Here is a 288,358-nt window from a genome sequence, read left to right as displayed (position 1 = left end):
TTACTCGTTCTGTCCATAAATGCAAGATTAATGTTGATTGTAATGATATTGTAATATTAGTGTTTGTGTTGATCAGTGTTGTGTGTGATTATGTTTATGAGCAGCTGCAGTATCTCTCAGCTGTATCAGTGCAGTCACTGTGACTCTGACTGATGGAGGTCTGGACTCCACTGATGGTCAGAGTGAAATCACTGTTAGATCCACTGCCACTGAATCTAGATGGAGTTCCAGTGTAACGGGTTGTTGCATAATATATGAGGAGTTTAGGAGCTTCTCCAGGTTTCTGCTGATACCAGGCCATACAAGTATATGAACCTGAACAAGCATCTTTGACTGCTGAGTTTGTTTAACAATGACTGATTCACTGATCTGAACTGTTTTTAAAGCGTCTGATTCACAGTCACCTGCCAACTGAAACCTAGAAACAGAGTTAGAAAGAACAGGATATATGTGTGATATTCTTTGCTGATAATATCATAATATTTTACTTTAACATTTTCATGAAAACCTTACCTTGTACAAAGGGATGTAGTGAAGCCTAAAAGCACGTAAACGCCGTTTACACACCTCCCAAAATTCGGAAATAGCGTTTACCCACCTTCAAAGTGCATTTATCCACCTCTAAATTAAGTTTATCCACCTCTAAATAGCCTACAGTTCCTAAGCCATTTTAAATTAAGCTTATGTGGTTTTAGTTTCATATTGTTCATTATTAGTTTGATGGGTTGTTTGTTGTTAAACCTAATATGAAGTCTTTCATATTGCGCTGCAACTGTCAGTGTTGACCAATTGCTTGCGGTGTTGCCAGTAGTAGTGGGAAGTTCAGATCATTTTACTGACTCAGATCTTTGAGTCTCATTCAGCAAAATGAACTAGGCCCAGTTCCCCGATAACGCTCACTCTTAGCCCGCTAAGAAGACCTCGAAAGATATATCTTACCAAAGTTGTTTATGTTCCTAAGTGTGTTCCCCGAAGTGTCCCTTGGGAAGCTTCTTAACACGCTGCCTCTTACGTCCGATGTTACAAGAGCGCAGTCCCGAGGGAAGGTGCTGAATTAGTTGGCATCGATTGCTCAGGAATCGATTTTCCACCTCACGCGAAGGTGCAATACAGCGTTAGGAAAAACAACAAGTTCTATGCAAATGAAAAATTCCTCAAATTATTCCAGTAACATTTATTTTAACCTAGTTTAAGTTATCAGTAAAATATAGACTATAAATTAAATTATCAAATGGTAAGTAATATGTTCACATGATATGTTGTGACGGTTAGACGAAACGGGGATCCCTCACTGATCATCCACCCTCCTTATCCCGTTGTGCCACTTGTGCCGCTTCTTGACATGGGTTTAACGACTTCTAAAAATTATGTAATACACTTTTATATTAATGGTAAAGTACTTTACAATCAGAATTGAATGGCAAGCAGCTGCAGTTACTTCTGTTTAATGCTGGTATTGATTGTCATTGGTTAATGTTTTCAATAAAAAGCAACCTATCTACAATGAGCAGAGAGAGAGCGTTAGAGACAGAATATGCTGGGGAAGCAACATAAAAAAGGGCACCAAGCTTCTGGTCAAAGGAACTTGAAGTTTTGCTGGACCTTGCCACCAGGTCGGAGATCACACCCCTATGGTCCACTATAACCTGCACGTTTATGGCCGCGTATCCCTTTCGCGATATGTACACCTGATCAATCACTGATGGATTGGTGATAGAGATGAGTGTGCCATCCACCAGGATGTAATCCCTGGCATGGCGCAGAAGGGCGTTGGTAACAGTGTGGAGGCACCTCCGCAACTCGCCCTCTCCCACGAACTCGATGAAGTTCTCTGTAGAAAAAAAAAAAAAAAAATCCTAGCGCTGCAAGCAGCTTGACTTCAGGGCTTGAAGCAAAATTCCGCAGCGTTAGCCTGGCAAGCGCAGGTCTGAGAAGGTACAGCAGCTCCATATGAGTTGTCTTGGGAGGCAAAATTTTTTTATATAGCCACGTCAGGCAAAATGTCAAAAGGGCTTAAGTTTTGCCGAATAAAAAAACTGACATGGACTAAACGGCTCCGTCTTTGATTCAATACAAGGACACGTTGGATCACTGCCGTAGTTGGTCGCTTACTGGACACCGCCATGCTTACCCATTTATGGATTTTAGCCATTTAGAGCCATTTTGTTGCGACTAGAGTCTTGAGCTCAAACAACGCTAAGAGAGAGCTTACGAATGGTCCAGACCAACCTTACAAAACTGTGACTTACAGAAGATATACTTAGCGTACGAACGTGTTGGGAATCATGCCATAAGGTTAAGAAAGAGGTTAAGGAATAGGTTAAGAACTACTTAGCAATAAGAACGTTTTGGGGAACCGGGCCCTGATCTTTTCTCTTTCCATCTCTATGGGAATGACAGGAAGAATAAAAGACTCGGACCTCATCTGTCGATTCAGAGCCCATATGTTGCGTAATGCTCGTGTGCGGTCAACACACAATGAACGAATCACTCTCTGAGACAACTCGGTAGTCCTGAGTCATATTAAAGGTTCGTTCAAAATGAACGAACCGTTCATGAAAGACACGCAACAGATTGCATCAAGATTCAAAAATTGATATCTGGCCATTTTTTTAAGCACCATCAAGACAGCAGCCCTCCTCCTGATGCCAGCAAACGGCCTCGGCAACAAGCCAAAAGTGAATGAGCTCGGTACTCAGTACTAAACTTCATGTTTTTAAGGTTAATTTGGTTCACGGTAGATTCATGCCACTGACTCGAGTCACCTCTACCTAGCTAGTTAAAGTTATCACTAGCCGTTCACGGTTTCGTGGGTACGGTAAACGTCCGTTAATAATAATAATAATAATAACGTTCGTTATTTTGAATAGAAATCATCACTCATACAGCAGCCATTCATCTTATCTCAAGAAACTAGAAAGCTAATTTAATATTACCATGGTTAATTTATGTTCGTATACATACAATATCCACGATCCACCAGGGCTATATATTCCAATGGTGCGCACATTTGGAATGATTAATAATAATTTTATGAAATTTTTGTAAAATATTTTGTCATGCAGAATAACATTCCTATTAATTTTGCACTGATTTATGCAATCTGAAGAGCTCAAACAGCTAACAGAGCTACTCTCCTCTTATTAATTTGCGTCAGCTATGACATCAGTGCGATATCATTAGTTTGTAAAGCTGTCAATCATCTCACGTGAACCACGTGACCAAAAGGATTTCCTTCTGCAATGACGCTGTCTGTGTCATTGCAGTCTTTGTCATTGATAATATATATGAAAGCATCTTATCAGTCTTTTCTAAATCTTCTCCAAAGCCTCCCATGATATGGTCGAGACATTTGAGGACCATTCCTGGGCTTTTGGGGAAACAATGATCCACATTTTTCTGACGTATTATAGACCAAACAACTAACCGATTAATTGAGAAAATATTCAACTGATTAATCGACTATGAAAATAATCCCAAATCCCTCATCATTATGTACAAGTGCATTGCATTGAAACCCCTGGATATAAGCCTCCCTCTTTATCTCTCTTAAAATATTTTGTTCTCCCTGTTTTGTCATTTAGTAAACTTTATATATTTCAACCATATTATTCCTTCTTGATTCTCTTTAACAAGAACTTACTGTAGATTAATGTATGAATTGAATAGTGATTGTGTGACCTATATGAGGGAACAACCAGTGATACCCTTGGTAGTAATATCAAATGACAGCCTATAGTGATGTCATCAGGATACACATACACCGGTAGGCAGTGGCCCACTTTACCATGACTATGATGTGGTCACCCAAAATTTATAGTGTACCCACCTCTTTTTTTTTTTTTACCACTACACCTCTGCTTGTACACATATAGACAGTGTGATGATGAAGATTGTGTTCTGTGCTGCTCTCAATCATGAAGTGTTAAACTCACAGCACTATAAACTCTCTCATGCAAAGTGTCTCTATGTAAATGCTCTTCACACACAGAACAGACAGCTGTCAGTCTCAGACCTCAGATGAATTTTTTCATGCATGTTAGTGTTTTGTAAAACATTCAAAGCTTTAATACCTAGTGATAAGTACCTTACTTACACTATTGACAGTGTGTGTTGGATTATTTTACTGGGTTGATATTAAACTAAATGATATTAAAGAGCATCTGCTTTCTAAAACTATATAGATTCATACCTGTGAACCATTTTGACACAGGACTGAAAACTGAGGTGATATTCCTATTTGTGGCTTATAATAAATTATTTTGTGTGCAATTCCATCTTTTAAATTTATTGCAATCTTTCAGTATTCCGTATTCAGTGTTTAATGGTGGTTTAGTGGTCTGGTGGCTTTGTTTGTCCGATCTTTATTATTAATATTAATCTGTTCAGTATTTACAGAAGTCAAAATAAAAGCACAGATGGGTGTAATATTATTTAAATATATGGATTAAAATATACAATATGTTACAATATTTTACTGGGTTTAATTTCCCGGTAATGAAGTCTGGAATAAATTGAGTCTCGGCCTTGAGTGGTCTGCAACAGCGCCCCCCTCTCGTTCCCGGCTGGATGGTATTTTCCTTTCGGATGAGCGTACTTCTCAAAGCCCGCCTCATTTCTTCCTGAGCTTCACGAAGAGGTGGCAAAGGCTTGGAACGCACCATATTCAGCGCGAACTCGTTCGTCTGTTTCACTAGCATTCTCCACACTGGATGATGCTAAAAACAGGAGCTACCAGTCACTTCCGCCGGTGGAACAGGCGTTAGCGACGCACCTTTGTCCGCCCTCTGCTGGACGGCGGACGAAAGCGGTGTTGCCATCTAAAGCCTGCTGCATGACGCTGCGTCTGCACTACTCACGATGGCTGCTTCATCGAAGCGCAGGTGTACGAGTTCCGCTGTGGTCGAGCTCTCACCCAAGCGCGCCGCTGTTTCAGTTCCAGGAATTGTGACTGTCTCAGCGTTTTCTGCAACGCGCAAGCCTGCACAGTTGCCCGCTTGCCTGCACACAAAAGCCGTTATCGCAACAGCTTCAGCAACGCAGCTCGAGACCCCTGTTCCCGCTCTACCGGCCGTTGCCCCCCGCAGAGGATTACGGTGAGGCCGGGAGCCCCGAAGCCATCCTAGGAAAGCGCCGGTGTACGAGTCGCCGCGGCCGAACTCTCACCTAAGTGCGCCGCTGTTTCAGTTCCAGGGATTGTGACTGTTTCAGCGTCTTTTGCAATGCGCAAGCCTGTACAGTTGCCCGCTTGCCTGCACACAGAAACCGTTATCACGGCTACCCAGATATTTCCCGAAAAGGTGTAATTTCTGGTGTCCCGGCCACGGCCGATGGTGCTATAAATGTAGTGACGATGCCCACTGCTCAGTGCCCATCTCCACATGTAAGCACAGCCCTTCACACAGCGCTCGCGCCCATAAAAGCGACTCAAGTCGATCGCGCGCACTACATAGTAAACGTGCCCACTCCTCAGTGCCCACGATCACTATGTTACACGCGTCATGTGGTTTCTGTAAAAACGAAACCCGTGCGCGTTCGTCCGGCCACGGCCGATGGTGCTATAAATGTAGTGACGATGCCCACTGCTCAGTGCCCATCTCCACATGTAAGCACAGCCCTTCACACAGGGTTCGCGCTCATAAAAGCGACTCAAGTCGATCGCGCGCACTACATAGTAAACGTGCCCACTCCTCAGTGCCCACAATCACTATGTCACAAGCGTCATGTGGTTTCTGTAAAAACGAAACCCGTGCACGTTCGTCCAGCCATGGCCGATGGTGCTATAAATCTAGTGACGATGCCCACTCCTCAGTGCCCATCTCCCCATGTGAGCACAGCCCTGCACACAGGGCTCGCGCACATAAGATCGACTCAGATCGGTCACGCGCGCCACATAGCAAACGTGCCCACTCCTCAGTGCCCACATACACTATGTCACACACGGCGCGTGGTTTCTGTAAAAACGAAACCCATGCACGTACGCTCTGCCCAGGCAGACAGCGAGTCGAAAGTGGTAAATGTGCATTGCAGCCCACAGTTACTCGCAGACATCACGAGTCCCACGGGACCCGCTCAGCCCTCCCCCATTCGGTTAAGCACGGGGATGGGGTCGAGGACGAGCGAACTGCCAGCTGCGATCAGCGCGCTCCCCGCCTCAAATGCCACAGGCGTAACGCGCATGGTGCAGCGCACCCAAGCGCCGCCGTTGCCCAGTCAACAGAGCCACTTCGCATCCAGCCCTTAGCCATTCATGCAGATGCATGGTCAGCGCTTCCAGGGGTTTCGGATTGGGTGCTAGGCATTATAAAGGCCCATACTGGATCTAAGACAGCTGAACAAGGCATTGATGAAACGCAGTTTCAGAATGCTTACGACCAGGAAGCTCCTCGCACAGATTCGCAGAGGGGGCTGGTTCATGTCAATAGATCTGAAGGACGCGTATTTTCAAATACAGATAGCGTCAAATCACAGGCGATATTTGAGATTCGCCTTCGAGGGCCAGGCATACCAGTTTACAGTCCTGCCGTTCGGCTTGTCCGTGGCTCCTCGTACGTTTACGAGGTGCATGGATTGCAGCGCTCACTCCTCTCAGAGGCATGCGAGTGCTGAATTATTTGGACGACTGGCTGATTATGGCTCGATCACGAGCAGAGCTCGTGGAGCACAGGGCCGTTTTACTCGATCACCTCGAGAAGCTCGGTCTCAGTGTCAATTGGGCAAAGAGTTCGCTGAACCCCAGTCAGACGATTCTGTTTTTGGGTATAGTTCTGAACTCGTGGTCCATGACGGAGCGGCTGTCACCACAGCGCGCGTTGGGCATTCAGCGCGCAGCGAGTTCTCTCCGCTGTGGCGCGACCGTTTCGCTCAAGCACTGTCAGAAGGTGCTGGGTCTCATGGCCTCAGCATCTCCGGTTCTGCAGCTGGGCCTGCTCCGCATGTGCCCCCTGCAGCTCTGGCTGAAGGCGCGGGTGCCGCGCAGAGCGTGGGTGTCTGGCCGACTGCGTCTCAAGGTCAATCAGGGCTGTGTCACAACCCTGAAACCCTGGACAGCAAACGGCTGGTACCAATCAGGTGTAAGCCTGGGGACTTCCTCGAATGTGAAGATGGTGTCGACGGACGCCTCCACTTCGGGATAGGGAGCGCTGTTCGAGGGCAGACCGTCCTTTGGCCTGTGGTCAGAACGGGAAAAGCTCCATCATATCAACTGTCTGGAAATGCTGGCAGTGGAGAACGCGCTGATGCGCTTTTGTCCCCAAATCAAGGGCCACCACGTCTTAGTCCGTTCGGACAACATGTCTGTGGTGTCCTACATAAATCGCCAGGGCGGTCTCGGGTCCCGAAACCTTTACAGGCTGGCGGAACACCTTCTGGTTTGGGCTCAGCGCAACGTGCGTTCGCTGAGGGCAGTGCATGTGCCTGGGCTACAGAATCTGGGTCCAGACAGGCTGTCCAGAGGAAATGTTCCCACGGGCGAATGGTCTCTACACCCGCAAACAGTCCAGCTGTTGTGGGAGAGATTTGGCAGGGCGGAGGTGGACCTCTTCGCGTCCCACGAAAACGCTCACTGCCCCGCGTTCTTTTCCAAGAACGAAAGCGCGCTGTCACGGAAATGGCCGTGCTGCCCGCTTTATGCTTTCCCTCTCATCTCCCTCCTTCCTCAGGTGATAGAACGGGTGGGAGAAACGAGATGTTCAATACTGCTTGTAGCAACTCTTTGGAAGAACCAACCATGGTTCCCAGATTTGATGCAGTTAGCAGATGTAGCCCTGTGGCCAGTGCCGTTGAGGAGGGTCCTCCTCTCGCAGGCCAGGGGTTCGATTTGGCACCCTCAACCGGAGTTGTGGTCCCTCCATGTGTGGGCGCTCAACGGTTATCCGCTGATCTCGCAGTGGGAGTGCTAAATACCATCACTCAGGCTAGAGCTCCGTCGACACGACATCTGTATGCCTCGAAGTGGTCGGTGTTCTCCAGCTGGTGCACAGCTCAAGGATGTTCATCCCTTAGTTGTGAGGTGACGGAGGTTCTCTTCTTCCTACAGGAGCTGTTGGATAAGGGCAGAGCCCCATCCACACTCAAAGTTTATGTGGCGGCCAACGCAGCGTTTTCTGAAACAGCCCTTGGTCAGTCAATAGGAAGAAACAATTTGGTCATCCGCTTCCTTAGAGGAGCTAGGAGGCTGAATCCTCCCAGACCTCCGTCAGTCCCTATATGGGACCTCGTGACAGTTTTGGAGGCCATGAAGGGTCCCCCTTTTGAGCCTATCCAATCAATTAGCCTTCAGCATCTGTCGTTCAAGACAGTATTCTTGTTGGCTCTCGCTTCAGTGAAGCGTGTGGGTGATCTGCACGCGCTCTCGGTGAGCCAGTCGTGCTTGGAGTTTGGGCCTAATGACTCAAAGGTCATACTCAAACCTAGGCACGGTTATGTGCCGAAATCCCTCAACACGCCGTTTCGGGCTCAGGTTATTGCCCTTTCTGCCCTGCCGGTGTCAGGAGAGGATAGGGACTCGAGTCTTCTTTGCCCTGTAAGGGTTTTAAGAGCTTTTGTGTCTCGCTCTGCTGCTTTTCGACAGCCTGAGCAGCTGTTTGTCTCGTTCAGTGGACGTTCCAAGGGAATGGCTGTTTCGAGACAGACTCTATCCAGATGGATAGTTGACGCCATAGCGTTAGCTTATGCTTCCAGGGGCCTTCAGTGCCCGCTGGGCATCAGAGCACACTCCACAAGGGGCGTCGCCTCGTCGTGGGCGTGGTCTACTGGGATCTCCTTGCAGGATATATGTATGGCGGCAGGTTGGGCCTCGCTGTCTACATTTATCAGGTTCTATAACCTGGAGGTTCCCGCCTTGCAAGCAAGGCTGCTGTCGGTATAGCCGAATCAGGGCCCTGAAGGGAACTATGAGTTTGTGAGCGTTATTCGCTGCCGACTGTTATATGGGCAGTATTGCGTAAGACCCGCATTGCCACATTGGTCAGGCCTTGCCTCGGGAAGTGGCGTGAAGGGCGCAAAGTGCCCTTATTGGTCTGATATGGCATCAGCCTGCGCTCGATAGGCTGTGCACTTGCCGCAGAGCAGCCAATGAGCGAGCGAGCCATCTCGCCTATGGCTGTGTACTGCTGCAAATGCGCTTTACAAAAATTCAAAATTAAGGATAATTTTTTGCTTCAGTATTTCGTGAAAAGAGACTTTTCCTGTAGCGTCTTAGCTAAGACGCAGTACTCGTTCCCTCTTCTAGAGAGAACCGAGGTTACGTTAGTAACCGAGTACGTTCTCAACACAGGACATACAGTAAAAGGAGTAGGCAGGTAGTGTTAGTTCAACCATGCAGTTTTCCTCTACTAAACAAACTGACTTGCTCGTTGGTGACCAGGCTTATATCCGGTTACCACTATGCACTAGTGCCCTCAAGTGGCTCCTAGTGGTATTATGCTTGAACCAGATACCTCTTTTTAGGCAATAGCCAGTGAAAAATACAATAATAAAAACCTGGTAAAACCAGATCATTATAGTATCTCTGAATCCGATTCAAGCATTGCCACTGTTGCTATTGGAGCAAAGGAAACAACATTTATTACACAGTTGTTGTATAATTTCTTTGGTGATTTCTAATATGAAATTTTAATCGAGAATTTGGTGTTTCCCCATTCAAAGAGATACAGTAGGTGGCATTTGTAACTTTTGACGGCTGATTTGGCGCTTTGCTCACAAGTTATCAAACTAACGCTTCAAAGCACATTTTCGCAAATAGAAGTCAGATTTACCTTGGTGATGTGTTTCATTTGACGATGGGAAAATGAAAGAAAAACACTGTAGTTAAACTATTTAATATACACAGAAGAAAATTAAGTAGGCCTATTTAAAAAGTGAAGGTGACATAACATACAGCCAAGTATGGTGACCCATACTCAGAATTTGTGCTCTGCATTTAACCCATCCAAAGTGCACACACACAGCAGTGAACACAAACACAAGGAGCAGTGGGCAGCCATTTATGCTGCGGCGCCCAGGGAGCAGTTGGGGGTTTGGTGCCTTGCTCAAGGGCACCTCAGTTGTGGTATTGCAGGCCCAAGACTCAAACTAAAAACCTTAGGATTTAGGAGTCAAACTCTCTAACCATTAGGCCACAACTTCCCCACATGACTTCCCCTTAAGAAGTTATGCGTGTTTCTTAGAACGAATTCAAGCAGGATAAATGTCAAGCCAAATTAATCTGTGCTTGTATTTTCTCTAAGCTGCCCAGTATTACACCATATTTTAGATTTGAAACATACATGCTACATACATGGATCTATATGCAAAATGTCAATATTCTCACATATTAGGCCTATATTTGTCACAAGTAAAAAAAAAGAAAATAAATAAATAAATAAATAAATAAATAAATAAATAGAAACTGAAAAGAATGGACAAATTAATAAAACGTCCTCACATTTAAACTCAAGTTCTCTCATTATAATCAACAAAGTCCATACATTGTAAAAAGAGCTTCATTAATTGACAACTTCAGTTATTTTAAAGGGAGTCATCTTTACTTTTTTTTTGTACATTTATACATTTATGTAAAAAAAAAAAAAAACAACAACAAACAAAAAAAACTGCAGCCGCGTTTAAATGCAGGGATGTATACTGTTTCTTAAAATATCAGAGTGCAAGATTTGCGTGGTGTGACGCAACATTTATTGTTATTTGTATAGATATTTTATCTTCATTAAAAATCTTATGCAAAACCATGATTTACAGTGTATATACATTATATGAGCATGTGCGATCTCTGGAATCTAACCAATGATCATGTGATTGCATATAATGCCATGCTCTACCAAATGAGCTATACGAAAAGTATACGCTCTGATGTGTCGTATTGCAGGGATTTGGACAAACAAACTATCTTGGCGTATTGGTTGGAGAACATTTATTCTATATAATGTTGGGTAACACTTTATAATAACTTTCATTCATAAATCATTAACAAACATTACATAATTATTAATGGATCATTAGTTAATATATACCTGTATTTAAATAGCTAGAAATATGAGTCGTTCTTGTAAATTTTTACTAATACACTTACGAATCTGCTTGAGTCTGGGTCACACATCAGCAGCTACCACTGTTGACAACATCTAACATTGGATGGAAGAACGACTTCCTGGTTCACCCTGTGTTGGAACGCAGGGTTGGCGCAGTTTTGTTTTCTCCTCTGTCGTTATTAATAGGGGTGTAAATCGGATGGCTCATCATGATATGATACAATATTGATTCTCAATACAAGCGATACGATATTTGCCGATGCCTCAAACAATTCTACGATACAAATACGATTTGATTTGTTACAGGAGTATATTGATAGATATCGATATTTTTATATATTTATTTTAAACAACCATCTACATTTTTATTAAATCACAAATGCAACCAAAATATATAACATGAACATTTATCTGAAATTTTATGAAATTTTATTTACACATAATGTAAATAAACAATTGGAAAAAAAAATCTGCTACTATGGGCTCAGTGCTAAAAATCGTTTTTACAGATAACCAAATTAAAAGCAATAGCAGAAAATAAATACAGTACAACAAAGACACAAGTTCAATAAACAGTACTTTTTAGGTTTTTCGGCTCAATCTAAAATAAATTTTAAGGTACTCTACAGAAATGTAATAAATGTAAAAAAAAACTGCATAGGCTTCATTGTATAAATTAAATAGATTAATAATCGTTGATGTTACAAAGGCTATTTAGTCAGGAGCAGTGTTCACTTGTATTTTTCTTTGACAACATTGATTTATTATTAGTTTGCTTTCACTTTAAGAACAAAGCACAGATTTAATATACTGATACACATGCCTTTTCTTTCTCAGCTGTTTACGTTAAGATATGTCTAACCGACTGTGTTTACTAGGATATTCAACAAAACTTGCATTTCGATGTAATTTTGTCTGTATTTCTTCATCCATGCACAAAAAAGCGTAAGAGAGCTCAATTTAGTATTTGCGCGGTGCAACTGTCTGTTTGCGTGTTCTTGCGTGTTTGCTATTTCTAAGTTGCCTTTTTGTTGAAAGTTCTGGAAAAAATGGTATTACTCCAGCTTACACCATACTTAACTTCTAACAACATCTTAGCTCCTTTTCAGTCTGCTTTTAAGTACAATTCTGAGTCTGCTCTACTAAGAGTAACTAATGATATTTTGTTATCAGTTGAATCAGGAAATTGTGCAGTCCTTGTTCTGTTGGACTTAAGCGCAGCCTTTGACACTGAGAACCATAGCATTTTGTTACAAATATTAAATTATGAGGCATGCATTTGTGATGCCGCTTTAGATTGGTTTGAGTCTTATCTATCAAATAGAAGCATATCTGTAGAAATTGGAGAGTTTTCATCATCCCCTATGCCAATCACCTGTGGCGTGCCTGGGTACAGTTTTATTTTCTCTTTATATGCTTCCATTGCGCTTAATTTTTGAGCACCATAACATCTTCTATCACATCTATGCAGATGATACCCAGCTCTACCATTAGATTCTGGTAGTATTTTTCCAGCTGAAGCGACTATGAAAGTTAAAGCCCCTCCTCACCTTTCAGGATTTGGAGACTGTAATTTAGGCTTTTATTTCCTCAAGGATTGATTATTTCAATGCCTTGTATGCTGGAATTAGTCAGTCATCACTCTCACGATTACAGATAGTCCAAAATGCTGCAGCTCGTTTCTTGACTGGGACAAAAAAGAGAGAACATATTTCACCTATACAGGCTTCTCTCCATTGGCTTCCCGTGAAACATAGAATTGACTTCAAGGTTTTAACATACGTGTTTAAAGCTCAAAATGGACTTGCACCTTACTATATATCTGAACTTTTAAGTTTATTTTCTCCTCAGAGATCCCTCAGATCTTCAGTCCAGCTGTTTTTAAATGTCCTGAAATCTCGATTGAAAACAAAAGGCGACAGGTATTTTTCAGTCCAGTCCAAAACTTTGGAACACACTACCCTTAACTATGAGAGCTTCTCCTACATTAAGTCTATTTAATGTATCATTTAAAACCTCCCTCTTTTCTCAGGCTTATTCCTTATCTGGGTTTATCTTATGTATCTCTTAAATGCTAGGGATTTAAATTTTGTTTTATTATAATTTATTTAATTTTTTTTTTTTTTGGGGGGGGGTATAGTAGCTTTTGATCTTTTGTTTTTAATATATCTAAAAATAAATTATTATAATATAATATTATAATAATTAAATTAAACTAAATTATCTTGTTATGATTTGACTGAATACCTTACAGCCCTGTTTTATTTGTATGTACTTGCTCTGGTTGTGAAGCACTTTGGTCAACATTCTTGTTGTTTTAATGTGCTACATAAATACATTTTTACATTGACCTTGACAGTCTTGTTTCAGTTCCTTGTTTTCATAGTTTTCAGTCGCTCATCGAAGACCCACGCTTGCCCTCTTTGTCTTGCCTTCTATATATCTGTTTGCCAATGTTTGACCCATGCCTGTTATGACAATATCTCTGTGTAATAAAAGCTTGCACATGGATCCGCATGTCTCACGACTCTTCAGCCCCATTACAATTATAAGGGAACATGGTTCAGTCTGTTTATATTATATTGTTTTGATGAATGAACAAGCATTTTCTTAAAAAGTAGATGTTTTCTCCTGCTGATGTATGATTCAAGGATATCAATCCAAGATGGCGCCGCACATGGCTGCTTCAGTGCTTGGCTCTCCAGTGTTTGTACTGTTTTTGTTCGTTTTTCCTGTTTTTTTGTTTAACAAACACGATCAGTTTCACCAGGGATGAACTGCTGAACATTCGGCAGAACACACCACATGATATTTTTCCGGATTTCTATTATACAGACGTTTTACTGAACATTGTTATCGGAGGAGCAGCGGCGCTGATCAAGCGCTTCAGGACGCGCAGACGGGGAAAGCGAGCGGGAGCGCTCGTCAGACTCAGGAAGCGCGGATTTCGAACGCCGTTGCCTAGCATCCATCTCGCAAATCTCCGCTCTCTACCCAACAAAATGGACAAACTCCTTCTGCTCTCTCGGACAAATAAGGATTTCACACACTCTGCTGCTCTGTGTTTCACGGAAACCTGGCTGAATGACGCCATACCGGACAGCGCGCTCCATCTGCCGGGCTTTCAGCTGTTTAGAGCGGATCGCGACGCAGAATCAACGGGGAAATCGCGCGGCGGCGGGACATGCTTTTACATCAATGAACGGTGGTGTACAGATGTAACTGTGTTAAAGAAGATGTGCTGTCCTGATCTAGAAACGCAGTTTATCAACTGCAAGCCGTTCTATTCGCCGCGGGAGTTTCACTCGCTCATTCTGGTTAGTGTTTACATTCCACCTCAAACGCATGTGAGCTCAGCTTTACAGAAACTCGCTGATCAGATCACAGACACAGAACAACAACACCCGGACTCTGTTTTAATCATTCTTGGGGACTTTAATAATGCCAATCTCTCCCGTGAACTGCCAAAATACAGACAGTATGTTACCTGTCCCACCAGAGACAGTAATATACTGGATCACTGTTACACCACAATAAAGGATGCATATCACTCTGTTCCACGAGCAGCTTTGGGACGTTCTGATCACTGTCTGGTTCATCTTATACCGACCTACAAGCAGAAACTTAAATCTGCTAAACCTGTAGTAAAGACTGTGAAGAGATGGACCAGCGAAACCGAGCAGGATTTACAATCTTGTTTTGACATCACAGACTGGAGCGTTTTTGAAGCTGCTACCACCGATCTGGACGAACTCACAGAGACTGTAACATCCTATATTAGTTTCTGTGAGGATATATGCATTCCTACCAGGACTTATTTAACATTCAACAATGATAAGCCATGGTTTACAGTAAAACTCAGACACCTTCGTCAGGCCAAAGAGGATGCCTACAGAAATGGGGACAGGGTCTTGTACAATCAGGCCAGGAACACACTGAACAAAGAGATTAGAGCGGCTAAAAAGACCTATGCTAAAAAGTTGGAAGACCAGTTTACTTCCAACGACTCTACTTCAGTTTGGAGAGGACTGAGAGCCATCACAAACTACAAGACACCATCCCCTTGCACTGAGGCTAATCAACGACTTGCTAACGACCTGAATGAGTTTTATTGTAGATTTGAAACCCCCAACACCCACTCTGACCATCTCCCTACACAACCATAAACACCTCCTGCAATCCCCCTCTCCATACCTCCTGCTCTTCAAATCTGTGAAGATGATGTGCGCCAGGTCTTCAAGAAAAACAAAAGAAGAAAAGCACCAGGCCCAGATGGCGTTACACCAGCCTGTCTGAAAATCTGTGCTGACCAGCTGGCCCCCATCTTTTCACAGATCTTCAACAGATCTCTGGAGTTGTGTGAAGTGCCTTCCTGCTTCAAACGCTCCACCATAATCCCCATTCCAAAGAAACCCAAGATAACAGGACTTAACGACTACAGACCTGTGGCTCTAACGTCTGTCGTCATGAAGTCGTTTGAAAAACTGGTTCTGGCTTATCTGAAGGACATCACTGGACCCTTACTGGACCCCCTGCAGTATGCGTACCGAGCAAACAGGTCCATGGATGATGCAATCAACATGGCATTGCACTTCATCCTGCAACATCTGGACAAAACAGGGACTTATGTGAGGATCCTGTTTGTGGACTTTAGTTCGGCTTTCAACACCATCATCCCAACAACCCTCCAGACCAAACTGACCCAGCTCTCTGTTCCTAGCTCTATCTGTCAGTGGATCACCAGCTTTCTGACAGATAGGCAACAGTTAGTGAGACTGGGGAAATTCATGTCAAACAGCTGCTCCACCAACACTGGTGCCCCTCAGGGATGTGTTCTCTCCCCTCTGCTCTTCTCCCTGTACACCAACGACTGCACCTCTAAAGACCCCTCTGTCAAGCTCCTGAAGTTTGCAGACGACACTACAGTCATCGGCCTCATCCAGGACGGTGACGAGTCTGCTTACAGACAGGAGGTTGAGCAGCTGGCTGTCTGGTGCAGTCTTAACAACCTGGAGCTGAACATGCTCAAAACAGTGGAGATGACTGTGGACTTTAGGAGAAACCCCCCTGCACTTTCCCCACTCACCATCATGAACAGCACTGTGGCTGTAGTGGAGTCATTCAGATTCCTGGGAACCACCATCTCTCAGGACCTGAAGTGGGACAATCACATTGGCTCCATTGTGAAAAAGCCCAACAAAGGTTGTACTTCCTTCGCCAGCTGAGGAAGTTTAACCTGCCACAGGAGCTGCTGAAACAGTTCTACTCAGCCGTCATTGAGTCAGTCCTGTGTACTTCAATTACTGTCTGGTTTGGTTCATCTACAAAATCAGATATCAGAAGACTACAGAGAACTGTTCGGACTGCTGAAAGGATTATTGGTGCTCCCCTGCCCACCCTCCAAGAACTGTACACATCCAGAGTGAGGAAAAGGACTCAGAAAATCACTCTGGATCCCTCACATCCAAGTCACCCCATCTTTGAACTTTTGCCATCTGGCCGGCGCCTCAGAGCCGCAAATACAAGAACAGCAAGGCACAAGAATAGTTTCTTCCCCCAGGCATTAACAGTTAAATGTTTCCCACTTAAACGTATGCTTATGCAAAAATGTGCAATATCCTTATATTTATTTGTTACCCCTCCATCCTAGAACATTCCTGCATCTCACTCAATCCTATTCCATTATCATTTATAGCACAATTGTTTATACACTTATTTATTTGCCAATTTGTAATTCTCCTGTAATTTTTTTTTTTTTTTTTGTTTTGTCTGTGTGTTGTTGTCTCTGTTTACTGGAAGCTTCAACCTGGTCTCACAGAATTCCGTGAAATGTCCACGGGCCCTTAACTCAAAATCCGTGAAATCATCACGGAATTGCCCCAAATTCCGTGACGCGGCCACGGATATATCTCCAACGCAAGTCAATGACACTGACCTTCCGTGGTCCACACACGGATACCCGTTTCAATGACGGAGTACAGAACTCGCTCAACGGACGTGCTTTCTCATTTGGAAACGCAACATTTGAAGTATTTGTTTCTTTTCCAATGCCATAATGACGTTAACCAGACAGTTATTGTAGTTATTGCATTGTCCTGCCATCATAAAAATTCACTTTGATTCTGTTAGCCTAACTAAAATCTGTGATACGAGCACGGAGTCTGTGCTGAGATCACGGATAACTCTAACGCAAGTCAATGACACTCATCTTCCGTGGCCCACACACAGATGCAGTCTCACGGCAGTTCGTGATTTGGGCACGTAATTTAATCTATTTATTCGTGGCATGGACACGTTTATTTCGTTATTTTCGTGATTGCAGCACGTTTTTTTTAAACTAATGCATTTCAATTGGAGGCATCTTTCGTGCATCAGCACGATACTTTCTGATTAATTAATTTTTTTCCCCCACAGGACAACAGAAGAAACTTACTGAAACTTTTTTTTTTAAAAATCGGAGCTTAACTTGTAACAAAAACTGAGCAACATACTGTATTGCTGGTGACAAAAACACACATTAAAACTTTTTTTGCTGTAAAATGCACAATGGTTCTTTTTTTACTTTTTTTTATTGATTTTTATTTTTTTCATAGGCCTAGATTTTTTTTTAATTACAGATATCAATATCAAGTCCTTGACACATAACTGTAACACATTTTCACATTTAGAAACAATATAGTTTAAATAAAAAGAAAAAATAAATAAATAAATAATCTAGCAGAGATCTTTTTTTTTTTTTTTTTTTTTACTTTAGACTCTAAAGTTTAAAGTTTTTATTAAGGTTATTGTAAAGGCTGCTTAAAAATGCTGTTGCTGATGAGCCGCTGATCGCTGTCAGATTCTGCGATATGAATGTCCGCGTTGGATTGTGGCTAATGGGCTTAGAATGAGCCCCGCTCGGCCCGTGTTCTGGCTTACTGTAATATTTCACCGGTAATAAGACCGAAATAATATAATTAAAATAAAGAAATGAATGAATACAATGATAACATCTAAATAAATGTTGATAGATGTAGCCTTATAGTTTTAAAAATATCAATAAACAGCAAATCAACACAGCTTCGAAATAATAACCGAAAGAGACCTAAATAATAATAATACATAATTAATATACTACAGCGCCGCCACTCCCACCACGCGCATCACGCGCTTTGCGTCAACCCATTCACTCCCAAAGCGTCAAAAACTGAAGGCTGGTCAAGCGCCTCTAGCGTCACTGACATGAGATGTTTATCGCTATGAAATCACGTTCAAGAAGTCTCATTCAGCACACATCGCGATACTTGCCATCAGTTTACAAGAGCCGCAGGTGGGGTGAGTAGTAGTAAATATGCTCTTTTAATGCCTGTTATAAAATGTATTCTGTCTTCTTTATTAATCAGATTAATGATTATTAATCAGCCTTATGTTTACTCTCTGTATTATATCGGTCATCCGAGGCTGTCTTTGAGTTTCATTGTGTTTAACTAAATGAACACAGCTGCTAACTGGGGTGATTAAACTCTGTCACGTGACGTGCCATAGACCTGGGATCCGTTTTATATTCATTTCAGGTTAAAAGATGGAAGTTGTATTTGTAGTAAAATCATGGTAACCATGACACCTACAATAGTAGGTCAAACCCAGTAAACAAGACATTTACCATGTTTTTTTACCACAGTAACTGTAGTTTTACTATGGTTTCGTGATAGCACAATAATCACCAAAATAACTATAGTTGTACCACTGTAATGATAGTGTTTAAATGTGCTTTTATATGACATATTTCACAGTAATCACATTTACTGTACCATGCTTGTAATACCTTTCTAATGTAAATAAAAAAAAACACATTTTTCCCATCTTGCAGTTCATTCATATTAGTTTATATCTTAAATATTTTGCTCACAGATCACTATTAACATTCTGTATATAATTATTTTTTATTTTCTCTCCCCTTGTATTTATTTTTTAGCTGAAAAGATGTAAAGGAAGCAGTCAGCCCAGTCGTGTTTGTGGAGAGGTATTCCTTCAGAAATGGAGAAGACAGAAAGCTGCAGAGGCAGGTTGGTCTGTGACTGTGATAGTTTGTTCCTTTTATCAAACATTCCTGCTGTTATCATTTGCACAGCATTTGTTGTTTCTTAAACTGTTGTACGGTCCAAATACCCACACTTGCCATCTTTGCACATTTCCTTTATTTGGCCCAAGTGAGCATGAAGATCCCAAGTGTGTGTCGATCTTAACATGACAAAGTTCGTTTCAACTTTGCATTTTAAAATAAACTTCTAAATGTTTTTCCAATAGTCCCTATTAAAGATGACAATTTAATTTGTGGTGCTTCTAATTAAGTGATAAAAAGAAGTTACAAATGATGTACAAAATAAATATACTTTTCTGTGCACCAAGAAAACGTGCAACACTTTGTTTTACTACTAAATTATTCTCAATATCTAATTATTATTATTAATATTTCACATACATTGGAAAGGTTTGCGTGACCTCCTGTGAGATCTCTGCAAAAAGTCTCACGATTAATTCCAAAACATGATGCATGATGGGATACACTAAGCGTTGTAAAGCGCTCCGGAGCAGTATTGGAGAGGTTTAGTTTGTGTTAAGGATGCTGCGCTTTGGCATTATTAAGACCGGGGACAGTATTGTGCATGCACTGTCACGTACACACACTCTCAAGGGACCTCAAGTGTGGGTATTTGGAAAGGGGAAAAGTCTTTAAAATGATCCCTAAATACAGTCGCACATCAAAGTCTTAATAATTCACTAATTCAATTTAACACTTGTATGATATTGTACAAGCCCCTGGACAATCTCATCTGACACTGTCACAATATTGGAAAATCACACAGTCAGAAAGTTTATATTGTTCATTGGCTTCTCATTAAATTACTTCAAATAAGCCCCATCAGTTCATGTTCCCACTATACGTGATCTCCACGAGTAGAAATGCTAGTTTAATGTGTCACGTGATATATATTAAATCTTTGATTAATTTGTCAGAACCAGATCAATTACACTACTGATAACAGCCCTATTAGCATGTATTAATTTTTAAACCAACTCATATGAATATAGCTTGCTATTAATGACTTATACAGCAATTAATTATACAGCATCTTTGCAGAGGATGCTTTCATGGTCTAAAAAATAATGTATAAGTAATGAATAAGTTGCATGTAATGAAATAATATTTCTGTCTTACAGGATTGTTTGCAGATAATGCTGCTCTTCTTTTTCAGAAGTTTTTGGTGAGCCAACCCTCACACACCTTCCTAAAAACTAAAAGAGCTATTACTGAGTCTCAGTGAATCTTGCCATGATCAGCTCTTGCCAGGTACCTTTTTTTTTTTATATTTTTGAATTAACATTTACTCATCAAATGCTCTGGTCTGAATCTTACTTTAAATTAACTTAATTATATGTTTAATGAGCAATATTAATTACACACAGAGTAAGTAGAGATTATCTTGTTTTACAGAAGAGAAGGAAGACCAAGGAAATGATTTGCTCAGGATGAGGAATGAAGACGGCCATCTTGTGCTCAAACAAACAGAAGTCCACTGGTATGTGTGTGTTGAAGCAATGCTGTGTTATGTGTTACAGCACTTTATGATGATCTCTCACAGGACTGGTCATGTCAGCCGTGATTATTCTTTCCAATGTTTTTATTGTTATGTTATTTTATTTGATACAGCTATTATAATTATAGCATGTTAGCAAAGTGTGACTGAAACATTTTTAATCTTAAGTTTTTAAAAAACACTACCTGGTTTTCTTAAAAGCATACAAGTGCCATAAAAGTGGTTTAATTGATATAAACACCAATTGACATTATCTCATTGTTTTGTAAATGTTGTGTTATAAATTGTGGATTGATATTTGATTGGTTTGAAGCAAGGCCTTACACTCCACAGACTAAAACACATTTGTGAGAGAAGTCAGGAACTTTGGAGAAAGATTCTAGAGGAAGAAAACACATTTACTGCAACATTAGATCTATTCTAGAGTCTCTGAGAACTACACATGCTAATGGAGTCTCATGAGCAAGACCTTTGCCTCTGTAATTTTTTCTTAATTCTTGCAGAATTAAATTGTTTATTGCAATACTTTAACAATTTCACTTTGCACAGATGATCTCATCAGCCAAATGAGGGGTTTTGATCAAGTGATGCTCTTGAAAGGAGTGAAAGAAGAGGATGTGGTAAATTGTCTTCAGAGAAAAGGCTTCTCAAAAGGTCTTAAAACAGCTTGAAGAATGGTAAGTGTACAGTAGTACAAGGGTCATAGTTGCTCACCCTGCTAAAATCACACAGAACATAAGCTGAGCTCTCTGTCCATTAAACAACTTCATCTGGATTGTTTGTTACACTTTGACCAGGTCTGGGATCTTAGGACTGAGAGATCCTCTGGCTGAGAACATGCTACACCACATCGGTGCTGGATATCAACCACAAACTGTTTCCAGACACGAGAGAAGAAGATCACGATGGGGAGATGAAACCAGTTTAGATGTGATGATAAGGAATCATTATTTTCTGGAACAGTATCACATGTCTTATATGTACTGTATCGCATGATCTGAATCACAGTTGACTGGATGGGATTGTGTGACTTTTAAGGACATTTCATCACTCATCTGTGTGAACTGATTAATATATGAGGTTAATGTATTTTTGATGATAAATAATTATTTTCCTTGAATCTTATTTGTCTTGATGCTACTTTTATCATCTTTATATTCTATGCTTCAATAAAATGAAAATGGTGAATATTGTGTTCTGAAGATTCTTGGTAAATACATCATTTTACTAGGTAGGCTCATATGTGTTTATTTTAGACTTGGAAAAACTACTTATTATTAATTATCGGGATTATTTTTTACTTAAGACATAAAAATATTTGATCAGATTAATGACATCTGGGACATCAATACACCAGAAAGTTATTATTGTTTATATTTAGTAACAAATGCCAATTGTTTTGTGAAAGAAAAGGGAGTTACGAGATTAATTATTTTGCATTACAAGATGTTGCCATGGGCTTTATTGTTACAAACACTTGAGGGATAACTGAGAATGTAGCAGGAATGATCAATGTTTATCTTGAACTGCATTAAAACCAAGAGCATGCACATTACTGATGTCCAGTACCTGAGGAGCAAGATAAGGGGGTGAGGAGGACATTTTTACACAGATTTTTTCTAATTAGTTTTTCCATGTTTCATCAGATGGCCTCACCATGTCCTGTCAAAAGCTTTACTAGCCATGATGTTAAGATTAGAAAAGTGTGGACTGTGAAAACTGTCAGATATAAATGTGACTCAGCTCAGTTTGTTGTCCATGATGAGGAGAATACATATATGTAGGATTTACTGCCCTTCTACCCCCAGGGGCCCAGTAGCACCTCCTGGAAGAGCCCAAAACTGTACATTTCAAATGGCTGTAAATCAGAGTCAAATTAACATATCAAAGAGAAAATCAGCAGGATTACTACTTATGCTATGCTGATAAAATAATTTTGGGCACAGTTTTCAGAAATAAATGGAAAGGTGGCATAAAGGCATTTTAAATATTGCTCACTCTAAAATACTAAATTTCATCATGCCTCTCAAATATATCATAGATGTTTACACAGTGAACATATTTATATGTCCAGTTTACCATTAAATATATTATTTATTTCATTTCGTTAATAAAACGTTTTAAACTACATTACCCATAAGCCTCCGTCATTCTATCTATGGAAAGGCAAAACTAGGCGCTGTTTTTTGTAGTTCATTGAAGTTATTCTTAGGGATAGGGTTAGGATCTCACTAAAAAGGTGATTTTTCTCAACATAGAAACACTTCATTGTTGACTTAATATATTTACTAATGTGATAATAGCAGCAAAACATACTTTTGTAACATGATGCGCTGTTTAATATGGGTTAAAAGATAGTCCAACCACAGACAGTCCTGCGGTGACAAGGAACATTCACAGCCAATGGCATCAAAGCTGAGCAGCGTCATCACACTTCCTTAACCATTTATGGTCATTCATGAGCGCTGTCTTCCGTTTTTCGGCTAAAGGGATAGATTGGTTAACAATAAATTAAATTTGCCACCTATTAGATAGTGTTTTATTAACGTCTACACCTTCTTCCAACAATAATGCAAATACAGAAATTATTGTTATTCAGCTTGACAAAAATTAGGCAATATTGATGTGCACATGTGTATTTACAACTACACATGTGATGAGAACTGCACAGTCACAGTTGTATCTTATCTAACCAATAGATTCATTTCATTCAATTTAAAAGATACATTTTTTTCCTGACCAAAGACAAGTGCATTTACTAATAAAAAGTAAAGAGTGAAATTATTAAGTTATTAAATTATTCACATTTGTTTCTGTGATTTGCCTTGCTTTACCAATTGATCTCTAGGAATAAAAACTGAAATAAAGCATAATGAACATACATAATTTTGTAAGAATTTTCCAGTATTTATTACAGTATTATTATTATGTCAAACTCATTTAAAGACAAAGAGCGCATATTACTGCACTGTCACCAAGCTCGTTTTTGAAGAATAAAATTATGAAGAATAAAAAGGCAGTTATGTTGTAAACGTTAACAATTTTCAGTATGCAAATACTTTTATTAAAAAACAAAACAGTATAAATACGGTATATGTCTTTCAGAGAACACCGGAAAAAGATACATTCTCTTTAAAAATTCTATTGACCAAAAAGTGATACAACACAATGTAAATGTTTCAAACTCACAAAATAACATCATGAAGTCATGCATGTCAAGTGTGCAATATCATCTATAAAACTCTATCAGCACATCATCAAATAAACACTGATTGTCCGAACAATGGAAGAAAGATAAAGTGTTCAGGAAAACAAACACCTGCTACATAAAAATGCAGAAATATAACTTTAACAATAACATCATTCACTTCATGACTGGAACTAGGGGATGGCTGTGTATGAATATGTCCTTTACTAAAACTCCCGATGAGAACTGATGCTTTTTTTATGATAAAAGCACCAGAAGTAAAGTTTACTGTATGACGCTTGAAAAAGAGAACACAATGCTTTATCAATATGATAAATACTATTTTTAACTATTGTTATCATCACTGGTTCTGTATACAGTACAGTATATGGGTTGCTGGAAGGTCACAATGTATTCATTATAAGCTTAATTAAAACAAAGTTACATCTTCTGCAAAAATCAAACCACTGCAAAGTCTTAAGTCACTGATCCAGGAACCATTTCTGTGTGTGGGGGGGGGGGATAAAGAGTTGAAGAGGTGAGTCCTTGTGCATGATGGAGAACTACAGTGTTATCTGCAAACAACCCTGGAAGACAGAAAGGAAGGAAATATTATTTCTTTACATGCAACTTTACTGTGTTTTTTTAGACCATGAAAGCATCCTCTGCAAAGATGCTGTATAATTAATTGTTAAATGCATCCATTTTATAAAAGCAAGTCATTAATAGCAATTTCTAATCATGGAGATCACGTATAGTGGGAACATGAACTGATGGGGCTTATTTGAAGTAATTTAATGAGAAGTTAATGAACAATATAAACTTTCTGACTGTGTGATTTTCCAATATTGTGACAGTGTCAGATAAGATTGTCCAGGGGCTTGTACAATATCATACAAGTGTTAAATTGAATTAGTGAATTATTAAGACTTTGATGTGCGACTGTATTTAGGGATCATTTTAAAGACTTTTCCCCTTTCCAAATACCCACACTTGAGGTCCCTTGAGAGTGTGTGTACGTGACAGTGCATGCACAATACTGTCCCCGGTCTTAATAATGCCAAAGCGCAGCATCCTTAACACAAACTAAACCTCTCCAATACTGCTCCGGAGCGCTTTACAACGCTTAGTGTATCCCATCATGCATCATGTTTTGGAATTAATCGTGAGACTTTTTGCAGAGATCTCACAGGAGGTCACGCAAACCTTTCCAATGTATGTGAAATATTAATAATAATAATTAGATATTGAGAATAATTTAGTAGTAAAACAAAGTGTTGCACGTTTTCTTGGTGCACAGAAAAGTATATTTATTTTGTACATCATTTGTAACTTCTTTTTATCACTTAATTAGAAGCACCACAAATTAAATTGTCATCTTTAATAGGGACTATTGGAAAAACATTTAGAAGTTTATTTTAAAATGCAAAGTTGAAACGAACTTTGTCATGTTAAGATCGACACACACTTGTGGTCTTCATGCTCACTTGGGCCAAATAAAGGAAATGTGCAAAGATGGCAAGTGTGGGTATTTGGACCGTACAACAGTTTAAGAAACAACAAATGCTGTGCAAATGATAACAGCAGGAATGTTTGATAAAAGGAACAAACTATCACAGTCACAGACCAACCTGCCTCTGCAGCTTTCTGTCTTCTCCATTTCTGAAGGAATACCTCTCCACAAACACGACTGGGCTGACTGCTTCCTTTACGTCTTTTCAGCTAAAAAATAAATACAAGGGGAGAGAAAATAAAAAATAATTATATACAGAATGTTAATAGTGATCTGTGAGCAAAATATTTAAGATATAAACTAATATGAATGAACTGCAAGATGGGAAAAATGTGTTTTTTTTTTATTTACATTAGAAAGGTATTACAAGCATGGTACAGTAAATGTGATTACTGTGAAATTTCATATAAAAGCACATTTAAACACTATCATTACAGTGGTACAACTATAATTATTTTGGTGATTATTGTGCTATCACGAAACCATAGTAAAACTACAGTTACTGTGGTAAAAAACATGGTAAATGTCTTGTTTACTGGGTTTGAGCTACTATTGTAGGTGTCATGGTTACCATGATTTTACTACAAATACAACTTCCATCTTTTAACCTGAAATGAATATAAAACGGATCCCAGGTCTATGGCACGTCACGTGACAGAGTTTAATCACCCCAGTTAGCAGCTGTGTTCATTTAGTTAAACACAATGAAACTCAAAGACAGCCTCGGATGACCGATATAATACAGAGAGTAAACATAAGGCTGATTAATAATCATTAATCTGATTAATAAAGAAGACAGAATACATTTTATAACAGGCATTAAAAGAGCATATTTACTACTACTCACCCCACCTGCGGCTCTTGTAAACTGATGGCAAGTATCGCGATGTGTGCTGAATGAGACTTCTTGAACGTGATTTCATAGCGATAAACATCTCATGTCAGTGACGCTAGAGGCGCTTGACCAGCCTTCAGTTTTTGACGCTTTGGGAGTGAATGGGTTGACGCAAAGCGCGTGATGCGCGTGGTGGGAGTGGCGGCGCTGTAGTATATTAATTATGTATTATTATTATTTAGGTCTCTTTCGGTTATTATTTCGAAGCTGTGTTGATTTGCTGTTTATTGATATTTTTAAAACTATAAGGCTACATCTATCAACATTTATTTAGATGTTATCATTGTATTCATTCATTTCTTTATTTTAATTATATTATTTCGGTCTTATTACCGGTGAAATATTACAGTAAGCCAGAACACGGGCCGAGCGGGGCTCATTCTAAGCCCATTAGCCACAATCCAACGCGGACATTCATATCGCAGAATCTGACAGCGATCAGCGGCTCATCAGCAACAGCATTTTTAAGCAGCCTTTACAATAACCTTAATAAAAACTTTAAACTTTAGAGTCTAAAGTAAAAAAAAAAAAAAAAAAAAAGATCTCTGCTAGTTTATTTATTTATTCTTTTTATTTAAACTATATTGTTTCTAAATGTGAAAATGTGTTACAGTTATGTGTCAAGGACTTGATATTGAATTCTGTAATTTAAAAAAACCTAGGCCTATGAAAAAAATAAAAATCAATAAAAAAAAGTAAAAAAGAACCATTGCGCATTTTACAGCCAAAAAAGTTTTAATGTGTGTTTTTGTCACCAGCAATACAGTATGTTGCTCAGTTTTGTTACAGTAAGTTAAGCTCCGATTTAAAAAAAAAAAAGTTTCAGTGAGTTTCTTCTGTTGTCCTGTGGGGGGAAAAAATGAATTAATCAGAAAGTATCGTGCTGATGCACGAAAGATGCCTCCAATTGAAATGCATTAGTTTAAAAAAACGTGCTGCAATCACGAAAATAACGAAATAAACGTGTCCATGCCACGAATAAATAGATTAAATTACGTGCCCAAATCACGAACTGCCGTGAGACTGCATCCGTGTGTGGACCACGGAAGATGAGTGTCATTGACTTGCGTTAGAGTTATCCGTGATCTCAGCACAGACTCCGTGCTCGTATCACAGATTTTAGTTAGGCTAACAGAATCAAAGTGAATTTTTATGATGGCAGGACAATGCAATAACTACAATAACTGTCTGGTTAACGTCATTATGGCATTGGAAAAGAAACAAATACTTCAAATGTTGCGTTTCCAAATGAGAAAGCACGTCCGTTGAGCGAGTTCTGTAGGCCTACTCCGTCATTGAAACGGGTATCCGTGTGTGGACCACGGAAGGTCAGTGTCATTGACTTGCGTTGGAGATATATCCGTGGCCGCGTCACGGAATTTGGGGCAATTCCGTGATGATTTCACGGATTTTGAGTTAAGGGCCCGTGGACATTTCACGGAATTCTGTGAGACCAGGTTGGGAAGCTTATGTCACTAATACGAATTCCTTGTATGCGCAAGCATACTTGGCAATAAAGCTCTTTCTGATTCTGATTCTGATTCTGAATATCCTGCTTAATTATATACAGTAGTATACTAATATTTGTCTTGAGGCAATACAAATATGTTTTGCACCCAAAATACAATGTGTTTTATGTCTTTAGCAAGCAGTTAGCTAAACCTAACTAACCACCTTTTATATAAATGTTGTCACAGCAGCTAAAAATCCAATGCCCATAAAGATATAAAATGATTCTGACATATTTATAAGCATTTACAAATGATGAATAGTTTCAACTTTAGATTAGATACTGCAAAGACATAATTAATAAATTATTTGTTAAGATGTGTAAATAATAGAAGTCTACACAACAAACAAAGAACAAATATATGACCTTTACAAACTGTGATTATGATTTAATGTAGGGCTGTACAGTAGCTATCAAATATTTTAGTAATTGAGTATTCTACCAAAAATTCCATCGATTAATCGAGTAATCGTATAAAATGTGTTTTTGCTTAATTAAAGTGCAATATTAATTATGCAAGAGAAAATAAGATTCCTGGGTCTCTTAAAATGAACAACTAAGTTTCCTTTTTTAGAAAATTTTTTTTTTTACTTTTTAAATGCATAAAATAAAATGCATACATCAAAAATAAACATTTAATTATTACCCATTGTTTCTCTGTCTGTACTTGTACTGTGAACAATGACAATAAAGTTGACAGATTAATTAAGTGCATTTAAGTGCCATTCAGTTGGGGTTTAAAATAAAGCATTTTCTGAGATGCACATTAAACATCAAACACATAAAACATTAATTTAATTTATCTTTTAATTATGAAAAATTAAGCAAACTTAACTTTTTGGTAAACAAAGGGGATTTACTATTAAAAATAAAACATGGAAGAATTATTGTGTGATTAAACCTTAAAAAAAACTGACTTTTATTTTGACGGGTTGACGTACCTTTACAGTTCTGTGTATGTGATAACAGTCAAATGCTCATGAAGTGACTGTCAGAGTAGTTCTGGAGATGTTGTTCATGTGTTCTTGTCCATATTTAGTGAGACAGCAGACGCTGAAATCACCGCGAGTGTCACGCGCGCTTCAGTATGTTAATAAAGGAAGTCACGCTTCTGCTCCATTCATTAACACAGACACGCAGAACATGCAGGATTCATATTTAAATAGACTGTTCCGGCTTAATATTTACAGATATTAGTCCATATGGTGATTTGATGTAAGTGGAATGACCTATTTTTGATTAATTCATTCAAAATTTGGCAAATTTCATGCCATTCCACGTTAAACTGTAAAATCAGTTTTTATGACTGGATTCTGCGATTCCCTCCTTGTTTGCATCACGGAAATCATAGGGCCCTAGTTGTATGGAATTACATTTGTTTCAATATTAATGAACGAAACTTTATAAAACTGAACCTGACTTTTTCAGAAACTATCAAAAATATGCCATTACAAAAGAAGAAAAACACAATGAAAATGAAAAAATGAACTCAGTTGCACAAATTTAACAGGCTCTTCAAATATGCTTCATTGTTTGTTAATGTTTTTCAAAGATTCGTTTTTTCTTATCGTGGATTCTAAATTCATTGCCACAGATTTCGCCTACCTTTTCACAGTTTTTCGTTTGGTGTTTTGACACAAACCTCTCGTGGGGGTGGGGTAAACAGTGATCTACTCTGATTGGATAGTGAGCTTTTGATGGACAGGTGCTCTCTGACTGGGAAGTACACCACTCAGTGATTTACAGTTATAAAACTAATGGAATGCATAGTCGATATAAAAAACTGGATGACGAGTAATTTCTTACTGCTAAATTCTGATAAAACAGAGGTGTTAATTATAGAACCTAAAAACTCTGCTTGTAATAACCTAGAACACTGTCTTAGACTTGATGGTTGCTCTGTCAATTCTTCATCATCAGTTAGGAACCTAGGTGTGCTATTTCCTTAGAAAGCCACGTTTCTAGCATTTGTAAAACTGCATTTTTCCATCTCAAAAATATATCTAAATTACGGCCTATGCTCTCAATGTCAAATGCAGAAATGTTAATCCATGCATTTATGACCTCAAGGTTAGATTATTGTAATGCTTTATTTGGGTGGTTGTTCTGCACACTTAGTAAACAAACTACAGCTAGTCCAAAATGCAGCAGCAAGAGTTCTTACTAGAACCAGGAAGTATGACCATATTAGTGAAAGTGACGTGACATTCAGCCAAGTATGGTGACCCATACTCAGAATTTGTGCTCTGCATTTAACCCATCCGAAATGCACACTGTGAGCATACACCCGGAGCAGTGGGCAGCCATTTATGCTGCGGCGCCCGGGAGGGGAGTTGGGGGTTCGATGCCTTGCTCAAGGGCACCTAAGTCGTGGTATTGAAGGTGGAGAGAGAACTGTACATGCACTCCCCCCACCCACAATTCCTGCCGGCCCGGGACTCGAACTCACAACCTTTCGATTGGGAGTCCGACTCTCTAACCATTAGGCCACGACTTCCCCTAAATTTCCCTAATATTAGCCCGGTCCTGTCAACACTGCACTGGCTCCCTATCAAACATCGAATAGATTTTAAAATATTGCTTATTACTTATAAAGCCCTGAATGGTTTAGCACCTCAGTATTTGAATGAGCTCCTTTCACATTATAATCCTCTACGTCCGCTACGTTCTCAAAACTCAGGCAATTTGATAATACCTAGAATATCAAAAGCAACTGCGGGCGGCAGATCCTTTTCCCATTTGGCGCCTAAACTCTGGAATAACCTACCAAATATTGTTCGGGAGGCAGACACACTCTTGCAGTTTAAATCTAGATTAAAGACCCATCTCTTTAACCTGGCTTACACATAACATACTAATATGCTTTTAATATCCAAATCCGTTAAAGGATTTTTAGGCTGCATTAATTAGGTAAACCGGAACGGGGAACACTTCCCATAACACCCGATGTACTTGCTACATCATTAGAAGAATGGCATCTACACTAATATTTGTCTGTTTCTCTCTTATTCCGAGGTCACTGTAGCCACCAGATCCAGTCTGTATCCAGATCAGAGGGTCACTGCAGTCACCCGGATCCAGTACGTATCCAGACCAGATGGTGGATCAGCACCTAGAAAGGACCTCTACTGCCCTGAAAGACAGCGGAGACCAGGACAACTAGAGCCCCAGATACAGATCCCCTGTAAAGACCTTGTCTCAGAGGAGCACCAGGACAAGACCACAGGAAACAGATGATTCTTCTGCACAATCTGACTTTGCTGCAGCCTGGAATTGAACTACTGGTTTCGTCTGGTCAGAGGAGAACTGGCCCCCCAACTGAGCCTGGTTTCTCCCAAGGTTTTTTTCTCCATTCTGTCACCGATGGAGTTTCGCTTCCTTGCCGCTGTCACCTCTGGCTTGCTTAGTTGGAGTCACTTCATCTACAGCGATATCGTTGACTTGATTGCAAATAAATGCACAGACACTATTTAAACTGAACAGAGATGACATCACTGAATTCAATGATGAACTGCCTTTAACTATCATTTTGCATTATTGACACACTGTTTTCCTAATGAATGTTGTTCAGTTGCTTTGACGCAATGCATTTTGTTTAAAGCGCTATATAAATAAAGGTGACTTGACTTGACAATGCCTATCACAGTGCTACTGTTTAGGTAACCATTTCAGCTGCTTTAATTGTGTTTTTCAGGAGCTAATTACCCTCCTTCACTCACAGCTCCTCCTCTCATCCACAGACAGGACTTGGCCTTCAGATGTCCCCTCTTCAAATTCAGACTGTCATTTATCTGGATTTAAATAATTACTTTTAATTTGAGAATGCTTGGTACAGTGGAGGAATGCAGTGGTGTTCTTCTGCATTATTCACTGTTCATGGAGATGCAGCCAAATCAAATTACCACAGAATGTTCGAAAATTGCTGTCATTATATTTCTTCTGTCTGACAGTGCTCTTCATTGAGACACAGACTCACAAACTTCCCTAAACACTTCCATTGGGAGAAACTCCACCCCAAAAGAAGCAGCCCAAGCATACCTATAAACATATAGAAATGCTGCAACAACATATGTTGCATGCAAAAAATGTGAATAATTAATCAACTCCATGGCAGATTCAAAGCGATCAAGGGTTTAGGATGTTCCAATTCAGCCCATTGCAAAGATTCCACCAGCAGTGGGCACTCATGCAGTGTAATCAATGAAATGCATTCAAGTAAACAAGATGGAGGGAAGATAGTGAGTGAAGGACATAACAAAATGAAGTGGAACACAGCCAATGTTCCAGATAAAAAAACAATGCCTGGGTGCCGTCCCCAATTCATTTTGAAGGTATATATTCTTTAAAATATATTTTTAAGGTGTTGTGTTTCTATTTATAGGACATATTTATATAGTTATAACTTTTTGCTATATTGCTGTACCTGATTTTTGCTAATTTTGATTTTTGAGGAAGGCAGCCGCCAACCAACCACAATGACGACTGTCCGTATAAAACTATGAACCGAACACAAACTGGTTACATCAGGCCACACATCTTGATGTTATCTAGTTAGCCAAACAACCACACCTGCAGAACAGAAGGGGCAAAACCAGCACAGGTGGACCTCAGGTAATGACACACTAGTGGTGGCCAAAAATTTCTTTATAGACTGACTGAAATTATGTGATTGGACAACTCATGCATTTCCAAAAAAACAACATATTTCAGTCAACCACACCTCCATCCTGGACAGTCTGGAACCTTGGAGTTGTGGTTGATGATCAGTTAAGCTTCACAGACCATATTGTTACAATGGCCCGGTCCTGCAGATTTGCCTTGTCCAAGCTCTTGTTCTCTCCAGACTGGAATATTGTAATGATCACTTGGCGAGGATGCTGTCATGTACAACCAAGCCTCTGCAACTGATCCAGAATGCAGTAGTGAGAGAGGTCTTTAACGAGATGAAGAAAGCCCACGTCACACCTCTCTTCAACAGTTTGCACTGGCTGCCAAAAACCGCTCATATCAAATTCAAGCTACTGATATTTGTCAAAAAGACAACCACTGGCTCTTCTCCAATATAGCTAAACTCACTAGTTCAGACCCATGCACCCTGCTAGTGAACGACACCTCATAGTGTCATCCCAGAGAGGCACAACTCTGTTTTCTGTTGTTTTTATTTATTATAAAGAATAATAAAAAAATTATATTTTTTTTCTTGCACCTAAGATGAAAAAGAAAATGTCTCTGCCTTCTGTTACACATGATGTCTCTATGTTCTTTACATGAGAACGTATCTGTCATTACTTTTAGACACCTACATGTTCATATCTGTCTGATGTTTTCATTGTGTGTAACAACAGATTAGCAGCAGATGTTGAACTGAAAAAAAATCTCTTCTTCCTCTTCTTTTTTTCTTCGCTTTTCTTTTCTGTTTTATTATTTATTCATTCATTTATTTTCAATAGTAATAACACGGGTGATGTTACCACGGTACCAATTTAGTCACCCTCTGGTGGTTTAATTCAGGGCTTTCTAAGCTTTCTAAGTCACATAACACAGATATAAACACAGTATCATCATCATACTATAAGATGTATGAATTAGGTCTGTCTGTCTACAAGGTAAAAATGTCAGAATTGACACAGCCCTGGGGTGCTCCAACATTTTCTCACTCGTTTTAACTACCAATGACAAGATCTGCTTCACTTTAATGATTTAATTTGTGAGAAAATAAGCACATCTGAATCAGATCAGGCATTAACACCCAGTTTTACAAGTTTTGACACAAAGATATCAGCTTGAAATCTATTGAATGCAGAAGAAAAATCCAAAAGTAGTTTGGATTTAGCTTGGAAGTCCAAAAATCAATAAAATTAGTTTGTCTAAATGTTTAGAAACAATACAATACAATCCCACACAATACAATAAAATGATGTATTATTTTTGTTGTTTATCTAGTTTTTTTTTTATTATTATAAAAAATTGTATTGTGTATTGTGTACTGCATTAGACAAACCTACTATTTATACTTAGTGCTAATTAAATACTGTATTAGGTATTTACACAAACAATAAATAACATCTAATGATAATGCTATTTGTACAAACAGAATTTGCTGTAATTTTTATTACAGTTACACATCCATGATGACGTTATCTTTAAAAGTTTGAAGGTGTTTCACTGTTTTCTTTCATCCTGCCTCATTTAAGCAATATCACATGATCAAGAGTGCAGTTGTACTAAATATCAGCATGGCTTTGATTTTACCATAGACAAGATTTTGTTATTTTTCTCTTTTTTTTCCTCCATGAACTCTGGTAAAAAAAAAAAACACACTCTGAAAACACATCAAAAACCTCTGCACCAGTACCGACAGTTTTTTTTAAAGAAAATGTATTTAAATAATTAAAGTTTTTTAAAGTGTTGTCAGTGCAGTCACTGTGACTCTGATTATGTGGAAACCTTCTTAAATTCTTCTTAGACATGTTAACACTTTTTGAGCCCAATAACCTACCAGAGGAACCCTGTGCTGGAGCTCATCCTCTCCTTCACTCAGTTGAGTTAATTTGAGCTTCTTTCAATTTCATTATAGATATTCCACTCTTATCTTTTCTTTTGTTTACACTTCTAAAAATGTAACTCAATTTCAAAGTGAAATTTTGTGACTGGAGCTCAGATCAAGTGAAAATTATATTGCTGTCTGATTAGATTAGAAAACAACTAAATCAATGTTTTAAATGAGTTGATGAACTGTTTATGAGTTTTTAATGATGTGTGATTTTTTTTTTGCTGTCTGTGTGAAACCTAAACAAGACTTTGTCAAGTCAACATCAAAACATGTTACAATAAACTTCTCCATCTGTTTGTATTGTGTTATTAGTGTTTGTGTTGATCAGTGTTGTGTGTGATTGTGTTCATCAGCAGCTGCAGTATCTCTCAGCTGTATCAGTGCAGTCACTGTGACTCTGACTGACGGAGGTTTTTGTACGACTCTTTATCACTGTGTGAACACAGCTTTACTGTTGATCCAGTGGAAACTCTGACAGTAATAATCTCCTGTATCTTCAGTCTGGACTCCACTGATGGTCATAGTGAAATCACTGTTAGATCCACTGCCACTGAATCTAGATGGAGTTCCAGTGAAACGGGTTGATATATAATATATGAGGAGTTTAGGAGCTTCTCCAGGTTTCTGTAAATACCAGGCCATCCTTGACCCATAACTATCACTGTACACATTACTGCTGGTTTTACAGTTTATTCTGACTTCTTGTCCTGGTTGAGCTGCTGTTATTGATGGATTCTGAGTTACAGTGATCTGTCCTCTACTCTCTGAAAGAAAGAACGAGAATGACATTTTGAAAAATCTGTTAAGGATGTACATTTCAAAGAATAAATGTTAATTATCAGATTTTATCACACAAACCTTGAGCAAACAGTGTGAGGGTCCAGATGAGGATGATGATGTTGTTCATTGTTGTTGTTGTGTCTTGTGTGATGATGAAGATTGTGTTCTGTTCTGCTCTCAGTCATGAAGTGTTAAACTCACAGCACTATAAACTCTCTCAGAGCACTGAAGCATGAGCTGATGATGCAAAGAAGAGGGCAGGATTCACAACAGATCGAGCTGCTAACAAACTCATAAACACTGATATAGAATAATTAATTTTACATTTTTACAATTATATTTGTTCAGCAACAATTTTTGAACCACTGTGTGAAACTTAAATTTTTTAAATGGGTAATTTTTAAAGAATTACTAAGTCAATTGTAGTGGGTATTTCACTGGTTCTCATTATAGTTCAAGTTCAAATACTTTATTGTCATTCTAACCTTACAACAAGCGTCCGGCAGAAAAAAAGTTCTCCTAGACCATTGATAAATGTACAACAAATAACAAAACAATATTAAAAACAAAATATACATCACAATATTCTAAAACAATACAATTTCTTTACATAATGACTAATGAGGGTAGTGCACAAATGGGTGTATTGCTCATATTTACACTGTTAATAATGACACTGTACTAGCTGCAGGATTTGTGTTAGCCATTCACAATGTTAGGTGTTAAACATGGTTAACTCTAAACTGTCTCACTTTATCTTTTCATTTATTTAGATATAAATAAATAAAATCTGTTTTTTCTTTTATTTTCTTGATTGATTCTTTCTTTGTATTGTTTCTACACGTTAATGCTTTGACAACATTGTTTTACACAGTAATGCTAATAAAGCATAATTCAAATTAATTGATTTTATGGTAATACTGCTCATAAATATCAGAATAGAAGAAACCACATAAATGATTCAGCCGGACTGTAAATATATATCATCAGTTCATCAGGTAGCAGCCTAGAAAAAAAAATCACAAATAGTTCAATCAGTCTATACATATGTTTCATCAGTCCAGCAACCTATATCAGTGTATGTCAAAGTGAACTGAGTAGTCTAATAGCTTGTGGAAAGATGCTATTTCTGAATCTGGCAGTCTTGCATTGCATACTTCGATAGCGTTTGAAGAAATGGTGAGCAATATTCAGGTCTCCCCACTGAGACACGCGAGATGCTGCATAAGATTTATCTGCTCCAGTTACTGGATGTCAACAGAGCCGCCATCTTGGAGCACCCAATCACTTCAACAGTTTCCAATAAAGATTAATGAGCTTTGTCAGCTCGCTGATGGTGTGTAGATGGAGATCCACACGTGTCAAGATGCTGACTTTGTGCCGCCCAAAAAAACACTGCAGACCAACAGGTCATTGTTAGCTGGGCTGGATTTAAAAAAGAAAAAGAAAAATGACATTGTTTTTGACAAGTGTTTCATTAGATTGTATCACTGTGGTACACATTAGATAGAGGAACTTAAGTCTGGCTCTTTTAAATCTCCAATAAAACATACAATTTAGATTGAATAAAAATTTTATTAAAATTATAAATATAATTTACAATAGTTTAAAATGTTAACTGTTTAAATATACATTTAGATATTCAGAAGAACTAAATTATTGTTAACACTACTTTAGGGACCAATTCTCACTATAAACTAGTTGCTTATTATCATGCATATTATTTGCAAATTGGCTGTTCTTCAGTACTTATAAATAAATTATTAAGTTTATGTATTGCGTAAGGTTACTGATGCAGAATAAGACATTAACAACTACCATACTAACTTTTAATAAGCAGCAAATTAGGAGTTTATTGAGGTCGAATTAATAAATAATTGTTTGTTAATAGTGAGAATTGGACTTTAAAATAAAGTGTGACTGTGATTTGACATTAAAATGTAAATGTAGCTTTACTTTCTCTGGTTCAGTCAATGATTTTGAATCTCTTTTTTTAGTTAGAATAAGTAAATCAATTATTTAAGGATAATAAGCGATATAATTTTCTCTTGATCTGAGCTGCAGTCACAGGATTTCAGTCTGAAATTGAGTTTTTAAACAAGTGTAAATACAAGACCAAACAAGAGTGGAATAGCAAACACAAAATTGTTAGAACTTCATATTGGGTATAAAAACTACTGAAACCGAACAACATTCCAATCAACCAATCAGAATTGAGATATAACTTTTCAGGGAATATCTAATTTTAGAAATACATTATGGGTATTGTTAGCTTTAGGGGATTGGGTTAAGTCTTTATTTTGGGACAATAATGTTGATCCAGGAACATGTCTTACTTGGCAAAATCATGGCGACCATATATATATATATATATATATATATATATATATATATATATATATATATATATATATATATATATATATATATATATATATATATATATATATATATATATATATATATATATATATTAGCTACAGTGATGATGAATAAACTAAATGATGAGATTGTTGTGATTTGTACTGCATTCTACACATCTGCTGCTGAAAGTCATGTTGAAACGATGTGAATGCTGCAGGGCAGAAGAGTGCTGGAGCTGCAGTGTGTTTTCTTTGAGGGAGTTGTGACCAGCGCAGACAGCAGAGAGATGTTTCTCCAGTGAGCGCTGCTTTCTCCTGAAGATGAACGTATCTGAGTGTCCTGTGTGAGTCAGGATTCACATGAGTCTAGTGCTGCAGCTGTAGTCATTTACAACTCAATACTGAAAGAGAGCTCTAGTGTCAAAGCACTGGCTGATCTTTCAATCTGCTGTGTTTGCTGCAACATTCAATAAAGCTTCTCAACAAACTCCATTTGTGTCTGACAACATCATTCAACTAACAGATGAAGATGCATGTAGTATTTGTCCAGGTGTTTTTCAGAAGCTTGATCAGTAGCAGTAAATCTAGTCAAATAAAGCTCTTGGGGTTTGAACATGGTCTCTGGAGACAGAGCTGCTCTATTCTGAGAGGATCACAATCACTCCACACTCACAATGTAAATGAGATTTTCAGTCCACACTCCCAGTGTCTCTGTTTGATTGGTTACATGATCTGAACTGAAACAGACCAGTTTCACTTCTGCTGTAGTCAAGCAGCACACAGACAAACTCACCATTACAGGAGATAGTGAAAAAATATATGAAAATGTCATAAAAATCCATAATCAAACATCAAGAACAAGGGATTCTGACACTAATTGTGTAAGATTGTAAATCTTTCTGTGGGTCATCACGTATAGACAGCAGAAGTGACTGAATGCAGTCTGCTCAGTTTGATTGACAGGATTCATATATTCTAATTAAAACATGATGATTATATTAAAACACTGACTCATTCTCTCCAGAAATACAAGATTAATGTTGATTGTGATGATATTGTGTTAGAAGTGTTTATTCTCTGATCAGTCCCACATAGCAAATGTTTTCTGTCCCAGATCCGGGCCAAACAATCACTTTTCCCTTTATTTTAATAAAGAACAAATCAATCAATAAAGAGTGAGTGTATAAAGTATACACTCTATAAGAGAAACGTAACAGATAGACACATGTAACTTAATCATAATCATTTATTACAGATGTGCCAAAGAGCATTACCACAGTAACTTTAATCCCAATGACGATGCATTTCAGTTGCAGTCCTCTCTGGAAGAATATAAAAGTACCAAAACCACACAAAGCATCACATGGATGCAGAGGTTTTAAATAAAAATGAGCTACTTTCATGATCATTTTATTTAATGCTTGTGCATGACAGCAAACTAATAAAGATGATGTGTGCCCCCCACTCTGTATTATTGATCAGTGTGTGTCCCATAGTATACCAAATAAATATTACATGATAATGGGTAAATGATCTCTCTCTCTCTCTCTCTCTCTCTCTCTCTCTCTCTCTCTCTCTCTCTCTCTCTCTCTCTCTCTCTCTCTCTCTCTCTCTCTCTTTCTCTCTCTCTCTCTCTCCCTCTCTCTCTCTTCATGTAGGGATTCTAAGATTATTTGTACCAAGAATAATAATATAACATTGAATAAAATTATAATTAAGTACAGTTTAATGCACTTGACTGATTTGCTTAATTTAGAAATGATAAAGTTTATTCTGTTTTGACTTGCCATTTCAAAGACTACATTTTAACAATACTACACTTCATTAGAATGTATGTGATCATTTTGACCTCAGATGAATTTCTTCATGCATGTTAGTGTTTTGATAAGTATGGCACTATTAGCAGTGTGTGTTGAATTATTTTACTGGGTTGATATTAAACAGAATAATATTAAAGAGCATCTGCTTTCTAAAACTATATAGAATCATACTTGTGAACCAGTTTGACACAAGACTGAAAACTGAGGTGATATTCCTATTTGTGGCTTATAATAAATAATTTTGTTTGCAATTCCATCTTGTGAATTTATTGAACTCTGTTTGTCAATCTGTCAGTATTCTGTTTTGATGATGTTCAGATTCTGAAGTGTTTACTGGTTGTTTGGTGGTTTTGTTTGTGCAAGATTTATTATTAATACTAATTTGATCAATATTTACAGAAGTCAAAATAAAAGCACAGATGGGTGAAATGCTATTTAAATATATGGATTAAAACGTACAATGTGTGAAAACTATACTGGGTTTAATTTAATTAAAAAACACTTAGTAAATTTGTCTGTTTAAATTTGAAAAGGTCACGAGCCTCATTTATTAAACACATCCTAAATTCCATGGATTTTTTTCTGTCAAAAGTGAGAACAAATAGGGATTTAGTTGCTATGGAAATTAATAATCAGTAATTCAGCATTGTTTATAAAAACAAATAGACATTTACAATATGCATTAATATTATCATATGCTTTGTGAAGAGTATGTCACTTGAATTATCTGAATATACGTGTAAATTTTTTTTTCACATTGTGATTAAATTTAAAAATGGCTTTTTTTTTTGCATACAGATGGTTTTATAAATTGTTTGTAGAGACATTTAGGAAATTCTGCGCACATCTTTATAAATGAGGCCACAAAACTAAAGCTATTTTTTTTATCAGATGTCACTCAATGAACCATAAAAACACCTGCAGATGAAGGAAATAATGAAACAAGACTGTGAGTTGTGAACCTCACTAAAACATTTCCTGAGATCACTGTTGGTTCTCTGTTTGTTGACTCTGTGTAGTTTTACTGTATCATGAAGCTCCTGTGAGGACGCTGAACATCTGCTGATGGAGCTGCTCTGTTCTGAGAGGAACACAATCACTCAGATATGAGTTTGACTGTTTGACTCTTTATTCTCTGAAATGAGTCAGTAGAGTTGAACTCATGGAGAGATGAGGTTTGTTCATATTCATCAGTTCACACTGAGACTCTCAGCAGTCAAACTGAGCTCTGAATGTTTGAATCAACTGTTGACTCTGTGATGAGACGCAGTGAATGATTCATTCTGAGTTGTGTCCTTCAGTGTCTCTGTCACTCAGCTGCTCCTGAACCTGTTCTCTGCACAAGATTACAATTAGAACACTTTCTTTTCAGCCTGGTGCCACAGTTGTTTTAAATCTTTTATTGTTGTTCTAAGGAGCCACTGTGAAGTTTCTAAGAGTGTTGCCATAGGAGAGAGCTATTCAGCTCTAGTCATGGAGGACCGGTGCAGTTTGATTCCATCTCTGTTAAAGGAAAACCCTTTCCAGTCCCACTTTGTGTATCTCCAGACCTGGGGTCAGAGTAACAGTCCCCAGCATGCACTGCAGATCAAACTGATAATCAAAATGATTGTTTTACTGTTTAAATATGTTGTTGAACCAGATACAAACACATTTTATGCCTCGTTGAGTTGTGTTATATAGACATAATGTGAAGCATTTGTCTCCATGTGGTTTGAGTGCTGGAGGTCAAGAATACCACACTGATGTAATTTAATATCAAATTACTAAATATATGATGTATTGATTGAATTGTAATCTTATTACTGCATGTTTGGACATAATGGCAAATATCAAATCATATCATAAAAAAGAGAATCAATGTCATATCGTATCATGATGAAACTGCTGTTTATTACATACTGTACTCCTCAAGTGTACCACACCATGGTCCATATTTCCAGTCTCCACTGAACCAATGCACTGATTTGAAGAACCTGTAATAACAAATGAAGAACTTTCTGAATCTCCAAAGAACCAAAAGTAAATAATAATTACAGTAAACATATTTAATCATATCCTCTGATCAGCAGCTGCAGTATCTCTCAGCTGTATCAGTGCAGTCACTGTGACTCTGACTGACGGAGGTTTTTGTACGACTCTTTATCACTGTGTGAACACATATTTACTGTTTGGATAGTGGAAACTCTGACAGTAATAATCTCCTGTATCTTCAGTCTGGACTCCACTGATGGTCATAGTGAAATCACTGTTAGATCCACTGCCACTGAATCTAGATGGAGTTCCAGTGAAACGGGTTGATGCAAGATATATGAGGAGTTTAGGAGCTTCTCCAGGTTTCTGTAAATACCAGCTCATCCATATCCCATTACTATCACTGTACACATTACTGCTGGTTTTACAGTTTATTCTGACTTCTTGTCCTGGTTGAGCTGCTGTTATTGATGGACTCTGAGTTACAGTGTACTGTCCTCTACACTCTGAAAGAAAGAACAAGAATAACATTAAGAAACAACTGTAAATGATTAATATTTTACACTTCAGAGAACGAATAATCATAATTAAAACTGTATTACACAAACCTTGAGCAAACAGTGTGAGAGTCCAGATGAGGATGATGATGTTGTTCATTGTTGTTGTTGTGTCTTGTGTGATGATGAAGATTGTGTTCTGTTCTGCTCTCAGTCATGAAGTGTTAAACTCACAGCACTATAAACTCTCTCAGAGCACTGAAGCATGTGCTGATGATGCAAAGAAGAGGGCAGGATTTACAACAGATCGAGCTGCTACAAGACTGATATACTAGACTAGAGTTACAGAATATATTACTCTATAAATTCTATTAGATGAATCAACATCACTATAAGAAGAGAGTGAATTGTGAGTTTGTTCATAAAGTATCAGGACTGACTGTAAATCTCTAATCAGAGTTCATGGTGTCACTCTGTCTGTCATCAATCCTCGAGTGAGACTGAAATTGTAAAATGGACAGAAAACATTCTGTTAAAAATGGTGACAGATGGAAACTTTAGTTTTAGCTAGAGACTCACTACAAGCCCAGATACCTTTTTCGTTTCTTTTCTTTTCTTTTCTTTTCTTTTCTTTTCTTTTCTTTTCTTTTCTTTCTTATAAAAACGTAACATGAACAAATGTGTCTTGATTATTTTGTCTGAAGCTGCAGGTTTTTCTGTGAATCATGACTGAGCTTCATATGAACAACAGAAGAATCATTCTGAGAAACTCCATGACATCATCCATGATGAAAGAGGTCAAAGGTCATCTCAGAGGTCATCAAATATATTTATTAAAAAAAAATGCAAGCAGATGACAGGATAATGAGTGAGAAATGTAGGATTATGAATTCAAACTGAATCATGTAAATTGCATTACTGTAATAAAAACTTCCACTGATTATGAAAAGAATGTCATTGTTTATCAAGCAATAACAAATATTTAGAAAATATTGTGTCTTTGTTCTTACTTCATGACAAGCATTTTGTCAAACTAAATGTCTGAGTGTTGTCAGCAGCTGAGGTGTTTCTGCTCTCAGTGTGTTGAAGTGTTGTTTCTCTCTCTACTGGAGTTTGTGTTCACTCGAGTGGAATAGAGGTTTTTGTACGAGTGTTTCATTCGATTGTATCACTGTGGTGGACTTTCGGTGGAGGAACTAAACTGGTGCTCGGTAAGTCTGGCTCTTTTAACTGTCTTGTACAAAATTGTTGAAATGTTTTTTAAATGATTTTAATATTTAATATAAATTATTTTATTGTCACCTTAAGAGCTTCAAAATAACTTAATTATATATACTCAGCAAACAATTATTGTCCAAACACATTACTATAATGTGTCACTTTGAGTTTCATCAGTTTTATCATTTAGTTTGACAAAATGCTGATTTATTTTCATGCATTTTTACACTGATCATATAAAGCTAATTTGTTTGTAGATATTATACATGAAAAAAGAGATTTGTCATCAGAATGTAAATATATTTTTTGTAGTTCAAAGATTTTGAATCTCTTTTGCTAATATTGTGCATTAAAAAAACATACAAAATACAAAATATATAAATGTTTAGAAATGTTTTTGAAATATTATGAAATAATTTGCGTTTGCATTGTAATAGTTGGAAAAGTGTAAAAAAAAAAAAAAAAAGTAAAATCTAAAGTCCGTAAGAACATTTTAAGTTCAAGTGAGATATAATGTAAGAACTTTATGACGATATATTAAATTATACTGAAATTATACCAGTCAGTGTCGTTGTACATTTGGTTTCATTTTATGATGTTTCATTTATATAGTATAATATGTATATAGTGTTTGTGTAGTTTGTATATTGTGTATATATCAGCTGCAGTGATGATGAACAAGATGAATGATGAGATTGTTGTGATTTTTACTGCATCTCACACGTCTGCTGCTGAAAGTGATGTTGAAATGATGTGAATGCTGCAGGGCAGAAGAGTGCTGGAGCTGCAGTGTGTTTTCTTTGTGTTTGTGAATGTGTTGTGTTTGTCTCCTGCAGCTGGTCCCACAGTGAAGCCCTCAGTGTCTCTCCTGCCGCCCTCTTCTCTGCAGATCTCTGGAGACTCAGCCGCACTGCTCTGTCTGCTCAGCTCTTACTCTCCACAGGGGGCGCTGGTGAGCTGGACACTGGACGGCTCAGAGGTCACCGAGGGGGTTGTGACCAGCGCCGAGAGCGAGCAGGACGGCCGCTACAGCCGCAGTAGTGTCCTGACCCTCAGCAAAGCACGCTGGGAAGAGGGAGAGCTGTACGTCTGCAGAGTAACACATGATGGAGCTCCTCATGAGGCCTCGTTCCACAAGAGTCGCTGTTAGTCACTCGCAGTGCTGATGTTTCTCCAGTGAGCGCTGCTCTCTCCTGAAGATGAACGTATCTGAGTGTCCTGTGTCAGGCAGGATTCACATGAGTCTAGTGCTGCAGCTGTAGTCATTTACAACTCAATACTGAAAGAGAGCTCTAGTGTCAAAGCACTGGCTGATCTTTCAATTTGCTGTGTTTGCTGCAACATTCAATAAAGCTTCTCAACAAACTCCATTTGTGTCTGACAACATCATTCAACTAACAGATGAAGACGCATGTAGTGTTTGTCCAGGTGTTTTTCAGAAGCTCGATCAGTAGCAGTAAATCTAGTCAACTAAAGCTCTTGGGGTTTTAACATGGTCTCTGGAGACAGAGCTGCTCTATTCTGAGAGGATCACAATCACTCCACACTCACAATGTAAATGAGATTTTCAGTCCACACTCCCAGTGTCTCTGTTTGATTGGTTACATGATCTGAACTGAAACAGACCAGTTTCACTTCTGCTCTAGTCAAGCAGCACACAGACAAACTCACCATTACATTTATAGGAGAGGGTGAAAATATATAGACACATTTATACAAGTGATAATAACCATACATCAAGAATTAATCATTCTGACTGCAAGTATGTAAGATTGTAAATCTTTCTGTGCGTCAAATAGAAAGCATCACGTCCAGACAACAGAAGTGACTGAATGCAGTCTGTTCAGTTTGATCGACAGGATTCATATATTACACATAAAACATGATGATTATATTACAACACTGACTCATTCTCTTCAGAAATACAAGATTAATGTTGATTGTGATGATATTGTGTTATTAGTGTTTGTGTTGATCAGTGTTGTGTGTGATTGTGTTCATCAGCAGCTGCAGTATCTCTCAGCTGTATCAGTGCAGTCACTGTGACTCTGACTGACAGAGGTTTTTGTACGACTCTTTATCACTGTGTGAACACATATTTACTGTTGATGTAGTGTTCACTGTGACAGTAATAATCTCCTGTATCTTCAGTCTGGACTCCACTGATGGTCAGAGTGAAATCACTGTTAGATCCACTGCCACTGAATCTAGATGGAGTTCCAGTGAAACGGGTTGATATATAATATATGAGGAGTTTAGGAGCTTCTCCAGGTTTCTGCTGATACCAGGCCATCCGTGACCCATAACTATCACTGTACACATTACTGCTGGTTTTACAGTTTATTCTGACTTCTTGTCCTGGTTGAGCTGCTGTTATTGATGGACTCTGAGTTACAGTGATCTGTCCTCTACTCTCTGAAAGAAAGGAATGAAGTATAAGAATAAAAAATTATGTATATTTTCACATTTTAAAATAATGAATCGTTTTTATGAAAGTTTTACTACAAACCTTGAGCAAACAGTGTGAGAGTCCAGATGAGGATGATGATGTTGTTCATTGTTGTTGTTGTGTCTTGTGTGATGATGAAGATTGTGTTCTGTTCTGCTCTCAGTCATGAAGTGTTAAACTCACAGCTCTATAAACTCTCTCATGCAAAGTGTCTCTATGTAAATGCTCTTCACACACAGAACAGACAGCTGTCAGTCTCAGAGCACAGATTAATTTCTTCATGCATATTCATGTTCTACAAAACATTAGAAACTTTAATACTTAGTGATTAATTAATACTTTCTACAATGAATGATCATTTTACTGGGACAATAATAAGCCTAATGATATTAAATATCACTAACATGAACATTAACGGCCCTAAGCGCATGTCACATGACCATTTTTGCAGGTACAACGATGTGCAAGATGTTATTGTTTACACGGTTTTCTGGGATACGCAGAAAGAATATTAGATTTATTTCGTGTTGACCGTGCATGCGCAACATACAATAAGATCTGTACAGGAAATATAAATTACTAGTTCATCTCTCGAGTTTTTGGGTCCGGGTTGTACGATCTTTTGTCACGTGACATAAGAGCAGCAATGGATACAGAAATTAGGGAAGCTGATTCGCTGATTCGGGAAGCTGTCACATGACAAAAGAGCGAACGACTTTAACCCGAAGACTTGAGAGGTGAACTAATCAATTCTCTTTCTGTGAAGACTGCATATCCTCTGGTCTATGGAGCTGTCGTGATGAATGAACGACTCAAGCCTGAAGACTCAAGAGGTGTTTCTTATAATTTTGCCTTGGTTGCATTATAGTTTATATAACACGATCAATGTTTGAGTAAAAAGATGTGTTGGGGAATTTGGATATTAACATGAAATGAATGAAATGACTTGAAAAAGGATTTGTTTATTTTGCTGAACGAGTTTCAAAGATGTAAGTCAGTAAAATGATCTGAACTTCTCATCACTAGTACATTTATACTGAAACTCAACCCCGTCTGCAGCATTTTTTGAAGTCTCCGTTTTCGAGGGTCGAAAACGCCAGAGTAGTATGAACAACAGGCGTAACCATGAAAAAAGTTATGTGTTTTAAAAAGAAAACGCTCTAGTGTAAATGTATCAGTCTGAAGTTCAGGATGGAGAGGAGTCTGTCGTCACACAGAGTAGCGATCCTTTAAAAAATAGCTTATGTGGAAATAGTTTTATGAATTGTCACCACTTTTTCTACTGTAAAAAAATATATATTTATATATATTAGAATTTCTGCATTCCAGTCATTTGGTATCGACAGTGACTAAATTAGTAAAAAGATATGTTTAAAAGTAATAATAAAATTATTACTAACAAAAGAAAAAAAAACCTACTTTCTCTCTTTTCTAAGTGCATTCATAATTGTATCACTTTATAGGCCTAAGTATCATATTTGGCAGTTGGCATTAGAAGTTATATTATAATAGCAGCAGTGGCTTATGGGAAGTTTAATACCACAGATTATTATTATTATTTTATTTTTAATATATGCCTTTTTCAAAGCTCATATAAAATATATAAAATATTTTCAAAATATATAAATCTATCTATATGTGTGTGTGTGTGAAATGATATGAAATGTACTTAGGTGTTTTGCATGCATATATAATAAAAATAATCTAACATTGTTTATAAAAATGTAAAGAGTAAAGGTAAAAATAGATAATCACAATGTTCATCAATATATGCTTTGTGAAAAGTATGTCACTGGAATTAATGAATTCCTGAGTTTAAACATGATGAGTACTTTACTTCAGAAACATAAAGGGATATTTGTGGCTGTTCTGTAGTTTGATGCATTTGTTCATATTGTGCTTGAATTTATAATGAACTGAGAATTATAAAGATTGATGCATTTAGGGAAATGTTTGTATGGATAGTTTTATAAATCGTTTATAGGGGCATTTCAGAAACCTACACACTTTTTTATAAATGAGGCCCCAGAACTCAAGCTCATATTTTATAATGAAATGTCACTCAGTGAACCATGAAAACACCTGCAGATGAAGGAAATAATTAAACTAGACTGTGTAGTCAAATTATGAACCTCACATGACTCTGTGTAGTTTTACTGTATCATGAAGCTCCTGTGAGGACGCTGAACATCTGCTGATGGAGCTGCTCTGTTCTGAGAGGAACTGATGATTTAACTGCTGAACAAAAACTCAAATATAGACAAATATAGTCAAGTCAAATATAGACAACAAAATATTATAAAGACCAGGCAATTTTTTTTTTTTAATTGTTAACATTGTGGAGGCAAGTTTTGATGAACAAGTAACACACATTTAATTTTTCTTCTCAAAAATGTAAGTGATATACATTATGATTATATTAGGTATATTGTCACATCCTCTGCCACTTAACTCCTCCACCAGAGTCTAATTACTTGTTTGTCTAATTAGTCTGACCCATTTAACCCCTGACTGCGTGTTCACTCAGTGAGAACTATTGTTTGTTTCACACTGTACATGCTTGGATTTATGATTATTTTACACACCCCATGCATGTTGTTTGCTTCTCTGCCTGTTTGCCTTGTGTTTGACCCTTGTTTCGACTGCTTTCCCCTTGTTTTAATACATTTCTGCACATAGATTCAGACCCTCACTCTGCTTCACAATTTGTGATTTTGTTTTTGTCCTCCTCCCATCAGCAGCTGCAGGATCTCTCAGCTGTATCAGTGCAGTCACTGTGACTCTGACTGACGGAGGTTTTTGTACGACTCTTTATCACTGTGTGAACACATATTTACTGTTTGGATAGTGGAAACTCTGACAGTAATAATCTCCTGTATCTTCAGTCTGGACTCCACTGATGGTCAGAGTGAAATCAGTTCCATGATCAGCTCCTTCATCAGAATAAAGCCAGAGAATTGACACTGACTGAGAGATTGACACATTGACTGAGAGATGGCAGCAGGATGTTGGGTTCACCGACTGTAAATATGTGATAGTTTCTTTGAACGATGAATTTGAATAAAGCTTGTTGTTCACTTGTAAAGTATTTAGTTATTGTGATGGTTAATTTTATTCATTCAAATTGTACACAAGTGTTGAGGTGGGCTAGCAATCCAGTTCATTCTGGGGTAATCGTTTTTTTTTTTGTTGTTGTTGTTGTTGTTGTTGTTGTTGTTGTTGTAATACATACATTTTTTGAGTATAAAATCTTCTCCAAAGGCGAGATCTTCGAGGAGCTGCCTGACGTCTTCATTGTGAAGACATTGCAAACACTGAAAATGCTGTACTAGGTAGGAAAACCGTACTAATGTACTACTACAACTACTAGACAGTTACTGTTACTGATGATATGAGATGTTAGTGCACATCGCTTTTTTTATTTCATTCTTTTTTTTTTTTTATTGCATACAAGATCAGGAAAAAAAACACACAAACAAGATTACAAGCACATACATATCAAGGGTTTGGATCATAGCATGAGATTATATACACAGAAGCACAATGACAAGGTGAAATATTTTGAATAATTCATATAATAATTCATAATCATAACATTAGTAGGGTTAAAAATATAAGAACTTAAATTGACCCAAAATGCATTGGTTATACCACAACAACAAAATAAATGGAGAGCTTTTTCATCGACAAGACCACCAAAAGAACAAATGTCATCAATATCAAGAAATTTTGAGATAGATGAAATGAACCAGTCACTCACATCTTCTGCTCTTAAGTTGTTGCGATTGTTATTACGTCGTAGGTCACACATGATAACGTCACCATGGCGGATGATATCTGGACTGTATTCATACTTCGTGCATTCAGACTACAGAGTATGTACTCTTTTAGCACTTGCTAAGTAAACACTTTTTAAGTACCTATTCAGTGAGTTTGCAGTTTAGAACGCAGCCTCTGTGATGCACGACTGACAGTTTTTGCAAAAACAAATCAATATTTAATTATATTTTAGAATAAGCACACATTGCTAGACAGGTAGTGAACATAATCTAGCTAACATTCATAATTAACGGAGCCTCATTACTGGTTTTGCCTGTCAGGTCTTGATGTATTTCTCCACAGATTCACTGAAGGAAGGTAAATCATGACCTGCACACACTTCTTAGATACATTCTTCTGAGTTTCTGAAATTCAACCGTTTTAAACCCTCATGTGAAGACATTTTCAGTGACTTCTTTCTCATTATGTGAAAACTTTCTGTGATGGAGGGACTTTTAAATTGTCTACCATCACTGGTTTCACTGGTAATGTTGGTACAAATGTTTTGGTTTATTCATTCTTTTTAATTGTATTATCAATTGTATTTATTTAAACGCTTGTTTCTAGATCATGTGTATATAATAAGATTCTAAGGCAAGAGTTTTTAATAAAAAATGGTATGTCCCAATTTGGGGAGAGTGGGAAAAATGTATTTTTAACATGGCCACCACTAGAAGTTGGGGTATGGATGGATAGAGAGCTGGGACACGATTGTTGTGTAGCAAGGGAAACTTCAGCCTCGATGCTGTAGTTGGTACTGTTTCTAGTACTTGCACTTCTAGTTTTAGACTGTTTTTATTACAATATTTGTTTTAAGCTCTTATATCTATTTATTTGCACATTTTGCACACCTGCTTAAATAAACAACCCTTTGGACCCCTACATTGCTATTGATCCTCCTTGTGATTGCTTGGGTCATTATCACACTTTCTTAAGCTGTTTTTAGACAAAGTTTACACTTTTTGAGCCCAGTTACCTACAATTTATCACATAATACATTTCTATATATGGGAAACTAGTGCTTATATTTTTCAATATGCTGCAATATATGCATTAACCGTGTCTGGCGATGTATTGATGCAAATAAAAACATTTAGAAATGCAGACAAAAATAGCATTACATATAATATTCATTAATATGATCTGTCCCATATCAGTAGAACAGACCAAAAATAAAGATCTCAAATGTGGGGAATATTCTGTTCTGCTCATGTGAGTCGAGCCTCTGATAAGATCTTCGACAGATGTTGTTTTTCTACCCCAGGGTAAATATGGCTTTCAGGTTACCTCAAGTCCCAGTAAAAGTTCTGTGAAGTTTTTATTATCTTGAATTTATGATTTAATTTGTTTTGTTCTGATTTGAGTATTTAAAGAGAATCGTCGAAACAACTGCAAACAAAACTTCCCGCACACGTGCCATGTGTCTCTCTATTTGCCAGGTATGATTACTCTTTGAAATTATTTGGTGCTATTTTTTTATTCTATGTTTTGTGTTACAGACTGAAGGGTCATGACTGAGCAAAACAGATCTTTTTAATTCTGTCCATCACTGATTCAGCAAGTTGTATTGAAGTGACTTAACAAACTACACTTTTTGTTCTGAGCGAGCAGTAGGCGGCTGGACTTAAAGGTAAAAGTTAATCTTGCACTCTCTGATTAAGTTCGGACTGGTGAGTTTGTGATTGTGAGATCCGTACGGCTGATGTGAGACTCAAATGCGACATCGTGTCCCTGATGAACGAATAACTGAATGTATGGGATATTCAAAATAATCAAATATCTGAATGAATACGTAATTGATATTTGTGAATAGTTCTTAATTAGAAATAGTCTAAAATTAATGATAACTTGAAAATTGGAGTCAGATTAATCAGAGCTAGACTAAAATTGAAACTAAATCCTGATAAATTTTAAGTGAACTTGCAGGAGCACGAGTAAAGATCTGCACACATTATTCTTTGACCCTCGCCATTGGGTTCCCTCGTTGGGCCAACGGTTGATCCTAACATACCTATACATTATAATAGATTGTCACATATTTTTCAATATCTGAAAAGCGACAGTTCCTTATGTATTATTCAATATATTGTAATATATTAAAGGGGTCATATGATGCTGCCATGCCGTATAGATGCTGTGTGATTCACTGTGAAAGCAAACTACTATGTTTGGCCTTCCAAAAGAGGACGATATCTGCTTCATCATGCCTGGAGCTGATCCGTGCTTGTCGCTGAGGAAATACATCAACATTGCACTGTGGATCGACAAATCAGCTTTCACCATGGATGAAGTGGAGTCCAGCCCGAGGATGCCACATATGGTTGCTGCAAGACCAAGGTACACACCTTCGTAGAACTTACCAGCTGCACTGTTCTCAAGCCACCAGCCTCTGCTCACTCAAGGCGACCGCAGCTCACTCTAGACCGCCTCCGGTCTCTGCTCAATCTAGGTCGCAGTGTGTTATGCTGATTCATTGAGAAAGCGAAACTAATTTGTTTGGCCTTCCAAAAGAAGACATGACTACAGTATAAATCATGTTTATATCACGTTTATAATGGGTTTTATGTATATGTCTTGTCGCTCTGGCTGGACAAGGCATCACAATATGTTAAGAGGCGTAACATTTCCGTCACACGCTTGCATTTGGCCAATCACAGTGCACTGGATAGCTGGCCAATCAAAGCACACCTCACTTTTCAGAGTGATGAGCTTTGTGCTTCTTTTGAGCTTCATACAGTCTCATGTTAGATATTCCACTCTTATGTTTTCTTTTGTTTACACTTCAGTTTATACTCAGTTTTAAAGTGAAATTTTGAAACTGCAGCTCAGATCAAGTGAAAAGTATATTGAATGAGCTGATATACAAACTACACAATCACTAAATACACTTCAATGTAATTACCAAAAGCAAATATGAGATTAAAAATAAACTTTTGCTGAAGCAACAATCACATTTTACCTTACTTCTGTATCTAATGCCATTGTCCAATGTGGTTTAATCGGCCATAACAGGGTCTAATATGATTTCATGCTGGTCTGTTGAGGTTTGATGGGTTCTGAAGTGGTCTAATATGTTCAGAGTTGAGTTATGTTGAGTTTTTAAAGACCTGTTTGATTTTCTGCTGTCTGTGTGACAGGAAAACCTTTAAACTTAAAGATGTTACTCATTCAAACGGGGCTTCGTAAAAGTCAACGTCAAAGTATATCACAATAAACTTCACCATCTGTTTGTATTGTGTTATTAGTGTTTGTGTTGATCAGTGTTGTGTGTGATTGTGTTCATCAGCAGCTGCAGTATCTCTCAGCTGTATCAGTGCAGTCACTGTGACTCTGACTGACGGAGGTTTTTGTACGACTCTTTATCACTGTGTGAACACATATTTACTGTTTGGATAGTGGAAACTCTGACAGTAATAATCTCCTGTATCTTCAGTCTGGACTCCACTGATGCTCAGAGTGAAATCACTGTTAGATCCACTGCCACTGAATCTAGATGAAGTTCCAGTGTAACGGGTTGATGCAAGATATATGAGGAGTTTAGGAGCTTCTCCAGGTTTCTGTAAATACCAGGCCATCCTTGACCCATTACTATCACTGTACACATTACTGCTGGTTTTACAGTTTATTCTGACTTCTTGTCCTGGTTGAGCTGCTGTTATTGATGGACTCTGAGTTACAGTGATCTGTCCTCTACACTCTGAAAGTAAAATTATGAAATTGTATATTGATTAATTTTTTACACTTCAAAGAATAAAAGAATAAATAACAAAATGAAACAATACACATTGTATCACACAAACCTTGAGCAAACAGTGTGAGAGTCCAGATGAGGATGATGATGTTGTTCATTGTTGTTGTTGTGTCTTGTGTGATGATGAAGATTGTGTTCTGTTCTGCTCTCAGTCATGAAGTGTTAAACTCACAGCTCTATAAACTCTCTCAGAGCACTGAAGCATGAGCTGATGATGCAAAGAAGAGGGCAGGATTTACAACAGCTTGAGCTGCTACAACTAATACTGTAATATTTTTCTTTCACAATAATATTTTTTAATAATTTACTCATAATTGCATTGATTAATGAAAATGTAATATAAAATATTAGTTTTGTTCATTTGTTGTTGCACTGGCTGGTGTGACACTAGTCTTAGTCTTTATATTGTCATGCAACATTTTGAGCACTAGTCATTCATGATTCATTTATTTATTAAGTGAAAGTATCTGATAATGAAAGCTTTAGCCTAATTTCTGCCAGGAAGACTCAATTACTTCGTCACTAATTACCTTCATCATTATCCAATCACGTCTTTATACTTCGGTATAAAAGATCGTACTTAAACATGTTTGAGTTCGCAGATGCCAACGTGATAACAACCTCCACCCTCCCCACCACCACCAGGATGGTCCTGTCCTGACCTTCCAGGGGGGTCGGCTGCGCCCCTGCCTTGTTCTTCAGGCAGGAAATGCAGGTCCGCTACCCTCGGATTACGAACCATGGACGGGGCCTTCCGCCAAAGAAATTTATAATTATGCTTGCTGAGTTGTCAATAAATGTATGCTTCGTACATCATTTTATCTCCCGAGTCTTTCTGGTAGAAATAGATGTGTTATCAAGAATAAGTGAATAGTATTCAGCTGCGTTTAGATTAAAAGAGTAAAAGTCCATTGTGGTCTTTTTAATGTTGAATAAGTGTTGATGTCGCTATATGGGATATCTTTCATGAGACCTATTGTGTAAAATGAGTCTAGACTGAAAAACTGAAGATACAGTTTTTTTTTTTTTTTGTGAATCATAATTATCGAGCTTCATATGAAGATCAAAAGCATCATTATGAGAAACTCCATGACATCATCCATGATAAAAAAGGTCAAAGGTCATCAACTTAATTTCCTTAAAAAGTGTTATTGGCACACAAGGAAACAATAAATGATAAATATAGGACATGAAGTCAAACTGAATCAGGACTACAGTGATTGAGATGAATAAACTCTTCAACTGATAATGAAAAGAAAGACATTGTCAGCAGCTGAGGTGTTTCTGCTCTCAGTGTGTTGAAGTGTTGTTTCTCTCTCTGCTGGAGTTTGTGTTCACTCGAGTGGAATAGAGGTTTTTGTACGAGTGTTTCATTCGATTGTATCACTGTGGTACACATTCGGTGGAGGAACAAAACTGGCAACCCATTCTCACTCCAAAGGCGTCAAAAACCGAAGCATGGTCAAGCGCCCCTAGCGTCACTTTTATGACGCCAAATGTGCCTCTCGGCGTCGAATATCGACGCACTACGACCTTCATTGCTTTCAGTTGGAAACTTTTGTCGTCAGAATTTCGACGCGAGGACATGAGATGTTTATTGCTATGAAATCACGTTCAAGAAGTCTCATTCAGCACACATCGTGATACTTGCCATCAGTTCCACAATTTGGGTGAGTAGTCGTATATACGCTCTTTTAATGCCTTTTATCAAATGTATTCTGTCTTCTTTATTAATCAGATTAGCGCCATATGTTAAATCGCTGTATTATATCGGTCATCCGCGGCTGTCTTTGAGTTTCATTGCGTTTAAATAAATGAACACAGCTGTTAATTAGTGTGATTAAACTCTATCTGTCACGTGACGTGCCATAGACCTTCGATCCGTTTTATATTAATTTCAGGTTCAACGATGTAAGTTGTATTTGTAGTAAAATCATGTTAATCACGACACTTACAATAGTAATAAATGAAATGTGAAGTTAAAACACAGTAAATGGGACATTAGTAACTGTAACTGTAGTTTTACTATGGTATATTAATAATCAATACAACAATACAATAATCACCAAACCAGCTATGTTTGTATCACTGTTTTTATGTGCTTTTATATGACAGATATCACAGTAATCATATGTTCAATACCATGCTTTTAATACCTTTTAATGTAAATCCCAAAAAAATAAAACAAATTAAAAATAAATAAATAATACAAAAATATTTTTTCATCTTGCAGTTCATTCATATCAGTTTATATCTAAATATTATGCTCACAGATCATTATTAACATTCTGTATATAATTAAATTTTATTTTCTCTCCCCTTTTTTATTATTATTTTTATTTTTAGCTGAAAAGACGTAAAAGAAAGCAGTCACCCCAGTGGTGTTTCTGGAGAGGCATTCCTTCAGAAATAGAGAAGACAAAAAGCTGCAGAGGCAGGTTGGTCTGTGATAGTTTGTCCCTTTTATCAAACATTCCTGCTGTTATCATTTGTACAGCATTTGTTGTTTCTTAAACTGTTGCACTGTCCAAATACCCACACTTGCCATTTTTACACTTGACCACTTGATTACTTATTTGACGTCTTTCCTGTATTTGGCCTAGTGTTCGAGTGAGCATGATGACCACAAGTGTGTGTCAAACTTTTCATGACCCAACACTGCACGGTTTTGGTGTCTCTCTTATCTGACAAACACACTTTTGAGATCTTGGAGTCTTCACTGATGAGCTGATGAGCTGAATCAGGTGTGTTTGATCAGGGAGACATCTCAAATGTGCCGTGTTGGGGTTCTCCAGGACCAGGATTGGGAGCCACTGCCTTATGGGACACACTTATGTGTTTACAGAGATTTTTTATATCTAATTATCAATATTTCACATACTGTACATTGGACAGCTTTCCATGACCTCTTGTGAGATCTCGGCAAAAAGTCTGACGATTTAATCCAAAACACGATGCATGATGGGATACACTAAGCGTTGTATAGTGCTCCGGAGCAGTATTGGAGAGGTTTAGTGTGTGTTAAGGATACTGTGCTTTGGCATTATTAAGACCGGGGACAGTCTTGTGCACAAACTGTCACGTACACACACTCTCAAGTGGCCAAGACTGCAAGTGTGGGTATCTGGACAGGGTCAAAGTCTTAAAAATGAACCCTAAACACAGTCGCACATCACAGTCTTAATAATCCAGTTTAACACTTGTATGATATTGTCTCATCTGACACTATCAAAAGAATTCATATGACTATAGCTTGCTATTAATTACTTGCTTTTAATAATGGATGCATTTAACATTTAACTATACAGCATCTTTACAGAGGCTGCTTTTATGGTCTAAACAAAACCCAGTGTAATGTATAAGTTGCACACAATTAATAATATTTCTTTCCTTTCTGTCTTACAGGATTGTTTGCAGATAATGCTGTTCTTCTTTTTTAGAAGTTTTTGGTGAGCCAACTCTCACAAACCTTCCTAAAAACTAAAAGAGCTATTTCTGAGTCTCAGTGAATCTTGCCATGATCAGCTCTTCCCAGGTACATTTGGTTAAAATATTTTTGAATCAACATTTACTCATCAAATGCTCTGATCTGAATCTTACTTTAAATTAACTTAATTATATGTTTAATGAGCAATATTAATTGCACACAGAGTAAGTAGAGATTATCTTGTTTCACAGAAGAGAAGGAAGACCAAGGAAATGATTTGCTCAGGATGAGGAATGAAGACGGCAATCTTGTGCTCAAACAAACAGAAGTCCTCTGGTATGTGTCTGTTGAAACAATGCTGTTATGTGTTACAGCACTTTATGATGATCTCTCACGGGACTGGTCATGTCAGCCTTGATTTTTTTTTTAAATAATATTACAATTACAGCATGTTAGCAAAGTGTGACTGGACATTATTAATCTTATGTTTTTAAAAACACACCACCTGTTTAAAAGCAGACAAGTGTCATGAAATTGGTTTAGTTGATATAAACACCAATTGACATTATTTCATTGTTTTGTTAATGTTATGTTATAAATTGTGGATTTATAGTTGATTGGTTAGAAGCAAGAACATACACTGCACAGACTAAAACACATTTGTGAGAGAAGTCAGGAACTTTGGAGAAAGATTCTAGAGGAAGAAAGACACATTTACTGCAACAATAGATGAATTTTAGAGGCAAAAACTCCAGTCTCTGAGAACTAGACATGCTAAGTCAGTCTCATGAGCAAGGCCTTTGCCTCTGTAACTTTTTCTTAATTCTTGCAGAATGAAATTTTTATTGCAGTATTTTAATTTGTACAGATGATCTCATCAGCCAAATGAGGGGTTTTGACCAAGTGATGCTCTTGAAAGGAGTGAAAGAAGAGGATGTGGTAAATTGTCTTCAGAGAAAAAGCTTCTCAAAAGGTCTTAAAGCAGCTTGAAGAATGGTAAGTGTACAGTACTACAAGGGTCATAGTTGCTCACACTGCTAAAATCACACAGAACATAAGCTGAGCTCTCTGTCCATTAAACAACTTCATCTGGATTGTTTGTTTCACTTTGACCAGGTCTGGGATCTTAGGACTGGGAGATCCTCTGGCTGAGAACAAGCTACACCACATCAGTGCTGGATATCAACCACAAACTGTTTCGAGATTAATTATTTTGCATTACAAGATGGTGCCATGGGCTTTATTGTTACAAACACTTGAGGGATAACTGAGAATGTAGCAGGAATGATCAATGTGGATCTTGTACTGTATTCAAACCAAGAGCATGCACATTACTGATGACAAGCACGTGAGGAGCAAGATACGGGGGTGAGGAGGACATTTTTACACTGATTTTTGCTAATTAGTTTATATATATATATATATATATATATATATATATATATATATATATATATATATATATATATATATATTCTTTGCACTGCATGAATTTGTCCTTGTGTAATAGTGAAGTATGACTTATGATGCAGAAATATTATTTGTTTTAAGATCCAGATTTACTATTTAGGGACTAGAGGACAATGGCATCCTGGACCATGATGAGTCCATGACTGCCCAGGACAACTTATTTCTTTTATGAAGTGTTTTTTACCATTACAATTTGATTAACACAAGCTTTTGAAAGTTTAATAACAGGTTTAAAGGCATTCCATGTTCCATATTTTACATCTTTTCAAAAAATGTTTATTAGTTTGCTATCTTCATTTTTTTTTCTTTATTACATGGTTATTATTATTGTTGTAAATAAAAACATAATAAAATAATAAAATTGTTTTAAATAATATAAGATTTATGCTATAAAATTGTATTTAACATTCCATAAATGAACATTTAGGTTACTATTTTTTTTAGACTTACGAAGACAACAAACACACTGTAGGCCTATTAGTCAATGTGCATTAGGGCTGCCCTTGACTAAATTTTTTTTCTGGTCGACTAGAAGTCATTCATTTTAAACATTAGTCAAGTATTAGTTGCTTTTTTATTAATAAACCATATAAATCATAATAATGAGCCTTTAATTGCCTACATAGCCTAATAAGCGCTCAAGCGCTTGAAAAAAGGCTTGCCACAGTGCAATTATGAATTTGTTAGGGAAAAACAGCATGTACTGTACACTACATTAACGTTTTTATTTATTGTAACATCATAATTTATTTTTACACTAGTGCTTTATGTTTTCCGTTTAAGAGATGAAGTCTGACAGTGACTCATCTCCACAGCACCTATATGCATGTTTCATACGGATTACATAATGTGAGAATCTTTGTTTTCTATTTGAATTGGTTCATTTAAACCTTTCACTCTCTATAGATATATTTTTTATGTCTGTAATAAGGCAAGCATACACAGAGTTTCGAAGTTCCACGCTCAAGTTCACAGAGTCCAAGACGACAGAAAGCACATCGTTTGCTTTAATTATTTTATAATAATTGCATAATTTTGTTGCTTTTCTGAGTGCACACGAATAAACGTATGGTCTTAACAGATACAAAAGATGCATTACTCTAATCTGTATGACCCAAAATGCCGAAGTATTTTAAGAGCAAATGATTGCAATGTAGTAGCACAAGCACGCTACTGTTCAGCTTCCATACTCCATAAAAAACATGCACACTTTTTTCGAGGCTAATATTAGATTGAGCTGCCATGTACTAAATACATATCTCAGATTGTAAGCCATATTCAATGTCGATGAATGTTATGTGAGCATATTGATGTAGATTACTGGCAACAGCCATTTTGATTTGGTCTTAGTGACTTAGGAGTCCTCTTCACTACTCCTAACATTTCACAGATTTAGGAGCTAGTTTTAGCACTAAAACGCTTTGTGGAATACTCTTAGAGCAAAAATTTAGGAGTTCTAAATTTAGGACTGACAAGCCAACTATTTTTAAGATTTTCTCCTAAATCGAGTAGCATCTGCCTGCAAAACCAGAGGCTGCATTTTCAGGACTGCAATTCTAGGAACGAATTTCTAGGACCCTAGGTTTTTAGTGACAATGCCACCTACTGAATTAGAGGACCAGCGAAGATGGATGACAATCAGAGTGTGAGTATCTAATGTGAATCAATTATTATTTGGTTAACATTAAAAACTATTGTGATGCATTTCAATGGAAAGTTAATTTAGGCTAGCTAAAGTGATGGTAATTTGTAAATAGTCTTGTATGCATATAGTCATCATATATTAGACTCTGATTCGTTTTACGAATCTGTTGCATGACTTGTAAGCTTGTGTTAATTACATTGTTTTACCATTTTATTAAAGGGGGGCTACAATGGTGTTTCGTGTATTCAGAGTTGTTCACAGTGTTAAAGAGATGGATTCTCATGCTAAAAATGGCCAAAGTTAAAAAAATATAATTTGGATGAATGACAGAATTTCTGTGCCGAAAATCTTACTTCCGGGTTGGTACAAGTTTCGGCTATTTTTTTTCAATCGTGGATCTAATGACATAGATGATGGTGGAACTCCTTATATGGACATTTCTGTCGGAAAAGCGCACCCGTGCACCCGTCAGCAGCGCTGCATAGGATTTGTTCGAGAATGCCTCCAAACAAATGTGTTTTTGGATGTGAGGGAAAGTTTACCAAGTTCAGCTTCTCAAAGAACCCAGCGTTACATGAACAGTGGATGCAGTTTGTTTTTCCAGGGCAGGAATGGAGTGTAGCAAGTACGTTTGTGTGTTCTGGTCAGTGACGGCAAGCCTCCAGGAGCTCGTTTTTTTTTCCAGAGAGAATCAGAAAGCTGTATTTTTCTTTTATAAATATGATAAAACTAAATACTTTTTGGAGATTTGAAGGATGCAGTACTACTCTATAGGTACTCAAGATTAACATAATATTAGGTGAAACTGTATGTTATGTACCCTTTAAGTTCAAATAATCTTAATATTTTAACTGTCACGTGCTCACAGTCAGCCTGTTTAACATTACCCCACAATACATGTTATGAGTATGTCTCTTCTTTTTGACATGGTTTTATAATGTTGATTGAGACATATGAAATTTTAATAGTCAAACATTACAGAGAGGCCATCATAATAATTGACTGTTAAAATACCACGTGTTTGATTGTGTCATGTTTTGGCTACATTCCTATCAGTGATGCTATCAGTTTTGGCTACATTCCTATCAGTGATGCGCGGGTCAATGTATAAACCACCTGCACACGACTGACGTTTTCAACTAACCCGCCCGCAACTCGGACCACAAAAAAAGAAAAAGAGTATTGTACCCGACCCACTTCCTGACCTGCATTTTTTTTAAATAGTAAATGCGTCGCCCCTTCATATTAATTTAATTACTTAAATACGCTATAGCCTACAGGATAATAAGCGTTATGACCGCACACATAAGGCTTGCCACAAAGACTGAACACTCCAAAAACAGCACCTGAATCTCTGATTCACCACACCAGAGCCAGTAAATTGACACGGTGTCGGTCTAAGGACCCCAGGTGTCTATATAGAAGCCTGCTCCCTTTGCATTAAGTGGTTCACTAAATGCCTTCTCCACCCCCCAATTAGTGACATGATCAAACATGAAACTAAAGAGTCAGAGAAAGAGAGTGAACTGAAGGATTCTAATCCTAACCCGGCCCACATGCTACATAGACATTTCAAGCTTTCTGTAATATATTGCCTATATTTCTTTTTAAACCCACCGACTAAAAGATTTACCCTGCCCCAACTACCTGACCCAAAATATCACCCAATGTTTCTACAGCTTTTTTCTTAGCTATTTCAGAATCTGGAAAATTACTGGGGCTAACTTGTTATTGTAGTCCGTAGAGCGATATGAATGTGTTTGATGTATGTAAATGCTCATCACTTCTGCTGCCGAAACGTTGTCAGCTTGTGGGTCATTTGGTTTATTGAAAAATGATTGCACTGATTTGCATGTTTCTAGATGATGTGCTTTTTTTCTGTGGTACTGACATGCACCATGTCGCTTCATGTCGTATTCTCCACCATGTCCCACTGAAAAACTGCTTTTGCATAAAATGCAAAAAGCTCTTTCTGCTTCGCCATCTACAGGTCTTAACCAAGAGTATGTTGCAGTCCATTCTTTATCAAAAGTGCATTTTCTTTTATTCCTGGACACGGCTGCTTAACCTGAATGAACAGCGTGCGCGCTCTCCAATTTGAGATTGTTGACAACGTTGAGGAGGCGTTCGTGCACCAGTCAACAGTTTGATTGACGTACGACTCAGCCTATCGACTTACGCGTTTATTGCTCTCCTCTGAAATATTGGACATAAGTTAACAGTACGCCTATGTACGTATCTGTGTATTTATTAGGCAGGGTCGAATGAAAAAGCAGGACAGATGCTCAATTTGCGTGAGGCGGGACAAAGGGTAAAATTGCTGTACAGTACAACATAAAGCGGGACAGGTGGTCACTCTATTCACGCCAGTTATTAGGCCAATAAAGTGTAGGCCTATGTATTTCAAAAGTGTGTCTAGTACTTTATAAATTACAAAGGTTTAAATGGCATCTTTATGTCAAACGACCCGACCGACCATGACCCGAATATCATTAAAAGTATTTTTGGATGACTCGTAACCGCGGGTGACCGCAGGCACCCGCTCATTTTGGATCAACCCACGCATCACTGATTCCTATAGCCTGTACAGCCTAATGTCTTGCTGGTTGTCTATCTGTTTTAAATTATTTGTATTTTTTTATTTTATTTTTTTTATTGTGTAGAGATCTTGGTCAGAAAATTTCTCCTGGTAGCTGGACTGAGAAGATTGGGCATGATATTGTGATGAATAATATATGAATATATTAAACTATACTGGATTTTATTTATTTCAAATCCAGTTAATAAAAAAAAATACTATTACTATCTATCTGTCTTGGTGTTTTGCATGCATATATAATCAAAATAATCCAACATTGTTTATAAAAATGTAAAGAGTAATGGTAAAAATAGATAATCACAATATTCATCAATATATGCTTTGTGAAAAGTATGTCACTGGAATTAATGAATTCCTGAGTTTAAACATGATGAGTACTTTACTTCAGAAACATAAAGGGATATTTGTGGCTGTTCTGTAGTTTGATGCTTTTGTTCACAGTGTGCTTGAATTTATAATGAACTGAGAATTATAAAGTTTAATGCATTTAGGGAAATGTTTGTATGGATAGTTTTAGAAATCGTTTATAGGGGCATTTCAGAAACCTACACACTTTTTTATAAATGAGGCCCCAGAACTCAAGCTCATATTTTATAATGAAATGTCACTCAGTGAACCATGAAAACACCTGCAGATGAAGGAAATAATGAAACTAGACTGTGTAGTCAAATTATGAACCTCACATGACTCTGTGTAGTTTTACTGTATCATGAAGCTCCTGTGAGGACGCTGAACATCTGCTGATGGAGCTGCTCTGTTCTGAGAGGAACACAATCACTCAAATATGAGTTTGACCTTTTGACTCTTTATTCTCTGAAATGAGTCAGTAGAGTTGGACTCATGGAGAGATGAGGTTTGTTCATATTCATCCGTTCACACTGAGACTCTCAGCAGTCAAACTGAGCTCTGAATGTTTGAATCAACTGTTGACTCTGTGATGAGACGCAGTGAATGATTCATTCTGAGTTGTGTCCTTCAGTGTTTCTGTCACACACAGCTGATGAACTAAACCCATCCATGCTGAAGATGTGTGAAAATCAGATGAGAGAATCCGATTAGCCAGACAATAAGTTACTGGAGAGACTTGTTCATGAGTCAGTGCATCTGTTATAATAATGTACTTGTTTAGGACTGATGATTTACCTGCTGAACAAAAACTTACAGACTCTGAATCCCTCAGAGCTCCAGTCAAATCTAGATACCAAAATATTGTAAAGACAAGGAAACATTTTTTTAATTGTTAACATTGTGGAGGCAAGTTTTGATGAACAAGCAACATACATTTATTTTTCTTCTAGACAATGTAAGTGATATACATTATGATTATATTAGGTATATTGTCACACCCTCTGCCACGTCTTAACTCCACCACCAGAGTCTAATTACTTGTTTGTCTACAAACCCGATTCCAAAAAAGTTGGGACACTGAACAAATTGTGAATAAAAATAGAATGCAATGATGTGGAAGATTCAAATTTCAATATTTTATTCAGAATACAACATAGATGACATATCAAATGTTTATACTGAGATAATGTATAATTTTAAGGGAAAAATATGTTGATTTTAAATTTCATGGCATCAACACATCTCAAAAAAGTTGGGACAAGGCCATGTTTACCACTGTGTGGCATCCCCTCTTCTTTTTATAACAGTCTGCAAACGTCTGAGGACTGAGGAGACAGGTTGCTCAAGTTTAGGAATAAGAATGTTGTCCCATTCTTGTCTAATACATGCTTCTAGTTGCTCAACAGTCTTAGGTCTTCTTTGTCGCATTGTCCTCTTTATGATGCTCCAGATGTTTTCTATCATAACAGCCATTATGTTGTAATTGATGCAGTATGTGGTCTGGCATTGTCATGTTGGAAAATGCAAGGTATTCCCTGAAAGAGAAGACGTCTGGAAGCAGCATATGTTGTTCTAGAACTTGGATATACCTTTCAGCATTGATGGTACAGCATTGATGTGTAAGCTGCCCATGCCACACGCACTCATGCAACCCCATACCATCAGAGATGCATGCTTCTGAACTGAGCGCTGATAACAAATTGGGTTGTCCTTGTCCTCTTTAGTCCGGATGACATGGAGTCCCAGTTTTCCGAAAAGAATTTCAAATTTTGATTCGTCAAAACAGAACAGTTTTTCACTTTATCACAGTCCATTTTAAATGACCCTTGGCCCAGAGAAAATGCATGCACTTCTGGATCATGTTTAGATATTGTCACGATCACGGTGGGGTCTGAGGCTTTTGCTGTCCTGGAGCACATGGTTTTTGTTTTGGTGGCTCGCCAGGTGTTCCGCGATCACCGCTATGTTTTCTCTGCCCCTCTTGATATCCCTGTATTCTCCCTCACCTGCACCCTGTTTTATGCTGATTATCTTCCCTTTATCATGCCCTTGTTTTTGCTGTCTTATGTCAGTCCGTAAGCATTGTAAGAAGCACAGTTCTTCTCCTTACTAGTCGAAGCTTTGTTTATTTTATTTTTCCCTGTCTAGTTTGTCTGGTGTTCCAGGTTTTTGTCCTTTTTTCCTAGCCTTGCCTCTCGTTACTCAGAAGCTCACATCTACCAGTCGGCATACTCTACTCACCTCTCGGCTTTCCAGTGCTGACTCCCCACCTTTCCCCCGCTGCTGTCCAGTTGATGCCGGTGAAATCACAATGCCGGCCTTTCTTACGGAGTACTGGTGGTTTTGTGATTCAGCCGATTAAGTCCTCTTTTTTCCTGAGTCCTGAGTTTTTTTGTCAATACACTTTTATTATTCATTCAACCGCAGTTGGGTCCTGGTCTTGCTTCTGACAGATATGGCTTCTTTTTTGAACTATAGAGTTTTAGCCGGCAACGGTGAATGGCACGGTTGATTGTGCTCACGACAATGTTTTCTGGAAGTATTCCTGAGCCCATATTGTGATTTCCATTACAGTAGCAGTCCTGTATGTGTTGCAGTGCTGTCTAAGGGCCCAAAGATCACGGGCATCTAGTATGGTTTTCCGGCTTTGACCCGTACGCACAGAGATTGTTCCAGATTCTCTGAATCTTTGGATGATATTATGCACTGTAGAGGATGATAACTTCAATCTCTTTGCAATTTTTCTCTGAGAAACGAATACATTTTTTGAGTATAAAATCTTCTCCAAAGGCGAGATCTTCAAGGTGCTGCCTGACGTCTTCATTGTGAAGACATTGCAAACATTGAAAATGCTGCACTAGGTAGGAAAACCGTACTAATGTACTACTACAACTACTAGACGGTTGAGTTACTGATGCTATGAGATGTAAGTGCACATTTCGCTCTTTTTTTTTTTTTTTGCAGAACTTATAATTATATGTAATTATATATGTAACTTATAATTATATATAATGGGTTTGCATAATAGCACGAGATTATATAGGAGCACAATGACCAGGTTAAATATTTTGAATAATTCATCATAATGGATCAAAGAAAATTGCCTTAAATATGGCTCTCATCTCCCAGCAAAAGTTCTGTGAAGTTTTTATTATCTTGAATTTATGAGGAATCTGTTTTGTTCTGATTTGAGTATTTAAAGAGAATCGACGAAACATCTCCAAACAAAACTTCCCGCACACTTGCCATGTGTCTCTCTATTTACCAGGTATGATAACTCTTTGAAATTATTTGGTGCTATTTTTTCTATTTCTGTGTTTCGTATTTCATGCTGATCCTTTGTGTAACCAAATTTTAATTTATTGTTTTTTTAATTTATGTATTCTCTTTCTTGATTAATTTATTCTTTATGATTTATTTTTTATTTTTCCAGGCAAAATAGACATTAATTCTTGATTTATTTTAGTCTCTGCTGAAATCATGTGGAGGCTGATGTTTCCTCAAATCTGTGTCAGGAGAGAACAGACTAAAGGCTCATGACTGAGCAAAACAGATCTTTTTAATTCTGTCTATCACTGATTCAGCAAGTTGTATTGAAGTGACTTAACAAACTACACTTTTTGTTCTGAGCGAGCAGTAGGCGGCTGGACTTAAAGGTAAAAGTTAATCTTGCACTCTCTGATTAAGATCGGACTGGTGAGTTTGTGATCATGAGATCTGTGTACAGACGACGTGAGACTCAAATGCGACATCGTGTCCCTGATGAACGAATAACTGAAAGTATGGGATCTTCAAAATAATCAAATATCTAAATGAATACAAAATCAATATTTGTGATAAGTTCTGAATTAGAAATACAGTCTACATTTTATGATAGCTTGAAAATTGGAGTCAGATTAAACAGAGCTAGACTAAAATTGAAACTAAATCCTGATAAATTTTGCAGGAGCATGAGTAAAGATCTGCACACATTATTCTTTCACCCTCGCCATTGGATTTCTTCATCGGGGTGTTCCTTACATACTGAATAATTAATTATATATATTATAATATATTGTCACAAATTTTTAAATATATGAAAAGCAGCAGTTCCTTATGTATTATTCAATATATTGTAATATATTAACACAATATATTATTCTCAATATTTTCAATATACCATTAAAACACAATATATTGATCATTCATATATAAGGAAATAGTCTTTGCATATGGGAATATATTGATCATAAATATATGGAAATATATATATTTTTTTTCATAAGGGCTTTGCTGGAGCTCATTCTTTCCTTATTCAATGAAGTGAATTTGAGCTTCTTACAGTTTCATGATAGATATTCCACTCTTGTTTTCTTTGGTTTACACTCAGTTTTAAAGTGAAATTGAGTGACTGTTGCTCAGATCAAGTGATAATAGCCGTAATAGGGTCTAATATGATTTCGTTCTTGTCTGTTGAGGTTTGATGGGTTCTGAAGTGGTCTAATGTTCAGAGTAATGTTGAGTTTTTGAAGACCTGTTTGATTTTTTGCTGTCTGTGTGACAAGAAAACCTTTAAACTTAAAGATGTTACTCATTCAAACGAGGCTTCGTCAAGTAAACTTCAAAGTATATCACAATAAACTTCTCCATCTGTTTGTATTGTGTTATTAGTGTTTGTGTTGATCAGTGTTGTGTGTGATTGTGTTCATCAGCAGCTGCAGTATCTCTCAGCTGTATCAGTGCAGTCACTGTGACTCTGACTGACGGAGGTTTTTGTACGACTCTTTATCACTGTGTGAACACACGTTTACTGTTTGGATAGTGGAAACTCTAACAGTAATAATCTCCTGTATCTTCAGTCTGTACTCCACTGATGGTCAGAGTGAAATCACTGTTAGATCCACTGCCACTGAATCTAGATGGAGTTCCAGTGAAACGGGTTGATGCAGCATATATGAGGAGTTTAGGAGCTTCTCCAAGTTTCTGTAAATACCAGCTCATCCATATCCCATTACTATCACTGTACACATTACTGCTGGTTTTACAGTTTATTCTGACTTCTTGTCCTGGTTGAGCTGCTGTTATTGATGGACTCTGAGTTACAGTGTACTGTCCTCTACACTCTGAAAGAAAGAAAAAAATATATAATTATGAAATTGTTTATGATTAATATTTTACACTTCAAAGAATGAAAGAATAAATAAAAATAAATTAAATTATACACATTTTATCACACAAACCTTGAGCAAACAGTGTGAGGGTCCAGATGAGGATGATGATGTTGTTCATTGTTGTTGTTGTGTCTTGTGTGATGATGAAGATTGTGTTCTGTTCTGCTCTCAGTCATGAAGTGTTAAACTCACAGCACTTTAAACTCTCTCAGAGCACTGAAGCATGAGCTGACGATGCAAAGAAGTGGGCAGGATTCACAACAGCTCAAGCTGCTACAACTAATACTATAATATTTTTCTCTCACAGTAATGGTTTTTAAACCATTTACTGATTATTGTGTTGCTTAATTGTAAAATATTAGTTTTGTTGATTTGTTGTTGCACTGGCTGATGTGACACTAATCTTAGTCTTTATATTGTCATCTATCTGTGTGGATGCAACATTTTCAGTTTCTAGTGTCACTGTAATAACATATTTAACTGTTTAGTCATATATGATTGATTTATTTATTAAGTGAAAGTATCTGATAATAGATGTGTTATCAAGAATAATTGAATAGTATTCAGCTGCGTTTAGATTAAAAGAGTAAAAGTCCATTGTGGTCTTTTTAATGTTGGATCAGTGTTGATGTCGCTATTTGGGATATCTTTCATGAGACCTTTTTTTTCTACTCGTATAAATATCATCAGGACTCAACACTGTGTAAAATAAGAGTTTTTTCTTTCTTTCTGTGAATCATAATGATCAAGCTTCATTTGACGATCAAAGCATCATTATGAGAAACTCCATGACATCATCCATGATAAAAAAGGTCAAAGGTCATCAACTTAATTTCCTTAAAAAGTGTTATTGGCACACAAGGAAACAATAAATGATAAATATAGGACATGAAGTCAAACTGAATCAGGACTACAGTGATTGAGATGAATAAACTCTTCAACTGATAATGAAAAGAAAGACATTGTCAGCAGCTGAGGTGTTTCTGCTCTCAGTGTGTTGAAGTGTTGTTTCTCTCTCTGCTGGAGTTTGTGTTCACTCGAGTGGAATAGAGGTTTTTGTACGAGTGTTTCATTCGATTGTATCACTGTGGTACACATTCGGTGGAGGAACTAAACTTGTGCTCAGTAACAAAATCAAAACAGTTACAAAATCAGTATTTTTTTAAATAATAATAAAAAAATGGTTTCACAATAAATATTTCAAATATTCTCATGTAACATACTTAGAAGAACTGAATGATTCACTTTTTCATAATGTGGCTCTTTGTGACTTTTATCAGTTTATCAAGTTTTTTCTTTCATTAATTTCTATACTGAGTTCACATATACATAATTTTTTTATTGTAAATATCACGGACAAAAGAGATCTGGCATTAAAATATAAATGGAGCTACTTTCTGTAGATCAATCAATGATTTTGAATCTCTTTTGCTTATAATTTAGTGCATATTTATTCATTTATTTATTTATTATCACACAATCTCTGTTTGAAATTGAGTTACACTTTGAGTTAAATATCTCACCTAACTAAAATGTAAAGAATTTTTAGGGATATAAAAAGTACTGGAATTAAAGCTGGTAAATATCTTATTATGTTTAGTTATATTTGTAAGGTTTCATGGGAATGTATTTAGCAATTGTGTAGTTTGTATATCAGCTCATTTAATATGTTGATTTGGTTGTTTTCTAATCTAATCAGCAATATACTTTACACTTGATCTGAGCTGCAGTCATAAAATGTAAGTCTGAAATTGAGTAAAACTTAGATGTATAAACAAAATAAAATATAAGAGGGGAACATCTAACATGAAATGTAATTGGGTACAAAAACTACAGAAATTAAAACAGTCAGTGTCTTTGTAAGTTTGTTTCATTTTTGAGGTTTGATTTAAATGTATATAGTGATTGTGTAGTTTGTATATTGTGTATATATCAGCTGCAGTGATGATGAATAACATGAATGATGAGATTGTTGTGATTTTTACTGCATCCCTTATGAAAATTAACCATGGTTTTACTACAAATAAAACCAAAAAACCATGTTTACTATAGTTAAACCATGGTAACCACAAATCAACCATGGTTTTGCTAAATTAACCATAGTTTAACCATGGTATTTGTAGTAAATCTGTGGTTATACAAATGGTAGTCAACACGCCAAAAAAACATGGGTTACTACAGTTTTACTATACTAAAACCATGGTTATTTTTCGTAAGGGATCTCACACGTCTGCTGCTCAAAGTGATCTTGAAATGATGTGAATGCTGCAGGGCAGAAGAGTGCTGGAGCTGCATTGTGTTTTCTCTGTGTTTGTGAATGTGTTGTGTTTGTCTCCTGCAGCTGGTCCCACAGTGAAGCCCTCAGTGTCTCTGCTGCCGCCCTCTTCTCTGCAGATCTCTGGAGACTCAGCCGCACTGCTCTGTCTGCTCAGCTCTTACTCTCCACAGGGGGCGCTGGTGAGCTGGACACTGGACGGCTCAGAGGTCACCGAGGGGGTTGTGACCAGCGCAGAGAGCGAGCAGGACGGCCGCTACAGCCGCAGTAGTGTCCTGACCCTCAGCAAAGCACGCTGGGAAGAGGGAGAGCTGTACGTCTGCAGAGTAACACATGATGGAGCTCCTCATGAAGCCTCGTTCCACAAGAGTCGCTGTTAGTCGCTCGCAGTGCTGATGTTTCTCCAGTGAGCGCTGCTCTCTCCTGAAGATGAACGTATCTGAGTGTCCTGTGTCAGGCAGGATTCACATGAGTCTAGTGCTGCAGCTGTAGTCATTTACAACTCAATACTGAAAGAGAGCTCTAGTGTCAAAGCACTGGCTGATCTTTCAATCTGCTGTGTTTGCTGCAACATTCAATAAAGCTTCTCAAAAAAAATCAGTAGCAGTAAATCTAGTCAAATAAAGCTCTTGGGGTTTGAACATGGTCTCTGGAGACAGAGCTTCTCTATTCTGAGAGGATCACAATCACTCCACACTCACAATGTAAATGAGATTTTCAGTCCACACTCCCAGTGTCTCCACTTACTCGTTCTGTCCATAAATGCAAGATTAATGTTGATTGTAATGATATTGTAATATTAGTGTTTGTGTTGATCAGTGTTGTGTGTGATTATGTTTATGAGCAGCTGCAGTATCTCTCAGCTGTATCAGTGCAGTCACTGTGACTCTGACTGATGGAGGTCTGGACTCCACTGATGGTCAGAGTGAAATCACTGTTAGATCCACTGCCACTGAATCTAGATGGAGTTCCAGTGTAACGGGTTGTTGCATAATATATGAGGAGTTTAGGAGCTTCTCCAGGTTTCTGCTGATACCAGGCCATACAAGTATATGAACCTGAACAAGCATCTTTGACTGCTGAGTTTTTTTAACAATGACTGATTCACTGATCTGAACTGTTTTTAAAGCGTCTGATTCACAGTCACCTGCCAACTGAAACCTAGAAACAGAGTTAGAAAGAACAGGATATATGTGTGATATTCTTTGCTGATAATATCATAATATTTTACTTTAACATTTTCATGAAAACCTTACCTTGTACAAAGGGATGTAGTGAAGCCTAAAAGCACGTAAACGCCGTTTACACACCTCCCAAAATTCGGAAATAGCGTTTAACCACCTTCAAATTGCATTTATCCACCTCTAAATTAAGTTTATCCACCTCTAAATAGCCTACAGTTCCTAAGCCATTTTAAATTAAGCTTATGTGGTTTTAGTTTCATATTGTTCATTATTAGTTTGATGGGTTGTTTGTTGTTAAACCTAATATGAAGTCTTTCATATTGCGCTGCAACTGTCAGTGTTGACCAATTGCTTGCGGTGTTGCCAGTAGTAGTGGGAAGTTCAGATCATTTTACTGACTCAGATCTTTGAGTCTCATTCAGCAAAATGAACTAGGCCCAGTTCCCCGATAATGCTCACTCTTAGCCCGCTAAGAAGACCTCGAAAGATATATCTTACCAAAGTTGTTTATGTTCCTAAGTGTGTTCCCCGAAGTGTCCCTTGGGAAGCTTCTTAACACGCTGCCTCTTACGTCCGATGTTACAAGAGCGCAGTCCCGAGGGAAGGTGCTGAATTAGTTGGCATCGATTGCTCAGGAATCGATTTTCCACCTCACGCGAAGGTGCAATACAGCGTTAGGAAAAACAACAAGTTCTATGCAAATGAAAAATTCCTCAAATTATTCCAGTAACATTTATTTTAACCTAGTTTAAGTTATCAGTAAAATATAGACTATAAATTAAATTATCAAATGGTAAGTAATATGTTCACATGATATGTTGTGACGGTTAGACGAAACGGGGATCCCTCACTGATCATCCACCCTCCTTATCCCGTTGTGCCACTTGTGCCGCTTCTTGACATGGGTTTAACGACTTCTAAAAATTATGTAATACACTTTTATATTAATGGTAAAGTACTTTACAATCAGAATTAAATGGCAAGCAGCTGCAGTTACTTCTGTTTAATGCTGGTATTGATTGTCATTGGTTAATGTTTTCAATAAAAAGCAACCTATCTACAATGAGCAGAGAGAGAGCGTTAGAGACAGAATATGCTGGGGAAGCAACATAAAAAAGGGCACCAAGCTTCTGGTCAAAGGAACTTGAAGTTTTGCTGGACCTTGCCACCAGGTCGGAGATCACACCCCTATGGTCCACTATAACCTGCACGTTTATGGCCGCGTATCCCTTTCGCGATATGTACACCTGATCAATCACTGATGGATTGGTGATAGAGATGAGTGTGCCATCCACCAGGATGTAATCCCTGGCATGGTGCAGAAGGGCGTTGGTAACAGTGTGGAGGCACCTCCGCAACTCGCCCTCTCCCACGAACTCGATGAAGCTCTCTGTAGAAAAAAAAAAAAAAAAAAAAACCTAGCGCTGCAAGCAGCTTGACTTCAGGGCTTGAAGCAAAATTCCGCAGCGTTAGCCTGGCAAGCGCAGGTCTGAGAAGGTACAGCAGCTCCATATGAGTTGTCTTGGGAGGCTAAATTTTTTTATATAGCCACGTCAGGCAAAATGTCAAAAGGGCTTAAGTTTTGCCGAATAAAAAAACTGACATGGACTAAACGGCTCCGTCTTTGATTCAATACAAGGACACGTTGGATCACTGCCGTAGTTGGTCGCTTACTGGACACCGCCATGCTTACCCATTTATGGATTTTAGCCATTTAGAGCCATTTTGTTGCGACTAGAGTCTTGAGCTCAAACAACGCTAAGAGAGAGCTTACGAATGGTCCAGACCAACCTTACAAAACTGTGACTTACAGAAGATATACTTAGCGTACGAACGTGTTGGGAATCGTGCCATAAGGTTAAGAAAGAGGTTAAGGAATAGGTTAAGAACTACTTAGCAATAAGAACGTTTTGGGGAACCGGGCCCTGATCTGTTCTCTTTCCATCTCTATGGGAATGACAGGAAGAATAAAAGACTCGGACCTCATCTGTCGATTCAGAGCCCATATGTTGCGTAATGCTCGTGTGCGGTCAACACACAATGAACGAATCACTCTCTGAGACAACTCGGTAGTCCTGAGTCATATTAAAGGTTCGTTCAAAATGAACGAACCGTTCATGAAAGACACGCAACAGATTGCATCAAGATTCAAAAATTGATATCTGGCCATTTTTTAAGCACCATCAAGACAGCAACCCTCCTCCTGATGCCAGCAAACGGCCTCGGCAACAAGCCAAAAGTGAATGAGCTCGGTACTCAGTACTAAACTTCATGTTTTTGAGGTTAATTTGGTTCACGGTAGATTCATGCCACTGACTCGAGTCACCTCTACCTAGCTAGTTAAAGTTATCACTAGCCGTTCACGGTTTCGTGGGTACGGTAAACGTCCGTTAATAATAATAATAATAATAACGTTCGTTATTTTGAATAGAAATCATCACTCATACAGCAGCCATTCATCTTATCTCAAGAAACTAGAAAGCTAATTTAATATTACCATGGTTAATTTATGTTCGTATACATACAATATCCATGATCCACCAGGGCTATATATTCCAATGGTGCGCACATTTGGAATGATTAATAATAATTTTATGAAATTTTTGTAAAATATTTTGTCATGCAGAATAACATTCCTATTAATTTTGCACTGATTTATGCAATCTGAAGAGCTCAAACAGCTAACAGAGCTACTCTCCTCTTATTAATTTGCGTCAGCTATGACATCAGTGCGATATCATTAGTTTGTAAAGCTGTCAATCATCTCACGTGAACCAAGTGACCAAAAGGATTTCCTTCTGCAATGATGCTGTCTGTGTCATTGCAGTCTTTGTCATTGATAATATATATGAAAGCATCTTATCAGTCTTTTCTAAATCTTCTCCAAAGCCTCCCATGATATGGTCGAGACATTTGAGGACCATTCCTGGGCTTTTGGGGAAACAATGATCCACATTTTTCTGACGTATTATAGACCAAACAACTAACCGATTAATTGAGAAAATATTCAACTGATTAATCGACTATGAAAATAATCCCAAATCCCTCATCATTATGTACAAGTGCATTGCATTGAAACCCCTGGATATAAGCCTCCCTCTTTATCTCTCTTAAAATATTTTGTTCTCTCTGTTTTGTCATTTAGTAAACTTTATATATTTCAACCATATTATTCCTTCTTGAGTCTCTTTAACAAGAACTTACTGTAGATTAATGTATGAATTGAATAGTGATTGTGTGACCTATATGAGGGAACAACCAGTGATACCCTTGGTAGTAATATCAAATGACAGCCTATAGTGATGTCATCAGGATACACATACACCGGTAGACAGTGGCCCACTTTACCATGACTATGATGTGGTCACCCAAAATTTATAGTGTACCCACCTCTTTTTTTTTTTTTACCACTACACCTCTGCTTGTACACATATAGACAGTGTGATGATGAAGATTGTGTTCTGTGCTGCTCTCAATCATGAAGTGTTAAACTCACAGCACTATAAACTCTCTCATGCAAAGTGTCTCTATGTAAATGCTCTTCACACACAGAACAGACAGCTGTCAGTCTCAGACCTCAGATGAATTTTTTCATGCATGTTAGTGTTTTGTAAAACATTCAAAGCTTTAATACCTAGTGATAAGTACCTTACTTACACTATTGACAGTGTGTGTTGGATTATTTTACTGGGTTGATATTAAACTAAATGATATTAAAGAGCATCTGCTTTCTAAAACTATATAGATTCATACCTGTGAACCATTTTGACACAGGACTGAAAACTGAGGTGATATTCCTATTTGTGGCTTATAATAAATTATTTTGTGTGCAATTCCATCTTTTAAATTTATTGCAATCTTTCAGTATTCCGTATTCAGTGTTTAATGGTGGTTTAGTGGTCTGGTGGCTTTGTTTGTCCGATCTTTATTATTAATATTAATCTGTTCAGTATTTACAGAAGTCAAAATAAAAGCACAGATGGGTGTAATATTATTTAAATATATGGATTAAAATATACAATATGTTACAATATTTTACTGGGTTTAATTTAATTTAAATCCAGTTAGCAAAATTTATCTGTTTAAATTTGAAAAGGTCACAAGCCTAATTTATAACACAAGTACGATTGGATAATAAATTCCTTGTATTTTATTCTGTCAAAAGTGAGAACAAAATGGGATTTAGTTGCTATGGAAATTAATAATCAATAATCATCAGTAATTAAAATAATTCAGCACTGTTTATAAAAACAAATAGACATTCACAATAGGCATAAATATTATCAAAAACTTTGTGAAAAGTATGTCACTTGAATTATCTGTATATACACATTTAAATTTCCATGCCGACTGTTATGAGTTTTTTCACATTGTGATTGAATTTAAAGATCAACTCAGATTTAGAAAGCGGAATGTATTTAGGAACCCTTTTTTGCATATGGATGGTTTCATAAATTGTTTGTAAAGACATTCAAGAAATTCTGCGCACGTCTTTATAAATCAGGCCCCAGAACTCAAGGTAATTTTTTAAATCAGATTTCACTCAATGAACCATGAAAACACCTGCAGATGGAGGAAAGTATGAAACAAGACTGAAAGTATGAAACAAGTGAAATTGCCACAGTTTTTTAAAATATTTTATTGTTGCTCTAGGGAGCCAATGTGAAGTAGAGGGAGCAGGTGGTTTAACCTTTGCTGCGGGCGGGAGTGGGCGGTAAGAACATTTAGCGGGAGACCCGCAGGGAACAGTGGTGTGTAGTAATGGAGTCAACACAAGAAGTTGAGAAAAAATTTAAGCTGCTGTTTACCTGACAGAAGCAAACCAAGGCAAGTCAGACATCTGAAAACAATTGTCATTTGTCACTGAAAAAAATGGGAAAGAGCAATATCCTGTCCTCTCAAAATTCACACGTTTTATTTTGAACATTCCTGCATCTAGTGCGCTGTCAGAGAGGGCATTCAGTGTGTATGGGCGGATCTTGGAAGAAAGACGCACAAGTCTGGGACCGCAGTCAGTCAGCAATATACTTTTCCTTCATAGTAATATGGAGTAATCAAAGCAATAAGGCCCAGTGATCAAATTAATTTGTTTGTTAAGTGGTCTATGACCAGACTACGATATATTGCAATAACCTGTTAAGCAAGCTATTGTGAATGTGAAATCAGTTTTTTTAAAGCATTTGTTTTATTTATTTCGTTTTGTATGTATTTTGTTAAAATTATATCTAGAATATTTTCTAAGTATTTTTATTTATTTTTTTCATAATTTTTTAATGCATTTTTAACATTACAAGCCTCATTTCACAATTTAATACTCATATCAGTAAAAGAACACACTCATAAAGCTCAAAATAATTCATGGTTTTAAACTCACTGTTCTTCATCACACTGGCACATGCACATAGTGTTGGGGAGTAACTAGTTACATGTAACGGCGTTATGTAATTTAATTACAAAATAAATGTAACTGTAATCAGTTACAGTTACTAAGAAAAAATGTGTAATTAAATTACAGTTACTTACAGAGTTTTTAACGATTATAAAGGGGTTTACATTTTATTATTTACACACATCCGCATACAGATTTAACAGATTTATTTCCCAAATTAGACTGAGACATACAGCCCAATAATTTCCGCAATGTGGAAAACACTGTCTGGTTTGTAGAATCCAATCATAAAAACGGAATTCTTATAGCCTAACGTGGACGCAATATGCCACATTTTGGATGAATAAATAAAAAGTAGGTCAGTACACTTGAATAAAAACATGATATGGACTAGTGTATGTGAATATTAAGCACAAAAAGACGATATATGAATACAGCATGTTCTGCGTGTCTGTGGAAATCGGCCATCGGGAGAACCGGGGTGGACGATTTGGCCCGCTATTTTAATATTATTATTGTATAATTGCATTCTGAATGTACTAAAGCGATTATTTCCGAGTCCGCCATTCAATAATTAAATCTCAAATAAATCATGAATCATATTATTTATGCTGTGTTCCAGTGCGTCCATGCCAAATGTGAACAACTGGCAGTGAGAAGTCTCTGGAGAGGCAAACAGGTCAAGTCAAGTCAAGTCACCTTTATTTATATAGCGCTTTTAACAAAACAGAGTGTGGCAAAGCAACTGAACAACATTAATTAGGAAAACAGTGTGTCAATTATGCAAAATGACAGTTCATCATTGAATTCAGTGACAGTGATTTCAACATCCAGCTCTGTTCAGTTAAATAGTATCTTTGCAATCATTTGCAATCAAGTCAGAATGACAAAATGGAGAAAAAACCTTGGAAGAAACCAGGCTCAGTCAGAGGGGCCAGTTCCCCTCTGACCAGATGAAACCAGCAGTTCAATTCCAGGCTGCAGCAAAGTCACATTGTGCAGAGGACTCAACTGATTCCTGTGGTCTTGTCCTGATGGTCATCTGAGACAAGGTCTTTACAGGGGATCTGTATCTGGGGCTCATATAGTTGTCCCTAGTTGTCCTGGTCTCCACTGTCTTTCAGGGCTGTAGAGGTCATTTCTAGGTGCTGATCCACCATCTGATCTGGAAACATACTGGATCCGGGTGACTGGTGACAGCTTATTGATATGCCAGTACAGATGGGGGCCCGTCCATACCCCAGACACTGCGTGCCCATTGTACACCAAGTCATTAGTAGCAAATGGTCAGCAAATACTCACTTTTGAGTGTAAACTCTATTAGTTCTCTTACGAGAGTTCTCTCGTACTGCGTCTTAGCTAAGACGCTACGGGAAAAGTCTCTTTTCATGAAATACTGAAGCAAAAAATTATCCTTAATTTAGAATTTTTGTAAAGCGCATTTGCAGCAGTACACAGCCATAGGCGAGACGGCTCGCTCGCTCATTGGCTGCTCTGCGGCAAGTGCACAGCCTATCGAGCGCAGGTTGATGCCATATCAGACCAATCACACCACTTCCCGCCGAAACGGGTGTTGCCCAACCTTATAAAAGGAGCTCGAAAAGGCTGACTCACCTGATTTTTCATCTCTTCAGCGAAGCTCACGCATCGCTGGATCACGGAGGAAGCAAGCGCCGTCTGAGAGGCATATCAGCGGGACGAGCCATTCTGAAGCTGCTGGCCTTCGCCGCCTTCCACTGCCGTTCCTGCTGCGCTGTCCGGCGCCTATATCCTTTCAATTCTGTTATATCGAGCTGTTCTTTATGCGTGTGTGTGTGTTCGCCCTGCGACACACACTCGTAAAAGAGCTTGCGTCTTTTTTAAGATGCCTTCCTGCGGCTCGTCAGAGCCCAACTCAGCGAGGGAGACAGGTACGTCATCTGTGTCTCCTGCCTGGGTGAAGTTCATGCAGCGCTCGCGCTCGCTGACGGCGGATGCCCTCACTGCGAGCTGTTGCCATGGTGACTCTGAGGACTCGCCTGGCCTTTTTCTCTGAGCCTGCATTCTCTGCTGAGGCGCCGTAAAAGCGCCGCTTCCAGCGGATTCCGGAACCGTCTTCAGCTCAACCGAGCTCACCGGTTCGCCCTGCTTCACTGGCCTCCCCTGCATCGCTTCCCGATGGGCAGTGCCCGCTGTTTGCCGCCGCGTCGTCCGAGGAAGTCAATCTCAGGGCCGTGTCGGGGAAGAGGACACGCGCTCTCTGCTAGCTTCGGACAGTGAGGGCTGGACGAGCTCCGAGGATCTCGCGCCTTCTGCTCAGAAGCCCAGCAGACGAGCTGACATCGAGAAGGAGCCGGGGCGAGTGCTCACGCTGGCCGCGATGAGTCTCGGCCTTGAGTGGTCTGCAACAGCGCCCCCCTCTCGTTCCCGGCTGGATGGTATTTTCCTTTCGGATGAGCGTACTTCTCAAAGCCCGCCTCATTTCTTCCTGAGCTTCACGAAGAGGTGGCAAAGGCTTGGAACGCACCATATTCAGCGCGAACTCATTCGTCTGTTTCACTAGCATTCTCCACACTGGATGATGCTAAAAACAGGAGCTACCAGTCACTTCCGCCGGTGGAACAGGCGTTAGCGACGCACCTTTGTCCGCCCTCTGCTGGACGGCGGACGAAAGCGGTGTTGCCATCTAAAGCCTGCTGCATGACGCTGCGTCTGCACTACTCACGATGGCTGCTTCATCGAAGGGCAGGTGTACGAGTTCCGCTGTGGTCGAGCTCTCACCCAAGCGCGCCGCTGTTTCAGTTCCAGGAATTGTGACTGTCTCAGCGTTTTCTGCAACGCGCAAGCCTGCACAGTTGCCCACTTGCCTGCACACAAAAGCCGTTATCGCAACAGCTTCAGCAACGCAGCTCGAGACCCCTGTTCCCGCTCTACCGGCCGTTGCCCCCCGCAGAGGATTACGGTGAGGCCGGGAGCCCCGAAGCCATCCTAGGAAAGCGCCGGTGTACGAGTCGCCGCGGCCGAACTCTCACCTAAGTGCGCCGCTGTTTCAGTTCCAGGGATTGTGACTGTTTCAGCGTCTTTTGCAATGCGCAAGCCTGTACAGTTGCCCGCTTGCCTGCACACAGAAACCGTTATCACGGCTACCCAGATATTTCCCGAAAAGGTGTAATTTCTGGTGTCCCGGCCACGGCCGATGGTGCTATAAATGTAGTGACGATGCCCACTGCTCAGTGCCCATCTCCACATGTAAGCACAGCCCTTCACACAGGGCTCGCGCCCATAAAAGCGACTCAAGTCGATCGCGCGCACTACATAGTAAACGTGCCCACTCCTCAGTGCCCACGATCACTATGTTACACGCGTCATGTGGTTTCTGTAAAAACGAAACCCGTGCGCGTTCGTCCGGCCACGGCCGATGGTGCTATAAATGTAGTGACGATGCCCACTGCTCAGTGCCCATCTCCACATGTAAGCACAGCCCTTCACACAGGGTTCGCGCTCATAAAGCGACTCAAGTCGATCGCGCGCACTACATAGTAAACGTGCCCACTCCTCAGTGCCCACAATCACTATGTCACACGCGTCATGTGGTTTCTGTAAAAACGAAACCCGTGCACGTTCGTCCAGCCATGGCCGATGGTGCTATAAATCTAGTGACGATGCCCACTCCTCAGTGCCCATCTTCACATGTGAGCACAGCCCTGCACACAGGGCTCGCGCACATAAGATCGACTCAGATCGGTCACGCGCGCCACATAGCAAACGTGCCCACTCCTCAGTGCCCACATACACTATGTCACACACGGCGCGTGGTTTCTGTAAAAACGAAACCCATGCACGTACGCTCTGCCCAGGCAGACAGCGAGTCGAAAGTGGTAAATGTGCATTGCAGCCCACAGTTACTCGCAGACATCACGAGTCCCACGGGACCCGCTCAGCCCTCCCCCATTCGGTTAAGCACGGGGATGGGGTCGAGGACAAGCGAACTGCCAGCTGCGATCAGCGTGCTCCCCGCCTCAAATGCCACAGGCGTAACGCGCATGGTGCAGCGCACCCAAGCGCCGCCGTTGCCCAGTCAACAGAGCCACTTCGCATCCAGCCCTTAGCCATTCATGCAGATGCATGGTCAGCGCTTCCAGGGGTTTCGGATTGGGTGCTAGGCATTATAAAGGCCCATACTGGATCTAAGACAGCTGAACAAGGCATTGATGAAACGCAGTTTCAGAATGCTTACGACCAGGAAGCTCCTCGCACAGATTCGCAGAGGGGGCTGGTTCATGTCAATAGATCTGAAGGACGCGTATTTTCAAATACAGATAGCGTCAAATCACAGGCGATATTTGAGATTCGCCTTCGAGGGCCAGGCATACCAGTTTACAGTCCTGCCGTTCGGCTTGTCCGTGGCTCCTCGTACGTTTACGAGGTGCATGGATGCAGCGCTCACTCCTCTCAGAGGCATGCGAGTGCTGAATTATTTGGACGACTGGCTGATTATGGCTCGATCACGAGCAGAGCTCGTGGAGCACAGGGCCGTTTTACTCGATCACCTCGAGAAGCTCGGTCTCAGTGTCAATTGGGCGAAGAGTTCGCTGAACCCCAGTCAGACGATTCTGTTTTTGGGTATAGTTCTGAACTCGTGTTCCATGACGGAGCGGCTGTCACCACAGCGCGCGTTGGGCATTCAGCGCGCAGCGAGTTCTCTCCGCTGTGGCGCGACCGTTTCGCTCAAGCACTGTCAGAAGGTGCTGGGTCTCATGGCCTCAGCATCTCCGGTTCTGCAGCTGGGCCTGCTCCGCATGTGCCCCCTGCAGCTCTGGCTGAAGGCGCGGGTGCCGCGCAGAGCGTGGGTGTCTGGCCGACTGCGTCTCAAGGTCAATCAGGGCTGTGTCACAACCCTGAAACCCTGGACAGCAAACGGCTGGTACCAATCAGGTGTAAGCCTGGGGACTTCCTCGAATGTGAAGATGGTGTCGACGGACGCCTCCACTTCGGGATAGGGAGCGCTGTTCGAGGGCAGACCGTCCTTTGGCCTGTGGTCAGAACGGGAAAAGCTCCATCATATCAACTGTCTGGAAATGCTGGCAGTGGAGAACGCGCTGATGCGCTTTTGTCCCCAAATCAAGGGCCACCACGTCTTAGTCCGTTCGGACAACATGTCTGTGGTGTCCTACATAAATCGCCAGGGCGGTCTCGGGTCCCGAAACCTTTACAGGCTGGCGGAACACCTTCTGGTTTGGGCTCAGCGCAACGTGCGTTCGCTGAGGGCAGTGCATGTGCCTGGGCTACAGAATCTGGGTCCAGACAGGCTGTCCAGAGGAAATGTTCCCACAGGCGAATGGTCTCTACACCCGCAAACAGTCCAGCTGTTGTGGGAGAGATTTGGCAGGGCGGAGGTGGACCTCTTCGCGTCCCACGAAAACGCTCACTGCCCCGCGTTCTTTTCCAAGAACGAAAGCGCGCTGTCACGGAAATGGCCGTGCTGCCCCCTTTATGCTTTCCCTCTCGTCTCCCTCCTTCCGCAGGTGATAGAACGGGTGGGAGAAACGAGATGTTCAATACTGCTTGTAGCAACTCTTTGGAAGAACCAACCATGGTTCCCAGATTTGATGCAGTTAGCAGATGTAGCCCTGTGGCCAGTGCCGTTGAGGAGGGTCCTCCTCTCGCAGGCCAGGGGTTCGATTTGGCACCCTCAACCGGAGTTGTGGTCCCTCCATGTGTGGGCGCTCAACGGTTATCCGCTGATCTCGCAGTGGGAGTGCTAAATACCATCACTCAGGCTAGAGCTCCGTCGACATGACATCTGTATGCCTCGAAGTGGTCGGTGTTCTCCAGCTGGTGCACAGCTCAAGGATGTTCATCCCTTAGTTGTGAGGTGACGGAGGTTCTCTTCTTCCTACAGGAGCTGTTGGATAAGGGCAGAGCCCCATCCACACTCAAAGTTTATGTGGCGGCCAACGCAGCGTTTTCTGAAACAGCCCTTGGTCAGTCAATAGGAAGAAACAATTTGGTCATCCGCTTCCTTAGAGGAGCTAGGAGGCTGAATCCTCCCAGACCTCCGTCAGTCCCTATATGGGACCTCGTGACAGTTTTGGAGGCCATGAAGGGTCCCCCTTTTGAGCCTATCCAATCAATTAGCCTTCAGCATCTGTCGTTCAAGACAGTATTCTTGTTGGCTCTTGCTTCAGTGAAGCGTGTGGGTGATCTGCACGCGCTCTCGGTGAGCCAGTCGTGCTTGGAGTTTGGGCCTAATGACTCAAAGGTCATACTCAAACCTAGGCACGGTTATGTGCCGAAATCCCTCAACACGCCGTTTCGGGCTCAGGTTATTGCCCTTTCTGCCCTGCCGGTGTCAGGAGAGGATAGGGACTCGAGTCTTCTTTGCCCTGTCAGGGTTTTAAGAGCTTTTGTGTCTCGCTCTGCTGCTTTTCGACAGCCTGAGCAGCTGTTTGTCTCGTTCAGTGGACGTTCCAAGGGAATGGCTGTTTCGAGACAGACTCTATCCAGATGGATAGTGGACGCCATAGCGTTAGCTTACGCTTCCAGGGGCCTTCAGTGCCCGCTGGGCATCAGAGCACACTCCACAAGGGGCGTCGCCTCGTCGTGGGCGTGGTCTACTGGGATCTCCTTGCAGGATATATGCATGGCGGCAGGTTGGGCCTCGCTGTCTACATTTATCAGGTTCTATAACCTGGAGGTTCCCGCCTTGCAAGCAAGGCTGCTGTCGGTATAGCCGAATCAGGGCCCTGAAGGGAACTCTGAGTTTGTGAGCGTTATTCGCTGCCGACTGTTATATGGGCAGTATTGCGTAAGACCCGCATTGCCACATTGGTCAGGCCTTGCCTCGGGAAGTGGCGTGAAGGGCGCAAAGTGCCCTTATTGGTCTGATATGGCATCAGCCTGCGCTCGATAGGCTGTGCACTTGCCGCAGAGCAGCCAATGAGCGAGCGAGCCATCTCGCCTATGGCTGTGTACTGCTGCAAATGCGCTTTACAAAAATTCAAAATTAAGGATAATTTTTTGCTTCAGTATTTCGTGAAAAGAGACTTTTCCCGTAGCGTCTTAGCTAAGACGCAGTACTCGTTCCCTCTTCTAGAGAGAACCGAGGTTACGTTAGTAACCGAGTACGTTCTCAACACAGGACATACAGTAAAAGGAGTAGGCAGGTAGTGTTAGTTCAACCATGCAGTTTTCCTCTACCAAACAAACTGACTTGCTCGTTGGTGACCAGGCTTATATCCGGTTACCACTATGCACTAGTGCCCTCAAGTGGCTCCTAGTGGTATTATGCTTGAACCAGATACCTCTTTTTAGGCAATAGCCAGTGAAAAATACAATAATAAAAACCTGGTAAAACCAGATCATTATAGTATCTCTAAATCCGATTCAAGCATTGCCACTGTTGCTATTGGAGCAAAGGAAACAACATTTATTACACAGTTGTTGTATAATTTCTTTGGTGATTTCTAATATGAAATTTTAATCGAGAATTTGGTGTTTCCCCATTCAAAGAGATACAGTAGGTGGCATTTGTAGCTTTTGATGGCTGATTTGGCGCTTTGCTCACAAGTTATCAAACTAACGCTTCAAAGCACATTTTCGCAAATAGAAGTCAGATTTACCTTGGTGATGTGTTACATTTGATGACGGGAAAATGAAAGAAAAACACTGTAGTTAAACTATTTAATATACACAGATGAAAATTAAGTAGGCCTATTTAAAAAGTGAAGGTGACATGACATACAGCCAAGTATGGTGACCCATACTCAGAATTTGTGCTCTGCATTTAACCCATCCAAAGTGCACACACACAGCAGTGAACACAAACACAAGGAGCAGTGGGCAGCCATTTATGCTGCGGCGCCCAGGGAGCAGTTGGGGGTTTGGTGCCTTGCTCAAGGGCACCTCAGTTGTGGTATTGCAGGCCCAAGACTCAAACTAAAAACCTTAGGATTTAGGAGTCAAACTCTCTAACCATTAGGCCACAACTTCCCCACATGACTTCCCCTTAAGAAGTTATGCGTGTTTCTTAGAACGAATTCAAGCAGGATAAATGTCAAGCCAAATTAATCTGTGCTTGTATTTTCTCTAAGCTGCCCAGTATTACACCATATTTTAGATTTGAAACATACATGCTACATACATGGATTTATATGCAAAATGTCAATATTCTCACATATTAGGCCTATATTTGTCACAAGTAAAAAAAAAGAAAATAAATAAATAAATAAATAAATAAATAAATAAATAAATAGAAACTGAAAAGAATGGACAAATTAATAAAACGTCCTCACATTTAAACTCAAGTTCTCTCATTATAATCAACAAAGTCCATACATTGTAAAAAGAGCTTCATTAATTGACAACTTCAGTTATTTTAAAGGGAGTCATCTTTACTTTCTTTTGTACATTTATACATTTATGTAAAAAAAAACAACAACAACAACAAACAAAAAAAACTGCAGCCGCGTTTAAATGCAGGGATGTATACTGTTTCTTAAAATATCAGAGTGCAAGATTTGCGTGGTGTGACACGCAACATTTATTGTTATTTGTATAGATATTTTATCTTCATTAAAAATCTTATGCAAAACCATGATTTACAGTGTATATACATTATATGAGCATGTGCGATCTCTGGAATCTAACCAATGATCATGTGATTGCATATAATGCCATGCTCTACCAAATGAGCTATACGAAAAGTATACGCTCTGATGTGTCGTATTGCAGGGATTTGGACAAACAAACTATCTTGGCGTATTGGTTGGAGAACATTTATTCTATATAATGTTGGGTAACACTTTATAATAACTTTCATTCATAAATCATTAACAAACATTACATAATTATTAATGGATCATTAGTTAATATATACCTGTATTTAAATAGCTAGAAATATGAGTCGTTCTTGTAAATTTTTACTAATACACTTAGGAATCTGCTTGAGTCTGGGTCACACATCAGCAGCTACCACTGTTGACAACATCTAACATTGGATGGAAGAACGACTTCCTGGTTCACCCTGTGTTGGAACGCAGGGTTGGCGCAGTTTTGTTTTCTCCTCTGTCGTTATTAATAGGGGTGTCAATCGGATGGCTCATCATGATATGATACAATATTGATTCTCAATACAAGCGATACGATATTTGCCGATGCCTCAAACAATTCTACGATACAAATACGATTTGATTTGTTACAGGAGTATATTGATAGATATCGATATTTTTATATATTTATTTTAAACAACCATCTACATTTTTATTAAATCACAAATGCAACCAAAATATATAACATGAACATTTATCTGAAATTTTATGAAATTTTATTTACACATAATGTAAATAAACAATTGGAAAAAAAAATCTGCTACTATGGGCTCAGTGCTAAAAATCGTTTTTACAGATAACCAAATTAAAAGCAATAGCAGAAAATAAATACAGTACAACAAAGACACAAGTTCAATAAACAGTACTTTTTAGGTTTTTCGGCTCAGTCTAAAATAAATTTTAAGGTACTCTACAGAAATATAATAAATGTAAAAAAAACTGCATAGGCTTCATTGTATAAATTAAATAGATTAATAATCGTTGATGTTACAAAGGTTATTTAGTCAGGAGCAGTGTTCACTTGTATTTTTCTTTGACAACATTGATTTATTATTAGTTTGCTTTCACTTTAAGAACAAAGCACAGATTTAATATACTGATACACATGCCTTTTCTTTCTCAGCTGTTTACGTTAAGATATGTCTAACCGACTGTGTTTACTAGGATATTCACCAAAACTTGCATTTCGATGTAATTTTGTCTGTATTTCTTCATCCATGCACAAAAAAACGTAAGAGAGCTCAATTTAGTATTTGCGCGGTGCAACTGTCTGTTTGCGTGTTCTTGCGTGTTTGCTATTTCTAAGTTGCCTTTTTGTTGAAAGTTCGGGAAAAAATGGTATTACTCCAGCTTACACCATACTTAACTTCTAACAACATCTTAGATCCTTTTCAGTCTGCTTTTAAGTACAATTCTGAGTCTGCTCTACTAAGAGTAACTAATGATATTTTGTTATCAGTTGAATCAGGAAATTGTGCAGTCCTTGTTCTGTTGGACTTAAGCGCAGCCTTTGACACTGAGAACCATAGCATTTTGTTACAAATATTAAATTATGAGGCATGCATTTGTGATGCCGCTTTAGATTGGTTTGAGTCTTATCTATCAAATAGAAGCATATCTGTAGAAATTGGAGAGTTTTCATCATCCCCTATGCCAATCACCTGTGGCGTGCCTGGGTACAGTTTTATTTTCTCTTTATATGCTTCCATTGCGCTTAATTTTTGAGCACCATAACATCTTCTATCACATCTATGCAGATGATACCCAGCTCTACCATTAGATTCTGGTAGTATTTTTCCAGCTGAAGCGACTATGAAAGTTAAAGCCCCTCCTCACCTTTCAGGATTTGGAGACTGTAATTTAGGCTTTTATTTCCTCAAGGATTGATTATTTCAATGCCTTGTATGCTGGAATTAGTCAGTCATCACTCTCACGATTACAGATAGTCCAAAATGCTGCAGCTCGTTTCTTGACTGGGACAAAAAAGAGAGAACATATTTCACCTATACAGGCTTCTCTCCATTGGCTTCCCGTGAAACATAGAATTGACTTCAAGGTTTTAACATACGTGTTTAAAGCTCAAAATGGACTTGCACCTTACTATATATCTGAACTTTTAAGTTTATTTTCTCCTCAGAGATCCCTCAGATCTTCAGTCCAGCTGTTTTTAAATGTCCTGAAATCTCGATTGAAAACAAAAGGCGACAGGTATTTTTCAGTCCAGTCCAAAACTTTGGAACACACTACCCTTAACTATGAGAGCTTCTCCTACATTAAGTCTATTTAATGTATCATTTAAAACCTCCCTCTTTTCTCAGGCTTATTCCTTATCTGGGTTTATCTTATGTATCTCTTAAATGCTAGGGATTTAAATTTTGTTTTATTATAATTTATTTAAATTTTTTTTTTTGGGGGGGGGTATAGTAGCTTTTGATCTTTTGTTTTTAATATATCTAAAAATAAATTATTATAATATAATATTATAATAATTAAATTAAACTAAATTATCTTGTTATGATTTGACTGAATACCTTACAGCCCTGTTTTATTTGTATGTACTTGATCTGGTTGTGAAGCACTTTGGTCAACATTCTTGTTGTTTTAATGTGCTACATAAATACATTTTTACATTGACCTTGACAGTCTTGTTTCAGTTCCTTGTTTTCATAGTTTTCAGTCGCTCATCGAAGACCCACGCTTGCCCTCTTTGTCTTGCCTTCTATATATCTGTTTGCCAATGTTTGACCCATGCCTGTTATGGCAATATCTCTGTGTAATAAAAGCTTGCACATGGATCCGCATGTCTCACGACTCTTCAGCCCCATTACAATTATAAGGGAACATGGTTCAGTCTGTTTATATTATATTGTTTTGATGAATGAACAAGCATTTTCTTAAAAAGTAGATGTTTTCTCCTGCTGATGTATGATTCAAGGATATCAATCCAAGATGGCGCCGCACATGGCTGCTTCAGTGCTTGGCTCTCCAGTGTTTGTACTGTTTTTGTTCGTTTTTCCTGTTTTTTTGTTTAACAAACACGATCAGTTTCACCAGGGATGAACTGCTGAACATTCGGCAGAACACACCACATGATATTTTTCCGGATTTCTATTATACAGACGTTTTACTGAACATTGTTATCGGAGGAGCAGCGGCGCTGATCAAGCGCTTCAGGACGCGCAGACGGGGAAAGCGAGCGGGAGCGCTCGTCAGACTCAGGAAGCGCGGATTTCGAACGCCGTTGCCTAGCATCCATCTCGCAAATCTCCGCTCTCTACCCAACAAAACGGACGAACTCCTTCTGCTCTCTCGGACAAATAAGGATTTCACACACTCTGCTGCTCTGTGTTTCACGGAAACCTGGCTGAATGACGCCATACCGGACAGCGCGCTCCATCTGCCGGGCTTTCAGCTGTTTAGAGCGGATCGCGACGCAGAATCAACGGGGAAATCGCGCGGCGGCGGGACATGCTTTTACATCAATGAACGGTGGTGTACAGATGTAACTGTGTTAAAGAAGATTTGCTGTCCTGATCTAGAAACGCAGTTTATCAACTGCAAGCCGTTCTATTCGCCGCGGGAGTTTCACTCGCTCATTCTGGTTAGTGTTTACATTCCACCTCAAGCGCATGTGAGCTCAGCTTTACAGAAACTCGCTGATCAGATCACAGACACAGAACAACAACACCCGGACTCTGTTTTAATCATTCTTGGGGACTTTAATAATGCCAATCTCTCCCGTGAACTGCCAAAATACAGACATCATGTTACCTGTCCCACCAGAGACAGTAATATACTGGATCACTGTTACACCACAATAAATGATGCATATCACTCTGTTCCACGAGCAGCTTTGGGACGTTCTGATCACTGTCTGGTTCATCTTATACCGACCTACAAGCAGAAACTTAAATCTGCTAAACCTGTAGTAAAGACTGTGAAGAGATGGACCAGCGAAACAGAGCAGGATTTACAATCTTGTTTTGACATCACAGACTGGAGCGTTTTTGAAGCTGCTACCACCGATCTGGACGAACTCACAGAGACTGTAACATCCTATATTAGTTTCTGTGAGGATATATGCATTCCTACCAGGACTTATTTAACATTCAACAATGATAAGCCATGGTTTACAGTAAAACTCAGACACCTTCGTCAGGCCAAAGAGGATGCCTACAGAAATGGGGACAGGGTCTTGTACAATCAGGCCAGGAACACACTGAACAAAGAGATTAGAGCGGCTAAAAAGACCTATGCTAAAAAGTTGGAAGACCAGTTTACTTCCAACGACTCTACTTCAGTTTGGAGAGGACTGAGAGCCATCACAAACTACAAGACACCATCCCCTTGCACTGAGGCTAATCAACGACTTGCTAACGACCTGAATGAGTTTTATTGTAGATTTGAAACCCCCAACACCCACTCTGACCATCTCCCTACATAACCATTAACACCTCCTGCAATCCCCCTCTCCATACCTCCTGCTCTTCAAATCTGTGAAGATGATGTGCGCCAGGTCTTCAAGAAAAACAAAAGAAGAAAAGCACCAGGCCCAGATGGCGTTACACCAGCCTGTCTGAAAATCTGTGCTGACCAGCTGGCCCCATTCCAAAGAAACCCAAGATAACAGGACTTAACGACTACAGACCTGTGGCTCTAACGTCTGTCGTCATGAAGTCGTTTGAAAAACTGGTTCTGGCTTATCTGAAGGACATCACTGGACCCTTACTGGACCCCCTGCAGTATGCGTACCGAGCAAACAGGTCCGTGGATGATGCAATCAACATGGCATTGCACTTCATCCTGCAACATCTGGACAAAACAGGGACTTATGTGAGGATCCTGTTTGTGGACTTTAGTTCGGCTTTCAACACCATCATCCCAACAACCCTCCAGACCAAACTGACCCAGCTCTCTGTTTTTAGCTCTATCTGTCAGTGGATCACCAGCCTTCTGACAGATAGGCAACAGTTAGTGAGTTAGTGAACAGTTAGTGAAATTCATGTCAAACAGCTGCTCCACCAACACTGGTGCCCCTCAGGGATGTGTTCTCTCCCCTCTGCTCTTCTCCCTGTACACCAACGACTGCACCTCTAAAGACCCCTCTGTCAAGCTCCTGAAGTTTGCAGACGACACTACAGTCATCGGCCTCATCCAGGACGGTGACGAGTCTGCTTACAGACAGGAGGTTGAGCAGCTGGCTGTCTGGTGCAGTCTTAACAACCTGGAGCTGAACATGCTCAAAACAGTGGAGATGACTGTGGACTTTAGGAGAAACCCCCCTGCACTTTCCCCACTCACCATCATGAACAGCACTGTGGCTGTAGTGGAGTCATTCAGATTCCTGGGAACCACCATCTCTCAGGACCTGAAGTGGGACAATCACATTGGCTCCATTGTGAAAAAAGCCCAACAAAGGTTGTACTTCCTTCGCCAGCTGAGGAAGTTTAACCTGCCACAGGAGCTGCTGAAACAGTTCTACTCAGCCGTCATTGAGTCAGTCCTGTGTACTTCAATTACTGTCTGGTTTGGTTCAGCTACAAAATCAGATATCAGAAGACTACAGAGAACTGTTCGGACTGCTGAAAGGATTATTGGTGCTCCCCTGCCCACCCTCCAAGAACTGTACACATCCAGAGTGAGGAAAAGGACTCAGAAAATCACTCTGGATCCCTCACATCCAAGTCACCCCATCTTTGAACTTTTGCCATCTGGCCGGCGCCTCAGAGCCGCAAATACAAGAACAGCAAGGCACAAGAATAGTTTCTTCCCCCAGGCATGAACAGCTAAATGTTTCCCACTTAAACGTATGCTTATGCAAAAATGTGCAATATCCTTATATTTATTTGTTACCCCTCCATCCTAGAACATTCCTGCATCTCACTCAATCCTATTCCATTATCATTTATAGCACAATTGTTTATACACTTATTTATTTGCCAATTTGTAATTCTCCTGTAATTTTTTTTTTTTTTTTTTTTTTGTCTGTGTGTTGTTGTCTCTGTTTACTGGAAGCTTATGTCACTAATACGAATTCCTTGTATGCGCAAGCATACTTGGCAATAAAGCTCTTTCTGATTCTGATTCTGATTCTGATATATCCTGCTTAATTATATACAGTAGTATACTAATATTTGTCTTGAGGCAATACAAATATGTTTTGCACCCAAAATACAATGTGTTTTATGTCTTTAGCAAGCAGTTAGCTAAACTTAACTAACCACCTTTTATATAAATGTTGTTACAGCAGCTAAAAATCCAATGCCCATAAAGATATAAAATGATTCTGACATATTTATAAGCATTTACAAATGATGAATAGTTTCAACTTTAGATTAGATACTGCAAAGACATAATTAATAAATTATTTGTTAAGATGTGTAAATAATAGAAGTCTACACAACAAACAAAGAACAAATATATGACCTTTACAAACTGTGATTATGATTTAATGTAGGGCTGTACAGTAGCTATCAAATATTTTAGTAATTGAGTATTCTACCAAAAATTCGATTAATCGAGTAATCGTATAAAATGTGTTTTTGCTTAATTAAAGTGCAATATTAATTATGCAAGAGAAAATAAGATTCCTGGGTCTCTTAAAATGAACAACTAAGTTTCCTTTTTTAGAAAAAATTTTTTTTTTACTTTTTAAATGCATAAAATAAAATGCATACATCAAAAATAAACATTTAATTATTACCCATTGTTTCTCTGTCTGTACTTGTACTGTGAACAATGACAATAAAGTTGACAGATTAATTAAGTGCATTTAAGTGCCATTCAGTTGGGGTTTAAAATAAAGCATTTTCTGAGATGCACATTAAACATCAAACACATAAAACATTAATTTAATTTATCTTTTAATTATGAAAAATTAAGCAAACTTAACTTTTTGGTAAACAAAGGGGATTTACTATTAAAAATAAAACATGGAAGAATTATTGTGTGATTAAACCTTAAAAAAAACTGACTTTTATTTTGACGGGTTGACGTACCTTTACAGTTCTGTGTATGTGATAACAGTCAAATGCTCATGAAGTGACTGTCAGAGTAGTTCTGGAGATGTTGTTCATGTGTTCTTGTCCATATTTAGTGAGACAGCAGACGCTGAAATCACCGCGAGTGTCATGCGCGCTTCAGTGTGTTAATAAAGGAAGTCACGCTTCTGCTCCATTCATTAACACAGACACGCAGAACATGCAGGATTCATATTTAAATAGACTGTTCCGGCTTAATATTTACAGATATTAGTCCATATGGTGATTTGATGTAAGTGGAATGACCTATTTTTGATTAATTCATTCAAAATTTGGCAAATTCCATGCCATTCCACGTTAAACTGTAAAATCAGTTTTTATGACTGGATTCTGCGATTCCCTCCTTGTTTGCATCACGGAAATCATAGGGCCCTAGTTGTATGGAATTACATTTGTTTCAATAATAATGAACGAAACTTTATAAAACTGAACCTGACTTTTTCAGAAACTATCAAAAATATGCCATTACAAAAGAAGAAAAACACAATGAAAATGAAAAAATGAACTCAGTCGCACAAATTTAACAGGCTCTTCAAATATGCTTCATTGTTTGTTAATGTTTTTCAAAGATTCGTTTTTGCTTATCGTGGATTCTAAATTCATTGCCACAGATTTCGCCTACCTTTTCACAGTTTTTCGTTTGGTGTTTTGACACAAACCTCTCGTGGGGGCTGGGTAAACAGTGATCTACTCTGATTGGATAGTGAGCTTTTGATGGACAGGTGCTCTCTGACTGGGAAGTACACCACTCAGTGATTTACAGTTATAAAACTAATGGAATGCATAGTCGATATAAAAAACTGGATGACGAGTAATTTCTTACTGCTAAATTCTGATAAAACAGAGGTGTTAATTATAGAACCTAAAAACTCTGCTTGTAATAACCTAGAACACTGTCTTAGACTTGATGGTTAATCTGTCAATTCTTCATCATCAGTTAGGAACCTAGGTGTGCTATTTCTTTAGAAAGCCACGTTTCTAGCATTTGTAAAACTGCATTTTTCCATCTCAAAAATATATCTAAATTACGGCCTATGCTCTCAATGTCAAATGCAGAAATGTTAATCCATGCATTTATGACCTCAAGGTTAGATTATTGTAATGCTTTATTTGGGTGGTTGTTCTGCACACTTAGTAAACAAACTACAGCTAGTCCAAAATGCAGCAGCAAGAGTTCTTACTAGAACCAGGAAGTATGACCATATTAGTGAAAGTGACGTGACATTCAGCCAAGTATGGTGACCCATACTCAGAATTTGTGCTCTGCATTTAACCCATCCGAAATGCACACACACACAGAGCAGTGAACACACACACACACACACTGTGAGCATACACCCGGAGCAGTGGGCAGCCATTTATGCTGCGGCGCCCAGGGTTCGATGCCTTGCTCAAGGGCACCTAAGTCGTGGTATTGAAGGTGGAGAGAGAACTGTACATGCACTCCCCCCACCCACAATTCCTGCCGGCCCGGGACTCGAACTCACAACCTTTTGATTGGGAGTCCGACTCTCTAACCATTAGGCCACGACTTCCCCTAAATGTCCCTAATATTACCCCGGTCCTGTCAACACTGCACTGGCTCCCTATCAAACATCGAATAGATTTTAAAATATTGCTTATTACTTATAAAGCCCTGAATGGTTTAGCACCTCAGTATTTGAATGAGCTCCTTTCACATTATAATCCTCTACGTCCGCTACGTTCTCAAAACTCAGGCAATTTGATAATACCTAGAATATCAAAAGCAACTGCGGGCGGCAGATCCTTTTCCCATTTGGCGCCTAAACTCTGGAATAACCTACCAAATATTGTTCGGGAGGCAGACACACTCTTGCAGTTTAAATCTAGATTAAAGACCCATCTCTTTAACCTGGCTTACACATAACATACTAATATGCGTTTAATATCCAAATCCGTTAAAGGATTTTTAGGCTGCATTAAATAGGTAAACCGGAACGGGTAACACTTCCCATAACACCCGATGTACTTGCTACATCATTAGAAGAATGGCATCTACACTAATATTTGTCTGTTTCTCTCTTATTCCGAGGTCACTGTAGCCACCAGATCCAGTCTGTATCCAGATCAGAGGGTCACTGCAGTCACCCGGATCCAGTACGTATCCAGACCAGATGGTGGATCAGCACCTAGAAAGGACCTCTACTGCCCTGAAAGACAGCGGAGACCAGGACAACTAGAGCCCCAGATACAGATCCCCTGTAAAGACTTTGTCTCAGAGGACCACCAGGACAAGACCACAGGAAACAGATGATTCTTCTGCACAATCTGACTTTGCTGCAGCCTGGAATTGAACTACTGGTTTCGTCTGGTCAGAGGAGAACTGGCCCCCCAACTGAGCCTGGTTTCTCCCAAGGTTTTTTTCTCCATTCTGTCACCGATGGAGTTTCGCTTCCTTGCCGCTGTCACCTCTGGCTTGCTTAGTTGGAGTCACTTCATCTACAGCGATATCGTTGACTTGATTGCAAATAAATGCACAGACACTATTTAAACTGAACAGAGATGACATCACTGAATTCAATGATGAACTGCTTTTAACTATCATTTTGCATTATTGACACACTGTTTTCCTAATGAATGTTGTTCAGTTGCTTTGACGCAATGTATTTTGTTTAAAGCGCTATATAAATAAAGGTGACTTGACTTGACAATGCCTATCACAGTGCTACTGTTTAGGTAACCATTTCAGCTGCTTTAATTGTGTTTTTCAGGAGCTAATTACCCTCCTTCACTCACAGCTCCTCCTCTCATCCACAGACAGGACTTGGCCTTCAGATGTCCCCTCTTCAATTTCAGACTGTCATTTATCTGGATTTAAATAATTACTTTTAATTTGAGAATGCTTGGTACAGTGGAGGAATGCAGTGGTGTTCTTCTGCATTATTCACTGTTCATGGAGATGCAGCCAAATCAAATTACCACAGAATGTTCGGAAATTGCTGTGATTATATTTCTTCTGTCTGACAGTGCTCTTCATTGAGACACAGACTCACAAACTTCCCTAAACACTTCCATTGGGAGAAACTCCACCCCAAAAGAAGCAGCCCAAGCATACCTATAAACATATAGAAATGCTGCAACAACATATGTTGCATGCAAAAAATGTGAATAATTAATCAACTCCATGGCAGATTCAAAGCGATCAAGGGTTTAGGATGTTCCAATTCAGCCCATTGCAAAGATTCCACCAGCAGTGGGCACTCATGCAGTGTAATCAATGAAATGCATTCAAGTAAACAAGATGGAGGGAAGATAGTGAGTGAAGGACATAACAAAATGAAGTGGAACACAGCCAATGTTCCAGATAAAAAAACAATGCCTGGGTGCCGTCCCCAATTCATTTTGAAGGTATATATTCTTTAAAATATATTTTTAAGGTGTTGTGTTTCTATTTATAGGACATATTTATATAGTTATAACTTTTTGCTATATTGCTGTACCTGATTTTTGCTAATTTTGATTTTTGAGGAAGGCAGCCGCCAACCAACCACAATGACGACTATCCGTATAAAACTATGAACCGAACACAAACTGGTTACATCAGGCCACACATCTTGATGTTATCTAGTTAGCCAAACAACCACACCTGCAGAACAGAAGGGGCAAAACCAGCACAGGTGGACCTCAGGTAATGACACACTAGTGGTGGCCAAAAATTTCTTTATAGACTGACTGAAATTATGTGATTGGACAACTCATGCATTTCCAAAAAAACAACATATTTCAGTCAACCACACCTCCATCCTGGACAGTCTGGAACCTTGGAGTTGTGGTTGATGATCAGTTAAGCTTCACAGACCATATTGTTACAATGGCCCGGTCCTGCAGATTTGCCTTGTCCAAGCTCTTGTTCTCTCCAGACTGGAATATTGTAATGATCACTTGGCGAGGATGCTGTCATGGACAACCAAGCCTCTGCAACTGATCCAGAATGCAGTAGTGAGAGAGGTCTTTAACAAGATGAAGAAAGCCCACGTCACACCTCTCTTCAACAGTTTGCACTGGCTGCCAAAAACCGCTCATATCAAATTCAAGCTACTGATATTTGTCAAAAAGACAACCACTGGCTCTTCTCCAATATACCTAAACTCACTAGTTCAGACCCATGCACCCTGCTAGTGAACGACACCTCATAGTGTCATCCCAGAGAGGCACAACTCTGTTTTCTGTTGTTCTCCTCATTTAAAAGTCGCTTTGGATAAAAGCATATGCTTGATGATTAAATGTAAATAATATTTCTGTTGATTGTGATGATATTGCGTTATTAGTGTTTTTTTTTTTTTTTTATCTGCTCAGCGTTGTGTTTATGAGCAGCTGCAGTATCTCTCAGCTGTATCAGTGCAGTCACTGTGACTCTGACTGATGGAGGTTTTTGTATGACTCTTTATCACTGTGTGAACACAGCTTTACTGTTGATCCAGTGGTAACTCAGACAGTAATAATGTCCTGTATCTTCAGTCTGGACTCCACTGATGGTCAGACAGAAATCAGTTCCATAATCAGCTCCATTTCCACTGAATCTAGATGGAGTTCCAGTATGAAGGGTTTTGATGCTGTGAACTAAAAGTTTAGGAGCTTCTCCAGGTTTCTGTAAGTACCAGGAGACACAAGACTTACAGTCTCCATCTGACTGGCGTCCAATGGAGCTGCTGGTTTTACAGGTCAGAGTGACCGTTTGTCCGTTCTGAACATGTTTCTCTGTTGGAGTCTGAATTACAGTCACCTGTCCTGCAGAACCTACAGAACAATTAAAAGACATTACACCCTTTTTCATTAATGTTGATATTTTAACTGCAAATAATCTATGCATTAAATAACTTGGTCTTACCTTCAAAATGCATTCCTAAAATCAAGAAGAAGATGAATGTTATTGTAGTCATTGTGTGTGCTATTATGATTAGTGTTAAACTCACAGCATTATAAACACTCTCAGAGCGCTGAAGCATGAGCTGACAATGCAAAGTGACTTTCACTATTTAAATCTTCTAACTGAAAACTGTAGATCTCTCACAAACACATTTCAAAAACATTTACCAATATGACATGAACATTTAAACTCCTATGTACCATAATGAACTATTGTCTAGACAAAACACCTGTCTTAACCTTGGACAAATTTACAATTTGATTTTCTGACAAATAAACAGTACATGTCATTCATCAATATGTGTTAAGGAGTTTCTATTTATGCTTTGGCTATAAATCCTATGCAGCACTGTCTGGTTAGGCCAAACACAATTATAAAAGACACAAGGTTCACAGCAGGTAATGGGTTCTGAGAGTAAAGACAGTGGATAAAGCTTTTGATTAGACCGACCCAAGTTCAAATCCACCTTTCAGCTCAGAGAAGTGTTTACTTTACATAAAAAAATAAAAGTGAACATATTTACTACAGGCTGATATGGTCTGAAGTAGATGTAGGGGTGATATGATATGATATATGATATTTGATACGATATGATATGTTATGATATGATATTGGGATTTGGGTCATTATGAATATTACTGATCAGCCTTAAGGGGCTCTTATGATAATGTAATTCATGTACCTTTTCAATAGACCCTTTTAGCTTTTGTAGAAACTTTTATTTGGTTCAACAGCTTTGTCAGAAACTGATGTACCAACTGGAATTACAGTTCTGTAAAGCACTCATGATCAGATATAAAGAATAATAAAAAAATTATATTTTTTTCTTGCACCTAAGATGAAAAAGAAAATGTCTCTGCCTTCTGTTACACATGATGTCTCTATGTTCTTTACATGAGAACGTATCTGTCATTACTTTTAGACACCTACATGTTCATATCTGTCTGATGTTTTCATTGTGTGTAACAACAGATTAGCAGCAGATGTTGAACTGAAAAAAAATCTCTTCTTCCTCTTCTTTTTTTCTTCGCTTTTCTTTTCTGTTTTATTATTTATTCATTCATTTATTTTCAATAGTAATAACACGGGTGATGTTACCACGGTACCAATTTAGTCACCCTCTGGTGGTTTAATTCAGGGCTTTCTAAGCTTTCTAAGTCACATAACACAGATATAAACACAGTATCATCATCATACTATAAGATGTATGAATTAGGTCTGTCTGTCTACAAGGTAAAAATGTCAGAATTGACACAGCCCTGGGGTGCTCCAACATTTTCTCACTCGTTTTAACTACCAATGACAAGATCTGCTTCACTTTAATGATTTAATTTGTGAGAAAATAAGCACATCTGAATCAGATCAGGCATTAACACCCAGTTTTACAAGTTTTGACACCACGATATCAGCTTGAAATCTATTGAATGCAGAAGAAAAATCCAAAAGTAGTTTGGATTTAGCTTGGAAGTCCAAAAATCAATAAAATTAGTTTGTCTAAATGTTTAGAAACAATACAATACAATACCACACAATACAATAAAATGATGTATTATTTTTGTTGTTTATCTAGTTTTTTTTTTATTATAATAAAAAATTGTATTGTGTATTGTGTACTGCATTAGACAAACCTACTATTTATACTTAGTGCTAATTAAATACTGTATTAGGTATTTACACAAACAATAAATGACATCTAATGATAATGCTATTTGTACAAACAGAATTTGCTGTAATTTTTATTACAGTTACACATCCATGATGACGTTATCTTTAAAAGTTTGAAGGTGTTTCACTGTTTTCTTTCATCCTGCCTCATTTAAGCAATATCACATGATCAAGAGTGCAGTTGTACTAAATATCAGCATGGCTTTGATTTTACCATAGACAAGATTTTGTTATTTTTTTCTTTTTTTTCCTCCATGAACTCTGGTAAAAAAAAAAAACACACTCTGAAAACACATCAAAAACCTCTGCACCAGTACCGACAGTTTTTTTTAAAGAAAATGTATTTAAATAATTAAAGTTTTTTAAAGTGTTGTCAGTGCAGTCACTGTGACTCTGATTATGTGGAAACCTTCTTAAATTCTTCTTAGACATGTTAACACTTTTTGAGCCCAATAACCTACCAGAGGAACCCTGTGCTGGAGCTCATCCTCTCCTTCACTCAGTTGAGTTAATTTGAGCTTCTTTCAATTTCATTATAGATATTCCACTCTTATCTTTTCTTTTGTTTACACTTCTAAAAATGTAACTCAATTTCAAAGTGAAATTTTGTGACTGGAGCTCAGATCAAGTGAAAATTATATTGCTGTCTGATTAGATTAGAAAACAACTAAATCAATGTTTTAAATGAGTTGATGAACTGTTTATGAGTTTTTAATGATGTGTGATTTTTTTTTTGCTGTCTGTGTGAAACCTAAACAAGACTTTGTCAAGTCAACATCAAAACATGTTACAATAAACTTCTCCATCTGTTTGTATTGTGTTATTAGTGTTTGTGTTGATCAGTGTTGTGTGTGATTGTGTTCATCAGCAGCTGCAGTATCTCTCAGCTGTATCAGTGCAGTCACTGTGACTCTGACTGACGGAGGTTTTTGTACGACTCTTTATCACTGTGTGAACACATATTTACTGTTTGGATAGTGGAAACTCTGACAGTAATAATCTCCTGTATCTTCAGTCTGGACTCCACTGATGGTCAGAGTGAAATCACTGTTAGATCCACTGCCACTGAATCTAGATGAAGTTCCAGTGAAACGGGTTGATATATAATATATGAGGAGTTTAGGAGCTTCTCCAGGTTTCTGTAAATACCAGGCCATCCTTGACCCATAACTATCACTGTACACATTACTGCTGGTTTTACAGTTTATTCTGACTTCTTGTCCTGGTTGAGCTGCTGTTATTGATGGATTCTGAGTTACAGTGATCTGTCCTCTACTCTCTGAAAGAAAGAACGAGAATGACATTTTGAAAAATCTGTTAAGGATGTACATTTCAAAGAATAAATGTTAATTATCAGATTTTATCACACAAACCTTGAGCAAACAGTGTGAGGGTCCAGATGAGGATGATGATGTTGTTCATTGTTGTTGTTGTGTCTTGTGTGATGATGAAGATTGTGTTCTGTTCTGCTCTCAGTCATGAAGTGTTAAACTCACAGCTCTATAAACTCTCTCAGAGCACTGAAGCATGAGCTGATGATGCAAAGAAGAGGGCAGGATTCACAACAGATCGAGCTGCTAACAAACTCATAAACACTGATATAGAATAATTAATTTTACATTTTTACAATTATATTTGTTCAGCAACAATTTTTGAACCACTGTGTGAAACTTAAATTTTTTAAATGGGTAATTTTTAAAGAATTACTAAGTCAATTGTAGTGGGTATTTCACTGGTTCTCATTATAGTTCAAGTTCAAATACTTTATTGTCATTCTAACCTTACAACAAGCGTCCGGCAGAAAAAAAGTTCTCCTAGACCATTGATAAATGTACAACAAATAACAAAACAATATTAAAAACAAAATATACATCACAATATTCTAAAACAATACAATTTCTTTACATAATGACTAATGAGGGTAGTGCACAAATGGGTGTATTGCACATATTTACACTGTTAATAATGACACTGTACTAGCTGCAGGATTTGTGTTAGCCATTCACAATGTTAGGTGTTAAACATGGTTAACTCTAAACTGTCTCACTTTATCTTTTCATTTATTTAGATATAAATAAATAAAATCTGTTTTTTCTTTTATTTTCTTGATTGATTCTTTCTTTGTATTGTTTCTACACGTTAATGCTTTGACAACATTGTTTTACACAGTAATGCTAATAAAGCATAATTCAAATTAATTGATTTTATGGTAATACTGCTCATAAATATCAGAATAGAAGAAACCACATAAATGATTCAGCCGGACTGTAAATATATATCATCAGTTCATCAGGTAGCAGCCTAGAAAAAAAAATCACAAATAGTTCAATCAGTCTATACATATGTTTCATCAGTCCAGCAACCTAATATCAGTGTATGTCAAAGTGAACTGAGTAGTCTAATAGCTTGTGGAAAGATGCTATTTCTGAATCTGGCAGTCTTGCATTGCATACTTCGATAGCGTTTGAAGAAATGGTGAGCAATATTCAGGTCTCCCCACTGAGACACGCGAGATGCTGCATAAGATTTATCTGCTCCAGTTACTGGATGTCAACAGAGCCGCCATCTTGGAGCACCCAATCACTTCAACAGTTTCCAATAAAGATTAATGAGCTTTGTCAGCTCGCTGATGGTGTGTAGATGGAGATCCACACGTGTCAAGATGCTGACTTTGTGCCGCCCAAAAAAACACTGCAGACCAACAGGTCATTGTTAGCTGGGCTGGATTTAAAAAAGAAAAAGAAAAATGACATTGTTTTTGACAAGTGTTTCATTAGATTGTATCACTGTGGTACACATTAGATAGAGGAACTTAAGTCTGGCTCTTTTAAATCTCCAATAAAACATACAATTTAGATTGAATAAAAATTTTATTAAAATTATAAATATAATTTACAATAGTTTAAAATGTTAACTGTTTAAATATACATTTAGATATTCAGAAGAACTAAATTATTGTTAACACTACTTTAGGGACCAATTCTCACTATAAACTAGTTGCTTATTATCATGCATATTATTTGCAAATTGGCTGTTCTTCAGTACTTATAAATAAATTATTAAGTTTATGTATTGCGTAAGGTTACTGATGCAGAATAAGACATTAACAACTACCATACTAACTTTTAATAAGCAGCAAATTAGGAGTTTATTGAGGTCGAATTAATAAATAATTGTTTGTTAATAGTGAGAATTGGACTTTAAAATAAAGTGTGACTGTGATTTGACATTAAAATGTAAATGTAGCTTTACTTTCTCTGGTTCAGTCAATGATTTTGAATCTCTTTTTTTAGTTAGAATAAGTAAATCAATTATTTAAGGATAATAAGCAATATAATTTTCTCTTGATCTGAGCTGCAGTCACAGGATTTCAGTCTGAAATTGAGTTTTTAAACAAGTGTAAATACAAGACCAAACAAGAGTGGAATAGCAAACACAAAATTGTTAGAACTTCATATTGGGTATAAAAACTACTGAAACTGAACAACATTCCAATCAACCAATCAGAATTGAGATATAACTTTTCAGGGAATATCTAATTTTAGAAATACATTATGGGTATTGTTAGCTTTAGGGGATTGGGTTAAGTCTTTATTTTGGGACAATAATGTTGATCTAAGAACATGTCTTACTTCATAAAATCATGGCGACCATATATATATATATATATATATATATATATATATATATATATATATATATATATATATATATATATATATTAGCTACAGTGATGATGAATAAACTAAATGATGAGATTGTTGTGATTTGTACTGCATTCTACACATCTGCTGCTGAAAGTCATGTTTAAACGATGTGAATGCTGCAGGGCAGAAGAGTGCTGGAGCTGCAGTGTGTTTTCTTTGAGGGAGTTGTGACCAGCGCAGACAGCAGAGAGATGTTTCTCCAGTGAGCGCTGCTTTCTCCTGAAGATGAACGTATCTGAGTGTCCTGTGTGAGTCAGGATTCACATGAGTCTAGTGCTGCAGCTGTGGTCATTTACAACTCAATACTGAAAGAGAGCTCTAGTGTCAAAGCACTGGCTGATCTTTCAATCTGCTGTGTTTGCTGCAACATTCAATAAAGCTTCTCAACAAACTCCATTTGTGTCTGACAACATCATTCAACTAACAGATGAAGATGCATGCAGTGTTTGTCCAGGTGTTTTTCAGAAGCTCGATCAGTAGCAGTAAATCTAGTCAAATAAAGCTCTTGAGGTTTGAACATGGTCTCTGGAGACAGAGTTGCTCTATTCTGAGAGGATCACAATCACTCCACACTCACAATGTAAATGAGATTTTCAGTCCACACTCCCAGTGTCTCTGTTTGATTGGTTACATGATCTGAACTGAAACAGACCAGTTTCACTTCTGCTGTAGTCAAGCAGCACACAGACAAACTCACCATTACAGGAGATAGTGAAAAAATATATGAAAATGTCATAAAAATCCATAATCAAACATCAAGAACAAGGGATTCTGACACTAATTGTGTAAGATTGTAAATCTTTCTGTGGGTCATCACGTATAGACAGCAGAAGTGACTGAATGCAGTCTGCTCAGTTTGATTGACAGGATTCATATATTCTAATTAAAACATGATGATTATATTAAAACACTGACTCATTCTCTCCAGAAATACAAGATTTATGTTGATTGTGATGATATTGTGTTATAAGTGTTTATTCTCTGATCAGTCCCACATAGCAAATGTTTTCTGTCCCAGATCCGGGCCAAACAATCACTTTTCCCTTTATTTTAATAAAGAACAAATCAATCAATAAAGAGTGAGTGTATAAAGTATACACTCTATAAGAGAAACGTAACAGATAGACACATGTAACTTAATCATAATCATTTATTACAGATGTGCCAAAGAGCATTACCACAGTAACTTTAATCCCAATGAAGATGCATTTCAGTTGCAGTCCTCTCTGGAAGAATATAAAAGTACCAAAACCACACCGAACATCACATGGATACAGAGGTTTTAAATAAAAATGAGCTACTTTCATGATCATTTTATTTAATGCTTGTGCATGACAGCAAACTAATAAAGATGATGTGTGCCCACTCTGTATTATTGATCAGTGTGTGTCCCATAGTAAACCAAATAAATATTACATGATAATGGGTAAATGATCTCTCTCTCTCTCTCTCTCTCTCTCTCTCTCTCTCTCTCTCTCTCTCTCTCTCTCTCTCTCTCTCTTCTCTCTCTCTCTCTCTCTCTCTCTCTCTCTCTCTCTCTCTCTCTCTCTTCATGTAGGGATTCTAAGATTATTTGTACCAAGAATAATAATATAACATTGAATAAAATTATAATTAAGTACAGTTTAATGCACTTGACTGATTTGCTTAATTTAGAAATGATAAAGTTTATTCTGTTTTGACTTGCCATTTCAAAGACTACATTTTAACAATACTACACTTCATTAGAATGTATGTGATCATTTTGACCTCAGATGAATTTCTTCATGCATGTTAGTGTTTTGATAAGTATGGCACTATTAGCAGTGTGTGTTGAATTATTTTACTGGGTTGATATTAAACAGAATAATATTAAAGAGCATCTGCTTTCTAAAACTATATAGAATCATACTTGTGAACCAGTTTGACACAAGACTGAAAACTGAGGTGATATTCCTATTTGTGGCTTATAATAAATAATTTTGTTTGCAATTCCATCTTGTGAATTTATTGAACTCTGTTTGTCAATCTGTCAGTATTCTGTTTTGATGATGTTCAGATTCTGAAGTGTTTACTGGTTGTTTGGTGATTGTGTTTGTGCAAGATTTATTATTAATACTAATTTGATCAATATTTACAGAAGTCAAAATAAAAGCACAGATGGGTGAAATGCTATTTAAATATATGGATTAAAACGTACAATGTGTGAAAACTATACTGGGTTTAATTTAATTAAAAGACACTTAGTAAATTTGTCTGTTTAAATTTGAAAAGGTCACGAGCCTCATTTATTAAACACATCCTAAATTCCATGGATTTTTTTCTGTCAAAAGTGAGAACAAATAGGGATTTAGTTGCTATGGAAATTAATAATCAGTAATTCAGCATTGTTTATAAAAACAAATAGACATTTACAATATGCATTAATATTATCATATGCTTTGTGAAGAGTATGTCACTTGAATTATCTGAATATACGTGTAAATTTTTTTTTCACATTGTGATTAAATTTAAAAATGGCTTTTTTTTTTTGCATACAGATGGTTTTATAAATTGTTTGTAGAGACATTTAGGAAATTCTGCGCACATCTTTATAAATGAGGCCACAAAACTAAAGCTATTTTTTATCAGATGTCACTCTATGAACCATAAAAACACCTGCAGATGAAGGAAATAATGAAACAAGACTGTGAAGTTGTGAACCTCACTAAAACATTTCCTGAGATCACTGTTGGTTCTCTGTTTGTTGACTCTGTGTAGTTTTACTGTATCATGAAGCTCCTGTGAGGACGCTGAACATCTGCTGATTGAGCTGCTCTATTCTGAGAGGAACACAATCACTCAAATATGAGTTTGACTGTTTGACTCTTTATTCTCTGAAATGAGTCAGTAGAGTTGGACTCATGGAGAGATGAGGTTTGTTCATATTCATCCGTTCACACTGAGACTCTCAGCAGTCAAACTGAGCTCTGAATGTTTGAATCAACTGTTGACTCTGTGATGAGACGCAGTGAATGATTCATTCTGAGTTGTGTCCTTCAGTGTCTCTGTCACTCAGCTGCTACTGAACCTGTTCTCTGCACAAGATTCCAATTAGAACACTTTCTTTTCAGCCTGGTGCCACAGTTGTTTTAAATCTTTTATTGTTGTTCTAAGGAGCCACTGTGAAGTTTCTAAGAGTGTTGCCATAGGAGAGAGCTATTCAGCTCTAGTCATGGAGGGCCAGTGCAGTTTGATTCCATCTCTGTTAAAGGAAAACCCTTTCCAGTCCCACTTTGTGTATCTCCAGACCTGGGGTCAGAGTAACAGTCCCCAGCATGCACTGCAGATCAAACTGATAATCAAAATGATTGTTTTACTGTTTAAATATGTTGTTGAACGAGATACAAACACATTTTATGCCTCGTTGAGTTGTGTTATATAGACATAATGTGAAGCATTTGTCTCCATGTGGTTTGAGTGCTGGAGGTCAAGAATACCACACTGATGTAATTTAATAGCAAATTACTAAATATATGATGTATTGATTGAATTGTAATCTTATTACTGCATGTTTGGACATAATGGCAAATATCAAATCATATCATAAAAAAGAGAATCAATGTCATATCGTATCATGATGAAACTGCTGTTTATTACATACTGTACTCCTCAAGTGTACCACACCATGGTCCATATTTCCAGTCTCCACTGAACCAATACACTGATTTGAAGAACCTGTAATAACAAATGAAGAACTTTCTGAATCTCCAAAGAACCAAAAGTAAATAATAATTACAGTAAACATATTTAATCATATCCTCTGATCAGCAGCTGCAGTATCTCTCAGCTGTATCAGTGCAGTCACTGTGACTCTGACTGACGGAGGTTTTTGTACGACTCTTTATCACTGTGTGAACACATATTTATTGTTTGGATAGTGGAAACTCTGACAGTAATAATCTCCTGTATCTTCAGTCTGGACTCCACTGATGCTCAGAGTGAAATCACTGTTAGATCCACTGCCACTGAATCTAGATGAAGTTCCAGTGTAACGGCTTGTTGCAGTATATATGAGGAGTTTAGGAGCTTCTCCAGGTTTCTGTAAATACCAGGCTAAATGATTACCATTATACACTGAACTGCTGGTTTTACAGTTTATTCTGACTTCTTGTCCTGGTTGAGCTGCTGTTATTGATGGACTCTGAGTTACAGTGTACTGTCCTCTACACTCTGAAAGAAAGAACGAGAATGACATTAAGAAACAACTGTAAATGATTAATATTTTACACTTCAGAGAACGAATAATCATAATTAAAACTGTATTACACAAACCTTGAGCAAACAGTGTGAGAGTCCAGATGAGGATGATGATGTTGTTCATTGTTGTTGTTGTGTCTTGTGTGATGATGAAGATTGTGTTCTGTTCTGCTCTCAGTCATGAAGTGTTAAACTCACAGCACTATAAACTCTCTCAGAGCACTGAAGCATGTGCTGATGATGCAAAGAAGAGGGCAGGATTTACAACAGATCGAGCTGCTACAAGACTGATATACTAGACTAGAGTTACAGAATATATTACTCTATAAATTCTATTAGATGAATCAACACCACTATAAGAAGAGAGTGAATTGTGAGTCTGTTCATAAAGTATCAGGACTGACTGTAAATCTCTAATCAGAGTTCATGGTGTCACTCTGTCTGTCATCAATCCTCGAGTGAGACTGAAATTGTAAAATGGACAGAAAACATTCTGTTAAAAATGGTGACAGATGGAAACTTTAGTTTTAGCTGGAGACTCACTACAAGCCCAGATACCTTTTTCGTTTCTTTTCTTTTCTTTTCTTTTCTTTTCTTTCTTATAAAAACGTAACATGAACAAATGTCTCTTGATTATTTTGTCTGAAGCTGCAGGTTTTTCTGTGAATCATGACTGAGCTTCATATGAACAACAGAAGAATCATTCTGAGAAACTCCATGACATCATCCATGATGAAAGAGGTCAAAGGTCATCTCAGAGGTCATCAAATATATTTATTAAAAAAAAATGCAAGCAGATGACAGGATAATGAGTGAGAAATGTAGGATTATGAATTCAAACTGAATCATGTAAATTGCATTACTGTAATAAAAACTTCCACTGATTATGAAAAGAATGTCATTGTTTATCAAGCAATAACAAATATTTAGAAAATATTGTGTCTTTGTTCTTACTTCATGACAAGCATTTTGTCAAACTAAATGTCTGAGTGTTGTCAGCAGCTGAGGTGTTTCTGCTCTCAGTGTGTTGAAGTGTTGTTTCTCTCTCTGCTGGAGTTTGTGTTCACTCGAGTGGAATAGAGGTTTTTGTACGAGTGTTTCATTCGATTGTATCACTGTGGTGGACTTTCGGTGGAGGAACTAAACTGGTGCTCGGTAAGTCTGGCTCTTTTAACTGTCTTGTACAAAATTGTTGAAATGTTTTTTAAATGATTTTAATATTTAATATAAATTATTTTATTGTCACCTTAAGAGCTTCAAAATAACTTAATTATATAAACTCAGCAAACAATTATTGTCCAAACACATTACTATAATGTGTCACTTTGAGTTTCATCAGTTTTATCATTTAGTTTGACAAAATGCTGATTTATTTTCATGCATTTTTACACTGATCATATAAAGCTAATTTGTTTGTAGATATTATACATGAAAAAAGAGATTTGTCATCAGAATGTAAATATATTTTTTGTAGTTCAAAGATTTTGAATCTCTTTTGCTAATATTGTGCATTAAAAAAAACATACAAAATACAAAATATATAAATGTTTAGAAATGTTTTTGAAATATTATGAAATAATTTGCGTTTGCATTGTAATAGTTTGAAAAGTGTAAAAAAAAAAAAAAAGTAAAATCTAAAGTCCGTAAGAACATTTTAAGTTCAAGTGAGATATAATGTAAGAACTTTATGACGATATATTAAATTATACTGAAATTATACCAGTCAGTGTCGTTGTACATTTGGTTTCATTTTATGATGTTTCATTTATATAGTATAATATGTATATAGTGTTTGTGTAGTTTGTATATTGTGTATATATCAGCTGCAGTGATGATGAATTAGATGAATGATGAGATTGTTGTGATTTTTACTGCAATCCACACGTCTGCTGCTGAAAGTGATGTTGAAATGATGTGAATGCTGCAGGGCAGAAGAGTGCTGGAGCTGTAGTGTGTTTTCTTTGTGTTTGTGACTGTGTTGTGTTTGTCTCCTGCAGCTGGTCCCACAGTGAAGCCCTCAGTGTCTCTCCTGCCGCCCTCTTCTCTGCAGATCTCTGGAGACTCAGCCGCACTGCTCTGTCTGCTCAGCTCTTACTCTCCACAGGGGGCGCTGGTGAGCTGGACACTGGACGGCTCAGAGGTCACCGAGGGGGTTGTGACCAGCGCAGAGAGCGAGCAGGACGGCCGCTACAGCCGCAGTAGTGTCCTGACCCTCAGCAAAGCACGCTGGGAAGAGGGAGAGCTGTACGTCTGCAGAGTAACACATGATGGAGCTCCTCATGAAGCCTCGTTCCACAAGAGTCGCTGTTAGTCGCTCGCAGTGCTGATGTTTCTCCAGTGAGCGCTGCTCTCTCCTGAAGATGAACGTATCTGAGTGTCCTGTGTGAGTCAGGATTCACATGAGTCTAGTGCTGCAGCTGTAGTCATTTACAACTCAATACTGAAAGAGAGCTCTAGTGTCAAAGCACTGGCTGATCTTTCAATCTGCTGTGTTTGCTGCAACATTCAATAAAGCTTCTCAACAAACTCCATTTGTGTCTGACAACATCATTCAACTAACAGATGAAGATGCATGTAGTGTTTGTCCAGGTGTTTTTCAGAAGCTCGATCAGTAAATCTAGTCAAATAAAGCTCTTGGGGTTTGAACATGGTCTCTGGAGACAGAGCTGCTCTATTCTGAGAGGATCACAATCACTCCACACTCACAATGTAAATGAGATTTTCAGTCCACACTCCCAGTGTCTCTGTTTGATTGGTTACATGATCTGAACTGGAACAGACCAGTTTCACTTCTGCTGTAGTCAAGCAGCCCAGATGAAAAGGAAATGTATTTAAATTGTGCTTTTTTGGATGTACTTATATTTAAATCATAAAATATTAAATGCATATTAAATGTATTATTTTGAAAGAATAATATATCAAGCATATTTCAAGATGTGCTTAAGATCAACTAAGATCAGCCTATTTGCAATATATTTTAATATATTAAATTGTGTTAAATTGAAAGCACAGTTACATTAAGTGCAATTTAAGTGTATTTCTTTACAATTAATTTAAAATATTCAAAAAGATACTGTAGGTGGATCCTTTTGCACAAAAATTAAACAAAATAAATCAATGTCCAGGCACTCACATTTTTTATTCTTAGACAGGGCTAAATTTTAAAGAAGACACCAACGTGTATCAGCCCAAACAGGACAACGTCGGGGTGTGAGAAAATAGAGAATAAGAAATAGGTAAATAGACACACCTGTGACAATAAAAACAAGTGAACAATACAATATACTCACAAAAAATCCCAAAATGATAAGGTTAAAAAATTATGCATATATCACAATTGAGCAAATAAAAATAAATTAAAAACCACCGACAGATAAATCTGACAATTACAGGAATGGAGAAAAATCAATTTCTTAATTAAGACCAGGATATAATGTTAATGAAAATTAACTAGTCAAAGTCTACTTGCACTGAATGTGCTGGTTTCGGCCTCATCAGCACCTGCAGTCATGACCTCATCTCCAAAATCAAACACCTGAGATTCAGAAAACAAGCACAAAAACTAAGGGTACTCAAAGTGATATGCCACAACAACAGGTTTATTATAAATGAATGTCTGCAGTAATAAAATATTTGTGAATATAGGGAGTGTATGTGCATAATGTGTGTGTTTGTGCACGCACACGTGCGCATTTGTGTCTGTGCATGCACATTCATATGGTTGTGTGTCATACAATAGCCTATAGTGCCCAGTTTAATGCTTTCTACCAATTTTAATATACCACCACAGCCACATTTTATTGCTTTGTTTGGATGTGAGTGACAGATCAGCTTATGTATTGTCACTGCAATTGATTCTCAACTGGGGTGGGGGGCAGTGAGATCATTTTAGGGTAGCATGGGATGCAGATTCTTTGAGAGAGAAAAAAAAATCCATCACTTTTGGTTTAATTTCCATTAAATTCATTTAATTAAATAAATGACATGACATTCATTTAATGTGAATGACATTCATTTCCATTTAATTCATTTTCTTGAACAATGTGATATGCTTTTTTTGGTTCTTGTCAGGTTCCCCTTCAATGACAAACACAGGTTGCAGCAGTGGATGCACAATGTCAAGAGAAAGAGCTGGACACCAAACAAGCGTTCTCGCCTCTGCTCCCTTCACTTCACACAGGACTGTTTCCTCCCTGTCTGGGGAGGAAACACCCTTAAACCAGACAACCATCGTGTACATATCTGTCTATATTTTTCATATTGCATACCCATGTGTTCTGCTCTTATAATGCTACTGTTAATACACTGCACATTTCCTTACTGAAAACCATTCCACTAGGTTAACTGTATACTACTGTATACACTGCACTATGACATTTACTGTTTATACTACACTACCTGTCTATATTGTACTTTTTTGCACTTCCGGTTAGACACTAACTGCATTGAATTGTTTCTGCACTTGTACTCTACATATTGACCATAAAGATAAACCTAATCTAAAGGTGTCTTGAGGTATCACCTCCCTTATCAATATTCAGTAGACCACTGACTTTGAATATGTATCATTACGAAGATCTAAACCATAAGTAATAAAACAACATGACATTTCTGTCAAAGTATATCTAGACCCACCATTCACTGTCTGTCATTCAGCTGTTATTTGTCGGAGATTTTTCTGTCAGTGTATTCAAGGTAAGAACCAAATAATTTCATACAATATATACAAAAGTGAACATTTTAATTAAAATACATTGTTTTCAAATCATAATGTTTAACAAAACATATGTTCTTGTCAAGTTAGAATTTCAGTTAGACATCCAGTTCCCTAAGATCGCGCCAGTTTCCCCCTTATTTATGACCAAAGTGATAAGAATTACTGTATGCTATCATTTAAAAAAATTTATTTATTGTGTCCAAATTGATTGGATTTGAGAATCTAGCTTTAATATTTTACCACTGTTTTACGATATCCGACAAATGCAGTCATTTCTTAATTTGTGTCAGGTGTACATACCAAACACCCAAAATGAAAGCAGGAATTTTTGAATTTAATTACGAGACAAGACTGTTTAATCTTGTCTGCTTCGGTTTATTTTGTGATCACAGAACAGTGCATACAGCGACCACTTTAGCTTTAATTCTAAAAGTGTTCACATTTAGGGAAATATTTGCATTCTCAAATGTTTAAATTGACATTGTAAATTTTTATAAATGTCTATTTCATTACAGAACAACAAGTTTCCATTGAATCATGAGACCCTTTCCTGTGCTCTTTTCCCCCTTCATCCCATCCCCCACCCCTCCCTCCTGAATCCAGCCGGCGCCATCACTCTCCATCATTCAGCTGTAATTTTCCAGGGATTTTTACTGTCAGTGTTTTCAAGGTAAGAACCTAATAATTTTATACAATATAATAAAAAATTAGAATTGTAATTAAAAACATTGTTTTCAAAGCATAATGTTTAACAAACATCTTCTCAGTTCAGGCGGCCAGTCAGAAATTTGTGAGCCCTCTCTCATGTCATGATTGAGTTTATCCGAAAATCATACGAAGGCAGTCACACACAAAAATGCACAGAAACCATTTGTGTATGACAGAATATTATATTCGATACCGTTATTGTATTTCCTGAAAAATGTCAAAGTGGAGCTAACTCCTTCTTTGTTGCAAGAGCTCAAATATGGAATTTGATTTAATCTCACTTTAAAGCTCTTTATTTATTTTACAGGAATCTTGAAAAAAAATGCCCTTACAAACCCAATTACCAGAAGAGAGGCAGAAAAAACAGTGTCAAAATGGCTAATCAGTGCCAGGGATGGGAGGAAATCATACTGCAAGGGGACATGTTGGAGAGCAAGATGGGTAAAAGTCTTAAGATTTAAGTTTTAAAAGGGAATACAAACTTTAAAAAGACATCATAGCCAACCGATATTGAATCATGGGCTTTCAAACTTTTCCTGGGTGACACTCAGCCTACATTTTAAAACCAAATAAAGGTTTTAAAATGTAGGCTGAGTGTCACTAATTAAACTAGTAAATGCAAATTGTACGACATGATATTTTATAAACAAAGTTTGGGAGGAAAACATTCAAATGGTCTTTCTAATTGTAATGATTATCAAGGAGGTGAGAAAGCAAGTGCGAGTTTATAACATTTATTAAATAACACCACAAACAATGAACACGAAGACAGGAGATACATGGAATCTTGAAAGTCAGGGAGATATCCGGGAAGAGGCAAAGCTCACGGGTGATCCAAGGTGTGATGGTGAGTTGGCAGCAGGAGAGTGTGACACAGGAACTGCGGGGGAAGAGCTGTGAAGGTGAGTGGTGAGATCCGGGGATGAGGAGGAGTGGACGGGGTTCCGGATGTAGAGGTGTATAGACAGATTGACTGACACCTTTTGTAAAGCCGAGGTCTCGCTTTATTCACCATACAATCGTTCTCTTATTTCCGTCTTCCGCTCATCATCCCCCAGACCTCCTACGTCATCTCTTGAAGACAGCCACAAGATAGATAACAAATAAACATCGATATAATCTACACCGGAGACAGGACAATCCAACGACGAGAAGCACATAAACGAGAGACACATCAAGTAACACTTAGATCGACAAACAACGCTGTGACAAACACAAGACGAAAGACAGGGCAATATGTAGGGAAAGGGTAACAAGTAGCAGCTGGTGATCATGAACAATTAGCGGAGCCGCCCACACGAAACAATCAGTGCTGACGCAAGACACAGACTTACTCCACCCACATGCAAAACCTGAGACCATGCTTTACCTTTAAGATGGCTTTAAAAGCTTTAAAAGAAGATGGCTGTTGACAGAACTCTGTGTCCCTCTGGAGTCTAAGGGCCTGGAGAACTTTTGTCATGCCCTGACATTTGTGCTTTTTTCAGTTTCTTATACACATCTAAATGGCTAAAGTCTAGTCTCACTGTAATCAGCACAAACTGAGCTATAATAATATGTGAGCAGCATGTATGTACATGATTGGCAATAAAACACATACAGAACATTGGTTCCCGGGACTTTTGAGAACTGGAGCTTGTAGCCTAAAATTTCTATTTCTAAATCATGTGAAAATCATCTTGTTTACTCACTTACAGAAAACAATATATTGATTTCAATTTTCTAAGACACTTTTTGTTGGTAAAAGTCATATGCGAGTAGGCGTCAACTATCATGAATATCATTGTGATTTACACATGAGAAGACAAAGGCCTGCATAATGAGCTGCATAATGAGCCTTTCAGTCAGGTTTGTCACTGAGAGAGAAGAGTTACAAGAAAGAATGTGAGGACAAAATAATGGGTTTTATGGGTTTCAGCTGTCGCATTCCTTGTGTCAAGCCACTCTTGAACAACAGACAGTGTCAGAAGCGTCTCGCTTCAAAAAGGACTGGACTGCTGCTGAGTAGTCCTAAGTTATGTGCATTGATAAAAGTAAATTTAGCATTTCCTTTGGATATCAGGAAGAGAGGAGAGGCACACAATCCACGTTGCTTGAGGTCCAGTGTAAAGTTTCCACAGTCAGTGATGGTTTGAGGTGCCATGTCATCTGCTGGTGTTGGTCCACTGTGTTTTCTGAGGTCCAAGGTCAACACAACCGTATACCAGGAAGTTTTAGAACACTTCATGCTTCCTGCTGCTGACCAACTTTATGGAGATGCAGATTTCATTTTCCCACAGTACTTGGTCCCACCACACAGTGCCAAAGCATCCAGTACCTGGTTTAAGGACCATGGTATCCCTGTTCTTAAGAAAATCTATGGGGTATTGTGAAGAGGAAGATGCGATATGCCAGACCCAACAATGCAGAAGAGCTGAAGGCCACTATCAGAGCAACCTGGGCTCTCATAACACCTGAGCAGTGCCACAGACTGATCGACTCCATGCCACACCACATTGCTGCAGTAATTCAGACAAAAGGAACCCCAACTAAGTATTGAATGCTGTACATGCTCATACTTTTCATTTTTATACTTTTTAGTTGGCCAAGATTTCTAAAAATCCATTCTTTGTATTGGTCTTAATTTATATTCTAATTTTCTGAGATACTGAATTTGGGTTTTTCCTTAGTTGTCAGTTATAATCATCAAAATTTAAAGAAATAAAAATTTGAAATATATCAGTCTGTGTGTAATGAATTAATATAATATAAAAGTTTCATTTTTTGAATGGAATTAATGAAATAAATCAACTTTTTGGTAATATTCTAATTATATGACCAGAACCTATATATACCCGGGCTAGAGCCGACTTGCCACAACCCTGCTCCTCACTCTCGGCTGGGGATACAGGGAGAACTTTGGGTTTGGGCTAAATTCCAAGCTCTGAGCCCTCGATCCCCTTGGACAGCACACCAAATACGATTATTATATTTTTTACTCTATTCAATCATTTGTAACTGTGAACTCATGAAAGCCACTGCTACAGGTAATTGGACAATATCAATTTATTAAAATGCTTTGTGAAATTCTCTTAAATATTAATAGTCAAAAATGTAGGACTCATAAAATTAGGACTGACATGCCCATTATTTAAGTGAAAGTGAAAGTGACATACAGCCAAGTATGTTGACCCATACTAGGAATTCGTGCTCTGCTTTTAACCCATCCAAAGTGCACACACACAGAGCAGTGAACACACACACTGTGAACACACACCCGGAGCAGTGGGCAGCCATTCATGCTGCGGCGCCCGGGGAGCAGTTGGGGGTTCAGTGCCTTGCTCAAGGGCACCTCAGTCGTGGTATTGAGGATGGAGAGAGCGCTGTACATTCACTCACTTTTTAAGAGTTTCTCCTAAATCTGCAATTTAGGAACTATTAAGATGTTAATATGTTTTGTGAATACGGCCCCAGAATATCAGTATATTAATAGAGCTATTTACAATTATATCAAATGTTAACAAAGCAGAAGCATTTGCTTGACCAGCCGCAATAGCAGCACATTGCAAAATTATTTATTTACCTCCAACACTTGCAAGAACACAATGCTTTGCTCTTGCTCTCCGCATCTCCCCAATCAATTCCTCCTGGGAAATTGCTCTAAAGGAAGTATAAACACTCAAAAATACAGAGACTATCACTTAATTTTCATAATGTTTCTTTCTTTTTATACTTTTCACAAATCAGTGCACAGGCTATTTGGTCTCATGTGAGAACTCCGGTCACACAGTCGTGATCTTATTATTTCCTTGTCACTTCTCATGTGTTTTGTTGTGAAACATAGTTTGCAGGCAGGACTGAGTTGTCGGCGATTGTTCCTCTTGAAAAGTCATGCAATATGTAACCCCGTCCACATGCAGACTGAACAGTGTCTGAGCGATACCCCAGATACTCATGCAGTCTGAAAGGAGCTGTGATCTGACTACTTTGAAAATCGTGCAGTGTGAACTCGGCATAAGGTACCTCACAAAACTGATTTTGGACAGACTAATGATGTAATAGTTTAATGATCTACAACAAAAGAGAGAGATCTTTGGTGACAAAGTGAATATTTAATTAGTACAATACTAATTTCTCACTGGAAATGACTTCAAAAGTGTTAAAAGTTTGTCAAAATGTACATTTTGTACAGCCTGTATGTGCAGTGCTATGAGTGTTCCAGGAAACCCCTGATCTATAACTTGATGTGGGGCACCAAAGGGTAACCTGAAACTCTGTTTGAACTGTGAAAAAGGGAATAAAAAAAAAGTGGCACAATGATTGTCCATTATTTTTTTTCTTTTCAAAGGGCCGTTGGGAGAGCGAGGAGTGAGGAGCTGCGCTAATGTTGTTTTTTGTTTGTGAAAACCTTTATTTTAGAGATTTCAGATATGCATATAAAAACAATACAAGTTTTACCAAATAAAGTTTTTCAGGAGTTTTAAATGGCGACTTCACCCAAAAATTAAAATTCTGTCATTAATCTCTCACCCTTACGTTGTTCCAAACCGGCAGGAACTTTGTTCACCTTTAGAATACAAATTAAGATATTTTTGATGAAATCCGGGAGCTCTCTTTTTTAAAACCTAGAATGTTAGTAAAAGCATCCTTAACCCTTAGGGTACTAAGCCCTTTTTGGTCCGTTTTCTCTATTTTTACATTTCGGCTTATAAACCATATGTAATGATGATGGACCACCATGTATTTGGTATCGATGGATTCAGAAGACCCTAAGCTACCATAAGCATGCATGCAATATGTTTATAAAGGAAGTATGAGTGAAAAATTGTACAATAAACTAGAGAATTTCAAAACAAAAATGAGATTTTTGTCATTTATTACTGAAAATCCTACCTCACACAACAAAAGTGAAAAGTTTTTGACCCAAAAATATATTTTTCAAACCCTTTGCTTGACAGAAATGGGTTAATGTTCAATCAAATGTGTAAAGAACAATTCAATAATTAACTTTATTTACAAACAGTCCTAGGCGTTTTTTCATTTTTGGGACTAAGCCCTTTTTGGTCTGTTTTCTCTATTTTTACATTTCGGCTTATAAACCATATGTAATGATGATGGACCACCATGTATTTGGTATCGATGGATTCAGAAGACCCTAAGCTACCATAAGCATGCATGCAATGTGTTTATAAAGGAAGTATGAGTGAAAAATTGTACAATAAACTAGAGAATTTCAAAAACGAAAATTAGATTTTTTTTTGTCATTTATTACTGAAAAACACACAATATAGAACAGTTTTTGAAAAAAAAAATTTTTTTCAAACTCTTTGCTTGACAGAAATGTGTTATTGTTTAATCAAATGTGTAAAGAACAATTAAATAATTAACTTTTTTTACAAACAGTCCTAGGCATGCCAGTGAGCAAAGCAAGGCCAGGAGGTCTTGTTGTACACTTTGCTTGCCTTGCAGTGCTCACAGTACTTTCTGACATCTGCAGGCTTGTGTGCAGGGTTTGCTGGGTCCAAGGGACAATGAGTAGGGGTGTGCGGCGAGTTGTCCTGTCTGCATCCTGCATCAGAGCAAATACACAATCAAACTGGAAGCTTTTTTTGTGTCAAAATTCAATGTAGAAAAAATAACTCCTGTAACCCTATGAAACTCCACTGTACACTAAAAACACATTTCACCTCTCTTGACCTGAGCAGTTTACTTAGTTGAGTAAGTCAGTCTATTGAAACAAATTGCACACCACTCTTGAACTGAGTTTACAGGGAAAGAGTAGTATGGTACACTAAAACAAATATTTCATGCCTCAATCGCTATCTGACTAAAAATCCAAAACATATACATACTCAAGATGTATGATATAATAAATTATAATGATAAAGAGGTTATTTGAAGTTACATACCAGTCCTCAAATGGATCTTCCCCATCCTGGTAAAATACTTCGTCATCTGTGTAAAAGCTGTCTGCCTTCCTCTGATTGGGTTAGAAAAATATTCCTCCCAGCGGTTTTTACATTGGTTGTTGCGTGTTGAATCTGCCTAACATAATAGTTTTCATTGGCCTGTTTACGCAGTGGTATTGCGCAATAAGGGAAGCGTGTTTAATATACAAACTGGATACCGCTGTTTTCAGTGGAATCTGAGGAAGACGGCAAAAAAACCGCATCTCTCTAGCATTAATAGTTTTTGAGATAACTACACATTTGTAAAAGTATGCCATTTTGGGCGGTACCGCCCAATCCGTCCCCAGAGGGTTAAAATAGTCCATGTTACTACACAGTGGTCAGAGAGCTCTCTGATTTCATCAAAACTATCTTAATTTGTGTTCTGAAGATGAACGAAGGTCTTACGGGTTTGAAACAACATGAGGGTGAGTACTTAATGAAAGAAATTCTATTTTGGGGTGAACTAACCCTTTAAAAGTTGAACTTTTTTTCTTTCTTTAGATTAGTTGTTTTCTAAATTTATAAATGTACAAGTCCTAATAGTCATGTTCAAATTATTATTAAACATTGCTTAATAAAGTAAAGCATGAACTACTGATTTCTGTTCATTGAATACATTTAACATTTTATTGTAGTTTAGTGGATGGAATGGAATGTTTGTATTCAGGGGTTTACTGTACAATAAGGTAACCCAAGCCAAAAAATATGGTAGCCCATATATATACCCGTTGTGACCCATTAGAGCCCTAGATAAGTACGATCTGGGCCCCATCATTAACCCATGTGGGAGGACCCATGTGAGTCCTAAATGGGATCTACCTGGGCTACCCATATGGGCTTGATATGGAGCCCACCAAGAGCCCATCATCAACCCATGTTACATCTGTGATCATGAAGTCAGTTGAGACACTGGTCTTGGCCTATCCGAAAGACATCACTGAACACTTGCTGGATCATCTTCAGTTTGCCTACAGAGCAAACAGGTCTGCTGACTATGCAGGCAACATGGGACTGCATTATGTTCTGAAATATCTTGATAGACCTGGGAATTACACAAGGATTTTATTTGTGGACTCCAGTTTGGACTTCAATACCAACATGCCTGAGCTTCTCTCAGCCAAACTAACCCAGTTCTCTGGGCCCACCCCAATCTGTCAGTTCACTTTGCTTATAAAACACAGGGCAGCAGCACACAAACATTTTTAATTATGAAAAAATAAAATATTAAAATGTAAAGGATTATTATTGTGTAGGCTACATAAATATAAAAATACCTACATGCCATAATATACTGCCATTGCATGCATCGGAATTAGGCTACCTATTGCTTGCACATGAGCAGCTCCATTTCATCTCCTAGCAAAAGTGGATTCGGACATGCCCTGAGTGCACCTGCGCTGTGCGCTTTAGACCATGCTCTTAGATTGTTAAAATAGAGCAAAATAGGAAATAATTTCTCTTCTGTCATGATATTGTGTTATTAGTGTTTGTGATCTGATCGGTTTTGTGTGTGATTATGTTTATATGAGCAGCTGCAGTATCTCTCAGCTGTATCAGTGCAGTCACTGTGACTCTGACTGACGGAGGTTTTTGTACGACTCTTTATCACTGTGTGAACACATATTTACTGTTTGGATAGTGGAAACTCTGACAGTAATAATCTCCTGTATCTTCAGTCTGGACTCCACTGATGGTCAGAGTGAAATCAGTTCTGGATCCACTGCCACTGAATCTAGATGGAGTGTTTGAATCTCTTTGGTTTGCTGAATGAATCAAGCGTTTAGGAGCTTGTCCAGGTTTCTGCTGATACCAGGCCATACAAGTATATGAACCTGTACAGGCATCTCTCACTTCTAAATTTGTTTTGCAGTTTATAGTGACTGATTCACCAATCTGAACTGTTTTAACAGAGGGAGTCTGAGTCACAGTCACCTGCCCACTGAAACCTAGAAACAGACTTTGAGTTAGAAAATACAGGTTCCGTGTGATTGTGTATCATTCACTATTGATAACATTATTATTATTTTTTTTAAATACAATTTAAATTAATTTTATTTTACCTTGTATACATATACACAGTGTCCAGATGAGGATGATGATGTTGTTCATTGTTGTTGTTGTGTCTTGTGTGATGATGAAGATTGTGTTCTGTTCTGCTCTCAGTCATGAAGTGTTAAACTCACAGCACTATAAACTCTCTCAGAGCACTGAAGCATGTGTGACAATGTAAAGAAGGGGGCAGGATTTGCAGCTTGAGCTGCTAACAAATGTAGAATTTGGACTAATCAGGCACACAACTATTTGTTATATTTAACAAACAATATCTAATGCCCCCTTATCTAACCATAGGGTCTATGGACCTTTCCACAAAAGTGCAACTATCACCTCAAAAAAGGCAGAACAGGCCTCTGGTTCCATAGCAACCAAAGCCACACTATCTGATAATAACACTAGGTTTATGGTGCCCAGCAACTCTTAACTCAAGTCTCTCAAAAAAACACACATAATGCACATATAAAGGGACTCTTCTCTAATTAATTCATAGAAAAACCTTTCTTTTAATTAATTCATATTTACTTTAGTGCATTGTGTATGCTGTTACTGTTCTTGTATATTGTCTTTTGTGTACTGTATATGTTTTATACATGCTTATGATGAGTCACTAGTTCATATAACATAATCTTTATGAGGTTTGGTATCTATGAGTTTGTATTTTCATGATCTAAATGAGAGTTTATATTATATTTTGATACCTATGCAACACATTAGTTTTATAAGAATCTTAAAGATTCTTCTCCTGAACCCCACAATCTAATTTCATATGCAAGACACCATACTAGAAACAAAGATGTAAAACTTCCCTCCAAAAGGTACCGTTCCTCATTGGCTCACTCAAATCCTGTTATATTTACATGATAACTAAGTCTGCTGAAAATAAACCCTTTTAGGTAGAAACTAACATGCACACCCTAGCAAAATACTAGAACATGGTAGAAATATCTAGCAACATGCAAGCAACATAATATAAATGCCTATATGCTATAATGCTCTATGCTGGCATGGTTATCAAGTTAAGTTTATTCAAGTGCAGTGTGAATATAATATCAGGATTTGATTGTACTTAATTGTACACTTGATTACTTGTTTTTTTATTTATTTTTATATATAAATGAAATCATTAAATAGAAATACACATGTAAATTAAATGACTGAACAACAACAAACACAAAATTGTAGTAATGTAGAAAATATGCTTCAAAGACTGAAAAAAAAAAAGAAAATCTATCATTGACTTGCTGACGTGCACGAAAACCAGCCATGTACTGGACCCGGTAATAACGACTCTCTCTTTCTCGCTCCAAGTATATTATGTAAAGTGTATTATTATACACTATAATAATTGTTATTATATAGTTGTCTGGAACGTAGCATTAGGTTAACATTTTAATAAATCAGCGTGTACTACTATTATAAACCATTCTTTTAAGTGACATTTCAGCATGGGACAAACAGGTATTGACTCCCAAGAAGCACTTAAAGCACGGCTACGTGCGATTGTGTTAAGTGCAAAATGCAAAATGACTCTAAGATCAATAGTAATTGAGAAACACAGCCCAAGTCATCAGAAGTTAGTCCTACATCCATACTACACTCGATTGTAGCTGATTGAGCCAGTGACTCCTCCGAGAAGAAAATAAAAGAAAACCAATGTGTCAGGTTAGTACTCGGAGGCAGAGGTAAGTGGATTCAACACAGTCTTTATTTACAATATGGGAATAGTGAGAGGGAAGGAAGTGCAAACTTGCTGCAGTGTCTCTGGAGTTCGTGTCCGTGGCAGTCGGGTGAGTTTGTTTCTCTGAAAGCCAGGCGAGTATGCTAATAGATCGAGACGTCAAAGCCACACAATACGAGATTCCAATCCTTGTCTCTTCTCTTGCAGTGGGAGTTCGATAGTCGAAGGATCACTTATGCACCCAGGAGATATCAAGGAACGTAGGGGAGTTCAGATCACGGATTATGCCTAGAGCGTTCTGGAGACAGGAGAACAAAGACACACAGGTTACTTTCTCAAATGTGAGTATACTTTACAGCAGGAGTCTTCGTGAAGATGAGGTGAGTCAGAGACAAGTTCACGAGGTCGATCACTGTTGGAGGCTTGACAATGCACTGGGGTTTCCGGAGGTGTTTTATAGTGCAGGGGTAATGGAGATCAGGTGCTGGTGATTAGAATTCGGGAGAGATTGAGCGCTGGTGATTGGTTGGAACCGGGTCTGCCCGATCCCTGACACAATGAATGTGTAACTCGTTCATAGCACAATATTGGTAAATAAACAATATTGCTATAAAACAACAACATAATATTATTGTCAACATTATTATTCCACCTTGAATAAATACTCCTACAACCGCAATAATAATAATAAGCGCAGAAATTGTAAGAAAATTTAGCGGCATAATTTATTCACACCACAATGTATGCTGGGAACCATGGTTGGTTTCTGAGCTATGGTGGCACCCATCATGCACTGTGACATGAAGCGTTTTATTGATTGAAAGTGTCAGAGCTTTAGCTTATATTTTACAGATAAATACCTGCAGAAACAGTACGTATTACAGAACATAACATATTATGAACATGTGGTGACCTGGGGAAATTTTCCATTTTATTAATAGTTTTTGAAGTTCAAACTGTCATGTGAGTCACATCAGGCCTCGGTGTGTGATCTGTCTGATAGTTCTTCTATTCGTTGATTTAGATGAATAAGACAAATAAATACTGGCTACACTTTACAATGATCACACAATTAATGATTATATAATGTACTGTATACACCTATTAAATAAGTGTGGTAAGTTAATAAATAAATAAATATTGTATTAAATCTCTCTAACTTTTGCTATAATATTTGTGTTGTCATCCATCAGCAGCTGCAGTATCTCTCAGCTGTATCAGTGCAGTCACTGTGACTCTGACTGATGGAGGTTTTTGTACGACTCTTTATCACTGTGTGAACACTGCTTTACTGTTTGGATAGTGGAAACTCTGACAGTAATAATCTCCTGTATCTTCAGTCTGGACTCCACTGATGGTCAGAGTGAAATCACTGTTAGATCCACTGCCACTGAATCTAGATGGAGTTCCAGTGAAACGGGTTGTTGCAGTATATATGAGGAGTTTAGGAGCTTCTCCAGGTTTCTGTAAATACCAGTGTAACCAATTACCACTATACACTGAACTGCTGGTTTTACAGTTTATTCTGACTTCTTGTCCTGGTTGAGCTGCTGTTATTGATGGACTCTGAGTTACAGTGTACTGCCCTCTACTCTCTGAAAGAAAGAACGAGAATGACATTAAGAAACAACTGTAAATGATTAATATTTTACACTTCAGAGAACGAATAATCACAATTAAAACTGTATTACACAAACCTTGAGCAAACAGTGTGAGAGTCCAGATGAGGATGATGATGTTGTTCATTGTTGTTGTTGTGTCTTGTGTGATGATGAAGATTGTGTTCTGATCTGATCTCAGTCATGAAGTGTTAAACTCACAGCACTATAAACTCTCTCAGAGCACTGAAGCATGTGCTGATGATGCAAAGAAGAGGGCAGGATTCACAACAGCTCAAGCTGCTACAAGACTGATATACTAGACTAGAGTTACAGAATATATTACTCTATAAATTCTATTAGATGAATCAACACCACTATAAGAAGAGAGTGAATTGTGAGTCTGTTCATAAAGTATCAGGACTGACTGTAAATCTCTAATCAGAGTTCATGGTGTCACTCTGTCTGTCATCAATCCTCGAGTGAGACTGAAATTGTAAAATGGACAGAAAACATTCTGTTAAAAATGGTGACAGACGGAAACTTTAATTTTAGCTGGAGACTCACTACAAGCCCAGATACAGTACCTTTTTCTTTTCTTTTCTTTTCTTTTCTTTTCTTTTCTTTTCTTTTCTTTTCTTTTCTTTTCTTTTCTTCCTTTTTTATAAAAATGTAACATGAACAAATGTCTCTTGATTATTTTGTCTGAAGCTGCAGGTTTCTCTGTGAATCATGACTGAGCTTCATATGAACAACAGAAGAATCATTATGAGAAACTTCATGCCATCATCCATGATGAAAGAGGTCAAAGGTCATCTCAGAGGTCATCAAATATATTTATAAAAAAAAAATGCAAGCAGATGACAGGATAATGAATGAGAAATGTAGGATTATGAATTCAAACTTAATCATTTAAATTGCATTACTGTAATAAAAACTTCCACTGAATATGAAAAGAATGTCATTGTTTATCAAGCAATAACAAATATTTAGAAAATATTTTGTCTTTGTTCTTACTTCATGACAAGCATTTTGTCAAACTAAATGTTTCTGCTCTCAGTGTGTTGAAGTGTTGTTTCTCTCTCTGCTGGAGTTTGTGTTCACTCGAGTGGAAAAGAGGTTTTTGTACGAGTGTTTCATTCGATTGTATCACTGTGGTACACATTCGGTGGAGGAACTAAACTGGTGCTCGGTAAGTCTGGCTCTTTTAACTGTCTTGTACAAAATTGTTGAAATGTTTTTTAAATGATTTTAATGTTTAATAGAAATTATTTTATTGTCACCTTAAGAGCTTCAAAATAACTTAATTATATAAACTCAGCAAACAATTATTGTCCAAACACATTAGTATATTGTCTCACTTTGAGTTTTATTAGTTTTATCATTTAGTTTGACAAAATGCTGATTTATTTTCATGCATTTTTACACTGATCATATAAAGTTCATTTTTTGTAGATATTATACATGAACAAAGAGATTTGTCATCAGAATGTAAATATAATTTTTGTAGTTCAAAGATTTTTAATCTCTTTTGCTAATATTGTGCATTAAAAAACATACAAAATACAAAATATATAAATGTTTAGAAATGTTTTTGAACTCTTATGAAATAATTTGCATTTGCAGTGTAATAGTTTGAAAAGTGTAAAAAAAAAGTAAAAACTAAAGTCCGTAAGAACATTTTAAGTTCAAGTAAGATATAATGTAAGAACTTTATGACGATATATTAAATTATACTGAAATTATACCAGTCAGTGTCGTTGTGCATTTGGTTTCATTTTATGATGTTTCATTTATATAGTATAATATGTATATAGTGTTTGTGTAGTTTGTATATTGTGTATATATCAGCTGCAGTGATGATGAATAAGATGAATGATGAGATTGTTGTGATTTTTACTGCAATCCACACGTCTGCTGCTGAAAGTCATGTTGAAATGATGTGAATGCTGCAGGGCAGAAGAGTGCTGGAGCTGCAGTGTGTTTTCTTTGTGTTTGTGACTGTGTTGTGTTTGTCTCCTGCAGCTGGTCCCACAGTGAAGCCCTCAGTGTCTCTCCTGCCGCCCTCTTCTCTGCAGATCTCTGGAGACTCAGCCGCACTGCTCTGTCTGCTCAGCTCTTACTCTCCACAGGGGGCGCTGGTGAGCTGGACACTGGACGGCTCAGAGGTCACCGAGGGGGTTGTGACCAGCGCAGAGAGCGAGCAGGACGGCCGCTACAGCCGCAGTAGTGTCCTGACCCTCAGCAAAGCACGCTGGGAAGAGGGAGAGCTGTACGTCTGCAGAGTAACACATGATGGAGCTCCTCATGAGGCCTCGTTCCACAAGAGTCGCTGTTAGTCGCTCGCAGTGCTGATGTTTCTCCAGTGAGCGCTGCTCTCTCCTGAAGATGAACGTATCTGAGTGTCCTGTGTGAGGCAGGATTCACATGAGTCTAGTGCTGCAGCTGTAGTCATTTACAACTCAATACTGAAAGAGAGCTCTAGTGTCAAAGCACTGGCTGATCTTTCAATCTGCTGTGTTTGCTGCAACATTCAATAAAGCTTCTCAACAAACTCCATTTGTGTCTGACAACATCATTCAACTAACAGATGAAGATGCATGTAGTGTTGGTCCAGGTGTTTTTCAGAAGCTCGATCAGTAGCAGTAAATCTAGTCAAATAAAGCTCTTGGGGTTTGAACATGGTCTCTGGAGACAGAGCTGCTCTATTCTGAGAGGATCACAATCACTCCACCCTCACAATGTAAATAATATTTTCAGTCCACACTCCCAGTGTCTCTGTTTGATTGGTTACATGATCTGAACTGAAACAGACCAGTTTCACTTCTGCTGTAGTCAAGCAGCACACAGACAAACTCACCATTACATTTATAGGAGAGGGTGAAAATATATAGACACATTTATACAAGTAATAATAACCATACATCAAGAATGAATCATTTTGACTACAAGTATGTAAGATTTTAAATCTTTCTGTGGGTCAAATGGAAAGCATCACGTCCAGAAGCGACTAAATGCAGTCTGTTCAGTTTGATCGACAGGATTCATATATTACACATAAAACATGATGATTATATTAAAACAATGACTCATTCTCTCCAGAAATACAAGATTAATGTTGATTGTGATGATATTGTGTTATTAGTGTTTGTGTTTATCAGTGTTGTGTGTGATTGTGTTCATCAGCAGCTGCAGTATCTCTCAGCTGTATCAGTGCAGTCACTGTGACTCTGACTGACGGAGGTTTTTGTTCGACTCTTTATCACTGCTTTCCATTTGCATCCATCTCGCAAATCTCCGCTCTCTACCCAACAAAACGGATGAACTCCTTCTGCTTTCTCGGACAAATAAGGATTTCTCTCACTCTGCTGCTCTGTGTTTCACGGAAACCTGGCTGAATGACGCCATACCGGACAGCGCGCTCCATCTGCCGGGCTTTCAGCTGTTCAGAGCGGATCGCGACGCAGAATCAACGGGGAAATCGCGCGGCGGCGGGACATGCTTTTACATCAATGAACGGTGGTGTACAGATGTAACTGTGTTAAAGAAGATGTGCTGTCCTGATCTAGAAATGCAGTTTGTCAACTGCAAGCCGTTCTATTCGCCGCGGGAGTTTCACTCGTTCATTCTGGTTAGTGTTTACATACCTCCTCAAGCGCATGTGAGCTCAGCTTTACAGAAACTCGCTGATCAGATCACAGACACAGAACAACAACACCCGGACTCTGTTTTAATCATTCTTGGGGACTTTAATAAAGCCAATCTCTCCCGTGAACTGCCAAAATACAGACAGCATGTTACCTGTCCCACCAGAGACAGTAATATACTGGATCACTGTTACACCACAATAAAGGATGCATATCACTCTGTTCCACGAGCAGCTTTGGGACGTTCTGATCACTGCCTGGTTCATCTCATACCGACCTACAAGCAGAAACTTAAATCTGCTAAACCTGTAGTAAAGACTGTGAAGAGATGGACCAGCGAAACAGAGCAGGATTTACAATCTTGTTTTGACATCACAGACTGGAGCGTTTTTGAAGCTGCTACCACCGATCTGGACGAACTCACAGAGACTGTAACATCCTATATTAGTTTCTGTGAGGATATATGCATTCCTACCAGGACTTATTTAACATTCAACAATGATAAGCCATGGTTTACAGTAAAACTCAGACACCTTCGTCAGGCCAAAGAGGATGCCTACAGAAATGGGGACAGGGTCTTGTACAATCAGGCCAGGAACACACTGAACAAAGAGATTAGAGCGGCTAAAAAGACCTACGCTAAAAAGTTGGAAGACCAGTTTACTTCCAACGACTCTACTTAAGTTTGGAGAGGACTGAGAGCCATCACAAACTACAAGACACCATCCCCTTGCACTGAGGCTAATCAACGACTTGCTAACGACCTGAATGAGTTTTATTGTAGATTTGAAACCCCCAACACCCACTCTGACCATCTCCCTACACAACCATTAACACCTCCTGCAATCCCCCTCTCCATACCTCCTGCTCTTCAAATCTGTGAAGATGATGTGCGCCAGGTCTTCAAGAAAAACAAAAGAAGAAAAGCACCAGGCCCAGATGGCGTTACACCAGCCTGTCTGAAAATCTGTGCTGACCAGCTGGCCCCCATCTTTTCACAGATCTTCAACAGATCTCTGGAGTTGTGTGAAGTGCCTTCCTGCTTCAAACGCTCCACCATAATCCCCATTCCAAAGAAACCCAAGATAACAGGACTTAACGACTACAGACCTGTGGCTCTAACGTCTGTCGTCATGAAGTCGTTTGAAAAACTGGTTCTGGCTTATCTGAAGGACATCACTGGACCCTTACTGGACCCCCTGCAGTTTGCGTACCGAGCAAACAGGTCCGTGGATGATGCAATCAACATTTCATTGCACTTCATCCTGCAACATCTGGACAAAACAGGGACTTGTGTGAGGATCCTGTTTGTGGACTTTAGTTCGGCTTTCAACACCATCATCCCAACAACCCTCCAGACCAAACTGACCCAGCTCTCTGTTCCTAGCTCTATCTGTCAGTGGATCACCAGCTTTCTGACAGATAGGCAACAGTTAGTGAGACTGGGGAAATTCATGTCAAACAGCTGCTCCACCAACACTGGTGCCCCTCAGGGATGTGTTCTCTCCCCTCTGCTCTTCTCCCTGTACACCAACGACTGCACCTCTAAAGACCCCTCTGTCAAGCTCCTGAAGTTTGCAGACGACACTACAGTCATCGGCCTCATCCAGGACGGTGACGAGTCTGCTTACAGACAGGAGGTTGAGCAGCTGGCTGTCTGGTGCAGTCTTAACAACCTGGAGCTGAACACGCTCAAAACAGTGGAGATGACTGTGGACTTTAGGAGAAACCCCCTTGCACTTTCCCCACTCACCATCATGAACAGCACTGTGGCTGCAGTGGAGTCATTCAGATTCCTGGGAACCACCATCTCTCAGGACCTGAAGTGGGACAATCACATTGGCTCCATTGTGAAAAAAGCCCAACAAAGGTTGTACTTCCTTCGCCAGCTGAGGAAGTTTAACCTGCCACAGGAGCTGCTGAAACAGTTCTACTCAGCCGTCATTGAGTCAGTTCTGTGTACTTCAATTACTGTCTGGTTTGGTTCAGCTACAAAATCAGATATCAGAAGACTACAGAGAACTGTTCGGACTGCTGAAAGGATTATTGGTGCTCCCCTGCCCACCCTCCAAGAACTGTACACATCCAGAGTGAGGAAAAGGACTCAGAAAATCACTCTGGATCCCTCACATCCAAGTCACCCCATCTTTGAACTTTTGCCATCTGGCCGGCGCCTCAGAGCCACAAATACAAGAACAGCAAGGCACAAGAATAGTTTCTTCCCCCAGGCAATCTACCTCATGAACAGTTAAATGTTTCCCACTTAAACTTATGCTTATGCAAAAATGTGCAATATCCTTATATTTATTTGTTACCCCTCCATCCTAGAACATTTCTGCATCTCACTCAATCCTATTCCATTATCATCTATAGCACAATTGTTTATACACTTATTTATTTGCCAATTTGTAATTCTCCTGTAAATTATCTTTTTTTTTTTTTTTTTTTTTTTTTTTTTTTTGTCTGTGTGTTGTTGTCTCTGTTTACTGGAAGCTTATGTCACTAAAACAAATTCCTTGTATGCGCAAGCATACTTGGCAATAAAGCTCTTTCTGATTCTGATTCTGATTCTGTGTTAACACATCTTTACTGTTTGGATAGTGGAAACTCTGACAGTAATAATCTCCTGTATCTTCAGTCTGGACTCCACTTATGGTCAGAGTGAAATCACGGTTAGATCCACTGCCACTGAATCTAGATGGAGTTCCAGTGTAACGGGTTGTTGCAGTATATATGAGGAGTTTAGGAGGTTCTCCAGGTTTCTGTAAATACCAGTGTAACCAATTACCACTATACACTGAACTGCTGGTTTTACAGTTTATTCTGACTTCTTGTCCTGGTTGAGCTGCTGTTATTGATGGACTCTGAGTCACAGTGTACTGTCCTCTACACTCTGAAAGTAAATAAATTGTATATTGATTAATATTTTACACTTCAAAGAATGAAAGAATAAATAACAACATTTAATAATACAAATTGTATCACACAAACCTTGAACAAACAGTGTGAGAGTCCAGATGAGGATGATGTTGTTGTTCATTGTTGTTGTTGTGTCTTGTGTGATGATGAAGATTGTGTTCTGTTCTGCTCTCAGTCATGAAGTGTTAAACTCACAGCACTATAAACTCTCTCAGAGCACTGACGCATGTGCTGATGATGCAAAGAAGAGGGCAGGATTTACAACAGATTGAGCTGCTACAACTAATACTGTTATATTTTTCTTTCACAATAATATTTTTAAATCATTTACTCATAATTGCATTGATTAATGTAAATGTAACATAAAATATTAGTTTTGTTCATTTGTTGTTGCACTGGCTGGTGTGACACTAGTCTTAGTCTTTATTTTGTCATGCAACATTTTCAGTTCTCTTACGAGAGTTCTCTCGTACTGCGTCTTAGCTAAGACGCTACGGGAAAAGTCTCTTTTCACGATACGCTGAAGCAAAAAATTATCCTTAATTTTGAATTATTGTAAAGCGCATTTGCAGCAGCACACAGCCATAGGCGAGACAGCTCGCTCGCTCATTGGCTGCTCTGCGGCAACTGCATAAGCCTATCGAGCCCAGGCTGATGCAACATCAGACAAAGGGCTTCGCGCCCTCCATGCCACTTCCCGCCGAAACGGGTGTGGCCTAGCCCTATAAAGGGAGCTCAAAAAGGCTGACTCACCTGATTTTTCATCTCTTCAGCGAAGCTCACGCATCGTTGATCACGAGAAGAAGCAACGCGTCGTCTGATAAGCATCTCAGCGGGACGAGCCATTCCTGAAGCTGCTGGCCAACGCCGCCTTCCACTGCCGTCCCTGCTGCGCTCTCCGGCGCCCATATCCTTTTCAATTCCTTTTATCCTGTGTGTGTTCGCCCTGCGACACACATTTGTAAAAGAGCTGCGTCTTTTTAAAGATGCCTTCTTGCGGCTCGTGCAGAGCCCCACTCAGCGAGGGAGACCGTCACGTCATCTGTGTCTCCTGCCTGGGTGAAGATCATGCAGCGCTCGCGCTCGCTGACGGCGGATGCCCTCACTGCGAGCTGTTGCCAATGGTGACTCTGAGGACTTGCTTGGCATTTTTCTCTGAGCCTGCATTCTCCGCTGCAGCGTACAAAGCGCTGCTTCCAGCAGATTCCGGAACCGTCTCCAGCTTAACCGAGCTCGCCGGTTCGCCCTGCTTCACCGGCCTCCCCTGCATCGCTTCCCGATGGTCAGCGCCCGCTGTCTGCCGCCGCGTCTTCCGAGGAAGTCGATCTCAGGGCCGCGTCTTGGGAAGAGGACACGTGCTCTCTGCTAGCTTCGGGCAGTGAGGGCTGGGCGAGCTCCGGGGATCTCGCGCCTTCTGCTCAGAAGCCCAGCAGACAAGCTGACATCGAGAAGGAGCTGATGCGAGTGCTCACGCTGGCCGCGACGAGCCTCGGCCTCGAGTGGTCTGCACCAGTGCCCCCCTCTCATTCCCGGCTGGATGGTAGTTTCCTTTCGTCTCACTAGCATTCTCCACACTGGATGATGCTAAAAACAGGAACTACCAGTCACTTCCGCCGGTGGAACAGGCGATAGCGATGCACCTTTGCCCGCCCTCTGCTGGACGGCGGACGAAAGCGGTGTTGCCATCTAAAGCCTGCTTCATGACGTCATCTCTGCTCACGCGGATCTTTTCTGCTGCTGGGCAGGCTGCGTCTGCACTACACACCATGGCCATGCTGCAGATATTCCAAGGTGATCTCCTCCGTAAGCTGGACGAGATGGGACCTGAGGCTATCTGTCTCGCGGATTTGAGGAGTGCTTCGGATCTCTCTCTTCGCGCTACGAAATCCGCTGCACAGGCCATGGGACGAGTTATGGCTTCAGCTACGGTGGCTGAGAGGCATCTATGGCTGGCCTCTTCGGATCTTCTGTCAACGAGTTCGTTGAGAGATTCGTCGAGGACCAGAAAGCGTCGCAAGCATTCAAGCACTTCCTCCCGAAGCGCTCCGGTTCTGCAGCGAGTCGTGCTAGACCGGCCCCGCAAAGCTCTCAGCCACACCCCCGCCTCCTGCTGCTTCATCGCAACAGTGTCAGCAACGCAGCTCGAGACCCCGTTCTCGCTCTACCGGCTCTACAAGCCTGTACAGTTGCCCGCTTGCCTGCACACAAAAACCATTATCACGGCTACCCAGATATTTCCTGAAAAAGGTGTAATTTCTGGTGCCACGGCCGATGGTGCTATAAATGTAGTGACGATGCCCACTGCTCAGTGCCCATCTCCACATATAAGCACAGCCCTTCACACAGGGCTCGCGCCCATAAAAGCGACTCAGGTTGATCGCGCGCACTACATAGTAAACGTGCCCACTCCTCAGTGCCCACAAACACTATGTCACACACGTCATGTGGTTTCTGTAAAAACGAAACCCGTGCACGTTCGTTCTGCCCAGGCAGACAGCGAGTCAAAAGTAGTAAATGTGCATGCTTACAGCCCACAATTACTCACAGACAGCACGAGTCCCACGGGACCCGCTCAGCCCTCCCTCGCTCGGTTAAGCACCGTGGAGGGGTCGAGGACGAGCGATCTGCCCGCTGTGATCAGAGCGCTCCCCGCCTCAAATGTCACAGGCTTAACGCCCATGTTGCAGCACATCGAAGCGCTGCCGTTGCCCAGCCAACAGAGCGCACTTCGCATCCAACCCTTAGCCATTCATGCAGACGCATGGTCAGCGCTTCCAGGGGTTTCGGATTGGGTGCTAGACATTATAAAGAGAGGCTACTCGCTACAGCTTTTTCGACGCCCTCCGCGCTTTTTAGCGCACGTCGAAACTACGGTCAAAACAGAAGTAGCACACCTACTTCGAGCCGAAATATCAAAACTATTGAGCAAAGGGGCTGTGGAGCCTGTATCTTAAGCTCAAAGCGAAGGGGGGCTGTACAGCAGATACTTTCAAGTGCCCAAGAAAGACGGAAGTTTCAGACCCATACTGGATCTAAGACGGCTGAACAAAGCATTGGCGAAACGCAGTTTCAAAATGCTTACAACCAGGAGACTCCTCGTGCATATTCGCAGAGGAGACTGGTTCATGTCGATAGATCTGAAGGACGCGTATTTTCAAATACAGATAGCGTCACGTCACAGGCGATATTTGAGATTCGCCTTCGAGGGCCAGACATACCAGTATACAGTCCTGCCGTTCGGCTTGTCCATGGCTCCTCGTACGTTTACGAAGTGCATGGACGCAGCGCTCGCTCCTCTCAGACTGAACTATTTGGACGACTGGCTGATTCTGGCTCAATCACTATCAGAGCTCGTGGAACACAGGGCCATTTTACTCGATCACCTCGAGAAACTTGGTCTCAGTGTCAACTGGACGAAGAGTTCGCTGAACCCCAGTCAGACGATACTGTTTTTGGGTATAGCTCTCGACTCACACTCCATGATGGCGCGGCTGTCGCCACAGCGCACGTTGGGCATTCAGCGCGCAGCGAGCTCTCTCCGCTGCGGCGCGACCTTCTCGCTCAGAGAATTTCAGAAGATGCTAGGTCTCATGGCCTCAGCATCACCAGTTCTTCAGTTGGGCCTGCTCCGCATGCCCCCCTTGCAGTTCTGGCTGAAAGCGCGAGTACCGCGCAGAGCGTGGATATCCGGTCAGTTGCGTCTCAAGGTCAATCAGAGCTGTGTTACAGCCTTGAAACCCTGGACAGCGAACGACTGGTACCAATCAGGTGTAAGCCTGGGGACTTCCTCGAAAGTAAAAATGGTGTCGGCGGACGCCTCCACTTCGGGATGGGGAGCGCTGCTCGATGGCAGACCGTTCTTTGGCCTGTGGTCAGAACGGGAAAAGCTCCAACATATCAACTGTCTGTAAATGCTGGCAGTAGAGAACGGGCTGACATGCTTTTGTCCCCGAATCAAGGGCCACCACGTCTTAGTCCGTTCGGACAACATGTCTGTGGTGTCCTACATAAATCGCCAGGGCGGTCTCAGGTTCCGAAACCTGTACAGGTTGGTGGAACGCCTCCTGGTTTGGGCTCAGCGCAACTTGCGCTCGCTAAGAGCAGTTCATGTGCCTGGGCTACAGAATCTGGGTCCAGACAGACTGTCCAGAAACAACATTCCCACGGGCGAATGGTCTCTACACCCACAGACAGTCCAGCTGCTGTGGGAGAGATTTGGCAGGGCGGAATTGGACCTCTTCGCGTCCCACGAAAACGCTCACTGCCCCGCGTTCTTTTCCAAGAACGAAAGCGCGCTGTCACAAAGGTGGCCGCGCTGCCCGCTCTATGCTTTTCCCCCCATCTCCCTCCTTCCGCAGGTGATAGAACGGGTGAGGGAAACAAGATGCTCAGTACTGCTTGTAGCACCACTTTGGAAGAACCAACCATGGTTTCCAGATTTGATCCAGTTAGCAGACACTGCCCCGTGGCCAGTGCCGTTGAGGAGGGACCTCCTCTCGCAGGCCAGGGGCTCGATTTGGCAACCTCAACCGGAGTTGTGGTCCCTCTATGTGTGGGCGCTCAACGGTTACCCGCTGATCTCTCAGTGGGAGTGCTAAATACTATCACTCAGGCTAGAGCTCTGTCGACTCGACGGCTATATGCCTCGAAGTGGTCAGTATTCTCCAGCTGGTGCACAGCTCGGGGACGTTCACCCCTTAGTTGTTAGGTGATGGAGGTTCTCTCCTTCCTACAGGAGCTGTTGGATAAGGGCAGAGCCCCCTCCACGCTCAAAGTTTACGTGGCGGCTATCGCAGCGTTTTCTGAGACAACGCTCGGTCAGTCAATAGGAAGGAACGATTTGGTCATCCGCTTCCTTAGAGGAGCTAGGAGGCTGAATCCTCCCAGACCTCCGTCAGTCCCTGTATGGGACCTCTCGACGGTTTTGGAGGCCATGAAAGGTTCCCCTTTCGAGCCTATCCAAACGATTAGCCTCAAATATCTGTCATTCAAGACAGTGTTCTTGTTGGCTCTCGCTTCAGTGAAGCGTGTGGGTGACCTGCACGCGCTCTCGGTGAGCCCGACGTGCTTGGAGTTTGGGCCTAATGACTCAAGGGTCATACTCAAACCTAGGCACGGTTATGTGCCGAAATCCCTCAACACACCGTTCCGGGCTCAGGTTATTTCCCTGTCTGCCCTGTCGGTGTCAGAAGAGGATGGAGACTCGAGTCTTCTTTGCCCCGTTAGGATTTTAAGAACTTATGTGTCTCGCTCTGCTGTCTTTAGACAGACTGAGCAGCTGTTTGCCTCGTTCAGTGGACGTTCCAAGGGAATGGCTGTTTTGAGACAGACTCTATCCAAATGGATTGTTGACGCTATAGCGTTAGCTTACGCTTCCAGGGGCCTTCAGTGCCCACTGGGCGTCAGAGCACACTCCACAAGAGGCGTCGCCTCGTCGTGGGCGTGGTCTATTGGGATCTCCTTACAGGATATATGTATGGCGGCAGGATGGGCCTCGCCGTCTACATTTATCAGGTTCTATAACCTAGAGTTTCCCGCCCTGCAAGCAAAGCTTTTGTCGGTATAGTTGAATCAGGGTCCTGATTGGAACTCTGAGATCGCAAGCGTTATGCGCTGCCGACTGTTATATGGGCAGTATTGCGTAAGACCCACATTACCACATTGGTCAGGCCTTGCCTTGATTATGTGATGTCATATTGCCGCGTCTACGGACGCTGCTAGATATGGGACGGAGGGTCTCCCCCCTCCTGTTCTAGGACTCTCTGTGAGTCCCTCGGGTGATTGTGCACTGTAAATCCTGGGCGTCGCTTCCAGGTTTATTGGTGTGTGATCTCTGCACGCACGGCGCTTTACATTGGGTTCCCGTAGCGTCTTAGCTAAGACGCAGTACGAGAGAACTCTCGTAAGAGAATGTACTCGGTTACTAACGTAACCTGGGTTCTCTCTAGAAGAGGGAACGAGTACCGCGTTCTCTGCCGTGTGTACGATTCACTCTGGTTCGCTTCGGCGATGAAATAAATCAGGTGAGTCAGCCTTTTCGAGCTCCCTTTATAGGGCTAGGCCACACCCGTTTCGGCGGGAAGTGGCATGGAGGGCGCGAAGCCGTCTCGCCTATGGCTGTGTGCTGCTTCAAATGCGCTTTACAGTAATTCAAAATTAAGGATAATTTTTTGCTTCAGTGTATCATGAAAAGAGACTTTTCCCGTAGCGTCTTAGCTAAGACGCAGTACTCGTTCCCTATTCTAGAGAGAACCAAGGTTACGTTAGTAACCGAGTACGTTTTCAGTGTCACTGTAATAACATATTAATCTTTTCTAGTCATTCATGATTCATTTATTTATTAAGGGAAAGTATCTGATAATAGATGTGTTATCAAGAATAAGTCAATAGTATTCAGCTGTATTTAGATAAAAAGAGTAAAAGTCCATTGTGGTCTTTTTTTCAATGTTGAATCAGTGTTGATGTCGCTATATGGGATATCTTTTATGAGAGCTTTTGTGTAAAATGAGTCTAGACTGAAAAATGTGAATCTGAAAAATTTTATAGTCTGAAGATTTTTTTTTTTTTGTGAATCATAATTATCGAGGTTCATATGAAGATCAAAAGCATCATTATGAGAAACTCCATGACATCATCCATGATAAAAGAGGTCAAATTTCATCAAATTTATTTTCTTAAAAAGTGTTATTGGCACACAAGGAAACAATGAATGAGAAATGTATAATGTAGTTCCTAAATTGCATTCAACACTTTGCCATCTCATTCCAGTAACCTCGTGTATTCATGACCATAGCACTAGAAGGAGAACGCTATTACGGGGGGAAAAGCGCAAGATGAAGTCTACTAGCTTTAGTATAGTATGTAAGGGTCCTAGGATCTGGAATGAGATTGACAATTCTATAAAGGAACTATCTTCTCTTGATATGTTTAAAAAGCATTGTAAACACAAATTGTTACAACATTATGCTTGATAGACACCATAAGGCTGAAGGTTTCATATTTTATTGACTTATCTGATTTTCTTTTTTGTGATGTTTGAATACCCCTATTATTGACTTTGTTTGAGGGATGGTTGAGATGTGTGATGTATGTTGACTGGTGGGAGGATATTTTGTGGTGAATGGTGTTGTTGTTGTGGTGGATGGGTATTGGGTGGGTGGATTATTATTTGTTGTTATTAGTGCTATTATGTGTCTTGAAGGGCCCTATTTATAAGCCGGTATGGCTTCTGGGTAGTCCATTTTTACAGAACTTGTTGTGTACTGTGAATAAACTGTGAATAAAATAAAATAGTAAAGCTCTTGGGGTTTGAACATGGTCTCTGGAGACAGAGCTGCTCTATTCTGAGAGGATCACAATCACTCCACACTCACAATGTAAATGAGATTTTCAGTCCACACTCCCAGTGTCTCTGTGTGATTAATTACATGATCTGAACTGAAACAGACCAGTTTCACTTCTGCTGTAGTCAAGCAGCCCAGGTGAAAAGGAAATGTATTTAAATTGTGCTTTTTTGGATGTACTTATATTTAAATCATAAAATATTAAATGCATATTAAATGTATTATTTTGAAACAATAATATATCAAGCATATTTCAAAATGTGCTTAAGATCAACTAAGATCAGCCTATTTTTTATATATATATTAAATTGTGTTAAATTGAAAGCACAGTTACATTAAGTGCAATTTAAGTGTATGTCTTTACAATTAATTTAAAATATTCAAAAAGATACTGTAGGTGGATCCTGTTGCAAAAAAATAAAAAATAATAAATCCATGTCCAGGCACTCACATAGTCAGCAAAGTAAAAAAAAAAAATTCTTAGAAAGGGCTAAATTTTAAAAAAGACACCAACGTGTATCAGCCCAAACAGGCTTACGTCGGGGTGTGAGAAAGTAGAGAATAAGAAATAAGTAAATAGACACACCTGTGACAATACATTTTCAGGACCTGACCACTAGATGTCTCTTGGGAGTTTACTAATTTCTCAAACAATCCAAAAAACGTTTATATCAACCCATTCTCACTCCAAAGGCGTCAAAAACCGAATCATGGTCAAGCACCCCTAGCGTCACTTTTATGACGCCAAATGTGCCTCTAGGCATCGCAATATCGACGCACTACGACCTTCACTGCTTTCAGTTGGAAACTTTTGGAGTCAGGATTTCGGAGAAGGGTATTCCTGCAAAACCGGAGGCTGCAGTTTCAGGACCGCTGTTCTGGTACCGCAACTTTAGGACCCTAGTTTATTTGTGACAGCGCCACCTACCGTACTTGATCAACACTAATTAAAGATGGACGACGTGGACAGCAATCAGACAGTAAGTACCGGTATTTAATTAAGTTTCATTTTATAACGTTTCAACGGTGCGAAGTTTACATAGTTAGAACTGCTAACTATGAATTAATAATTAATTCCCCCCAAATTAAGAATTTGTGAGCTAGTTTTATTTATTACTACGACGTTAATTCGTGGCCATGATTTCATAAATCCTTGTTGAGTTTTAATGATGAAGTATTATAAGTGAACCTAGCCTGCACATTAATTAAACTTATCAGATGACAAGAGTATGGTTGATGTAAGGTTTGTAAGATTTACCTGCAGCTTAATGTATTAGTGTGAATACTGGCTTAATAGTCGTTGTTTTACCATATTTATGTATAAAATATCTTTCATAATTAAACTACACTGACTGCCTAGTTGCAGTATGTGTTAGCCTGTTGTTTTGGCATTGTTTTGCAATGATGAATGAGGTGTTTGGCAATTTTAATAGCTTGTTACGATTTGGCCTAATCTGCAGGTCTACTCCACATACAGTCCATTGATATCATGTTTTAGTTTCTGTCATGTTCTGCATGGCTAATATGAAGTAATTTTATGGATTTGGTTAGGCTCATTGTAGGACAGATGATTAAAAAAGGCACTAGGGATATTTTCATGATCTCAAAATATTCTAACAAGTAGGCTCTCTCTTTTTCAAGATACATATAACAATCCAAAAAGGGAGATCCCTGCCCGAATTGAAGAGATGCACCACATGCTGCAAGGACTTTCACTTTTCATATATATATATATATATATATATATATATATATAATATTCCAGTTGAATATGTTAAACAAATGTTTCTTATTTATCTCTCTCTGTCTCTCGCTCTCTCTTTCTCTAGAGTTGAAGCAAACAGCCATTCTATCCATGCAGCAACTGATGGAAAAGGGGTTCACTTTGGTGCTGTTGTGATGTTGTCGCAAAAATGACATATATACAGTACAGACCAAAAGTTTGGAAACATTACTATTTTTAATGCATTTATTTGATCAAAAATACAGAAACAGTAATATTGTGAAATATTATTACAACTTAAAATAATAGTTTTCTATTTGAATATACTTAAAAAAATAATTAATTCCTGTGATGCAAAGCTGAATTTTCAGCATCATTATTCCAGCCTTCAGTGTCACATGTAACATCCAGTCTATCACATGATCATTTAGAAATCATTCTAATATTCTGATTTATTATGAGTGTTGGATACAGTTCTGCTGTCTAATATATTTGATGAATAAAAGGTCAAAAAGAACTGCATTTATTAAAAAAAAAAAAAAATTCTAATAATATATTCTAATAATATATTTTCTTTACTATCACTTTTTATCAATTTAACACATCCTTGCTGAATAAAAGTGTTGATTTTATTTAAAAAGAAGAAAAAAAAATACTGAACCTAAATTACTGACCAGTAGTGTATATTGTTATTACTAAATATTTATATTTTAAAAACATAGCTTCTTTTTTTTTTTTTACTTTTTATTCATCAAAGTATCCTAAAAAAGTATCACATGTTCTGAAAAAATATTAAGCAGCAAAAGTTTCCAACTTTGATAATGAATCATTATATTAGAATGATTTCTAAAGGATCATGTGATAATGATCCTAAAAATTCAGCTTTGCATCACAGAAATAAATGATAATTTAAAGTATAATAAATTTAAAAGCAATTAATTTAATAATTTAATAATATATCACAATATTACATTTTTTCTGTATTTTTGATCAAATAAATGCAGGCTTGATGAGCAGAAGAAACTTCTTTCAAAAACATTAAAAATAGTAATGTTTCCAAACTTTTGGTCTGTACTGTATATATATATATATATATATATATATATATATATATATATATATATATATATATATATAAATAAACATTCTTGAATCATTCTTGTGTCTTGTCTTGCCTCTCAACAACTTTTAAAATATTGGCTGTAATTTAGTGACTCCATACGCTGATTCCAACTTTAACTTACCTGATAATGAGCTAATTCACCTTAAGCAGGTTAATCAATATACTGTATAATTCAAGAGACTAAGACTTTTAAGGTTCTTCATTTTTTACAATTGTTTTACATTAATTTTACAAAATTTATATTTCATTTATATTTTGTGTAAATTCATGTTTAAATTTAAAATTGTGACTCAAAGCACACTTAGTAATTAACCTCTGCTGCATTTTGAATCAAAAATCACATTTAAAAACAAATACTACTGAGATTAATATATTGATGCTTTATACAAAGTAACGTGACTGCAAACTAAACCAACAGGGTACTAGAACTGCGGTCCTGAAACTGCAGCCATCGCTATATCGTCCAGTATGGTAGGTGGCGCTGTCACGAAAAACTAGGGTCCAAGAATTGCAGTCCTAGATCTGCGGTCCTGATTCTGAATCTGCAGCCTCTGGTTGTGCAGGAACATACTATTGGGATTTCGACGCGAGGGCATGAGATGTTTATCGCTATGAAATCACGTTCAAGAAGTCTCATTCAGCACACATCGCGATACTTGCCACCAGTTTAAAAGTGGCACGGGTTGGGTGAGTAATCGTAAATACTCTCTTTTAATGCATTTAATAAAATGTATTCTGTCTTCTTTATTAATCAGATTAGTGCCATATGTTTAATCGCTGTATTATATCGGTCATCCGCGGCTGTCTTTGAGTTTCATTGCGTTTAAATAAATGAACACAGCTGCTAACTGGGGTGATTAAAATCTATCGGTCACGTGACGTGCCATAGACCTTCGATCCGTTTTATATTAATTTCAGGTTCAATGATGTAAGTTGTATTTGTAGTAAAATCATGGTAATCACGACACTTACAATAGTAATAAATGAAATGAATAAAACACAGTAAACGGGACATTTACCATGTTTTTACCACAGTAACTGTAGTTTTACTATGGTATATTAATAATCAACACAACAATACAATAATCACTAAACCAGCTATGTTTGTATCACTGTAATGTTAGTGTTTTTATGTGCTTTTATATGACAGATGTCACAGTATTCATATGTTCTGTACCATGCTTTTAATACCTTTTAAAGGCAAGGCAAGGCAAGGCAAGTTTATTTATATAACACATTTCGTACACAATGGTAATTCAAAGTGCTTTACATAAAAGAAAGTAAAATAGTAATGAAGAAAAATAATAACAAGAATAAAACAAGCAATTTTAAAACTGTACTTATTTAAAATAAATTTAAAACAGTTAGAAAATGATTTTACATAAAATAAAATAAAAAAACAGTGAAAATATATATTGCAGTCAGTTCGGGCATTGCACAGTGCTCATTCAATAAATGCACAGCTAAAAAGATGAGTTTTGAGTTTAGATTTAAATGTGACTAGTGTTTTAGCACATCTGATCTCTTCTGGAAGCTGATTCCAACTGCGGGCGGCATAGTAACTAAAGGAGGACTCCCCTTGTTTTGTGTGAACCCTTGGTATTTCTAACTGACTCGATCCTAATGATCTGAGTGCTCTGTTTATATTCAGTGAGCATATCTGCAATATATTTCGGTCCTAGGTCATTTAGTGACTTATATACGAGTAAAAGTACTTTAAAATCAATCCTAAATGTAACTGGAAGCCAGTGTAAGGACCTGAGGACTGGTGTGATATGCTCAGATTTTCTGGTTCTAGTCAGAATCCACGCAGCAGCGTTCTGGATGAGCTGCAGCTGTCTAATGGTCTTTTTGGGAAGGCCGGTGAGGAGCCCATTACAATAGTCCACCCTGCTGGTGATGAAGGCATGAACAAGTTTCTCCAAGTCTTGGCTGGAAACAAAATATCTAATTCTTGCAATGTTTTTTAAATGATAGTATGCTGATTTAGTTACTGCTTTGACATGACTACTGAAACTAAGGTCTGTCTCCAGAATCACAAGAATCTCAAGATTCCTGACTTGATTTTTAGTTGTTTGACCCCTAGAGTTAAGGTATGCATTCACCTTGAACACTTAATCTTTGTTTCCAAATGCAATGACTTCAGTTTTTTCCTTGTTTAACTGAAGAAAGTTCTGGCACATCCAACTATTAATTTCATCAATGCATTGGCAGAGGGAGTCAATTGGGCTGTAGTCATTTGGAGATAAGGCTAGGTAAATCTGGGTATCATCAGCATAGCCGTGATAGGCAATTTGGTTCTTTCTCATTATTTGACTTAGGGGAAGCATATACAGGCTAAACAAGAGTGGTGCAAGAATTGACCCTTGTGGGACTCCGCATGTCATGGACGTCCACTTAGACTTATGCTCTCCTATACTCACATAATAACCTCTCCCTTCTAAGTATGACCTGAACCATTTGAGTACCATCCCAGAAAGCCCGACCCAGTTTTCCAGCTCTCTAGTAGTATGTTATGATCGACAGTGTCAAATGCAGCACTGAGATCTAGCAATACCAGCACCGATATTTTGCCAGAGTCACAATTTAAGCGAATATCATTTATTATCTTAATGAGTGCTGTCTCTGTGCTGTGATGCGGTCGAAAACCAGATTGAAAATTGTCCAGGTATCCATTTGAGTTTACGTATTTGTTCAGCTGATTAAAAACGACCTTTTCTATAATTTTACCTATAAAAGGAAGATTAGATATTGGTCTAAAATTGCTCAAAATGGTGTCATCAAGATTGCTCTTTTTCAGGAGGGGCTTAACAACTGCATTTTTTAAGGAGTTTGGAAATGTCCCAGAAAGAAGTGAGGCGTTCACCACTTCTAAAAGATCTGCTTCTAAGCAGTTAAGCACATTTTTGAAAAAAGATGTGGGAAGTGTGTCAAGATAGCAGGTTGACGATTTTAGGTGCTGCACTATGTCTTCCAGAATTTTGCTATCAATTGCTTCAAAAATCGACATAGTATCTTTTTTATATTGTGGCCTAATCTGTCTGACCTCTGCATTACTTGAGGATGTGCTAATCACCTTTCTGATATTGATGATCTTCTCAGAAAAGAAGGATGCAAACTCATTGCATTTGCTGTCTGATAGCATTTCACTGGGAATCTGACTTGGGGGGTTTGTCAGTCTCTCAACAGTGGCAAAAAGAGTATGAGTGTTATTTAAGTTACTGTTTATAAGGTTTGAGAAGAAATTCTGTCTAGCTGTGGCTAGTTTCACATTAAAAGCATGAAGGCTGTCTTTGTAGATGCTATAGTGAATTTCAAGTTTTGTCTTCCTCCACATCCGCTCTGCTTTTCTGCATTGTCTTTTCATAGTCTGAACTGCTGTTGATCTTCTCCAAACTGATTTCTGTCTGTTTGTTTTCTTACTGATTATTATTGGAGCAATATCATCAATAACATTCTTAACTTTTGAGTTGAATGAATCAAGGAGAGTATCAACAGAGTCTGCAGAAATGCTTGGTGTTAAAGATATAGCCTCCATAAATAGTACACTTGTGTTCTTGTTAATGCATCTCCTTCTGACAGAGACCGATCTAGATTCAGTTTTAGCAGACATCAAAATATCAAAGAAAATACAGAAGTGATCAGATAGTGCTATGTCCTTAATAACAATGGATGAAATGTTTAGACCCCTACTGATGATTAAGTCTAGAGTGTGTCCACATTTGTGTGTGGGTCCATACACATGCTGAGTCAAGTCAAAAGTGTTTAGAACCGTTATCATTTCTTTTGTAGTTTTGTTTTCTGAATTATCTATGTGAATATTAAAATCCCCTGCAATAGCAAAACAGTCAAACTCTGAGGAAATCATTGATAACATTTCTGTGACCTCTTCAACAAAGGCTGGAGAGTATTTTGGAGGCCTGTAAATAATAATAAACAGAATGCGTGGAGCACCTTTCAGCACAATCCCTAGATATTCAAAAGACAAGTACTGGCCAAATGACACTTGCTTGCATTGATAGACATCTTTAAATATAGCAGCTTCACCCCCACCTCTCCTAACAGTCCTGCAGACACTCATGTAAGTGAAGTTAGGAGGGGCTGCTTCATTAAGGACTGTTGCATTGCAGCTGTCTTCAAGCCATGTTTTGTTTAGAAACATAAAATCCAGATTGTTTGTGGTTATAAAGTCATTGATTAGAAATGATTTATTTTTTAGTGAGCGAATGTTTAAAGATGCTAACTTGATGGCTGTGCTTTGTGTCTTTACATCAAATTTTAGTTTGATGCATAATAGGCCGCAGATTAGATGAGTTTGCCCTTCGGCTTGAGATGGCCTTAGACTTTCTATCACGTGATAAAATTGAAATAGAGAAAGCTACAGGCACACTGGGTTCCCGCTTGTTCAGTAGGTATTTGTGAATGTTGCTGTTATTATAGCGGGGACCCGACACATATCACTGAGAGCTGCTATCAGTTGTTTTTGGTTCACCTTCAGCAGATAGAGGTTTGGGCCCTGGCGTTGTGGCATTGGTCGAAGAGCTCTTGCATGAGCAGGGACCACAGGCTTTGGTGGTTTTGGGGCCTGCCATTTTTTTTTTGTGATATCTGCGGGCTTGCAGCAAATGAGTGAGAGAGTTTAGTCCCAGCATACACCAATTCCTCCATTTTCTGTGAGAAGCACAGAAGTGGAGATGCTGGAGAAAGTGATAATGTGTCTGGTGAGATGGGCTGTGTCTCTGGTGTTTCCGGTGGCTGTGATATGTTGTCCTGGCTTCCCTGGCTGTTTTCCAGAAAGTAATCCCTGGGTGCTGAATCTTGTAGCTGTTTTGATACATCATAGTCAGTCTGTGAGGAGGTCTGTGGGCAGGGCTCAGTCGGGATAGTGTCCATGAGCAGTGCTTGTTTTGGCTGCGTGGTGTTATCAGGGTCCTTGTGGGATATGTCAACCACATGATGACTCGGTCCCGGTGTGTGTGTGCTGAATGGATTGACACACTCTGCTGAAGGATGACGGAGGGAAAAGTAGATATTGTTCTTAAGGAGTTCTGACTGCTCTTTCCGAAAATCATTCTTCCCCACATGGATGATGATTCGATTTGCAGTCTTGTGCTTCATCAGAATGTTCTGAAGTTCCTTGTTCACATCAGAGACCGTTGCTTGAGGAAGGCAGCATGTTGTTGTAGTCCTGCTACGGATGTTTCTGATAACAGAGTCACCCACTATCAGAGTCCTTGGCTCGGCTGCACTCTGAGCTGAAAGCCGCTGTCTGCTCGTCCTTGAGCGCCTGTTAGTAGCGATGTTAGCTGCTGGCTGATCAGATCCATGTTTAAATACATTTGGGGATTCCTCACCCACATTCATTAATGCTTCAAATCTGTTCTCAAGATGTATAGGGGGTGGTTGAATGCCAGTATTCACAAGCCTTGTCATAGTCGATTCTGGGGTAGAGGAAGCTACGGCAGCAATACGAGAAACTCGTGACAATCTGATATTTCGTGTTCCTTTGGGTCTCGCTCCCTGTTTGTGCCATCGATTAGTGTGGCGATCAGTTTCGGCTTGTTCCTCTACACTTGGTATAAACTGTTGAGATTCATAAGATTCATGGGACTCACCGGCTGTATGCTGAGAAGGTCCATGACGACGATCTGCTAAGTGTTCCGTCTGTTTTGGAATTCCAGCAAGTAACTTTGTTTCAAGAATCACAATCCTTTGTAGAAGTTTGCAGCAGTTCATGCAACAAGTAGATCCAACAGGAGGCAATTTTCTCTCTTCTGTTTGAATGTAGGCAGTTGTTTTCCCTTCTCTGGAATGTAAGCTGCTGGCAGTGGGAGGCAAAGTTTTCTTTTTGTAGTATTATTCCAGTCCCAAAGAGTTTTTAGTTTTAGCGTTTGTGCCAAAAAATCTGTTTTTTGAGCACTGTGCTGATCTGCTGATGTAGAAATCTTAGAAAAATCAGAGAAAAGTACAGAAATAAGAAGCAAAGCGCAGAGCAGTAAGCTAGAACGTCCGAACAGTAGCAAAGCCGGAAGCCGGAAAAAAGTATACTGCTATATTGCTAGGGCACGTTTAAAAAGTAAAACTAGGGATTCTTTAAAAAATTCCCTTAGAGTCTCATCAACTTGTAAAATATTCCAATTCCTTTGAATAATCAGTTTAATTTGTGTCACTTCAATATCTTGTGACAAAAATGTAATTTGTTTTTAGCACCCTGCATTCAGTTTCTGTTTTTTGTTCATCAATTCATCCCTCTTCAGTGACTGTGTTTTACCATGAGCTTCTTTTAATATTGACAAACTATATCCTCTTTGTTGAAACCACTGTGTCAAAATAGTAGATTGCACCTAAAATCCTCATCCGAGAATGGAATATTCTTAATAAACCATGGACAGTGAAAACAATTTCTCCATGTAGAATAGTATTTCGATCAGTAGGTTTTCTATACAGAGAATTATAAAGATTACCTTCTACATCCTTTCTGATGGTTAAAGTAAAAGAAAAAAAAAATATTGACATATTTGAAGTTCAATCTCAAATTTTCATTACTTTAATTAGGCATGGAAGTCCAGCAACATTGTTTTTTAAAAGTCCATTCTGTCAAGCGCACAATAAAATCTCTGGGAGGCAGAGCATCTTTTGATGGGGATTTTAAATACCTCATTGATTACAAACCTTCATCGAAGAGATTCCACATCCATTCTCACCATAAAACACTCAAACTTGTGTGGTGTCTTGAATATAAGATATAAAAAAATCTATATATTTAGATTTCAGTTAAGCAATAAAACTATTCCCACTGATAATTGGTCTTCCTAATGGGTTGAACAAATCTTTGTGAATCTTAAGTAACATACAGAATACCAGTAACTGGGTTGCGAACTAACAGATCCAGATCCAAATTTATTTTCTTGCATCAATCATTATCTTATTACAAATTCTCTTCATATCATTCAATGGATTTAAGACAACAACAAAAAATATTTAGGATTTTTTTGTGAGTATATTGTATTTTTCACTTAATTATTCTTGGGTTGTACAGTATATTTTTTTGGATTATTTGAGAATTTAGTGAACTTCGAAGAGAGTGGTCAGATCCTGAAAATGTATGGACACAGGTGTATCTATTTAGCTACGTCTTATTCTGAAAGTGAAAGAAAGTGATGTGACATGTGGTCAAATATCTAAGTGCACACACAGCAGTGAGCACACCCCCAGAGCAGTGGGCATTCAATTAATTGTTTGCTCTACTGACTTCTCTGTTGTCTCACACCCTGATGAATGTCTGCTTGGTGCCTTTTTAATATGTAGCCCTGTCTTAGAATAAAAGCTTTTTACTTTGCTGACTATGTGAGTGCCTGGAATTTTTATTTTTTTTTTTGCAACAGGATCTAGCTATCATTTTTAATATTTTTTTCAATTTCTGGAGCACCCATATTTTTGCCTGCAAGTACATGATGCGCCCATGGTCAAGATTTTTTCTTTGATCATCATTTAAAATATTCTTTTAATATTTAAATGTTAAGATGTGCTGCCTAAATTTAGAGCCACTCTTCATAAACTGTAAACCTTTCTACTCGCTGCAGGAGTTTTCCTCTTTCAGCTGACTGAACAAATAACTGAAATGGAGCATAGACCCAGACTGTCGTTTATAAATTTTTGGAGATTTTGACAAAGCAAATCTTTCCCATGAATTGCCAAAATACAGACAGCACATTTCACGCCCCGCCAGAGATATCCATATATTGGATCACTGTTACACCACAATAAATGATGAATATCACTCTGTCCCATGGGCAGCTTTAGGGCTCTCTGATCACTGTCTGGTTCATCTAATACAGACCTAAAGGCAGAAGCAGAAATCAGCTAAACCTGTGATAAGGACACATAATTACAATAAGCAAAATCACCCAAGCCACCCATACTGATCGTCCTCCTATTACATATGTCCCAGTAAATTTTTGACAGTCCATCCTCAACTCTATAGACTATTCTATGGGATCAAGTGACTCTGACATGTCACAGACCCTATTGTTCCTTCCCTATTGCTACTGATGGTAACACATTTCCAGAGATGTTCAATTCTTTGTGCAAACCTGTCCTGACTGAGCTACATACAGGACTCACAGCCATCCCCAGCTCCTCTGCCCATTCTCTGTCACCGGTCATCCCTGGGAGTAGACTTTGTCACAAACACGCCACAATATGAAAGCTTCCCCTACAGTCACCATCAGGATCATAGCCAGGGTTTTAAATTTATAGAAGTCCTAAATCCTGCCCCCATAGAAGCATCTGCTGACGATGCAAAGTGAGTCCCGTTAGTTAAATCTTCTACCTAAACCGTAGATGGTCGACGTGATTTTGCCAAGTAAGACATGTTCCTGGATCAACATTATTATCCAAAAACATAGACTTAACCCAATCCCCATCCCTAAACCTAACCCTACCCATAATGTATTCCTAAATTCAGTGGCAAATTATAGCAGATTACTGTAAGCCTAAAACAGATATTTCGTGGAATGTTATATCTCTGTTCTGATTGGTTGATTGGAATGTTGTTCCAGGGAAATATTGTGCTTGGTGAAATCACACTAACCAATGTACTATTGTTGTCTTACAGTCAAACATTCCTAGTGACAGTTATTACATAATATTGTATGTTATACATTTACACTGGTAAAGTACCTACATTGATGTCTTAATGAACTGACACACAAATGACACATTTCATGGGATATACTTGTATTCTATATTCTCTATCTTTGAACCCACTGATTCTTTAACACTTCCAGAGAACACAAGACACCAGTGTATTTTTTGAATAAATGAAACCATATGTAATATGCAACAACATATGTTTCAAATAACAGCATACTACATTGCTGAAAATTGAATTGAGTAAATAAGCACAGTCCATATAATCTCACAAATAAATACAGTTATTTTGAATTTATATCAAAGTTTGTGTTTCTTGACAAATGTTTAAAAAGCATGGTTGAAATTACTGCCAGTGCATTTGTTATACTGGAACTAGAAAGTCAAGAACATTGCATTGTGGGATGCAGTTGTTATTTCTATTTATGTCTTAGCTATTAACACTAAGCACCACTGTCTGGTTGGGCCAAACACAATTATAAAAGACACAAGGTTCACAGCAGTAATGGGTTCTGAGAGTAAAGACAGTGGATAAAGCTTTTGACAAGACCGACCCAAGTTCACATCCACCTTTCAGCTCAGAGAATGTTTACTTTACATAAAAATGAAAAGTGAACATCTTTACTTCAGGCTGATATGGTTTGAAGTAGATGTAGGGGTCAGAATAAGGCAGCATCCATGAATGATTTTAATAAATATGATATGATATGATACATGATATGATACATGATATATAACTGAATTCTAGTTCAGCTTAATGCGAAAAATTATGTTTTAATCTCAATGGAATATTGGGCCCTTGTTTCACTGATTAAATGGTAAAAGTACAAATTCATTATAAATATTACTGGTCAGCCTTAAGGGGTTCTTATGGTTACTTACAATGACTTTTGAACATATTTTTATTATTAATCTACCAAATGGAATTACACTGTTGTAAAGCACTCATAATTATAGACATAAATAATAATAAAACAATATTTTTCTTCCACCTAAGATGAAAAAGAAACTAAAGTCTTTGCCTTGTTATGTTACACATGCTGTCTCTATGTTCTTTCCATGACAACTTATTATCTGTCATTACTTTTAGACACCTTCATGTTCATATCTGTCTGATGTTTTCATTATGTGTAACAACAGATTAGCATCAGATGTTGAACTGAATAAAATCTCTTCTTCTTCCTCTTCTTTTTTCTTCACTTTTCTTTTCTGTTTTATTATTTATTAATTCATTTATTTTTAATAGTAATAACTCTGTACAAATTCAGTCACCCTTGTTTGGTGCAATTCAGGGCTTTCTAAGTCACATAGCACAGATATTAACACAGTATTATCATCATACTGTACTATAAGATATATCGATTAGGCATGTCTGTCTACAAGGTAAAAAGTATGGGGTGCTCCCCATGAATAAATAAACACAATTATTATTTTTACTTTGTTAAACATTGTCATTGTGTTGTTTGTTATGCTTTCATCAGCAGCTGCAGTATCTCTCAGCTGTATCAGTGCAGTCACTGTGACTCTCACTGACGGAGGTTTTTGTTTGACTCTTTATCACTGTGTGAACACAGCTTTACTGTTTGGATAGTGGAAACTCTGACAGTAATAATCTCCTGTATCTTCAGTCTGGACTCCACTGATGGTCAGAGTGAAATCACTGTTAGATCCACTGCCACTGAATCTAGATGGAGTTCCAGTGTAACGGGTTGTTGCAGTATATATGAGGAGTTTAGGAGGTTCTCCAGGTTTCTGTAAATACCAGCTCATCCATGACCCATTACTATCACTGTAGACATTACTGCTGCTTTTACAATTTATTCTGACTTCTTGTCCTGGTGGAGCTGCTGTTATTGATGGACTCTGAGTTACAGTGTACTGTCCTCTACACTCTGAAAGAAAGAACAAGAATAACATTAAGAAACAACTGTAAATTATTATTTTATACTTCAGAGAATAAAAAAAACATTTTAAAAATGTTACTACAGAAACCTTGAGCAAACAGTGTGAGAGTCCAGATGAAGATGATGATGTTGGTCATTGTTGTTGTTTTGTCTTGTGTGATGATGAAGATTGTGTTCTGTTCTGTGTGATATGAAGATTTTTTTTATGGTGGATGATAAAAATGTCTCCATGATCTGCTTTTGAAGAAATATTGTTGTATCGTGCAGTGCACTTTCTATCAGCGGCAGACTGCAGGTCTTGTCCCGCGGAATCAATCTAGCCTACCGTTCAACGTGACACATATTAGTTACTCTCACGGGACACTGCACTTACTCACAATAGTATATATTTTTTCCTCTGCTTTCAAGCTCTACTGGTTAAACGTTTCATTCATGTGCTGTTCTGATGAGCGCTTTTTCTGAGCACACCCAAAAAAGCCCATCAAACAGTGCGTGATTACAGAACAGAACAGTTATGTAATGTGCTAATACTGTCAAAACACACAAGGTTTATGTATAGACTCAGTTGGTTATTTGCAAAATGAAACTCATTTCATGTTTAAAACGACTTTTGAGTAAATTAATGTATTAAAAAAATTAGTTTGGCTGTAATGCTCAGACAACTTGCAAAAAAAAAAAAAAAAAAAACCTTAAAAAAATTCGTCACAAAATTGTGATATAAAAAATATCACAAAATTTTTTTGCCATATATCGCCCACCCCTAGCCGAGGAGGAACAAACACAAACCCATGTTCGATGTTGATTTCATGTCGTTCAAAAGAGAGATGATAAAAGTGATGTTGGGTGATAGTGTACTACGACGGCGTTTTAGTGCCACGTTGAAAAAAAAAACTCTAAGATTACAAGATTAAAGTCATAATATTTTGAGAATAAAGTCGAAATTACAAGAATAAAGTCGAAATATTATGAGAAAAAAGTTGAATTGTTTCGACAAATAAAGTTGAAATGTTTCGAGAATAAAGTCGAAATATTACGAGAATAAAGTCAAAATATTACGAGAATACATTTTTTCTTTTTTTTTGAATTCTCAGAAACAAAAAAGTTTAATTTAATTATTTCACATAAATACAGTGATCTGATCATTAAAGAGCTTGAAAAACACGTTGTAAGACACATAATTTGTGTTTCACTATATAAATTATTTTGAAAGCTGAGACATTGATCAATTAGCATTGATCAAAAGCTGGGTTTGATCCTTTTACATAATCATGGCAGAGCAGCCTTCACACTCAACTTTTGTTGAGATGGACGTTCTGGATGTGGCCACTCCTAATTGGCCACCTGTGCATAATCAAGCCCCGCAGGAATCCTATATTCCTACGTTTTGTCATACGCCCACCCAGTTTAGTAGTATGGTGCAGCCAGGAGCCCGTGTGCAGTTTGCATCTCCACCATTAGGTGGTAGTACTTCAGCTCAAAGCTTCCCACAGGAACAGAAAAATCCAGTGCCCATGCAATTATGCACTCCACCACATGGAAAATCAACCTCAGCCATTGCTTCATCACCTTCTCCTTCATCTTCAGGAGTACAGTATGACCTGCCTGGTACTCTCCCAACACCTGGAAGAGAGATTGGTCATCTCACCACACAAGCACAAGGTAACTGGGATCAGTTGCATGATTTCATGACCAAACAAGAAAAAGCTGTAATTGCACTCACCAAGGAATTAAAATCCAATTCGTCCAGTCATGAATGTCAGATCACCTAACTTGCTGGGAAGATTGAGGAAATCAAGCAACAACTTTCCACAACTTTATCTACAAACAAGCAGCAAGCTGAAACCGAGTCAGACCAGACAATTAAAGCTATGAAATTTATGATGACTAAGGAACTCCAAAAGATGGAGAATACCTTAATGTCAGAAGTGCGCTTCATGGTGCAACATTTGCAGTCTGAGATGCAGCAGGACATTAAAGCAGTTCATCAGTAATTTCAGAGGGATTATGGTCAACTGCTGAAAGAAAGTAGTCAATTGACTTTACTCACCGACAAATTGTCCACCAACATGAAAGAACTGCAAACTAAAATGGAAGCTAAGTTGGAAAGTCAAGGAAAAAGAATCGCTGACCTGAGGGGAACAGATATTTCTCTTCATAACCCCTTACCTCAATCAACAGTAATTTCTCCAGCAGCCTCAACTACTTTTGTTAAAAGTGACCACATCAAGCTAACATTTCCTACCTTTGGAAGGTCAGCTGATGACCCAGATTCTTTGTTATACATTACACGTTGTCAAGACTTCCTTGCTGTACATCCTCTAGTGGACACTGACATCTTGGCCACCTTCAGGACAGTTTTATATGGTACTGCCCGTGACTGGTGGGAAGTAGCAAGATCATCTATTATAACATGGAGTGAGTTTCAGTCTGCTTTTCTTGCTGCTTTTCTAGCTGAGGACTATGAAGATGAGTTGGCTGAACGTGTCTGCCACAGGATTCAAGGAGAAAAAGAGTCCATTAGGGATTTTGCCTTCACGTACAGAGCTCTCTGTAAAAGGTGGAAACCAAGTTTAACTGAAGCAGACATAGTTAAGATGATCTTTAAAAACATAAAACCTTACCTCGCTAGTCACCTTCGTAGCCGTGTAACCACCGTGGAAGAGTTGGTTCGACTGGGTCACCAGTTGGAGAAAGACCATGAACAACAGAAGCAATTTGATAGTAAAGCTGGTTCCAAATCTGTTGTAGCACAACCTAGAGGGTTTACTTCTCCCCAACCTACCATACAATGTTGGCGGTGTAAAGGATTTCATGCACCAGGTACTTGTCCTTATTTTACTTCTCCAGCTCAACAACTACTAGTTTCAGGTCATCAGCCACATAGCAACAAACAGAATTTCAACTCACCCAAGCAGCCTGGCCAACCAACCAACAATTCAATTAATTCTATATCCAGTGAGAATTCTCAAGTACTCCTAGATAAACCCATTTCGACTATCACATCTGGAAGTACATCTTCCATTCCTAAAAATCCTGTCAGTGTACAACAACAGTTAATTGTTCCTGTCAGTGTTGGCTCATGGAGGGGGAAAGCTATTGTGGACACTGGTGCAAGCTATACCCTCATCCATGAGACACTTTGGAAGAACCTTGCTCCAAAACTTTTTTGACAATGTTGTGAATGGAGCCCACTTACCAGCTGATGGAAAATACCAGCTACGGAAAGTTCTGGAAGCCAATCCACAAGTGTGTGCACTCAAACCAGGTCGTACTGATGTCCTCCAACATCATATTTTCCTCACTCAGCAAGTACCAATAAAGCAACGACCATATCGTATGTCTCCGACCAAACAAGCTGTTGTGGAACAACAATTGGAAGAGATGTTAAGTGCTGGCATTGTGGAACCTTCCCATTCAGGTTGGGCCTCGCCTGTTGTTCTTGTCCCTAAAAAAGATGGGAGTCTCCGGTGTAGACTACCGTAAGGTAAATGCTATTACAGAAAGTGACGCATACCCACTACCAAACATCACAGAGATCTTGGAATCTCTCTCTGGAGCTGCTATTTTCTCCACTATTGATTTGAATAGCGGATACTGGCAGGTGACCATGAACCCTGAAAGTACCGCAAAAACAGTGTTTATTACACCATTTGGATTATTTCAGTTTAATGTTATGCCCTTTGGTTTGAAAAATGCTCCAGCCACCTTCCAAAGATTAATGGAAACTATCTATTCTCCTACTATTGAACAGCACTTCCTTGACATCCAGAGCGTTCTCAATAAGCTGCAAAAGGCTGGTCTGACTATTAACCTTAAAAAAAGCAAATTCTGTCTGCAGGAATTAACATTCCTGGGCCATGTCGTGGGTATTCAAGGTATCTCTGCTGATCCCAACAAAGTTGAGGCTATTAATATACTTTTATCCAGTCCCAAGAAACCTTAAGGAGGTCCAGCGATTCCTTGGTTTAGCTAGATGGTACCATCGGTTTGTTCCACACTTCTCCCAGATCGTTGAATTTTTCTTTTGTGTGTGTTTCATTACATTCATATCTATGTGTGTGTAAATGGTGCCTGGCACCCGAATTAGTGAAGATTATTTTTGAGAAATTAATTTTTAATTAATTTCCAATAGTTAGTGTAACCACCGTTACAAATTGACACACAAAAGACACATTTCATGGGATATACTTGTATTCTATATTCTCTATCCTTGAACCCACTGAGTGTTTAACACTTCCGGAGCACACAAGACACCGGTGTATTTTTTTAATAAAAGAAACCATATGTAATAGGCAACAACATATGTTTCAAATAACAGCATACTACATTGCTGAAAACTGAATTCAGTAAATAAGCACAGTCCATATAATCTCACAAATAAATACAGTTATTTAAAATTTATATCAAAGTTTGTGTTTCTTGACAAATTTTTAAAAAGCATGGTTGAAATTACTGATAGTGCATTTGTTATACTGGAACTAGAAAGTCAAGCACATTGCATTGTGGGATGCAGTTTTCCACATAGTGTGATCTGTTATACGCTGGATATTTGGGCAAATAGTGATGTTCTATGGAAGCACATGGGTAGCGATATTCAATTTGGAATGTAATATGCAAAATGACAATGCAATATGTAAAATGACAATGCATTTCTGTATTTACATTTTCATTTTCCAATACATTTGTGCAACGTTTGGTGCAAAATGAAAATGAAAATTAAATTACATAATTTTCATTTGCCATTTCATACACCAGTTTTAATATGTAAAATGAAAACTAATTTTAACGCTTTATAAGTTGCAAAATTAAAATGGAAATGTATTACAGAAATTATTAGATATGTATAACATGTTCAAGCAAAAACTGTGGCAAAATGATCATTTAAATGCTATTTTTCTTAAATGCATTAACACTCACAGTCAAGACACTTACGATTGCATCTTCATTCAGTGTCCCGCAATGAATGTAGCAAAATTCAATGTGCACATTGAAAATGCATTCTGAGCCGATCACGTGTCCGCCCCCTCCCGACATGTCAAAATCACTGCGTGAACAAGGCGGGGCTTGCAGAAGGTCTGAGACTCAAATCTCAAGAAGAGGATTCAAGTGAGAGAACATGGACAAGACAGTTGGTCCGTGTATGTTTTGATCATTTCGGTTTATGGCTTCAATATTTCATTCGCACTTGTGGGCGGGGCTGAAACGCTGCTTTCATCTGATTGATCGAATCGCTCCACCTTCAACTCGGTCTTTTCATTTTTTCAGACAGAATAAGAGTCAGTGCGAGTGTGACACTGTAATAATGTCTGAAATCACCGCTCACTGTTAATTAGCATAATATTTTAATCAGATGTAGCTGGGCACATAATCCGTGCTGCTGAGACCTGCAAATTATTTCTAGGTTGCAGTATTGTATGAATATTGTCCCACTGATAAATACAGTGCAAATAGTTCTGTCTCTTTGGAAAAAAGTGAAGTGGAAATAAAAATCAATAATAGACTGAACAGTTCCATGTCTGTAACATTTACCACTCTCATCTTTTAAGTCATAAGGCACTATTTGTGTGTGTGACATTAATAAATAATTGTAAAAATTTATATTGTTACATTTCTGAAATAAAAATAGTAAAATTAGCTCTGTGCTGCTCAGTGCTCCTGTATTCTACCCCAGAGCGCCCTCTCGCGGCTGTAGACGGTAATGTTTTCTCTTGGTTCTGAATAAATGCTATATATGTTTTTTTCCTCGTCATGACGTATTTTTGGACTGATGCAACTTATACCGAAAAATACGGGTAACATTATTATTATTACTTATTATGAAAGTAACTGACACAGACTAGAACTTTAATGTTTCACCAAATTCAGCTCAGATCTTCAGACTCGTCTGACTCGTGTTGCTGTATAACTGGCCAGACTCACCTTCCCAAGAAATCCTATTTAATTTTATTTAATAAATTTAACTATATTTATTTCCACTTCACTGTTATCCAAGGAGACATAACTATTTGCACTGTATTTATCAGTGGGACAATATTTATACAATACTATAACCTAGAAATAATTTAACGGGGTCTCTTGCAAGTCGGAGCAGCACGAATTATGTGGCCAGCATCATCTGATTCAAATATTATGCTAATTAAAAATGAGCGGTGGTTTCAGACATTACAGTGCTTCACTCGCACTGACTCTTATTCTGCCTGAAAGAATGAAAAGACCGGGCTGGAACTGGAGCGATTCGACCAATCAGATGAAAGGAGCGCTTCAGTGCCACCCACAAGTGTGAATGTAATATTGAAGCCATAAACCGAAACTATCAAAAGGTACATGGACCAACTGTCTTGTCCATGTTCTCTCACTTGAATCCTCTTCTTGAGAATTGAGTCTCTTGACCTTCTGCAAGCCCCGCCTTGTTCACGCAGTGATTTTGACATGTCGGGACGGGGCGGACACGTGATCGGCTCAGAATGCATTTTCAATGTGCACATTGAATTTTGCTACATTCATTGCGGGACACTGAATGAAAATGCAATCTTAAGTGTCTTGACTGTGTGTGTTAATGCATTTAAGAAAAATAGCATTTAAATTATAATTTTGCCACAGTTTTTGCTTGAACATGTTATACATATCTAATCATTTCTTTAATACATTTTCATTTTAATTTTGCAACTTATAAAGCGTTAAAATTAGTATTCATTTTACATATTAAAACTGGTGTATGAAATGGCAAATGAAAATTATGTAATTTAATTTTCATTTTCATTTTGCACCAAACGTTGCACAAATGTATTGGAAAATGTAAATGTAAATACAGAAATGCATTGCCATTTTACATATTGCATTGTTATTTTGCATATTACATTGCAAATTGAATATCGCTACCCATGTGCTTCCATAATGTTCATTCAGTCATCTTTATGTTTGATTCCTTTTTGTCAAAATGAACCATGAAAACACCAGCAGATGTAATAAATTACATGAGAGTGTCTAGACAAAACACCTCAAACCTCTATTTCTAAATTTAAAATTTGTTAAGATTTTCTGACAAATAAATATAACATATCATTCATCAATATTTGTTATTTCTATTTATGTCTTGGCTATTAACACTAAGCACCACTGTCTGGTTGGGCCAAACACAATTATAAAAGACACAAGGTTGACAGTAGGTACAGTTGTGTTCAAAATTATTCAACCCCCCTAGAGACTGCAGTACTTTACAAATACAAGCTTTTCTGAAGATCCAGGATATAATAAAACTTGCATCTATAACAGTTAACTGGCATATTAAAAGTGATATTGTCAATATATAATGTAATATATTTGAGTTATAAGATTTTTTAATAATACAGCTACGTCATAATTATTCAACCCCTATTCAACATTGCTGTTTTTAAATCACTTATTTCCATGGTGGGGAATAAAACAGTCTCAAAACACAATTAAGCCTTTAGAAACTCTATTAAAAACAGAATTAGCTTGAGCTGTTACACATACAGTTTGGCCCATGCATGTATTGAACTTGAGTAGCAAAATGTCAACAGAGATCTCACAAAAGCAAAAGAGAAGAAATATTGTATTACTTTAGAAAGGCCAAGGCTATATGAGGATTTCCAAGACATTGAAAGTTCCTAGAGACACAGCTCTCAGCCTTATTCCTTAGCTTAAAGTGTGTTTTACCAGAAAATCTTTGAGGGTGTGGAAGAAAAAGCACAATATCATAAAATGTTTAATCAGAGTGTCACAGGTCGGGGTGGGCCAAGCCAGACTGCACCCACCCCTGAAACCCGGGAACCACCTCGAGGAATGTGTCAAGGACCAGACAGACAAGGAAGTAAGGGAATAACAGTTTTCTTTATTAAGTTAAAAACAGTAAATTGGAAAAGCCCTAATTAAAATCTTCTTTCTTGCCGCCAGAGGGAGTTCGGTAGTCTTCTGGACCTGTGGCTCGTTGAAGGGGTATCGGGGGGGTACTCGCACCGCCTAGGTAGTTCACTGGGTAAATACTCTTTACAGGACTCAAGAGGAGGTCGTGGTTATACGGACCCCATTCGGGCTGGAACCAGGTAGGTATTCAGGTGCGGGGGTGAAGCGAGTCACTGATGCTGCTCCGGAGGTAGGTACTCAGGGGACGGTTGCCTCAGACTCGGACGGGACGCAGGTGAACAGGTGACGAGCGGCCTGGGTCAGGAGAGGAAACAGGTAAGTATACCCCGGTAGGTGTCTTCTACGCCGGGCAGGAGTAGAACGGGGGTTTTTAGCCTGGGCGAGAGGAGACCTTTAGACAGCAGGAGGACACTTCGATCGAGGCACGTGCTTCGGCTATTCCCTAGAACGACACAGTCAGCTGACACCAACAGGTGAGGATACTCAGGTGGGGTTACCCTTTCCTCAAGGGGGAGGCGGAACTTGAGTGAGGCCCGTAGGAACCACCAGACGGAAGTAGCCCTTTTGGACGGGGGCTCCCCTTTGGCTGTGCACTGCGACGATACAGCTCTAACTCTAACTGTTAACAGTACATGAGGCGCTCAGAGATAATACCTTCCTCTCCGAACAGGGGCAGGACGCTCCACTTCGGCTGTACACTGTAACAATGTAGCAGGGTTTAACTGTTCCACAGTATATGAAACATTCAGCTGAAATACCTTCTCTCTTTCTGAACAGGGCAGAGGCTTCCAATTAGGGCGTGTGGAGACCACCAGGCGGGGAGGACACTTTGAGCGAGACGCTCCACTTCGGCTGTACACTGTAACAATGTAGCAGGGTTTAACTGTTCCACAGTATATGAAACATTCAGCTGAAATACCTTCTCGCTTTCTGAACAGGGCAGAGGCTTCCAATTAGGGCGTGTGGAGACCACCAGGCGGGGAGGACACTTTGAGCGAGACGCTCCACTTCGGCTGTGCACTGTAAGAATGTAGCAGGGTTTAACTGTTCAACAGTATTTGAAACATTCAGCTGAAATACCTTCTCTCTTTCTGAACAGGGCAGAGGCTTCCAATCAGGGCGTGTGGAGACCACTAGGCGGGGAGGACACTTTGAGCGAGACGCTCCACTTCGGCTGTACACTGTAACAATGTAGCAGGGTTTAACTGTTCCACCGTATATGAAACATTCAGCTGAAATACCTTATCTCTTTCTGAACAGGGCAGAGACTTTCAATAGGGCGATTGGAGACCACCAGGCGGGGAGAACACTTTGAGCGAGATGCTCCACTTGGGCTGTGCACTGTAACGAAGCACCACGGTTTATCTGTTCAACAGTACATGAAACATTCAGCATTGGAATACCTTCTCTCTTTCTGAACAGGGCAGAGGCTTTTAATAGGGGCGTGTAGAGACCACCAGGCGGGGAAGACACTTTGAGCGAAACGCTCCACTCTGGCTGTGCACTGTAACGAAGCACCAGGGTTATCTGTTCAACAGTACATGAAACATTCAGCATTGACAGAGCCGGGTTTTCTCGAAGTAATAAGTTGGGCCCTTGTTGTATCAGAAGCCCTTCCTTGGAGAAAGCGGATGAAAGACTGTAGGGGGAGAGTGCACAGCAGACTACTATTACTTCTCCACACAATAAACTTCACTCCATAACACAAACCGTGTGAATCGTCACTTCAGGCACTGCATCTCCACTCGCACACCGTGCATTCGGGCCAGCACTCACCCACCGGTCTTTCTCCCACCAAATCAAGTCTCGTCTTTTGCAAGGGCTCAACTTTTCTCCAGAGAAAGCAGAAGACGGGTGCAGCTATTGTAGCATTCGGCAAAGGGGAGGACAGACGTTGGAGACAGATCAACAATTCACTCGGTGTACTAGTTCACTCGTGCCACACACTTTCCAAACTCTCAACACCACTTCAGTGTTAGTGCATATAAACAACGGATCCAATACTCATCACTTTGCGTCTTTCCCACTGCTGACGATGCTCCTTGGGTTTTCGCTGACAAATCCTTCACTCTCTTCTTTCTACTTCTCAGCTTCGATCTTCACCCGCTCCACAGCCCAGCCTTAATAAAAAGAACAACCCGTCGACAAACACAGTATCAAACGGAAGGAGAACCCACCTCACAGTCTGCTTCCTCTCCGTTTTAAAGCCCCATCAAGATACGTGTCCCTCTCACAGCGCTCCCTGTAATTACTCAACACCTGCTGTCAATCGGGCAATTGGCCTTGCTGCCATGGCAACAGATTCGCAGTGCATAGAGACAGGTGTTCACTGGAGATCTCTAAATAACACTGCATTCACAAGGAACTTAGTCCCGTTCCGATTTTTGTCACACCGTGACATACCCCCCTGCCAAAACGTTCTAGTCCCTAGAACGGGATCCGGACACCCAGTCTCCATACCTGGCTGGGGGTTGCCCCCAGTTCTCCCATTGGGATCGTCTCGGCGGGGAGTTAGGTTCCTCGGGCCTTGGCCCTATACCCAGTCTCCGAGGGACCACAGCCCATCCCACCAAGGGAGGCATCCACGATGGTTCAGTCGGACTTCTCTCTACAGCTGGTTTGGGGTAATTTGGACAAGGGCGCATCAGGTTTCGGTGGAGCACCTGCTCTGGACCTTCTCTCCCTTCAGGACGGATGGCATACACAGGCTGATCGAGATGCGGCTGTCGTTGGACCACATACGGCTGGGGCTCCTACCGATCAATGAGTTTACCCTTTCCTTGTCGCCGTTATCTCGCACCAGAACTCTTTCGCCAGGCAGTAGCGGTGCACTTCGAGCTGTACAGTCATACAACCTTTTGTTCTTGGCTGCGGCTTGATTAATTCGGTCCGAGACCCGTTCATAGGCCAGTTGAAGGCGTTGATGGTGTGGTCTGGTCGCCCACTCCGTTACGCTGCCTCCCTCTTCAGCTGCCGCTGTCCCCAGCAGTAGGTCAACTGGTAGTCTCACATGCCTTCCGAACATCAGGTAGGTTGGTGCGTAAACGGTCGTGCTGTGAATGCTATTGTTGTATGTCTGGACCATCGCCGGGACGTTGTCAGCCCAATGCTCCTGTTGTTCGTCTTCCAAGGTCCCCAAGAGACCGAGCAGCGTCTGGTTAAACCTCTCGCACCCTCCGTTCCCCTGAGGATGATAGGGCGTCGTATGGGTCTTCTTACATCCATACAATTGGCACAACTCATGCACTACCCTGGATTCAAAATTTGGCCCTTGATCAGAGTGGAACACTTCGGGACACCCGAAGGGCTGGATGACCTACCTCCACAGGGCATTAGCGGTGGTGATGGCGGTTTGGTCCAGAGTTGGGATGGCCCAGGCATATTTAGTGAACAGGTCAGTGATCACTAGGATGTTTTGAATGTGATCGACCGGCCGACCCAGCGTCAGATAATCCATGGCGATGATATGCATCGGTGCTTTGGCTCGAATTGGGACCAATGGAGCTCGTGTCTCTTTCCTGGCTTTAAACAAGGTGCAGTGCGGGCAGCCCTGCAGGTAAGCCCTCGTAGTCCCCTCCATCCCAGGCCAGTAGAAGTGGCGTCGCAAGAGTGCCGTTGTCCTCTCCTGCCCTTGATGACCAAGCCTGGTGTGATAAGCCTCCAGCAGAGCGTGACACCTTCCCTCGGGGACCACCACTTGACAGACCGGGTCACCCGAGTGTGAGTCCTGGAGGGACCGACAGATCACCCCCTCCTTCAGGTGGAGCCTCTCCTTCTGGCCCAGCAGGCCTCTCACAATTCGGGTTTGAGCCCGGTGTTCCGCACCCTCCGGCCAATTGCCCTGTCCCAACCAGACCCGGACCAGTGACAGGTCCTCATCCTCGCCCTGCAACATCCTCCAGCGCTGTGGGTCCCATCCCCAACTTGCGTGCGGCTCCTCCGGTGGTTGTCCCGGTGCCTCCATAATGCCCACCATCATTCCCTCGTCGCGGTCTGCCTCAAGCATGGGTCTCGGATCCTCCGGCCCTTCTTCGGGCCACCTAGACAGCACGTCAGCGTTGGTATGTTCCCTTCCTGGCCGGTACTGAAGCTGATAATCGAAGTTGGCCAATTGTGCCACCCACCTCTGTTCCACCGCCCCCAGCTTGGCGGTTTGCAGGTGCAGCAGTGGATTGTTGTCAGTCACCACAGTTACCTTTGCTCCCCATAGGTAGACTTTGAACTTCTCGCTCAGCGCCCACTTCATGGCCAGTAACTCGAGCTTGAAGGAACTATAGTTGGCATCGTTCCTCTCCGTGGGATGTAGACTCCGACTAGCATAGGCAATAACACTCTCTTCCTCCTGTTGTTTCTGAGCTAAGACAGCCCCCAAGCCCAGATGGCTAGCGTCAGTGTAAAGAATGAAGGGCTGTGTGAAGTCAGCGTATGCCAGAATGGGTGCTTGTAACAACTCCCGCTTGAGCCTCTGGAAGGCGGTCTCGCATGCCGGATCCCACTGAATCACTTGGGACCCTCGGCCCCTGGCGTGTCCCGTTCCACCCAGCAGCTGGTTCATGGGTTTGGCGATCTTAGAGAAATCTTTAATGAATCGCCTGTAGTACCCTACAAAGCCGAGGAAGGATCGAACCTGGCGCACGGTCTTTGGGGCAGCCCACCCCTGCACAGCCGACACCTTCTCTGGGTCCACAGCGATTCCTGCAGCGCTCACGATATGGCCCAGGAACTTTACCTGCTTCCGGAAAAGTTGGCATTTATCCGGTTGGAGCTTCAGCCCGTATTTCTCGAGAGAGCGGAACACCTGCTCAAGGTGATGAAGGTGAGACTCAAAGTCGGGGGAATAGATAATCACGTCATCCAGGTACACAAGAGTGGTATCCATCAGCTGGCCCCCTAGACAGCGCTGCATTAGCCGTTGGAACGTGGCAGGGGCGTTGCAGAGGCCGAACGGCATCCAGTCCCACTCATTTAACCCAAAGGGAGTCGTGAAGGCCGTCTTCTCCCGGTCCCACTCGTCCACCTGTACCTGCCAGTATCCGCTCGCCAAGTCTAGTGTGGAATACCAAGCCGCCCGTGTGAGACTTGTAAGGGAATCCTCAACTCGAGGCAATGGAAAAGCATCCCGCTTCATCACTCGGTTCAACCTCTGATAATCCACACAGAATCTCCATGCGCCTGTCTTCTTCCTCACCAGAACAATCGGGGCCGCCCAAGGGTGATCCCTCTATCCAGCATCCCTCGCAGAAGAGCACGAACCTCAGAGTATAATGTCGGGGGTACCGGTCGGTAGCGCTCTCTACTAGGCGTGGCTTCTCCAGTGGGAATTTGATGTTTAGCGATGTTAGTACACCCGTAGTCCTCGTCATGAGTGGAGAACAACTGTGGCCATTTTGATAGAAAAGCCTTGAGCCGTCTTGTCTGATCCTCCTCCAGCCCTTCTCCCCGTAGGGACTCACCTCCGAGGTGGGCCGGCAGTCCTTCTCCAGCCTCTCTTCTGTGCATCCCCGACTGCGCCAAAGCAACCTCCACTACGGTTGGGCCTACTTGGCTGAACTTGACTCCTCCTGGCTCTTGCACTTGCTGGGGTTTCACCGAGGTAACTCTGGCTAGACACTGATGACGATGCAGTTGGATCGGGAAAGGGTTCGTGTTCCGGACTCTCACCCGGATTCAGCCTCCTTGGGCGGATGCCAGTCCTCTGGCCACCTCCACCTTAGGACCATTGTTGTACGGTTCCACCAGCACCCACTCTTCCGGGTGGTAAAGTCTAGGGGGCACCCTGACCCAGACCATCGCCTCGCTTCGAGCCGGGATGGACAAAGCATAGCGGAGAGCCACTCTTCCAGTGCTCTCCCGGTCCCCCTGCTGTTCAGTCAGGCAAACTCGGCGACAGTCAGCTCTAATGCGATCCCATTCTCTGCCCTCGGGTGTCGCAGTCGCTCGGGCCGGCCTGCTCTGGAACAGCCCCTCCCAGCATTCGGAAATGACATTCATGCCCAGCAGGGCGCGATGAGACCCCAGGCACGCGTCGCAAACCACCACCACTCCCTTCTGGGGTACAACCATGCCATGAATTTCTAGGTCTGTCACCACGTATCCCACGTACGGGATGTCGAGACCATTGGCCCCTCGCAGAGTTAACCAGGGGGCTTCGGTCGTCTGCCGGCCCTGGATGCCGAATAGCTCCTGGACTAGGCTCTCCACGAACAGAGTGACTTGCGACCCCGTGTCCAACAGGCACTGCACCTTCTGGCCATTGACTTGAACCATGATGAACGGACAACGGCCCACCAGGCGTTCCTTAGACAGTTTGGAAGACGAGGGGTCTGAAAAGGGGGTCCCGATCACTTGACCCACAGTGGCCGGAGACTCTAAAAACCCCCCTGCGAAGTGCGTCTGGAGGGGCACTGACGAATGTAATGTCCGGCTTCTCCACAACCGTTACAGATAGGACGCCCCTGTCCATCCCACTGGAATCAGGGACCCATGGATCGGGTGAAATGACGTTCTGGAGGGCGACTCCCGTCAGAGTAGGCTCGCTCCCTCGGTGAGGGTAATGAATGGAGGCGTTCTCGGCGGAGTTCTTCGACGACAGACTTAGACAGATCAGACATTTGCTCACGGATATCCCTTTTCAATTCTTCCCGGAGGGCATGCTTCCAATCGGAAGTAACAGGGCCCGAAGGCCCACTAACAGCGTTCGCAGCCAGACAGCTGGGGGGATCCACGCTCTCGAGGGCTAGAGCCTCTCGCCGCAGCTCTTCGAACGTGAGGTCAGGATTCCGTCTCAGTTGCACCCGCAGACTCTGACGCACGGGACCCTCCCGTAATCCTAACAGAAACTGATCTCGCAATAGGGTTTCGTCGTCCCCCAGGCCGTGATCCTGTCTTCCCTTTAGCCTGGCAAACTGTTCCCTCAGTTGCAACGCGAATGGCCGAACAGTTTGTCGAGGCCCTTGCCTACATTAAAGAATTGTGTTCTCAGGACAGCTACCGGGGTGGTGTCTCCGTATTGCCCTGTGACAAAATCAAAGATGGCTTGGACTGTGGTTCAGGTTGCTTCCGGCGCTGCCTGTACTTCTCTTCTTGCTTCTCCCTCCAACGAATTTAACACAAACTGTACCTTCTGAGGGGCGCTTAGCCCTTGGAGCCCTGCCAGGTAATCAACCTGGGTCTTCCATGCTGACAGGCTCAATTCTGATCCCGGACCTCCGTACTTCTGGGCCCACGGGGCCCCCATAAAGAAAGGCATGACTGGCTGTCGGGCCACTGGCTCTTCTTCTTCTGCCATCTACGTCCTTGATCGCTCAACTCGAGGTGGTCACCCTGCCGACTACGCCAAGTTCTGTCACAGGTCGGGGTGGGCCAAGCCAGACTGCACCCACCCCTGAAACTGGGGACCCACCTCGAGGAACGTGTCAAGGACCAGACAGACAAGGAAGTAAGGGAATAACAGTTTTCTTTATTAAGTTAAAAACAGTAAATTGGAAAAGCCCTAATTAAAATCTTCTTTCTTGCCGCCAGAGGGAGTTCGGTAGTCTTCTGGACCTTAGAGGGGGGAACAGTCGTGGCGGGCCTGTGGTTTGTTGAAGGGGGATCAGGGGGGGTACTCGCACCGCCTAGGTAGGTCACTGGGTAAATACTCTTTACAGGACTCAAGAGGAGGTCGTGGTTATACGGACCCCATTCGGGCTGGAACCAGGTAGGTATTCAGGTGCGGGGGTGAAGCGAGTCACTGATACTGCTCCGGAGGTAGGTACTCAGGGGACGGTTGTCTCAGACTCGGACGGGACGCAGGTGAACAGGTGACGAGCGGCCCGGGTCAGGAGAGGAAACAGGAAAGTATACCCCGGTAGGTGTCTTCTACGCCGGGCAGGAGTAGAACGGGGGTTTTTAGCCTGGGCGAGAGGAGACCTTTAGACAGCAGGAGGACACTTCGATCGAGGCACGTGCTTCGGCTATTCCCTAGAACGACACAGTTAGCTGACACCAACAGGTGAGGATACTCAGGTGGGGTTACCCTTTCCTCAAGGGGGAGGCGGAACTTGAGTGAGGCCCGTAGGAACCACCAGACGGGAGTAGCCCTTTTGGACGGGGGCTCCCCTTCGGCTGTGCACTGCGACGATACAGCTCTAACTCTAACTGTTAACAGTACATGAGGCGCTCAGATATAATACCTTCCTCTCCGAACAGGGGCAGAGGCTTGCAGCGAGGGCGTGTGGAGACCACCAGGCAGGAAGAACACTTTGAGCGAGACGCTCCACTTCGGCTGTACACTGTAACAATGTAGCAGGGTTTAACTGTTCCACAGTATATGAAACATTCAGCTGAAATACCTTCTCTCTTTCTGAACAGAGCAGAGGCTTTTGATTAGGGCGTGTGGAGACCACCAGGCGGGGAGGACACTTTGAGTGAGACGCTCCACTTCGGCTGTACATTGTAACAATGTAGCAGGGTTTAACTGTTCCACAGTATATGAAACATTCAGCTGAAATACCTTCTCTCTTTCTGAACAGGGCAGAGGCTTCCAATTAGGGCGTGTGGAGACCACCAGGCAGGGAGGACACTTTGAGCGAGACGCTCCACTTCGGCTGTGCACTGTAACAATGTAGCAGGGTTTAACTGTTCAACAGTATATGAAACATTCAGCTGAAATACCTTCTCTCTTTCTGAACAGGGCAGAGGCTTCCAATTAGGGCGTGTGGAGACCACCAGGCGGGGAGGACACTTTGAGCGAGACGCTCCACTTCGGCTCTACACTATAACAATGTAGCAGGGTTTAACTGTTCAACCGTATATGAAACATTCAGCTGAAATACCTTCTATCTTTCTGAACAGGGCTGAGACTTTCAATAGGGCGATTGGAGACCACCAGGCGGGGAGAATACTTTGAGCGAGACGCTCCACTTGGGCTGTGCACTGTAACGAAGCGCCAGGGTTTATCTCTTCAACAGTACATGAAACATTCAGCATTGGAATACCTTCTCTCTTTCTGAACAGGGCAGAGGCTTTCAATAGGGGCGTGTAGAGACCACCAGGCGGGGAAGACACTTTGAGTGAAACGCTCCACTTTGGCTGTGCACTGTAACAGAGCACCAGGGTTTATCTGTTCAACAGTACATGAAACATTCAGCATTGACAGAGCCGGGTTGTCTCGAAGTAGTAAGTTGGGCACTTGTTGTATTAGAAGCCCTTCCTTGGAGACAGCGGGTGAAAGACTGTAGGGGGAGAGTGCACAGCAGACTACTATTACTTCTCCACACAATAAACTTCACTCCATAACACAAACCGTGTGAATCGTCACTTCAGGCACTGCATCTCCACTCGCACACCGTGCATTCGGGCCAGCACTCACCCACCGGTCTTTCTCCCACCAAATCAAGTCTCGTCTTTTGCAAGGGCTCAACTTCTCTCCAGAGAAAGCAGAAGACGGGTGCAGCTATTGTCGCATTCGGCAAAGGGGAGGACAGACGTTGGAGACAGATCAACAATTCACTCGGTGTACTAGTTCACTCGTGCCACACACTTTACAAACTCTCAACACCACTTCAGTGTTAGTGCATATAAACAACGGATCCAATACTCATCACTTTGCGTCTTTCCCACTGCTGACGATGCTCCTTGGGTTTTCGCTGACAAATCCTTCACTATCTTCTTTCTACTTCTCAGCTTCGATCTTCGCCCGCTCCACAGCCCAGCCTCAATAAAAAGAACAACCCGTCGACAAACACCGTATCTCACGGAAGGAGAACCCACCTCACAGTCTGCTTCCTCTCCGTTTTAAAGCCCCATCAAGACACGTGTCCCTCTCACAGCGCTCCCTGTAATTACTCCACACCTGCTGTCAATCGGGCAATTGGCCTTGCTGCCATGGCAACAGATTCGCAGTGCATAGAGACAGGTGTTCACTGGAGATCTCTAAATAACACTGCATTCACAAGGAACTTAGTCCCGTTCCGATTTTTGTCACACCGTGACAAGAGCAACTGAGAAAAAACCTGCAATGTACAGCCAAAGACTTGCAAGATGACCCGATGAAAGGAGGAAAACCATTTCAATGCAGTGTGTAAGAAGAACACTAGACAAGTATGGCCTTCATGTTGAGACATCTTGATAAATACCACTCTTGATCAAGAAGAACAAAAAGCCAACTTGAACTTGATAAAAATTCATTTGTGTGGACCTGTGGAGCTCTGGAGGAATGTTTTATGGAGTGATGTGACCAAACTGGTCACAATGGGAATGAGAACCTTAGTCTTTTCTGTTTGGGGACAATAGAGCCATGTTCATTCCTCGTCCCCAACAGGACTGATGTTCTTTGTGTTTTTGCTCTTCAGCTGTAAAACAAAAAGATGTCTATTAACCCCATATTTAATTAGTATTGCTGGTTAAACATATGCATTAAGACAGATATAATTAAGTTAATGCACCAAAAGGTTAGAGGATTAAATGAATATTGATTACAATTTTCTACAAACCTTTCTTGGAGAGGGCTGATCATGACAAGAACTTGCTGAGCCTAGTAGACGTTCAGTTGACAAAACTGAAAAAGGCCATCATGCAACCATCCGGTCTGTTCTACCTTAAAACAGAGCAAAAGAGAATGTGTGAGTGAGTGGAGAGAGTAAAGGACTAAGATGAAGAGAAACAGGCAGAATCTTGTGTTTAAGTTTAACTAAATGAGAGGAAAGAAAGCTGTATCTTCATGCTACATTATTCTCAATTATTTTCTACATGATAACATGCGAGCAGGAGTGTTCTAAGCAGTTTAAAGACCTCTTCACACCAAGGATAAGTCCATACTGCAACTATTTAACATTTAATGACACAGAGGAACAACATCATTGGTAACAATTTTCATGTAACATTTAATGACACAGAGGAACAACATCATTGGAATATATTTTCCAGCTGATGAACAATAAAAACAGTCAATCAGAATGCACCTGCGTTTAACAAGCTTGAGCATGACAAAAACATCACTGCAGAGTGTATAATAATAAACATAACTTTATCGTCTGTTGGTGTGGATGCTAAAATAGTTATCGTAGTTACTATTCTGGGTGCGAACAGCCTTAAATGATCTATTTTGCCCAAATTAACTGAAGATCTGATGTGTCACATCACAAGTTAAACAGCATTTCCAAACTTGCTTTTAGACAGATGTGTTCAATTAAAATCAACATGGAAATAAAGGCAGACTGTGAGGTGTGGACAGATATCATGTACTGTTAGAACGGGTTAAGACGGCGCTAATAAATAATACAGTGGACTCAATATAAACTTTATGATATAAATGCTCTGACTACTTACAATGGGCACAGTCTCCATGAGAGCTGAGGCAATGGTCAATGACAGCAGGAGGAAAAGCTGGAGAGTAAGCTTGTACAATATCATATGAATTTGCTGAAATTGTTTGAATTATTAATTAATACTTTGACGTAGCACAGGGCTTGTACTGATGGGGTCGTGGGGTATGTAAAAAAGTAAAAAAAAAAAAAAAAAAACATCAAAGTAAAGTTCTGTCAAGGTTCAGACCGACAGAGACGTACCACTGGAAATGTTTGCCTTTGCAGCTTTTGGTCTTGTCCGCAAACACACAAGATGGTCAAATTCATCCCTCTCCACAAACAAGACGGGGTTGACAAGAGTTTGACAGGTCCATGGTCTTCCTATTCAGCTGAAATAAAGAAAAAGTAAAACGTTGTTGTTGTTTTAATACATACATGTTGAGACAGTGTGTTAGAAATGATCTGTGAACTAAATATTTGAAAGGAAGGACTATAAGGAAGGTTATTAACACATAAGGTAAGGATACATTAATTAAAGTAAATCAGTTATAACTAAATGTGTTCAATATTACCTGTCAAGTGCTGAACCTTTGAAGGACTTCAGCTTCCCTGACAACTTCTTCAAGTTCAGCATTGAGCTACGAGTTCAAGTTCCCTGTTAATACAAGAACTGATCCAAATCTGATTCTGAGCTGAAAAATATATCATGACGAACAAGAAAAAGAAATGGAGATGTATGCGATATGAAGAAATCATTCACTTGTCCGAGTAAAAAAGTTACTTGTCCGAGGGGAATTTGTATTTTTTTTTGTAACAAATGTAATTTATTCTGAAGCAGTCTCATCAGTGCTTTATCATTTATTACTTTAATCAGCATATTATTATATTTTTTTATATTTGCCTTAAATTGATAACTTTTTACACTTTTTAACTTTATGAAGCACAATATTTTACTAAACTGATTCAATTTACGTCTACATTTATGTTTAATTATTACATTTGATCTATACATTAAGTAATGAATAATAGATGACGGGCCATTCAATTATTAGAAAAATAATGCACAATTATCGGGTGTGCATTATTTTTCTAATAATTTAACAGTCCGGAGTCAATTATTCAGCTTATACTACGGTTACCACACCTCAAGACATCAATCCGATTATTTATTTAAAGGGATTCATCTGTTTTTTGTACTTGAATCGCTATTGTGAGTAGGACTATTTCTTCCGCTTCTCATCCAATGCCTCTTCTACTAGTACCAAAACGTCATTTTAAAGCTGGTAACGGAGACTTGACCCGTTGATAACATCAAACCATTATCACACAACCATTTAACACACCAAAAAGCTAAAAATTAAATCTCCCTTAAACACAGTACAAAAAAACTCATTAAAACACCACTGCAATATAAAGGTATCCAAATCTTGCATCTCTTTGTAATATTTAAACTCAACCAAGATGTAAATCCCGTGGCAAAACATAGAAACAAAATAGAGACATCATTAGCATAGCTGCTGATCCAACAAAGTAAAATTAGTTTAACCCAGGCTAATGAATAAAAATGCACATTTGATCAGATGCAACTACACTCACAATTTAAAGAGATACATTATTCGAATGCTTGGCGAAAGAGATGCGTTTTTAATCTAGATTTAAACAGACAGAGTGTGTCTGAACCCCGAACATTATCAGGAAGGCTATTTCAGAGTTTGGGATCCAAATGTGAGAAAGCTCTACCTCCTTTAGTGGACTGTGCTATCCTAGGAACTACCAAAAGTCCAGCGTTTTGTGACCTTAGGGAGCGTGATGGGTTGTAGCGTGGTAGAAGGCTAGTTAGGTACGCAGGAGCTAAACCATTTAGGGCCTTATATGTAAGTAATGATAATTTGTAACTGATACGGAACTTAATAGGTAGCCAGTGTAGAGACTGTAAAATTGGGGTAATATGATCATATTTTCTTGACCTCGTAAGGACTCTAGCTGCTGCATTTTGGACTACCTGTAGCTTGTTTATTGACAAAGCAGGACAACCACCTAGAAGTGCATTACAATAGTCCAGTCTAGAGGTCATGAATGCATGAACTAGCTTTTCTGCATCAGAAACAGATAACGTGTTTCGTAGCTTGGCAATGTTTCTAAGATGGAAGAATGCAGTTTTTGTAATATTGGAAATATGATTTTCAAAAGACAAATTGCTGTCTAATATAACACCCAGATTTCTGACTGTAGAGGAAGTAACAGTACATCCGTCTAGTTGCAGATTGTAATCTACAAGATTCTGTGTAGTGTTTTTTGGTCCAATAATTAATATCTCTGTCTTATACGAATTTAATTGGAGAAATGTATTTGTCATCCAATCTTTTACATTTTTAACACACTCTGTCAGCTTAGATAATTGAGAAGTTTAATCTGGTCTCGTTGAGATATATAGCTGAGTATCATCAGCATACCAGTGGAAGCTAATTCCGTATTTTCTAATAATATTACCAAGGGGCAACATGTATATTGAAAATAGAAGGGGACCTAGGACGGATCCTTGTGGCACTCCATATTTTACTGATGATAAATGAGATGACACCCCATTTAAGTAAACAAAATGGTAGCGATCGGACAGGTAGGATCTAAACCATCTTAGAGCCTGCCCTTGAATACCTGTATAGTTTTGTAATCGATCTATGAGTATGTCATGATCTATGGTGTCGAACGCAGCACTAAGATCAAGTAAGACTAGAAATGAGATGCAGCCTTGATCTGACGCAAGAAGCAGGTCATTTGTAATTTTAACAAGTGCAGTTTCTGTGCTATGGTGGGGCCTAAAACCTGACTGAAATTCTTCATACAGATCATTTTTATGCAGGAAGGTGCTCAATTGAGCAGACACAACTTTTTCTAAAATTTTAGAAATAAATGGAAGATTTGAAATAGGCCTATAATTTGCCAATACACTAGGATCTAGTTTTGGTTTCTTAATAAGAGGCTTGATAACCGCCAGCTTAAATGGTTTTGGGACGTGACCTAAAGATAACGACGAGTTAATGATATTGAGAAGTGGTTCTTCGGCTACAGGTAACAACTCTTTCGGTAATTTAGTGGGTACAGGATCTAATAAACATGTTGTTGGTTTAGATACAGTGATACGTTTATTTAGCTCTTCCTGTCCTATAGTTGTAAAGCACTGCAGTTTATCTTTGGGTGCGATGGATGAAACTGAAGTGTTAGACACTGTAGAATCTACATTCGCTATTGTATTTCTAATGTTATCTATTTTATCAGTGAAGAAATTCATAAAGTCATTACTATTTAACGTTGGTGGAATATTTGAATAAGGTGGCTTCTTGTAATTTGTTAATTTAGCCACTGTGATAAATAAAAACCTTGGATTGTTTTGGTTATTTTCAATGAGTTTGTGGATATGCTCTGCCCTAGCAGTTTTTAGAGCCTGTCGATAGCTGGACATACTCTTTTTCCATGCAATTCTAAAAACTTCCAAGTTAGTTTTTCTCCATTTGCGTTCAAGACTACGAGTTTCTTTCTTGAGAGAGTGAGTATTACTGTTATACCATGGCACAATACGTTTTTCTCTAACCTTTTTCAATTTGATGGAGGCAACAGCTTCTAATGTATTAGAGAAAATAGTGCCCATGTTGTCAGTAATTTCATCTAATTCATGTGTATTTTTGGGTACAAATAGCAGTTGAGATAGATCAGGCAGGTTATTTGCGAATCTTTCTTTGGTGGCTGGAACAATAGTTCTGCCCAGACGGTAAAGCTGAGACATATCAGTTATACGCAGCATGCACGATACAAGGAAATGGTCTGTAATATCATCACATTGGGGTACAATATCTATAGCAGTAAGATCGATTCCATGAGATATAATTAAATCTAGTATATGATTAAAACGATGAGTGGGCCCGGTGACATTTTGCTTGACTCCAAAGGAGTTTATTAGGTCAGTAAACGCAAGTCCTAATGTATCATTTGTATTATCAACGTGAATATTAAAATCTCCCATGATTAGCGCCTTATCAACTGTAACTAGAAGGTCTGAGAGGAAATCTGCAAGTTCTTTTAGGAATTCTGTATACGGCCCTGGTGGTCTATACACAGTAGCCAGAGCAAGAGATACATTAGATTTCTTTTGCATGTCTGACAGTGTAACATTTAGCAGAAGTATTTCAAAAGAGTTAAACCTGTATCCTGTTTTCTGGGTAACATTGAGAATATCAGCTCCCTCCACACATCACACAAACTGTGGGTTTCAATCAATTCACGCATTACACGACTTGAAACAGTATGAGGTTCCAAATGGTTCCTATCAAGAGCATCATTTTCATCATTTACAGTTAACCCCCCCCCCCCCCCCCTCAAAAAAAGATAATCATCTTTATTACAATTTTGTAATAAAAAAAACACTGACATCTTTAAAGAATGCAATTCTTTCAGCACTATTTTTAGGAGCATATAGATTTAGAAAATCTAAATTACATTTTTCTAATTTTGCTTGTAAAACTAATAACCTAACAGATACCATTATCTTTATCTCACATGAAATTGGCAAAAACTTCTTTGTAAAAAGAATGGTCAATCCGCCTTTTATGGAGCTCAAATGTGAGAGGTACACTTCCCCTTCCCATTTTCTTCCAGTCAGTTTAATTCAAGCGATCACTGTGTGTTACCTGTATAAAAGTTATATCAATATACTTCTGGGTAATTAACTCAAATAATAGTGCTCTTTTTTAATATCTCTGGCACCATTCAAATTAAGGGCACTTACTTTTATTGCACTCATTTGATTACATAGTTTTAAACAACATATTAAAGGACACAGTAACTTAAGAAAAAGAAACCTATGTAGTTTCAAATCCATCTTCATTATTTAATATCAAAACTACACCAGCAGAAGGAGACGAAGCCCACTGTTAACATCAACACTACACCAGCAGAGGGAGACGAACCCTGATGTTGACATCAACACTTCACCAGCAGAGGGAGACAAACCCCGCCGTTAACATCGACACTACACCAGCAGAGGAAGACAAACCCCGCTGTTGACATCAACACTTCACCAGCAGAGGGAAACAAACCCCGCTGTTAACAACGACACTACACCAGCAGAGGGAGACAAACCCCGCTGTTAACATCAACACTACACCAGCAGAGGGAGACAAACCCCGGTGTTAACATCAACACTACACCAGCAGAGGGAGACAAACCCCGGTGTTAACATCAACACTACACCAGCAGAGGGAGACAAACCCCGCCGTTAACATCGACACTACATCAGCAGAGGGAGACAAACCCCGCTGTTGACATCAACACTTCACCAGCAGAGGGAGACAATCCCCGCCGTTAACATCGACACTACACCAGCAGAGGGAGACAAACCCCGCCGTTAACATCGACACTACATCAGCAGAGAGAGACAAACCCCGCTGTTAACATCAACCCTACACCAGCAGAGGGAGATGAACCCCGCTGTTGACATCAACACTACATCAGTAGAGGGAGACGAACCCAGCTGTTAACATCGACACTACACCAGCAGAGGGAGACAAACCCTTCGATTAACATCGACACTACTCCAGCAGAGGGAGACAAACCCCGCTGTTAACATCAACACTACACCAGCAGAGGGAGACAAACCCCTGCTGTTAACATTGACACTACACCAGCAGAGGGAGACAAACCCCACTGTTAACATCGACACTACACCAGCAGAGGGAGACAAACCCCGCTGTTAACATCGACACTACACCAGCAGAGGGTGACAAACCCTGCTGTTAACATCAACACTAAACCTGTCTCTTACTTCAGCCCTACACAAGTATTTCCTGCACTTTTATGTCCCAAGAGTAAATTTAAATGAAAATTTTCTTTGGTTATTTGAATCTCATATTAAAACTGAATTCTTCATGAATGTGTTTTTGCTTTTCAAATGCTTCTTTGTTATGACTTTCAATTGTAAAATATAAAATTCATTATAATAAATTACAATACAATATGATATTTATTATTCTGACTATGACTGTGGTTTCATTTCCACTGAACAATTTTCCCCAATAAAGAACTGATCAAAGTGGAAAACCTAGGTAAATATCACTTGTGAGCAGAATATTTTTGGGTTAATTCCAATCAAGCTATAATTTTACTGAATTATGAGAAATGTGTGAATGTTATTTGGTTGTGTGAACTCCAAAACATACTTTTCACCACTGCCTTTCAATCACAGAATGATTCTTAACACAACACATCATTTGAGATTCTCACTGTGGAAGGAGAAGAAAAAATGAAAAATTAATTTTTAATGTTTCATGACACATAAAAGGAAATCATGAAGAACTAATTTTGTGTAATTCTGGATTGAAAGGACATGAGGACTCTGGCTGTTGTTTCCCTGCATGAGTATCATGAGATTTCAATGGATTGTTAAATGGTGGATCATTCTGAATGATAAATTAAATACATCCATGGTGAAGTTGTGTGTAAAATAGACCAAATATCCAAAAAAAAGACACAAATCAGTACAAGACTTCAACATTTTTGAGTGAACGAGACTGTTATAAGAAATAACATCCATCAGCAGCTGCAGTATCTCTCAGCTGTATCAGTGCAGTCACTGTGACTCTGACTGATGGAGATTTTTGTACGACTCTTTATCACTGTGTGAACACCCAGCTACCACTAATAGAGTGCTCACTCTGACAGTAATAGTCTCCTGTATCTTCAGTCTGGACTCCACTGATGGTCAGAGTGAAATCACTGTTAGATCCACTGCCACTGAATCTAGATGAAGTTCCAGTGTAACGGGTTGATATATAATATATGAGGAGTTTAGGAGCTTCTCCAGGTTTCTGTAAATACCAGGCTAAATAATTACCATTATACACTGAACTACTGGTTTTACAGTTTATTCTGACATCTTGTCCTGGTTGAGCTGCTGTTATTGATGGACTCTGAGTTATAGTGATCTGTCCTCTACAGTCTGAAAGAAAGGAACAAAGGATAAGAATTAAAAATAATGTCTATATCACATTTTAAAATAATAATTGTCTCTATGAAAGTTTTGCTACAAACCTTGAGCAAACAGTGTGAGAGTCCAGATGAGGATGATGATGTTGTTCATTGTTGTTGTTGTGTCTTGTGTGATGATGAAGATTGTGTTCTGTTCTGCTCTCAGTCATGAAGTGTTAAACTCACAGCACTATAAACACTCTCATGCAAAGTGTCTCTATGTAAATGCTCTTCACACACAGAACAGACAGCTGTCAGTCTCAGACCTCAGATTGATTTCTTCATGCATGTCCATGTTCTACAAAACATACTTTGTGATGAATATAAACTAAAAATACACTCTCTACAATGAATGTTTGATTATTTTACTGAGTTGATAAAATAACTAATAAAATTAAAGATTGTTTGCTCTCAAAAGCATATAGATTCATACATGTGAACCAGTCTGATGTGAGAATGAAAACTGAGGTGATATTTCTTTTTATCTTTTATAATAAATAATTTTCTGTGCAATTCCATCTTAAAAATGTATTGCACTCTTAATGTTTTCGCTATCAATCCTTCAGTAAACTGATTAATATTACCGAAGTCAAAAAAAAAAAAAAAAAAAAAAAAAAGCACAGATTGGTGAAATTGTATTTAAATATATAAATAAATAAATTAAAAAACAGTCAAACCTATACTGGTTTTCTTTGCTCATGAGTGCAGTATGGAATGCCAGAGCTGCCAATTTTAAAAATAAATAAATACATAAATAAATATACAAATAAATGTAAATAAGAATAAATAAATAAATAAATATATAAATAAATATACATAGAAAAGAAGCAAAAAAATGAAAATAAATAATTATTTATACATTTATTTCCATATTTATGTATATATTTATTTTTTCCATATTTATTTATTTATTCTTTTATTTATTTATACATTTATTAATTTCTACATTTATTTATTTTTACATGTATTTATTTATACCTTTATTTATTTATACATTTATTTATTTATTCATTTATTTATTCCTACATTTCTTCCTGCGTAGGGTAATGAGGAGGGTGTGGTTTACCTCAGACATAGCAATCGAGCTCAGAGTAAGTGAAGGCAAAGGGTTGAGGCCACAGTGATGCCTATTGTGTGGCGAAATACAATTAGTATAGCTCACTGACGTTGATACGGTCTGTGACTGCGAGGTATATGGTCAAAATCCTAAATCTTACTGTGTGACATGGATAGGCTACTCTTTATTCCGGACATGGCCGTAGAACATCGTTTGCTCTGGATTTGTAAAATGTCCTGGGCTAACAAACATGAAACTGGGACTCTACAGTGCTTAATTTGTAAATTGCGAGGTCCTTGAACAAAGCGGGGTAACGGATGCCGGATGCATGTGATTACAGGAGGGAGAGGTGACGGAGCACTCGCGCAATCACATTGGTCAGCATTTTAAGTGATTGACTGCATGCATCAGTTGCTTTTAGGGTCTGTATGTTCATGAATAACATGGAAATGCCATGCAATTTTAAAACAACAATTTCCAGGCCTAAAAACGTTTTGAAAAAGTTGTGGAATTTTATTTTACAAATCTCTGTATAATAGAGTCCTAAATTTCGGTGGGGGACTGTGTAGCTATGCCGCATGGTTTTAATAATTCTCGCAGCTTTCAAGTTTATAATGAGGAAAATTCCTGCATTTATTCAACATAGCTTGTAGGTTTGAATAATAAAATTAATCCACGCAAAATGTAAGATTAAATAATTCATTCGAAACCAGTCTTCAAATCCATGAACTCTCTCGCGCGCTTCTCATCAGCGCATCTCGTCTGCACAGTGACCTGCAGCACGCGCCGACACAAGACTTCACTCGCATCTCGGGACAGCTGACAGAACAGTCACTTGACTAATCGGGTCATTGTTGCATTGTCACAAAAATGTATAATTTGCACATATTTTTCAGTATTTTAAGCCATATGGTACTCGCGCGCTCCGAAGGCTGTATTATGTGCCCTCACAGTCACATCCAAAGTTCACGCGTATAAAGCCGCCTCGCGAGTAGCCTATTATATGAGTTGTTTTTCGTAGTTTGTTGAGCTTAAGCAATCAAATACACACAATATGATGTCTGTTGTGGGTGTTGACAAATAAAACAATTTCATGACACACTCTATAGCAGGGGTCTCCAACCTTTTTGTGAGTGAGGGCTCCCTGAAGGGATAAAATAGTTTTGCGGGCTACTTGTTTGATATAGGCACACACATGCGCGCGCACACACACACACACACACACACACACACACACACACACACAGTTTCAAGTTTTGAAAAATACAACAACAAACAGTAATATTGTTAAATATTATGACTATTGAATATATAATTACCATATATACCCGAATATAAGACAAGTTTTTTTGTCCTAAAAATAGGCGTTTTTGTCCTAAAAAATGTGGGGTCATCGCGATATAGACAAAATCACGGGGGCAAAGGGAGAAAGAACAACGGCATAAATATGAAATAGTGACTGAATGATATACTTTACATTAGGGCTGCACGATATTGGGAAAAAATGACATTGCGATATTTTATTTTTCTGCGATATATATTGCGATATTTTTTCTTACAAACAAAAATGGGGTGAGCACACTTACATTCTTACATTCACATTTACATTCATAAGAAAAAAAAATTACATGCAAAGTAAATCCATATACAGTTCTATAAACATTGATGGTACTTCTAATGTACTCTCTGTCTGTCTGTCTCTCTCTCGCGCGCGCGCGCTCTCTCTCTGGCTCTCTCTCTGTCTCTCTCGCGCGCGCTCTCTCTCTCTCTGTCTCTCGCGCGCGCGCTCTCTCTCCCTGTCTCTCGCGCGCGCGCTCTCTCTCTCTCTCTCGTGCGCGCGCTCTCTCTCTCTCTCTGTCTGTCTCTCTCGCGCGCTCTCTCTCTCTCTCTCTGTCTCACTCGCGCGCTCTCTCTGTCTCTCTCGCCGCGCTCTCGCTGTCTCTCTCGCGCTCCCTCTCTCTCTGCCCTGTTAAACTTGCATGTGGTTTTCAGTCATGTCAATTATAAACTTTCACTCTATGATGGTTAAGCTGTGCAATTAATCCGCGAATCACACTGTCAAGGGCAGGGGAGCAGCTGGCCCGTACAGTTATTGAATAACGTATCAACTACGACAGCCTACATCGCACATCCTGCGATGTGACTATCGTGGATACATACATCGCGATATCGATGCTTAAACGACACATCGTGCAGCCCTACTTTACATACTTGCATGTAAAATTAGAAAAGCAACATAATATCTGTGTTTAACTAAATTAAAACGCTGCTCTTCTGCCGCGCGTTACGCAGAGAGAACAAGAGAGGTGCGTGCACGAGACGCAGAGCGAGCGAGAGAGAGAGAGAGACAACAGAGAGACAACAGAGAGACAGAGAGGTGCGCGCGCGCGAGACGTAGAGCGAGCGAGAGAGAGAGAGAGAGAGACGTGCAGATTCTAAATATTTTAAATTATTGAATTATTTTATTATGTTTTAATGGTATATGAAATGTCACCAATAGTTATTTTCTCATTTTATAACGTTATCATAAAAAAAAAAATGAAAGATTACAATTCAGGCTATTTATAGAACGTGCTCGGCGGGCGACTCAGAGACTCCACGCGGGCTACCAGGTGCCCGCGGGCACCACGTTGGAGACCACTGCTCTATAGGCTACTTAAACACATGGGGAAAAAATAAAGAAAAGGGGAAAAAATCAATAATTAAACAACACTGTGTCGTCAGTGTTGGTATTGTATCGGACACTTGCACTTAACATGAGGCTATATGAAAAACAAGCTCAAATGGAGTAAACAGGTTTTTGCTGGCGAATGAGGAGATCGCCAGTGTAACCTGATGAGGAGAGGAGTAACGTGAGCTTTTTTTTGGCTCATTGAAGACAACCCTCATTGTTGCAGTCTGGATCAATTGCAGAGGCTTGAAAGTACATGCAGGAAGGCCCGCCAGGTGAGCATTACAACAGTCCAGTCTGGAGAGAACAAGAGCTTGGACAAGAAGTTGGGTGGCTTGCTCTGACAGGAAGGGTCTAATCTTCCTAATGTTGTATAAGGCAAATCTGCAGTATGTGGTCTGTGAAGCTTAAGAGTTGATAATATGAGTAAGCGAAGGTATGACTGAAGAAGAGATCGCTTGAAGGAGGTGAGTGGGGATCGGATCAAGTGGACAAGTAGTAGGATGATTGGACAGGATAAGCTTTGAAACATCCATCTCTTAGAGTGGGGAGAAGGAGGAGAAAGAGTGTGCATCGGTCGTTGTGAAGTTGTCCTCAGTCTGCTGTGTGGAGAATTGGTCACTGATGGTTCTTGTCTTATTTGTGAAGAAAACTGCAAAGTCGTCCGCTGTAAGAGTTGATGGAGGAGGTGGTGGAGGTGGATTAAGAAGAGAAGAGAAAGTTTTGAAGAGTGTCCGAGCATCACAAAAGCTGTTAATTTTGTGGTAGTAGGATGTTTTAGCAGTGAAGACATCTGCAGAGAAGGAAAAGAGGAGAGACTGATACACACTGAGGTCGGCAGAGTTTCTTGATTTATGCTATTTCCTCTCTGCAGCCCTGAGTTTAGAGCGATGTTCGCGGAGAACAACTATTTGTGGCTGTGTTTGTTCACATTGTGCTTGAATTTAAGATGAAGTAAGATACTAAGATTCATAATGTGGGATGCGTTTAGGGATATTGTAGTGCAAATGGTTTTATAAATCGTTTGTAGGGACATTTTGGAAATTCTAACTCATATTTTATAATGAAATTTTACTCACTAAATCGTGAAAACACCTGCAGATGTAAGTGTAAGTCGTGGCCTAGTAGTTAGAGAATTGGACTCACAATCGAAGGGTTGTGAGTTCGAGTCTCGGGCCGGCAGGAATTGTGGGTGGGGGGAGTGCATGTACAGTGCTCTCTCCACCCTCAGTACCACGACTTAGGTGCCCTTGAGCAAGGCATTGAACCCCCAACTGCTCCCTGGGCGCCGCAGCATAAATGGCTGCCCACTGCTCCGGGTGTGTGTTCACAGTGTGTGTGTGTGTTCACTGCTCTGTGTGTGTGCACTTCGGATGGGTTAAATGCAGAGCACAAATTCTGAGTATGGGTCACCATACTTGGCTGAATGTCACTTCACTTCACTTTCAGATGAAGCAAATAATGAAACAGGAATTTAGTCAAATTATGAACCTCAAACACTGAAACATTTCCTAAGATCACTGTTGGTTGTCTGTTTGTTGACTCTGTGTAGTTTTACTGTATCATGAAGCTCCTGTGAGGATGCTGAACATCTGCTGATGGAGCTGCTCTGTTCTAAGAGGAACACAATCACTCAGATTTGAGTTTGACTGTTTGACTCTTTGACTCTTTATTCTCTGAAATGAGTCAGTAGAGTTGGACTCATGGAGAGATGAGGTTTGTTCATATTCATCAGTTCACACTGAGACTCTCAGCAGTCAAACTGTGCTCTTAATGTTTGAATCGACTGTTGACTGTTGTGATGAGACGCAGTCAATTCAAGTCAAGTCAAGTCACCTTTATTTATATAGCGCTTTAAACAAAATACATTGCGTCAAAGCAACTGAACAACATTCATTAAGAAAACAGTGTCAATAATGCAAAATGATAGTTAAAGGCAGTTCATCATTGAATTCAGTGATGTCATCTCTGTTCAGTTTAAATAGTGTCTGTGCATTTATTTGCAATCAAGTCAACGATATCGCTGAAGATGAAGTGACCCCAACTAAGCAAGCCAGAGACGACGGCGGCAAGGAACCGAAACTCCATCGGTGAAAGAATGGAGAAAAAAAAACCTTGGGAGAAACCAGGCTCAGTCGTAGCCAGTTCTCCTCTGACCAGAAAAAACCAGTAGTTCAATTCCAGGCTGCAGCAAAGTCAGATTGTCAGAAGAATCCTCTGTTTCCTGTGGTCTTGTCCTGGTGGTCATCTGAGACAAGGTCTTTACAGGGGATCTGTATCTGGGGCTCTAGTTGTCCTGGTCTCCGCTGTCTTTCAGGGATGTAGAGGTCCTTTCTAGGTGATGATCCACCATCTTGTCTGGATACGTACTGGATCCGGGTGAATGCAGTGACCCTCTGATCTGGATACAGACTGGATCTGGTGGCAACGGTGACCTCGGAATAAGAGAGAAACAGACTATAGTTGATGCTATAATATTAGCGTAGATGCCATACATCTAATGATGTAGCAAGTACATCGGGTGTTATGGGAAGTGTTCCCGGTTCCGGTTGAACTAAACACATCCATGCTGAAGTTGTGTGTGAAAATCAGATGAGAGAATCAGATTAGCCAGATTACCATGACCCAACCACCAAGTGATGAACCCCCAAAGTACCATCTAAGACTCCATTTAATTATTGTCTTTGTATCTATTTTTTGTTTAGATATTGCATCATATATTAAAAAAGGCAGCAGTAAGAGGATATATATATATATATATATATATATATATATATATATATATATATATATATATATCAGCTAAATAGGACCTCAGAAATACTTTTAGTCAGGCCTAGTCCACACGGACACGGGTATTTTTATAACCGGAGTTTTTCCTCCTGCGTTTAAAAAAAAAATCCCGTCCACATGAAAACGCAAAAACATGCTATCAAGCACTGTCAAGAGCATGCCACACCAGCAGGTGGCGATATAACCCAAATTGTAAAGTCACCTTGGCCAATCAGAAGCAGTCAGCGGCGCACAATCTGACGTCAAACACAGCAGATAACGGCGCACACTCTGACGTCGCAAGGCAAACACCCCGGTTATACTGTCCACACGGCAACACTGCAACCGGCGTTTCTGAAAATGCTCACCCTGGCCGTAGTTTTAAAAAATGTTTGGGTTCGGTGCCCTGAAACTGCGTTTTCGTGTGGACGAAAGGCCGAACCGCGTAAAAAAAGTCACGGTTATAAAAATACCCGTGTTTGTGTGGACAGGGCCTCAGATTTTAACAATATTTTTCTGCGATACCAATGGACGTTATGCACCAAAGGGTATATTAAGCCTATTGGGTCTATATAAACACTCACCTAAAGAATTATTAGGAACACCTGTTTCAATTTCTCATTAAAGCAATTATCTAATCTACCAATCACATGGCAGTTGCTTCAATGTATTTAGGGGTGTGGTCCTGGTCAAGACAATCTCCTGAACTCCAAATGAAGCCACAACACGAAACTCTGAGGCGGATGGGCTACAACAGCAGAAGACCCCACCGGGTACCACTCATCTCCACTACAAATAGGAAAAAGAGGCTACAATTTGTATGTATGTTGTTCATAATAATCCTTTAGGTGAGTGTAGATTCTGCCTTATTTAGTGTTTTATCAAAATTAAGAAATAATTTACACTAGAATAATATTTTTAAACGGCGATATTAAATAGCCTTCAGACTTTATCATTTGTTTTAACGCTTACAGTCTATATTTATTTATTAGGTCATAGATCATAGATCCCACAGGACCCGCTCAGCCCTCCCTCACTCGGTTAAGCACCGTGGAGGGGTCGAGGACGAGCGATCTGCCCGCTGTGATCAGCGCAATCCCCACCTCAAATGTCACAGGCATAACGCCCATGTTACAGCACATCCAACCCTTAGCCATTCATGCAGACGCATGGTCCGCGCTTCCAGGGTCGGATTGGGTGCTAGACATTATAAAGAGAGGCTACTCGCTACAGTTTTTTCGACGCCCTCCGCGCTTCTTAGCGCGCGTTGAAACTACGGTCAAAACAGAAGTAGCACACCTACTTCGAGCCGAAATATCAAAACTGTTGAGCAAAGGGGCTGTGGAGCCTGTATCTCAAGCTCAAAGCGAAGGGGGGCTGTACAGCATATACTTTCTAGTGCCCAAGAAAGACAGGGGTTTCAGACCCATACTGGATCTAAGACAGCTGAACAAAGCATTGGCGAAACGCAGTTTCAAAATGCTTACAACCAGGAGACTCCTCGCGCATATTCGCAGAGGAGACTGGTTCATGTCGATAGATCTGAAGGACGTGTATTTTCAAATACAGATAGCGTCACGTCACAGGCGATACTTGAGATTCGCCTTCGAGGGCCAGACATACCAGTATACAGTCCTGCCGTTCGGCTTGTCCATGGCTCCTCGTACGTTTACGAAGTGCATGGACGCAGCGCTCGCTCCTCTCAGACTCAGAGGCATGCGAGTGCTGAACTATTTGGACGACTGGCTGATTCTGGCTCAATCACGATCAGAGCTCGTGGAACACAGGGCCATTTTACTCGATCACCTCGAGAAACTTGGTCTCAGTGTCAACTGGACGAAGAGTTTGCTGAACCCCAGTCAGACGATACTGTTCTTGGGTATAGCTCTGGACTCACGCTCCATGACGGCGCGGCTGTCGCCACAGCGCGCGTTGGGCATTCAGCGCGCAGCGAGCTCTCTCCGCTGCGGCGCGACCTTCTCGCTCAGAGAATTTCAGAAGATGCTAGGTCTCATGGCCTCAGCATCACCAGTTCTTCAGTTGGGCCTGCTCCGCATGCGCCCCTTGCAGTTCTGGCTGAAAGCGCGAGTACCGCGCAGAGCGTGGATATCCGGTCAGTTGCGTCTCAAGGTCAATCAGAGCTGTGTTACAACCTTGAAACCTTGGACAGCGACCGACTGGTACCAATCAGGTGTAAGCCTGGGGACTTCCTCGAAAGTGAAAATGGTGTCGACGGACGCCTCCACTTCGGGATGGGGAGCGCTGCTCGAGGGCAGACCGTTCTTTGGCCTGTGGTCAGAATGGGAAAAGCTCCAACATATCAACTGTCTGGAAATGCTGGCAGTAGAGAACGCGCTGACGCGCTTTTGTCCCCGAATCAAGGGCCACCACGTCTTATTCCGTTCAGACAATATGTCTGTGGTGTTCTACATAAATCGCCAGGGCAGTCTCAGGTCCCGAAACCTGTACAGTTTGGCAGAACGTTCTCACTGCCCCGCGTTCTTTTCCAAGATCGAAAGCGCGCTGTCACAAAGGTGGCCACGCTGCCCGCTCTTTGCTTTTCCCCCCGTCTCCCTCCTTCCGCAGGTGATAGAACGGGGGAGGGAAACAAGATCCTCAGTACTGCTTGTAGCACCACTTTGGAAGAACCAACCAGTGCCGTTGAGGAGGGACCTCCTCTCGCAGGCCAGGGGCTCGATTTGGCACCCTCAACCGGTGTTGTGGTCCCTCCATGTGTGGGCGCTCAACGGTTACCCGCTGATCTCTCAGTGGGAGTGCTAAAAACTATCACTCAGGCTAGAGCTCCGTCGACTCGATGGCTATATGCCTCGAAGTGGTCAGTATTCTCCAGCTGGTGCACAGCTCGGGGAAGTTCACCCCTTAGTTGTGAGGTGACGGAGGTTCTCTCCTTCCTACAGGAGCTGTTGGAAAAGGGCAGAGCCCCCTCCACGCTCAAAGTTTACGTGGCGGCTATGGCAGCGTTTTCTGAGACAACGCTCGGTCAGTCAATAGGAAGGAACGATTTGGTCATCCGCTTCCTTAGAGGAGCTAGGAGGCTGAATCCTCCCAGACCTCCGTCAGTCCCTGTATGGGACCTCTCGATGGTTTTGGAGGCCATGAAAGGTTCCCCTTTCGAGCCTATCCAAACGATTAGCCTCAAATATCTGTCATTCAAGACAGTGTTCTTGTTGGCTCTTGCTTCAGTGAAGCATGTGGGTGACCTGCACGCGCTCTCGGTGAGCCCGACGTGCTTGGAGTTTGGGCCTAATGACTCAAGGGTCATACTCAAACCTAGGCACGGTTATGTGCCGAAATCCCTCAACACGCCGTTTCGGGCTCAGGTTATTTCCCTGTCTGCCCTGTCGGTGTCAGGAGAGGATGGAGACTCGAGCCTTCTTTGCCCTGTTAGGGCTTTAAGAGCTCATGTGTCTCGCTCCGCTGTCTTCAGACAGACTGAGCAGCTGTTTGTCTCGTTCAGTGGACGTTCCAAGGGAATGGCTGTTTCAAGACAGAGCCTATCCAGATGGATAGTTGATGCTATAGCGTTAGCTTACGCTTCCAGGTGCCTTCAGTGCCCACTGGGCGTCAGAGCACACTCCACAAGAGGCGTCGCCTCGTCGTGGGCGTGGTCTAGTGGGATCTCCTTACAGGATATATGTATGGCGGCAGGATGGGCCTCGCTGTCTACATTTATCAGGTTCTATAACCTGGAGGTTCCCGCCCTGCAAGCAAAGCTGCTGTCGGTATAGTTGAATCAGGGTCCTGATTGGAACTCTGAGATCACAAGCGCTATGCGCTGCCAACTGTTATATGGGCAGTATTACGCAAGACCCACATTGCCACATTGGTCAGGCCTTGCCTTGATTATGTGATGTCATATTGCCGCGTCTATGGACGCTGCTAGATATGGGATGGAGCCCCCCCCCCTCCTGTTCTAGGACTCTCTGTGAGTCCCTCTGGTGATTGTGCACTGTAAATCCTGGGCGTCGCTTCCAGGTTTATTGGTGTGTGATCCCTGCACGCACTGCGCTTTACATTGGGTTCCCGTAGCGTCTTAGCTAAGACGCAGTACGAGAGAACTCTCGTAAGAGAACGTACTCTGCTACTAACGTAACCTCGGTTCTCTCTAGAAGAGGGAACGAGTACTGCATTCTCTGCCGTGCGTACGATTCACTCTGGTTCGCTTCGGCGATGAAATAAATCAGGTGAGTCAGCCTTTTCGAGTTCCCTTTATAGGTCTAGGCCACACCCGTTTCGGCGGGAAGTGGCATGGAGGGTGCGAAGCCCTCTTCTAGAGAGAACCGAGGTTACGTTAGTAACCGAGTACGTTTTGTTATTTTATTTATTTTTCTTACTGAAAAAGTATTTAGCAAATCAAGCAAATTTTTTATTTTTATCATGTGACATAGCTATGCACATGAATATACATTAGTTAGAACACAGATTCATTCTCTTCAGAAATACACGATTCTGACTGGAATGCTATCATGTTATTAGTGTTTGTTCACTGATCAGTGTTGTGTGTTGTGTTAATCAGCAGCTGCAGTATCTCTCAGCTGTATCAGTGCAGTCACTGTGACTCTGACTGACGGAGGTTTTTGTACGACTCTTTATCACTGTGTGAACACACGTTTACTGTTTGGGTAGTGAAAACTCTGACAGTAATAATCTCCTGTATCTTCAGCCTGGACTCCACTGATGGTCAGAGTGGAATCACTGCCAGATCCACTGCCACTGAATCTAGATGGAGTTCCTGACTGGAGGGTGTTAATCAAATATATCAAGAGTTTAGGAGCTTCTTCAGGTTTCTGTTAGTACCAGGACATACATGGTGGGCTGCAGCCTGTTAAAGGAGTGCTGGCGGTGCATCTCATCACTACTGTCTGTCCTGCTTTAGTTGTTTGAACTGCAGGAGTTTGAGTAACTGTGATCTGTCCGATGGAGCCTGAAAGATAAATTTATCGGATTCATATACAGTATGTACACCAGGGCAAATACAAACATTTGGTTCCATGTCATAATATACAGTATATATTAGCTAACTTTATTAATTATACTGCTTCATCAACTATCATTATGTACCTTGTACACAACAAAGAAGAGTGCAGATGAGGATGATGATGTTGTTCATTGTTGTTGTTGTGTCTTGTGTGATGATGAAGATTGTGTTCTGTTCTCAGTCATGAAGTGTTAAACTCACAGCACTATAAACTCTCTCAGAGCACTGAAGCATGTGCTGATAATGCAAAGAAGAGGGCAGGACTCGCAACAACTTGAGCTGCTATCATGTATCTCAAGCATAATGGAAGACGAACCCTGCATGAACAGCCAGTGTGCATTTTCTGCTAAACTGTAGCATATATAGAGATGAGTTTAGTAGGATGGATTAGTGTAGTGTGCTTATCTCGTCTTTTACAACATTCAAGAAGGGGTGTCAAGTTATTGAAATTACTTGACTTTCTGGAAATTATGTCAGAAATGTGGTCAAGAAAATCAACAAACAGGAAAGTACCTCTTGTAAAGTTCACTGAAATGACATTGACATAGGATTTAGACTAAATTAATGTTAAGGATACAAATCTGTTATCAAATAAAACAATGTTCTAAATTGTTATCAAATTATATTTGTGATGAATTTATACATCAATTTTTGCAATTATATTCTTAAAATGTGTTAAGGATATTTTCTATTTAAAGAAATCTTTGTTGTCCTACTTTAGAAAAGGATGTTTCAAAAGTGGGACAGCATGTTTTGACTAATGTGGGACAGTCAAATATAATATGTTATTCAACTGATAAAATGTGCATTAAGAAGGTTAAATGCAGTACATGTTATTTTGTCAATTTTGGGGCTTATGATGCAGAAATATTATTTGTTTTAAGATCCAGATTTACTATTTAGGGACTAGAGGACAATGGCATCCTGGACCATGATGAGTCCATGACGGTCCAGGACAACTTATTTCTTTTATGAAGTGTTTTTACCATTATAATTTGATTAACACAAGCTTTTGAAAGTTTAATAACAGTTTTAAAGGCATTCCATGTTCCATATTTTACATCTTTTCAAAAAATGTTTATTAAATTAGTTTGCTATCTTAATTTTTTTTCTTCATTACATGGTTATTATTATTGTTGTAAATAATAAAATAATAACGTTGTTTTAAATAATATAAGATTTATGCTATAAAATTGTATTTAACATTCCATAAATGAACATTTAGGTTAGTTTTTTTTTAGACTTATGAAGACAACAAACACACTGTAGGCCTATTAGTCAATATGCATTAGGGCTGCCCTTGACTAAATTTTTTTTCTGGTCGACTAGAAATCGTTCATTTTAAACATTAGTCAAGTATTAGTTGCTTTTTTATTAATAAACCATATAAATCATAATAATGAGCCTTTAATTGCCTATATAGCCTAATAAGCGCTCAAGCGCCTGAAAAAAAGGCTTGCCACAGTGCAATTATGAATTTGTTAGGGAAAAACATCATGTACTGTACAGTCGTGGCCAAAAGTTTTGAGAATTACATAAATATTGGAAATTGGAAACGTTGCTGCTTAAGTTTTTATAATAGCAATTTGCATATACTCCAGAATGTTATGAAGAGTGATCAGATGAATTGCATAGTCCTTCTTTGCCATGAAAATTAACTTAATCCCAGAAAAACCTTTCCACTGCATTTCATTGCTGTCATTAAAGGACCTGCTGAGATCATTTCAGTAATCGTCTTGTTAACTCAGGTGAGAATGTTGACGAGCACAAGGCTGGAGATCATTATGTCAGGCTGATTGGGTTAGAATGGCAGACTTGACATGTTAAAAGAAGGGTGATGCTTGAAATCATTGTTCTTCCATTGTTAACCATGGTGACCTGCGAAGAAACGCGTGCAGCCATCATTGCGTTGCATAAAAATGACTTCACAGGCAAGGATATTGTGGCTACTAAGATTGCACCTAAATCAACAATTTATAGGATCATCAAGAACTTCAAGGAAAGAGGTTAAATTCTTGTAAAGAATGCTTCAGGGCATCCAAGAAAGTCCAGCAAGCGCCAGGATCGTCTCCTAAAGAGGATTCAGCTGCGGGATCGGAGTGCCACCAGTGCAGAGCTTGCTCAGGAATGACAGCAGGCAGGTGTGAGCGCATCTCCACGCACAGTGAGGCCAAGACTTCTGGAAGATGGGCTGGTGTCAAGAAGGGCAGCAAAGAAGCCACTTCTCTCCAAAAAAAACATCAGGGACAGATTGATCTTCTGCAGAAAGTATAGTGAATGGACTGCTGAGGACTGGGGCAACGTCATATTCTCCGATGAAGCCCCTTTTCGATTGTTTGGGGCTTCTGGAAAAAGGCTTGTCCGGAGAAGAAAAGGTGAGCGCTACGATCAGTCCTGTGTCATGCCAACAGTAAAGCATCCTGACACCATTCATGTGTTGGGTTGCTTCTCATCCAAGGGAGTGGGCTCACTCACAATTCTGCCCAAAAACACAGCCATGAATAAAGAATGGTACCAAAACACCCTCCAACAGCAACTTCTTCCAACAATCCAACAACAGTTTGGTGAAGAACAATGCATTTTCCAGCACGATGGAGCACTGGAAACTCCCCAGATCTTAATCCCATTGAGAACTTGTGGTCAATCCTCAAGAGGCGGGTGGACAAACAAAAACCCACTAATTCTGACAAAGACCAAGAAGTGATTATGAAAGAATGGGTTGCTATCAGTCAGGATTTGGCCCAGAAGTTGATTGAGAGCATGCCCAGTCGAATTGCAGAGGTCCTGAAAAAGAAGGGCCAACACGGCAAATACTGACTCTTTACATAAATGTCATGTAATTGTTGATAAAAGCCTTTGAAACGTATGAAGTGCTTGTAATTATATTTCAGTACATCACAGAAACAACTGAAAAAAAGATCTAAAAGCAGTTTAGCAGGAAACCTTTTGAAAACTAATATTGATGTAATTCTCAAAACTTTTGGCCACGACTGTACACTGCATTAACGTTTTTATTTATTGTAACATCATAATTTATTTTTACACTAGTGCTTTATGTTTTGGGTTTAAGAGATGAAGTCTGACAGTGACTCATCTCCACAGCACCTATATGCATGTTTCATACGGATTACATAATGTGAGAATATTTGTTTTCTATTTGAATTGGTTCATTTAAAACTTTCACTCTCTATAGATATAGAAGTTCACAGAGTCCAAGACGACAGAAAGCACATCGTTTGCTTTAATTATTTTATAATAATTGCATCATTTTGTTGCTTTTCTGAGTGCACACGAATAAACGTATGGTCTTTACAGATAAAAAAGATGCATTACTCTTATCTGTATGACCAAAAATGCCGAAGTATTTTAAGAGCAAATGATTGCAATGTAGTAGCACAAGCACGCTACTGTTCAGCTTCCATACTCCATAAAAAACATGCACACTTTTTTCAAGGCTAATATTAGATTGAGCTGCCATGTACTAAATACATATCTCAGATTGTAAGCCATATTCAATGTCGATGAATGTTATGTGAGCATATTGATGTAGATTGCTGGCAACAGCCATTTTGATTTGGTCTTAGTGACTTAGGAGTCCTCTTCACTACTCCTAACATTTCACAGATTTAGGAGCTAGTTTTAGCACTAAAACGCTTTGTGGAATACTCTTAGAGCAAAAATGTATTAGTCCTAAATTTAGGACTGACATGCCAACTATTTTTAAGATTTTCTCCTAAATCGAGTAGCATCTGCCTGCAAAACCAGAGGCTGCATTTTCAGGACTGCAATTCTAGGAACGAATTTCCTATTTTTTTTACGAATCTGTTGCATGACTTGTAAGCTTGTGTTAATTACATTGTTTTACCATTTTATTAAAGGGGGGCTACAATGGTGTTTCGTGTTGTTCACAGTGTTAAAGAGATGGATTCTCATGCTAAACATGGCCAATGTTTAAAAAAAATAATTTGGATGAATGACAGAATTTCTGTGCCGAAAATCTTACTTCCGGGTTGGTACAAGTTTCGGCTGTTTTTTTTCAATCGTGGATCTAATGACATAGATGATGGTGGAACTCCTTATATGAGCATTTCTGTCGGAATGCGCACCCGTGCACCCGTCAGCAGCACTGCATAGGATTTGTTTGAGAATGCCTCCAAACAAATGTGTTTTTGGATGTGAGGGATAAGTTTACCGTGTTCGGCTTCTCAAAGAACCCAGCGTTACATGAACAGTGGATGCATTTTTTTTTACCAGGGCAGGAATTGAGTGTAGCAAGTACGTTTGTGTGTTCTGGTCAGTGACGGCAAGCCTCCAGGAGCTCGTTTTTTTTTCCAGAGGGAATCAGAAAGCTGTATTTTTCTTTTATAAATATGATAAAACTAAATACTTTTTGGAGATTTGAAGGATGCAGTACTACTCTATAGGTACTCAAGATTAACATGATATTAGGTGAAACTATATGTTATGTACCCTTTAAGTTCAAAAAACTTAATATTTTAACTGTCACGTGCTCACAGTCAGCCTGTTTAACATTACCCCACAATACATGTTATGAGTATGTCTCTTCTTTTTGACATGGTTTTATAATGTTGATTGAGACATATGACATTTTAATAGTCAAACATTACAGAGAGGCCATCATAATAATTGACTGTTAAAATACCACGTGTTTGATTGTGTTTTTGCTACATTCCTATCAGTGATGCTATCAGTTTTGGCTACATTCCTATCAGTGATGCGCGGGTCAATGTATAAACAACCCGCACACGACTGACATTTTCAACTAACCCGCCCGCAACTCGGACCACAAAAAAAGAAAAAGAGTATTGTACCCGACCCACTTCCTGACCCGCATTTTTTTTAAATAGTAAATGCGTCACCCCTTCATATTAATTTAATTACTTAAATAGGCTATAGCCTACAGGATAATAAGCGTTATGACCGCACACATAAGGCTTGCCTCAAAGACTGAACACTCCAAAAACAGCACCTGAATCTCTGATTCACCACACCAGAGCCAGTAAATTGGCACTGTGTCGGTCTAAGGACCCCAGGTGTCTATATAGAAGCCTGCTCCCTTTGCATTAAGTGGTTCACTAAATGCCTTCTCCACCCCCCAATTAGTGACATGATCAAACATGAAACTAAAGAGTCAGAGAAAGAGAGTGAACTGAAGGATTCTAATCCTAACCCGGCCCACATGCTACATAGACATTTCAAGCTTTCTGTAATATATTGCCTATATTTCTTTTTAAACCCACCGACTAAAAGATTTACCCTGCCCCAACTACCTGACCCAAAATATCACCCAATGTTTCTACAGCTTTTTTCTTAGCTATTTCAGAATCTGGAAAATTACTGGGGCTAACTTGTTATTGTAGTCCGTAGAGCGATATGAATGTGTTTGATGTATGTAAATGCTCGTCACTTCTGCTGCCGAAACGTTGTCAGCTTGTGGGTCATTTGGTTTATTGAAAAACGATTGCACTGATTTGCATGTTTCTAGATGATGTGCTTTTTTTCTGTGGTACTGACATGCACCATGTCGCTTCATGTCGTATTCTCCACCATGTCCCACTGAAAAACTGCTTTTGCATAAAATGCAAAAAGCTTTTTCTGCTTGCAGTCCATTCTTTATTAAAAGTGCATTTTCTTTTATTCCTGGACACGGCTGCTTAACCTGAATAAACAGCGTGCGCGCTCGCCAATTTGAGATTGTTGACAACATTGAGGAGGCGTTCGTGCACCAGGCAACAGTTTGATTGACGTACGACTCAGCCTATCGACTTACACTTTTATTGCTCTCCTCTGAAATATTGGACATAAGTTAACAGTACGCCTATGTACGTATCTGTGTATTTATTAGGCAGGGTCGAATGAAAAAGCAGGACAGATGCTCAACTTGCGTGAGGCGGGACAAAGGGTAAAATTGCTGTACAGTACAACATAAAGCGGGACAGGTGGTCACTCTATTCACGCCAGTTATTAGGCCAATAAAGTGTAGGCCTATGTATTTCAAAATTGTGTCTAGTACTTTATAAATTACAAAGGTTTAATTGGCATCTTTATGTCAAACGACCCGACCGACCATGACCCGAATATCATTAAAAGTATTTTTGGATGACTCGTAACCGCGGGTGAGCGCGGGTGACCGCAGGCACTCGCTCATTTTGGATCAACCCACGCATCACTGATTCCTATAACCTGTACAGCCTAATGTCTTGCTGGTTGTCTATCTGTTTTAAATTATTTGTATTTTTTTATTTTATTTTTTTTATTGTGTAGAGATCTTGGTCAGAAAATTTCTCCTGGTAGCTGGACTGAGAAGATTGGGCATGATATTGTGATGAATAATATATGAATATATTAAACTATACTGGATTTTATTTATTTCAAATCCAGTTAATAAAATAAAATACTATTACTATATATCTGTCTTGGTGTTTTGCATGCATATATAATCAAAATAATCCAACATTGTTTATAAAAATGTAAAGAGTAATGGTAAAAATAGATAATCACAATATTCATCAATATATGCTTTGTGAAAAGTATGTCACTGGAATTAATGAATTCCTGAGTTTAAACATGATGAGTACTTTACTTCAGAAACATAAAGGGATATTTGTGGCTGTTCTGTATTTTGATGCTTTTGTTCACAGTGTGCTTGAATTTATAATGAACTGAGAATTATAAAGTTTAATGCATTTAGGGAAATGTTTGTATGGATAGTTTTAGAAATCGTTTATAGGGTAATTTCAGAAACCTACACACTTTTTTATAAATGAGGCCCCAGAACTCAAGCTCATATTTTATAATGAAATGTCACTCAGTGGACCATGAAAACACCTGCAGATGAAGGAAATAATGAAACAAGACTGTGTAGTCAAATTATGACCCTCAAACACTGAAACATTTCCTGAGATCACTGTTGGTTGTCTGTTTGTTGACTCTGTGTAGTTTTACTGTATCATGAAGCTCCTGTGAGGACGCTGAACATCTGCTGATGGAGCTGCTCTGTTCTGAGAGGAACACAATCACTCAAATACGAGTTTGACCTTTTGACTCTTTATTCTCTGAAATGAGTCAGTAGAGTTGGACTCATGGAGAGATGAGGTTTGTTCATATTCATCAGTTCACACTGAGACTCTCAGCAGTCAAACTGAGCTCTGAATGTTTGAATCAACTGTTGACTCTGTGATGAGATGCAGTGAATGATTCATTCTGATGTGTGTCCTTCAGTGTCTCTGTCACTCACAGCTGATGAACTAAACCCATCCATGCTGAAGATGTGTGAAAATCAGATGAGAGAATCCGATTAGCCAGACAATAAGTTGCTGGAGAGACTCCTTCATGAGTCAGTGCATCTGTTATAATAATGTACTTGTTTAGGACTGATGATTTACCTGCTGAACAAAAACTTACAGACTCTGAATCCCTCAGAGCTCCAGTCAAATCTAGACACCAAAATATTGTAAAGACAAGGCAACATTTTTTAAATTGTTAACATTGTGGAGGCAAGTTTTGATGAACAAGCAACATACATTTATTTTTCTTCTAGACAATGTAAGTGATATACATTATGATTATATTAGGTATATTGTCACACCCTCTGCCACTTCTTAACTCCACCACCAGAGTCTAATTACTTGTTTGTCTACAAACCCGATTCCAAGTTGGGACACTGAACAAATTGTGAATAAAAACAGAATGCAATGATGTGGAAGTTTCAAATTTCAATATTTTATTCAGAATACAACATAGATGACATATCAAATGTTTATACTGAGATAATGTATAATTTTAAGGGAAAAATATGTTGATTTTAAATTTCATGGCATCAACACATCTCAAAAAAGTTGGGACAAGGCCATGTTTACCACTGTGTGGCATCCCCTCTTCTTTTTATAACAGTCTGCAAACGTCTGAGGACTGAGGAGACAAGTTGCTCAAGTTTAGGAATAGGAATGTTGTCCCATTCTTGTCTAATACAGGCTTCTAGTTGCTCAACTGTCTTAGGACTTCTTTGTCGCATCGTCCTCTTTATGATGCTCCAGATGTTTTCTATCATAACAGCCATTATGTTGTAATTGATGCAGTATGTGGTCTGGCATTGTCATGTTGGAAAATGCAAGGTCTTCCCTGAAAGAGACGACGTCTGGAAGGAGCATATGTTGTTCTAGAACTTGCATATACCTTTCAGCATTGATGGTACCTTTCCAGATGTGTAAGCTGCCCATGCCACACGCACTCATGCAACCCCATACCATCAGAGATGCATGCTTCTGAACTGAGCGCTGATAACAAATTGGGTTGTCCTTGTCCTCTTTAGTCCGGATGACATGGAGTCCCAGTTTTCCGAAAAGAATTTCAAATTTTGATTCGTCTGACCACAGAACAGTTTTCCACTTAGTCACAGTCCATTTTAAATGACCCTTGGCCCAGAGAAAACGCATGCGCTTCTGGATCATGTTTAGATATTGTCACGATCACGGTGGGGTCTGAGGCTTTTGCTGTCCTGGAGCACATGGTTTTTGTTTTGGTGGCTTGCCAGGTGTTCCGCGACCACCGCTATGTTTTCTCTGCCCCTCTTGTTATCCCTGTATTCTCCCTCACCTGCACCCTGTTTTACGCTGATTATCTTCCCTTTATCATGCCCTTGTTTTTGCTGTCTTATGTCAGTCCGTAAGCATTGTAAGAAGCTCAGTTCTTCTCCTTACTAGTTGAAGCTTTGTTTATTTGAAGCTCCTGCCTGCGGGTGTCGCTGTTGGACAGTGTTTTCTCTACTTCCTGTTGGCCTTCTGTAGCAAATTGTAGCTCCGTGTAGCTGTTTTTATTTTATTTTTTTCTCTAGAATCTTTATCTTACTATCACTCTCTGTTTTTTAAAGTGGTAAAATATAACTTAATTCACACCATATTTCCGATATTATCGATCAATCTTATCAGATTAACTTTGATCGTTCATGTGACGAGTGGGGATCGTTCACTTTTATTTTATATCCGTGAGTGCAGTAAACCTGCAAAGCGTTAGCACTCGTTAGCTTGTCATTAGCGTTTTCATTCGAACCTATCGCTGTTTTCTTTTCTCCTCTCCCTCGCTCCAGTTTTTCACAAGTTCATCAAACAACCGCAGTAAGAATTTTCATCAAGCACGGTGAGTAATGGCTTCTCCTATCATTGTTTCTTGCACCTCTTGCCACATGTACAGTTTATCTATCTCTGTCGCTGATGAGGGATTCACATGTGATAAATGTATGGAAATAGTTAGGCTGACAGAGAAGATTTCAGAATTAGAGACACGCATCCAAACTTTAATTGAGGACAGTAAGAATGTTAGGGCTCTAGATATGGCTTTGGATGCGTCTAGCTCAGGGATTCCTGTACATTGTTCGGTTCCGGAAACAGAGCCCCAGCAGCAGGGCAACTGGGTGACGGTGAGGCAGCGTAGTCGTGGGTCAAAACACCGCTCTTCTGTTCCGATCAAAACATTAAACAGGTTCTCCCCACTCAGTGATGCACCCACTGAGAAACCTGATGAAAGTGCTCTAGTTATTGGTGATTCTATTGTACGGAACGTGAATATAGAGACACCAGCCACCATAGTCAAATGTTTACCGGGAGCCAGAGCGCCTGACATCTTGGCAAATTTAAAAGTGCTGGCTAATCCTAAACGTAAATACAGTAAGATTGTTATTCATGCCGGCGCTAATGATGTTCGACTTCGCCAGTCGGAGATCACTAAAAATAACATTAAAGAGGTGTGTAAATTTGCAAGCACGATGTCAGACACTGTAATATGCTCTGGTCCCCTCCCTGCTTACCGTGGTGATGAGATTCATAGCAGATTGTCATCACTCAATGGCTGGATGTCTAAGTGGTGCCCACAGAATAACATAGGTTTCATAGACAATTGGACGAGCTTTTGGGGCAGACCTGACCTGTTTAAAAGAGATGGTCTTCATCCCTCCTGGGGTGGCGCCACTCTTCTCTCTAGAAATATGGCAAATAGTCTTAGTGTTTATACTTGACTAACTGGGGCCCAGGTCAGGAAGCAGACAGACTGGCTAAACCGACCATCTGCTAGCAGACTCCCGTCACAGAGGTCAGTTAATTCTCAGCACATAGAGACTCTTTCACCTAGATATCACACTATAGAGACTGTGTCTGTTCCCCGAACTAGAAAATACAAAAAACGTCCAAACCAAGTTAAGATTAACAATTTAATTGAGGTTCAACAAATAAAAACAGAAGCAATATGGATAAACAAATGATAAAGCTTGGCTTATTGAATATCAGATCCCTTTCTACGAAAACACTTTTTGTAAATAATATGATCACTGATCATAATATAGATGTACTCTGTTTGACAGAAACCTGGCTAAAACCTGATGATTACATTATTTTAAATGAGTCCACCCCCCAAGATTACTGTTATAAACATGAGCCACGTCTAAAAGGCAAAGGTGGAGGTGTTGCTTCAATTTATAACAACGTTTTCAGGATTTCTCAGAGGGCAGGCTTCAAGTATAACTCGTTTGAAGTAATGGTACTTCATATAACATTATCCAAAGAAACAAATGTTAATGATAAATCCCCTGTTATATTTGTACTGGCTACTGTATACAGGCCACCAGGGCACCATACAGACTTTATTAAAGAGTTTGGTGATTTTACATCCAAGTTAGTTCTGGCTGCAGATAAAGTTTTAATAGTTGGTGATTTTAATATCCATGTTGATAATGAAAACGATGCATTGGGATCAGCATTTATAGACATTCTGAACTCTATTGGTGTTAGACAACACGTTTCAGGACCTACTCATTGTCGAAATCATACTCTAGATTTAATACTGTCACATGGAATTGATGTTGATGGTGTTGAAATTATTCAGCCAAGTGATGATATCTCAGATCATTATTTAGTTCTTTGCAAAATTCATATAGCCAAAATTGTAAATTCTACTTCTTGTTACAAGTATGGAAGAACTATCACTTCTAACACAAAAGACTGCTTTTTAAGTTATCTTCCTGATGTAACCAAATTCCTTAGCATATCCAAAATCTCAGAACAACTTGATGATGTAACAGAAACTATGGACTCTCTCTTTTCTAGCACTTTAAATAAAGTTGCTCCTTTACGCTTAAGGAAGGTTAAGGAAAACAGTTTGACACCATGGTATAATGAGCATACTCGCACCCTAAAGAGAGCAGCCCGAAAAATGGAGCGCAGCTGGAGGAAAACAAAACTAGAGGTATTTCGTATTGCTTGGCGGGAAAGTAAAATATCCTACAGAAAAGCATTAAAAACTGCTAGATCCGATTACTTTTCTTCTCTTTTAGAAGAAAACAAACATAACCCCAGGTATTTATTCAATACAGTGGCTAAATTAACGAAAAATAAAGCCTCAACAAGTGTTGACATTTCCCAACACCACAGCAGTAATGACTTTATGAACTACTTTACTTCTAAAATCGATACTATTAGAGATAAAATTAATTATAGGACCTAAAAACTCTGCTTGTAATAACCTAGAACACTGTCTAAGACTTGATGGTTGCTCTGTCAATTCTTCGTCATCAGTTAGGAACCTAGGTGTGCTACTTGATTGCAATCTTTCCTTAGAAAGCCACATTTCTAGCATTTGTAAAACTGCATTTTTCCATCTCAAAAATATATCTAAATTACGGCCTATGCTCTCAATGTCAAATGCAGAAATGTTAATCCATGCATTTATGACCTCAAGGTTAGATTATTGTAATGCTTTATTGGGTGGTTGTTCTGCATGCTTAGTAAACAAACTACAGCTAGTCCAAAATGCAGCAGCAAGAGTTCTTACTAGAACCATGAAGTATGACCATATTAGCCCGGTCCTGTCAACACTGCACTGGCTCCCTATCAAACATCACATAGATTTTAAAATATTGCTTATTACTTATAAAGCCCTGAATGGTTTAGCACCTCAGTATTTGAATGAGCTCCTTTTACATTATAATCCTCTACGTCCGCTACGTTCTCAAAACTCAGGCAATTTGATAATACCTAGAATATCAAAATCAACTGCAGGCGGCAGATCCTTTTCCTATTTGGCGCCCAAACTCTGGAATAACCTACCTAACATTATTCGGGAGGCAGACACACTCTTGCAGTTTAAATCTAGATTAAAGACCCATCTCTTTAACCTGGCATACACATAACATACTAATATGCTTTTATTATCCAAATCCGTTAAAGGATTTTTAGGCTGCATTAATTAGGTAAACCGGAACCGGAAACACTTCCCATAACACCCTATGTACTTGCTACATCATTAGAAGAATGGCATCTACGCTAATATTTGTCTGTTTCTCTCTTGTTCCGAGGTCACCGTGGCCACCAGATCCAGTCTGTGTCCAGATCAGAGGGTCACTGCAGTCACCCGGATCCAGTACTTCATCTACAGCGATATCGTTGACTTGATTGCAAATAAATGCACAGACACTATTTAACTGAACAGAGATGACATAACTGAATCCAATGATGAACTGCCTTTAACTATCATTTTTGCATTATTGACACTGTTTTCCTAATGAATGTTGTTCAGTTGCTTTGACGCAATGTATTTTGTTTAAAGCGCTATATAAATAAAGGTGACATTGACATTGACATTTATTTTATTTTTCCCTGTCTAGTCTGTCTGGTGTTCCAGGTTTTTGTCCTTTTTTCCTTGCCTTGCCTCTCGTTACTCAGAAGCTCACATCTACCAGTCGGCGTACTCTACTCACCTCTCGGCTTTCCAGTGCTGACTCCCCAGCTACCCCCCGCCGCTGTCCGGCTGATGCCAGTGAAATCACAATGCCGGCCTTTCTTATGGAGTACTGGTGGTTTTGTGATTCAGCCGATTAAGTCCTCTGAGTTTTTTTGTCAATACACTTTTATTATTCATTCAACCGCAGTTGGGTCCTGGTCTTGACAATATTTTCTGGAAGTATTCCTGAGCCCATATTGTGATTTCCATTACAGTAGCATTCCTGTATGTGTTGCAGTGCTGTCTAAGGGCCCGAAGATCACGGGCATCTAGTATGGTTTTCCGGCCTTGACCTGTACGCAGAGATTGTTCCAGATTCTCTGAATCTTTGGATGATATTATGCACTGTAGATGATGATAATTTCAAACTCTTTGCAATTTTTCTCTGAGAAACTAATAAATTTTTTTGAGTATAAAATCTTCTCCAAAGGCAAGATCTTTGAGGAGCTGCCTGACGTCTTCATTGTGAAGACATTGCAAACATTGAAAATGTTGCACTAGGTAGGAAAACCGTACTAGTGTACTACTACAACTACTAGACGGTTGAGTTACTGATGCTATGAGATGTAAGTGCACATGTCGCTCTTTTTTTTTTTCTTTTTTTTTGCAGAACTTATAATTACATAAAAGATCAGAGAAAGATTCTGTGGACAAAAAAAAACAAACAAAAAACATTACAAACACATAAATATCATGGGTTTGCATAATAGCACGAGATTATATAGGAGCACAATGACCAGGTTAAATATTTTGAATAATTCATCACAATGGATCAAAAATATTGCCTTAAATATGGCTCTCATGTCCCAGCAAAAGTTCTGTGAAGTTTTTATTATCTTGAATTTATGAGGAATTTGTTTTGTTCTGATTTGAGTATTTAAAGAGAATCGACGAAACATCTCCAAACAAAACTTCCCGCACACTTGCCATGTGTCTCTCTATTTACCAGGTATGATAACTCTTTGAAATTATTTGGTGCTATTTTTCTATTTCTGTGTTTCGTGTTTCATGCTGATCCTTTGTGTAACCAAATTTTAATTTATTGTTTTTTAATTTATGTATTCTCTTTATTGATTGATTTATTCTTTATGATTTATTTTTTATTGTGCCAGGCAAAATAGACATTAATTCTTGATTTATTTTAGTCTCTGCTGAAATCATGTGGAGGCTGATGTTTCCTCAAATCTGTGTCAGGAGAGAACAGACTAAAGGCTCATGACTGAGCAAAACAGATCTTTTTAATTCTGTCTATCACTGATTCAGCAAGTTGTATTGAAGTGACTTAACAAACTACACTTTTTGTTCTGAGCGAGCAGTAGGCGGCTGGACTTAAAGGTAAAGGTTAATCTTGCACTCTCTGATTAAGTTCGGACTGGTGAGTTTGTGATTGTGAGATCCGTACGGCTGATGTGAGACTCAAATGCGACATCGTGTCCCTGATGAACGAATAATAGAAAGTATGGGATATTCAAAATAATCAAATATCTGAATGAATACAAAATCAATATTTGTGATCAGTTCTGAATTAGAAATACAGTCTACATTTTATGATAGCTTGAAAATTGGAGTCAGATTAAACAGAGCTAGACTAAAATTGAAACTAAATCCTGATAAATTTTAAGAGAACTTGCAGGAGCACGAGTAAAGATCTGCAAACATTATTCTTTCACCCTCGCCATTGGATTTCTTCGTCGGGGTGTTCCTTACATACTGAATATTTAATTACATATAATATATTGTCACAAATTTTTAAATATATGAAAAGCAGCAGTTCCTTATGTATTATTCAATATATTGTAATATATTAACACAATATATTATTCTTAAAATTTTCAATATACCATTAAAACATTTAATATATTGATCATTCATATATAATGAAATTGTCTTTGCATATGGGAATATATTGATCATAAATATATGGAAATATATTTTTGTTTCATAAGGTGGAGCTCATTCTTTCCTGTTGCTCAGATCAAGTGAAAAGTATATTGAATGAGCTGATATACAAACTACACAATCACTAAATACACTTCAATGAAATTACCAAAAGCAAATATGAGCTTAAAAAACACTTTTACTGAAGCAACAATCACATTTTACCTTGCTTCTGTGTCTAATGCCATTATCCAATGTTTTAATCAGCCGTAATAGGGTCTAATATGATTTTGTTCTTGTCTGTTGAGGTTTGATGGGTTCTGAAGTGGTCTAATATTCAGAGTAATGTTGAGTTTTTGATGACCTATTTGATTTTTAGCTGTCTGTGTGACAAGAAAACCTTTAAACTTAAAGATGTTACTCTTTCAAACGAGGCTTCGTCAAGTAAACTTCAAAGTATATCACAATAAACTTCTCCATCTGTTTGTATAATGTTATTAGTGTTTGTGTTGATCAGTGTTGTGTGTGATTGTGTTCATCAGCAGCTGCAGGATCTCTCAGCTGTATCAGTGCAGTCACTGTGACTCTGACTGACGGAGGTTTTTGTACGACTCTTTATCACTGTGTGAACACACTGGTACCAGAACAGTGGTAACTCTGACAGTAATAATCTCCTGTATCTTCAGTCTAGACTCCACTGATGGTCAGAGTGAAATCACTGTTAGATCCACTGCCACTGAATCTAGATGCAGTTCCTGACTGCAGTTGATTCGCTCCATAAATAAGGAGTTTAGGAGCTTCTCCAGGTTTTTGTAGATACCAGCTAATACATCCACTACCATCACAACAGCAGCAAACATTACTGCTAGTTGTACACTTTATTTTGACTTGTTGTCCTGTTTGAGCGATCAGCTGTGAGGGAGTTTGTGTCACTGTCACCTGCCCGATGGATTCTGTCAAGTGAAGAACATTAGAAGTCAAATATACATTTCAAGTCATTTCTCTTTAGAAAATACATACATAACTTATTTTGCAAACCTTGACAAAACACTGCCAGAGTCCAGACAAAGATGATGCTGGAAGTCATGTTTGTTGGTTGATGAAGAAGAGCTCTTGATCGTGTCATGTTCAGTTTCTAGAGATATAAACACATGCAGAGCAGTGAAGCTTGTGCTGTTCATGCAAAACTCCCTCTGTATGCAAAAACTGCTGTAGGCTTTGAGCTAAAGATGAGACAGAATATAAATCAAGACAATATAGACTCATCTGTTAGACCAAGATTCAAAGTCAGTGAAGCCTGAGGAGATTCAGCTTTTACCTGTTTACCTCAGCTGCTGTAGTTATTGAGGTTGAATTTGTCTCCTCTTTTTGTGGAATAGGTTGATGAGGTCATGGTTTCAGGTGTTGTAAAATACATCTACACTAAAACTATATTAAAATGTTTGAGAATGGGCAGTTTGAATTTGTGATCTCAGTCACCTCATTAATATTATTTAGTTCAGACAGAAACATGAGCAGTATTATTGGCTCAATAATGATCAACTGCTTGTGTGAATCTTCATTTGTATGTTGACTCACACGACTCTTCTTGACACCTCAGATCGAATACATTATCATAGAAAAAATAAACAGAGACTGCCCTCCTCACCTGAATAAAAGACACGTGTAAGAATGCTGTTTATGGATAAATCAGTCTTGGATTTCTGATTTATATATTTATATATGATATATATATATATATATGTATATATATATTCACACAATGTTAATTAACACTACTCACTGTTTATATAGGAACCACTGGAGGAGTGTTAAAAGTAGCAATTAAGTGGTTTTGGAATTAATTAAATAATTAAATGATAAATTAATCGATGACTGAGCATCAATAATGATACCTCCTGTTAACAAGTAGAAACACTGAAAGAAAGAGGATATAAAAGCAGAAACACAACAACAACTGAATTACAGACACAGCTTTAGATGAAATCACCTGAAATAAAAGACATTCAGTCTCTCAAGATCTCAGCAGACGATGATTAAACAGCTACACAAACAGCATTTTTATCTACATTCATTATAAACCTGTCTGCCTTTATTTTTCAAAAGCTGTTTCTCAGAGTTAACAGAGGTTCAGCTCTAGTGTGTTCATGTTCTATTGAAAGTACTGGCTTCATTAAAAAGTGCTTGCTTTGGTTTAATTATCTTTCAACATTATTGAAACATTTGCAATAATATTTTTAAAGAACAACTTTGCATTGACAAAGAAAGAGACTTAAACCTTAAGTGGTTTAGTCTAGTGTAGTTTCAAGAGTCTAGTCAATATGCATGTATTTGTCATCAGTGTTGGGAAGGTTACTTTGGAAATGTAATAGGTTACAGATTACAAGTTACCCTATTTGAAATGTAATAGTAGTGTAACTTTTTTAATTACTTTAATAAAGTAATGTAACTAATTACTTTTGAATACTTTTTGATTACTTTTCAAAATTTCTAATGAATGTTTATTTGCAACTGTTAATCATTTTCAAACATTTACACCATGCAGGTTTAACCTTAAAGTAGTGCTCAATTCTGTCAGACTTTCACCATCCTTCACTTGAATTCAGATGATCACATTTGAACACATCCACCACAAAATTAGACTTTAGTACTCCCTTTTACTTTGAGATTGATCTGAAGTTCAATGTAGATTTAAAATCATAAGAAATTGTTTACAGATACTGTTTTTGAAACCAAATCTTTGCATAACTATATGAAACACTGCATCTAACAATGGTTTGGGAAAAAATAGTTAATAAAAAAAATAAAAGCATATACATCAACTCAAAAACAGTTATCTAATAAGTATGTGTCCTATTTTGTGTACTAAACTCCTGAAACATTGGTGTCTTTTTATGATATGATGATACTTTCTCAAAATAAGTAAGTGACTCACAGCAGTTCTAGAGATTATATTTGTGTTGAGGTACTCATATATTGAGGCAGCAGAGGCTGAAAACACTGCGAGCTTCAGTAGGTGTAGTAAATGAAACCACATGTCTGTGCCGTTAATTTCCACTGGGAAATGAAAAAAAATTAGGCTGGGAAATCTTACACACCCACAACACATTCTGAAACATGGACAACCCTATTTTGTGTATGGACCTGACATGATAAAGATTTAAATCCTTAGGTTGGGGACATGCAACATAATTAAGAGTTCTCTCCTGAACTGCACCTTCACTTCCATTATCCATCCATCCTCTCATGACTTTAATACTGAAGTATTACTTTAAAACATTTATTTGGCAAATTTAATTACCACTTGTATTTAGTTTTACTACAAATTCCAAGGTTAAACTACGGTTAGTGCCATACCATAGGCTACATTAATTTTCGCAAGGGTTGTTTTTTTCTGCATTAGCTCCACCTAAACCTATGATAAAATATGATTATTTGTCTGCTAAATTACTACTGTAACATTACAATAGATAATAATGATGTCGTTTATACAGTATTTTGAGTGAGTGTGAGCAATGTGCTGCTGCTGCTTGACTAAGTGAACAAAGATAAAACCACAATAGCATATTTACAGATGAAACTGACCTGCACTTGAAACCCTGAACAGTATTTTATCTTCTCTGCTCCAGCTGTGCGCTTTCACAGTCCACTCCACTCTCTCTCTCTCGCATTGATTACTTTGAGTCTGATCCAAACCGTTTGGCGGAGGCGCGCTGTGTTTTCCGCATCGCGTAAATTATATGGCCTTATGTCTCAGTGCAATTTGGGAAATAAATCAATTAAATCTGTATGTGGATGTGTGTAAATTTTCAAATGTAATCCTCTTTGTAATCTTTAAAAATTTCATAAGTAACTGTAATTTAATTACACATTTTTTCTTAGTAACTGTAACTGATTACAGTTACATTTATTTTGTAATTAAATTACGTAACGCCGTTACATGTAACTAGTTAGTCCCAAACACTGTTTGTCATTTGCATAGTTAACACTGTGGAAAACTAGGCATTGAAATGCTTTTGATGAGGCTCAGACATACAGTGACAATAACAAGACATATAAGACATAGATGTACGTGGAGAGCATTGAGATTTTTGAGTGACTTCAGTGCCCATAGATAGAAAGAAATTGACAGAGCATTATATACACATAAGTGGCAGTAACAGATACAATAAAAGTAGACAGTGTTAAGAGTTATAGCATTCAAAAAATGAACAGTCGCTGCTTTGTTTTTTTTATGGGCGTATACATGCCGCGAGCTTCACGTGGAACATTATAATCTCAATAGCGAGTTCAGTGTGTGGGCGTGGTCAGTTTCATCTGTTTAGATATAATAAAAGGAGATGTGAAAGACGGTCATCGTGTTGTTTTCATATGGCTTACTTTATCACAGAATATTTGTTTTTGGTAGCACTTGCTTAGTTTAAAAGTAGACATATCAAGCTTTCTATAGAAAAGTTTCCCTTTGAAACAGATGCTCTCACTAATTCACCCAGGGGACTGATTCTTCTCTCTGGATCTGAAAGATGCTTAGATTCACACTCAGATAGCCACCCGCCACAGTCGCTTCTTGAGATTCACTTTCGAGGGAGTGGCATATCAATATACAGTCCTCCTGTTCGGGCTGTCTCTAGACCCAAGCACTTTCACAAAATTCACAGACGTGGCTCTCTCCCCTCTGAAACAGATGGGAATCCGCATTCTGAATTACCTTGATGACTGGCATGATTTAACCCAGCCAGTGGCTAAAAATATGAATCCCACAGATCCTTCCAATAATGCCAAAAGTTCAATGATTACCAGACAACAAATCTCATTTCTGGGTGCTGTCTTCCGCCCAAACCAAATGAGAGATGTAGCGTTGCCAGAAGGTGTCCTGGTTATACAGCAGATGATGACTGCCGTCATGATTGGCACAAACCTTTCTCTCAAAATGTTTCAGAGGAAGCTGGGCCTCTGCATTGCCAGTACTGCAGTTAGACCTCCTTTGCATGTGGCCCCTTCAGCACTAGCTGAAACCCCTAGTTCCATCACAAGCTTGGCATTACGGACACCCTCGGATCAAGGTGGGTCAAGTCTGCGTTGCAGCCCTTGCCCCTTGGAAGGATACTTCATGGTTTAAACAGGGCATACCCCTGGGGATGATACACAAAAGGAAGGTCATCTTCACATATGCATCAAACACGGGTTGGGGAACTCTGTGCAACAGCAGACCAGCCTTTGGCACATGGTTGAGTGAAGAGACAAAGCTGCACATCAACTGCCTGGAAATGCTGGCAGTTTCCTTCCAGTCCTTCCTACCATCTAGAAGGATGCCACATCTTAGTCCGATCTAACAACATGATGGTACTATCCTACGTAAATCACCAGGGTGGTCTTTCCTCTCCATGCCCCTTCAGGATGGCAACGAGTGGGCACATTGGCACCTGCGCTCTCTGAAAGCAGTGCACATGCCGGCTAAACTGAACTGGGGAGCAGTCATGCTGTCTTGGACCAACATCCCCTCTGGTGAGTGGATGCTCCACCCCCAGACAGTTCAGAGAATATGGGAGATCTTTGGGGAGGCAGAGGTCAACCTATTAACCTCAGAAGACAACTCTTACTGCCCATTCCATTTTTTGAAGAAAAGGTTGGATTGGCCCAGCCTTCTCCTTTACACTTTCCCCCGATCACACTGATCCCTCAGGTTGTCAGCCAAATCAGGGAACATAAACACAAGGTTCTTCTAGTGGCCACACTCTGCAGAAACCAACTCTGGTTCTCAGAGATGTCTCAGCTGATCAAGGCAGCCCTGTTGCCCATCGCCCTGAGACGTGACCTCCTCTCTCAGGCGAACATGATGATATGGCACCTTATGGCCTTTCAATGGGAGCATATGAACCTCCCATATTGTGTCTTTACTCTCTGGAGTCTAAGTATTTTTGGGGCCTGGAGAAGTCATGCCCTGACATCTGTGCTTTTTTCAGTTTCTTATAAACATCTAACTGGCTAAAGTATAATCTCACTGTAATCAGCACAAACTGGGCTATAATAATATGTGAGCAGCATGTATGTACATGATTGTGTTTTTGAGAAAAAAAAATTATTCGTGGTTAGTAAAAATTTAAATGTTAAATCACTTGAATAAGACCATAAAACACATACAGAACATTGGTTCCCAGGACTTTTGAGAACTGGAGCTTGTAGCCTAGAATTTTTCTTTCTAAATTATGTGAAAATCATCTTGTTTACTCACTCACACAAGACAATATATATTTTTAAATTTTCTAAGACACTTTTTGTTGGTAAAAGTCGAGTATGCGTCCACTATCATGAATATCATTGTGATTTACCCCCGAAAAGACTGCATAATTAGCTGCATAATGAGCCTTTCAGTCAGCTGTGTCAAGGAGAGGGAAGAGGTACAAGAAAGGACAAAATAAATGTATACAATTTTATGTTTGTAGTTTATTTAGAATATATTTAATTATCCCACAACATAATCAACATATTGTCACGGCTTACGCTGCTGGAAGGAACACGGAGCCGAGGGATAAACGAAACAAGGATTTATTAAATTATACATAGGCAAGGTAAGGAACAAATAATAGGTGGCAAGTGGCAAGTGGCAAGTAACAAGTGGACAAGTAGACAGGTTGACAAGTGACAAGTTGACAAGTAACGAGTTGACGAGTAGACCCGACAAAACAGAACTGAAAGGACAAGGCTTATATACAAGGGATAATAGGGAAAACACAGGTGGATGGAATGACTAAATTAACAGGGACATGGAACACATGCGGAAATGACTAGACACACCTGGGAACTAATCAAACCACACACGGAAGACAGAAACTGGGTCACAGGGGCGAAAACACACAAAATGAGTCCAGGTGTGTGACAGTACTCCCCCCTCCCGGTAGGTGCGTCCTCGCACCGTAGAAACAACAAAGGGAGGCGTGGGTGGGAACTTGGGAGGAGGTTCCGGTGGAGGACAGCCTCCCAGGAGGGGGCCAGCAGACAGGGACCACAGAGGAAGGAGCCAGGGAGGAGATGACGGAGGGAGGAGCCAGGGAGGAGACAGGAAGGATCTGAAGCAGGAGGCACCCGGCAGGACCCAGGCCGCAGCCATCACGGCCCAAGGTGGGGCCGACGGAGGAAGGAGCCATGGAGGAGGAATGGTCACCGACTCCAGGGACTCGACCCACGGCAACGGAGCAAGTGGAGGAGGAGCCCGAGGCGGAGACGGAGAGCCGAAGAGCCAGGGTGACGGGGAGGAGCCGGAGGTCCTAGGCGGAACTGATGGCTCTGGTGACTGACGCGGCGATGTGGATCCGGAAGGCCGCGGTGAGGCCAGAGTGACCGAGGACTGAGGTGTAGCCGAGGGGATGAAGGAGCCTGACGGAGCCGGAGGGACGGAGGGATGAGGCGAAGCCGGAGGAGTGGAGTCCCGAGGCATAGGACGGATGACGCCAGACCAAGGCGGAGCCGGAGGAACGAGGGAGCCAGGCAGAGCCTGCGGACTGCCGGGCCACGGCGGAGAGGAAGGAGCTAGGAGCCATGGTGGAGCCGACGGGTCAACGGGCCGAGGCGGAGTCCAGGCCTCAGAGGCTGGAGGCGGAGGTGAGGGAGACGCCGACCAAGGCGTCGCTGGAGGATGGCGGTCCCGCTGAGCTCGCACCACAATGATAGTAGGCTGAGGGCGATTTTGGAGGAGCAGGCATTGGAGTAAGCTCTGGGGCTGGAACCCTTCCTGGGCTTAACGGGGGTTCAGGAGCCCGTCCTGGGCTTAACGGGGGTTCAGGAGCCCGTCCTGGGCTTAACGGGGGTTCAGGAGCCCGTCCTGGGCTTAACGGGGGATCAGGGGCCCGTCCTGGGCTTAACGGGGAATCAGGAGCCCGTCCTGGGCTTAACGGGGAATCAGGAGCCCGTCCTGGGCTTAACAGAGGATCAGGAGCCTGTCCTGGGCTTAACGGAAGATCAGGAGCCCGTCCTGGGCTTAACAGAGGATCAGGAGCCCGTCCTGGGCTTAACGGGGAATCAGGAGCCCGTCCTGGGCTTAACGGAGGATCAGGAGCCCGTCCTGGGCTTAAAGGAGGATCAGGAGCCCGTCCTGGGCTTAAAGGAGGATCAGGAGCCCGCCCTGGGCTTACAGGAGGATCAGGAGCCCTTCCTGGGCTTAACGGAAGATCAGGAGCCCTTCCTGGGCTTAACGGAAGATCAGGAGCCCTTCCTGGGCTTAACAGAGGATCAGGAGCCCGTCCTGGGCTTACAGGAGGATCAGGAGCCCGTCCTGGGCTTAAAGGAGGATCAGGAGCCTGTCCTGGGCTTAAAGGAGGATCAGGAGCCCGTCCTGGGCTTACAGGAGGATCAGGAGCCCGTCCTGGGCTTAACGGAAGATCAGGAGCCCTTCCTTGGCTTAACAGAGGATCAGGAGCCCGTCCTGGGCTTAACGGAAGATCAGGAGCCCGTCCTGGGCTTAACTGAGAAACTGACATAGGTGAATAGGAAACCCCCTCATTTTGACCCATTTGGCGCTCCACATTATGCTCCCTCGTGGTGGGCAGTGTCGCCGGCTCTCGCACCTGGTCTGACGGGTTGCTCTCTGGCTCTCCGTCATCGGTGGGCTCGGGCTTATGCCTCGTACCGTGGGGAGATTGTAGGCTGGGCTCTGGGTCCAGAGTGGACCTGGCGAGATCCTCCATTGGGCCGACCGTGAGAGGTGACCCATTTCTCACCAGATTCCACTCTATAAATGCGACGAAATCCTCCCGAGGACCATCTTCGGGCGACAACGCTCTGCACCTTTTATCACGCCAGCCTGAACTCCAGGTGCAGAGCGTTGTCGCCCGAAGATGGTCCTCAGGTAGCTGGTGGCATTAGCTATCCAGAGAAACCGTCTGGTATGGTTTCCACTCTATAAATGCGACGAAATCCTCCCGAGGACCATCTTCGGGCGACAACGCTCTGCACCTTTTATCACGCCAGCCTGAACTCCAGGTGCAGAGCGTTGTCGCCCGAAGATGGTCCAGGTAGCTGGTGGCATTAGCTATCCAGAGAAACCGTCTGGTATGGTCCTCGAGAGACAGTCCCTCCTGCTCCAGCAGGAGGAGGAGGTATTCGGGGCGATAGAGGGGATCCATGACACACTGCGGAAAGAAAAAGACTGTGAAAAAACGGAAAACAAAACGGAGGGAAAACACGCAGTTTTTAACTTTTTTGGTCGGGTCTTCTGTCACGGCTTACGCTGCTGGAAGGAACACGGAGCCGAGGGATAAACGAAACAAGGATTTATTAAATTATACATAGGCAAGGTAAGTAACAAATAACAGGTGGCAAGTGGCAAGTGGCAAGTAACAAGTGGACAAGTAGACAGGTTGACAAGTGACAAGTTGACAAGTAGACGAGTAACGAGTTGACGAGTAGACCCGACAAAACAGAACTGAAAGGACAAGGCTTATATACAAGGGATAATAGGGAAAACACAGGTGGATGGAATGACTAAATTAACAGGGACATGGAACACATGCGGAAATGACTAGACACACCTGGGAACTAATCAAACCACACACGGAAGACAGAAACTGGGTCACAGGGGCAAAAACACACAAAATGAGTCCAGGTGTGTGACACATATCCACTTGCGAGTGCAGTTTATTAACAGTTTATTAGGAACAAATAAAGCTGACTTTCAAACTGAATTTTTTGCATCATTACTCCAGTCACACAATCCTTCAGAAATCCTTTTAACAATCAGATTTTCTAAAAAAAAAAAACACACACATTTATTGTTATCATTATGATTATGATTATTATTGTTATTAATGTTGAAAAGAGTGTTTTTTTTTTGGGGGGGGGGGGATTGAAAGAACACAATTGTTTGTTACATTTGTTACATTTATATTTACATCAAGCTTTTGAATGGTATAGTGCTCTATATTGTTATTGAAATTTCATAATGTTTCACTTGACTATACATTTAGTCAGGAATTATAGTTCGGAAAAAGTGTAACTAGTAAAATATTTACACGTTACGTGAAAACAAGTACAAGTATATAAATAAATAAAAAGAGACTTACTAATGTTTATGATCTCTGCTGAATAAAGTGCTTCATTCTTTTTTTCTGAGGAAATCCAAATCTCAAATCCTCAACCACATCACATATTCTTGGGGTGAATTATGTCTTAATCCTCTCATCGCGAAGCAAACAGTAAAATAAAAAAAAACTTGAAGAACAGTCTCACTGCGTTGTTTTCTGTTGTGTGGGCATATTCAAGCCACGTGCTTCAGTGAAACATTAGAATCTGAATAGGGCGTTCAGCGCGGGGGCGTGGTCTCATTAGAAGATAATGAAGGGAGACGTTTTCGGCAGCACTTGTTTAGTTTAAAAGTAGACATGTAAGGCTTTTTATAGATATATCTCTCATGTCTCTTTGTCGAGTATTCACTAAGTTACATTTTCATTTTCATTTTAATGATGCATTTGTAAATGAAGATCAGTGCAGACAAAGGCTGCAGAGAGCACACCTTGTTTGTTATCTTTATTTTATAAATGCACAAAGTTTTGTTGTTATTATGTATGTATACAAAAAAGAAGACCCTTTACAGATTCGATTGATGTATTACTCTTATCTATACGATTAAAACTGAAAGTGTAATTTAAGTTGGTGGTGTTGGCGCAGTGGATAAGACACATGCCTTTGGTGTGAGAGACATGGGTTTGAATCCACTGTGAGACACCAATGTGTCCCTGAGCAAGACACTTAATCCCCAATTGCTCCAGAGGCGTGCGACCTCTGACATATATAGCAATTGTAAGTCGCTTTGGATAAAAGCGTCAGCTAAATGAATAAATGTAATGTAAAATGTAAAGTTCTTTTCGGGGTTAACAGGAGAAAATGCCTTATAACGCGTATACGCGTTAATCGACTCCAGAGGGTTGAACGCCATTTCTCAGGCTGGAGCCCGGTCCACAAAGCGCCTCTACACTCTCAAATGGTCAGTCTTCACCACTTGGTGCACAAAGCACGGTGAAGATTCACCCACATGCAACATATCTTGGAATTGTCCTTCCTAAAAGAGCTGTTGGATAAGGGTCGCACCCCCTCCACTCTTAAGGCATATGTGGCGGCTATAGCAGCTTTTCATGCTACTATAGATGGGATATTGGTTGGCAGTATTAACCTCGTTGTTCGATTTTTAAAAGGGTCTGGGAGGTTGAACCCTCCTCCTTATACTGTCCCTACATGGGATTTGTCTATTGTTCTGGTCCCCTTTGAACCACAGCAATCCACCAATATGCAACCCCTGTAGCTCAAAACCGCTCTGCTATTAGCTTTGGCATCAGTTAAGCGAGTTGGAGATTTACAATTATGCTCTCTGTGCTCCCTTCCTTGCAGGAAGACTTATCTAGGTCAAACAAAATGAATTGAGGTACAACTGGCTATTTGCCTCCTGACTGCCTGACTTTTCCTCCTCATGTTCTCAATTGCACTCCAGATATTCATTCTCCATTGAGCAGTTCAGTGACCATCATCATCAGTGTCATCTCCTTCACTGTCCTCTTCGACTCTGGGTCACTGGGCAACTTCATATTTCAGGTGCTCTGTTAACAACTTTGCCTTCCCACTGTCTCTGTTTTCTCTGCAGGTGAGTGCCTGCCACAACAAGAGATTCCCACTCCTCATTCTTGGGGTTTTCAAAGTAGTCAATAGCAGACACTGGTTAGAGCAGCACTGTATGCAGTGTTTTAAAAGTCCCAAACAAGTGCATGAGCTTCAGAGATGTCAGAAGGCCACCTGGCTTCCTCCTCAAAATCTCTTTGATTGTACTACTCTATAGACATGCTTGCTTGCTCCCCGCTACCCTGGCATCGCATATGCAGTATCATCTCCTAATAGGCCAACTGCCAACTACCCCAAAAAAAAATTTGAGTACTTTCAAAGGTTTTTTTTTTTTCACCAGACCTTAATCAGTTGTAACAAAATAACCCAAACCAATCATCCAAAAACAAAATCACTCAAGCCACCCACACTGATCGTCCTCCAGTTGTTTGCCGACCAGACCTCACATATGTCCCTGTAAATCTTTGTCAGTCCATCTTTGACCCTGTACACTATTCCATGGGATCAGGCCACTCTGACAAGTCACAGATCCTGTCGTTCCTCCCTAATTGATACTGATGGTCACAAATTTTCAGAGTTGCACTACATACAGGACTCACAGCTATCTTGTGCTCCTCTGCTCATTCTTTGTCACCCATGGTCATCCCTGGGAGTAAATTTTTTCACAAACAAGCCACAATCTGAGAGCTTCCCCTATATCCTAGTCACCATTGAGACAGTCACTCACAAAATTCCTCTGAGGAATTCCTACACCAAAAAAACAAAACATTTATAACAGCCCAAACATAACTATATACATATAGAATGTTGCATCAAACAAATGTGTAAAGGAAACTAATAAACTCCATGGCAGATTCAAAGTGATCAAGTACTAAGGAAGTTTCAATTAAGCCCATTGCAAAGATTTCACCATCAGTGGGCCCTCATGCAGCGCAATAAATGACGTACATCCGAGTAAACGAGACAGAGGGAAGTTAGCGGCAAAGGGCATAAAAATTAAGTGGAATGCAGCCAGGGTTCCAGAACTAAATAAATCATAAGTGGAACTCTTCATGTCTAGTCTATATTCGGTGCTGTGAGATCTGAAGACATTTACTAAACATCTATTGGACATCTGATAGCAAAGGTTCTATAGATGTATTGCAGATGAGCAAACACTAAAAAAAATATGTCTTGCAGATGTCAGTGTAGTTGTCAAATAATAATAATAATAATAATTCTTTACATTTATATAGTGCTCTTCTAGGCACTCAAAGCGCTTTACATAGTCAGGGGGTATCTCCTCATCCACCACCAGTGTGCAGCATCCACCTGGATGATGAGACGGCCGCCATAGTGTGCCAGAACATCCACCACACACCAGCTTACTGGTGGAGAGGAGACAGAGTGTTGAAGCCAATCAGCCGATAAATAGACATCTCCATGATGTGCATGTGCTGTCATGGGTGAATTTTTGACCTCAAGATCCAACCCAGCACTTCATCACAACTTCTCCATACAGCTAGGTCCGTCAAGTGTCAACCGTCAACCTTACAGGACAGTACGGAACCTTGGAGTTGTGGTTGATGATCAGTTAAACTTCACAGACCATATTCTTATACAACATTAGGAAGATTAGACCCTTCCGATTAGAGCAGGAAACACAACTCCTTGTCCAAGCTTTCTTTCTCTCCTGACTGGACTTTTGTAATGATCACTTGGTGAGCATTCTGGCATGTATGTTGCAGCCGTGTGTAATGCGTTTGAGCTCTGTCACGTTATTTTTATTTTTTATTGACTATTTTTATCTTAAAATATATACACCATTTATACACCATCAGTTTAGTTTCTATAACGTGTGAATATAAAACAAAAACAATCAGAGCGCCTTGTTATCACTAGTTTAATTTTGATTTCCCTGTCCGCTATTTAGCTTATAGCTTATATGTGGTAGCAGCTAAACCCGCTTGCATTGCTAATACTCTATTCACACACTTTACCATTGCTTTACTCACTGTTACTTGCTTTAATGGCAGATGTATGTCTACCTTTGATTGCAGGTGAGGACATGTTTGAGCTGCATCTGCTGCAGATTTGTGACCTGGAGGTGAGGCAGGCCCAGCTAAGAGAGCGTAGAGCCATGCTGGAAACCTCCCAGGCTGATGCTCACAAATCCGGGGTAAGTATACAGTGCACTGCTAACAGTCCCACTACTTCTACCCCGTGTGTCTCTGTGCACAGGCCCGGTGCAGCCAGGACTGATTCTCCCAGATGTCCTTCACTCTGGCGCCAAGGACACCACGGACAGCAGAGGACCCCCCCCCCTCACCCCCGGTCTTCGAGATCTCCACCGCGAGACGGAATGGCAGAGAGAGACACTGATGAGGGACTTCAGGAGCATGATCGAGACAGTTCGCAGCACCACGTCCGAGGCTACGATCATCGTGGCAGGACCACTGCCCACGTACTGACGAGGACACAAAAGGTTCAATAGAGCAGAGTTGGAGCAGAAGTCCTCTCTGACAACATCTCCTGGACACTTTGCTCCATATGACTAGTAAGCCAATTCTCAAATAACTATTATGATGACTTTTGTTCTTCCCGCTTAAATTATAAAAGTACTTGTGCTATACACTCTATTAAGACTATTGTGTCTGTTCCCTGAATAGTGAGGTCAAAATATATATTTAATGTAGGATCTAGAAAAAATCGTATCATGATTAAACCAGAAAAAATTTAAATAAATGAACAAAAAACATTTTTAAAGTTTGGGCTCGTAGACATTAGATCACTCACACCCAAAGCAGTTATTGTAAATGAAATGTTCGCAGATAATAGTTTTGATATACTCTGCTTGACTGAAACTTGGCTAAAACTAATTGATTATATTGGTCTAAATGAGTCTACTCCACACAACTACTGTTATAAGCATGAGTCCCGTCAGACTGGTCATGTGGGAGGTGTTGCAACAATATATAGTCATATTATTAATGTTACCCAGAAAACAGGATACAGGTTTAACTAATTCGAAATACTTCTGATAAACTCTTTTGGAGTCAAGCAAAATGTCACCGGGCCCACTCATCATTTTAATCATATACTAGATTTAATTATATCGCATGGAATAGATCTTACTGATATAGATATTGTACCTCAAAGTGATGATGTTACAGAACAATTACCTTGAATATTTCATGCTGCATATCACTGAAATTAACTATATGTCTCAGCGTTACCGTCTGGGCAGAACTATTGTTCCAGCCACCAAAGACAAATTCACAAATAACCTGCCTGATTTATGTCAACTGCTATGTGTACCCATAAATACACATGAACTAGACGAAATGACTGGCAACATGGGCACTATTTTCTCTAATACATTAGAAGCTGTTGCTCCCATCAAATTGAAAAAGGTTAGAGAAAAACGTACTATTCCATGGTATAAAAGTTATACTATCTCAAGAAAGAAACTCGTAGTCTTGAGCACAAATGGAGAAAAAAACTAACTTGGAAGTTTTTAGAATTGCGTGGAAAAACAGTATGTCCAGCTATAGACAGGTTCTAAAATCTGCCAGGGCCGAGCATATCAACAAACTCATTGAAAATAACCAAAACAATCCAAGGTTTTTATTTAGCACAGTGGCTAGATTTAAGAATAACCAGATGCCACATGATTCTAATATTCCATCAATGTTTAATAGTAATGACTTTATGAATATCTTCACTGATAGAATAGATAACATAAAAATTGTAGATTCTACAGTGTCCAGGGGCGTTTTATCATCATGGAAATTTGTCCCCCACACTTTTTCGGGCAAGTGTGTTCATATAGAGGTTTTCAAGAGCAGGTGTGAATAAATATAGATTTAAACTCAAAGAGACAGGATAGTCTCCACATGACCTGATGTTTTTTTTTTCGGACCGAGAAGGCGAAATGAACATCATGGAGCCCTAAACTCTAATGCAGTGTGTGTTTCATTCATCCTCGAAGCCGGAGGGCGCTCTCGCACAGAAAGTCACACCAGGAAACTCCTAATATGGACAACAGCATCCAGCTATAGCTGTATGAAAACAGTTGTTTTCAGGTTTGTTTTTTTGTTTTGTTTGTCCAAAAAAGATCTCCAGCAGGTGATAAAAAAGTATATGAACAATGCAGTGCTAATTGACATAGCATTTATTACAGTATAGAAACTATTCTGCCTTATTATGTGATAAAAAGTGTTTGTATTATTTAAGCAAATCATTATTATTTGTTATTGTCCAGCAGTTATAGATTTAGCAGTAGTAGAAAAATAATAACTTTTAAAAAATAATCTTTTTTGAGTAACGACCACAACATTGGCTATGTCCTGGAGTGTGATGTAACCTACATACCAATAGGGTCAAGGGATGTTATGTTTGTACTTCTCTTACAACCACAATCAAAATCACTCTTATCCGGATGGCGCGATTTATCTGGATATATATATATTTTTTCTTTTTTTGCCGTAATGAAAACAAGCCGAAATGAAATAGGAGTAAAGAGGCTATTTTTTTAAATGTAAGGCGTAGTACAAGTACAAGTAATTGTGTGAACATGTATGGAGTAGAAGTAAAAAAGTCGGTTGAAAATTAATTACTCCATTGAAGTATAGATACCCAGAATTTCATAACACAAAGTATTTCTACTTTGTTAATTGACACCTCCGCACATAGCACATATATAAACACAGTATTATCATCATACTATAAGATGTATGGATTAGGCCTGCCTGTCTTCAGGGTTAAAAGTATGTCAGAACTGACAAAGCCCTGGGGTGCTCCAACATTTGTTCATTCATTTTGACTACCAAGGACAAGATTTGCTTCACTTTAATGATTAAACCTAATTTGTGAGAAAAGAAGCACATCTGAATCAGATCAGACATTTACATTACATTTACAGACAAGTTTTACAAGTTTTGACACAAAGATATCAGCTTGAAATCTATTGAATGCAGAACAAAACTCCAAAAACCCAAAAGTAGTTTTGATTTAGTTTGGAAGTACAAAAATCCATAATTATTTGTCTAAATGTTTAGAAACAATATAATACAATATCAAACAATACAATACGATGAAACAATGCATTATTTTTGTTGTTTATCTAGTTTTCTTTTTATTATAAAAAAACCTTTGTGTACTGCGTTAGACAAACCTACCATTTATACTTAGTGCTAATTTGATACTTTTATTTTGCTATTTACACTTACAATAAATAACATCTAATGATAATGCTATTTGTACAAATATAATTTGCTATCATTTCTATTAGAGTTACACATCCATGCTAAAGCTATCTTTAAAAATGTGAAGGTGTTTCACTGTGTCTTTCATCCTGCCACAATATCATACAATCAAGAGTGCAGTTCTACTAAATATCATGACTGTGATTTTAACATGGACAAAATCTTGTTAGTTTGTATGTTTTTTTTTATTTTTTGTTTGTTTGTTTTTTCATAAACTCTAGTAAAAGAAACCACTCTGAAAACACTTAAAAAACCTCTGCATCAGCACTAATTGTTATTCAAAGAAACTACCTGTAAATGTTTCACTATTTAAATATTTACGCTATTTATAAATAAATGAACACATTCATTACTATTTAAACTTTGTTAAACATTGTCATTCTGTTGTTTGTCATCCTGTCACGGTGTCTGGTCTCTGTTTCCCTGGGTCTCCACTAGTGGTCTCACTTCCCCATAGACACCTCACCGCAGGCACTACAATTCCCACAATGCCTTGTCCCTTCATCACAGTAATTGCACTCCTGTTAATTGCACTCAGGTGTTCTCACTTGATAGTCATTACCCTGCCTTTATTAACCGGTCTGTTTCTGTTTGTTTTCATGGAGTCCTTTCTTTTCGTCAGCCTGTTTCCTCGCCTTCCGAGTTTCAAGTTTATTCCTGTTCCTTTTCCTGTTCCTTTCCCTGTTTGTTTGTTTGTTTTGGATGGATTTTTGGTTTTGACCCTCTGCTTGTTGGATTCTGAATTTGGATTACCCATTAAACTCACACTGCGTTTGGATCTCTCGTCTCCTGTGTTTCCCTGGGTTCCCGATCGTAATTTCGCTTTTAATTTCTGGGAATTTATGTTCTACCTACAACATCGGCCTCCGTGGGATACCCCAGCCACACCTATCTCTCCCGGTGGGATGGCCGATTCTAGACCGGGGTCTACAAACAGGAGGATCGCCACCCCAGCACCACTGCACAAGATGGCCGCCAGCCCAGCGCCACAGCACAAGTTGGCCGCCGGCCCAGCGCCACAGCACAAGTTGACCGCCACCCCAGCACCACTGCACAAGATGGCCGCCAGCCCAGCGCCACAGCACAAGTTGGCCGCCGGCCCAGCGCCACAGCACAAGTTGGCTGCCGGCCCAGCGCCACAGCACAAGTTGGCTGCCGGCCCAGCACCACAGCACAAGGTGGCCGCCTGCCCAGCGCCACAGCACAAGGGGGCCACAGGCCCAGCGCCACTGCCCAAGATGGCCGCCGGCCCAGCACCACTGCCCAAGATGACCGCCTGTCCAGCGCCTCTGCACAAGATGACAGCCACAGCCCTCCAGAGTCGAGTCAGGTTTCCGTTGACCCTCCAGAGTCGAGTCAGGTTTCCGTTGACCCTCCAGAGTCAGGTCAGGTCACCGTTGACACTCCAGAGTCGGGTCAAGTCACCGTTGACACTCCAGAGTCGGGTCAAGTCACCGTTGACTTAATAATATGCTTATTTAGGACTGATGATTTACCCGCTGAACAAAAACTTACTCTGAACCCCTCAGAGCAAGTTTTGATGAACAAGCAGCACACATTTTATTTTTATTTTAGACAATGTGAAATCTAGTCAGTGATATGCATTATAATTATATAAGGTAAAATATAATGTCAAACCCTCTGCCCCTTCTTAACTCCACCACCAGAGTCTACAGTTGCAATCAAAATTATTCAACCCCTTTGACCTGCAAGGCATTTTGCTGCAGCGAACATAATTTTATTGAAACAATTTATCAAAGGCATCAGTAAAGTATTAGAGAATGTTCGTTAATAGACTTTTTAGTGATTGTGAGAATGGAACACTGATGAATCATGATGAAATTCAAATTGGCTCTAAACATTTATGTTCAAAATTATTCAAATTTTGTGCAGAATCTTTTATTCTTTAAAATCACCAATAAACGCTGTCTGTAAGTGCTTAGAAGCTTCTGTCACCTCTCTACTACAGTCTTGGCCCATTCATCGCTTGAAAAAGCTTTCTTTAAATTCAACCAGATATTTTCAATGAGAATTAAATTCTGGAGACTGAATAGGCCACTCAGTAACATTCTATAACTGATCACTGAACCAAGCAGAAGTTGATTTTTGTATGTGTACTTTGGTATGACTGTCCTGCAGGAAAGTCCATTGATCATCAGCTTCAGTCTTTGCACTAAAGGCATCAGAATTCTTGTCAAAATGGCCTGATACTTCAAAGAATCCATGATGTCCTTCATACAGTCATGATTTCCACTTCCTGCTACAGTTAAGAAACCCTATAACAGGACTGATCCACCTCCAAGTTTGATGATGGGGATGGTGTTCTTCTGCTTATGAGCTTTGCCTGTTTTGCAGCAGACATACCGCTGATCCATAGGTCCAAAAGTCCAGTTTGGTCACATAACTCCATAAAACATCCCTCCAGAGCTCCACAGGTCTACACAAATGAATTTTATCAAGTTCAAGTCTGCCTTTTGTTCTTCTTGATCAAGAGTGGTATTCATTAAGATGTCTCAACATGAAGGCCATACTTGTCTAGTGTTCTTCTTACATGAATTGAAATGGTTTTCCTCCTTCCATTGAGTCATCTTGCAAAACTTTGGCTTAACATTGCAGATTTTCTTCAGTTGTTCTGATTAAAATTATGATATTGTGCTTTTTCTTCAACACCCTCAAAGGTTTTCTGGCACAACACACTTTAAGCTAAGAAATAAGGCTGAGAACTGTGTCTCTAGGAACTTTTAATGTCTTAGAAATCTTCATATAGCCGTAGCCTTTCTAAAGTAATACAATATTTATTCTTATTAGCTTTTGTGAGATCTCTGTTGACATTTTTGCTACACAACTTTAACACATACATGGGTTAACTGTATGTATGTGTAACAGCTCAAGCTAATACTGTTTTTAATAGTTTCTAAAGGCATAATTGTGTTTTGAGACTGTTTTATTCCCCACCATGCAAATAAGTGATTTAAAAACAGCAATGTTGAATAGGAGTTGAATAATAATGAAATAGCAGTATTGTTAAAAAATCTTATAACTCTAAAACATTACATTATATATTGACAATACCACTTTTAATATGCCATTGAACTGTTATAGATGCGATTTTTATTTTATCCTGGACCTTCAGAAAAGCTTGTATTTGTAACGTACTGCAGTCTCTGAGGGGTTGAGTAATTTTGATTGCAACTGTAATTATCAGTCTAATTAGACTGACCCATTTAACCCCTGACTGCTTGTTCACTCAGTGTGAAGTATTCACACAAGTTTGTTTCACACTGTACGTACATGCTTGGATTTATGACTCTTGATTCTGTAGCCTTTGTACTCTGATCTTACAAAGCCCATGCATGTTGTTTGCTTCTCTGCCTGTTTGCCTTGTGTTTGACCACCTCCTGGTTTTGGCTACTCTCTTCTTGTTTCTCCTAATAAATGTATTCACATGTATTCAGACCCTCATTCTCTGCATAATGCTTCACAATTATATCATATATGCAGATAAATAGTCTCTGAAAAGTTTCAAAGATTTTATGATTTAGTTTTTATTTGTCCTCCCATCAGCAGCAGCAGTATCTCTCAGCTGTATCAGTGCAGTCACTGTGACTCTGACTGACGGAGGTTTTTGTACACCCAGTTATTATTTATATAAATTACAGCCACACAGCAGTGATCTCCTGTATCTTCAGTCTGGACTCCACAAATGGTCAGATTGAAAACTGTTCCATAATCTGCTCCATTTCCACTGAATCTAGATGGGGTTATAGTATGAATGTATGTTATACACAAGCTAAATAAGTCAGTAATTAAGACACAGATGAAACTAATCCATAACAAGAGGATAATTAAAAAACTGTGTAATTCAGGAAACAAAAACTAAATACAAGGAGTGTGAACACAGATGCAACAGAAATAAACGAATATCAACATTAGACTCTCTAATATCTATGGAGATGTGAAGATTCTACTGGCCCACACACTTTTGGGACCACCAGAGATCTGTTTTATTAGCAGTAATAGTAGTAGTTGTAATGCAATAGAAATTATAAATGTATCTACCAAAGAGTTACAAATAAAAAAATCCAGCTTATTTCTGCATTTCCGGCAATTTATTTATTTATTTTTCGAAAAGGATACACATCTAGACCACAGAAAATCTCTGTTCATGGTATTTAAACACTCAATTCTATGTTTCTATGTTTCAGTCTCAGCTTATGATGTATGACGTGGGCACAGTGACCAGTGTTTTGTTTTGCTCTCTCCTCTGCGCTTCCGTGTTCATCACCAGAGCTCCGGCTGTGACTGAATCTTACGTCATAAGTTGAGACTCTCTTGTGAATGCTTGTACAAAAGTTTGCAGACATTTTTCTTACACAAATGAATTGCTTTGCATCAGAAGGCATTGATTAACCCCCCAGAGCCATGTAGACTTCTTTTAAAATGGATGAGTGAAATTCTTTGGACTTCAAATTTTGGGCTACTATCCAATCCCATTTAAAAGCATGGATTAACCTTGACATTATTTAATATAACTCTTACTGTATTCGTCTGAAAGAACTATCCCTTTAAGAGCAGATTCTTGTCAGAAGACTCTTATAAACAGGAAAAATTGGTATAACGAACACAGGCCCTTTTCAGCATTTTTGTACACTTTAGGCCATGTCCCAATACACTTTTGCTAGTTTAACAATGAGAAAAAAAATGGTCTGGGCACCGGGCACATGGTCTAAAAGCATTGTACCTGTTCTCTTAATGAGTCAAGGATGTGTTTTGGGTATAAAGAGAAATAAACCAATCAGAGTCTCATCTCCCATTCCCTTAAAAAAAAGCCAGTTGCGGTTTGGCTATTTACATGGTGTGTTTTTCACCTGCCTATAGTCACATATTTATAACATTCCCTATTAATAAATAAAAAAATCTGCATCATTGATTTTAGACCAGGTTTTAGTTGGTATTTTCAGACCAGAATGTCCATGGGCAAACATATAGGTGCAAGTGGCGCTATTTAGACAATGCTGGATAGGAAAAGATAACTGCGTTGGGATGAAACTAGCAAAAAACACTTGCATCGCACCTGGCATTGCATTTCTCTGGGTGTATGATAGGATCCATTATGTTATAAAGCTGCAGTATCTCTCAGCTGTATCAGTGCAGTCACTGTGACCCTAACTCAATGAAGTTTTTGCACGACTCTTTATCACTGTGTTGACACATATTTACTATTAATGTTGTGTTCACTCTGACAGAAATAATCTCCTGTATCTTCTGTCTGGACTCTACTGATGGTGAAAGTAAAATCACTTCCAGAGTAAGATTCGCTGCCGCTGAATCTAGATGGAGTTCCTGACTGCAGTGTTTATGTGATAAATGAGGAGTTTAGGAGCTTCTCCAGGTTTCTGCTGATACCAGGCTAAGCCATTACTGGATATTCTGACATCTATATTACACTCTATTGTAGCTGTTTGACCCTGTTGGACAGTTTTAACTTTAAGTTGAGTTAAAGTGACTACCCTGGATTCTGAGGAAGAGAACATAAAACAATTAGTATTTAAAACTACTATGCTTTTACTAAATTTAATAACAACACCACAAATGAAGTGTGTTATTTTGCTGTCTTTATGGTTTACCTTGCATAAAAGCTGCAATGGCCCAGATGAAGATGATGATGTTGTTCATTGTTGTTTTGTCTTGTCTTGTTCTGTTCTGCTCTCAGTCATGAAGTGTTAAACTCACAGCACTATAAACTCTCTCAGAGCACTGAAGCATGTTTTGATAATGCAAAGAAGTGGGCAGGATTTACAACAGCTTTGCTTCTAACAAACTAATTTATATTATATACCAGGGTTACTCAAATATAAACTTGAAAGGTCCACTTACCAATTTTCCAATCAGTCCGAGTTCCAGAAACGTGACCGTCAAATTCCAAATACAGAACTCCAACAAAAAAAAAAGGCATTCCCCAAAACTGAAAGTTGTTTAAACTTGGGCATAAAAGGTGTTAGGGCCAGGCGGAGGCACTGATGTAAGTGTTCATTGGTGAGTGTGCTGCGGTAAGCGTCTTTCACCATGTTCATGGTTGAAAAGGCAGATTCACAGCAGTATGTTGAGGGAAACATTGTGAGAATCTGAAGGGCCATCTTTTGCAGCTTTTCTTGGAGCTCAATTAGCTCTGTTTGCAGAGAAGCAGCATTGGCCCATGGGAAGACTTTCATGACTTCAGCTGTGAATTCTGCAACATTTTTGACAAGAAATGGATTTTCAATGCACAACAAGACTTGTTTTGCCAGAGGGAAATCTTCAAAGTGAGTTTGGACATTTTTAATCAGCTTTTCCAGGAATTCAGCATATTTGTGATGGTGATGTTTTCCTGCAGTCTGATCCAAAAGTCTTGGAAAGTGAAGCAGGTCCTGCTATAAGTCACATTTGAAGAATTCCAGCTTCCTCTGGAAAGCACGGACAGCTGACATGAGGTCGCACACTGTGCTGTTTTTGCCCTGGAGCTTTATATTAAGGTCATTGAGATGGGAAGTAATGTCAGTTAGAAAAGCAACAACTTACATGTCTTCTTCATTCTTCATGAAATCCACAAACGGTTTGGCTTTTGCAATCTTCTGATTCAATAGAAATGTCTCCAGCTCTTTCCGCAGTGTCCAAAATCGCTCCAGTACCTTGCCTTTACTAAGCCACCAGACATTGTTGTGAAGGAACAAATCATCAAATGTTGCATTCACCTCTATTAAAAATGAGCAGAGGATGCTCTTAGATAGTTGACAAGTTTCATGACTGTTGTCATTACTTCTGAATACTTTTCTCCAGGACTGGCACACGAAACCATCTGGTGAATTATGCAGTGGTATGCCATGAGGTCAGGGTGGTGAGCTCTCAAGCGTGACACTAATCCCCTCTCTCTCCCAATCATACATGGTGCACCATCAGTAGCAATGGAAACAACATGCTTCAGGTCTATCTCTCTATCTCTAAGCATCTGTGTCATTGCTTCATAAATGTCATCCCCCTTGTGTGTACTTAGAGGTTTGTGTGACCCAAAACATCTTCATGAAATTCTCCCTTTTCTTCATCAAAAAAATCTGACAAAGACCACGAGTTGTGCATTGTCTGTGTTGTCTGTGGATTCATCCACAGCCAATGAAATGAATTTGGCTTTTTTAATGGCAAAGCTTAGTTGTTCAAGCAAATCATCAGCAAGTATTTCAGTTCGTCTTGCACCAGTGGAATCAGAACAGGGTATTTGTCTTATTTTCTGGATTATTTCATTGAGTGCCTTCAAACAGAGCAGTCACCACTTCACTCATACACTCCTTGACTATTTCAGCATCAGAGAAGGATTTCTTGTGTTTTCCCAGGACCCATGCTACTCTTAGTGAGGTTTCTGTTGCCCGCTCCTGTTGTGTGGCTGATCTAACTATAACACTGCTTGTAGCTTCATAGGATGATTTCCGGGTTTTTATTTTTATGGTCCTTACCTCTGTGTTCTGAGGGTAATTTTGTTCAAAATGTGCATGCTTGGTTTCATAATGGCGTTTTACGTTACCACTTTTGATGATTGCTACCGTCTCGGTGCAGATTAAACACATTGGTTTTCTGCTTCCCGTGGGGAGCATGAATGCATATTTTTCTTTCTTGATAGAGTGGGTATTACTGTTACCATGGCACAGTATGATTTTTTCTATATATATATATATGTCATATCAAGGATTGTATATATATATATATATATATATATATATATATATATATATATATATATATATATATATATAGCACACACTCGCTGAATTAAAATCAGAATTTATTCAATCCTTTTCATTTTCACATTTCATTTTAAACAATGTCTAACTGTGACATATAAACGATCATCTACTGAGTATGTGTATTTAACACCCCTGGGGTTGTTTTAAGTGTAATTAATTAAGTCGTCTTTTCAGTGCAAACAAAAATGTTTTTATTATTATGTTAAAAATAATTAATGTACAAGATTAGACATAAAATCAAGAGTCTTGAGACAGATGTATACATTTCAACATTTATTAAACAAATGGACAAATAGGCGACTTTAAAGCATATACCAGATGTGTAGAGGTTAATTAGTTGCATTCATTAAGTGTTGCACAGAAACATAAAATAGTTAATAAAACACAACATCCTCAAATGTACCTAGACATGAACAAATATGAAGTGTAGATTTGAGTTGTGTAGCATCCATGAATGATGTTCCTCGTTGTCCCATCGGCGAGCAGGTACGGCTGTGTGGTCTCTTCTCTGCAATCAAGCTGTTCTTGTTAGTGCCTGCAGATAAAAGACAAAAGTAACAGTCAAGGTCAGCTCTCCAACTGATTTTATTTATATTAATTGTGTTTTTCATAAACCACCCATCTGGCAATATTTTGAGGCAGACAATAGGTAGTGACAGAAATGTCCAAATGTACCTTTTTGAAGATGTTTTTCAGCTTGACAGGATGACATTTTTCCAGGTCCCTTGCAGCCTTGTGATGACCAATGGATGCAATATCGCTGTCCCATTCTAGATAACAGATATGACAAAATCAGTAAAAAAATTAAATAAATGCATGAACACAGACTAAAGTTACAGCAAAATACAGCAAAAATATAGATATTCTTATTCTGAAATATAGTCTATCCTTAGACAATCGGTTTCTTCCTCCTTTACAGCTGATTCAGAGGTCAGTTGGGTCCTTGAAGGTCTTGGGAGCAATAGGAACTTGGCTTCTTGAAAAGAAAGAAAAAAACTATGACAACAACAAAACAACAATTAATGACAACGTACCTCTCAGGAACCATTCTGATCAGTTGATTGTGTAGACACACAGTGGCTCTATTCACAACCTGGCATTAGCACACATCTTAGGTGACACACATGGCCATATTCTTTTATTACAGGGTTCGTTAAAAATAAACATTTCATCAGTTTACTCAGCCTTTTGTTATCTTTGTAACACAACTGAAGATATTTTAATAGAATAGAAGATTTCTGTCCCTTAACTACCACTTTAATACTTCATAAAGAGATCGAATCCATAAAGAGAAGTAATTTATATCTATCATGTGGTTTAGTCCAAATTTTCTGTTTATGTTCACTGATAAATGTTTAAAAAAAGTAATTCTGTTCATTGTAAAGTGATAGAGTCTCTTCAGAAAATTTGGTCTAAATCGCTCAATTCATTTGGATAAGTTTTATGATCTCTTTATGAACTTCTTGAAGTATTAAAGTGGTAGTTGTGTAGACTGTCGGTGTAAGGAAATTATCTCATTCAAAATATCTTCATTTGTGTTTTGAAAATGAATGCAAGTTTTGCAGGTTTGGAATCACAGAGATTGAGAAATTTTGACAATTTTTCAATTTTTGGGTCAACTTACCATTTTCTTTTTGCAGTTTGATATCTTAAATTAGTAATTAGTAAATTCCAGGTGTGAACATAAACTCAAATTGTGTGCCTGCCCAGTTAAACATTCATTTTTTTTATATTCATTTGTGCATTTTAAACTTCTACTGCACACAGAATAACATATAAATGAGACAGAGTCACACTTCTGGCGTCATCTTCAGCATTCTGCTCCATTCTTGAAGGGCTTCCATCACTCACACTCAGAGTCATCATACTCACACTGCAGAAGTCTGGGACAATTCTATTGAAAAAGGATTAAAAAAACACTTATTTCAGTTATTTAAATAAGTAAATGTGGTGAAACAATTTTGATTACCCCTAATTATGAGTATGATGAGAACTGTCTATAAAACGGGTGTCAAATCATAAACTTTATTATTATTATTATTTTATATAGCATTCTAGGGTCAATTAAATGAAACATTGTGCAATATTCACATGGAGGCCTGAAACTATTTAAGTATTTATTTAATCTGATGATTAAATACATTTGTATTTTACAACTTTTAATTAAGTATTACATTTGTACATAATTTTAATGAGTAACATGAGTAATACGACATCTTAAAATGAACAGTGTACTACATTACTTGTTAAGAATTTATCTATTTATTATTTATAATGTGAAAAGAAACTATAGATAGATTCAGACATATTTCTCCATTAACACGTAACCTCGTATATCTGGAAGCATTTGGGACATTATTTAACCCAAAATAGGATGCCATATGAATTGATAAAGTGCATGCTAGCTTTGCCAGTGAACACCAAAGGAAACTGAAAGACTGACAGATTTACAGTTTCACCTAATTTACCTTTAACTCGCTTTCCTACGCAGCCCGGCACGTCACATGTAGGAGAAAAACAAACAATCCGTGGCGACGGTTTTGCAATCCGTCCTATCGGTTTATAAATCGTACTCACGAATTCTTAAACTGTTCCCTCGGTTTAACAAACCGTGCCGGTTTATGTATGGAAGCATATGAGTAGCATTATTCAATTTGGGATGTAATATTCAAAATGACAATGCAATATGTAAAATGACAATGCATTTCTGTATTTACATTTACATTTTCCAATACATTTGTGCAACGTTTGGTGCAAAATGAAAATTAAATAACACAATTTTCATTTGCCATTTCATACACCAGTTTTAATATGTAAAATGAATACTAATTGTAACGCTTTATAAGTTGCAAAATTAAAATGAAAATGTATTACAGAAATGATTAGATGTGTATAACATGTTCAAGCTAAAATTGTGGCAAAATGATAATTTAAATGCTATTTTTCTTAAATGCATTAACACTCACAGTCAAGACACTTACGATTGCATTTTCATTCAATGTCCCGCAATGAATGTAGCAAAATTCAATGAGCACATTGAAAATGCATTCTGAGCCGATCACGTCTCCGCCCCTTCCCGCCATGTCAATCACTGCGTGAACAAGGCGGGGCTTGCAGAAGGTCACAGACTCAAATCTCAAGAAAAGGATTCAAGTGAGAGAACATGGCCAAGACAGTTGGTCCGTGTACGTTTTGATCATTTCGGTTTATGGCTTCAATATTTAATTCGCACTTGTGGGCGGAGCTGAAATGCTGCTTTCATCTGATTGGTCGAATCGCTCCACCTTCAGCTCGGTCTTTCGATTCTTTCAGGCAGAATAAGAGTCAGTGCGAGTGAAGCACTGTAATGTCTGAAACTACACTCACTGTTAATTAGCATAATATTTGAATCAGATGTAGCTGGGCACATAATTCGTGCTGCTGAGACCTGCAAATTATTTCTAGGTTGTAGTATTGCATGAATATTGTCCCACTGATAAATACACTGCAAATAGTTCTCTCTCCTTGGATAAAAGTGAAGTGGAAATAAAAATCAATAATAGACTGAACAGTTCCATATCTGTAACATTTACCACTCTCATATTTTAAGTCATAAGGCACTAGGTATGTGTGTGTGACATTAATAAATAATTGTAAAAATTAATATAGTTACATTTCTAAATAAAAATAATAAAATTAGCTCTGTGCTGCTCAGTGCTCCTGTAGCCTACCCCAGAGCGCCCTCTCGCGGCTGTAGACGCTAATGTTTTCTCTTGGTTCTGAATAAATGCTACTTATATATGTTTTTTTCCTCGTCATGACGTATTTTTGGACTGATGCAACTTATACCGAAAAATACGGGTAACATTATTATTATTATTTATTATGAGAGTAATTGACACAGACTAGAACTTTAATGTTTCACCAAATTCAGCTCAGATCTTCACACTCGTCTGACTCGTGTTGCTGTATAACTGGCCAGACTTACCTTACCAAAAAAATCCTATTTAATTTTATTTCATAAATTTAACTATATTTATTTCCACTTCACTGTTATCCAATGAGACAGAACTATTTGCACTGTTTTCATCAGTGGGACAATATTTATACAATACAGTATACAACCTAGAAATAATTTAACGGGGTCTCTTGCAAGTCGCAGCAGCACGAATTATGTGCCCAGCTACATCTGATTAAAATATTATGCTAATTAACAGTGAGTGTAGTTTCAGACATTACAGTGCTTCACTCGCACTGACTCTTATTCTGCCTGAAAGAATGAAAAGACCGAGCTGAAGGTTGAGCGATTCGACCAATCAGATGAAAGCAGCGTTTCAGCTCCGCCCACAAGTGCGAATGAAATATTGAAGCCATAAACCGAAATGATCAAAACGTACACGGAACAACTGTATTGTCCATGTTCTCTCACTTGAATCCTTTTCTTGAGATTTGAGTCTCTTGACCTTCTGCAAGCCCCGCCTTGTTCACGCAGTGATTGACATGGCACGAGGGGGCAGACACGTGATTGGCTCGGAAAAAATGGTGTATGAAATGGCAAATGAAAATTATGTAATTTAATTTTCATTTTAATTTTGCACCAAACGTTGCACAAATGTATTGGAAAATTTAAATGTAAATACAGAAATGCATTGTCATTTTACATATTGCATTGTCATTTTGCATATTACATTCCAAATTGAATAATGCTACCCATATGCTTCCATATTTATGAACTGACAGGATGGATTGCAAACCGTCGCCACGGACTGTATTTTCTTCTCCTACAGGTGACGTGCCGGGCTGCAGATATGAAATGACAGACATGATATTCAGCGCTGAGAACAAGCAACGCAAGACAGTGGCGAATAGAAGTTTTTAAACGTGCTCTAGTCTCAGAGTTTTGCTTTAGATAACGTCAGTCAAATGACTGGTAAATGATCCTCGTTATAGGAGCGCTCTGTCTGCAGAGGCGAGACACACACTTCAACACGGTGTTATGAGTCAGAAAACAACGAATTTGTTATTAGCGCGTAAAGAAATACCGCACTCAATGCTTTCAAAAACAAATACACTTACCATTTGATGAATTCTTTCATTTGAGTAGAAAACCTACCGAATGTAAAGTTAGCAGCTTCAGTCTTCGGCGCCAGACTCCAGTAACCCCAGGCCTAGGCAGGAACAGAGGCGAGAGGACGTGTCAACGGACTAAAATAAAAGAACCGTAAAGCATAAATGAAAAAAAAGTTATTCCAAAAAGTTATTTTACACGTAAGGTTAATCACCTTTTTTGAGGAAACCGAATGATGAGAAACTTTAAATCTTCTGTAACTTACATCTCTGCACCTCACGATCATCATTAAACCTGACAAAAACACATGCAGTTAGTAATTTCTAAATGTGTTCACCATCAATCATATTAGTAAAATTATAAACAAAAATGTTTTTTCAGTGTACTTTTATCAAGGGAAAAACAATCCAACTTACCGTCTCGGTCGCTCGAGGAAAGAATGTCATCGTCGTCTCGCGAGGCAGCCGTTACTGAGGGGCGGAGTCCAGACAATTCGGCGATTTTTTTGTTCCGCACTTTTAGTGTAAAAGTGAAATTACACCATATAACAACACTGAACATGATTACTATTTAACACTGTAGATTTTTAATTAAACTCTTTGGCAATTAATGACTTTTAACACTGCAAATACTACACTGCTGATTTTACTGAAAGCCCTGTAAGAACCATGCTATGATTTCGTCTCTGCCAAAAGAAAGACCGGGAACTGGACGTTCTTTTCAAATGAAAATCAAGCAGCCAATCAGGGCTGGCTCTTGATATTGTACCTTAACCTTAAAAAATAAATGGTACATAGATGTACCTTTTAATGCTTGGGAACATATATGTACCTTTTTGACGCTCAAAAACGTACATATATGTACCTTGAGGTCCAATAATAAGCCTTATGGGGTACATTAGTATAGATTGTACCTTGGGGGACAGAAATGGACCCCTACTGTACCCCTATTTCTGACAGTGTAGTGTCCATAAGTGGACCTTATAAAAGAGTTTAATTGGATAGTAAAGGCAAGTCCTAATTCATAATTAGTATTATCAACGTGAATGTTTACAACAATTAGCACTTTATTAAAGGTAACCAATAGGTCTGAGAGGAAATCTGTAAATTATTTAAGGTGGTCTATACACAGTGTTGGGGAGTAACTAGTTACATGTAACGGCGTTACGTAATTTAATTACAAAATTATTGTAACTGTAATTAGTTACAGTTACCACGAAAAAATGAGTAATTAAATTACAGTTACTTATGAAATTTTTAACGATTACAAAGGGGATTACATTTGAATATTTACACACATCCACATACTGATTTAACTGATTTCTTTCCCAAATTGCACTGACTACTTTGAGACATACCGCCCTGATAATTTCCGGGATGCGGAAACACAGTCTGGTTCGTAGAATCCAGTCATAAAAACGGAATGCCTAACGGACGGAATATCCCACATTTTGGATGACTAAATCAAAAGTAGGTCAGTACACTTAAATCAAAACATGACATGGACTAGTGTCTGTGAATATTAAGCCCCAAAAATGCAATACATGACTTGCACGTTCTGCGTGTCTGTGGAAATCAGGCGCGGACTGGACACCGGGAGAACCGGGACAATTCCCGGTGGCCTGGCAGCCGATTTTGCCCCACTATTTAATATAATTATTGTATAATTGCCTGCCGAATGTACTAAAGCGATCATTTGCGAATCCGCCATTTGATGATTAAATCTCTAATAAGTCACGAATTGTTTTTAGTCATGACTCGCGCGCTCTCCGCGCCTCCGCCCAACGGTTTGGATCAGACTCAGAGTAATCAATGCGAGAGAGAGAGAGAGAGAGAGAGAGAGAGAGAGAGAGAGAGAGAGAGACAGAGAGAGAGAGAGACAGAGAGAGAGAGAGACAGAGAGAGAGAGACAGAGAGAGAGAGAGAGTAGAGTGGACTGGGGAAGCGCACAGCTGGAGCAGAAAAGCAGAACTAGGCCTACTGTTCAGGGTTTCAGGTCAGTTTCATCTGTAAAGATGCTTTTTTGTCTTTGTTTTTTTATTTATTTAATCAAGCAGCAGCACGTTGCTCACCAGTCATCACTCAAAATACTATATAAAGGACATCATTATTATCAGCTGTAATGTTACAGTAGGAATTTAGCTGAAAAAATTCCGATTTTTTTATAGGTTTAGGGGGAGCTACGAACAACACAACCCTTACGAAAATTTACATTTTATTATTTAACTATAAATCCAGAGAAAATGGTTACTATTGTTTAAATGTGGTAACCAAAAATGTAAAATTATTTTACAAATGTATTTATTTAAAAATAAATACAAATCCATTTGCAAAAAAAACAAAAAAAACAAAACAAGGTTATTTTACTTTTATATAGGCTAATAAAAGCATGGTAATTTTTTGTAAGGGAAAAACATGACTCGTGTACAGTATTAGGATTTTTCTATAAAGATATTGTTGTAGAGTATTGTATTGTAAAGTATAATTTTTTTGTACAATCTTGAGTATTAAAGTCACGAGAGAGATGGATAACAGGGCAAAATAAAGAGACTGAAGAGAAAAATGGAAGTGAAGGTGCAGTTCAGGAGAGAACTTTTAATTATTTTTCATGTCCCCAAATTAAAGATTTAAACCTTTTTTATGTCAGGTCCATACAAAAAAATAGTTTTGTCCATGAATTTGTTTGTATGAGTTTGAATTTTCCAGTCTGAATTTTTTTCCCAGTCCACCCCTCCTGTAAATGAATGGCAAATACATGGTTTCATTTACTACACATTGGCCTGAAGCTCGCAGTGTTTTCAACCTCTGCCCCCTCAGCATAGGAGTACACGAGCACATAAACATAGTTTCTAGAACTGCTTTGTGTCAGTTAATGTGCATTTTACTTATTTTGAGAAAACTATCATCATATACAGGGACAGCAGTTTAAAAAAAACACCAATGTTTCAGTTTAGTACAAAGAATACGTCACATGCTTATTAGATAACTGTATTTAAGTTGATGTATATGCTTTTATTTATTATTCTTTAATTTTCACAAATTTAGAAAAGTAATCAAAAAGTACTCAAAAGTAATTAGTTACATTACTTTAATAAAGTAATTGAAAAAGTTACACTACTATTACATTTTAAACAGGGTAACTTGTAATCTGTAACCTATTACATTTCCAAAGTAACCTTCCCAACACTGTCTATACACAGTAGCCAGAGCAAGAGATACTATAGATTTCTTCTGCATATCTGACAGTGCAACATTAAGCTTGTATATATATATATATTAGTGGTGGGCCGTTATCGGCGTTAACGTGCTGCGTTATATATATATATATATATATATATATTGAAAAAAAAACATTTGAGATCAGGGTGTAAATGTATCTTTCTGTATTATAAAGAGTTTAAATCTCTTTTATTCATGTTGTGTTAATAATACAGTGCTTTATAAACTAAAAAAAAACATAAAAATAAAAATGTACATTTAGAAATTCAGTTGATTTAGTTGTTTCTACTTCTGAATATAATTTGTATTCACATAAACTCTCTTTGAAATTTAGTTACATTTTGAAAAATAATGAGCTTAATCTCTCACTTAAGTAAAATAATACGTTTGGATATAAAAACTACTGACATTAAAGCAGTCAGTGCCTTAAAATATTTAGTTTAATTTATGACCATTATAATTCACGCTATATCAGCTTTAGTGATGTTGAATAAGATTAATGATGGGATTGTTGTGATTTTTAACTGCATCTCACACGTCTGCTGCTGAAAGTCATGTTGAAATGATGTGAATGCTGCAGGGCAGAAGAGTGCTGGAGCTGCAGTGTGTTTTCTTTGTGTTTGTGAATGTGTTGTGTTTGTCTCCTGCAGCTGGTCCCACAGTGAAGCCCTCAGTGTCTCTGCTGCCGCCCTCTTCTCTGCAGATCTCTGGAGCCTCGTTCCACAAGAGTCGCTGTTAGACGCTCGCAGTGCTGATGTTTCTCCAGTGAGCGCTGCTCTCTCCTGAAGATGAACGTATCTGAGTGTCCTGTGTCAGGCAGGATTCACATGAGTCTAGTGCTGCAGCTGTAGTCATTTACAACTCAATACTGAAAGAGAGCTCTAGTGTCAAAGCACTGGCTGATCTTTCAATCTGCTGTGTTTGCTGCAACATTCAATAAAGCTTCTCAACAAACTCCATTTGTGTCTGACAACATCATTCAACTAACAGATGAAGATGCATGTAGTGTTTGTCCAGGTGTTTTTCAGAAGCTCGATCAGTAGCAGTAAATCTAGTCAAATAAAGCTCTTGGGGTTTGAACATGGTCTCTGGAGACAGAGTTGCTCTATTCTGAGAAGATCACAATCACTCCACACTCACAATGTAAATGAGATTTTCAGCTCACACTCCCAGTGTCTCTGTTTGATTGGTTACATGATCTGAACTGAAACAGACCATTTTCACTTCGGCACAAAGACAAAATCACCCTTGATAGGTAACTTAGAAAATATATATGAATATGTCATATCTCATAGAAATCCATGATGCCTAATCAATAATCATTTGTTCTGACTCTAACAGTCATTAAATAATCACACTCACCGCTTTCAGAGGTAGTCATTATATGACCATCAAACAAAGTGTTGTGAGTCAGTTCTCTCTCTGTTATACCTAATGATTCTGTGTCAATACTAAAATGCAATTTATTATTGTGTAAAAAAAAAAAAAACACGAGATTTTATGTCATATTATTAAATTGAAACTGAAATTACATGGGGAAATCTACCAAAGTGTAAATAAACATTGACATTATCAACTAGGAAACTAAGGTAATTAATGTTTTTTTTGTTTTTAACAAAGGTAACTTTTGGCTGCATTTCATTGTATTTATTACTTGTCAAGGCACATAGATGTTGGTGTTTTTTTTTTTTTTTTTTTTTACACAACAGAAAACAGAAAAAAAGGAAGCCGGAAAAGAACATAACAGCAGTGACACACTTGATGTTTACAGTATAACAGCGACACTTATTGGCAAATTATTATATTACAACATGTAGGTTGTCAGTAATTTATTTGCTTTAAGGCTAATTATGTTAGAATATAAATCTTTCTGTAGGTCAAATGGAAAGCATCACATCCAGACAGCAGAAGTGACTGAATACAGTCTGTTCAGTTTGATTTACAGGGAACATATAATACAAATAAAACATGATGATCATATTAAAACACTGGCTCATTATCCTCAGAAACACAAGATTGATGTTTATTGTAATGATATTGCTTTATTAGTGTTTGTTCACTGATCAGTGTTGTGTGTGATTATGTTTATGAGCAGCTGTAGTATCTCTCAGCTGTATCAGTGCAGTCACTGTGACTCTGACTGACGGAGGTTTTTGACTCTTTATCACTGTGTGAACACCCAGTTATTATTCATATAGTTAATAGCCATACATTAATAACCTGATGTATCTTCAGTCTGGACTCCACTGATGGTCAGAGAGAAATCAGTTCCATAATCAGCTCCATTTCCACTGAATATAGATGGGGTTCCAGTATGAAGGGTTTTGATACTGTAAACTAAAAGTTTAGGAGCTTCTCCAGGTTTCTGTGGGTACCAGGAGACAGACGATTTACAATTTCCATCTGACTGGCATCCAATGGAGTTACAGGTCAGACTGACTGTTTGTCCGTTCTGAACATGTTTCTCTGTTGGAGTCTGAATTACAGTCACCTGTCCTGCAGAACCTGAAGAACAATTGAAAGGCATGAAATTGAAATAAATGTAAAATGATTTTCTAACTGCATGAATTAAAGTTCTTACCTTGAAAATACATCCATAAGATCAAAATCAAGATGATGAATGTCATTGTAGTCATTGTGTCTGTTATTATGATAAACATTGTCAGTCATGAAGTGTTAAACTCAAAACCCTATAAAAACTCTCAGAGCACTGAAGCATGTGCTGACAAAGCAAAGTGACTCTGGCTATTTAAATCATTCACCTGAAGACTGTTAATCACTCACAAACTCATTTTCCAAAAAATGTATTGATATACGTTAAACTATTATACAAAAATTTCTCACGGTTAACAAAATATTTATATTATTGATTTAGTCATTAATGTTTTGTCAGGTCATTAAACACTTTTTATTGTTTATTCCACTGTGACATTATTAGTTCTTGTAATAAACCTGCAGCAGAGCTTTGGTTTAAATGTCTGTTAATGCTTTAGATTTGTCACAATTACCAGCTGGAGTGACCATGAGCTCCACCAGAGGGCACTCCACCCAGACTCATGGCACAATTTCACAGACTACATTTCCCATAATCCTTTGACAGACTCGTCATCACTTATTGCATTCACATGTGTCTTGTTACCTATATCTGTCTCACCCTATTTAATGACTGGTTTGTCACTCACACTTTGCTCAGTGCTGTCTAGCGTGTAGCATGTCCTGAGCTGTGTCCGAAATCGCTCACTCATTCACTAATCCCTAATATAGTGTATGGCAGTTGAGTTCACTATATCAGAAAGGAGTGAACAAATAAGTGAATGGATTCGGACAGTGATGTATACACTGTGTGGGAGACTTGGAGCTGTTGCAAAAAAACATTGTCATATGTACTTTTATATTACATGTACCTTATTTTAGAAAATAATATTAATAGCAATAATACTCAAACTGACTTTATATTGCAATTATACATACCTCCACATCAGCCTTGTGGTTTCATCGATGGTATATAATGATTTTTTTTGTATTACCTTTATGTTCATAATCATTAAATGCTATTAAAATACTGAGAACAAAAATAAACACACATTAACACAAGTTCATAATTTTATGTATTTATTATTTTTAGTATCTTGACACTCGCTCAAGCAGCATTTTGAGCTCAGATAAGATGTTTGTAAAGTGCCCTCAGACAACCATAAATTTTACATCAGAATGAATATGCTACTGTAATTAACGAAAAATTTTTAATTATCCACCAAATTATCATCATTTTTGTAAGTTAACAACAATGCCACCTCAGTTAATTATTAAAATAGTAAACTGAGTTATAACCTACTTAACATATTTTAGTATAAATAATGTATGAAATTTTTTTTAAACAGAAATAATAAAGATGTTTATTATGCCGCAACGCTGGTTCTCCGCATTGGATTGTAGGAAATACTGCTTCAGATAAGAATGAATTGTGGGTAAAAGTGGCGGATGGGAATTAAGGGAATTAAGTCATTCAATCAGAATTCGGAGAGCACTACAAAATGGCTGACAGCCGATATAGTGCACTATATAGTGGATAGGGAGCGGTTTCGGACACAGCTATAGTTTCCTTGTTTTTTTCAGTGTTTCCCTGGTTCCTTGTTTTTCCTTACCTGTGTTTTGTCTTGGACTGTTTATTTGGTTTCTTATCGTTTTCTGCCTGCCCTGACCTTCGCCTTTTTGTCTCATCCTGGATGTACCTGTTTTCTGTTGTTTGACCCTGCCTGTTTACCTCTTTGGAATAAAGCCTGCACTGAAATTCCCTCAAACATTATGCAATCTGTTGTAAAGTAACAGTACTAATTTAGCTGACAAACATTTAGATTTTTTTATAAAAGGTTTAGAGGGAGCTAGGAAAGACAACAACTAACCCTTATGAAAATTAACCATGCTTTTACTACAAATAAAACCAAAACCATACTACAGTACGTCGAAGACGCTATGGGAAAAACTCCTTTTTTTTCTCCTGAACTGAAACCTTATTCAATCACGCAGATAAACTGCATGTCCATTGGTTTATACAGTGTTATAGAAACAAACCAATGGCTTGGCAGTGGTGATGCACAAATCTATGGCAGCAAAGCCCGCACAAATGGGTAGGGGCTCTGGCTATGTATTGGCTCTTCGACACATGAATTCAGATTTCTTCTCCTTCAGCGATGACGTCACAACTCTTCGCTGATCTCCGCTGAACTGCTCGCCATTGACACGCCTCACACTGGAATGTGACTGCCAGTTCCCGCTGCAGATACATCGCTTCCCTGCGGCCATCTGGCAAAAGAGAGAAAGAGAAAAAAAGCTAGCCAGCAAGGAAAAAAAAAGGCGGAGCAGAGGATTAAAGCGACAGGATGAGAGTGAGCTCATGCGGGCTCAGCCCCTGCGTTCCTCACTTTCTCCGCCCAGAAGGGATTTTCTCCCCCCGTCCTTTTCATTCAACCTGACCAATATCCCTCGGCTGCCACAAGTGATTTGGTTTTGTATGTAGTTTGGGTTTGGACATCATCGCCCCCTCGATGATGTCCAAACCCAGCCGCACAAAACTCGTGATGGACACCAAACTCATCTGCGTTCTCTCCAGGGTAGTGCTGGGGCTGGTCTGGAATGCTCTCCTCCAGAGGAACCATCCCGTAGCCATCTGGACGAGTAGTTTCTGCTGGGGTGCCAACAAGTCCCTCTTCAGAGAACCTCACCGTTCTTCCCAGAGGTCCACGATGAGCTCACCACATCGTGGCCCACCCCCTACACTGTGCATACTTCATCTTCCTTCGCCCTCACCTCGAAGGCGGAGGAAGAGAGAGGATACGAGCGACTGCCACCGCTGGACGAGTCTGTGGCCATGCATCTCTGCCCACCCACGGCCATTGGATGGAAAGCCAAAGCCAACCATCGGTCCAAACCCTGCCGTACGACATCAGTGTTCGCCGGGCGTGCTTATTCGTCGGCAGGACAAGCAGCCACGGCACTCCACTCCATGGCATTGCTACAAACTTCTAGCCACCACCAATGAGTCTGGCCCAGACGTCGCAATACTCAGGGAACTGAGAAGCACAATGGACTTGGAACTGTGTGCTACCAAGAGCACTGCCCAGGCCATATGGTACTCGATGGCTTACCTGGTCATCTTGGAGCACAACTTGTGGCTAAACCTCACAGAGATCAAAGACGCTGACAGAGCCAATCTCCCCCAGCGGCCTCCAATATTGACAAAAAACATTCATTCCAAATTAACATCTTTCCCTCACTCTTTGACATTTAGTTTCCACAATTTTAAACATTCCTGAAACTTCAGTAGTTTTAAGATTAGGCATATACAGTCATGGCCAAAAGTTTTAAGAATTACATAAATATGAGTTTTCAAATAGTTTGCTGCTAAACTGCTTTTGGATGTTTGTTTCAGTTGTTTCTGTGATGTACTGAAATATAAATACAAGCACTTCATACGTTTCAAAGGCTTTTATCAACAATTACATTACATTTATGCAAAGAGTCAGTATTTGCAGTGTTGGCCCTTCTTTTTCAGGACCTCTGCAAATCGACTGGGCATGCTCTCAATCAACTTCTGGGCCAAATCCTGACTGATAGCAACCCATTCTTTCATAATCACTTCTTGGAGTTTGTCAGAATTAGTGGGTTTTTGTTTGTCCACCCGCCTCTTCAGGATTGACCACAGGTTCTCAATGGGATTAAGATCTGGGGAGTTTCCAGGCCATGGACCCAAAATGTCAACATTCGGGTCCCCGAGCCACTTAGTTATCACTTTTGCCTTATGGCACGGTGCTCCATCGTGCTGGAAAATGCATTGTTCTTCACCAAACTGTTGTTGGATTGTTGGAAGAAGTTGTTGTTGGAGGGTGTTTTGGTACCATTCTTTATTCATGGCTGTGTTTTTGGGCAGAATTGTGAGTGAGCCCACTCCCTTGGATGAGAAGCAACCCCACACATGAACCCGCTCACCTTTTCTTCTCCGGACAAGCCTTTTTCCAGATGCCCCAAACAATCGGAAAGGGGCTTCATCGGAGAATATGACTTTGCCCCAGTCAATGTCACCTTTATTTATATAGCGCTTTAAACAAAATACATTGCGTCAAAGCAACTGAACAACATTCATTAGGAAAACAGTGTCAATAATGCAAAAATGATAGTTAAAGGCAGTTCATCATTGGATTCAGGTATGTCATCTCTGTTCAGTTAAATAGTGTCTGTGCATTTATTTGCAATCAAGTCAACGATATCGCTGTAGATGAAGTGTCCCCAACTAAGCAAGCCAGAGGCGACAGCGGCAAGGAACCGAAACTCCATCGGTGATAGAATGGAGAAAAACCTTGGGAGAAACAAGGCTCAGTTGCGGGGCCAGTTCTCCTCTGACCAGACGAAACCAGTAGTTCAATTCCAGGCTGCAGCAAAGTCAGATTGTGCAGAAGAATCATCTGTTTCCTGTGGTCTTGTCCTGGTGCTCCTCTGAGACAAGGTCTTTACAGGGGATCTGTATCTGGGGCTCTAGTTGTCCTGGTCTCCACTGTCTTTCAGGGATGTAGAGGTCCTTTCTAGGTGCTGATCCAGCATCTGGTCTGGATACGTACTGGATCCGGGTGACTGCAGTGACCCTCTGATCTGGACACAGACTGGATCTGGTGGCCACGTTGACCTCGGAACAAGAGAGAAACAGACAAATATTAGCGTAGATGCCATTCTTCTAATGATGTAGCAAGTACATAGGGTGTTATGGGAAGTGTTTCCGGTTCCGGTTTACCTAATTAATGCAGCCTTAAAATCCTTTAACGGATTTGGATAATAAAAGCATATTAGTATGTTATGTGTATGCCAGGTTAAAGAGATGGGTCTTTAATCTAGATTTAAACTGCAAGAGTGTGTCTGCCTCCCGAACAATGTTAGGTAGGTTATTCCAGAGTTTGGGCGCCAAATAGGAAAAGGATCTGCCGCCTGCAGTTGATTTTGATATTCTAGGTATTATCAAATTGCCTGAGTTTTGAGAATGTAGCGGACGTAGAGGATTATAATGTAAAAGGAGCTCATTCAAATACTGAGGTGCTAAACCATTCAGGGCTTTATAAGTAATAAGCAATATTTTAAAATCTATGCGATGCTTGATAGGGAGCCAGTGCAATGTTGACAGGACCGGGCTAATATGGTCATACTTCCTGGTTCTAGTAAGAACTCTTGCTGCTGCATTTTGGACTAGCTGTAGTTTGTTTACTAAGCGTGCAGAACAACCACCCAATAAAGCATTACAATAATCTAACCTTGAGGTCATAAATGCATGGATTAACATTTCTGCATTTGACATTGAGAGCATAGGCCGTAATTTATATATATTTTTGAGATGGAAAAATGCAGTTTTACAAATGCTAGAAATGTGGCCTTCTAAGGAAAGATTGCGATCAAATAGCACACCTAGGTTCCTAACTGATGACGAAGAATTGACAGAGCAACCATCAAGTCGTAGACAGTGTTCAAGTTTATTACAAGCAGAGTTTTTAGGTCCTATAATTAACACCTCTGTTTTTTCAGAATTTAGCAGTAAGACATTACTCGTCATCCAGTTTTTTATATCGACTATGCATTCCATTAGTTTTTCAAATTGGTGTGTTTTGAGAGGCTTAATAACAGCCAGTTTGAAGGTTTTGGGGACATATCCTAATGACAATGAGGAATTAATAATAGTCAGAAGAGGATCTATGACTTCTGGAAGCACCTCTTTTAGGAGCTTAGATGGTATAGTGTCAGGAGAAAGCAGGCTGGATTCAGGTGCGGGTAAACTCAAGGCTTTATTCACAAAGCGGAGACAGAGAAGAAAGAGTCACGCTCCACAGGTTTCACTCGCAGTGACAGGATGAACAGCAGATGAGTCACGTTTCATAGGATTCACTCGTAGTGACAGGATGAACAGCAGATGAGTCACGTTTCACAGGATTCACTCGTAGTGACAGGATGAACAGCTGAAGCTACTAGGAGCTCTGGGCTTGTAAGAACTAGAGCAGAAAAATAAGCCAAACACACTGGAGCCTGAGGACAAGACACGACAGGGTGAGTACAAAGAACTGCTAGATGATCGGAGCTATTGGAACGAATAACAACAGTCTGACAATAGACAGAGAAACACAGGGAATAATAAAGGGGAAAAAATTAGAAGGACATAGAGAACAGGTGGCGAGCAATTATGGTTAACAACGGGGAACAAGGGAGGCGGGGAAAACACAAACAGGCAGACGTGGTGAGCTGTCACCATCCCAACACACACACCCACACCAAAAAGACAGGTGATTAGCCCGGAGACCCGACAGTACCCCCCCTCCCAGGAGCGTCACCTGGCGCTCTAGGAAGGGGCCTACCTCGATGCCGCCGGAAGTCCTCAATCAACGAACGGTCCAGAATGTCCCGGGACGGCACCCAACACCTCTCCTCTGGACCATACCCCTCCCAGTCCACAAGATACTGAAACCCCCTGCCGCGGCGCCGCTCATCGAGTAACCTCTTAACCGTATAGGTAGGAGATCCATCCACAAGACGAGGGGGTGGGGGGGTGGGGCGACTGCAAGCAGGATTAAGGGGGGAAGAGAACACAGGCTTGACCCTGGAAACATGAAACACCGGGTGAACCCGACCAAGAGTAGGAGGGAGCTTGAGCCTGATCGCCACCGGACTAACCACCTTGGTGATGCGGAAAGGCCCAATGAATCTGGGTGCCAGCTTACGAGAAGGCGTCCGGAGAGGCAGATCCTTGGTAGAGAGCCAAACCCGTTGACCACACACATAGGTAGGAGGAGAGGACCGGCGACGATCAGCTGCAGCCTTGGTTCTGTCAGAGGCTTGGACCAAAATCCTCCTGACTCTCTCCCAGGTGCGACGGCAGCGCTGGACGAAAGCCAGGGCGGATGGAACCGCTGCGTCGGGTTCCTGTGATGGGAACAGAGGTGGATTATAACCAACAGCACACTCAAAAGGGGACATACCTGACGCGGCCGCAGGAAGGGTGTTATGGGCGTATTCTGCCCAGGAGAGCTGCTGACACCAGGAACTCGGATTGTTGGATGCTAGACAGCGGAGCATTCTTCCTAGATCCTGGTTGGCCCGCTCACACTGCCCATTGGTCTGAGGATGAAAACCAGATGACAGACTAGCAGAGGCCCCAATCTGTCTACAAAATTCCCTCCAGAACCGGGAGACGAACTGGGGACCCCTATCAGAAACCACATCCACCGGTAACCCGTGGAGACGGAAGACGTGATCCACCACCAGTTGGGCGGTCTCCCGGGCGGAGGGTAGCTTGGGCAGGGGAATAAAATGAACCGCTTTGGAAAAGCGATCCACCACCGTGAGAATTACAGTGTTTCCCTTCGACGGAGGAAGCCCAGAGACGAAATCAAGGGCAATGTGTGACCAAGGACGGGAAGGGATAGGGAGAGGATGCAGTAGACCATCAGGAGGGCGATTGACAGGCTTACTTTGGGCACATGTGGGGCAGGCCAACACAAACTGTCTAACATCTGCGGCCATAGTAGGCCACCAAAAACGCTGTCGGATGGCAGACAACGTTCTCCGAATACCTGGATGGCAGACTAACCTGGATGAGTGACCCCACTCAAGGACCTCAGAGCGCAGGGCAGCCGGCACCAGCAACCTGCCCGCCGGACACTCTCCCGGCACCTGCACCCCTCGACCGGCCTCCTCAACTCGCTGCTCGATACCCCACGAAAGAGCCCCGACCACCACCCCCTCAGGAAGGATGGCCTCGGCCGCAAACTCCCCCCCCCGGAGCACCGAACAGGCGAGAGAGGGCATCAGGCTTGGTGTTCTTTGATCCCGGCCGGTACGAGAGGGTGAAACTGAATCTGGCAAAGAAGAGCGGCGCCGCGGCAGGGGGTTTCAGTATCTTGTGGACTGGGAGGGGTATGGTCCAGAGGAGAGGTGTTGGGTGCCGTCCCGGGACATTCTGGACCGTTCGTTGATTGAGGACTTCCGGCGGCATCGAGGTAGGCCCCTTCCTAGAGCGCCAGGTGACGCTCCTGGGAGGGGGGGTACTGTCGGGTCTCGGGGCTAATCACCTGTCTTTTTGGTGTGGGTGTGTGTGTTGGGATGGTGACAGCTCACCACGTCTGCCTGTTTGTGTTTTCCCCGCCTCCCTTGTCGCAGTATAGACACGCCCCCGACAACAGACGCTCCTGCTTCTGCCGTGGTGTAAGCCGTAGACGACCCAACTGCATGGGCTCCTCCTCCGAGGGCTGTCGGCTGGCTAAACTGGCTGAAGAGAACTCTAGGTGGTGCCACGGGGCGGGTGTTTGCCGTTGTTTGCGGCGCCGGCTGAGACGACCCTCAATGCGGAGCGCGAGACTAATGAGCCAATCCAATTCCCGCGGGAGCTCTATGGCCGCGAGCTCATCCGAAATGGCGAAATCCAACCCCTCAAGAAAACGAGCGCGCAGCGCGCTCTCATTCCAGCCGCATGCCGCAGCTAAAGTCTGGAACTGGATAGCATAGTCAGTCACGGAGCTCCTCCCCTGAGACAGTCGTGATAACTGGGCCGCCGCCTCGTCACCCTGAGCAGAGCGATCAAACAATTTGGCCATCTCTTGACTGAAAACCGCGAAAGTGGCACAACAGGGAGCCCGCGATCTCCAAACGGCGATACCCCATTCGCGGGCACGGCCCGAGAGGAGTGTAAGGACGTAAGCCACCTTGGTCTCTTCATTAGCGTAACGCCGGGGCTGCAGAGAAAACACCAGCGAGCATTGGGAGAGAAACGCTTGACAGGCGTTAGGATCGCCATCGTAGACCGGTGGATTGTTGGCATGGGGTTCGGACTCGTGTGACATACCGGTGTGAGGAACGGGACCCCGGCTCGTTGCCTCTTGCTGAAGATCGTCCACCCGTGTGAGGAGTTCGGAGACTCGGGCACTGAGAACTTCCACATCCAGCGCGGTGGTGTTGAGCTGAGTGGCATGCTGCCCGATCAACACTCCCTGTTGAGCGAGAGCCGCGCGAAGCGGACCAGATCCCGCTGAATCCATAATATGGTCAGACTGTTCTGTCAGGAGAAAGCAGGCTGGATTCAGGTGCGGGTAAACTCAAGGCTTTATTCACAAAGCGGAGACAGAGAAGAAAGAGTCACGCTCCACAGGTTTCACTCGCAGTGACAGGATGAACAGCAGATGAGTCACGTTTCATAGGATTCACTCGTAGTGACAGGATGAACAGCAGATGAGTCACGTTTCACAGGATTCACTCGTAGTGACAGGATGAACAGCTGAAGCTACTAGGAGCTCTGGGCTTGTAAGAACTAGAGCAGAGAAATAAGCCAAACACACTGGAGCCTGAGGACAAGACACGACAGGGTGAGTACAAAGAACTGCTAGATGATCGGAGCTATTGGAACGAATAACAACAGTCTGACAATAGACAGAGAAACACAGGGAATAATAAAGGGGAAAAAATTAGAAGGACATAGAGAACAGGTGGCGAGCAATTATGGTTAACAACGGGGAACAAGGGAGGCGGGGAAAACACAAACAGGCAGACGTGGTGAGCTGTCACCATCCCAACACACACACCCACACCAAAAAGACAGGTGATTAGCCCCGAGACCCGACAGTATAGGGTCTAACATACATGTTGTTGGTTTAGATGATTTAACAAGTTTATACAATTCTTCCTCTCCTATGGTAGAGAATGAGTGTGAACTGTTCCTCAGGGGGTCTATAGTGCACTGTCTGATGTGATACTGTAGCTGACGGCTGAATGGTTGCAATTTTATCTCTAATAGTATCGATTTTAGAAGTAAAGTAGCTCATAAAGTCATTACTGCTGTGGTGTTGGGAAATGTCAACACTTGTTGAGGCTTTATTTTTCGTTAATTTAGCCACTGTATTGAATAAATACCTGGGGTTATTTTTGTTTTCTTCTAAAAGAGAAGAAAAGTAATCGGATCTAGCAGTTTTTAATGCTTTTCTGTAGGATATGTTACTTTCCCGCCAAGCAATACGAAATACTTCTAGTTTTGTTTTCCTCCAGCTGCGCTCCATTTTTCGGGCTGCTCTCTTTAGGGTGCGAGTATGCTCATTATACCATGGTGTCAAACTGTTTTCCTTAACCTTCCTTAAGCGTAAAGGAGCAACTTTAATTAAAGTGCTAGAAAAGAGAGAGTCCATAGTTTCTGTTACATCATCAAGTTGTTCTGAGGTTTTGGATATGCTAAGGAATTTGGATACATCAGGAAGATAACTTAAAAAGCAGTCTTTTGTGTTAGAAGTGATGGTTCTTCCATACTTGTAACAAGAAGTAGAATTTACAATTTTGGCTATATGAATTTTGCAAAGAACTAAATAATGATCTGAGATATCATCACTTGGCTGAATAATTTCAACACCATCAACATCAATTCCATGTGACAGTATTAAATCTAGAGTATGATTTCGACAATGAGTAGGTCCTGAAACGTGTTGTCTAACACCAATAGAGTTCAGAATGTCTATAAATGCTGATCCCAATGCATCGTTTTCATTATCAACATGGATATTAAAATCACCAACTATTAAAACTTTATCTGCAGCCAGAACTAACTCGGATGTAAAATCACCAAACTCTTTAATAAAGTCTGTATGGTGCCCTGGTGGCCTGTATACAGTAGCCAGTACAAACATAACAGGGGATTTATCATTAACATTTGTTTCTTTGGATAATGTTATATGAAGTACCATTACTTCAAACGAGTTATACTTGTAGCCTGTCCTCTGAGAAATCCTGAAAACGTTGTTATAAATTGAAGCAACACCTCCACCTTTGCCTTTTAGACGTGGCTCATGTTTATAACAGTAATCTTGGGGGGTGGACTCATTTAAAATAATGTAATCATCAGGTTTTAGCCAGGTTTCTGTCAAACAGAGCACATCTATATTATGATCAGTGATCATATTATTTACAAAAAGTGTTTTTGTAGAAAGGGATCTGATATTCAATAAGCCAAGCTTTATCATTTGTTTATCCATATTGCTTCTGTTTTTTTATTTGTTGAACCTCAATTAAATTGTTAATCTTAACTTGGTTTGGACGTTTTTTGTATTTTCTAGTTCGGGGAACAGACACAGTCTCTATAGTGTGATATCTAGGTGAAAGAGTCTCTATGTGCTGAGAATTAATGACCTCTGTGACGGGAGGCAGCTAGCAGACGGTCGGTTTAGCCAGTCTGTCTGCTTCCTGACCTGGGCCCCAGTTAGTCAAGTATAAACACTAAGACTATTTGCCATATTTCTAGAGAGAAGAGTGGCGCCACCCCAGGAGGGATGAAGACCATCTCTTTTAAACAGGTCAGGTCTGCCCCAAAAGCTCGTCCAATTGTCTATGAAACCTGTTATTCTGTGGGCACCACTTAGACATCCAGCCATTGAGTGATGACAATCTGCTATGAATCTCATCACCACGGTAAGCAGGGAGGGGACCAGAGCATATTACAGTGTCTGACATCGTGCTTGCAAGTTCACACACCTCTTTAATGTTATTTTTAGTGATCTCCGACTGGCGAAGTCGAACATCATTAGCGCCGGCATGAATAACAATCTTACTGTATTTACGTTTAGCATTAGCCAGCACTTTTAAATTTGCCAAGATGTCAGGCTCTCTGGCTCCTGGTAAACATTTGACTATGGTGGCTGGTGTCTCTATATTCACGTTCCGTACAATAGAATCACCAATAATTAGAGCACTTTCATCAGGTTTCTCAGTGGGTGCATCACTGAGTGGGGAGAACCTGTTTAATGTTTTGATTGGAACAGAAGAGCGGTGTTTTGACCCCCGACTACGCTGCCTCACCGTCACCCAGTTGCCCTGCTGCTGGGGCTCTGTTTCCGGAACCGAACAATGTACAGGAATCCCTGAGCTAGACGCATCCAAAGCCGTATCTAGAGCCCTAACATTCTTACTGTCCTCAATTAAAGTTTGGATGCGTGTCTCTAATTCTGAAATCTTCTCTGTCAGCCTAACTATTTCCCTGCATTTATCACATGTGAATCCCTCATCAGCGACAGAGATAGATAAACTGTACATGTGGCAAGAGGTGCAAGTAACAATGACGGGAGAAGCCATTACTCACCGTGCTTGATGAAATATTCTTACTGCGGTTGTTTGATGAACAGTCCTCAGCAGTCCATTCACTATACTTTCTGCAGAAGATCAATCTGTCCCTGATGTTTTTTTTGGAGAGAAGTGGCTTCTTTGCTGCCCTTCTTGACACCAGGCCATCTTCCAAAAGTCTTGGCCTCTCTGTGCGTGCAGATGCGCTCACACCTGCCTGCTGCCATTCCTGAGCAAGCCCGCAGCTCAATCCTCTTTAGGAGACGATCGTGGCGCTTACTGGACTTTCTTGGACGCCCTGAAGCCTTCTTTACAAGAATTGAACCTCTTTCCTAGAAGTTTTTGATGATCCTATAAATTGTTGATTTAGGTGCAATCTTAGTAGCCACAATATCCTTGCCTGTGAAGCCAATTTTATGCAACGCAATGATGGCTGCACGCGTTTCTTTGCAGGTCACCATGGTTAACAATGGAAGAACAATGATTTCAAGCATCACCCTCCTTTTAACATGTCAAGTCTGCCATTCTAACCCAATCAGCCTGACAAAATGATCTCCAGCCTTGTGCTCGTCAACATTCTCACCTGAGTTAACAAGACGATTACTGAAATGATCTCAGCAGGTCCTTTAATGACAGCAATGAAATGCAGTGGAAAGGTTTTTTTGGGATTAAGTTAATTTTCATGGCAAAGTAGGACTATGCAATTCATCTGATCACTCTTCATAACATTCTGGAGTATATGCAAATTGCTATTATAAAAACTTAAGCAGCAAAATTTCCAATTTCCAATATTTATGTAATTCTCAAAACTTTTGGCCACGACTATATACAGGTGCTGGTCATATAATTAGAATATCATCAAAAAGTTGATTTGTTTCACTAATTCCATTCAAAAAGTGAAACTTGTATCTTGTATATTATATTCATTCATTACACACAGACTGATATATTTCAAATCTTTATTTATTTTACTTTTGATGATTATAATTGACAACTAAGGAAAATCCCAAATTCAGTATTCAGAAAATTAGAATATAACTTAAGACTAATACAAAGAAAAGATTTTTAGAAATCTTGGCCAACTGAAAAGTATGAACATGAAAAGTATGAGCATGTACAGCACTCAATACTTAGTTGGGGCTCCTTTTGCCTGAATTACTGCAGCAATGTGACGTGGCATGGAGTCGATCAATCTGTGGCACTGCTCAGGTGTTATGAGAGCCCAGGTTGCTCTGATAGTGGCCTTCAGCTCTTCTGCATTGTTGGGTCTGACATATCGCATTTTCCTCTTAACAATACCCCATAGATTTGCAATAGGGTTAAGGTCAGACAAGCTTGCTGGCCAATTAAGAACAGGGATACCATGGTCCTTAAACCAGGTACTGGAAGCTTTGGAACTGTGTGCAGGTGCCAAGTCCTGTTGGAAAATGAAATCTGCATCTCCATGAAGTTGGTCAGCAGCAGGAAGCATGAAGTGCTCTAAAACTTCCTGGTATACAGCTGTGTTGACCTTGGACCTCAGAAAACACAGTGGACCAACACCAGCAGATGACATGGCACCCCAAACCATCACTGACTGTGGAAACTTTACACTGGACCTCAAGCAACATGGATTGTGTGCCTCTCCTCTCTTCCTCCAGACTTTGGGACCCTGATTTCCAAAGGAAATGCAAAATTTACTTTCATCAGAGATCATAACTTTGGACCACTCAGCAGCAGTCCAGTCCTTTTTGTCTTTAGCCCAGGCGAGACGCTTCTGACGCTGTCTGTTGTTCAAGAGTGGCTTGACACCAGGAATGCGACAGCAGAAACCCATGTCTTGTCTACGTCTGTGCGTAGTGGCTCTTGAAGCACTGACTCCAGCTGCAGTCCACTCTTTGTGAATCTCCCCCTAATTTTTGAATGGGTTTTGTTTCACAATCCTTTCCAGGGTGCGGTTATCCCTGTTGCTTGTAAACATTTTTTCTACCACATCCTTTCCTTCCCTTTGACTCTGTATTACAGTTTTTTACAGGCGCTAAGACACATTTCTCATTACTTAGGTCAATTTTGCAAAACTCTTCACACAGTGAGCACAACAGAAGTCTATGTGGGCTAAATTGAGGATCAATTATCATTGCTTTGGCACAAAATGCATTCAATGACTACATCTCTTAAATTTCATGAATTCTTTTCTCACTCAGACACAAAAACAACCAAAACTCTTTGTACTTACAGGCCAATTTGCACACTCTCTAACCATTAGGCCACGACTTCCCTAGAAATTGTGTTTTCTACAGCGGCTGTCCACAGGCTGTGCTCTAGACTAACCCCACATCGTGACATGTTACATTTTTACAAAAAAAATAGGAATAGGAAGAGGGTCAACAGTTTAATTATAGACGTAACTACAGAAATTAGTAAGAGAGCATATTTAAGAGAGCAACATACATTTGTGTTGTACAAATGTTGTATCTCCCTCTTTCTGAACACATTCTGTCTGCCTGACAGAATTTTTTGACTAATTTGTAATGTGTGGTATTTTGAACTTCAGAGTCACTGATATCTTTCTGTCTTCTCAGATTTGAATATATAAGACAAAAGTGAATGTACCGGTTTCTCCAGATGTACGATCTATTCCTGCAGTGTGTTCACTGTAAATCTGCAATGTTTAATGTAAATCTGCAGGGAGTTTACTGTAAATATTAGAGAATCTTGTCCCTTTCAATCCACAGAGTCCAGTCTGAAATAATACAGATCATCACTTTCACATATTGTGTCATTAATTAATACTGTAATTTTGATTCTGTTCAATTGAATTAATTTGATTAGCACTTTTCACAGTATATTGTTTCTTTACAGAGAACAGAAATCTTTCTCCAAAGCTTCTCTGACAATTGACTACAAAATTGAATGACTACAAATCAAATTATTCTGCCCTGAAAACTTCCATTTATATATAACAATGACACTGAAATATGACACTGCTGACTAAGTGGTTTAAATTTTTTTAATGATCATTCATTTGTCTTAATTTATTGCAGCATAAAACACTGTAAAAAAAAAAAAATACTGTTTCACTCCCTGACTCTTAGATATAGGAAATATGTGCTTTTTGCTAATTTTAACCACATATTTGTTATCAGTGTAAATTGTTTACTCTACTGTATTCTCACTCTCTCTCCTTCTCTTTCCATGAGTTTCATTTGGTTTAAATACACCTCTTAGTTCATGTGAATGTCAAGTAAAAATGAAAAAGTGAGTATAATAGAAAAATTAAAGCATTAAATTATTAATAAATAATATAGTGTTGTTGTATTTCAGGGTTATTTTTATTATAATATATTTTTTTTTTTTTTGGAAAGTTGCTTTGAAATTATATACATTGTCAAAATCACCAAATGCAAAGTTGACTTAACTGATGATTCTCTATTATCTGCTGGATATTTATTAATAATTTCACTATATCCATCAGTGCAGCTTTGAGACTGAACAATAAACTAAAGTATTTATCTGAAACTCATTCATCTGTCTGTAATAACTGAATAGTGTGTAAACTAGATTGTTTTTAGGTCTAATATTACTACATTCAGTGGTATTGAAGGCTTCATTAAAGATTTGTGCCGATTAAATAAAAATTGACAAATCTTAACTAAAGGAATTGAGGTAAAATCTACTAAGACTCACACAAAACAACTGTTTCATAATTAAAATACAGGTATCAAATAGCATTACATGCCTTGCAATGAAATGTAACATGATCCAGAAAGGATAATTATGTAACAGTGTACAATTAAATGAAGTGCTACAGATACTCTACTAGTCCAGCATTTTTTTAAAAGACGGTTATTCTGCTCTATCGGTTATATCACTATCTTAATTTACATTTTAAAGGTATGAAGCCCAAGTTAACTTTAGAGAGACCTCACAAAAGACTGAGAATGTCTTCATCTAGAAGTGAATGTTCAGCATGACACAGAGACATTTCATTGCGAAGCGCTTCAGTACAATTTGGAGAATCTTAGCTGTCCAAGAGTGTGTCTATGATTCCTTTGAAAAAGAATAAATCTGACATATGATTTACAGTAAAATTAAAGGTTATTATAGTTTAAATGTCATAATTAAAGGCAATTGGCTGCTCTTTAAAATGATTCTGACCAACTTAAGTACATCTATGTAGTTTCAGAATTTCAAAACATAGTATACTCTTTGAGTAAATTTAAGTGGTCTTTTGTTTATTTAATACAAACATATACCTTAAAAAATAAAACATACATTTAAATAAAATTCATCACAATTAAGCACATTTTCCCAAGGGCTATATAACTTAATTGAGCATCTGCTCACTAGAAACTTGGAAAAAAGAAAAACACTGGTATTTTAAAATGTAAAGCTTTCATTTCATGTGGGAAGTAGAACATTTGATTGCAAAAAAAAAAAAAAAAAGTCAAATCTATTGTTTCAATTTAATCTTATACTATTCTCATTTATGAAGCACATAATAAACAACTGAACCGAATTCAGTTTCAAATGGTGATGGGAATTCCAACTCTTTTTATGGATCAAGATTTTTTGGCTCAGTTCAGCAAAAAGAGCCAGATCATTTCGGTTCCCAGCACCACTTCTTGATCTGGGAAGAATCTGTAGAAACATCATTAATGTCTTGACAAAAAAGGTTTACAAGACATTTTCTAAACATCTATTTAACATCTGATAAGAAACATCTTGACATATTGTAAACAGTAAAAAATACATCTTACAGATCTAAATGGATGTAAATGATGTATGATGGTATGCGCTTTCAGGGTAGTGAACTGTCCAAAACACAAACCATTCTTAAAATGTAACATGGTATGCCATATAAGATATAACAGATAAAAACTAAATTACAGTCTGCAAAACAGAAGCATCCAACACAGCTGTATCATTATAACCCTGAAACATCACATTGGCAATGTGAGATGAATCTGTTGATGTGTATGTGTGTGCAATCAGTATGGAAAGCCATGAAGGTCAAAAACACGCAAATTGTAACATGTAAACAACACATCAAATACACATTGTTTGTGTATTGTTTACACATGGAATACATGTTGTTTGCACGTGAAAAATCAACGCATAATTTACATGGAATGGACATGCAAACAACACGTATTCTATGCATAAACGTGTATTTGATACATGACCTCAGATCTCTATTCAAGTGATTTTGATCCACCTGGCCACTTGGCCAGTTTGAACATGAAAGCATGACTGGCTGTGGGAGCGCTCTAGGGTTCAACCATAACTGTAGGCCTAGGGATTTGCCGTCCACTCCCTACAGTAGATGCCACCAAAATGCACAAAACTTGATAAAGATCCACTTAATTGCTTGTGCTTTTTTTTCTCCTTGTGTATAAAATAAAATAGCTATTTAAGTGCAAAAGCCCACACACACATATATATATATATATATATATATATAACTCTGATTGTATTCGTCTGAAAGAAGAAAGTTATATACATCTAGGATGGCTTGAGGGGAAGTAAAACATAGGGTCATTTTCATTTTTGGGCGGACTAACCCTTTAAGGCATAGGGATAGGGTCAACAGTGTAATCAGAAATGCAACCAAATGTAACAGAAGTGATGTTTGTGATTTATAAGAGAGCGTATTTAAGAGAATAAACATACATTTGTGTTGTATGTCATTCATGCTGTTTCTTTATCTCTTCCTCATTACATCTTACACATATATAGCATATATGTACTGCAGTCATTTCAATCATTTTGATGTTATTTTGCTGTTACTGTTTAATCCTGACTGTATGTTGAGTGCTGGGTTGCCTTCACAAGCAAGTTTATTAAGTTATTCTTATCAGACCTGGATCTGAGGGAACAGTGAATGAACCAGTTTCTCCAGATGTATGTTCCGTATTTACAGTGTGTTCACTGTAAATCTGCAGTGTTTAATGTAAATCTGCAGGGTGTTTACTGTAAATTTTATAATGAGCAACCCTTTTCTATTGACAGAGCACAGTCTGACACAATACAGATCATGTACCTTCAGTGTCCTTTTTAAATAATGGTCATTTGGATTCAGTTCAATTCATTTTGATGAGCACTTTTCACAATGTACTGTTCATTTGTAGAGAACCATGATACTAGAATAAATACATTAAGGGATTACCATTTTTACAGTAGATGAGGTCATAACATTATTTCAACACACAAAAGTTAAGTATCAGACTGGAATGTTCACCATTCAGAATTAAAATTTATTGTTTTGTAAATTTGTGAATTTTAATTGAATGTAAAGAAAGGAAACAAACAGGATTTAAATTCAGAAAACATTATTACTTATTTGTTTATATAATTGTAATAAAAATAAATGCAGGTAATGCACATGTTCAGCAGGGTTGCTCTTCCTGTCTGTATTTGCCAAAGAAATTACATGTTTTAAATATAATTTTAATAAGAATCTAAGTATTGCAAAACATTAGATGTTAACTTTTTGCTTTAAAAGATAAGTGCAAAAATCTGTAGATATTAAAGTATTCATGCAGAATCTCACTTTTCTCATTCATCCTCTGTTTAAAGGACTATAAAAAAATAATTCATTTCCCTGATTTATTTAATGATGTTGCAAAATTGTTCTATTATATCGAGACTGAAGGGTGTTGTATTTGTGGTTTTCTCACTAATATCTCATGACTCATCACTTTTCTTAATATGTTGATTACCAGAAGCTTCTCTGTACCTTACGCATGATACTTTACAAAAAGATAATGATGGTTATCATAGCAATGTATAAGAATTTCTATATTTTGTTTATGAAGATGAAATTACCCAAATAATACCAATTAAAATTTTATCAAAAATACAAAAACTGTTATCTCAAATCCAGAACCAGGCGGTCTGACAGCAAAAGTGACTGAATGCAGTCTGTTCAGTTTGACAGGTATCATATATTACACCTAAACATCATGATCATATTGAAACACTGAATCATTCTCCCCCGAAATACAAGATTCATGTTAGTTTTGATGATACTGTGTTTGACTGGAGAGTGTATATGCAGGGAATTAGTTAATATCCTTTATTGCAGAAAATACAGTATATTACATGAGATAAACATCCCACTTTGAAAAAAAAAAAGGATTTACAACTGCTTGAGCAGCTACCTAATTAAACGAGTTTCTTATTAAATGAAGAATTGTCATTTTTGTGTAAACTATTCCTTTTAATGTAAAAAAAAATACATAAATATGTAAACAGCTATAAGCTTCACCTGAATATAATGTGATGCAGTGTGTATACTGTATCAATCCAACTGAAAACACACTTTTTGGGCACTTTACAGGTCAAAGAGGTCTCATCATTTAGTTTTTCTAAATATCTGCTTTGATTCTAGAACGTTCAGATTTAAATCAACAGCTATAAATAAATATGTAATAAATTTGGATATTTGTATATAGGAGGGAAATAGAGTAACAGAACTTCTTTGAGGCCCGGCCCAGCTGAGGTTGTGATGATGCTCTGCACCACTAGAGGGAGAAGAAGACAAGACGCAATCAAGAGTCACCTTGACCAGCTGAGTAAATGAAAGTAACAGAAAGGATAACATTCTGAGGGTTTCAGTCTATGCCTGGACACTTAAGTGGCAGCATATTGTGGTAAGTGCTGAACATATTCTTATGTAATCATACAGGTAAATTATACAAACATTAGTAAGATAGTAAGGGTGAGTGGGTAAGTTATTGTGAGTTTTAAGATATTTTACTGCCAATTGTAAATTGTTTTAAAACATTAAAAAGACTAGAAACAATATCAGTGAACGAATGATTGTTGATTCTCTTGCACAAATGGCACAATATGAGATGATTGTTGAATGTTATGATGTAAATTTTAAATAACTGCATTTTGTTTTATTATTATTATTACTATTTTACATTTGTTTTAGCTTACAGTACAAAAGTAGTGCTGAGTTCTGCACTTCTATTGTATCAGAAGAACCACATTATTAGTAAAACTACTGTGTACATTTTTTTTCACTTGTGCTGTAGCTAATATTAATATCTGAATCAACAGTGAGAAATGATTATGTACATTAGTATAATAAAACATGGAAAACAACTTAATATCTCTGCAATGTACTGACAAACATTACTTTACAGTTCAATACCATTTTTATTATACAGTGACCGTATGGTAAAATAAAATGTATGTCCTGACCCCTTTAAATATTGATATGCATCTTGAGTGAATCCTTTGTAATGCTATTTTAGTCAAATTTTATATTTAAAGTCACAAATTTATATAAAAAAATTATAAATTTTATTATAAAAAAAAATTATATAATCCACTAATATATATGTACTGCATATAATCTAATAATGTATATCTACCATAATAATATACTAAATAAACTAAATATTTATATATATTTGTACTAATATAAAAAAAATGAATACATATTCTCCATGGATTAACACTGCAAATGCTGTATGGTAAAGTTCCTCACACATGCTGATCTTGAGTTAGTTTTGAGTTTAAGTTGATCAGTAGTGAGGGGTTTTTAGTAATCTTTGTCTGTGTGCAGTCTCAGAACACACTGAATTGAGTTGAATGGAGTAAAAGCTCAAAATATTTGTCATTGTGCAGTACAAAATCATTATACACAAGACTTCACTTCAGAGGTGAACATGCAAAGCTGCTGTAATTAATTGTTTATCTGTCTATAATATGTTTTCTATTGTTGTGTTTCCACAAAGGTCTGCAGTCATACTTTTTGAGACACAAGAGTAGGAAGGCAGTGCTTCAAAAATGAGCTTCCATGAGAAAAGAGAGAATGAAGACACTATGTCTGAAATGAGATCTCCTCCAAGATCAAGCTGTACATCTTTGTCTGATAAATCCATACACAATCTGCCTCCTGACATCAGTGATACAACAGAGACCTCCAGTGACTCCAGGTATGACATTAGCAGTTTTGTAACATTATATCAGGGTGTTTTATATCTTTGTAGTTCAAACAGTAGAGCACTACTCTCACTCATGGGTTTGATTTCTTTAGGCTTATTCACACTATATGAACAGATGCTGACCAGTGCTAAAAGACATATTTATTGGGTTTTGTCAGATCAATGTGTTACCAGTGCTGGCGTCTGTTGTCATGTTTTAGTCTGTATTTGATGGGTTGTGTAATTTCTGATAAGTGACAAACTGCAATCTGGTGATTGTCTGCATTGGCCAGCATCTTTGTCTTTTTAAGTTTGTCTATACTAAATGAAAAGCCCATTATAAATTTGTTGCCATTATTGTTTGCATATAGAAAATTTACCTTGTATAATTCACAAAGTTATTCTTGTTTTATACAAAATGTATGTAAATATCCTTTAATAAGTAATTAAAACAATAATTCGAATAGCTTTTAATCACTGCCTGAATGTATAATAAAGGAAAAAAGTTATTTAGTAGAAAATGTTTGTCTGACATATCAAACAGTAGAAAATGTGAAAAGCAGAAAAGTAGAAATACAATACCTTAATATACAATAATACTGTGTGTGTGTGAGAGAGAGAGAGAGAGAGAGAGAGAGAGAGAGAGAGAGATAGAGAGAGTTTGTGTGTGTGTGTGTGTGTGTGTGTGTGTGTGTGTGTGTGTGTGTGTGTGTGTGTGTGTGTGTGTGTGTGTGTGTGTGAGAGAGAGAGAGAGAGAGAGAGAGAGAGAGAGAGAGAGAGAGAGAGAGAGTATAATATACAAACTTGTTTATCTTTTGTAAGACTCAACAGGAAAAAGAGATCAAAATCTCCTGAACCCAGCAGTGTCTATGAATGGTAGAAGATCCATGTATTTTCCCATTACATTCAGTGTTGGAACAGTGATCTCTGCACCACATTTTGTATAAACATAAACACTAAATGTTCTCCAAAATATGCAACATATACAATCCAAACTAAAATGTTCAACAGTCATTGTAATCATTGCCATTTTTTGCTGTCCTTTATTTCAATTTAAGCATTGTGGAGAAAGATAACACAATCGCATCCTATGATCAGACACACATCAGGCAGGGAAGACCTGAAGCAGTCCTGCAGAGATTCAAAGACCAGCATAAAACCAGCATGATAAAAAAGTTTGGCTGTTTATTTGAGGGAAACAAACTACAAGAGAATGAAACCCTCTTGAACAGGATCTACACACAGCTCTACATCACAGAAGGAGAAATAGAAGGAGTGAATGAAGAACATGAGGTTTTACAGATGGAGAAATCATCCAGAACACAACACTCACAACACAATCCAATAAACTGTAATGACATCTTCAAAGCCTTATCTACACCAGGATATGATGAAAAGGACAAAATCAAGACTGTTCTTACTAAAGGCATCGCTGGAATTGGAAAAACTGTCTCTGTGCAGAAGTTCATTCTAGACTGGGCAGAGGGAGAAGCCAATCAGGATGTGGATTTCATGTTTGTGTTTCCATTTCGAGAGCTGAACTTGATTCAAGATCATCAGTACAGTCTTCACAGACTTCTGCTGGACTTCCATCCTGAACTTCAAGATCTGGACTCAAAGATTTATGAGGAGTGTAAAGTTGTGTTTATTCTAGATGGTCTGGATGAAAGCAGAATGTCACTGTTTTCAGATGATGAGAAAGTTTGTGATGTGAATAAGTCTTCATCAGTGGGTGTGTTGATGTCAAACCTCATGAAAGGAGAGCTGCTTCCCTCTGCTCTCATCTGGATCACTTCTAGACCAGCAGCTTCCAATCAGATCCCCTCCAAATACATCAACCGTGTGACAGAAATTCAGGGATTTGATGAGCCTCAGAAGGAGGAATATTTCAGGAAAAGAATCAGTGATAAGCATCAAGCCAATAGAATCATCTCACACATCAGAAGAGCAAGAAGCCTCCACATAATGTGCCACATCCCTGTCTTCTGCTGGATCTCATCCACTGTGATTCAAAACCTACTGAAAGATGATCTGAGTGCAGAAATCCCTCAAACTCTGACTGAAATGTACATCCACTTCCTGCTGATTCAGATAAACATGATGAATCAGAAGTATGAAAAGGGAGATCCAGAGAAACTCCTGAAGTCAAACGGAGAAGTGATTGCGAAACTTGCTGAAGTGGCTTTCAAGCAGCTGATGAAGGGCAATGTGATGTTCTATGAGGAGGACCTGAGAGAGAGCGACTTAGACATCACTGATGTGTATTTTGGGATTTGTACTGAGATCTTTAAGGAAGAATCAGTGATTCATCAGAGGAAAGTCTACTGCTTCATTCATCTGAGCGTTCAGGACTTTCTTGCTGCTTTCTATGTGTTTTACTGCTATTTAAACAGCACCATGGAAGCCCTGAAGACCTTTGATCCAATGCATAATTTGCATAAAAGTGCAGTAGATAAAATGGAAACTTGGATCTGTTCCTGAAGTTCCTGCTGGGCATCTCACTGGAGTCTAATCAGAGACTCTTACAGGATCTACTGATAAACACAGAGAACAGCTCAGAGAGTGTCAGGAGAACCACACAGTACATTAAAGAGAAGATTGAAGATGGACAAGGGCTCTCCATTGAAAGATCTATCAATATGTTCCTCTGTCTGCTGGAAGTCAAAGATCAGACTCTGTCCAGAGAGATTCAGGAGCTTGTGAAATCAGACAAACACACAAAACAACTCTCTCCATCTCACTGCTCAGCAGTCGCCTACATGCTTCAGATATCAGAGGAGGTGCTAGATGAGCTGGATCTCAAGAAATACAAAACATCAGATGAGGGCAGAAGAAGACTGATACCAGCTGTGATCAACTGCAAAAAAGCTTTGTGAGTGTTTAATCGTGTCACAATGAAGAGACTCTTCTGAATGGAATAGCACTTTCTGTTTTGCTTATTTTTAGAATGTGCTGATCTGTTTTACAATAAATAAACATAAAATAACTTTTTATTTTACAATAAATAACTGAAATTATAATTGTAGAATCAGTAATTTGTTATTAATTTGTGTTTTGTTCCGTTTCAGTCTTGCTGGCTGTAATCTCACTGGTCAATCCTATGAAATTGTGTCATCAGCTTTACAATCCTCAAACTCTGTGCTGAGAGAGCTGGACCTGAGTAACAATGACCTGCAGGATTCAGGAGTGAAACTACTCTCTGATGGGCTGAAGAGTCAAAACTGTCAGCTGGAGATATTGAGGTATTTTAGACATTTGTAATTTTTCAAGTTGTTGTCAAGGCTGCAGGTTCATCCTTAAGATCAGTTTTTGCCCAAAACCTTGCTCTTTCTGCCCAGTTACATCTATGAAATCAAGCTGACACAGGAGGTGAGGCCAGTATGAGGGGTTTGCCTTAATGTCGGACTCAATGAAAAACACCTTAAAAAGCCCATCTTTCTGCAATCTTTCTGCAGATTACACTAATATAATAATACAAACTATTTTCTTTGGCATAACCAAAGTCTAACATTGTGCGCAGTGTCAAGTTAAAAATAGTTATTTTAAAAGAGCCTGTTGTGAGATGTTGTCTTGCATTTTACTCCTCCTGGCTCACACTCACTTTAGAATGAATGTTCTGTGTCTGTCTGTGTGATGCATGATCATGACTGATTATCATTTCATGATCTCTGGTGTCACTTCAGTGTATTAATGCATAAACAGTACCTTGATGTCATGAGAATGGCAGTAAGGATATGAATCGTTGATTTTAAACTGAGATCAGCAATGATTGCTCAGGTGTTTGAGAGTTGAGGGCTTCACAGATGTTGTAATCTTCACCCTTGTGTGTCTGTAGGTTGTCTGGCTGTATGGTGACAGAGGAAGGCTGTCATTATCTGTCTTCAGCTCTGAGTTCAAACCCCTCACACCTGAGAGAGCTGGATCTGAGCTACAATCACCCAGGACAAGCAGGAGTCCAGCTGCTTTCTGACAAACAGAAGGATCCAAACTGCTCACTAAAAATACTCAAGTATGTGGGTGTAGTGAGTTTGTGTGAGGAAAGGAAGAGGACAAGGGTCGGCTGGACTGCTGACGAGTTTATTATAACTTAAAAATAAATATTCTTCGTAAAACAAATGGTGACTTTTACTTTGACAACAATATACTCAACTCAACAATATACACATGCATAGCACTTCCGGGTTACTCCTTCCAGTTCTCAGGTCACGTCAGCAGTCCGGCTCTTGCTGTGTCCGAAATCGCTCCCTATCCACTATATAGTGCACTATATGGGGTGTCAGCCATTTTGTAGTGCTGTTCGAATTCTGAGTGAACTACTTCATTCCCTACATTTATCCACTACTTTTTACCCACAATTCATTCTGATTTTGAGTGTACAACCGATGTACACTTGCTGAAGCACTCTTTCCCACAATCCAATGCGGAGTAGCATCGAGCTGGAAGCGAGAGCGGGAGCGAGCGAGTTTGAATGAGAGATGAAGTTTACATCTTTATTATTTCTGTTTTAACGTTTTTCCTACATTATTTATATTAAAATATGTTATGTAGGCAATAACTCAGTTTAATATTTGACTAATTTACTGAGGTGGCATCGTTGTTAATTTACAAAAATTATGATAATTTGGTGGATAATTTACATTTATTTTTTCGTTAATAACAGGTAGTGTATTCTGATGTAAAATTAACGGTCGCCTGAGGATGCTCTACAACCATCTTATCGGAGCTCAAAACGCTGCTTGAGCGAGAGTCAAGATACTAAAAATAATAAATACATAATTATGAACGTGTTTATGTGTGTTTATTTTTGTTCTCAGTACGTTATTTTAAAGCATTTAATGATTATGAACATAAAAGCATTACAAAAAAAATAATAATTATATACCATCGACGAAACCACAAAGCTGACGCGGAGGTATGTATAACTGCAATATAAAGTAATTTTGGGTATTGCTATTAGTATTATTTTCTAAAATTATGTACATGTAATATAAAAGTACATGAGGCAATGTTTTTGCAACATCTCCAAGTCTCATGCGCAGTGTAGGCTATACATCACTGTCCGAATCCGTTCACTTATTTATTTGTTCACTCCTTCCTGATATAGTGAACTCAACTGCCATACTCTATATACTATTAGTGAATGGGAGTAGTGAATGAGGAAATGAGTGAGCGATTTCAGACATAGCATCTCTCTCAACTGCTCCCGTTTCTCCTGGCGTTTTATACTCTCTCCACGCCAATTACTGCAACAAGAAACAGGTGTTGATCGTTTCGTCCAACCCACTCACTCACCGCTCGTCTCCTGATTCTCTCTCCCACTGCAGACTTTGCTAAACCCCGTCCCCATGCCACAGTGGGGTTCAAGAAAAAAAAAAAATAATATATATATATATATATATATATATACAGTACAGACCAAAAGTTTGGAAACATTACTATTTTTAATGTTTTTGAAAGAAGTTTCTTCTGCTTATCAAGCCTGCATTTATTTGATCACAAATACAGAAAAAAACAGTAATATTGTGAAATTTTATTACAACTTAAAATAATAGTTTTCTATTTGAGTATACTTAAAAAAAAAATTATTCCTGTGATGCAAAACTGAATTTTCAGCGTCATTACTCCAGCCTTCAGTGTCACATGTGGCATCCAGTCTATCACATGATCATTTAGAATATTAGAATATTCTGATTTATTATGAGCGTTGGAAACAGTTCTGCTGTCCAATATATTTGATCAATAAAAGGTTAAAAAGAACTGCATTTATTTAAAAAAAAAAAAAATCTAATAATATATTTTCTTTACTATCACTTTTTTATCAATTTAACACATCCTTGCTGAATAGAAGTATTGATTTTATTTAAAAAAAAGAAAGAAAAAAAATTACTGACCCCAAATTACTGACCAGTAGTGTATATTGTTATTACAAAATATTTATATTTTAAAAACATAGCTTCTTTTTTTTTTTTTTTTTTTTTTTTACATTTTATTCATCAAAGTATCCTAAAAAAGTATCACATGTTCTGAAGAAATATTAAGCAGCAGAACTGTTTCCAACTTTGATAATGAATCATCATATTAGAATGATTTCTAAAGGATCATGTGATAATGATCCTAAAAATTCAGCTTTGCATCACAGAAATAAATGATAATTTAAAGTATAATACATTTAAAAACAATTATTTTAAATTGTAATATTTTTTTTATGACAATCACAATTTTTTGGTAGTTCTCATATCTTCATGTACTAATTAAATCCATGTTACCTCACAAAATATAGTTGTACCATATTCTTTAATGCTATTTTTATATATTTTAATGTTTTACAGTGAAAGTACATGGACAGAATTGCTCCATTCCATAAATCTAAAACAGACCAAAAGTGTTTGCTAAAACTAAAACTTTAAAAGGCAATGAATTAAAAACATACGAATTTAAAGACGGAGATGTGTGTTTGTTGAAAATAATTAAATTTTACAGAGTTACTTAATACAAATCATTAGGACTTAATATAAAATATGAAGACATTATAGTTTGTTTCTGTTAACCTGTGCACTATGTCCTGATGACACTAACAATTATTTGTCTTTATATTTGGTTGTGTGTGTGTGTGTGTGTGTGTGTGTGTGTGTGTGTGTGTGTGTGTGTCATTGTAGTTTGGACCATGGAGAGCCTTTCAGGATCCGACCAGGTCTACAGAAATGTAGGTTCTTTCTCTGACACACTCTTTCACATTTATTGACAACAAACAAAAGTATACAACTGTTTTTCCTCTCTTCTTGTGTTCAGATTTCTGTGATCTCACACTGGATTCAGACACAGCAAACACTCAACTCATTCTGTCTGAGAACGGAGAGGTGAAATATGTGGAACAGCCGCAGCCGTATCCTGATCATCCAGAGAGATTTAAAGATATTCCTCAGGTTCTGTGTCGAGAGAGTCTGACTGGACGCCATTACTGGGAGGTTGAGAGGACTGGCTGGGCTCGTATAGCAGTCGCCTACAAAACAATCAGCAGAGGAGGGACTGTTGGTAAGTTTGGATACAATAACAAGTCCTGGTGTCTCTTCTGCACTATTGATGGATTTGTTTTCTGGCACAACAATGAGAGCAATAACATTCCTGTTCACCCACGGTCCTCTAAAAGAGTAGGAGTGTATCTGGACTGGCCGGCCGGCACTCTGTCCTTCTACAGCATCTCTGACACACACACACTCACACACTTACACACATTCAGCACCACATTCACTGAACCCCTCTATGCTGGATTTAAGGTTTTTGATTCCTCACTCTCACTGTGTAAGATTACACAACAGACAAACAACTGACTTTTACTTAATATGTGTGTTTATGAAAATATTTCATGTGTTTGAGGTATATCATTTATGAATTTAACCACTGAAATAGTAAATGCATGTTGTACTTTCAAATGTTGTTAAACACAAATGTGTAACATTACAATGTATATTCAGTCCCACTTTATATTAGACGACTTTAACTACTACTTATGTAAAAAAAAAAAAAAAAAAGTACTTATTTTGTTGATGTATTTTAAAACACTGTTTCTGCTATTGATGTTGGATACCAGTGAGGTTAGGACAGGTTTTGTTGTATACTGTAGTTAAGTTTAAGGTTGGGTTAAGGGATAGGGAGAGGGTCAACAATGTAATTATAGACGTTAACTACAGAAATTAGTAACAGAATTAAAATTTATGATTATATAAATGAGCATATTTAAGAAAGCAAACATATATTTGTGTTGTATGTATGTCATTCATGCTGTTTTATTACCTCTTCCACATTACTCCCTACAAGTATAGAACACATACACACTGCAGTCATTCCAATCATTTTTATGTTATTTTGCTGTTACTGTTTAATCATAACTGTATGTTGAGTGCTGTGTTAACTTCACAAGTAAATATGAGAAAAGAGAAAGAGAGCGTGTCCACTTCAAGGATTTATCATCAGGCCGGTGACACACTGGCTGCGTGGCGTCTCTGCTGTGTGACAGAAGCGTGGCGGCTGCCTCGCGTTTTCTGTGTCTTTACACACCAGAATCGTGCCTGACGCGGCGCTGGCGCGCTGCTGCTGCTGTAGGTGACATAGAGGGAAACCGCCGACAGACCAGGATCTTGTCTTCATGACAGCAATATCAACTTTTTTTTACACACCTACAACTACGCCTACTGATAAAGGACACCGTCAACAGTTTTGACGGCAAAATATACTATGTTTGACAGGTGCAATATTTGAAAATCAATAATTATTTATTTATTTTTTAAATTACATTTATATCTGAATTTATCAAAATGTCATGAATTAATATGTATTTGTGTACAAACCCAGCAAACATTGGTCCGACGGCGACGTCGTGTGCGCGGCCAAAAATAGTCGCGGTATGACGGCATAAATCGGTAGAAATATGTAACACAGAACATTTCCTAAAAATGCATTCAGATATGTTTGTACATGTCTATAGTTCTATGGGGTTGCATGTATAATTGTTACTTTGACTTTTAGCTGCGTGTAGTTCACTATTTACCCGTCCCAGCAAACATTGGTCCGACGGCGACGTCGTGTGCGCGGCCAAAAATAGTCGCGGTAGGACGGCATAAATCGGTAGAAATATGTAACACAGAACATTTCCTAAAAAAAGCATTCAGATATGTTTGTACATGTCTATAGTTCTATGGGGTTGCATGTATATTGTTACTTTGACTTTTAGCTGCGTGTAGTTCACTATTTACCCGTCCCAGCAAACATTGGTCCGATGGCGACGTCGTGTGCCCGGCCAAAAATAGTCGCGGTAGGACGGCATAAATCGGTGAAAATATGTAACACAGAACATTTCCTAAAAATGCATTCAGATATGTTTGTACATGTGTATAGTTCTATGGGGTTGCATGTATAATTGTTACTTTGACTTTTAGCTGCGTGTAGTTCAATATTTACCCGTGTTGTGAATCGGTTGTGAGAGGACGTCACTGTTTGACGTCTTTTACACGTGCATTACACGTCCATCGTGACCCTCTATGAAATCCTTGTGGACTATGCAAAAGCTGTGCTTACACCTTGATTAATACTGCAATAATTAATTTAAATGCACCAAGTAGTTTTTAAGAGGTTTTAAAGAGGTTGTGAATAGACGTCCACTGACGTCCTTTACACGTCTCGTCATGGTTGTGAAAAGACGTCCAAGCAAGACTAACAGGGAATTTTTTTTTTTATACAAATATATTTACTTTATCTTGTTTAAATAAATTATAATGACAAACTGCCCAGTGTGGTTAAGTGATTGCCATGCTAAAATTTAGTCATCATTTCAACCTGTTTTATGTATTCGTTATTATTTTTATGGAATCTATGCATATACATGTAAAACAGATATATATCCGGTCTCCATTTCGGTCTGAGTTGTATGTAATTGCCAAAACGGTGCTGCCAAGAGGTTTTTTTTTTTTTTTATGAATGCAAACAATACAAAGATGACATCAATGATATACAACTTTGTGTAGAGTACACAACATGTATCAACAATAAGTGCTGCCAAGATGTAGACACAAAACAGTAATATATTTTGTGATATTACAAAATCCCGCGATAGGATAGATTATCTCGCGAAATCTCGCGATCTTCCGGTTCCGGATAGGACTCGAAGAGGACTTAGAGGAGGGAGATGTATCTATATATATTATATAAAATCTACTGTTGGGTAAGTACATTTTGTATTATTTGATTAATGTGCTTGAGTTTTACTTGTTTGACACGAAGGAAACGAGAGAAATGATGCCCACGTTGTCAACTGGAATTCACTGAGTATGGCTAAAATTCGCTAACGTTAGCAGGCTAAAAGTTACTTAAATTGATGTAATTTTTATTGGTACGCTTTAATTAATTATTCAGAGGACATCACAGCCCTCCTGTCTTATCAGAAATGTCCTGTTCACTTTCTCACAGTTACACACCCAGTTAAGAGTGTTTCTCAACGGCAACACATTAAAACACAACATCTTTTATATAATAAAAATAAAATCTAATGCATGTTGATTGCCTTTTTCTAATGTTTCATTCATGATTCATTCATCTTGTTCCAAGGTTTTTTTATTTATTTTTAGCTGTACACCATAAAGATATTTTGAAAATAAGTGCATGTCATTTATGTCAAATTTTTTATTTTATTTATTTTAAAAATAAATAAATTCTCTTCCCTCAGCTGCTGTGAAGAGGTAGAGGCTCTGAGACTGATGCAGCGATGGCAGAACACCTGAAGCTCGCTCCAGGAAGAGCTGAGGGTGGAGGTTACAAGAAATGAGCCAAACAACTGTAATGTGTTTAAGGGATAACAGTTAGTTCACCCAAAAATGAAAATAGTAATAATTTTCTCACCCTCATGTTACGATCATAATCATTTTTTCCTACAATGGCAGTTAATAGATTGTGAGATCTGCTTGGTTACAAATATTCTTCCAAATATCTTTGTGTTTATAAGACAACTGTGTAAGTCAATGACAAGATTAATAAAGACATGATAAAAAGAAACCATGTTTTAACATTTTAGTCGAAAACACGTGAACGCATTCTCAGAAATGTAATATTTTAATTCATGTCGGTTCTATATAGTTTAACATCATTTACGCTACTTTGATTTTATAAATAGCAATGATTTCAAACATATTTTATGATGAGGGTCTTCTATGTTTTATGATTTTCTTGTCACATGACAACAATGGCTCCTGCAAGGTGGTTATGCCACATTCAAATATAATATTCTTAATATTATTTATATGATTAAAGTATTTAAAAATAAATGCAATTAATAAATACATTAATAAACAAATTCTGCGAAAATAGAAATTTTTTGACAATAATAATGGACTTCAAGATTGAGTATTTCAGCACTTTTTATTCAGTGATGACCCTCATTAAATCATATTTCTGACGAAAATGGTAGGCCTGTAAACTTATTTCAGAGATCCAAAATGGATACAAAGATTACATTGAAAAACAATTTTTTAGATTTTAATGATCTTGAAGATTCTTATTTGTCACTGTCCCAGTAAAGCAAACGTGAAAAAAATATCATCAGAACATAGAAAGGTATGCAGGTTTGAAACATGAGGGTGAGTAAATGACAGAATTTTCATTTTTGGGTAAACTATCCCTTTATATAATAATTCAGTATTTTGTAATTGGTATTTTAGTTTGGTTAACAGATGCTAAACTGTTCAAAAACAATAAAATGTGCTAAATCAGAACATGCTTCTTTTTTGCATATGTCCACAAATAATGTGTTATTGTTTGTGATGTACTCTTGATTAAGATGTTTTATGGACGTTCAGGTCTGACTGGACCGATCTAGAACTTTTGTCAAGATGTGTTACACCTCAAGACATAATTGATTGCCTTTCACGATGTTACACAGTGGGTGTGTGGTTATTTTATATGCAGGCTTATATATACATACACTTAAACTATGCAGCAACGCATTTAAACATTTAAACGACGACGTCCAGAAATCGACGCATTTGGACGTCCAGAAGACGACGCATTTAGACGTCCAGGAGACGTGCAGAAAAGACGTGCAGTTCACGTCCAGAAGACGTCAAAGACGTCGGTTCATATGGCGTTCCGATGAGATCTTTAATATGACGTTGTTATGGCGGGTACTCCGTGCCAAAATCAAACATCCGAACGACCGACCGATCGAACGTCTATCCGAACGTCTTGAACTTTCAAACGGCTGACCCACGTGACGACCTGACGTGACGTCACGTCTTGAAATTTGCAGCTTTTTAACCGTACAAGTATACAAGCTGATGTGTAAAGGCTATAAATGGACATGATAGGCAATACATATAGCCTAAATATTGTACCCCAAAAACAACTTTCCTGAATCCTGTGCTTGTGTTTTACTTTCAAAGAGCAGAAATACTACCTATAGTCTATAGGCTACAGACATTCAATAGTCTTGACCAGTATAATCATTTTAACTAGTTTTTATTGTTAATTTTATTGCCCAATGTACAATGTTCCCACAGTCCATAAAAAACACTCAAAATAAATGTAGTCTATTATTTTATTTTTTACTTTTTGATCCAGAAGGTTTTCATATTAGATTTATATATTTGGACTGAATGATCTAATGAATGCTCTGCAGTGTTTATGATATTGAGCTGTGTATGATCTGAAAGCATTGTTTGATTTTGATGGTCTCTGAATGTAGTTTGAAGATTTGGTTTTGTATTTAAATTTTTGAGAAAGTGGGTGATGGTTACAAGAAATGTATTTTAGCAATTCAGTTAAACTGTCCTATAAATTAAAAACATGCATTATTTTTTATACATAATATCAAACAAATAAAGTAGGCCTAATAAAAAGTAAATCTAATTAAGCATGATTTTTTGTTTCAAGAACTTAGAGATCTCAACACTTACTCAATCCTAATAAAATTACTAAATTATTATAATCTTTTACAAATAATCATCATAAATGTTAAAGTGGAAAGGTTTATTAAAAACATATGTATATTTAGACAAGATCAGCTGAATATATCTTATTCTGTAAGGTTCGTTGATTTTTATGTCTGCAACTTATAAACAATTAGCCAAAAAAAATGTAATGATCATTTAAATAAAATCTTTTTTTTTAATTGATATTCCTTTAACAAAGATATACAACATACAGCACTGCAATGAAAACATTAATAATAATAATAATAATTAAAAAAAAGAAGACAACAGCCTCCTCAAAAAGAAAAAAAAACTGTACAGTACTTAAGAAACTTCTTGTTCTTACTATTATCAATGAGTTTAAGAGATTTAACAACAAGGGAAATCTCAGCAATAAAGGCCTCAAGTCTAGGCAAAGTCTTGAGAAATTTGTTTTTGTGATTAAAAAATGTACAATGCAATACAAAGAAATTAACAACACTATCAATAGCACAGACACTCCCAGAAAAATAGAGGAATATATCCTTCAATGAAAAGATTAAATCACATTTGACAAAATGAGAAAGATAAAGACCCAAGCTCTGCCAAAGAGGCTTAACCTGATTACAGTGGTAGAATAAATGAAAAAGTTTCTTTCTCAACTTTACAGAATACACAAAGGTCAGAGATATCAACAAAAGAGGAAATTTGTTAGTTAGTTGGGTAAACATTATGAAGAATCTTAAAGTGTACCTCTCTTATTTTATTGGACATACAATATTTCTCAGGGAGTAACCATGCTTTCTTCCAGTGAATACAGTCAAAAAATTATTCCAGAAAAATTTACATCGAGGGGATGTGTAAACAGTGTAATGTAACAATAACTTTATAAGTTTACTATTACATTTTTTATCAAGAATACTAACTCCATCCAATAAAAGTTTGGGCAAAATAGTTTTTCTCTCATTAACCCTTTAGAACCCAAAGCTAAAATTGGCCGTTTTCACTCATTTTGGTTTTTTTTAGTATAAAATTAGAACATAATGTGGTATCTTCAAGTGTAAGGTGTCATTTTTTTCAGAAAATTATAGGCTTTCAGGAAATTACAGCTATTGTACATTATTTTGTGTATGAAGTTAGTAAATAGAATCTAAATAGACAAAAAAAAAATTAAAACGGGAAGAAATTTTACTGGTTTTTACTTAGAAAAAAATCTGAAAACTCATGATCGAAAGAATCTGATGCCTCAATCTTGAAAAAGGAACTATAATACATATATACAAGTCTTTTTGAGACACTGGATTGCACAGTTTTCACTCAGGAGCCATTTGTTGTACTCCAGTTCTCCAGGCGTTTTTGGATCCTTCAATCCAGTCATTTAAATGTGGTGCTCTCTGAAGCAGTTCCTGTCTAACTGCAAGCATAGTCCCACATCACATTCCTGGCACTTCCATGGGGTGCTCCTTTTGCATCGTATGCAACTCTGTGAAAGGTCTTGAGTATCACTCACAGGAACAGGCAGATGATCGCATCTCTCTCTCAGCCGGCCATCCAGGGGAACATCTGTGAGAGGAGCAGCTAGCAGCTCCTGAAAGTTTTGCCGTGTCATGAGCTTATCATAGTGGATGGCACACAGCTCTTTGTGTAAAATGAAGCTGTTGGTCACTGCAATGTCCAGGAAGTGCTGGAAAATGGTCACATATGACTTGTTTTATGGGGCACCGACTTTGTTCTGAGCATCTTGTTGGAGGTGTCAAGTCCCCCCATGTACTTATTGTACAGCTACAGCAGCGACCACGGCCCCAGCCCCTCTGAGATGGTGTTGTGTTCGATGTAGATGGCCCATTTGCTTCTTCATAGATAACTGGAGAAGCCACACTGAGAAAAAAAAAGCAACACGTGTTACAAACTCACTATATATGTACATAAAAATACTTTTCATTATGAAGCAATTTATTAGTAAGAGAAAATTTGTAAAAAAAATAATATATAAATATATAATAATGTAATAAATAAATAACTATAATAATAATACAATAAAATAATAAAAATAAAGCCTTCAGTTACTTACATTTGCATACACACAATCACACACACATACATGCACCTACACACACACGCAAATATAAAGCTATAGACATAAATGCATGCATGCACAAAGTTACGCAAGCGCGTACACACACGCATTTGCAAACACATCATAGACTGTATAAGATACACACATGCAAACATACACAAACAGATACACATGCACACAGATACACACAGACACATACACACACACACACACAGATATAACGTTACACATGCACACATTAGCAGTAGCACAAACAAACACACATAAACATATGCACACATGCATGCACTTACACAAACATACATACACGCACACATTCGCATACACACACACACACCTTTACACATATACAACCCGAATTCCGGAAAAGTTGGGACATTTTTTAAATTTTAATAAAATGAAAACTAAAAGACTTTCAAATCACATGAGCCAACTTTTTATTCACAATAGAACATAGATAACATAGCAAATGTTTAAACTGAGAAAGTTTACAATTTTATGCACAAAATGAGCTCATTTCAATTTAGATATCTGCTACAGGTCTCAAAATAGTTGGGACGGGGCATGTTTACCATGGTGTAGCATCTCCTTTTCTTTTCAAAACAGTTTGAAGACGTCTGGGCATTGAGGCTATGAGTTGCTGGAGTTTTGCTGTTGGAATTTGGTCCCATTCTTGCCTTATATAGATTTCCAGCTGCTGAAGAGTTCGTGGTCGTCTTTGACGTATTTTTCGTTTAATGATGCGCCAAATGTTCTCTATAGGTGAAAGATCTGGACTGCAGGCAGGCCAGGTTAGCACCCGGACTCTTCTACGACGAAGCCATGCTGTTGTTATAGCTGCAGTATGTGGTTTTGCATTGTCCTGCTGAAATAAACAAGGCCTTCCCTGAAATAGACGTTGTTTGGAGGGAAGCATATGTTGCTCTAAAACCTTTATATACCTTTCAGCATTCACAGAGCCTTCCAAAACATGCAAGCTGCCCATACCGTATGCACTTATGCACCCCCATACCATCAGAGATGCTGGCTTTTGAACTGAACGCTGATAACATGCTGGAAGGTCTCCCTCCTCTTTAGCCCGGAGGACACGGCGTCCGTGATTTCCAACAAGAATGTCAAATTTGGATTCGTCTGACCATAAAACACTATTCCACTTTGAAATAGTCCATTTTAAATGAGCCTTGGCCCACAGGACACGACGGCGCTTCTGGACCATGTTCACATATGGCTTCCTTTTTGCATGATAGAGCTTTAGTTGGCATCTGCTGATGGCACGGCGGATTGTGTTTACCGACAGTGGTTTCTGAAAGTATTCCTGGGCCCATTTAGTAATGTCATTGACACAATCATGCCGATGAGTGATGCAGTGTCGTCTGAGAGCCCGAAGACCATGGGCATCCAATAAAGGTCTCCGGCCTTGTCCCTTACGCACAGAGATTTCTCCAGTTTCTCTGAATCTTTTGATGATGTTATGCACTGTAGATGATGAGATTTGCAAAGCCTTTGCAATTTGACGTTGAGGAACATTGTTTTTAAAGTTTTCCACAATTTTTTTACGCAGCCTTTCACAGATTGGAGAGCCTCTGCCCATCTTTACTTCTGAGAGACTCTGCTTCTCTAAGACAAAGCTTTTATAGCTAATCATGTTACAGACCTGATATCAATTAACTTAATTAATCACTAGATGTTCTCCCAGCTGAATCTTTTCAAAACTGCTTGCTTTTTTAGCCAGTTGTTGCCCCCGTGCCAACTTTTTTGAGACCTGTAGCAGGCATTAAATTTTAAATGAGCTAATTAAGTGGATAAAAGTGTAAAATTTCTCAGTTTAAACATTTGCTACGTTATCTATGTTCTATTGTGAATAAAACATTGGCTCATGTGATTTGAAATTCCTTTAGTTTTCATTTTATTAAAATTTAAAAAACGTCCCAACTTTTCCGGAATTCGGGTTGTACACACAGAGAGAGAGAGAGAGAGAGAGAGAGCGAGAGATATGTCCATGCGCTTACATAACGTTACACCCAGAAAATTATTTATGCATGCACACGCACCCATACACATAACGCTAAAGTTACATGAGCAAATATGAATGCATGCATGCACATAAGCGCTTACACGTGTGTGCAACGCACAGATTTGTGTGTGAAACAGTGTTTTTTCGAACAGAAACACGGAGTCTGACTATTTTATTCATTTCTCATCGATTCATCAGAAAGAAACAAATAAATAAGCTTCACTTACCAATCCACGACTGGATCAAAACCAGTACACCTCCTCAACGTCTGAATACAGACTCCGGGTCCGATGAATCATGTTCAGCCTCTTCCCAGGTGTAATCAGAGATCAAATCAATCGCCTCCTCTCGTGTAAAACCTTTTTTCGCCATGTTTTTGTTCGTTTTAGTCTATATTTCACACTCTCAAACTTTCAAACCTGCTGCGCTCCGCCTTTCCCCCTCTCCCCGAAAGCTGCTGTGATTTGCTCTAGAAAGCATGCAGTTACCGTATTAAGCTGTATATTGTCTTAAAGCGTAAGTTGTCTTCTATAAGACACAATTCGATTTTTTTTCATAGTGCAAACGGTTGCTGAGTTATGAAAACATTAATACCGCATGGTAAATTGTGGCGGCGCCGACACGTTCGGTTTTAAACAAAAGGTGTGTTTTAAATAAATGCACATAACTTGGAGAAAAAACTTTGATGACAGAATTGAAAGTTCTAGCAGGCAGAGGAAAATTATACAAAGTCATAAATTCTTCATATTTCAATATGCTGCCATCATTTCTAAATAAATCCAAAACAAAAACAATACCTCTATACCACTTAGCCATAAAAACTGATTTGTTTCGGATTAAAATGTTCAAATTATTCCACAGAATTTCTTTATGGGGAGAAGAATTGTGCACATAACACAGTTTCCAAGCAAGTAAAACTTGTTGGTGAAATATTTAAATAAAATCATATGTAACACTTTCCTACATGTGCTTACTTGTTAACGCGTTCCCATGGCGACCGGTCGGAAGCGCGAGTAATTGATCGTCTTCCCAACGTGTTGTTTACGTGTGAAGACACGTTGTAACACGTTTTTTTTTATAAACCTTAGTTTAACTTCTTATTCTTCGGTTGTATCCTCTAACTAGTCCACATTTGATTACTGCAATCAATGACTGATTTAGAAAGTGATTTAGAAAGTTATGTATGGTGTATTATTAAAGTTAAATATAGCAGAGGCTAAATATTATTGACAAACCTGACATGCTTAAACGGTTATTTTGGAAAAGCAGGATATTCCACATAATTTTTCTCCATCTCCCATTAAATCGGGAATAGATCTTATTGAATAGAAATACGCTGTAGCGTATTCAAATGCAGCAAAAACTGCAATCAGTATCCCATCTGCTTTACCTAAATATAAAAATAATTGGAAATGAATTATATCCACAAGTTTCCTACGTCCCATGAGGCATTGCGTCAAAAGCGGGCGCGACTTCCGGTTCGAAGTAAACAAGCGGGAGTTGACACTCATTCATTCATTAGTTGACCGTCATTCAAGATTTAACGTTAGCGATCCAAAATTAATGATGTGGGAACACAACCTCAACGAGATTAAAAGGGGTGATATAACAGTACCTTTACCATCCGCGGTAGATGGTTGGGAGGATGACGTGAAGAAGTGGCCTCGTATCACGTATGGTAACATTTTTAGCTATTTTGTAGATTCAGTAGCCTGTGATGGTAAGGCGATGAGCAATCTGAAAAGCTCAGAGGCGTATCAATATCTACACAGTGATAAAGTCGGTCGAGTGTTGTTTAAGGACGTTGGAAACGACCTTGCGTATCTAAAAGCTCACATTGAGCCGAGCCAGAGCCTGCACGTAACACATCATAAGGCTTGGGTGCTAGTTTCAGTGACAGGTGAAGTACAGACAGCGGGTTGTTCATGTATTGCAAGGCCAGGACGCTCTTGTAGTCATGCAGCAGCACTTTTGTGGAAGGTCAGTAAAGTTAGGACAATTAAGGGCACAAAATGTATTATTGTTTTGTGTATTATTGTATATTTTTAACTAATAAATGTACTAAACTGAAATGTTTACTGTGTGTCATTCATGTTCTGTATATGTTGCTTCACAGTAGCCTTGACTTAAAATATTTATTTTAATATTGTTGGATAATAAAATTTAATTCAATTTAGGTTGAAAATGCAGTCAGGCAGGGAGAGACAGGGATGGCATGCACTGATGTGCAAAGGAAGTGGAATTCAGGTGCGAAGAAGAATGTAGGAATGAGGAAGGTGAAGAACATTAATTTTAACCATCACAGGCCATATCACATTTATCCAGGCACATCGACAATGCAAGAATCAACAATGCCTTCCCAACTGTTTAAGAACCACAGAGAGTTCATAGCCCACAGTAATTCATCAGTGATGGCCCCACTGTTTCAGCTCCAGACAAATGGTCTTATTCAGTTAAGTTACAGAGCAGATGTAGACAGCAACAAGGCAGGCCACAGCAAACATGATCCAACCCACAGTAATACACTGAAAATCTGTCATACTGAAAAAAGCACAACACTAACATGTCCAAAATGCACACATTTTTATGAGGCCTACATTAAAGTGTCCCCTACACAAGCAGCTACACTGATGGAAGAAACCAGGATGCAAAGTGCTTCACAGTCATGGCATGATGCTAGAAAGCTTCGTCTAACAGCCAGCACAGCAAAACGGGTCCCAAAACGAAGCACCACAGATCCTCAAAAATTTCTAAATGAGCATCTGTACCCAACATTCACCGGCAATACAGCAACACAGCATGGCAAAGAAAATGAGATAAAAGTCATCACACTCATGGGAAGCAGAGGGCATACTGTGGAGAAGAGAGGCCTGGTCGTGCACCCTGACTATCCTTGGTTGGGAGCAAGCCCAGATGGGATCCTTGACTCAGCACAACTCCTTGAGATCAAGTGCCCCTTCAAGAGTTCCATGTCACTGGCAGAGTTTCTGGGACGGCCAAATGGTGACATCAAAAGTATAGGTGATGGACAGAACCTGATTTGTCCTAAAGGAAAGGATGGATACTACCTCCAGGTGATTCTTTAATAATAAAGATTATGGTTTTTAAATAAAATGTATTTTCTATATTTAGAAATATACTTTTTAATATGAAAGTAGCTCTATTATTAGACTAACATTGTATTGTAAACTTACAGGTGCTTCTCAATAAGAATGTTGTGGAAAAGTTAATTTATTTCAGGAATTCAACCTAAAATGTGAAACGAATATATTATAGGCTCTTTACATGCAAAGTGCGATATTTCAAGCCTTTATTTGTAATAATTTTGATGATTATGGCTTACAGCTTATGAAACCCTCAAATTCAAATGAACTTTTCCACAACATTCTAATGTATGCACCTGTATGCATTAATTAAACAGATTATTTTTACAAACATGTACTCTTAATCCTTCTTTCAGACACAACTGACCTTGATGTGTCTCGGCCTACAAAGTTGCAAGCTAGTCATCTGGACACCAAGTGAGGACATTGAATTGGAAATTCCATTTGATAAGCACTACACAGATGCACAAGTGCAACAGCTGCAGAACTTCTTCTTTGTACACATGCTACCTAGATTGGATGATGATTTTGCTGACAAGAAAATACATCTCTGTCCAACATCCCTGCAGATGTTTAATGCGTAGTTGGGGGAATGTTATCACTGTTCTCAATATTATAATAATATTATTAATAATCGATACTTAAAGGCATAGTTACAGTTATGTGAGGAAATAAACCACAATTAAAATATAAAATACACACTGAATAAAAACATATTACACACTTAGTCATTGGCTTTTGAGTTTATTTATGATAATAAATTAATGTGCCATTTGCTAATTTGGTTAACAGTGGTATTCAGAACATTTCATTAAATAAAAATAGCAATACTATACTGTGAAAGTACACAAACTTCTCTCTTTTGCGGAATATTACAAGATTGAAAAATATTAAGAATTTAAACAAATTTACACAGCAAAAAGAAAATAGTTGTCTATGAAATAACAATTAAAAGAAAGTGTTGGTATATCAGTGCAAGTAAAAGTTGTGTATTGGTTTATAAAGTTGATAAAGTTAGAGAGAGAATTGAACATTTAAGCTGATTGTGTAAGATATGGTATCTATGTTCTAGAAATAAGCTCTCCTCGCTGATTTACGAGTGCTGCACAGATTCTTAGTATTCTGTCGATTTTAGGGACAAAATTAATCGGCACAATTTGAGAGAGGATCTTGTACACCTTAAGACGTCTGATTGCTCGCTCAATGTGTATGCGGACATTAGCAATGCGTCTTGTGCGAGTGACCTGCTCATTTGTCAGCTGGCATTTCTTGCGCGTAAAAGCTAGCATGATCAAACGAACATGCCGTTCCTCTAGCAGATCTCTAATGGTGAAGCCACGGTCCCCCATCACCTCATCTCCAGCACGCAAATGGTCGAGAAACCCAGAGTTCTGTGTGATGAATCTATCGCTACATTTGCCACCGTAAGCCTCTGAAATGTACATAACCATACCAGATGGAGCAATTGCTACTAGATACTTGACAGTATTGTTTGCATAGTAGTGACTATAAGATTCAGTTCTTGAGTCCAGGTTTTTTGCCTTCTGCAAGACACGTTCTGTGCAGTCAATGACACAAGTTGTGTTGGGGAAATTGTCCTTAAAATTTTGCGGCAAAGTGGCTTTTATTGTTTCGCGCGGCAGCCATGGAATGAGATCCTGGGTGTGCTCAGCAATCACATCTATCCAGAATGTCAGTGTTTTACTGACCTGACCAGGTGACATTTTGAAGCGTCTAGCTAAATCGGCAATGACAAAGTTCTGTCTAAGCTTCATTAATGTCAAGAGGATTTGGTCCTCTGCTGAAAATGCTGACGATGTGGGGGCAAAACGTTGCAAGCAAGACACAAGGGTTTTGAATTCGAGAAGTGGAATCCCTGTGTACAACAGACAGTGTCCTCTCAGTGAATGGGGCAGTTGTCATACCACATGTGATGGTAGGTGCTTTGAAGTAGGTGTGGTCCTCCATTGTTGGGTCTGACCACTGTGTCTGGGCATCATGGAAGGTCTGTAAGGTAGGATCTAGGTCCCCAGAAACCTGCATCACATCAGGCTCATCTGCTGGGAATAGATTAAGTACATATTTAGCTGTGGTGGTCTTATATTTAGCTGGTTAGTCCTTCAATGATGATTTGTTTAGTGGCAGAAAAAAAAACAAATAATTAGGGGGCATTAGAGTCTTGAAAAACATCTAGACTACGTTTAATATCATCAATATAGATATTCTGTAATGTTTAATGTTAACTAATAGAGGAAATTAAATTAGCATCTGTCACTGTGTACCATTGTGCCCTCCAAGCTCGTCACAATAAAAGTTCATGCGAGGTAAAAACATCAGGCTACCTGTCTACCATCATGGCCCAGTTTTTCATATATTAATAATAAGTAATTCAAGGGAAAAACAAGCTAGTTGACATTACATTAATGTTAAGTTACCTGTTGTTGTTGTTGTGACTTGTCGAATCCTAGGTCGGCGTCTCTTCTCCGGTTGCTTCTCGTAACCCAGAAAGAGCGTTGGGTATGGGTTATCCACTGTTGGCTTCTTGTCCACGAAATGAAACGAGCACACAAACAGGTGTTTTGGGGGTGTTTTTAAGTTTAAGTTCTTCCTCCATATTCTAATTGATTCGTCGTCTTTTGGGAGTTGATGGAAACTGTACAATCGTTCACAGGAACACTCAGATTTAGTTTTAGGCTTATGTTCAAAACACTCACGTTTAAGCCACTGAATTAGTTTAGTGCGGTTATATGTACAACCACGAACAGCACATGTTGTCCCTGAGCTCCGTAACGACATCTCTCATTAATGTTTGCGACTTTAAAAAGTAGAAAAATGTACTCGAAAAATACCTAACCTCTTCGCTATGTAACACAAAATACCGTTGATTTACTACTTCCGCCACCTAACCGGAAGTTTCACCCACGTTCTATTTTACAGTAGCGCCCCACGGAAACAGGTGGATAGGCTACATAAAATATGCTTACCATTTATCAGACATATTGGCATTTCAAATACAAAGCCGGCCTACATGTCTACTTTATGATACCCTTAAGAGTGTAATGTAACCCAGACTTAATTTCAGGAAGTCTCTCGTCTCAGGGGGAGATGAGGGAGGTCTACAGGTTTTCTAATAATACAAAGCTTAATGCTAAATCCTGAAGTATCAACAAAAAAGGTTCTTAATATGACAGTTTTTTCAACTTGTCACATTTGTTAGAAAAGTATTTTTTATTGTTTATGTTATAACATTTTCAGTAACAATAATTAATATTGTAGTAGATTTTTCCCCCTGAAATATCCTGTAATTGGACCACTAGGAGGTGCTCTACAATTCATTCACAGGTGACCCCAAAACAGAAACCCTTATTCTCAGCATAACATAACACTTATTAACAAATGACAAATTTTATTCACCTCACAAAACAATACAAAAACAAAACAGAGATGCATAAATCGGTCTTAAGGGTCAACATTTTATACATATTTTAAACTGCATTTACAGGTCACAACAGTTTCACTTTGTGTATATATAGAAACATTCCAAAAGGTTTTCACATTTGACTTCTAACAGAGGTTGGACCTGTCCCACCACTCAATATTGGAAGAATATTAAAATGGCTTTTGTAATTTTGCTTTTGTATTTGTAGTAAATAAAAATGAACAAATACATTGTGAATAATTTGTGTTCATTTAACAGCTGCGGTCCTTATATATCTCTACCCTTCCATCTGGCATCCTACCATTAATCCAGGCATCCAGTATCTGGTTCATTTTAGGAAGGTGCGATGATGGGATTATGTGTTTCATCGATGCATCCAACCATACTGGAAACCATAAAGCAAATTATAATTATTACTTTCAGAGGTCACAACAAGATGTTATCAAGAGAACATCATTTATCAGATTATCCTAATTTAAACCGATTTCTCAACCACTGACCTGCACTCTGTGAATCTCCTCTTTGATGGATCTCACTGGTTTGTGTTCAGGAAACAACACAAAAATTCTCCAAAAGAGCGTGAGAGCAATTGCACACTTTCCTTCCTGCTCTGATACAGTTGCCTTACTAATGTGCTCTGCATCTCCGATGTTACATAAAAAAAAATGTGCAATAAATGAATGTAGGCCTACTTTTAAAAAAAAATGATTTTCTTACTTAGCCTTTTATCCATTCAAAATATCTAAACATTCTTAAATCAAGATGCATTTACTACATAAGAAAACGCCCCTTTATGCCCCTTTAGCACTTTATTTAATAATGTGTTTACAAAATGAGAACACAAGATAACAGTGAAAATGCATGTTAGAAACAGTGTTTACTGTTTACATGACCTCTCTCTATGACAGAATTTATATATCAGAGTTCATCAGAGTAAAAAAAAAACATCAACATCTTTTGGTAGAGGAACTCACTGTCTTGTAGCCCGAGAGTCAGTCTTTCTCAATGTGTTATTACCATGAAAAGTCAATGGCCAACTAATGACAACATGGTCCATGGCATTGAAGACTTCGAAATTAAAAACCCTTTATCTTATAACTTTTAACTCTTACTTGTAAAACAACATATCAGACAATATACAATTAATCAGTTTGACAAATAAAAAAATAAAAAAGGAAAAATACAACAACATTAATTAAAAGCCTACCACTGTAGCCTATACAGTTACAATAGGTGAGTCTGGTGTTTGAAACATTAGTCATGAAATACACAGAAAGTCATGATATAGCCTACAGGTGGTAATTTGGTCAGTTCATCACTTAGCTTACAATAGGCTTATTCAGGGAAGTGCAGGAAATGGTTGAGTATTATCAGTGGCGGAGCCAGAGGGCTAGTTGGGGTGGCAATTTCCACCCCAGACGAAGTCCTTGTCACCCCTGTTGCCACCCCGCTGAAAACATTTCACTGTTCATTTTTACGAACATTTTTCAAATCTTCCAGCGGACGTGAATGCATCCTTACGCTGCTGCTACACTTTTCATTGGTTAAGCTGACACGCAGCTTTGTGCGCTCGACATTTCTTCACTTTGTGCCGTGAACTTCTAAATGCGCACTTGTGCAGCGCAGCACACTGTGACCCCATTTTGCTTTGAGCACATCATTCTGCACCCGCTTTGTGTGCTCTGTTTTAAAGCGTTTCATATTATCATGGTTTTGCGCACTGAAAGATTATTAAAAGCCTATATTTTTTATACCTAGCCTACACAATACATTTAAAATAAGCATAATTTAATTGTATATTATTTATTTGTAGTGTAGGCTATATAAATATACTATATACTAATAGTAATTTGTTTTTATTAACATGTTTAGATTTTATAATCTTACTGTGTAGATTTTTTTCAAGAATTCTTTTTTGCTGCTCATTTATACACTCACTCACTAAGTTTAATAAAAATACATAATACATTTATGTAATATTTAAAGGTGTTAACTGTAATCTTACAATGCAAAATGATAACTTACAAAGGATTAAATTCATCACAATTATGTAAGTATCTGGATATTTGCCACGGGGCGAGGGCTTCAATAACCTCTCTCTTTTTTGACCATACATGTGTTTGCATCCCTGATAGTAGATGTGACTGTAGAGATGTACTGAAGTACTGAAGTAACTTTGTGTAGACATACAATTTATTAGCACTTAACATAACATGTCTAGACGTCTTTAAGCAATTTTCATTGTGTTGTCAAATAGGCTAGACCTCAATATACTCAGATTTTGTCGTAATGTATTACTTTAGTATTTGTATTATTAGTAACGGTGTATTTATGGTAAATAATAACAAGCAAATTGTTCTATTTTTGCTGTATACATAATACATATATAATTGTGTACATTTTGGAAAATAAACAACTTTAATTTAATCTGTATACATTTTGTGGAAAATAATTTATTTTTAGTGTAATTGAACACTTTGTATATTGACCCCCCAAAATAATACCTTGCCACCCCTCTGGCACCCCTGTTTTAAAAGTCTAGCTCCGCCACTGAGTATTATTTTAGGTATAACATCTGTAGGCATATGTATTGCCTATCATGTCCATTTATAGCCTTTACACATCAGCTTGTATACTTGTAAGGTTAAAAAGCTGCAAATTTCAAGACGCTGACGTCACGTCATGTCGTCACGTGGATCAGCCGTTTGAAAGTTCAAGACGTTCGGATAGACGTTCGGATAGACGTTCGATCGGTCGGTCGGTCGTTCGGATGTTTGATTTTGGCACGGAGTACCCGCCATACAAATGTTTGCTGGGGTGTTGTGAATCGGTTGTGAGAGGACGTCACTATTTGACGTCTTTTACACGTGCATTACACGTCCATCGTGACCCTCTATGAAATCCTTGAGGAATATGCAAAAGCTGTGCTTACACCTTGCCTTGATTAATACTGCAATAATTAATTTAAGTGCACCAAGTAGTTTTTAAGAGGTTTTAAAGAGGTTGTGAATAGACGTCCACTGACGTCTTTTACACGTCTTGTCACGGTTGTGAAATGAATCCAAGCAAGACTAGCAGGAAAACAATTTTTTTTATACAAAGTAAATATATTTACTTTATCTTGTTTAAATAAATTATAATCACAAACTGCCCAGTGTGGTCAAGTGATTGTCATGCTACAATTTAGTCATCATTTCAACCTGTTTTATGTATTCGTTGTTATTATTTTTTATGGAATCTATGCATATAGTACATGTAAAACAGATATATATCCGGTCACCATTTCGAGTTGTATGTAATTGCCAAAACGGTGCTGCCAAGATGTAGACACAAAACATAGTAATATATTTCGTGATATTACAAAATCCTTTATTCATCTTTTGTATTTGTAATGTCTATGAATCTTTTGTGAATTGTTTTTTTTTAGTACTATCCCTTATCTACTGCCTTGCTTTACTCTGAGTGTACTGTATTATTTTTTATTTTTGGTGCTTGATTCTGTATCCCCTGTGCATTTTGTTAAATAAAAAAATAAATAAAAAAAAGATATTACAAAATCCCGCGATAGGATAGATTATCTCGCGAGATCTCTGGAACATCCAGCAGGCAAACATGAGGAGAGGACTCGAAGAGGACTCGAGGTATGGAGCTATTCTTGTGCCAATAAAAATGAACGTACCTTTTCAAGAAACTAATGAAAATATAAATTGAAACTGAATAAAATATATCTGAAACTGAAAAAGAATAACTCGCTGGCAAATTTATTGACTTCGTTTTTAATACACTGCATGTTTTGCTAACTATTTCTCATATTTCTTTCCCTGATCTGAACTTACAAAAGCACTTCCAGAGTTTTAATTTACGCTTCTGATTTTTTCGTTTACGCTTCTGAAGTTTTCGTTCGCAATTCTGACACAGACCTACCGTGTGGGCGGGCTTAACAGCGGTTTGCTCTTATTGGCTAGTGAGATTTAGATTGACGGCTCCTTGAACCGGAAGGAAAGACTTCAGCGGCGCGAATTTTGGGTTCTGTGTGACAGTCTAACGACAGTTGAGTAAAACACTATATTAAAGCACATCAACAATATTTATAAAACCGAGATGAGTAATCAGGAGCGCCACGGAGCGTCATCAACATCCTCAACCGCAGGGCATTCGAGGCAGCCCGAGGTAAGTTTAATATCAAATCAATAGACAAATCTAGAAACAAGTTTTTTCTGCTCTCTATCCAAATTATGTCTTTATTTAACGTTAGATCATTCATTAATGATCTGGGCTGCGTTTCTGAAGCATTGCGAAGTAGCGATTGTAAAGCACATTGATGGCTGGTTGTAAGTTATGTTTAACTGTTACCGTGCTTTTGTGAAACGCAGCCCTGGTAACTTACTTCTTAAAATATTTTTAAATCATCTTCTTTTGTATTTAATAACAGTGTTGTTAACCGTTAAGTAAATTATTCTATCTCTGTGATTGTCCATACAAAAATAAAATCTTATTTTCTTTTGATATTACTTTTTAGGGCCAAAGACAAATGTCACTTCTCCAGGTAGGCTTACATCCATTCATGTTATTCTATAGAATGCATAATATATAGAATAACATAATATAACATAATATAACGAATATAACTTTTTAGCCGTTTTTTAATACGCAAGGGATTTTATATGTCTAACGTTACCCTGCTAAACTTGGCAACACCAGCATGGCATTATGTAGTTACCTTGATATGTAAGCTAACCAGGCATTGTTTATACCTGCAGGAACAAGTGCAAGAAGATATCTTACAGCGAATGCTAACCAAGTTTAACTTGATTTGTCGGAATGAAGCTAGAGATGTGGATTACCTCCTGGATGTTGCTCAGCAAGAACTTGCTTTGGCTATTAATGCATCAAATCATGTTAACATCCCAGATAATTTAATTAGGGGTCTACAGGAGTTAATCAACGTAGTTAATATATCTCTGAATTTGGAAGAGACTTCATGATAACGCATCAGAAATTGTAACTTACACCTGGGGAAACATGGGACGCCCACGTTTGGAAATCAGCAGGGATGACCTTAAAGAACTTCTCACTACTGCTCTTCCTGTAGAAACTCTTGCACAGCTCTGTGGTGTTTCAAGAAAAACAATGAACAGAAGACTGAAGGAGCAGTCCCTCTCTGTCAGAGGCTGCTATTCCAGCATGTCAGATAATGAACTTGATCGTGTGGTGAGATCAATAAAAATAAGAATGCCCCATGCTGGTTACAGGCTAGTGAAAGGAGAACTTTTGGCTAGAGGACACCGCATACAATGGCACAGGGTGAAGGCCAGTATGCAACGGGTGGATGGAGCTGGAATTTTGGCCAGAATGTTCCAGCTTGGTTTTGTAGCTCGTAGAAGTTATTCCGTTCCTGCTCCATTGTCCCTAGTTCATGTGGATACCAACCATAAACTAATCATGTGAGTATTTGCACTCTAAATTTCCTTGCATGCACACACATACAAAAAATACTGCTGTCTTCACACAGTGATGCGTCCATATGTACACAAAAAAAAAAATACTTACAATAAACAGCATAGTTGTATCTGTATTTGTCTTTAGATTCAACATTGTGATATTTGGTGGGATTGATGGATTCTCAAGGAAGGTACTGTTTGTCAGACTTTGTATATGGTCTGTTTTTAAACTATAAAATATTAAAATCTTTTTAATTTTAGATCCTGTATCTTGATTCTGCTGCAAACAACAAAGCATCGAATGCTTTCTCATTTTTTTTTTGGAGGGTATCCACAAACATGGGTGGCCGTCGAGGTAAAAATGATCTTTACTACATGACATGTTAGTCATGATGATTTCTCAGTGTTTGAACCTATGAATGAGACCTCTTCAAATCTTTTGTCAGATCGCCTCTTTGATAATTCGCACTTAGTGATTATCGCTCACATGGGCGGGCACTGATTTGCTTCAGATTTCAGGCTTTTGTCAGCAGTCTCCACAAAACTGAAAGTGATAAA

General features: G+C 39.2%; 2 long non-coding RNA genes, 2 pseudogenes and 15 gene segments (V, D, J or C); 7 read left to right on the top strand and 12 right to left on the bottom strand.

The window, feature by feature from the left end:
* The first annotated feature begins 20,231 nt into the window (after window positions 1–20,231).
* LOC132133608 (uncharacterized) lies at window positions 20,232–21,579 on the top strand. The gene is made up of 4 exons (XR_009429180.1): window positions 20,232–20,358; window positions 20,503–20,587; window positions 21,155–21,282; window positions 21,403–21,579. It is a non-coding gene; the product is annotated as an uncharacterized LOC132133608 (long non-coding RNA).
* Window positions 21,580–34,688: 13,109 nt separating this feature from the next.
* LOC132133604 (immunoglobulin kappa variable 3-15-like) lies at window positions 34,689–35,272 on the bottom strand. The segment is given in 2 exon segments: window positions 34,689–35,027; window positions 35,122–35,272. Coding segments are annotated over 2 exon segments (384 nt in total).
* A 5,546-nt stretch (window positions 35,273–40,818) lies between these two features.
* Window positions 40,819–41,878, bottom strand: LOC132133254 (immunoglobulin kappa variable 3-15-like). The segment is given in 2 exon segments: window positions 40,819–41,706; window positions 41,809–41,878. Coding segments are annotated over 2 exon segments (384 nt in total).
* Window positions 41,810–44,161, top strand: LOC132133253 (immunoglobulin lambda constant 7-like). The segment is given in 2 exon segments: window positions 41,810–42,513; window positions 42,810–44,161. A coding segment is annotated over 1 exon segment (393 nt).
* Window positions 44,162–44,427: 266 nt separating this feature from the next.
* On the bottom strand, window positions 44,428–45,588 carry LOC132133484 (immunoglobulin kappa variable 6-21-like). The segment is given in 2 exon segments: window positions 44,428–45,330; window positions 45,425–45,588. Coding segments are annotated over 2 exon segments (384 nt in total).
* A 6,942-nt stretch (window positions 45,589–52,530) lies between these two features.
* Window positions 52,531–53,107, bottom strand: LOC132133452 (immunoglobulin kappa variable 3-15-like). The segment is given in 2 exon segments: window positions 52,531–52,880; window positions 52,984–53,107. Coding segments are annotated over 2 exon segments (384 nt in total).
* A 3,229-nt stretch (window positions 53,108–56,336) lies between these two features.
* On the top strand, window positions 56,337–57,565 carry LOC132133607 (uncharacterized). 2 transcript variants are annotated; one of them, XR_009429178.1, is made up of 4 exons: window positions 56,337–56,469; window positions 56,613–56,697; window positions 57,230–57,357; window positions 57,478–57,565. It is a non-coding gene; the product is annotated as an uncharacterized LOC132133607 (long non-coding RNA). The 2 variants fall into 2 exon arrangements; XR_009429179.1 differs by having other exon boundaries at window positions 56,344–56,469; window positions 56,616–56,697.
* A 9,380-nt stretch (window positions 57,566–66,945) lies between these two features.
* On the bottom strand, window positions 66,946–67,738 carry LOC132133635 (immunoglobulin kappa variable 4-1-like). The segment is given in 2 exon segments: window positions 66,946–67,525; window positions 67,643–67,738. Coding segments are annotated over 2 exon segments (342 nt in total).
* A 2,086-nt stretch (window positions 67,739–69,824) lies between these two features.
* Window positions 69,825–70,426, top strand: LOC132133730 (immunoglobulin lambda constant 7-like). The segment is given in 1 exon segment: window positions 69,825–70,426. A coding segment is annotated over 1 exon segment (393 nt).
* A 26,009-nt stretch (window positions 70,427–96,435) lies between these two features.
* On the bottom strand, window positions 96,436–238,400 carry LOC132133603 (immunoglobulin kappa variable 1-8-like). The segment is given in 2 exon segments: window positions 96,436–96,807; window positions 238,342–238,400. Coding segments are annotated over 2 exon segments (405 nt in total).
* On the bottom strand, window positions 99,433–100,066 carry LOC132133605 (immunoglobulin kappa variable 3-15-like). The segment is given in 2 exon segments: window positions 99,433–99,881; window positions 99,976–100,066. Coding segments are annotated over 2 exon segments (384 nt in total).
* LOC132133606 (immunoglobulin kappa variable 3-15-like) lies at window positions 105,722–106,672 on the bottom strand. The segment is given in 2 exon segments: window positions 105,722–106,500; window positions 106,603–106,672. Coding segments are annotated over 2 exon segments (375 nt in total).
* Window positions 106,591–108,903, top strand: LOC132133602 (immunoglobulin lambda constant 7-like). The segment is given in 3 exon segments: window positions 106,591–107,287; window positions 107,584–107,682; window positions 108,525–108,903. Coding segments are annotated over 3 exon segments (504 nt in total).
* Window positions 119,359–120,049, bottom strand: LOC132133719 (Ig kappa chain V region 3547-like; annotated as a pseudogene).
* LOC132133417 (immunoglobulin kappa variable 3-15-like) lies at window positions 122,352–123,405 on the bottom strand. The segment is given in 2 exon segments: window positions 122,352–123,210; window positions 123,313–123,405. Coding segments are annotated over 2 exon segments (375 nt in total).
* On the top strand, window positions 123,599–125,770 carry LOC132133477 (immunoglobulin lambda constant 7-like). The segment is given in 2 exon segments: window positions 123,599–124,036; window positions 124,307–125,770. A coding segment is annotated over 1 exon segment (393 nt).
* On the bottom strand, window positions 150,178–150,702 carry LOC132133274 (immunoglobulin kappa variable 4-1-like). The segment is given in 2 exon segments: window positions 150,178–150,512; window positions 150,613–150,702. Coding segments are annotated over 2 exon segments (384 nt in total).
* On the bottom strand, window positions 176,275–176,995 carry LOC132133273 (Ig kappa chain V region 3381-like). The segment is given in 2 exon segments: window positions 176,275–176,684; window positions 176,777–176,995. Coding segments are annotated over 2 exon segments (375 nt in total).
* Window positions 238,401–259,122: 20,722 nt separating the features above from the next.
* Window positions 259,123–266,626, top strand: LOC132133421 (NLR family CARD domain-containing protein 3-like; annotated as a pseudogene).
* Window positions 266,627–288,358: the final 21,732 nt, after the last annotated feature.

This window comes from Carassius carassius, chromosome 50 (genome assembly GCF_963082965.1).
Source record: "Carassius carassius chromosome 50, fCarCar2.1, whole genome shotgun sequence".
NCBI lineage: Eukaryota > Metazoa > Chordata > Actinopteri > Cypriniformes > Cyprinidae > Carassius > Carassius carassius.
Note: the sequence above shows the minus strand (reverse complement) of the source record. Positions and strands in the feature narration are given on the sequence as shown.